At 34.5% G+C, this 240410-nt stretch overlaps 9 protein-coding genes and 1 long non-coding RNA gene across 15 annotated transcripts; 7 read left to right on the top strand and 3 right to left on the bottom strand.

The window, feature by feature from the left end:
* Positions 1 to 20297: 20297 nt before the first annotated feature.
* Positions 20298 to 24914, top strand: LOC123557597 (beta-1,3-galactosyltransferase 1-like). Its single transcript, XM_053543919.1, has one exon. The coding sequence runs from the start codon at positions 20468 to 20470 to the stop codon at positions 21599 to 21601; it is 1134 nt and encodes a 377-aa protein (XP_053399894.1). The 5' UTR covers positions 20298 to 20467; the 3' UTR covers positions 21602 to 24914.
* A 4854-nt stretch (positions 24915 to 29768) lies between these two features.
* On the bottom strand, positions 29769 to 30603 carry LOC128557367 (uncharacterized). The gene is made up of 2 exons (XM_053544683.1): positions 30592 to 30603; positions 29769 to 30437 (listed from the first exon to the last, which is right to left on the bottom strand). The coding sequence occupies exons 1-2, from the start codon at positions 30601 to 30603 to the stop codon at positions 29769 to 29771; spliced, it is 681 nt and encodes a 226-aa protein (XP_053400658.1).
* Positions 30604 to 31127: 524 nt separating this feature from the next.
* LOC123557595 (uncharacterized) lies at positions 31128 to 104413 on the top strand. Of its 4 annotated transcripts, none has more exons than XM_045349156.2 (12): positions 31128 to 31383; positions 88913 to 89047; positions 89478 to 89597; positions 93059 to 93195; positions 95138 to 95419; positions 95773 to 95835; positions 96780 to 96845; positions 97342 to 97416; positions 97751 to 97984; positions 98440 to 98661; positions 100507 to 100773; positions 102142 to 104413. In XM_045349156.2, exons 1-12 carry the CDS (start codon positions 31378 to 31380, stop codon positions 102437 to 102439), a joined length of 1905 nt encoding a protein of 634 aa, XP_045205091.1. In that variant the 5' UTR covers positions 31128 to 31377; the 3' UTR covers positions 102440 to 104413. The 4 variants fall into 4 exon arrangements, with proteins under 4 accessions (XP_045205091.1, XP_045205088.2, XP_045205085.1 ...); XM_045349153.2 differs by lacking the exon at positions 31128 to 31383 and adding an exon at positions 52593 to 52729; XM_045349150.2 differs by lacking the exon at positions 31128 to 31383 and adding an exon at positions 56700 to 57087.
* A 5796-nt stretch (positions 104414 to 110209) lies between these two features.
* Positions 110210 to 116246, top strand: LOC123559124 (uncharacterized). Its single transcript, XM_045350939.2, has 5 exons — positions 110210 to 110540; positions 111527 to 111606; positions 112563 to 112770; positions 113809 to 113979; positions 114315 to 116246. Exons 1-5 carry the CDS (start codon positions 110346 to 110348, stop codon positions 114612 to 114614), a joined length of 954 nt encoding a protein of 317 aa, XP_045206874.2. The 5' UTR covers positions 110210 to 110345; the 3' UTR covers positions 114615 to 116246.
* A 1489-nt stretch (positions 116247 to 117735) lies between these two features.
* On the bottom strand, positions 117736 to 134170 carry LOC123557594 (uncharacterized). Its single transcript, XM_053543918.1, has 9 exons — positions 133806 to 134170; positions 130723 to 130924; positions 129750 to 129838; positions 128465 to 128593; positions 127756 to 127900; positions 125470 to 125632; positions 123567 to 123720; positions 120209 to 120343; positions 117736 to 119767 (listed from the first exon to the last, which is right to left on the bottom strand). Exons 1-9 carry the CDS (start codon positions 133933 to 133935, stop codon positions 119529 to 119531), a joined length of 1386 nt encoding a protein of 461 aa, XP_053399893.1. The 5' UTR covers positions 133936 to 134170; the 3' UTR covers positions 117736 to 119528.
* Positions 134171 to 134235: 65 nt separating this feature from the next.
* Positions 134236 to 147941, top strand: LOC123559123 (protein qua-1-like). Of its 2 annotated transcripts, none has more exons than XM_053543916.1 (3): positions 134236 to 134342; positions 146197 to 147382; positions 147821 to 147941. In XM_053543916.1, coding segments are annotated over exons 1-3 (1191 nt in total). In that variant the 5' UTR covers positions 134236 to 134338; the 3' UTR covers positions 147822 to 147941. The 2 variants fall into 2 exon arrangements, with proteins under 2 accessions (XP_053399891.1, XP_053399890.1); XM_053543915.1 differs by lacking the exon at positions 134236 to 134342 and adding an exon at positions 143829 to 143931.
* Positions 147942 to 154939: 6998 nt separating this feature from the next.
* On the top strand, positions 154940 to 157190 carry LOC123559122 (protein qua-1-like). Its single transcript, XM_053544682.1, has 3 exons — positions 154940 to 154971; positions 155667 to 156539; positions 157023 to 157190. The coding sequence occupies exons 1-3, from the start codon at positions 154940 to 154942 to the stop codon at positions 157054 to 157056; spliced, it is 939 nt and encodes a 312-aa protein (XP_053400657.1). The 3' UTR covers positions 157057 to 157190.
* A 1768-nt stretch (positions 157191 to 158958) lies between these two features.
* On the top strand, positions 158959 to 219668 carry LOC123557593 (RING finger protein 150-like). 2 transcript variants are annotated; one of them, XM_045349147.2, is made up of 6 exons: positions 158959 to 159641; positions 185910 to 186172; positions 192641 to 192712; positions 193573 to 193655; positions 213212 to 213308; positions 214330 to 219668. In XM_045349147.2, the coding sequence occupies exons 1-6, from the start codon at positions 159110 to 159112 to the stop codon at positions 214831 to 214833; spliced, it is 1551 nt and encodes a 516-aa protein (XP_045205082.2). In that variant the 5' UTR covers positions 158959 to 159109; the 3' UTR covers positions 214834 to 219668. The 2 variants fall into 2 exon arrangements, with proteins under 2 accessions (XP_045205082.2, XP_045205083.2); XM_045349148.2 differs by lacking the exon at positions 158959 to 159641 and adding an exon at positions 176746 to 177421.
* LOC128557129 (E3 ubiquitin-protein ligase RNF130-like) lies at positions 170892 to 171626 on the top strand. The gene has a single exon (XM_053543914.1). The coding sequence runs from the start codon at positions 171102 to 171104 to the stop codon at positions 171609 to 171611; it is 510 nt and encodes a 169-aa protein (XP_053399889.1). The 5' UTR covers positions 170892 to 171101; the 3' UTR covers positions 171612 to 171626.
* Positions 219669 to 232209: 12541 nt separating the features above from the next.
* On the bottom strand, positions 232210 to 237600 carry LOC128557127 (uncharacterized). The gene is made up of 2 exons (XR_008371052.1): positions 237249 to 237600; positions 232210 to 237182 (listed from the first exon to the last, which is right to left on the bottom strand). It is a non-coding gene; the product is annotated as an uncharacterized LOC128557127 (long non-coding RNA).
* Positions 237601 to 240410: the final 2810 nt, after the last annotated feature.

Below are 240410 nucleotides of genomic sequence, written 5' to 3'. Positions count from 1 at the left end.
CGCTTATTATCCCAAAGTTTCGTGAACGCCAAGAAGAAGAAGAAGAAGAAGATCCCAAAGTATGAAAAATGAAGCTATCCTATGTACGGCCAGTAACAAGTGGACTTCAAAACGCTGACCAGTGACTTATCATTACCAGGGCACAGAGAAGGCACTGGTAAAAGTTTACGAGAAGCCCCCAAAATTCTTTACAGGGGGCCACTCTAAATTTTGCCAAGTAATGAATCTGTTCGGAACTTCTAACATCTAATCATGTACACTCATATTTAATTTCAATGAGCACTGAATACATGATAAATTTTCACTGGAGGTATATCTAAAACTTGATTTCTCTACCCTGATTGCCCAACTATAGTGCTGGCTACCAATTAGATTATCTTTTTTGTTTTCTTAATCATTTCTCTTATATATTCTGACTATTTTTTACTTGATTTTTCTTGGCTCTGATTATCTATATTTTGAGAAGAAGAAAAAGGACATAATTATACAAAATTTGAATAGCCTCATGAGTTAACTCCTGTGAAAAAAACATACAACTAAGATAGAGTTTATTTAGCACAAGTATAACTTTGATAAGCTTACTATGCCTAAGAAATATGATTACAATAACAAATTCATGATATTTATCAAAGATATGCATTGACAATTATATGTTTAGGCAAAAAATTAATTAGAAATGCAAGTTTGTAAAATTATTGTTATCTCATCTCCCTTTTTGCTTATCTTTATAGACTGGAAATAAATGAATTCAGTTTTCCTTCAGATTCTTGAAATGATCCGATATTTATCAAGTGGAAATGTGAAAAATAAAAATTATATTGTAATCAAACGAAATACCCATCCCTTATTTAAAAGGGCTTAATAACAAAGTCTTATAAAAGACAGCAAACATGCATGTCTAACAGGAATCTATCTCTACGTTATGGACCTTTCTCTTCCTTAAATAAATCTCTGACGAAATATTAGTATATGAAAGTGAAAAATATAATAAAATCCTAATGAAATAGATCACCTTTAAAACCCGGAAGCACATATCATCACATGAATACCAGATAATTTAATAGTATTACACAGAGAATGGCTTACCGGTAAATAGTCAAAACTACTGCCCAATGTCTAAAATACTGATGCCTAATAGAGTTGACTATTGAGCAAACCATTCAATAAGTACCTATCCTTAACTGCTCAGTGCTATCCATAGTGACTCGGGTAGATAATTTTCAAGTAAATGCAACCTAACAGATATTAATTTTGATGAAACATAGGCAGTATAGTCACCGGAATGTGCAGTATACTCTTTTCTGTACATTGCATATATCCTTGAATAGTCAACGATCTATCTGTAATAATATTACTTAAATGAGTCTCAGTGAAACACTAGTAAAAAGTCTTTAACAAAGTCTAACTTATGCCTAATACTTTCTTATATTTTGATGGAAAATGAATAGACATTGATTTTGGTTGTTTTCAGGCCCTTTGTTTAGTTCAACATCACCTGAAAGAAGGAGTTCGATAACAATAAATAAATACCTTATGTTATCAAAGATGGCTTTGGAAATAATGACAGAATTTTAGAATTTATAATACATGATGTAATAAACAATAACTTTTTTGTTCTGACATATCTAAACTTAGGATGATGCTTCAGTTAGTTCTTGAGACTATAAGAAAAATGATTAAAAACTAAATAAACCAACAATCAAGTTAATAAACACTATCATTACTTAATAAATGTATGTATTGGTAGACTCGTATATATATATAGCGAAGCGAGAAGTTGATATCTAAAACTGCTGTATTCAACTTAAAACCTATACATATAACATACTGATCAAAGAGGGAGATTATTACTTAGGTTATTTCCCCTTAACCGAATTATTTTAAACAAGCGATACCGTCTGAATATGAAGTACACTTTTGCATGGGTATCACGAGATTACCATGCTATAATTTATTACATGTACTAGGACTGGGACATACCAGCCGTGAAGTATGAATTCGTGAACAGAGATACCAATTTACATACAATTCTAAAAGGTAAGAGTTTTATCAATACAAATTACTTGTCTTTCAATAGCTTTTCAAGGCGTAAGAATACTAAATAACCCAAATAGGAATCTAAGCTAAAGTCACAGCAAAGAGAAAAGAGAAAAAATAGCAGTGGTACTTCTGCCATCTTGAATTTAGAATGACCTTCATTTGCGGTGTAAAAAGAATAGTGAACCAAACTGTCTATAGCACAAAAACAGCTCAGTTTGCAAGACCTCAACAAAAATAGCTGTATAAAAAGTAAAACTGAAAATTTGAAATAAACAAAGTAGATATTTTACCTGTAAATTTCCGAAATTTTCGATAGCATTTATAGATCTGTAGATCATTTTCAATTACTGTATCAAAAATTCGTGAACGGCAAAAGTTAATTAATTAATGATTAGGAGAATTTAGTACTGAATAGAAGTAAACTTTTCTCAAACGGACCACTGAATTCATTAAAACGAAAACATATGTTGCCATTTTCAGCATACATAAAAGTAGTGCAAAGTGTGGACAAGATTTTTTTCTATGTATAGTGTACCAAAACTACGTAAGCAAGATTTGGCAATGATCTAAAATTCGTTTTAAGGAATATGAATGTTTAATAAAGGTTTAATTTATTATACTTGAATTGATGAACTTACGCGCTGCGGAAAATTCGGCAGAAATGGAATTTTCGGCACTTTCTGCGATAACTACCGAAATTGCAAACCTCACATATACCTGTGTATACGTAATTGTGTATTTATAAATTATACATAAAAACTTTAAATCGCCTTCGAAATATTTGCTTTATCCCGATATATGCAAATACTTTTCAAGACAATCTTGGAACATCGGACCACTTTATTTCCGTATACTGGTCCGGGGAAAACTTAGATCTTATTGAAAAGCCAGTACAGTCGGCTTTCCAAAACTTTCAAGTTAGATGTGTATAGGAATTCCTCATTTGATGCTTCAGGCGTCGTAGACTAACCCATTTTGATTTATTTATGTTGTATACAATTTTAGAATTTATGCAAAATATTTATACACGGGGAATACTTTGCAGCAAAAAGGACAACCAAATATTCGAAATTAATCATGTTAGGTGGTAATACAGCTTGTAAATCTAGATATCTATCACAGGAGCCTGAAATTCTATCCAAAAGCCATGAAAAGTCTGTATACGAAAAAAGACCCCCCATCTATATAATAAAAACACCAGGAATGAAACGCATTCACACCCCACCCACCACGAGAAAACAAGAAAATTTCAAAGTAAGCAGTGCGAGTGTTCTCGGATTGCGTAATTATCTAAAGGCAACTAAAATATATGCGGCGCTGTGCTTACTGGTCGCTTCACCGTATTAACTAACACGAAATCAACGATTTCAACAACATTTCGTTCATCGTCCAAACCATTGCGTGACGTCACACCTTCATGTATATTTCTGCACCGGAGTTAATATTGCTTTTGTGTAAATGCCAGTATCCGGTCCGATCCGTACACAATTTAGAACAGAACAGAACAGCATCGTGTAAACTATGTCAGGTTGGGGAAGGTATTAAATTTAGCAAATTTAGCTATTTATAGCTAATATTGCTACATATGGCTAAAAAGTGAACAAAAGAACTGCATGTTTCCATTAATTACTCTTAAACTGTAAATAGGTGCATATTAGTTACTTGCATATTAACTGAAGTTGGTATTTGTAACATTTTAGAGAAATAAAATAAAATATTTACCGATGCATTTTTTCAGAAATAATTTCAATTTATCCTTGCATCACACAAAGTAAATTATCTGATAAGTACACAAAACAAACATTATTTTTCACAGTTTTGCTAATTTTCAGCTCTTTTTTCCTAAGCACTCTTAACACATCTATGAAAATATGTTGAGAAAGTTGTGATTTGTGAAAGATCTGTGATATCACACAACATGTTTTATAGCTGGCATGTATAATGTGTAACCAATCCAAGGGAGGTGAAAAGAATTGAATGATGATTTAAACTTGCACATTTTTCATGGAAATTCCATGCAATAATACAGTTACACATGCTTTCCTCCTACCAGCTTAATATCATATATAAACACTGCATGGTCATCACATTGTTGTTAGGCTAAGACAAGTTGTTTTTGTGTTCAGTGTTTGTGTCAACAATAACTAACTGAAATTAATTGCAATTAAAGACAATTGTGCGCACTTGTAGCATAAGCTAAACAATCAAAATTTTATGTAATATCAAAATACTTTGAAATAGATCTAGTAATGGGCAGAAAACTACCATTCAGGGGATGTTAAACTTTGATTCAATTTACATTAGCCTTAAAGTCACTCTAGGTGTTTAATACAGGCTGTTGTGGTTACTGGCACAACTGGGCTTAATTCTCCAATTAAACAAAGCAATTAACAATAACTGCATCGGTAGATGTTGTACTTGATTGATCAGTTCTGTGTAGAAAATTGTGTAAAATAGATGGACACAGTGACAGGATGCTCGTATTAAAAATATGATTAAGTGTGAGAAAAATATACATTTCTTTTGTTCACTTTTTAGCCATATGTAGCAATATTAGCTATAAATAGCTAAATTTGCTAAATTTAATACCTTCCCCAACCTGTATGTCATTTGTCATTTACAACACAATTAATATTTGATATCAGAAAACTCATTCCGTATCACTAAGCGTAGCTGAGCAGCCATGATATTCTTTTTTTCTGTTCTGCGCTGCTTCCGTCAATGGTTGGGTTACTTCCCCTCTTTTGTCAATGCTAGAGTTAGTTCCCATAATGAGTTTATTCCAACATGATATGCCTAATTCTTCTATAATTTAATGGTTAAAGAAATTCAAAGATGTAATATTTATTGAAAGAATTATTAATAATAAAACATGACATATACAGATATTTTTTACCTGGTTCTTGAAATTATTTTGTATTCTCTCCGGCGCAGAAATATACATGAAGGTGTGACGTCACGCAATGGTTTGGACGATGAACGAAATGTTGTTGAAATCGTTTATTTCGTGTTAGTTAATGCGGTGAAGCGACCAGTAAGCACAGCGCCGCATATATTTTAGTTGCCTTTAGATAATTACGCAATCCGAGAACACTCGCACTGCTTACTTTGAAATTTTCTTGTTTTCTCGTGGTGGGTGGGGTGTGAATGCGTTTCATTCCTGGTGTTTTTTATTATATAGAAGGGGGGTCTTTTTTCATATACAGACTTTTCATGGTTTTTGGATAGAATTTCAGGTTCCTGTGATATCTATGAAACATTTAGAAGTTTTGGAAAAAATATCATAAATATCAGTTGAACCTTTCTCGCGAAAAGCCTGATGATTAAGATCAGAAATATCTCAGAAGTAACTTTTTAGCTCATCTGATTTTTTGAAAAAAAAATGATGAGTTATTGTCATCACTTGAGCGGTTGTCGGCGTCGGCGTCGGCGTCGGCGTCGGCGTCGGCGTTGCCTGGTTAAGTTTTATGTTTAGGTCAGCTTTTCTCCTAAACTATCAAAGATATTGCTTTGAAACTTGGAATACTTGTTCACCATCATAAGCTGACCCTGTATAGCAAGAAACATAACTCCATCTTGCTTTTTGCAAGATTTATGGCCCCTTTTGTACTTAGAAAATATCAGATTTCTTGGTTAAGTTTTATGTTTAGGTCAACTTTTCTCTAAACTATCAAAGCTTTTGCTTTGAAACTTGGAATACTTGTTCACCATCATAAGCAGACCCTGTACATCAAGAAACATAACTCCATCTTGCTTTTTGCAAGAATTATTGCCCCTTTTGGACTTAGAAAATCAGTTTTCTTGGTTAAGTTTTATGTTTAGGTCAGCTTTTATCCTAAACTATCAAAGCTATTCCTTTAAAACTTGCAACACTTGTTCACCATTATAAGCTGACCCTGTACAGCAAGAAACATAACTCCATCCTGCTTTTTGCAAGATTTATGGCCCCTTTTGTACTTAGAAAATATCAGATTTCTTGGTTAAGTTTTATGTTTAGGTCAACTTTTTCTCTTAAACTATCAAAGCTATTGCTTTAAAACTTGCAACTCTTGTTCACCATCATAAGCTGACCCTGTACAGCAAGCAACATAACTCCATCCTGCTTTTTGCAATAATTATTGCCCCTTTTGGACTTAGAAAAATCATTTTCTTGGTTGAATATTATGTTTAAGTCAACTTTTCTCATAAACTATCAAAGCTATTGCTTTAAAACTTGCAACAGTTTTTCACCATCATAAGTGAACTCTGTACATCAAGAAACATAACTCTATCCTGCTTTTTGCAAGAGTGATGGCCCTTTTTAGACTTAGAAAATCATGGGTAGGACAATATTTCTATTATACAAAAAAATCAGATGAGCGTCAGCACCCGCAAGGCGGTGCTCTTGTTTGTATTTTGGCTGCAGTGTTTCGTTCAAGAACGATAATTTTGGATTTTTTCACAGTTTCATAGATTTAAAACTAATTATAAATGTGTATTGCAATTCTTGCATAGAAATATATACAAATATACTTGCTGTACATTACTCCAATGTCAAGAGCGGGCGCACCGGTCCAGTACTAGAGATTTTCAACTTACTTCGACGCGTACTGCTGACCACTGACTGCGGACTTACTATAGGGGTTTTCTCAAACTGTATACATGTATAAGTTATTTATGTATAACTGAACGATGGCATATTTAGCATCCGGTTCTAATGCCGTTATACTGTTTCCATTTAAAATATCTGAGAAAAGACAGTTATAAGATGTATTAATATCCGTTTTATTGTATATATGAATTACCGATATATTTTGTCTTACAAGCATTCTTAACAGCTTGGGTGCATTTTTTTAAAAAAATACCCTTTTACCTTTTATATCGCTTTTTGATTAATGTATCTATTCAAATATTTCGACTACCGTATTTTTTCTTATAAACAAGGAATCGCAAACTTGTTCTTTTTTATATGAAGCGCTGCAACTTATTTATATGCTTGCTGTCAATTTCATGAGGTTCTAGCCACTATTTGCTAGCAGTGAAAACGGCTGTTGATTCATCGATCAACATACCCTATAATCCAGGATTTAAACCAATGACCACCTGGTGAGGAGACAGACACTCTTCCCCTGCACCACAAGAGGTTCACCTATTTTAGATCAGGCGATCCACACTCTTCCCCTGCACCGCAAGAGGTTCACCTATTTTAGATCAGGCGGCACCTATGCGTAGGGAATCAAAACAGCATATGTTACAAGTTATTACTTAATTGAATATTTGGTATCAAAGAATGAATATAGTGTATATGGAATCATGGAGTTTCGTATTATTGCACTCGCGACGCTGAAATGCTATTGTACGACGCACAATTTTGAATATGCACGATACGATGCGTGACATTTTAATGCACCGTGGTAAAAAAAAATGTCGCACGTGGTATTCTACGTGTATATTCTTAACCATTTCAAACCCTACACATTCAGTTTTATACGATACTGAATTCATTCAGTTTTCCCGGTCACCTTACCTTGAGTTTTCACGAGTTTAAATATCTTTGTCTCGAGTATCTACACATACCATATATGCATGTGTTCGAAAAGGTACTCGACTAAAACGGTTTTGTCAATAATGATAAAAGGCTAGTCTCGGCTAGTCTACTAAGAGATGGTTCACAGAATTGCTCAAATGGTGTCATTGGAGTTGGCTAAGTCATGGCAATTCTATGCATGTACTGGCCATAAAACATTTTTTGAATACGAGTATGATCGGAATTGTGACCTTGGACGCTTCCCAGGCCCCATGTTCACAAAACAATTTTGACAGCTAGTTTAAATGGTACTTAAAGATTAAATTCCAGTTAAGGCTGGCAATCCACACTGAATAGTCACTTGAAAAAAAACAGGAATTTAATACTTAAATTTTAACATGCAATACTGATATCAGATTATGAAAATACGAAGTGGCTATTTCCTTTTATTTTTTTCAAACATGCTGATTACAGAACTAATTCAGGATGTTTGAGCTAAATTATGGTAATGTATCGGATCTCGTTTCGACGGGGATGAAAGATACATGTATGAGAAACTAAATCATTTAAGATATTTTATTAAAACTTCTATTTTATGGAACATTAGATACAACTGTCAGACTTAATGAAAAACATTGACCTTTTCCGTAAAGAAGTCTGTGAGAGCACAGTATTTATACTATGTAACAAAAATGAAACGGACGTTCATTTTATTCAAAACGTTTCAGTATTTGTTCACAATATTTAATATTTTGTACTGCGTTTTTATTTTCTTATTTTGTTGCTAGGAAAAACAAGTCTAGGAATCGTATGGACGGACACAAATTAAAACCAAACTGTTTTTATAGGAATCGCCGTTATCTTCAAATCCATATTTCGGGGTGTACTTTGTTAAGGTACTTCCGCCATCTTGAATTTTGAGTGACCTTCATTTGAGGTGTGAAAATATAGTGAACAAAAGCTTTCGAATGCAGCTGTTCCATAGCACAAAACAGCTCAGTTTGCAAGACCTGAACTAAAAGTAGCTGTTTAAAAAGTGAAACTAAAAATTTGAAAATAAACAAAGCAGATATTTTACCTGTATTTTTCCAAATTTTTGGTTAGATTTATAAATCCTTTCAAAATACTTTATTAAAAATTCATGAATGGCAAAAGTTAGTTCAAAGTTTCAATTAGTGCATAGGAGAATTGTCTTACTGAATAGAACTAAACTTATTACAAAATCTGTTTTCAAATCTGACCACTTCATGTATTAAAACGAAAATAAATTTGTACATATTGCTATTTTCAGCATACATAAAAGTAGTCCAATATGCGGACAATGATTTTTTCTATGTATGGTGTACCAAACTGCCTAAAATTGTAAGACAAGTTTCAGACCTAATGTGAACAAGATTTGGCAACGATCTAAAATTCGTTTCAAGGATTGTGCAAGTATAAGAAAGGTTTAATTAAATATAGTGGAATTTATGTACGTACGCGCTGCTTATCTTACGAAAAATATTGTGTAAATAGAATTTTCAGCTCTTTCTGCGGTACATTTTTAGACAATCTTGAAACATTTGGCCACAGTATTTCCGCATACTGGTCCGGGACAAGTTCGATGTGTATAGTGATTCCTTTTTAAATATTTCATGCTCGTAAACTAACCAATTTTAATCTATCGACTTTTTATACAATATGAGAATTTATGCAACATGTTTTTAAAAAACACAGCGAGAATAAATCGCAGAAAAAATGTACAGCCAAATATGTTAGAAGGTAATACAATTTGTATACAATTGTTGATAACTACGAAACAAACAAAGTACAATCAACAAACAAAGTACAATCAACTTTTCACGCGGAAACCTGATGAATAAAATCAGAAATGTCTCAAAAGTAACTTTTTCTTATCTTGGTTCTTCGTTAAACAATGATATTTTTAACACTTTCATAGATTTAAACTGATAACAAATGTGTATTGATTCCGGCATAGAAATGGACACTGACTTTACATTACAGCGGTGTTAATAGCGGAATTAGAGGTCCAGTACTAAGACTGTCTACGAAACCAAGGATAACGAGTTCTTCTTCTGAAAATTACGAACATTGGGATCAGTGTTCAGTATACACCTGAAAATAATAGACTTGCTATTTGCTGAGTGCACACTTGTTTTCTATCGTCGTTATTTTAAAGTAGACTAGTAAATATTCGTACTCGTGCATAATCTCATTACCACTTCTTTAAGGTTTAGAAGCATATCACCAAAACACAGAAATTTTTGATAAACGAACAACATCGTTACCAATATTTTACCTGACCATTACATGTTCTGCCGTACTGTCCCGTACTTAAAATATTCTGAAAAAGTTGTTCCCCTTTGAAAATGAATGCCATTTGTAAAGAAATAAAAATAAACAATTGCTGAAAACTGTCTTCCACCTAGTTATGTGAAATTCCAACACTCGCACGGTATTGCAAATGCATCAAAACAAACATGTGTAACAGTTCTTTGAAAATGGTAAGTTTTTAAAGACGTTTGACTGTCCGGAACTGGGGCCCCTTTATGCAGTCCTTTCCCGTAATTCAATGTTTATATCAGTATACTGGCACTTGTTTTGTAGTTTTTGTAATGATAGCGTGTATATTACTCTACAAAACAAGTGTCAGTATACTGATATAAACATTGAATTCCGGAAAAAGACTGCCTATAGGGGCCCCACTTCCGGACAGTCAAACGCCTTTAAAAACTCACCATTTTCAATGAACTGTTACACATGTTCGTTTTGATGCATTTACAATAGCGTGCGAGTGTTGAAATTTCACATAACTAGGTGGAACACAGTTTTCAGCAATTGTTTATTTTTATTTCTTTACAAATGGCATTCATTTTCAAAGGGGGACAACTTTTTCAGAATATTTTAAGTACGGGACAGTACGGCAGAACATGTAATGGTCAGGTAAAATATTGGTAACGATGTTGTTCGTGTATAAAATATTTCTGTGTTTTGGTGATATACTCCTAAACCTTAATGTATGTTCTCTGAAATTAACAAATAACTGGCTCAACTGAGACACCATATTTTAAAGTAAATTCAGTTTATTCACCACGAGGTTCAAAATGCATGGGATTTTCACATGGTTGAAGTGTAAACAAATAGTTAAATTCTAGAAAATATATGCATTTAAAGTTGAAAGCTTAAAGTTTATTGTTTTCTACAGGATGTAAAACTGAAACAAGTAAGCACGTTTACATTTGCAGCAATGTCCCTCAGGTGAACTTTGACATTGTTTACAAAGAGAAATCAGTTTTGTGTCGTCTTAAAATGCGTTGTTCGACTGAAACGTATAGTTCCCGGAAAAGTTCTAAAATGGTTTATTTTGGGGATTTTTGTTTTATTTATAAATTCAACACAATTTGCAATATTTCTAGTTTTTGAAAATGATTGAAATTGAACTTTATTTTAGAAAAAGTTCCGATCTTTCAGCAATATATTGCCAGCGGATGCTAACAAATTTTAAGTGAAACGGCTTTCTTGTCCAAGACAGGTGTGTAAAGCGAAAAACTATCATTACAAATTGCGTTTATTCTTTAAATGTAAAGGATCGGTAACACATTAAGGAGATCGGACAGTGCAAAACTATACTAAATGGATATCTCTAACAATGAATAAGGAGGAATATATATTTCAGAAATGAAATCTAAGGTAAAAGACCAATCATATATTTAATTCCTTGAAATAAACATGGCGGCGAAATATTTTAGAAAAACTGTGCACGTGTTTTGCTCATTAGAATGTTTAACGGCATTTTCTTGAAAAAGTAACGCTCGTATGCACTATTTTGGCATTTCTTTGATTTGAAAATAAATATTTTATAGCAATTTAGGTTGCATACGATACCAAAATTTTGCACCAAAAATGTTCACTCATTTTCTTCCAAAGCACTGTGGAGATAGGGTTCAGCGTACCTTTCATGCTTGCAAGTTTACCTACAGATATATCTTTTCTACTTTTATCAAATATTTTTTGTGTCCTCGCATTTCGAAAGCTGTTTCGAGGAGTCTGATTTTTCACATGAAATTCTAATTTCAGTTTGCGGAAGTACCTTAATGCATGAACATATTAAGGTAAAGTATTGTCCGTTTATCCTTTAAATGTCAAAGGTCGGTTATAGATCAAGCAGATCGGATAGAGCAAAACTATAATAAATGGAGAAAAAGGTGAAATATATTCTTCAGTAAGGAAATCTGAGGTAAAAGAATAAACATACATTTAATTCTCTGAAATACACATGGCGGCGAAAATGTGCACGTGTTTTGCATATTAGAATGTTTAACACGCTATTTTCTTGAAAAAAAAAGTAACGCCCATGTTCATTACCTTGGTCTTCTTTGATTTGAAAATATATTTTTTGTAGCATTTTGTGTTCCATACGAAACCAAAATCCTGTACCAAAAATTTTCATACGCACTATGGGGATAGAGTTTAGCGTAGTTTTCATACTCGCAATATCACCTACAGATACATGTATATCATTTCAACTTTTATTATCTATTTTTTGTTTCCTTGCACTTCCCAAGCTGTTTCCAGGATTCTAATTTGTCACATGAATTTCTAATTTCAATTTGCGGAATATCCTTAAACGTTGAACTATGTCATATACAATAATTAGCATCGATATATTATATTATCTACTACATTTAGTACATGTGATACCAACACGTACACGTTATATTAATTAAGAAATATAAATATCACTCTCGCTCGGCCTCGTACGGTTGCACATACAACCGAATTTATGAGCATCCGCAAACAAAGCTGATTTATAGGAAATTTGAATTATGTAATGTGTTATCCAATGATATGAAACACTATTCAAGTATACATACTGAATGAAATCGAATTTAGCCGTAACACAATGTTTCTGTATATTTCATTTGTTCATACAATTAAATTCAAATACGAGTCAAAATTTCTGTATATATATATATATTGTTACATACATGTATGAAAATTAGGAAAAATAATTGTTTTCTATCTAACAAAAAAACTGAACGCACTAAGTGAAATGAAATTACCTGAAAACAGTAAGCGCGAAGTGTCGCGCTTCGCCGTCGTACTGTTGCGCTTCGCCATCGTACTGTCGCGCTTCACCATCGTAGTGTCGCGCTTCGCCATCGCACTGCCGCGCTTCACCGTCGTAGTTTCACCATCGTACTGTCGCGCTTCGCCATCGTACTGCCGCGCTTCGCCATCGCATTGTCGCGCTTCACCATCGTAGTGTCACCATCATATAGTCGCGTTTCGATATCGTACTGTCGCGCTTCACCATCGCACCTTCGCATTTCACCATCGTACTGTCGCCTTCCTGTCAAGCATACGCAAAAGAATTCACAGTCTGGTTGACGTCAGAAGGAGGGGCGTGCTTTGGATTTTTCTTACTAATAATTTTGTTTAACATAGATCTACATTTTTCAATATTTTCTTCAATTAAAACTTTTGGGTTAGTGGTAAAAAGATAAGGTCGGTCGGGTAAGCGAAAACAAACAACTGTATTCTAGACCTAATTAACACTTTTGTACAAAATTTAACCGAACGCTTTATAAACAAAATTTAAAGAACAATGTATTTTTTATTAGCTCGACTATACGAAGTATGGAGAGCTGTCCTACTCGACCCGGCTTTGGCGTCGGCGTCCTTCCGCGTCCGCACTTTGATTAAAGTTTTGATGCACTTTCACTTTATCTCTGTAAATCTTTGATGAATTTGTTTCAAACTTAAAATAGTTATTCCTCATCATCACCCACATCATATGGCACCAGGGCCATAACTCTCACGCCAATATCTCATGAATTATTCTTCTTTTTACTTAGAATTTCAGGTTAAAGTTTTGATGCACTTTCACTCTATCTCGGTTATTACTAAATGGATTTGATTCAAACTTAAAATAGTTGTTCCACCTTATCATCAACATCATATGACACAAGGTCCATAACTCAGGTACAAATATTTCATGAATTATGCCCCCCTTTTTTACTTAGAATTTCAGGTTACAGTTTTGATGCACTTTCACTCTTATCTCAGTTATTACTATATGGATTTGATTCAAACTAAAAATAGTTATTCAACATTAACACTCATATCATATGACACAAGGGTCATAACTCTTGCACCAAAATCTCTTGAATTATGCACCCTTTTTACTTCAGTTGTTCCACCTTATCACCCACATCATATGACACAAGGTCCATAACTCAGGTACAAATATTTCATGCCCCCCCCACCCCTTTTTTTTAACTTAGAATTTCAGGTTAAAGTTTTGATGCACTTTTACTCTATCTCGGTTATTACTAAATGGATTTAATTCAAACTTAAAATAGTTGTTCCAGGTTATTTATCACATCATATGACTCAAGGTCCATAACTCTTGTAACAATATTTCATGAATTATGCCCCCTTTTACTCAGAATTTCAGGTTAGTTTTCATGCACTTTTACTCTATCTCAGTTATTACTAAATGGATTTGATTCAAACTTAAAAAAGTTATTCAACATCATCACTCACATTATATGACACAAGGGCCATAACTCCCACACCAATATCTCATGAATTATCCCCCTTTTTTATTTAGAATTTCAGGTTAAGGTTTAGATGCACTCAGTGTATCTCAGTTATTACTAAATGATTTTGATTCAAACTAAAAATAGTTATTCAACATCATCACTCACATTATATGACACAAGGTCGCGCAATATTTCCGCTGCAGAACTCGTGCGTATTCCGATACAAAACTAATAAACTATAATAATCGCCGTAAAAACGGCAACGTCACACCCATTTAAGACTAGTCTAAAAAGTGACGTTTCGACGCCATTTGCGTAAAAAAATGTGCATTTGATCTTTTTAATCCCCCGCCACGAGTGGTAGGGGTTATAAGAATGGTATCCGTCCGTCCGTCCGTCCGTCCGTAACAATTGTGTTCGTTCCATATAACTTAAACCCTTCCAACGATTTTCATGAAACTTGGGCCAAATGATCACCTCATCAAGACGATATGCAGAACTTATGAGGTCAAAGGTTTGAGTCTGCTCTGTATCTCCTAAACCCCTTTAAGGATTTTCATGAAACTTGGGTCTAATGATTACCTTATCAAGACGATGTGCAGAACTCATGAGTCAGCGATGTTGGCTAAAGGTTAAGGTCACAACTCAAGGTCAATTTTATTGATGTCTTCATATTTACATGGACTATAAAATATACTTACTATCCACAACAGCGGCGGGGGATGTAGCTGTCTTTCAGACTGCCTTGTTGATAATTGTACATCGAGTGAAGATTAGCTTTTGCTATTATTATCCCCCGACGAAAGTCGGAGGGATATAGTTTTGGCTTTGTCCGTCCGTCTGTCCGTCCGTCCGTCGGAGCCATATCTAGGAAATGATTGGGAATATTTATATAAAACTTCATTTACATGTTTACCACTATGAGTTCTTGCGGCCCGTCAGGTTTCAGTCAGATTGCCCTATTAACACCAGAGTTATGGCCCTTAAAAGTTTCTAGTGTTAACTATATAGGGCACTATAAATATGGCAATTTCTGCATCATAACTTTTGATATATTTGACCTAGAACTATGAAACTTAAACAGAATTTAGATCACCAAAATGTGGTTGTGTACACACAATTTCGTTCAGATTTAAATGTAAATTAAGAGTTATTGCCCTTTAATTGTATAAAAATCCACATATTTGTACATAACAAACTTACCATTTGGTAGAATTTCATTAAATTTCTTTCATTCTTTTCCATGAACATTTATTGTAAACATGTGAAGTTGTGTACCCACACCTGGTCACCCCCTTACCTTGATCACACACCTCCCCCTAACTCCCCCCCCCCCCTGCCCCGCCCCCCCCCCCCCCTCCCCCACAAAAAAAAATAATATATATATATATTCCTTATTTTAGACTTTTTCAAACAAACTTCATGTACATGTTCAACACTATGAGGTTATGGGGCCCATCAAGTTTCAGTCTGATTGCCCAAGATACACCAGAGTTATGGCCCTTAGAAGTTTCTAGTGTTAACTATATAGGGTACTATAGATCTATAGATATGGCAATTTCTGCATCATAACTTTTGATATATTTGACCTTGAACTTTGAAACTTGAACAGAATTTAGAGCACTATAATGTGGTTGTGCACACACAATTTCATACGGATTTCTTTTGTAACTTCTGAGTTATTGCCCTTTAACTGTCTAAAAATCCACATATTTGTAAATAACAAAGTTACCATTTACCGGAGGGATATAGTTTTTGCGTTATCCGTTCGTCCGTCCTTCCGTCTGGAGCCATATCTAGGAAGTGGTATGGAATATCCGGCAAAAAGTTAAGGATGTTAATAAGAAGCAAATAATTTCTTTAGTCAAAATCATTTTAACAGAAAACAAAATTAATGTTTAATTAAAGAGTACATAATAAATGTATGATACTTTGATCCTGACTAAAGAATTTATTTTGAATGGGATATGCTTACTGTAATAAGCTTAGCTTTTACAATTAAATGCAGTTAATTGAAATGTGAGCTTGAAGTTTAACTGGAATGAAATAGTGTCTTTGAGTGGTTTAGCACCAGGTGTTGCTGTTTAACATGTACATTTGAACTTAAAAGAACAGATGTCCTTAAGAGAACACAATCAAGTGTTGCATGTTGATAAATATTCATGGAAGGTTTGAAAAAAATCTAAAATAGGGAATGGATGGAGGGGGGTTGGGAGGGGAAGAGGGTGTGGCCAAGGCAGGTGGGTGACCAGGTACGGGTGCACAACTTCACAAGTTTATAATACATGTTCACAACTACAGGGAAATGCCAATGTCAAGTTTGTCAGATTGCCCAAGTAACACCAGAGTTATGGTCCTTGGTAGTTTTTAGTGTTAACTATATAGGGTACTATTTATATGGCAGTTTCTGCACATATTTGACCTAGAATTATGAAACTTAAATTAAATTTAGATCGGCATAATGTGGTAGTGCACACACAATTTCGTCAGGATTTCTTTAGTAACTTCAGAGAGATTGTCCTCAGTTGTTTTAAAATCCACATATTTGTACATTACAAACTAACCAATTGCATTGGTAGAATTTCGTTAAACTTCTTTCATTTTTCCCATGAACATTTATTATCGACATGTAAAGTTATGTACCCACACCACCCTCACCCTGTTCACACACCCTCCACCTCCCCACCCACCCCACACTTTTTTTTTCCTTTTAAAAAAAACCCCTTAAACCTTCCATAAATGTTCATCAACATGCAAAGTTGTACCCTCCCTTCACCCAGTCACCCCACCACCCAGATCATGCACCCAAACAATTTGTTTTCATTCTCTATTTCCCATCAATATTTATTATCAACATGTGAGATTGTCTTTTTTTTAATTTTTCAAACCTTCTATGAATGCCGGTATTTATCAACATGTAAAATCGTACCATCGCATTTTCATCATTGTACCATCGCCTTCCGGTGGTCATGCGCATTGGTACAGTATATGTGTCAGTAAAATACAGGCTTGATACAATCTCATTTTCACATTGCACTATGTACCTTCTACATCCTAACAAGAATAAGCAGAGTTTGAATAATATCATATGACTATTACACCCGGCCTTCTATTTACTTTTATGCATACATAAAATACAAAGGACATGGCCTTGATACGGTGTTCCGTTTGGACAATCGTGACATTTTATTGAATCCAAAACCGCGATGCACGATGGTATGATGACGAAAACGCGATGGCACGATGATGAAACAACGATGGTACGATAATGAAAACGCGATGGCACGATGATGAAATCGCGATGGTGCGATGGTACGATGGTGAAATGTCGATGTAATATCGCGTTTTCATCATCGTACCATCGCGTTTTTACCATCGTACCATCGCATTTTCATCATCGTACCATCGTGCCGTCGCGTTTTCACCATTGTGCCATCACGGTTTCAACATCGTACCATCGCCTTCCGGTTGCCATGCGCAGTGGTACAGTATATGTGTCAGTAAAATACAGGCTTGATATAATCTCATTTTCACATTGCACTATGTACCTTCTACATCCTTACAAGAAATAGCAGAGTTTGAATAATATCATATGACTATTACACCCAGCCATTTATTTACTTTCATGCATACATAAAAAACAAAGGACATTGCCTTGAAGATTTAACACAGTTTTAATAAACTGAGCACTAAACATTTTGTAAAACATTTTGCAAAACAGCATAATCTAAATGGTAAATTTCATTGAGATACTTTCATCTATTGTTGACAAAAATACACGTGCACGGAACTACGCATTTCTAACCGGAAGGCAAAGGATGGTACGACGTTGAAAACGCGATGGTACGATGGTGAAAACGCGATGGTACGATGGCGAAACCGCGATGAAACGATGGTGATAACGCGATGGCACGATGGTGATAACGCGATGGCACGATGGTGAAAACGCGAGGGTACGATGGTGAAAACGCGATGGCACGATGCTGCGATGGTGAAAACTCGATGGTATGATGATGAAATCCCGATATTACATCGACATTTCACCATCGTACCATCGTACTATCGCGATTTCATCATCGTGCATCGCGGTTTAGTATTAAATATAAAGTCACGATTGTCCAAACGGAACACCGTAATTTTTTAAAATTCATATGTAATGAAATTATTTGCTTCTTAGTAACATCCTTAACTTTTTGCCGGATATATTTCTTTGCCATTCTTCACAACAAACCCATTTGGCGGGGAATACCACTTAATCGACTTTGCTTGTTCATCTCGTACCGTCGTCCATCGCCTAATTATCAAAGCGCAATGGTAGGGTAGTAGGACTGGATGGTTGGATAGTAGGATGGCGATGGTATGAGGGCGATGGTAAGATGGTAGGACAGCGAAGGTTGGTTCTTACGGAATATTGTTTATTTCATATCCTACAATCGTCCATTGCCTACAATCAAAGCGCAATTGTAAGATGACAAGATAGTATATGGTTGGATGGTAGGATGACGATGGTAGGATAGTAGAATAGCGATAGTAGGATGGTAATACAGCGATGGTACAATCTTGCCATCATATCATGGGAGTTTGAAAATTAGGAGTTACGTGTATCAAGAAGGATTTAGTGCCTACAACATAAAAACATACGAATACCTATAAACTCAGATTTATAACGCTCAAAATGGCAGATATCAGCAATGAAAGTTGGGTTATATTTATTTAAATTCACAGTTTCATTCTGCTGATTCTTATGTAATTCTGTTTACTTCATATCCTACCATCGCCCATAGCTTAATTATCAAAGGGCGATGGTAGGATAGCAGGATAGCTGGTATGGTAGGATGGTAAGATGGCAATGGTAGGATAATAGGATTTTAGGGTAGTAGGGCAACAATGATAGGATAGTAGGATGTTAGGATATCGATGGCAGGACGGTATGATAGCGCTAGTAAGCCCTATCATCAAGTGATTAAATAAAGACGACAGTATTTAATTCGAAGACATTAGAAAGAACTTGCGATGTGCCCAGGTTGACAGTAAATACTTCTAGGCAGAGTACATCCAAGTCTGCTTAAAGCTAATTTTGGCTATTAATTTACGGCCAACACAATTGTGGTAACACAGAGCTTTTTATTCACTATAAAAAATTTAGAAGTTTGATTTTTGCATAACATTGAATGCTATCATAATATAAATTTCATAATTCTATTTTTCCAAACTGACAAAAACAGAACAGAAAGTTTGTTTAAGACTGGCATATGGTACATCGTAATACAAATATGTGACAAACACATGTACTTACAATTACATAGTCCAATATGTTGTAATATTCAAAGAATAGGTAGAGCTATTGGCTTCACACATGCGTCGTCTTCGGCGTCCCGATTTGGTTAAGTTTTTTGTATGTAAGCTGGTATCTAAGTAACCACTTGTGGGAATGGATTGAAACTTTACACACTTATTCACTGTGATAAACTGACTTACACTGCACAGGTTTCATACTCTGTTTTGTTGTTTTACAAAATTATGCCCCTTTCCCGAATTAGAATTTTTTGGTTACGGTTTTATATGTAAGCCGGTATCTCAGTACGAACTAATGGGAATGGATTGAAACTTCACACACTGTGGTAATCTGACATGCAGTGCACAGGTTTCATAACTATTGTTTGCATTTTTACAAAATTATGCCCATTTTCGACTTAGCAGTTTTTGGTTAAGTTTTTGTATGTAAGCTGGTACCCACTAATGAGAATGGACTGAAACTTCACACAATGGTATATACCTATAATTCATTAATAACATGTTTGATTCTGCTTACAGAACTGTAACATCAAGACTTCGCACTTGTAAATTAATGGAGTTACAGTATCAGGATTAAATTGAAAGTAAAACCAACAAACAGATGAGTGGAAATGGTAAAGTAATTCAAAGAAATTGCTGGACGGAGTCCAACGAAACTTATATGTAGTGCTGAAACCAACGAAGAAGGTGACATTTTAAAAATACGACAAAGAAATTTTACTTTAACATGTCATCAAATTTGAAACGGATTAAATCTTATTTCCTCACAGTAGCAATTTCAAGTTTCGTTATTATTCTAGTTTCCAACAGCTGGAACATAACGGAGAATGTTTATAGAGTATCTAGCGAACGTTCCCAAGTCGGAATAGACAAACTACAGTCGCCCGATGACAGATTCACCCGAATGACAGAACGAGCAACTGGGAACTTTCGTAAACATGATACTAGGACACTTGCGACGGAACATGTGAGAAACGTGACGGCTAAAATAAGAAGCAAAATAGGAAAAGAAACCGGTACGGAAACCGATTATTTGAAGTTTAAATCAACAATACTTATACACAAAAAGAATGAAACCATGATCAAAAAGAAAGATGCTGAGACAATGGAAGATAGAGTTCAAGATTTACGGCCGGAAATAAAAAGGAATTCGACATTTACTCAAAGCACTGCGTTTAAGGTTGACGATCATGGGACGAAAAATTCTAATGAAACTACTAAGGCAGACAGACAGTTAGATGTTGAAGGTAAAGTCTCTCAGACTATAAATGAAACAGCTAAATCATTAAATTCTGTTATACATGACAATCGAAAACTGATCTCGAAAAGTGTTGTCTATTCGAATGTGACTAGTCGTCCAGATGTTTGTGCTGGGTGTTTCAAAAATAACTTTAGAAAGATAATAAACGAACCAAACTTGTGTGATGGTGATGTTGAACTTCTGTTTATGATAGCATCGGTTGCTGCAAAGAAGGATTCTAGAAATGCTATACGAAAAACATGGTGTGGTGATTGCAATAAACCTGACTCAAAAATGAGGTTAGTGTTTGTATTCGGAAATAAACATGATTTCGATAAAAATGAAAACTTGCTAGAAGAAAGTAAAGAATTTCATGATATAATTCAAATGGATTTTGTTGATACCTATGCAAATTTGACCTATAAAACTATGTCTTCATTGCAATGGAGTGAAGATTACTGTAAGCAGGCAAAATATGTCATGAAAACTGATGACGACATGTACATTAATACAGAATTACTTCCCCTGTTACTCAAAGCGGCTCCTAGTGAAAAATTCATAGGGGGTACGTGCTGGGGACCAGGTTCTCCAATCCGAAATTCGAAATCAAAATGGTACGCTTCTGTCGTACAATATCGACATAGTCGGTACCCTGCTATGTGTAGCGGAACCGGATATGTAATGTCACGTGACGTTGTTTCTGGAATACTTCAAACATCACCAAATGTGCCATTTTTCTATCTTGAGGACGTGTATATTGCGATATGTGCTAATACATTAGGACTACATCCAGTAAAACTGAAAGGATTTAAAAACAATCGGGCCCGCTTTGACCCGTGTAGTTATAGAAACCAAATAATAACTTCGCACAGACTAAATGCTCACGATTTACACTACGAATGGACAGAAAGTAGAACGTGCCCAAAAGCTGATCTCAGGCCAGAAATGGTATATAAACCTTTCCCCGTATAGATAGCCTAATTATTGCGCAGTTGCGCATCAGTACCTTAAAAAGGACTTTCCCTAATAAGGTCATTGAAAGGCCTTTTGTGTAGTATAAAACAGACTCAAACTGCCTACATTTAAATTTGTCAGATTTCATTTGTTTTGTTATTTTTCTTCTGGTGTTTCGATTTAACAGAATACGTAATTGTTTAATAATTTTTCCCTTAGTGCATAGGCCCACTGTTTTTTTTAATCGTAGTAAATAATTAGCGAAACAGCTGATCAATGCTATTCCTCAATAGTTTGTATGCTCACTAGAGTCACCCATTTTAAAAACAGGTATAATAATATTTGTGACTATGATTTAGGAAAACATTTTATTTACTTTGTCTAAAATGTAATTAAATAAGATCTCTAAAGGTTTATCTAGAATATCGATACCTTCTTTAATGTACTAGTTCTTAAATTTGCATTATTATCAAAACTATACAAATACGTACTCGTCTATTTCATCATATTCCTCTACCGACAATTCTGATGCTAACTTTTTGAAATGATTGCAAAATTTTTCAAGCAGAACCTGTTACAGAAGTTACTGGTCTAGGGAATAGCCATTCAGAAATGTGGTTCTATAAACTTATTAAAATTAGAAGCCTGAGTAGTAAAAGGAGTGTTTTAACTGTTTTCAATTTGTTAAGACATATGCCTAATGATATCTAATACCGCAAAATCGAACTATGGGGTTCTATCAAAAGGTTTTTGTTCTTTATGTGTTTTGTTGTTGTTGTTGTCGTTTTTTTCTTTTCTTTTCGGTAAAATTCTGTTTTTGAAGCCTAATTGCATAAAATATGTGTTGTTATACTTTAGTTTCGTATATTCAATGAGTGTTTTCAAGATAGGTCATATTTTTGGTAGTGACTGTTGAATTATCTCAAAACTGCTATTGTAATCAATTGCAAAACACATTTGTTCGAAAGTGTTAAAGTTTGAGGTTTGACAACAAAACTGCATAGTTTGTCACATATAAGCCGCGCCATGAGAAAACCAACATAGTACGTTTGCGACCAGCATGGATCCAGACCAGCCTGCGCGTCCGCGCAGTCTGGTCAGGATCCATACTGTTCGCTAACGGTTTCTCTAATTGCAATAGGGTTTGAAAGCGAACAGTATGGATCCTGACCAGACTGCGCGGATGCGCAGGCTAGTCTGGATCCATGCTGGTCGCAAATGCACTATGTTGGTTTTCACATGGCGCGGCTCATATCATTATAATCAGTTTTATGTAGCAAAAATAAAAAACGGTTAAGTATGACGACTATCTGCAGACAAATTTTCATAATTATTGCTGAAAGGAACGAACATTGTCTTTGAGGCAATAAACATTTCGGATATTAAAAAATTGATCATTTCGATTAAATTGAATTAAAATGCATAACTATGCATCGTCTGAAGTTTACACGTGATGTTTAAGTATTCAGTAATTTGATACGATTATCAAACAATGTAAATCACTCTTTTATGAAAACTGCAGTAGTCAGGTAAATAAAATTTACATTTTGAGATGATCCCTGCCACTCTTAATTGCAATTTATGTGCTTCATTTAAAGTCATACGATTGATAAATCTCTTGCATGCAAAAACAAAAATCAGAAAAAGGATCTATATTATTGCAGTTTGTGTGTTACCGCAGTTATACATGTATGTTTTGTGAATGCCGGTATATGGTATATGGTAAGTCAGTTGTGTAATTATGGATAAATAAATCATTTACATTGACCTATTTGTCATGTAGAAAATGTTGCATTTCTGTTGAATGAATAAAGATATGATAATAATGATTACCGGTATTTACTTACAAACTTTACTAATTTTATGATTTTACCTTTTTGTTCTAATATCTATTTAAAGAAAATAGATTGGTCCGTTCCATGACAAAACCTGTATTAATGACATTAATGACAAAAAATCAAAATTGAGATAACAGAATATTCATGAAGAACATTCTTTTATCTTTCAAATCTGAAAATTTGAAGTAGTTATCTTCACTTTTTCAAGAGTTACAATAATTTTAAGTAAGTCATCGAAGGCATTTTGAGACGTGACGTTCAGAACGTCATGAAAGCAGTATGACGTCGCCGTGCATGGCGTGTCTTTTTCAAGTCATTAAAGCAACAATTTTTGTATCACTTACTAAACATCATACGTTCGAATATTAAGGAATAGTTTAAAATGATTATACTGAAAATTAACTTAACCGTACATTTTTGGATTCATCACGGACCTGTTATCTACACACATCTATATTTATATGATGCATGGGTGCTTTAGAATGTCCGTTGCCATGACATCACAAATGACATTTTTATGTAAAATATGGTAGAATTTGATTTTCCTCAGACGATTGTATTACACTATACTCGTTTCTAATTTCTGCAGGAACATAAGAAAAAGAGTTTCCATGAGTTTAAATCACTTATTAAGCAATATTTGTATTATGTCACTAATGAGGTTTTCTCATGGAACAGCCCATATGTTTTAAGATTTGCATTGCTGTTTCAATAGATGCTCCTTAACTCAATGATGTGCTCATTTTATATACGTACATATCATTTAACACCATTAAATGCACAGTTTACAAAACACTATATCCACTAACGTGTAGAATAAATACCTTTTCACTTTGTATATTACATGAAGCATTCAGATGATGGTCAACCAGTCTTCGTTTTAATACAGTGTACAACACACATTGGCATCACATCATGTAGTAGGTTTAAATTATGAATAGATAGATGATAACACTGGCATTTTAGACGTTTTCTTCTGAGGTACTTGACACTTTTATCAATCGGATGATTTTTGTGAAATTTCATATAAGATTGAAGTCCTTCCAAGGTTAATTTGTCTTTAAGAATATCTTACCGGTATTTAAACTAATACAAAATAAATATAGACTTGATATACTCTATATATTCAGTAGTCAAATTTCTTTTGAATTAACTAACGTTTAAAAGTTTCTATAGTTCCCGGTCCACGGGCAACATCGGCGTGCAGTCCAACTCCATGACTCTGAAGCGATGGAACATGTCATACATTTTCAAAGCACAATTTAGTCATCAGTTTTCATGTCTATTTCACAACTGTCATGTTCTATGCTGCGCATCAAAATGTGTGCTTGTGTGCGTGTGTGCGTGCGTGCGATCGTGTCAACTTTAATGTAGTTCTGAGCTGCTACAGATATTCCATGGTAGTGAATTTAATCGTTACACATCTTGAAAAATCCATTGCCATTACATAGTGACTACACTTGTTAGAAAAATAAAGTTATTTGTTAAAGAAACACGTCTGTGTTGTCATGTTTATATAAGCACTAACGATATCATCAGAGGGTTTTCAGCCACAAAGGTAGACAAGAGGGTCATGATGACCCTATATGGCTCACCTGTTGAACTTTGCCATGGAATCATCAAGATAAGCATTCTGACAAAGTTTCATGAAAATAGGATCATAAATATGGCCTCTACAGTGTTAACAAGTTTTCCTTTAAGTGGTGACCTAGTTTTGACCCCATATAACATAGTTTCAAACTTGGCCTAGGAATTATCAAAATTAATATTCTGACCAAGTTTCATGGAGATACGATCATAAATGTGGCCTCAAGCTTGTTAACACGATTTTCTTTTGATTTGATCGGGTGACCTAGTTTTTAACCCATATAACCCAGTTTCAAACTTGGCATAGGAATCTTTAGATATTATTCTTACAGTTGCATAAAATAGGGTCATGATTGGACCTAGAGTGTAACAGCTTTTCCTTTATTGAGCGGGGGGGGCTAGTTTGACTCACATGACCATTCAAATTGACAGAACATCAAGAAAACATTCTGACTAGTTTCATGAAGGTGGTCATAATGTGACTCAAGCGTGTTAACAAGCTTTTTCTTTGATATGACCGAGTGACCTAGTTTTTGAACCATATAACCCAGTTTCAAACGTGGCCTAGGAATCAAGATAAATATTCTGACCCAAGTTTCATATAGGATTATAAATGTGGCCTCTAGGGTGTTAACAAGCTTTTCCTTTGATTTGATCTCGTGACCTAGTTTTTAATCCCACATGATGTAGAGAAAGACCCTAATCTTTTCAGTGATAGTAATACATTAGATAAAGTCTAGAAATTGATTTCCAAGTCCTTGAAATAACCAAAAATGATTTCACAAATGTGAAGTTTATGATAGTTTTATTAATATCAATAACAGAAGTTTTAATTTTTAATTTAAAGCTGTGATCCACAAAGAATGACAACTCTTGCCTTGGACAAGTACGTATAAGCAGAGATATCTATTAGTTTACTCCCCTTGCTATTACACAATTGAGTGGAAAATGAAAACTGTTTTAGACACAATATCATACTTTTTTGCACAACAAAATCATTTAGGATTTATTTATTAGTGTTTGATTTACCCCTCAAAACATGGTTCCTATGATTCTGTCAACGTACATATGGTAAAAAAATAACTTTTAACAAGCCAATAATAAATGAAGTACCAGTAAGCAATTAATAGTGCATATAATACAGTTTTGCTTGTATCAAAATGTCACAATAGAAGCACTTTTGTAAAACAGAACACCTGGTAGGATTAGTAAAGGTGCAATTATATTGATCTCTATTTCCTATGTCTACCACATGACTCAGTTTCTAACTTGGCCTAGTGATCATCAATATAAACATTTTGTGCAAATTTGTAGCAATTCAAAGCATAAAAGAAACCTCTATATGGCTGAAAGGTCCACAATAAAACATTTTGCCCCTTTCAGGGGCATTAACTCTATAACCCATAAAGGAATCAAGCCGGTTTTCAAAAGGAACCGAGATCTTATTGTGACTTAAGCTATGTGTAAGTGTGGTTGAAATCGAATGTAAAATGTCACTTCTATCGTGTTCACAAGGTAAAAGTTAACAAATTTTGGCTCTTTCGGGGGTCAATCAGGGGCCGTATTTCCGGAACCTGTGATTGGATCTGACAGATTTATCATGGAATCCAAGACTTATTGTTGTTTAAGATATTTTGCAAGTTTGTATCAAATCAAACCATAAATGAAGTATCTATATTGCTGCAAGCCAAAATAGCAAATTTTGGCCCTTTAAGGAGCCATAACTCTGATACCCATTATGGGATCTGCCTTTAGATATTATGCCAATACAAGTTGTGTGCAAGTTTGATTAAAATCGATTGCAAAATGTGGTCTCGATCGTGTTCACAAGCCAAAATAGCAAATTTTGGCCCTTTAAGGGGCCAAAACTCTGGGACCCATGAAGGGATCTGGCCAGTTTTCGAAAGGAAACGAAATATTATACCAATACAAGTTGTGTGCAAGTCTGATTAAAATTGATTGCAAAATGTGTTCTCTATCGTGTTCACAAGAAATTGTGAACGAACGACGGACGTAGGGCGATCACAAAAGCTCATCTTGTCAAAACGTGACAGGTGAGCTTAAAAGGATAGAAACAAACAAAGTTTGTACGTGAAAACTTATTATAGTGATTGTTTACACACAGTTGTCGAAACTGGCACTATTTTCTCCCGAACCGCTTTGGAACAAAACCAAACAAGAAAACAATCGCACCAGTATGTTTAAAACAGGCTCATGTCCAGATGATGGGTACAGGTGACCGCTAGAAAGGTAAAGCAAAACAAAATAATTAAATCCAGTATTTAATATCTGTGAAAAGCACAACCAAGCAATATGATAGCAGACTCGGTTTGATCGAGTCTGTCCACGAGAGGTATTTAAAAGTGTAACATGCAACACCCTTCACGCAGCCCCTCATCTCTCCCCCTCGCCCACAAACACCGGCTAAAGCGAAATTCTGTTATAGTACAAATTAATACACTATACGGTCCCAAAGGAATAAATTATTATAACGATCCTAATTTCAAGTACGGGAAGATTTTTCAAAGCCGCCACACGGCACTTAAAGGAAGCAAAAATACATAACTCGTATTCTTATCATTTGCAAGCACGTCACGTAAAATTCGATTTGATTATCCTGAACTGTGAGGGTTTCAGAGGATTAACAATAACGTCTTTAAGCCTAGCTTACTTCTGTCGTTTTTATTTGAGCCGCGCCATGGGAAAACCAACATAGTGCGTTTGCGACAAGCATGGATCCAGACCAGCCTGCGCAGTCTGGTCAGGATCCATGCTGTTCGCTTTCAAAACCTATTGCAATTAGAGAAACTGTTAGCGAACAGCATGGATCCTGATCAGACTGTGTGGATGCGCAGGCTGGTCTGGATCCATGCTGGTCGCAAACGCACTATGTCGGTTTTCTCATGGTGCGGCTCATTTGAACTGTCTGAGGTTTTGTCAGTTCTTGTTACGAAAGATTCTTCCTCCCGTCTCAATGTTACTCGCAAATTTGCAATTTTACAAATTTCAAAAATCGTGTCTGTCTTTATTTCATCTGAATTAAAGAAGGAAAAATCATTAGGCGGTCAAACACATACATGTTTGTACGACAATTCTTCCATTTATATTTAAAATTCTTCCGAGCATTAGTCAATTAAGAGAGTAATTTTGATTTTAAAAAAATATAGCACAAACTAAAAGAGCTTTATGAATTGACTGAACATTGATATTAAAAGATAAATATTAACCTTTAGACTCCTGACAGCAAGTGATTCTGCCTTTGCGACCAGTGCAGACCAAGATCAGCCTGCACAGGCTGATCATGGTCTGCACTGTTCGCTAAGAAGTCAGTAAATTTTTAATAAACACCCCTTTGAATGATAGGTGGTATGGCCCAAATTGAATGATGTACCAGTTCATTATAGAAATTTAGCAAGGGTTAAACAAAAACATGCTTACAGTTATAAACGCAAAGTTTACGGTGTCATACATCACTGATCGAGTCTTTTTACACATCTCATGGTAGTGTCCTCTGATCTTATGCTAAATTGTATATTACTTTTATCTTATTACAGGCTGGAGAATGATCGCGTAGAGCCTTACTGGTGTGTCAGAATTTTGCGCTGTATCATGTATTCAATGGGTAGCCAATGTAGCATTTATATGACGGATACGTACGTTTTGTAGCAACCCGATATGATAGAATCTTACGACAAACATTCAGGTCTCCTTTACTGATAATGTCCTTAGTAGGCGAGAAACGAAGGCCAGTATTCCTGAAAAAAAAGCACGGGGGTGTAATGTATGTATATTATTACCAACGCTCGGAAAATGTTTCAGCTTATATTATGAAAGTATTTGTCATTACCAAGATACATCTGATGTGAGGCCAATAAAATAATTTCTGTCCAGAAATGTACCGAAAACGCCACCAATATGCAGCTTCAAAAGCCTCTACGTTTCCTTTTCTATATCTTATGTTGTAGCGAACCGTGTCGAAAAATACCCATTTTATTACCTACAAATTGAAAAAAAAAATGTGTTTTGAATGAATAAACCGAAAACGGGTATAACTGATATCGGCATATTGGATTCAAATAACGTTGACTGTTTCCCTTTGGCGGCTCGATCAATCAATTAAAATGCTATAAATGATATTTTTATTGCATATGAATCGACGCTTTTTTATTTAATTTCTTTAATTTATTTGTTTTTATTTTTTTAATTATTTTTTATTTGTCTGTCTATTTATTTATTTATTTTTATAATTTGAATGGCAAAATACAATTGTATTTTTGACAACTGCCTACTATTGCGTTTTAAGTTATAGAAGAATTTGTCTTTAACTAATAATATGGTAATTACTACTGAAAAATAGACAGTACAAGATAAAATCAAACCTTAACAATAAAATGACATGGAAAGTTTGTCAACTAGCATTGTTGGAATGACAAGGCACAATGAATATCATCTTCACGTCATGTTTGCAAAATTCAATAAGGAAGTTGTGTATTCTTTAAGTATTTCATAAATTATCTCACATAATTACAAGGTAAACACATGTATTGCGGAAATATCATTGACAAATGTTCACAATGATTTTCAAATAAAAAAAATGACAAAATATATGAAAATTTCATGCTGAACATGTGTTGATAGAGTGAATTTAATACATAATAAAGTAAATAATTAAGTTTAAAAATACAGTGCATTAAGTGTCAGTGTCACTATCAACATAATCATCACAATCACCAGAATCATCACTTTCAATAAAATCATCACTATACTAGAATCATCACTATCAATATAATCACCACTATCACCATAATCATCACTATCATCATAATCACCACTTTCACCATAATCATCACTATCACCACAATCATCACTATCCCCATAATCCCATAATCATCACTATCACGATGATCATCACCATATTCATCACTATCAACATAATTACAACTATCACCATAATCAGCACTATCAACATATTCACAACTATCACCATAATCATCATTATCAATATAATCACAACTATCACCATAATCATCACTATCAACATAATCACAACTATCACCATATTCATCTTTATCAATATAATCACAACTATCTGTAATCTTCACATTGTGGAGGATATTAAATAAATAATAATAATAACCATAATCATCACTATCAACATAATTACGACTATCACCATAATTATCAATATTATCACCATAATCATCACTATCAACATAATCACGAATATCACTATTATCATCACTATCACCATAATCACAACTATCACCATAATCATCAATAGTGACGAGTGTCACATAATTATCAGTATTATCACCATAATAATCAGTATTAATATAATCATCACTATCAACACAATCACGATTATCACTATTATCATCACTATCGCCATAATGACAACTATCAATATCATCACTATCAACATATTGCAACTATCACCATAATTATCAGTATTATCACCATAATCATCACTATCAACATAATCATCACTATCAACATAATCACGACTATCACTATTATCATCACTATCTCCTTAATCACAACTATCATCACAATCATCACTGTCAACATAATCGTCAGCATTACCACCGTAGTCATCACTACCACCACCACTGGTTATTTTTTGCTGTGATCAAAGTTATTGTAATGATCTCATTATTTATTATTATTATTTATTATTATTATTATAACAATAGTAATGATGATAATGATGATGATGATGATGACGAAAGTAAAAATAAAAGTGATCATGAAATATTTATAAATGAAAATTGTGTAATTATATAGCAGGTTTTATCCAAGACCGACGAGGGGCAACCACATAATATATAATTGTCAATTTAGATTGTTTGTTTAAAAATCAATTCTTTAATTATTTTGGCTATTATCTCTCCAGAAGTTTTCAATAGGACTGCAGTTAAACATTCTTTACCAGTCTAAAAGTCATATAATACGGCTGAAATATTTCCCTCTGCAGAATTTTGAAAAGTTAATGTCTATTTAAAAGAACTTTTTCTTTTCAAACTCTAAATAAAGGACGCCTGAACCGTAGCCGGCGTGAATGTATCGAATTGCGGGGCCTTAAATGCAGATCAGTGGTTTAAATGCAAATGAGTGGTATCAATGATTTAAGCTGTTACACTCGCCGTTACGTATTCATAGAACTCAATGAAAAGTGAAATGTATATAAAGTGGAAAAAAATTCTAACATAGTCAAAACATAAATATGTTTGGATTTGTTATGACAGTGTATCAAGTAATACAGACAGTGTAATAAAATAAATATATATATTTGTATTTATATTCTTTATAGTATATTGTACATTCTAATTGGATATATACATACATACATATACAAGCCTCACATCGGGAATGTCTGTAAGTATATCTATTATAAAAATTGTAGAAGACCTATTATTATAAAGTTATTAAACGTGTAAATAGTTACTATTACGTTTCATGCTATAATGAGTTCATCAGATCAATGGTTTGATGACCACCCGAAATAAATAGTTAACTCCAGTTGTTTAAGTTTGTGTGTTTACAATTATATTGTTAATTTTCATTTTTAGATTTTTTATCAAATATGAGTCCAAAACGTTTGCTATATATAATATACAAAAGAAAAGTTTTTGCTTTAAGTAGTTTATATTATCCTGCCGAAGCTGTAACACATGTTTCTAGTTTACCTAAATGCTAAAAAAACAGATTTGATGCGTAGCAATAGGTTTCAAAACTCTGGTTTTAGCTCAGTTTATCGAAGTTCTAGTTCCACCATTTTTTCTCATCGTTGGTATTTTATATAATGTTTGTAAAACTGTTTTGTTTACCTGCTGTGACTATGCATGATTACTTGCAATGAACTGTAGTCTGTGTTCGGACCCAGTGTTTTGTTCACAGGGGATAACTCCTGAGGCTATTCAAATTTTGAATTGTAAGAATAATTTGTATAGCTGATATATTGATAACGTAACAACACATAAGCACAGATAGTGCTTGACCCCCTTTTCATGGTGTCATTGCTATAATTATTGTTGAATTGCTGTAAATAATAGGATCTGGGTCATTTGTGGCTGATTTGGGTTCATTATGTTGATAGCTGGATCCCAGCATCACACACTATGTCAAATACAACAGTTAAATGGAACCAGATATTTGTTAGAGTAAGTACTCGTTGTAAAATACTATGTATAAATTTGGACCAATCAGAAACAAGTTCTATAAATAGCACGTCTGCTGAGGTATAAATAGGTAGATGGACGACAGAGAGTTACATGACTGAAATACTGTTGAAAATCGACGTTAAACCCAAAACAAACAAAAAGAGAGAGCATTCGGTATCCAGCGATAGAAGAAGACAGATCGAGGATTCAACTAATAATTTATCCCGGTACCTTGATCAGGAGGTTATTGCAACTACACTGTCAGGGCGGATAAATTATTGAAAAGAAAACGTTTCAAGTTCATAGACTAAAGAAGAGTTGCAGAATTTCAACAAGGTTTCCAGCTATAGGGCCAGCTCATAGGAGTTTCACCTTAAGGGTAGCTGAATGCTATAGACGATAGCAAATACAGGCTGAGCATCGGAAAGCTGAGACAGAGACCCAGAGTTTGGTAATCTACTGAGATAATAGGAGAGTTCCAGCTTATAGACGAGGTTCAGCGTTTTGGCGAAGTACAGCAATGGCATCGGGGACATACCTATATGGTAGTTGTATAATACATGTGATAGCATATTGGCGCTGAGCATCCAAGAGTCAGGGCAATCATATAAAGATGCAACTTCAGTTAAGAGGACAGAGACCGAGCATCTATGCGATAGGACTCGTATGTTGCTGATTTAACGGCATTGTCTGACGGGAACTTCAACAAGAAGACCAGTCAAGTATAGAGTCTCCAGCCTATAGGAGTTTGAGCTTATTATTATTAATTGAAGATTGTTAGTTTGAAACATTTAGTGATTTGCCTGATCCCTGAAATTATTTAGCTCCTAATAGAAATCATTTACGAATCATTGGTACACGAATCATTTAGGCAAGGTAGCCAGAGGAAAATTCTATAATGAGATATTTGGTCTCGCTAGCTTTACGTTTTAACAAAGGACATACTATATCGTTTGTCAGCTAGTCTAAGACATAGTCACCTTAGCGATTGGACCCAGTTCATTGTTCAAGATACTAAAGGCATAGGCACTTCCCTGGGTCATATAACACGTATCCTGACGTATAATTATGTACCTTTTCTTCTCAGAACACTAGATGATCAGAGCCAAGAATGATCGGTCAGTATATAAAAGAAATGATTAAAAAAATAAAACGATTATCTAGTCGGTAGCCAGACTAAATGAACTGCATTGTATTCATATTTTTGTATATGCAACCTCATACAGATTTATGATTTTATCATTTGGTTTTTAAAGCAAGCACATATATTTTTATGTGTTTGTTTAACTTTGTTATATTAGATATTCAATTGCACCGAAACAATGTGTAGGTCATATGGCAACTTATCCAGCCTTGATGCTCGAAAAGAAAAACACAGGTACCTATTCGGGTATAATTACATTCAGGGACAGGCAATAGACAATAGACAATATTTTATTAAATTTTGGACTTAAACATAGTTTATCATCCATATAAACATATACACAAAATGTCAAGATCATATATAACAGTAAATAACATTTGTATATACAAAGAGTATGTAATTTGGTTAACATAGTCTATCAGAGGGTAATTTACATAATACTATTTTCTTCATACGTACACTATGGAATATTGAGAAGTAATATCACTGTCTAAGATAATTTTCCCGAATCTTTTGAGCACAGTTTATATAACACGCAAGTTTTGACAACACATTTTCATCTTTAGAATTTAACAACTGTAACAGTTTAAACATACTTGGACGGCATATATAATATGTGTCTATATATCGTTTTCTCATAAAATTATATCTTGAGCAGGTCAAAATAAAATGGAAATCATCTTCCAAATCTCCACTAGAACACACCTGGTACAGTCTTTCATTCCTTTCAATTCTATTTTGTCCTTGTCTACCTGTTTCAATTCTAAGCCTGTGAGCAGACACTCTCATTCTAGTTAAAAGAATTCTTTGATACTTGGGCAATAAATCGAGATAAAGTTCATAATCAAAAGACATTTTCAGATGTTTATAAACAAATAACACAGGCATCTGTGCAGCAAAATCTAATATACGCTAGTCGGCTGAATATCAGTTGGTGTTCGAACCAAGCTAGAACAGCAAGGGACTGGTTATCTTTATTACGCGGTTGGATGCAGACGCCCCATTCATTTCGTTGTTGGTATAACCTTTTTTACAGAAAATTCAGTTCTGTATAAATATTGATGTTCGGTAAAAATAGAGAATAGAGATTCGGTAAAAATAGAATCTCAATATATAGTGTTTATTTCGTGATGTTAAATAAAAATTTACAGCCATTATGTTTGAAATAAAACTGGAATTGCAGTATGCAGTACAACCAAAAAAACAGTATCAAAGATAACCTCTGCAAATTTTAATTAACATATCAAACACACTTTTCATACAGTTAACCGATCTCGATATATCATGCTGTTTAAATGCAATACAGTTCATTCACATATCCAGACAGAAATGGTTCGAGGGTCTCTTTTGATACATATTATTTAGTTTGAAAGTTTCCTCTGTGTATTGATAGATAATCATGTTTTTAACAGTTTTTGACGCATCAATTCAAGTTTTTCTTTTGATGATTTGAATGAAGTTTCAAACGGTAATAAAACCATAAGTATGTGGGATGTGAAATATAGATCAAAAGCGTAAATTTCAATTTAATCTGTATTTTGTCATTATGGTATGCAAATACGACTTGTTGGTTTACACGCATTTTATAAATAAACTGAAAACGAAATTCCATTCAAAATAGCAAAAAGTAGTTTAAGACATTGTCTCGGTTTTTGAGAGATATAAACTCCGTGTCTTTGATGCATTTTTCTATGATAAATGCACAGCTGTTACATTGTAAAAAATGTGTTAATTGTGTTATCCAGCATAAATCTTGTAAGAAAAGTATGTCTTTTTAGTAAATAAAGAATAAAAGTGATCTATTCAATTACATTCTGATGCTGCATATCGTAAAGAATCCAGAGATGAGTCTTTTGGAAGATAAAGGGATTTGTTATTTGTCTCTTGGTGTTGATTCCACAGTTGCTGTTTCTGCTGCAAAGGCAAGAACTGTTGCCGATATGCCAATAAACTTAATTTTTTCAATAACGATGCATTCTTAGAACATGGTGCAGTGGTAATACTGTCTGACCTCAAAACCAGGGGTGGTGAGTTCGAGCCCCCTTTCCTTCAGCTAAAGTTACTTACCTTCAAATAAGGATCCCATGTATGGGCCTTTACACCGGGCATGCTCAAGAACCAGAGAAGCTTCTGAAATTGAAGTGACCTTTGTATCTTGTACTATCCTCCAACTAGAATTATTTACAGTCTTCTGGAGGAACCGCCCCTTTGGGTTTCCGGCGGCGACTATAAACACGCTTACACAAAAACAAGTGGATAGTTCGATGTGATCTTTGACCTTTCCACTGACATTGAGTTATATGACCATATTTAGCAAGTAAACTTTTGCTTTAATTTTCCAAACATTTACGGGAAAGTAAATTTGTATTACCTAAAAAAATGTTGTTTTTTTTCAACACTTTCATGTTTCATTTCTTGATATAGTTATAGTTTTGTTGGTACCAAATGCACTAACCATTTCTTTAAGAAGTAGATCAACATTATGTAATTTTATTAGATCAAAAGACATTGTATCTTTCACTTCGCAAATACACCTGAACTGAACTATTTATAGAGTCATCTATGAGAAGATCCTATGGAAGCATAGAACGTAACCGAATAATATTTATAGGTAATTAGCTTTGTATCGGGAAATATGCACGGGTTCTTCAGCGGAAATATTGTGCGACTTTAGGAGATAATAATCTTTTTATTGCATACGTATATACACGTATAAATATTATGTAAATATCATAAATATGTTCAATAGCCTGAATAGGATTTACAATACTGAACTAAATAGAAAAAAAAAATAGTGCAACAACACACACTAAATTACGTCACGCACCCGATATGAAATTCAGGCATCAGCGTATGGAAAAATATTGACGTTTTCGGTACAAGTGTAACTTAACGGGGAATAGAAACGAGTATGTAATAAAAAAGCTGATTCGATTCGAATGAATTTGTACATGAGGAGTATAAAAATACAACGCTCCTCAGACCCCGCACTGGGTTAGGCTGTGCGCTATTATTTTAACAAACACTTAATATTGCAGGGTGTTTCCCTGTGGTATGTAAAGTCTGATGATACAACTCTTATATTACTTTTCTTCATCAACCGCTCTCTAATTCTAGGCAATACTGGTTGGTTCTTAGTTTAAAACAAAAAGAAAACTAACTCCCACTTACAATGCGTTTTAACTATATCATTCTAAGTGTTATCAGTAACACATTACAAGAAAATCAACGTCAATTCTATCATAAAACTGCTGTTCTTGTCACTTTCCGGGGGTGTTTTAACTGAGAAAAAAGATGTGTTAACAGAGAGATTCTCGCGCTCACGTGCTGTTATAACACCTTTTTATATATGTGCGTTCCGTGGCAAAGCGTAAATGTATTATGGCCCCAAACGGATAATTCAAATGGAAATGACGTCAACGTGAAAAAAACAACTCAGATATTCCCGCGCATTTCATGGAAATTTAATGATGTTGGGGAGAATGTATTCATTTATTAGTTTTTTTTCCGCGTTTTATGCTAGAATAGCGTTAGCGCATGTTCATTTTGTGTTATAACATCTTCAGAATCCCTCGGGATACGTTGGTACCCCCGCACTAACTAATCCCTCGGCATTCTGCAGACGTTATAACATGAAAAAACATGCGTTATCCCTGCAGTGAAATTACGTTATAAACATGATATACCATTCAAATTTTAGCGTATTTGTGTCTGAAAATGTTACTTTGATATAATGATATAGTTGTCGGCCTGTAAGTCATTTAGTATGATGTTATATTTAGAAGAGGATAATATCGGCGTTGACAATCGCATTCTTCTGTTAAATATGATATCGTATCAAATGACTCAAGTGTCAATACCGCCCGCTTACCTCAATAGGTACAGTGCAGATCTGCGGATCGCGGGGTCGTGAGTTCGATCCTCGGGTAGGGCGTATGTTCTCCATGACGATTTGATAAAAGACATTGTGTCTGAAATCATTCTTCCTCCACCTCTAATTCAGGTGGGGAAGTTGGCAGTTACTTGCGGAGAACAGGTTTGTACTGGTACGGAATCCAGGAACACTGGTTAGGTTAACTGCCCGCCGTTACATAACTAAAAATACTATTGAAAAACGGTGTTAAACTCAAAATAAACAAACAATAACAAGTGTCAATGACTATGTTGTAGTCCTTATTTTGCAAATAAAGTTGAACTGATACTTACAAATGTCAAAGACTCTACATTGATAATGCTTAACACAGGGCATCACGTTTAGAATGTAGATGTCAGACGTAGCTTACATCTATAATTCTAAAGCAAATAATGTCTGAACATTTTGCTACATCCAACAGTTATGTGTCAATATTCTGCAATACACTTGGATTTGTCTCTTATCAACCATATACGAGTCACACAGAATCTTCAATGATATCTACATACGCGGATTTGAAGTTTCAATTAAAGCAGTATTTTTAATGTTTGTTTTAACGATAGCCTGTTTAATTTAAGTAGTCTTGCTGATTATCTGTCAGGGCCATTGATTTGAGTAGGTGTGATGAATACACAAAATAATTTTGATTTTAAGGAGAGAACTTTTAGATGTTTGAATAGCTTACGGAAATACACTCGTACTATGTCTTTATAACTGCGTATACAATGTACGTGATACTTAAGTGTTTAAACTGACTAAAGTTGGAACTATTGATATATATTATGAGATTCGGAAGAAAACATTAAAACACTGGATTGGATAGCTCTGAATCAATGTAGCATTGTTGATGTTGCAACATGCTGTTCAATGTAGTGCTTGTTTATTTCTGGATTTGTTTCCATTGTTAATAACTTCGAACTGCGTTCATCCATTATCATCTAATTAATATTTCTGTGATAAAATATTTAACAGAAATATTTCCATTTCATGACTTCATTATATTAACAAATATTGATATATTTCAAAATGTACTAGATAAGCAAATTGAATAATAATGATATGGTTTATCAATCATTCATTTAACTAGGACGAAGGGAGCCATACTTATATCAAAAATAAATGAGTTACTCTTGAGCCTTACTTTCAAGCCCATTTATGTGTATATATTGGATTTAGGCAATGAAATATTTACAAAATTATTTTATTAGTCAATTATCATTTCCATAATCACGAAATCTGGATCTGCAACTTAGTTCAAATAAAATTCTATAACTAATTCTAACCATGCCAAATTCGATCTACGTTTAGCGTCCCAACCATTTTTGGTTATATACCTACAAGACAGGAAAAACAACCAGTGTTAATAAAATTTCAAGAGTTATGGTTCCTACGCTTTATATTCATGAATACTTTATTTTTGATATAAGTATGGCTCCCTTCGTCATAGTTAAATGAATGATTGATAAACCATATCATTATTATTCAATTTGCTTATCTAGTACATTTTGAAATATATCAGCATGTTGCAACATCAATAATGCTACATTGATTCAGAGCTATCCAATCCAGTGTTTTAATGTTTTCTTCCGAATCTCATAATATATATCAATAGTTCCAACTTTAGTCAGTTTAAACGATTTGATATAGAAGCAATGTGTTTTCATTTTATTCTAACGTCTGCTTACTTTCCATAATCTACTCTTTAGCCTTTTAATTCTCATTTTCATCATCTAAATGAGGTATTAATGTGAGTTGAAACCTTTTGAAGCTCCCTGATAATGTCCTTATTGCCTTCGTTTAGCAATATCTGAGTCCTGAGACACATCATGAGGAGCCATGATACACTTCTGGTATGCGAGAATATTGATCCATTCGAGTATTTTGAATTTTTGATAATCTAAAACATTCCCACTAAGACTATTGATACTACAATAAAGTAACCCTGAAATATATGTATAAGCGACTGAAAGTTGATAGAACTAATAATAATAATAAATTAAGAATTAAATAATAATTATTCTACATTGATTTTACAAATTAATATCTAGAGTTTTTTGTAAAGTCACAGAACAACTTAGGACACATTTAACGCCATTGGTTTGCAACCATGATCGATTAAGCAACTTGACTGTAATATAAGATTTAAATTTAAGGACATTATCAGGGAGCTTCAAAAGGTTTCAACTCACATTAATACCTCATTTAGATGATGAAAATGAGAATTAAAAGGCTAAAGAGTAGATTATGGAAAGTAAGCAGACGTTAGAATAAAATGAAAACACATTGCTTCTATATCAAATCGTTGAAAACATTTTAGCATCATTTAAAGTTAGAAGCATCGCGAACATTTTATCTTATATCAAGCAGTTTTGAGACTAAAATCAAGTCCTTTATTGGTAGTTTTACAAAATTTATTGAAATTGTTCAAACCAAAACAGAGAATTGTCAGAAATGTTTTCCCAACCAATACAGAGAAATTTGTCACAAATATTGACGTTTTAGTGGACATGTAAATCGTTAATACAGAACTGTACTCAAAAGGATTTTAAAACTTTTCTGATATAATCTGTGAAGCAACTTACACAACAGACATGAATAAAGTAGCAAAGGAGAAAATTACATATGTTGGACAGTATGCTTCGAGGAAAAAGCTTGTCAAGGTAAAGTTGATCTTATCTATGTAATTGTATTCCAGCAAATACTTGCAATCAAACGCAACAGCAGCTCTAAATTATTCAAATCACTGTCTCCGTCTATTGCATTTAGATTAAAATTTATCAACTGCGAAGTTTAATTGTGTTTGCAATATTTGATATTGTACCAGTTATGTAATCAATTTGTCAATCAAGTTAAATATATTTGTTCTAATTGGGTTCACCATTTGTCTTTTCAATAGCAATTCCCTCCTTGCTAATTTTGTCTTCTACAATCTACCAGGGGATTCATAAAGAGATGGACATTGACTTTGCTTTGTAGTTAATGAAGTCTATACAAAAATCCTTTGGAAACGAAGAACGAAACTAGACAATATATTTGCAGACTTGGTTTTATTTACAAAAACTGAAATATGTAACATATGCTTCGTATTTGGAGATATCTGTTTCTTCTCACCTCACCGTATATATATAATATTTGTCGTGCATAACTTAAATGATGTTCAAGTAGAGATCATTCAATGGTCACATCACTGTGGGGTTGCATTTGTAATCAATCACGTTTATCTCCATAACGTTCATAGAAAATGTGAACTCTGAGAGATAATTTCTTCGTGTAAAATCATGTTTTGAAATATTGTTCTGTATACTCTTTATAAATACAAAAAAAATAGCATTCTGAACAATTGCTTTTCCTGTTTTGCTTATCTTTTAAATACTTTCAAAGCAACTCTCTCTTCGTCTTTACTTCAACTTACGGATTGAGGTGTCGGCTATTTATTCACAATGTCGTGCCTTCGAGCCCCACTGGGATCATGACCGATCTTTCTCATATCACACTAGTACTGGGTTTTCCAATAAGCATATAACTGTCATCACAACCGAAATTAGCATAAACTAAAACTTTCATTTTTTTCATTGTACGGACCAGCAGAGATACTCATTAACCATTTGTGTATAGATAAAGGATATTGACAGACAACTACTAATTAATCATTACTGACCAGGTTAAATGTCAGTATCAAATGTCAGTAACATATTTCACAGAGAATGTTTTTGTTTTGCATAAATTGAAACTTTATTGTCTTTACGGTAATCATATTTTACCTGATATTGACAGCGGACATTGACATTGGCTGATAATTTAGTACCGATTGTGAGTAAATACGTACATTTAAACCCGTTCTTATTGGTCTGACAGAACTCTATGGAGCTAATTTTTTGGGTTTAATGATAAGTCGTACGGCTTTTCTGAAAAGTATAGATTGATTTATACAGAAAAAAAGAGTTATTGGTGGTATTTCTTTAGCTAAATCAGTACTGATAGGTAATCAATGAAATAAGCCTTTAAACGAAATTCCAATGTCAATTTGAAGTTTGTACACAATCCAAGGGTTTAGAAAGCGAGTGCATGCTTGGGCTTGTTTTCATCTAGATTCTTCGTGTAGTTTGTCTTGTAAAGCTTCACAGTAACTGAAATATCACTTTAAGAAATATTGACAGTGCCATTTTTTTTTTCGTATTGTGCAATGGACCCACTAGCGTAAATCGGGTGAAAACAATTCTGCATACGTCTTTAAGAAAATGCCTAAAACTCTTTCTTTGAATTAATTAATATGCCGGCAATGTTTCTCTTTCAGTCATGTCATTAAATTAGTTAATCTTAGTTATTTGTGATCTTTATTATTTCTATATTTCATTCATGCCTTCTAAACTTGTGTGTACAACCTTATCCCTTTAAGATCAAGCTGACTTAACTCACTATAATGTAAGGTATAATCGCGATGGCATCTTTCGACCTCCGGTATAACATATTATTTAGATTACTGAACGAATCTTCTACATAAATGTAATTAGTTTTAGGTCATTTTCAATCCATTTACGGGCGTAAGATGGAATTTTCCAGCATTGATGAAAACACCAGGAACACCAGTATGGTATGCAATAATGAAAAAAGGTTAATCACGCTGCTGGTATGGCTCAAATGAACAAGCATGTTCAATCGTATTATGGCCTAATCTGCACATATTATTCTACCTGTTAACCCCTAGCCTGCAAAATTTCTAAAAGTGTGTCTAGTCCATCATTCCATTTGGGCAATACCATTTATTATTTGAAGGGGTTTTCACTGAAAATTTACTGACTGAATAGCGATGTGCAGACTGATCTTGGTCTGCACTGGCCGCAAAGGCAGAATCACTTGCCTCCAGCAGGCTAAAGGGTAAAGTTTTGGTGAGCGACAGACGTGTATCTTAGCATCTAGTGACAGTGATCTTTTATTGTTGAATCTTTGCCCCTCTGCGCTTTGTTTTCAAATTGTTATCCCTGTGATTGACCAACTTGGCTCGTGTACTAGTCTTTAGGTATAATTACCAAGTAGCCGCGATTGTCAAAGTCCATAAATTTTGCAAGTTTGTATTGTTTGATATTGTCTGCTTGCCAATGGATTTCTTACATGAAAGTCACTTTTGAATGTACTTATTGTAATTATACCATAAGACATGGGTTTGTTGTACAGTCGGTGCAGCTTCGTTTGCATGACTTTTATTGGTATACACGCACATCCTAGCCATCATACATGGAAATACCTAGTGGAAATACTACATTTTTTTTTTTCACTTTTCAAGAATTACATAAAATTGAACTAAATTATTTCATCTATTTCTATTACACCCGTTAACCTGTCAAAGGTATTGAACTCTAATCACAGTGGTCAAGTAAATATAAATAGAACTATACTTATAGGAGGGGATAAGACCTTAATCAAATTTACAGTGTATGAAAAAGCATAGCAAAGCTTTTGTACTTATTTACTTGCGACATGCAGCTTGAAATATTGAGAATTGTGCTTTTGTTAGTTAATGTTGAACTAATAACTGCTGAGGCTTATTTATGTTCAATACAGTTTTCAATATTTTTATTCTGTTATTATGGTCTTTGGGATAAAGATAGAATTCAGCTTAAGGTAGTGTGCATTACCTCTCATACTCTCAGACTCGACTCTTTTAAACTTAGTCGCTATTTATTTTGCATGGTTGCGTTTAATGCTTCTTGTAAAATATGATCATCACGGGTCATCTCATGTAGAGCTTTGTTTTTTATCTTTATTACTAAAAGCGAGAGTTTTGTGTCAATGAGCCTCAGTGTATTAAGACTGGTAACTTACCTGCTTTAATACAAGCCATATAAACTTCAATCTTACCTGATTTTTCAAATAATACAGAGTTTCTGATACTTGCGTTTACCAATACCCCGTTTAATTAATATCCTTTGTTGTTGATTTTTTTCTATCATTATCAAAAGCAGTTGAATTTTGTTAGTTAGCAGTACATTTAAACTAATTTTGATATTAAGTTGGGAGTGGAAATGAATGACATGAAGTATTGTGAATCCGGATGAAAATATCAAAATAGGTGATCGAATACCTATGAATAAGGGCGAATTATTGGTGACTGCAACATGCTGTTTCATTCAATGTTCAATGCAACTGTTGCTAGTCCGGGTTAGTTTGCATAACTTACTAACAGTACAGCTTTTGAAGCATTTGATTTATTACACATATAAATATTTAATTTTCAATATTTAGGATACTCAAAATTTTCAAAATTTTTGGGTTTATCATACTAGTATATGCTGAAAGTGACGTTCCTTTTTTTACTAAATATTGCATTCAAACAATGTAATGGAAGGCTCGGTTTGGACGATCCTGTTCATGAGAGGTAATAAAATAAGCACACCGACCAAAGTAGAATATGATTATTGAACAAACTTTGAATGGATTCCATGGGCACAAAGAATCCGAAAACATAACCACACTGCTGTATCATCTATCTATCTATCTATCTATCTATATATATATATATGATTACTATTAATCTAAACAGCTATCTTTTACACCAAATATATTGCATAATCAACGTTTCTGGGCTTTTCCTGTAGAACACTTGTTAAATACTGTGACATTACTTCACGATGCACTGTCTAAATCTAGGGAATACTGGTTGGTGTCCAGTTTAGTTAAAAAAGAAGACAAACTCTTATTTACAATGCGTTTCGACATTTTGAGTCTTCATCACAAGCACATTATATGACGCCTAGTAAGATGACGTCATAGGAATGGAATTACATTTTAGACTACTATTTACATCTTTGCGTACTAATAAGTACATGTATATAAATGATCTTTATGCAACCGGATTTGAAACTATTACTTCGATAAGATAAAACAATTATCGGCAGCTTAGGAATACAATATGATGTAACATGATGGCAAAAGCGTCAGTCTCAGTAACTGTATAATGGTCTATATCATGCATATAATGTTGAATTGATAACTACAAAAGTTAATTCAACTTTACTGATAATGCTTAACACAAGGCATGTCACAATTATAACGTTGATATCAAAACGTAGAACGCTTGAACTATTTGCTACAACCAACAGTTATTTGTCAATAATCTACAGTATACTCGGATTTATGGTTTATCAACAAATATATACGAGCCACATAGAATATTCAAACTTATCTATATACGTTGATTTGAAGTTTCAATAACAGCAACGCTTTTGATATTTGTTTTAACGATAGCCTGTTTAATTTATGTAGTCCTACTGATTTTCTCTCATGAATCATTGATTTGAGTAGATGACACTTTTTTGAATTTAAGGAGAGACCTTTTAGATGTTTGAATAGCCTGTGGAAACAAATTTCTGAATTGTTATTTGTGATATTTAAGTGTACAAAATAACAAAACCTGAAATAATTCAAATATTGTGAGATCCAAAAATAAACACGGATATCTGTCTCAGTGTAGTAAAGTTGATGTGGCAAAGTTATTTCTGGATTTGTTTGCATAAGCATAACTTCAAACCTCGCTTAATAACTTCAAACATCACTCATTCCTAAGTAACTAAGTCTGGCTTAATAACTTCATACCTCGTTTAATAACTTTGAACATCGATTATTAACTTCAATCATCATTAAACTACTTAAAACATTTCTAAATAACTAAGTCTCGCTCAATAACTTCATTCCTCGTTTAATAACTTCAAACCTCGCTTAATAACTTTAAACATCGGTTTATAACTTCACACCTAGCTTGTTCAGTTGTGTTCATCAATTATCGTCTAATCAATTTATCTCAAATGAAATTTTTAAAAGGAATATTTCCACTTAACAACTGTATAACATTAACAAATATTGATATATCTTTATATGTGTTAATAACTGTTTGAATAATAATGTTACGGCTTATCAAACATTCATTTAATTTATACTCAGTGAGGCATATATATTTTTGAAATAACGGATTAATATAGGCTTTACTTTATATAAAATCAACAGGAAGATCTTTTGGAATCATAGAATGCAGCAAAGCAAAACTAAGCCCATTTATACGTATATTGGCAATAGCAATTAACATAATTAAATGATTTGATTAGCCAGTTATCAAACACAAATTCTTGATTGCCGAATTCTTATTTTTTTCTCAGTAACGCCATACCAAACAGACATATGTTCAGCATCCCATCATTTTTGGAAACATGACTAAAAGATCTTACTTGTAAAACAATTAATTTTTAGGTCATGTTTCAACTAAATTTACCTATTTTATAGTTTACTTGTGAAATATATATTGGAAATAACAGATATGTTTCACTCTAACATTTCCGTAATTCACTGAAAAAAAATGTAATCAATAAGAATCGAATGAAGATTCGCTGTTTCTAAAACAGAAAGTTTAAGCATTATTTAAGGTTATAAGTATACATATGCATCCGCGCAGTCTGGTCAGGATCCATGCTGTTCACTAACAGTTTCTCTGATTCCAATAGGCTTTGAAAGCGAACAGCATGGATCCTGGCCAGACTGCGCGGATGCGCAGGTTGGTCTGGATCCATGCTGGTCGCAAAGCCACTATGTTGGTTTTCTCATGGCACGGCTCATATATTATATTTATTTACTAGAAATCGGCGATTATAGAAATTTCCTTCAGACTAAATGAAGTGACAAAATAGTTAAAATTATAGGTATTGTTCTCTGTCGAAATGTTTACAATCAAAAAAGGAGAATTGTCAGAAAATTGTTCTCATGAAACAAAATAATTAGAAATATCAATACCTTCTGGGTAATCAGGAAAGTACATTTAAACCGTTTTTGATATAATCAGTGAAACGAATTCCCTCTACAGACATGAATAAAGTAAAAGCGGATAAAAGTACATATGTTGAACACAGTATGCTTCTAGGAAAAAGTTTGTCAAGTTGAAGTTTGTCTTTTTTATGTTGATACAAAGTTTCGGGGAGCTCCAGATTATATGAATTACTGCCTCTGTCTATCCAACGGTTATGCAATATTTTATACCTTACTAGCTGTACCATTATGTTATAAGTGAATGGTATTTGTTCTAATTTTATACTTGATAGAGACTAGCAAAATGTTTGGAATGTCCATAGAGAATTTCATGATAATAAATTATTAATCAAATAGATCTAACATTTTCGTTTGAAATTCCCTGACGATTATTAGTATGAAAGTTTTAGCTGACTCCTACCACATGGAAAATCCATGAAATAGATTGCAAACATGAACTTGAACAGTGCAAATGCTTCATTGTTTAAACTTAACATTTGTTCTTGTCATTTACTATGATACTTGGCATACATGAATTAAACAAGGCTTAGTTAGTTATCTCATCGAGTGATTGTAGTTGCATTGCCAACTATGTGTAACTCATGAACGTATATGGTAGAGAATGAAGAGTTTTATTGTATGGGGTTTTATTGACATAATTCTTTTTTAACTTTTTAACTTCTCTTACAATTTCTTAAAGACACAGGGTAAGAAAAAATGTCAGTCCGGGCTTAAACCCGGGACCTCTCGCTTACAAAGCAAGTGTTGTACCGACTGAGTCCATGCCGTGACATATACCCCCACATTCGAATTACGAAGTTTCATTCTATTGCTAGTGTCATAAGACTAACCAAGCAAGCATGTCATTATCCCATGTTGGGTGCAAATTGTCACAGGGTGAGAAAAATATGCAGTCAGTCAGGACTCAAATCCGGGACTTCAAGCTTGACTGAGCTAACGGGATACATAAAACAATTCCTTCCCTAGCGTGTACGAAGTCCGTATCGCGACAATTATATACACTTATTGGATGGTTTGTCAATCACCAGTCAAAACTATTGTTCGAGGTCCAAAGGCTGCTTCCTGTGCTACACTTGAATCTGCCTCTTGACATTGTGTGTTGTGTATTATGTATGTAATGTGTACCATTGAGGGTTTCAAACCGAACCTGCAGCATTTTCATTTATGTCGTGTTTAGCGACCTCTGTTGTTTTATTTTTTCACTTTTTCTATTTCATTGGTAAATTTAATATTTTCATTGATTACTTTGTACGTTATCTCGTACATGTACTACAATATGAGCTTCCATATCATCTCGTGAAATGTCCTAACAGAAACAATTGTCAGGGTCGTTTCTCAATGAGTGATGTAGTATGTGTATAATAGACTATGCTGAGTTAAGTTGAAAAATAAACATCTATATCATATGGCGGTTTAATAATTTTCATTGGTTGAAGAAGACACCATGTGTCCCCTTTGGGGTATTATTTCAGACACGGGACCCAGTCTGCCTTCTGTAAGTCAGCTGAATGGCTTCCTCACATGAAAGACTTCTACATTTCAAATGGAGTTTCAAACCCACATTTGTGAGAAACACAAAGGATTGGTAGCCAGTAATAGTAACCCCTTGGCCAGGTCCCATATCTGAAATCATGTCCGTAAAACGTTGAGTTACAAAAGGTAAAATTATATTCGGTATACTGTTTACTAAAGCCAAAGTGGCAATCTCTGATTTTTCACAAACTAGACTTTATTCTTCTTTTTTTCTTTTCTTTTTTGTATACCCTTTTCTCAATTCAAAAGCATTAACCTATATGCCTTTATCTCAATGTTTTTATTTCTCAGATTTTATGGACAAACATAGATTGGTGTGAGAGAATAGATAAATGACAACCAAGTCAATAATGACCGGGTCAAATGCCGTATCAAGTGTCAATAGCAAGTCGAACATATTTCACAGAGAAGATTTTGTTTCAAATGATAACATCGCAAAATTTATTGTTCATAGATTGGAACACTTTATTGTCATTACACTATCAATATTACCCTATTTTTTACAGTGGACATTGGAAGTGATGATCTAAAACTGACTGAGATTGTATCTAAACCTGCTCCTACAGTTCTTACGGCAAACCATGGAGCTAAAATGGGATTCTATGATTTGCCCTTTTACAAATGATTTTGGTGTGTATTGTCAAATGATAATTTGAACTTATAAAGAAAATACCTTGCAAACAACAATACAGATTCAAGTTTGACAATTGGTTCAGAAACCTAGATATTGACATGGCAGATGAACCGTGCTTGTTTGGTATTGGTGCGGGTCTCGTGGATATCTAAGTACTTTTTGCAGGTATTCATAACAAGTAATAAAATGCTTTAATAGCGATATATATCTCTGTGGTGGACTCGCATCTATAAATTGGTGATTCAGTATGAAACTATAATATTCCTGTCCTTTGAATGATGCTTACTGATATGAAGGTTGAACTTTCATTCATAATTTGCCTAATAACTATTTAAAATGATAAGTCTTTCTTCAGTTAAATCTAATCTTACAAGACTTGTTAAATTATAAGCTTATGTGTGCAGCACTTTATGTTTTGTCTTCAATAAGATGTCAGTTTAGAGTGCACGATTGTAAGAGAAATCCACCTCGATGATTAAAAAGAATGTAATGTTAAGAATATATGAAATAATCCTTTGATGGTATGTCTATATTGAAGACGGTAACCACACATTTGTTCAAATTTTCTGTAATTCTTGCCTTCTGATTTATTAGAGCACCAGACAAACGGCGTTTACATGAACCTAGAGTTCTCAATGGTTAACATCTAGTGACAATTATTTTTTGTTGCTTAATCTTTACCCGTCCTGATGTTTCCAAATCCGCTTTGTTTTCAGTCGATACTTGGGGATTTTCCTTGTTTATAGTCACCGCATGGTAGGTGTACTGATTTTTAAAATATGAATACTGATATTCAAGTCGATTTCTTAAGTTTACATTTAGTATATGGTAGACGAGATTGTCGAAATTAAAGTAAAAAGGCTTTAGGTTTCGGAGTCAAGTAGTGTCTACCGTTAACAATTCTAATCAAATAAACGGATTTCTTGTTTGTTTTCAAGGCGTGTTTCATTCCTTGGTGCACTTACTAATATGACATTCACTTGATTGCACGTCTCAGCCATTTCATGAAGAACTGTATATAGAGGGTCTCTAGGACGTATTGCATCTGCCGTTTGACAAATGTAATATAAAATGCAACTAAAGTTTCTATATCAATCCTTCCTTGTATGTTTGTTAGTCGTTAGCATGGAAATACATTTTCTAAAAAGGTCAAATAAACCTAGGTAACATTTTATAGATTTTGTGAAAAAAACATGAAAGAACGAAATCAAATTTGCAATGATTGAAAAAAACATTCGATACACAGCATCTTATTTTTAAGTTATTAAAAAATTATTCTAATATGGCTAACAATGTTTTAATCATCACAACGATGTTATGTTGACGTCACGTCAACGTGATATTTAGCGCCGTGTACGCATCAAGAAATAGCGCTTTCAAATTTCATGAAATATTTTACTTAATAACATGTTTTAAACGAAATGTCACATTGCACAAATGTTTTGATTAATTTATACACATACTGAATTAGTTATTTAGCTTTTGCTGAATAATTCGCAATAATTTTCGCTCGAACTGAATTCTGCCGCAAGACGTATTACCGTTTCCGGTCCTGCGTGTTTTAACAAATACCTACTATTGGCGCCATGCTTGCGCGAAGAAACAGTTCCATCATATTTGGTATAAATTTTACAATAAAAACATATTAGAATCGAAATAATTTATAGCAAAACAGTGCTTTATCTCTATTTATACACTCGGGCGGTTATACGTCGTCCGAAAAAATTTCACTCGAGCTGCGACCTCGTGAAATTATTACGCCTGACGTATAACCGCCCATCGTGTATAAATAGTGATAAAGCACTGTTTTGCTACAAATTATTTCTTAAATAAATTGTTGTAGCGTAATGGCCTCTAAAAGCCACATGGCACCAGTGTTACCAGACTTGTAAAACTGTGGTAGAACTTTCACACCCATATATAAGATTGAAGACACAATAGTTCGTTTCTGATGTTTATTTAATTTCAGGTATTTAAAGAAAGTCTTTTAGTACAAGTAGTTTTATTGTCTCAGTGTCCATCTTTCAAATAATATTTAGCTACTATAAAATGTTAAGAACTAATTATGTATGTTCTGAAGTTGTCTTTCATGAAATCTACATAACATATTTGGAAATTAACCTAATGAGTCATAATGGTATCTTTGACTTACGTTGGCAGAACCACGGTTGGTGGCTCTGCCGCCTCGCCTCTAAATGTCTAGTACATAGACCTTTTATATGCACCGGCCAGACTGTTGATTACCAAATTAAGATGTAGTTTTCCTGGTGTTATGTCTTAACCTGCCCAGAGCTACGATAACTTGTCAGTTTTATATTTCAACAATTTTAAAAGGTCAAGAGTTTCCGGTGAAAGCCTTTAACTAATTTTGAATGAATATTATATTATCCAAGACATTGAATAATTTAGTCTTTTAAAACAATAGCCTAGCACCCTTTTTTGAAATTACATTACATTGTGAGCTTTATGCAAGAGTATTTTTGTGTTTTGTATTACCTGTCTTCTGTTGCCTTTGCGTATGTTAGGGTTTCACCTGGCGGGGATAACTTTTATTTACACTGTCCTGTGACTTTGGGACATGGTGGGGGTAAGAGTGATGTTTAACCGGCTTAAGCTTCCTAGTGGTGGTTTTGCCACTGACCGTTACAAGGCAGTACCCCACCGTGTTCCTTTATTTTTTCATTTTGTCCTTGTGTGTTTACTTTGTGTGTCTGTGTATGTTGGTCGTGTGCGCGTCCGCGTGCTGGGTTTCCATTTGGGACGGCTGCGTGTTTAGAGTTCGGCTTTCTCTGTTGGATATTCATCCTTGATTTTTTAGTCTCTTGCGTTCATTTTGTGTAATTTGAACACAGAGTTCCGTTTAAACCGATGCTAGGGGACGTGAATTCTCATAAACCGAGTGTGTCTTTTTTATTTATTTATTTAATTTTCTTTTGGCTTGGTTTTGTACTGTTATAAATGCTTTCAAAGAATATTCACGTAGAACTGATAACTATTTTGGGATTTTGCTTTCAGAATCATATCTACTAACCAGTTTTTTTTACGGCTTGAAATAATTGTTAACAACCAAGAGTTTTTGTGTCAATAAGCCACAGTGTACCAATACTAGGAGCTTATCGAGCTTAGGTATAAGTCACATAGAATCTTCGATCTTATCTATATATACGGGTGAAGTTTCAATTAATACGGAATTTTTGGTATTTGTTTTACCTATACACCGTTTAATATATAGATTTTTGCTGGTATTTCTATCAAAAGCGCAATTGACTTTAGTAGGCGTGATGTATACATGACTTTGATTTTAAAGGGAGAACTTTGATCGGATGTAGAGTAAATAGCGAGACTTTTGTTTCTGAAGTGTTATCCTGATACTGGAGAATTTGAAAAGACATAAAGTGGGAATTATTGGCATAAATACTGTGAAATCCGGGTGAAGCTATCAAGATAACGGAATTGAGTAATTGTGGATAAATGAAGACTTGTTAGTGTGACATTCAATATTCAATGTAACAACAAATCCAGCGTGAGCTGATATGCATTGAGTCGATTCAAATTTGTATTGCATAAAATGATCGATCACCTTATCACTTTTCTGTTATAACATATTTAATAGGACTACATGATATTCGCATTTTATAAACTCATTACACTAATGACGTAAATATTTTTTAAAATTTACTGGAGATAACCATTCACATGAAACTACCATTAGTATATCATATATAATGAGTATTTAGGAGAGCTTAAAATATAAGAAAGTGATATTTTTTTACCTTTTCTAGCATATTAAATATTAGCAATGACATCGGTGTCTAATAAACGTTTAAAAACTAATGCGTCCAAATGCGGTAGCTATTTCTTTATTACAAAATCATACTCATTGACAAAAAATGTTCCGAGTATGTAAATAAAGTGAAATGAACCATAAGATCATTATAATTTTGCACGGCAAAAACATCATCAACTTTTGAAATTTGATATCACCAATTTCATTAAATATATTTGAATCTGTTTAGGACAATACTACTTTTGCAAAAAAACTACTGCCAACTGATAATACATTCAAATTTATAATGATTATTTAAACAAATGATAATAGATGCTAAATAATTATATCGATTATACAAACGCTTCAAAGAGTTCCTTGTTAATAGGCTGTCGATGTCATCATTTTAGCATTCATATTTAACGCTTTCGGTTTGTTGTCATGATCGATTGACCGTATTGTCTGGATCATCAAACTTGAGTTATTGGACATTAGGAAAGAACTTTAAAATAATTCATATCTCACATTAATAAATCATTATCTCACATTAATGACTCATTTAGAAAATGATACTGGAAATTGGATGGGTATAAAAAGGAATGACAAGTTAGATTTAGTGTAAGGTGCAGAACGGAACATTAATACACGAAGATTAGGCATTCTTATTTTTGACAAGATAGCTGATTTAGCAGATATGAGTAAAGTGAAAGTGGATAAAAGTACATACGCCGGGCAGTATGCTTCTAGGAAAAAGTTGGTCAAGGTAATTATTTTAACATTTTAGCAAAGACGTACAAGTAGACTTTGTGAAAAGTTCTGCAAAACTGTGTCCGCCGGAAGCACTTATCAAGTCAGAAATTTATTAAAATAATCTTAGCTTTTAAGTGCTGTGTCTCCAACAATTTACTTCTAGCCGGCAATTATGTAAACATTCATGCATATACTGAAATCAAGCAGGTTTACGGAAGGTTGTCTATGCTACCAAGGTACCCGCCCGTTCATGAAAAAAATACTTAAAAAGTCACTTGCACTTTTAAGGAAACGCGCCAAATGACCGAAATTGTGTCATATATCACTGCATTTACACTGTCCCGATTTTCTAATCTCGTCCTACTTATTTTAAGGAAACCGTGGAATGAAAATCTTTTTCTGATATGCCGTATATCCCCTGAGTCGTTTCAACCGCTATCAACGGAGACTCTAATTCCTTGGACGCGATTTATAAAGACTTTTCTTTGCGAACCTTCAAATTCAGTAATCACAGTATACATCTTTATTTTCTGAAACGTGCACTGTGGCAATTGGACAATTGAAATGATATCTAAACACATCATTTAAGACCAGGGAATTATTGCTAAGAATATTTGTAGATTATGAATATTTTTCAATGAAATCCTGATTTTTTCATTATTATCCTTAATGAGTATGTTTATCTTATTAGAGCACAAAGTTTACTGATTTTATAATACCTGGGAATTTAAACTATAGGTTCAAGCCAAATGTTTGAGCATTTAGATGCATCTTATATCAGTTTGAACAGATTGTGAAACTTCAAGGTTTATGAAACGAATTGACCGAATGTAGCTGTTTGACAACAGAGAATGCACGAGAAATTCATGAAGTTCTAAATGCTAATGATCTGACTTTTAATAGTATCGAGTCAATGTATTTTCTGTGACACACTTTTTTTCAGGAAATTGACTTTAACCACCTCTTTTCTTTTTTTTTTTTGTTTAATTGATGCTTTATAAATACAAACAAAAAACTTGTATATTTAAGTCGATAAGATGAAATTTACATTAAAGACAGTCTTATCATATTATCAAAATTAAAATGAATGTCATACATTTTCATGCTTTTAAATTGTTTGACATCACTCGAATCCCCATTCTAGTTTAAAGGTACCACAGTTTAAAAAGTGTACAATTATTTTTCTTACTGATAATCGATGTTATCATTTATGATAAATTGCTTTTAAAAGTGCGTGTTACATTAAAAAGAACACGTCAATACCACTTGGATTAAGTTTATGTCGTTTATATTCGTGAATAAACCAACATGCTAAGCTGCGTAAAACATTAACAAAGAAACGTTCATTTTTACAATGCTTAAGAAGGAGAAAATTCAGTCTGGAAAACCTCTGTACAATATAATTATCAATAAAATGTTATCTAAAAAATAATAACATGAACAGGTCTTTCTTAAAATACACCAATGCTGTTGTAACTTAACATATCATGCCTGCCTAGCGGGGAAAGACACAGTTATCTGAGCAAGGGATCACCTTTTATTATATTTACCTGAGAATGTTTTGTCTGAAATACAACCGGTAATTTACTTACGAACACAAAACCTTATGTTCAACTAGTTGGATACGGAAAAAAAGTCAGTAGTGGGACTACCTGCGTTAGTTGTGACGTCATATATGATAACGTATCTGCGTTCCTTGAGTCAAAATGTTCATCGTTTATAACGAATTTTCAGTCTTACTAAAGGGTTAATAATGCAGTACCTTGATTTGCAATGATACATTCACCAGTTGTAGATTTTGCAAGGCCTCATCGCATTATATGCGCCAGTTATTGATAATTTCTGGGGGGAAAAAAGGGAAAAAAGCATTCAATTTGGCTGAAAAATCTTTTATACATTTATTAATGCTTTTATCAGGATACTTCTTTTACCTTATTTTTTCCGATGGTTTTTTAACATCACGTCAACACTTATTTTTTTTTGCAAAACCCATTCGAGTCTATTACAACATTGCAGGTCGAGGCACACCTATAATAATTATATTCTCTTTGTACTAGGGAAAAGACAAGCTATACATGTGTATGTTGACGTCATAATTTGATGTGCAATGGTTGCAAAAACAGAATGCTCGTTTAAATAAATATAAAACATACCCTAACGAACCATATGCACATGTATTCAATGTCTTTATAAGAAGAGGGTCTAAACAGAACTTTGTGTAATTGTGTTTAATTGATAACCACATTGGATATATATTTCTATATTGATACTGCTTTTGACGAGAAGCTTTTCACGTGATTTCTAACTATAGATTGCTCCTTTAATTTACAAACAATGAATAAGTTTTGGTCAATAATGAAATATACTCAATTTATCAGCTTTAATAGAAGAAAATTTACGTAGAATATTCAAACTTATATAAGCATTTGAAGTTTCATTTTATGCAGTGTTTTGATATTTGTTTTGCCGATAGCCTGCTAAATTTATGGATCGTTGATGCTTTTCTATCAAATATTATTGATTTAGTCGGTGTGATGAATACATTTCATGATTTTTATTTTAAATGGTAAATATTTAGGTGTTTAGATTGAATGATAAAACAAATTGCATGAACACGGCTTCTAAATGGTTTGTCATATTTGCACGCTTGTGAAAATCGAGTATTGAAAAGACACAAAGTGTAATTGTTGACATAGATATTGTAAAATCCTAATGAAAATATTAAAGGTATTCTAGACCCTAATTTCATACTTGAAAATATGGACAATTACTACATATAATTTAAGTACACTTAGATTTGAAAAGTTTATATTTATTAACAATACTATGCGTTACATTAAATAAGACATATTTGATACATTTATAGCTAAGCAGAATATAAATTTGAACTACCACTAAAAACTGGAAGTGTTTTAGCAATCTACTGTTACTGCATGGCATCTTATTATGAATGTGTTCTGTATACACAATTAATTTAGATAATCTAAACAAATAAGCCTTAATATATTTGATGAGGATTTTCTACAGTATGAATAAATATCTCAAGAAAAAGTACCATGACATGGCATTGTGTATCTTTAAGAAATGGTATTAAATGTTGCTGATTATATGTCTATATTACCACATTTATATAGCGCAAACAAAGGTGATATGCTGATAATAGCAATATGCTTTTTCATAAAAGGTTTAATGTAACAGTTGCTTATTTCATGGCTTGTTTGCATAGTTAAAAAGCAACAACTCTTGCTCACATAGTTACACATTGTTATATTGCATAAAATGATCGACTGACCAATTTTCTGTTTTGAAATATAAATAGGAATATTCGAATTTTGCAAACTTATTATGAAATATCGACGAGGCTGTATCGTATTTTGAATAACAGTTTCGACGAACGTGCTATGAAGTCATTAGGTTTTAGTTGATAGTTTGGGGGTGCGCATAAAGGAAAGAACGAATATTTTTTCAAACATGTATGCTGTGCATGTTGTGATATAAGCAATGTTATCATTGTCATAATTTTACTGGTATTATTTCATTGTTAAACTACTTTTTGTAGTACATGAACTGAGTATATAAGTGAATTCAATGAAATCTTAATAACTTTGAATTGTGCACGAAAGAACATCAATAGCATATAAATTTAAAATATGTTTCAGTTTGCTTAATATTCTGGATGAATCTTATGGGACAAAACGTTTTAGGACAATACAGCATTTGAATTTGAAGATTTGACAAGTGGCAATTGATAAATATGATAGACAGCCAAATTGATCGTTTAAATCCATCCAACTGTTTCTTGATATTAAGCTTTTGATGTAATCATTTTTTTTGTATTTACATTTAATGCCTTTGATTTGCTGTCATGATCGATTGACCGTCCTGTCTCAAGCATCATACTAAATTTGAATTATGGGATATTAGAAGATATCTTTTAAATGTTTGTATATCTCATTAATGTCTCATTTAGGAAATGAAAATGATCATTTAAATTCTATTGAACGGAATATTGGTAGGAAAATTTAGTAAAGGGGACAATACCATTCAAAGGACTATTTTTAAAAGTGCGAAAATATGGAATGTATACTGCGTTATACATTAGCATTCATTCGTAGTTGAAAACTGCAACAGGACATAATAATTGTGAGAACATTCTAATAGTTCTTCCTGGTGGAAACAAATATTTTTTCTACTATGCAACACTTAAGAAGAGTCCACTTATAATATAGGATAGAACTTATTCTTTTAGGAAACATCTTAACATATTAAGTTACGTTAGGCACTTTTCTTGCTTAAGAACATATGTATAGATTAAATATGGATAAAAGTACCTACGTCGGACAGTATGCTTCAAGGAAAAGGCTACTCAAGGTAACGTTAATCTTAATTGTTGATACTTCTGCAAAAATTTACAAACAGGCTTCGTAGAAGTTTCTGTGAAATTCCGCGACAATTATATACACATATTGGAATATTTGCCGATCACCAGTCAAAACTATTGTCCGAGGTCCAAAGGTTGATTCCCGTGCTACATTTGCATCTGCCTCTTGCATTGTGTGTTGTGTGTTATGTATGAAAAGCGTATCATTGAGGGTTTCAAACTGAACCTGCAGCATTTTCATTTATGTCGTGTTTAGCGACTTTTGTTGTTTTTTACTTTTTCTATTACATTGACAAATTTAATATCTATTTTCATTAATTACTTTGTACGTTGTCTCGTACATCTACTACAATATGATCTTCCATATCATCTCGAAGAATGTCTTAACAGAAACAATTGTCAGAGTCGTTTTCAAAATTTTGAAATAATATTCTGTGTACTGTTTATTAATATCAAAGTGGCAATCTCTAATTCTTAACATAAACTAGATTCTATTCTTTTTTCTCTCAATTCCAAAGCAATAACCTATATGCCTTTATCTCAACGTTTTTATTTCTCTGATTTTATGGACAAATATAGGTTGGTGTGAACCAAATTCTTAAAGAGAATAGATATTAACTGACAACTAAGTTAATAATGACCGGGTCAACTACCAGTATCAAGTGTCAATAGCAAGTCGAACATATTTCACAGAGAAGATTTTGTTTCAAGTGATCACATCGCAAAATTGATTGTTCATAAATTGGAACACTTTATTGTCATTTACACTATTAATATTACTATCATTGACAGTGGTCATTGAAAGTGATGATCTAAAACTTACTGAGATTTTATTTAAACTTGCTCCCAAAGTTCTTAGGGAAAACCATGGACAATTAACCGCCTCGATAGCCTAGTGGTAGGACGTTCGCTTCGAGTGCGGGAGGTCTTGGGGCCGTGTCATACCAAAGACGTGAAAAATGGTACCAGTAGCTCCCTTGCTTGGCGCTCAGCATTAAAAAACTGGCCTCTTCTCTTATACCCTCGTGTCGATGGATGTCGAGAGTGATTAATATAACTTTTTGAACTTCCTTCAAAATCAACATAAAATAGATTATGTATAAATTAAACCATGGAGCTAAAATTTATTTGTATGATTTGACCTATTACAACTGATTTATGCAGAAAAAAGAGTGTGTATTGTCAAATGATAATTTGAACTAATAAATGAAACTAGCCTGCAAACAACAATTTAGATTCAAGTTTGACAATTGGTTCAGAAACCTAGAACTTGACATGGCAGATGAACTGTGCTTGTTTGGTATTGGTCCCGCAGGTCTCGTGGATATTTAAGTATTTCTGTGCATGTAATCAAAACAAGTAATAAAATACATTAAAAGCGATGTATATCTCTGTGGTGGACTCGCATCTATAAATTGGTGATTCGGTATGAAACTATAATATTCCTGCCCCTTGAATGATGCTTACCTGATATGAAGGTTGAACTTTCATTCGTAATTTGCCTAATAAGTATCTATAAGGATAAGTTTTTCTCCATTTAAATCTAATCTTACAAGACTTGTTTAATCATAAGCTTATGTGTGCAGCATTTTATGTTTTGTCTTCAATAAGATGTTAGTACAGAGTACACGATTGTTAGAGATATTAAAAAGACTGTAATGATAACAATATATAAACAAGAATTTATCAAAAAATCCGTTGATTTTTAAGTCTATATTGAAAGAGAGTAACAACAAAACTTTTGTTCAAATCTGTTCTTATTCTTTCCTTCTAGTTTATTGGTTGACCAGAGACACGGAGTTTACAGAGACCTAGCAGTCTCAATGGTTAACATCTAGTGACAATGAACTTTTATTGCTTAATCGTTACCCGTCCTGAAATACCAAAAGCTGCTTTGTTTTCAGTCGATATTTAGAGAATTTCCTTGGGCATAATCTTCTCATGGTGGGTGTACTGATTTTTAAATAAAAGTCGAATTTTTCAGTTTGCATTTAGTAACGGTAGGCGAGATTGTCGTAGTTCAAGTAAAAAATATTTAGGTTTCGCAGTCATGTAGTGTCTACAGTTAACAGTTATAATCAAATAAACGGATTTCTGTAGTTGTTTGTTTTCAAGGCGTGCTTCAATCCTTGGTGCAATTATTAATACGACTTTCACTTGATTGCATGCCTCAGCCATTTCATGAAGAACTGTCTATAGTGTGTTTCTAGATTGGTAAAAACGAGAACGTAAATTATCTGCCACTTGACAAATGTAATATAAAAGGCAACTGAAGTTTATATATAATCAGTCCTTCCTTGTATGTTTGTTTGTGGTTAGTACTACACTACATATAAATTGTGAGCTTTATGCAAACGTTTATATATATTTAATGTAATATCTGATGTAATGAATCGTTTTATTTCTGGTCTCCTGGGAGGGATAATGGAGGATAAAATCTGTAAGAAGAGCCCTTGGGAGCATAGAACACTTCCAAGCAGAAAAAATGCAGACTCGGTTTGATTGAGTCTCTTGCGTTCATTTGGTGCTAGGGGGCGTGAGTTGTCCATGTGTCAATGCATCTCATAAACCGAGTCTATGTGTGTCTGTATGTGTGTGTGTGTGTGTGTGTGTGTACGTGTGTGTGTTTGTTTTGTTTTTTTGTTTTCTTCCTTAGTTTTGTTGTGTTACGGCCTTTCAAAGGATATTCACGTAGATTTGATAACTATGTTTGGGGTTTTGCTTTCAGAACCCTGTCTTAATTTTTCATACCCAAACTTTTTCTGCTTAAAATATTTGATAACAACTAGGGGTTTTTGTGTCAATAAGCCTCAGTGTACCAATACTGGGAGCTTATCGAGCTTAGGTATAAGTCACATAGAATCTTCAATCTTATCTATATATACAGGTTTGAAGTTTCAATTAATACAGAGTTTTTGATATTTGTTTTACCGATACCCCGTTTAATATATAGATTTTTGCTGGTATTTCTATCAAAAGTGCAATTGATTTTAATAGGTAAGATGTAAACATGGCTTTGATTTTAAAGGGAGAACTTTGATCCGATGAAGAATAAATAGCGAGACTTTTGTTTCTGAATTGTTATCTTGGAGATACTGGAGAATTTGAAAAGACATAAAGAGGGAATTATTGACACAAATACTGTGAAATCCGGTTGCAAATATCAAGATACGGAAAGAGTTATTGTGGATAAATGGATGCTTGTTAGAGTAACATTCAATATTCAATGTAACAGCAACTCTAGCGTGAGCTGATATGCATTGAGTCGATTTAAAATTGTATTGCATAAAATCATCATCTGATCATTTTCCTGCTATGAAAGATATAATAGGACTACATGATATTCGCATTTCATCAACTCATTACATTTTTGACGCGAATCAAGTTTAAAATTTACTGAAGATAACCATTTACATGAAACTACCATTAGTATGTCATAGATAATGAATATTTAGGAGAGTCTGAAAAACAAGAAAGTGATATTTTTACCCTTTCTAGCGTATTGAATATTAGAAATGACATCGGTGTCAAAATTAACACTTCCAAATACGATTGCTGTTTCTTCATCAAATCATATTCGTTGTAAAGTAAATGTTCCGAGTATGTAAATAAAGTAAAATGAACCATTAGCAACATCACCAACTTAAGAAATTTGATATCACCAATTTCATTAAATATCTTTGAAATGTCTGTATAGAACAGTAATACTTTTGAAAATAAAAACTACTTGCAACTGATAATACATTTAAATTGATAATGATTATCTTAACAAATGATAATAGATGCTTAACAATTATATCGATATTACAAACCAATAAAAGAGTTCCTTGCTAATAGGCTGTCGATGTCATCATTTTAGCATTCACATCAAACGCCTTCGGTTTGTTGTCATGATCGATTGGATCTGTATCATCAATCTTGAGTTATTGGATATTAGGAAAGAACTTTAAAATATTTCATATCTCACATTAATAAATCATTATCTCACATTAATAAATCATTAAATCATTATCTCACATTAATAAATCATTATCTCACATTAATAAATTATTATCTCACATTAATAAATTATTATCTCACATTAATAACTCATTTAGAATATGATAATGAAAATGGGTAAAACAAGGAATGACAAGTTAGATTTAGTGACAAGACCTTGTGTTAAATTTTCTAAACATCCCAGTTAAAGGAATATATTTGAAAAGTTTGTATACGCAGATAGGCATATAGCTTTAATTCATATTTTAGAGAGAGGCAGCTCATTGTAACCTGTCATTAGGTACAAATGAAGATATAGACATATTACTGGAACATTTCAGCGAGACTTTTAAAGTTTTCAGTACTAGACGATAAAAGTTATGTATTAAATATGTGAACCTACAAGAAAAATATAAAACAAACATTTAACCAGAAGTGCAAAACGGAACATTAATACACCAGATTGGGCATTCTTATTTTTGACGAGATAAATGATTTATCAGATATGAGTAAAGTGAAAGCGGATAAAAGTACCTACGCCGGGCAGTATGCTTCTAGGAAAAAGCTGGTCATTTGTTTGTTTTTGTTTGTTTTGGGTTTAACGCCGTTTTTCAACAGTATTTCAGTCATGTAACGGCGGGCAGTTAACCTAACCAGTGTTCCTGGATTCTGTACCAGTACAAACCTGTTCTCCGCAAGTAACTGCCAACTTCCCCACATGAACCAGAGGTGGAGGACTAATGATTTCAGACACAATGTCGTTTATCAAATAGTCACGGAGAACATACGCCCCGCCCGAGGATCGAACTCACGACCCCGCGATCCGTAGACCAACGCTCTTACCTACTGAGCTAAGCGGGCGGGCGAAAAAGCTGGTCAAGGTAATTTTTTGAACATTTTAGCAAAGACGTGCAAGTAGCGTTGTGAAAAGTTCTATGAAATTATGTCAGCCGCAAGCACTTATCAAGACAGAAATTCATGAAAATGATCTAAGCTATTAAGATGTCTCCAACAATTTACACCTAGACAGCAGTTCTGTAAACATCCATGCGTATACGGAAGTCAAGCTGGTCTACATAAGGTTGTCTTTGCTACCAAGGTACCCGCCTGTTCCTGAAATAATACTCAAAACGTCACTTGCGCTTTTAAGGAAACGCGCCAAATGACCGAAATAGAGTTAGCATGACATATTTCATTGCATTCACCCTGTCTCGATTTTCTAATCTCGTCCTACTGATTTTTAGGAAACAGTGGAATGAAAATCTTTTTCTGATATGTCGTATATCCCCTGAATCGTTTCAACCGCGACCAACGGAATCTCTAATCTCTTGGACGCGAATTATGAAGACTTTTTCTTTGCAAACCTTCAAATTCAGTAATCACAGTATACATCTTTATTTTCTGAAACGTGCACTGTGGCAAAATTGGACAATTGAAATGATTTCTAAACACATCATGTAAGACCAGGGAATTGTTGCTAAGATTATTTGTAGATTATAAATATTTTACAATGAAATCCTGCTTTATTCATGGTTATCTTTTAAAATAATAACTATTCTTACGAGAGCACAAAGTTTACTGATTTTATAATGACTGGGACTTTTAACTTTAGATTCAAGTCAGACTTTAATCTGGAATAAAACCATATTCCGTGAATATCACTTACTTATTTATGTCACCATTTTACGAAGAATGTTCGAACATTTAGGCACATCTTAAATAAGTTTGAACAGATTGTGAAACTAAAGGTTTATGAAACGCATTCATTGACTATAGCTGTTTGACCATTCAGAATGAACGAGAAATTCATGAAGACTTTTAATAGTATCGGGTCAATAATTGAGCCGTGCCATGAGAAAACCAACATAGTGGCCTTGCGAACAGCATGGATCCAGACCAGCCTGCGCATCTGCGCAGTCTGGTCAGGATCCATTCTGTTCGCTTTCAAAGCCTATTGGAATTAGAGAAACTGTTAGCGAACAGCATGGATCCTGACCAGACTGCGCGGATGCGCAGGCTGGTCTGGATCCATGCTGGTCGCAAAACCACTATGTTGATTTTCTCATGGCGCGGCTCATATATTTTCTGTGACACGCAGTCTTCCAGGGAATAAACTTTAACCACCTCTTTTCTTAAAGATTGGTGCTTTATAAATGCAAACAACAAACTTATATATTCAAGTCGATAAGATGAAATTTACATAAAAGATAGTGTCATGATGTTATCAAAATTAAAATGAATGTCATATATTTTCATGCGTTTAAATTGTTTGACATCACTCGAATCCCACTTCTAGTTTAAAGGTATTTCGTTTAAAAAGTGTACAATTATTTTTCTTACTGAAAATCGATTTTATCATTTATGATAAATTGCCTTTAAAAGTGCGTGTTACATTGAAAAGAACACGTTAATACGCCTTGGATTAAGTGTATGTCGTTTATATTCGCGAATAAACTAAAATGCCAAGTTACGTTAAGAGACATCATTAATACATTTACAAAGAAACGTTCTTTTTACAATGTTTAAAAAGGAGAAAATGCAGTCTGAAAAACCTGTGTACAATATGATTATGAATAAAATATGTTAACACGAAAAAGTATATCTTTAATTACATCAATGCTGTTGTAACTTAACATATCATGCCTGCCCAGGGGTTGAGGGGGGGTGGGGAGACACTGTTATCTGAGCAAGAGATCACCTTCTATTATATACATAAGAAAGTTCCCGTCTGAAATACAACTGGTAATATACTTACGAACATAACACCTTATATTCAGTCGGATACGGAAAAACAGTCAATGGCGGGCCTTCTTGCTTTAATTGTGACGTCATATAAGATGACGTATCGTCTTTTCTTGAGTCAAAACGTTCACGGTTTCTAACGAATTTTCAGTCTTATTGTCTAAGAACATATCTGTTTATATGGTATTATGGTATCTGTTTATAATGAAATGGTTTATAATGCAGTACCTTGATTTGTAATGATGCCTTCAGCAGTCGTGGATTTTGCCAGGCCGTATCGTATTAGACGCAAGCGCTTCGTAGGATCCGGGCCGAGTCTATTACAACATTGCAGAGCAAGTCACACTTATAATAATCGAATCCCTTTTGTCCTAGGGCAAAGACAAGCTACACATGTGCATATTGACATCATAATTTGATGTGCAATGGTTACAAAAAAAACAAAATGCTCGTTTAAATAATTATAAAACATATCCTAATGAACCATATGCACTTGTACTCAATGTCTTTATAAGAAGGGAGTCTAAATGTTATGCAAATATGTTTAATTGATAACCACATTGGATATATATTTCTGTATTGATATTGCTTTTCACGAGAAGCTTTTCGCTTGATTTCTAACTGTAGATTGCACCTTTAATTTACAAACAATGAATAAGTGTTGGTCAATAATGGGAAATATACTCAGTTTATCAGCTTTAATAAAAGAAAATTCACGTAGAGTATCAAAACTTAGCTTTATATAAGGGTTTGAAGTTTCATTTTATGTAGAGTTTTGATATTTGTTTTGCCGATAGCCTGCTAAATTTATGGATTATTGATGCTCTTCTATCAAATACCATTAATTTTAGTCGGTGTGATGAATACATTTCATGATCTTTATTTTAAATGGTAAACGTGTAGGTGTTTGAATTGGATGATAAAAACAAATTGCTTGAAAACAGCTACTGAATGTTTGTCATATTTGCACGCTTGTGATATTAAAGTATTGAAAAGACAAAGTGAAAAATGTTCAAATAAATATTGTAAAATTCTCATGAAAATGTTAAAGGTATACTAAACCCTTTCATCTTTGAAAATATGATCAATTGCTTCATATTGTTTTAGCAAACATAAAATTGACCAGTTATTGTTTATTAACAATACTGTGCATTAAGATAAAATAATACATACATAATTGACCTATATGTATAGCAAAGCAGAATATAAATGTGCACTACCACTAAAAACTGGAAGTGTTTTAGCAATCTACTATTACTGCATGGCTTCTAATTATGAATGTGTTCTATATACATTTCTACATAAGAAAATACTACAAAGAAAAAAATACCATGACATGGCATTCTGTATCTTTAAGAAATGGTATTAAATGCTACTGAATAGATACGTCTATATTATACCAGATCTATATAGCGCAAATAAAGGCGAAATGCAATATGCTTTTTCATAAAAGGTTCAATGTAACAGTTGCTTATTTTATGGCTTGTTTGCATAGTTAAAAAGCAACAACTCTTGCTCGCATAGATACACATTGTTATATTGCATAAAATGATTAGATGATCAATTTTCTGTTTTGAAGTATTAATAGGAATATTCGAATTTCGCAAACTTATTATGAAATATCGACGACGCTGTATAATGAATTATATTTTGAATAACAGTTTTGATGAAAGTGCTATGAAGTCGTTAGATTTTAGTTGATATCGCATAAAGGAAAGAATGAATAATTAACATGCCTTTTTTTTCAATCATTTCTAATGTGCATATTTGGATATAAGCAACCTTATCTGTATTATAATTTAACTGGTATTATTTCAGTGCTCAATTGTTTTTCATGAACTGGGTATGAAAATGAATTCGATAAAGTCTGAATAATTTTGAATTTTGCACGAAAGCACATTTGATTCAATAAAAGATAATTTATGATATCAAAATTTGTTTCAGTTTGCTTAATGTTTTGGATAAATTCTACGGGACAAAACGTTTAAGTGCATCTGAAGATTTGAGAAAGTAACAATTGATAACAGAATATTGACAGCCAAACCGATCGTTTAAATGCGTCCATCTAACAGTTCCTGGGTATTAATCTGTTGATGTAATCATTTTTGCATTTTGGTTTGCTGTCATTATCGATTGACCGTGCTGTCTCAAACATGAACTAAGCAGGAATTATGGGATTTTAAATGGCTTCATATTTCATTAATGTCTCATTTAGAAAAAGAAAATGATCTTTTAAATTCTATAGAACGGAATACGGGTAGGAAAATTTAGTAAAAGGGACAATATCATTGAAAAGAATATTTTTAAAAGTGCGAAAATCTGGAATGTAAACAGCGTTATACATTAATATTAATTCACAGTTGAAAACTGCAACAGGACTTAATAATTGTGAGAACATTCTAATAATTCTTCTAAAAGTAGAAACAAATATTTTTTCTGTTATGCAGCAGTAAAAAGAGTCCACTAATGATACAGAACTTATTATGTTACGAAACATTTATTAAGTTACGTTAGGCACTCTTCTTAAGACATATGTATAAATCAAATATGGATAAAAGTACCTACGCCGGACAGTATGCTTCTAAGAAAAGGCTACAAGAGGTAATTTTGATCTTACAATTTTTTTATATTTCTGCAAAGCTTCGTAGAAGTTTCTGTGAAATTTTCGATTTTAAGACCTGTTTATTTTTTTTTTTCAAATTTGTATTTTATCACGTCACTACTCTTTGTCATTCATGTTATTCGTTTATATAATATATGATTTCTTAAATTCTTACTTAACTTGTCTCAGCATTGTCAGTGTAAAGCTGAAAGGTCAATATGCAGCTTTCTTAAACTGAAAATAATTTGTATTCATTTTAAACAGCATACAGGGAATATCACAAAAATACTTTCACTTTTTTTAGTTATTTAGACCTATCTTCTTAGACAAGATGTGTTTCAGAAACCATGTCATCGGCCCAAAATATGGCATTTTTCCAAATATTAACTTATAAATAATTCTTACAATCAGGAAACACTTTTTCGATTGTCTCTTAAAACATTGAGAAATCGTGAAAAGATTCAAGGCATAAACCTGAACGTTAAAATGAATCTTAGTTTTAAAAAGTTTTATAAAAGTTCTACATTGTAAAACTACTGTTATTGAGATGAAATATTTTTTATAAGTCTGAAATGGATCTTTATCGTTATTACTGCACGAAGTACTGTGGCAAGAAAATTGACAATAAAGCTACACTCCTAGTAATAGAGAACCTCCTTTGACAAGACAATACTTTATTTGCTTCGATAAAGGTCGCACAATTCCATACAGAGTCAAAAATTAATTTAAGTGGTTTAAGCTATGGAAGATGTCTCCGTAATTATTTGGACGGAAATCCTGTAAATAGTCTTTTGGATGTTCACATGTCTGTGAGGCGTACATGTGGTCTTCCTCCACCATTAAAAGCTAGTCGCCATATGACCTAAATTGTGTCAGTGTACAAAACAACATAATATTGATAATAACAGAATTTAAACCCTTATCCGGCCAGGAAAATCACAGAGAAAATATGCATTTCCGGATATGTCAGATAGACTTTTCATTCATTTTCACGAAAACAGCTGAGAATCCCAACTTCATGTTTTCACGATCAATATGTCTCCATCCTTCATATACATTTTTGTAAGTGTCATTGTAGGACATTGTAGTGAGTATCATTCATAATAAATTCTTTAACAATAGTTGTACTAGAAATTGTTTTGTTGCGTTCATTGAAGTCACCTAAAATTTTTATTTGTTTTTAATATTTTGTAAACAACTGAATATTTTTTCGATTTTGTTTTTGTCATTCATCTGAAAGTCAAAATGTGGCACCATTGTAATGATTTCACATATTATTATCAGTATTAATTAACACCTTGTTTCTCCCTAATTTTTCACATAAATATGTGCAGTCATATTTATTTCCATGGTATTTTCAAAAATGAATACCAATATTAATTATTGGGTTTGTTACTGACCCTCTACGGAAATATGTAGGGTCAGTATGCTTTATAGAGGGCGAGACGAAAGGTCTCTGAAGGTGGCAGTAGGATCATTTTGAAGTTTTAAAATAATAATGTTAATTTTATGGTCAACATCACGCAATTTTGAATTGCAATTCTCATGTAGGGTCACCAACTGACCCTCTATAGAAATATAGCGGCGACCACGTGACACAACTCAACCAATGAAAGGGCTAGAATCTGCTGGGAGGTAAAACAAACAGAATTGTAGGTTCTTGTGTCAAAGTAAAAAATAAAAATGTGCTTTCTTGCAAGGACGAACAATTCTTACAGGCATCTGTAACCTCTTCATACGACAAATATAGAATTCCATTTGGTAATTCAACGCTAGTGATTTTAATAAAATGTAATTTAACGTTTTTATTACTTCATGTCCATACATCTTTGGGTTTAGTTTCTGTAGTGCTCCATAGTAAGAGATATACCAAGTCATTTACTAAATTAGCCAAAGCATCAAGAGCAATAGCATGTTTTTTCAAAGCTATGTCCTATTTTCAACATGCTTTTTCCGTTTTTTTATGTTATGTATATGGTTTTGTATGTTGGTAGTGATACTTCCCTTAACCTACTTCCTCTACTTTTATGTCCCCCTTTTGTGTCCTCTTTCTTATCCTCTCCCCTCCTCTTCTTACCCCATCTCCATTTTTATATCTTTCACACAATTAGAATGGATTTGTTAGTTGGTATTTGAAACAACCAGTCTGCTATTATCTTTCCGCTACAATGTTTTTATGCGGATAGCCAACATTGCGATTTGTGGCTAGTTGGTGTTTAAAGCAACCAATCTGCCATATCTTTCCGCTACAATGTTTGTATGGGGATGGCTTACACTGCGATTTGTGGCTAGTTGGTGTTTAAAGCAACCAGTCTGCCATATCTTTCCGCTACAATGTTTGTATGGGGATGGCCAACATTGCGAATTGTGGCTAGTTGGTGTTTAAAGCAACCAGTCTGTCATATCTTTCCGCTACATATGTGCATGGCCAACATTACGATTTGTGGCTAGTTGGTGTTTAAAGCAACCAGTCTGTCATATCTTACTGGTACAATGTTTGTATGCGGATGGCCAACATTGCGATTTGTGGCTCTGACTGTTTGGTCTGCTAAATTCTTCCAGGGAGTCTACTTTTACTTTTTTTAGTTCAAATGCCGGGCGAACTAAGGCAACGAATCTATGCACAATGTTTCAAACAAGTACATAGAAGTCAATTTAAAGGATATGATAACTTGGTATATAGTGAAGATCCTTTGAAATCGTAAAATGCAAAAAAAAAAAAAGATGTAATGAAATGTGCAACATCTATCACACCTAACTAAAATTAAGCCGGAACTAGAGGGTGTATATTCATTAAATCTGAAATAAGTTTCACGATTCCAAAGGGTTTTCTTATAGATTTTATTTATTTTACCCTTTAAATTGGCTTTTATTTATATGGTAAATTGATAACTACATAAGATAACGCATCTTTATAAATGATTCATAACGCACGCACTCTTTCTAATTGAACAATTTTGTGTTCAAAATGTAATTTACAATTTTAATATGTGACAACACCTGCTATGAACTCTGACCAGTAACTCATAAAATTGGACATTTTCAATCTTATCTATATATTCGGGTTTGAAGTTTCATTTCATGCCGGAATTTTGAAATTTGTTTTACGGATATTCTTTTTAATTTATGGATTCTTGCATGTTTTATGAAAAAAGTCATTGATTTAGTAGGCATGATATAAGCAAATTTTGGATAAAAAATAGACAGTTAAAAGTAAAAGACAAAGATTCTACTTCTAAAGTGTTGTTGAAATTTGAGCAGGAAATGTGAGTATGTAAGTATGAAACAGACATGAAATTGGAGTTACTGATATTTTTATTAAAAAGTAGGACTACATGCCTATTTATAAATGGATAAAACAATTTTTGCTGAATAGAAGGTTACATCACTTTGTAACAACTGCTCATATCTGCATTTGTTTCAGTAGCTTTTAACTTCTGATATTGTTTGCGATGTTATGCGTTCCATTACATTAGATGGTCGCCTGGGCAGTTTTCTTTAGTAAAATATTTATATAGAATATTGCCATTTAAGTTCAAATTTATGCAGCTATATGTAATTTCAACTACGCTTTGAATGATAATATTGCGGTTTATTAGAAATCATTTAATTGGTGAATTAGAAGGTATATGTATTTTGGAATGTGCCTCACTTTCAAATCGTTTTCTATACATATCTGCTTTAACTGAAGACAATCCATTTTTTTTTTTTTTTTGCTAAGTTTTTAATACAATTGAATAAAAGAAGTCACTTATTAAACAGATGGTATTTATTACTTTTGGTGTCAAAAGCTAGTATTATTGCTTTTAATTTCAATATTTTAATAAATTAATCCTCGCAAGAAGAATCGAAAATAAACTACTTACACCGTTGCGTACTTCTTTTGCAAGAAAGGTTGCTGGCTGCTACCGAATATTTTCTGAATTATTAGTGACAGGCTATAAGAAAGTTTCTGATCCAACAGGAAAATATTTCAGCACCAGCTAAGGACGCCAAATCGCTTTGACTAACTCTCACTGATAATTGAGCAGTGTCATGAGAAAACCAACATAGTGGGTTTGCGACCAGCATGGGTCCAGACCAGCCTGCGCATCCGCGCAGTCTGGTCAGGCTCCATACTGTTCGCTTTTAAAACCTATTGGAACTGGAGAAACTGTTAGCGAACAGCATGGATCCTGACCAGACTGCGCGGATGCGCAGTTTGGTCTGGATCCATGCTGGTCGCAAACCCACTATGTTGGTTTTCCCATGGCACGGCTCATATGACACATATTGATCATTTAAATTTTCCGCTTAGTTTTTGCAAATACTCCTGTTAACTGTATATTGACATCTTTTCTATCTACTGGTAAGTACTGTGATGTTACTTTCTGTTTAATACTGATGTTCCATACGCCAAACATCCTTACATCTTTTATTTTTAAAGATATTTCTTGCTTTTGTTTTCGGTCGTTTAAGATCAATATTATTTCTAATAAGGTTTCCGCTTAAGCTGGTGCCAGGGAAGCATGAGGATGTTGCATTCTTCATTACATTGTGAACAGACTCGGTCAGACCGTGACTGGTTAGTTTTGCTGCTTTCACATTTTAATTAGATTATGATTTAATGGGACGGAACATGTTGATATGATGTTAAATTTATTAGTTTATTGGAAAGAGATACTAGCCATAAATACGGAGGCAAAGATTTGAGAAAATGTCAATGAAAAATATAAACTAAGCCTACATATAGCAAAAACATTTGGAAAATGCCAATGCAAAAATAGATACTAGCCTATATATAGTGTAAGCATGTGGGAAACTGGCAAGAATCACCGTTATTGTGATATAAAAAAGTTTTCAACAATAATTAAGGAAATCGAAAGTATTTTCAAATGTATTCAAAACTGAAGCGTAACCTGCTAAAAGTGAAAATCACAGGCATGCTTAAGCAATGTTTTGATTTTAATACACTAAACCGAGATAATCCACCTATTTACATGAAAAACGTCATCATTTTCTTAAACATATCGTTGACGTCTTATATAAGAGACTTTCCGAAACGTCGACATCGGTTTTTGAACACAGGATACCGTACAGTTTCACGTCACACGAGGCAGACCTTTGCCGCTAGAGACGGTACTGTAATGCATGGCGATTGTCAATAATGGCCCTAGAATTGTCATTTTATATTATAATTCTGACATTGCTTTCATAATGAAATGGAATATCAAGCACACATTGAAATTGATTGACAGAAATATGACTGCAAATTGATTTTGCAATGTTTTGTGTTGAATATGATTATGATTACAGCTTAAACGTAACATGATACCAAACTTGCGTTTAAAACGATGTGAGGTGCAGATACCATTAATCGTAACTTGGCTCACATTTGTATAAATGAGAACTGATACTACATTAAAATTTCAAAATGAGTATATAAGTGACTGGCAACTGATCCAAATAGTTACATTGATTGTATGAATAATTCAATAGTTTCTATGTAATTATCATAGAGCAATATTCATACCTAAAACTGTTTCGGTTTGCAATCATTATCGACTGGCTAGGAGAAACATTTTGATTTAAATAAAGAGGCAACATTTTAGTTTCTCTTTAAATGGTATAAATTATTTCCTTTTTGAAAATAAGAATTTTAACGCAAAAGTATAGTATAGGAATAACTGAGAACTGAAATAAATAGAAAAGTTTTTGTAATTCGGGTTTTTCACCATTAATGATGTATATAAAACGGTCGAAAAGTGTCAGGTTTACAGAGACATATAAAAAATAGTCACTGGGGAGTTTGTGAGGTGTGCACAAAACCGAGCGCTTTATCTCCAACATTTTAGAACTTGGCTGGAAGCCGTCATATTCATGTCAAAAATTAATCTTCGGTTTTAAACGTGTATTGATGTCTCTAAAATTATTAACAAAGTCAGAAGTTACATTAACCGTTTTCAGATGTTTTGAATTTCTGTATAATCCATAGTTTATCATGCTTAAACGAAATTTAAACCTGAAAAAGTAGCAATTAATTCTATTATATCAACATAAGAAAAATATTTAACTAACTAAGTCATGTTTTCTGAACTCTGCATGTAGTTTAATAATTAAACTTACTTTTTACCTCGACATTTTTTGTACCGTTGATTTGTCATTTTCATAATGCGATGTGTGTTTGCCAATTATATGTATATAATATATGTATATAATATGTATATAGTAAATGTGGTATATACATGTAATAATTAAATGAACAAGAAGAATAGATGACATTTTTATCCTTGCAGGTACGTATAAGATAGAATAATAACAAGTTTAACTACAGGATGAAATGAGAATGGCATACTGTTCATACCCGATAAAAGATGGTTTTGTTACAAATGATAAAACTGTTCCAATAAAGTGTAAATATTGTCCCAATGGTAGCTGGTATCAAAATAGATTGATTGTCCAGTATTGATTTAAACCTTTTCCTACATTTCTACAAGGAAGTCATGGAGCGAAAATAGGCCTTTTCCTGATATGTCATATGGCTTTTAATTAACTTGTTCTCAACATAAACTAATTTAAAGAGAGAAAAAGAGTTATTGGTATTGATTTGAAATCAATGCGGGTGGACATTTCGACTGAATCATTGAATGAAATTAGTGTGTACGATACGTTCAAATTTCAGTATCAATATTTTTTGACAAATAAAACTAGTATTATTCCTCTAAAGGATTGTCATTTTATTGACATGCCTTAGAATCCGGAAAAAGAACTGTAGGAAGGGGTATAATATGATAATATAGTCCTTAGTCAGTACAACGGGTATGTTTTATGTATTTGCAATAATTTCCGGTTCCTCAAAGTGAGAAATAAGTAAGTTTTTCATTTGTTTAATAATTTTTCATAAGTCCGCAATTAGCATTTTTGATAAATTGCCAGTTGCAATAAAAACTAAAGAAATACTATTGTGTAATGAGTTTCATGAAATAGACATGGTTCGCCCATTAAACAGGAGAGGGGCCTCCGTGGCCAAGTGGTTAAGGTCTCTGACTTCAAAACACTTGCCCCTCATCGATGTGGGTTCGAGCCTCACTCGGGGTGTTGAATTCTTTATTTGAGGAAGCCATCCAGCTGGTTTACGGAAGTTCGGTGGTTCTGCCCATGTGCCTGCCTGTGATGAAATAATGCACGGATGGGCACTTTGGGTCTTCCTTCACCATCAAAGCTTGAAAGTCGCCATGTCCTATAATTGTGCCGGTGCGACGTTAAACCCAACAAAGCAAACAATTAAACAGGAGAATATAAATTGAAATGAACATCTAACAATTGTGGGTAAACGAACATTTTTACCAGCAATCAACGTTTCCGTTACAACTCTTACCTTACTGTCCATTACAGTACTAGTGGATATTCAAAATACTCACAAAAAGTTGTAAAAAGAACGTCATTTGTAAAGAAATAGAAATGAACAGTTTTATAAATTGCTAAAAACGATGTTATACCTATATATGTGAAATTTTAACACTGGGCCATTATTGCAAATGCATCAAAACAAAGAAAAGAAATAGTTTTTTGAAGAAGTATTTAAATGTGTTGAACTCTCCGAAGTGTTATGCGGCCCATTCATGCGGTCCTTTTCTGGAATTCAAGGCATGTATTAGTAAATTGACAGTTTTATAGAATAAATGCTGTTTGATGTTCATAAAGGATTCTTTAGTTTCACGTTCAACATATCCATACACACAGTGTTCAGTCTATATTTATGCATATACTGTTATTGTAAAAAAAAAAAACTAAATTAGGACATACGTATCTTTAAAAGCATACTTTAAAAGAGATCAAGAACAGGGAAACGTTCTATCTAATAACAATCAGTTAAAAGTCAATAGATTTCATGGATTTTATATAGCAGATTCGTAGCAAGGTTATCTCAGTTTTGCCATCTTCCATGTCAATTCGTCTTTGAACCGCTTTGATGGCATTAAAAAGACATTGCAAATCGATGCTTCAGGATTTACAAAATGCATTATCATTCCATGATTAAGCCAAGCTAGTTCAAGTGATGTTGTTGTTTTTATATCGATAATCGGGTCGATATTATTGAGTTCATATAAACTATACCCTACTCAGGATTGTCAAATTTGAAGTACAGTGCCATTAATTTTCACAACGGTGTATCATTTGACAACATTGAAATCTCCTTGTCAAACAAACGCTATGGAAAACATTAAAAAATAACAATTTTTACTTTTAAAGTTGTAAAAAAATCTTACGTTACTGATAATAACTTTTTAGAAGTGTTATTGATTGCAGTAAATCATTAAAACGCTTCGTAAATGCACGTTCCATTAAATGTTTGTGCAATTCTCTGTAGATTAACCAAGTATATTAACATTAACGGATAATCCAAAAATGCTTTGTCACGTTTTGCAATAATTGTATAATTGAGCCGTGCCATGGGAAAATCAACATAGTGGGTTTGCGACCAGCATGGATCCAGACCAGCCTGCGCATCCGCGCAGTCTGGTCAGGATCCATGCTGTTCGCTTTCAAAGCCTACTGCAATTAGAGAAACTGTTAGCGAACAGCATAGATCCTGACCAGACTGCGCGGATGCGCAGGCTGGTCTGGATCCATGCTGGTCGCAAAGCCACTATGTTGGTTTTCCCATGGCACGGCTCATATGCTTTCAGTTATCTTGCGAAGTATCTTTAGACAATATATAGCTCAACAGCACATTTACAGCAAAATGTGAAAACAATATTGTTCATGTCCTTACCTTGTCTACCATTGAGCAAATGTATTTTTTTAAAATAATGTATGTTATAGCCAGGAGGCGGAACTGGTTAAAGAGTAAAAAATGAAACTATAGTGTAAACAATATAGGGGTAAAGAGAGAAGTTATTAGTGAGGCTTTTAAACCGAAAGTTACTGACATGATTTTTCACAATTTTATAGACTAGCTTCCATTTCGAGAGGAACACGCGTCCTTTTTAAATAAAATTTCATTCGTTCTACATTTCTTCAATTGCGTTTCTTTCAATGCTTTTTATGAATTAAACTTCTTTTCAGTCGTTTGAAAATTCATATACATGAAGTTTATGTACTTTTATTTGAATTTATAAATGTTTGTCAATAAACGATTCAGGTAAAAGAGCATTTGCCCACTTCTTGACACGTCTTCTTTCAGATGCTTTTATCCAAATTTCAGTAATACGTCATAATAAATGTTATTGAATAAATATTTGCGTGTGTATATAAGACCTGTAAAAGGAAAACTTGTACTTTGTTTCCTGTCATAAGATAAAAAAGAATGATGTTTCTTATTTTGCAACCGATAAATGAGCCGTGCCATGGGAAAACCAACATAGTGGGTTTGCGACCAGCATGGATCCAGACCAGCCTGCGCATCCGCGCAGTCTGGTCAGGATCCATACTGTTCGCTTTTAAAACCTACTGGAATTGGTGAAACTGTTAGCGAACAGCATGGATCCTGACCAGACTGTGCGGATGCGCAGGCTGGTCTGGATCCATGCTGGTCGCAAAGACACTATGTTGGTTTTCTCATGGCACGGCTCAAATTATCTGTCGCGATGCAATAATACTCAGTATTTCAGTTGAAATAAGGTCGATTTTTATATTGATCTTCGAATCATTTTAATAATGTTCAACCCAAATCAGAATAAGTTGCTATATTTTAGTTTATGAAAATATCAATTTATGTTTATTGTTTGTTTTCAAAACTATTAAAACAACACGTCCAGAGCTGTAATAAAAAATAAAGAAATATATTGCATACGGCTTACGCAAAGTCGGGCCGAGTTTTTAGTTTTGTTCAACGGATTAAGAAAACTTGAGCTAATCTGGAAGTATTGTAATTATAGATTCAGACTTCAAAGGCTACATTATCTGTCTAAGAAAGTTAACAATTCATTTTCTCTCTTCCATTTGCATTCCTTTGTCGGCAAAGTGTCCTCATCAATTAAACATATTTCTACATTTTTCTGTCTCAGTTATGACAAAAATAGAACCAATATACATAAAACTAAAGTTGTTTGTTTACAAAATGTAAATATTGGAATGTTTTATAATTGCTTTTATGTTCTCTTACAATATGATTATTTAGGAAATATCGTTCCTATGGGAAAGGAATTATGCGTGGAAATATAACATGAATTTTCTATGAGCTTGTTCTCTTTACATAATTGGAATACGAATGCTAGCTTTCGGTAGAAGAAGAGCTATATTAGAATATGATTTGCACGTAAGTCAGTTCAGTTTATCTTAACTATAAGTGAAAAGTATAATGCACAAATCATTAACTTCGCGCTTAAAGAGGTGCCCAGGCATTTTTCAAGACATTTGTCCATGCTTTTCATATTTTAAATCACTCTGCTACTTAAAGGAACAGAAATGAATTGAATTTCGCTATGATAGTCACTGTGTAACTTTATGTGAAGTCGCGAAAACATGCTCAATAATAATGAATTACGTTATTAAAAAGAAAAGTGAATGATAATTATGTCTCCCCCAGGAGACATATTGTTTTTGCCCTGTCCGTCCGTCCGTCCGTCCATTCTTCCGTCCGTCCGTCCGTCCGTACGTCACACTTCATTTCCGAGCAATAACTGGAGAACCATTTGACCTAGAACCTTCAAACCCAGAATGCTGAAACTTCATAGGATGATTGGTCATGAAGAGTAAATGACTCCTATTGATTTTGGGGTCACTCCGTCAAAGGTCAAGGTCACAGGGGCCTGAACATTGAAAACCATTTCCGATCAATAACTAGGGAACCACTTGACCCAGAATGTTGAAACTTCATAGGATGATTAGTCATGAAGAGTAGATGACCCCTATTGATTTTGGGGTCACTCTGTCAAAGGTCAAGGTCACAGGGGCTTGAATATTGAAAACCATTTCCAATCAATAACTAGAGAACCACCTGAACCAGAATGTTGAAACTTGATAATATGATTGGTCATAAAGAGTAGATGACCCTTATTGATTATGAGATTACTCCGTCAAAGGTCAAGGTCACAGGGGCCTGAACATTGAAAGCCATTTCTGATCAATAACTAGAGAACCACTTGACCCAGAATGCTGAAACTTCATAGGATGATTGTACATGCAAAATAGATGACCCCTATCGATTTTGGGGTCACTTTATTAAAGGTCAAGGTCACAGGGGCCTGAACATTGAAAACCATTTCCGGTCAGTAACTTGAGAACCACTTGACCCAGAATGTTGAAACTTAATAGGGTGATTGGTCATAAAGAGTAGATGACCCCTAACAACTTTGGGATCACTCTGCGAAAGGTCAAGGTCACAGGGGCCCGAACATTGAAAACCATTTCCGGTCAGTAACTTGAGAACCACTTGACTCAGAATGTTGAAACTTCGTAGGACGATTGGTCATGCAGAGTAGATGAACCCTAACGATTTTAGGGTCACTCTGTTAAAGGTCAAGGCCACAGGGGCCTGAACATGGAAAACCATTTCCAATCAATAACTTGAGAACCACTTGACCCAGAATGTTGAAACTTAATAGGATGATTGGTCATAAAGAGTAGGTGACCCCTTACATTTTTGGGGTCACTCTGTAATAGTCAAGGTCACAGGGGCCCGAATATTGAAAACCATTTCCGGTCAGTAACTTGAGAACCACTTGACCCAGAATAATGAAACTTCGTAGGATGATTGGCCATGCAGAGTAGATGAACCCTTACGATTTTAGGGTCACTATATTAAAGGTCAAGGCCACAGGGGCCTGACCATGGAAAACCATTTCCAATCAATAACTTGAGAACCTCTTGACCCAGAATGTTGAAACTTCATAGGATGATTGTTCATGCAGAGTAAATGACCCTTATTGTTTTTGGGGTCACTCCGTTAAAGGTCAAGGTCACAGAGGCCTTAACATTGATAACCAGTTCCGATCAATAACTTGAGAACCACTTGACCCAGAATGTTTAAACTTCATAGGATGATTGAACATGCAGAGTATATGACCCCTATTGATTTTGGGGTCAGTCTATTAAAGGTCAAGGTCACAGTGGCCTGTTCATGTAAAATCATTTTTTGGAAATAACTTGAGAACCACTTGACCTACAATATGTTGTAACTTAATAGGATGATTGGACATGCAGAGTAGATATTCATTTTGAGGTCACTTGATCAAAGGTCAAGGTCACAGGAGCCTGAACAGTGACTTGAGAACCACTAGGCCATGAGTGTTGAAATTTAGCGGGATGACTGGACATGCCAAGTAGATGATCCCTATTGCAGCCAACCATCAGTGTCTCTTTGACTTTCGCTCCTGACCCCTATTGACTTCTTGCCTATAGGACTTTGCATTGGGGAAAACATGCGCTTTTTTACAAAAGTATTTTCTAGTTTTAATGTGTTTTTATAAACCTGGCATGCTGAGGTCAGGTTAGCAAGATAATGAAAATTGTTCACTTATGTAATAATCAATCTGATTTAACCAAGTTTGTCAGTAAAATAGAAGTAACATCGATCTACAATGATTAAAGGCATTCTAATTTTAATCCATTATTCGACCTGTTTATCCTTTCAAACGAATTTGATGAAATGCAATAACATGTGTTTTATTAACCCTTAGCCTGCTGCAGGCGAATTTAACAGCCTTTGCAAACAGCTTGGAATTAAATCGGCGTCTGATCAGGTTCCAAGCTGTTTGCTACTCTGACAATATTTCTTCCAATTTTGGAGCAAATTGAATGAACTTTACAATTTTAGCAGACGACATTTCCAGCAGACAACAATTTATCTAGCATGCTAGAGGTTAAATTCATCTGCAGATGTGCATCATGATGGTTGGACAACAATGTCAATATAGTATAGAAATATCTTATCTATGCATTCACGTTTGAAATGCTAATCAATGCGTTGAATTTGTTATTTGTTTTTTCCAAAAGCCTATTTTATTTTCTCTTTATTCATTAATTGGAATGTAAGCAGAACGATTTCATTCTAAAGAAATATTTATTAAAATAAAGGGCTGAAGGCTTGTTTATGCAAGAATAAAGTATGTTTTACTGATGGCTACAACACTTAGTTACAGTCGCTTATATACGGTGGCACAGAGGTGACATCCGTAACACTTTATTTATATTATGGCCACAACTTAGTAAATTGTGGCCACCATTTACTAAGTTGAGGCCACAACTTAGTAGATTGTGGCCACAACTTAGTAAATCGTGGCCACAATTTAGTAACTTGTGGCCACACCTTAGTACATTGTGGCCACAAGTTACTAAATTGTGGCCTCAATTTAGTAACTTGTGGCCACAATTTAGTAAATCGTGGCCTCAATTTAGTAAATCGCGGCCACAATTTAATAAGTTGTGGCCACAATATAATAACTCGTGACCACGACTTATATCAGCCAATCGAAACTATAAATAGATGGATAGACAAACAGACAGATGATACCTACGTATCTACCTACTTATTTATTTGTCAGCACTTCCGGTCGTCTATCTATCTTCCATTCCTGTCTTACCCTTTGCAGTGACGTAGACATTTTATGCGTCAATTTCGTATGGTTGCTGATTTCTGCCATTTTGCGTTATCTCCCTGCGACCCTTTTTGAGCGAAAACACGAGATTTAACGATTTAAAACTGAAAACTCTCTATTGAGTGGGGAAGCGGAGCGAAAGCACGATAATTACCGTGGGCCACGGGGTGAGAATTAGTGGCTGGTATGTCAGGGGTGGGGAGCGAAAACACGATAATAAGCGCTGCTTAAACATAGTATTTCCGAACCGCGCCCTGACATCCAGTTACCAAATTTCACCCCGCGTTCTTGTTAAACATCATGTTTCTGCTCCTTGCCCCCACTAAATAGCGAGTTATCACGCCGGACACCCACCATTTTAACTTATACATTTCACGTGTTTTCGTTGTGCGCGGTCACCAGGCGAAAACTCTTTATTAAACGTTTAAGCAGTGCTAATTATCGTAATTTTGCACCGCGCCCCAGACATACCAGTTACTTAATCGCCCTTGTGGGGTTTCGGCCTGCGTTCTCGACATTTTAACTTGCTAATTCTCGTGTTTTTTGTTTTAAAAATATCATTTAATTGGGCTAAAACGCGAATTGGCAGAATTTAGCATCCTTACAAAATGTACGTGAATTAAAGTGTCTACGTCCCTGCAACGGGTTAGACAGGAATAGAAGATAGACAGACGGACAGAAAGACAAATAAATAGGTAGATAGGTAGGTACCATCCAATCCATCCGTCCGTCAATCCATTCGTCCATCGGTCTGTTCCTCCGTCGATCCATCCATATATCTACCTTTTATTCCTGTTTAACATTTGCTCTGGTACGTAGACACTTTGTGCGCTCCTATTTTGCACTCCTATACAGCAGCGAAGAAAAAACATTCGTTTCGATTGGCTAATTCTGTCATTCCGCGTTTTAGCCCTATTAAATTATATTTTCGTCTCGCGGCCACGTCGAGAGAAAACACGAGAATAAACAAGTTCAAATGTCGAGAAAGCAGGTCAAAACCCCGCCAGGGAGATGTAGTAACTGGTATGTCTGGGGCGCGGGGCGAAAACACGATAATTAGCGCTGCTTAAACTTTTAATGGCGATTTATCGCCTGGTGACCCCGCCGGGCGAAAACACTTGAAATTTACAACTAATAATGGCAGGGGCTCGGGGTGATAACTCGCTTTATAGCGGGGGCGAGGAGCGGAAACATGATAATTATCAAGATCGCGGGGTGAGATTTAGTAACTGGAATGTCGGGGCGCGGTTCGAGAACACTATGTTTAAGCAGCGCTAATCATCCTGTTTTCGCTCCCCATCCCCGGCATACCAGTTACTTATTCTCACCCAGCGACCCCTGTAGTTATCGTGTTTTCGCTCCGCGTCCCTGCTAAAATACGAGGGGTGTTCAATAAATACCCGGAAAAGTGCTCTCATTTCTTTATTTCTGGTCTCATTTTGCTAAAATTTGAAAATACGAGGGATATGAACATACTGAATGCAAATACCTAAATTACAGATTTCATAACATGCACAGTATTTATTTGTCGTCTCCTAGGCAACGCCATCACCTCAAAAGCGGCTTAACGTCATTATGATGCTGTCATATCACACTCAATTAATCAATACAACTCGTGATTACCATTGATTCAATGTTTATCACCATTAGATGCATTTTACACCTTCCTAAGAATAAATAAATACTGTTCATATGATGTTCCTGTTGTATTGAAGAAACTGGACACTGAACTGATGCCCTACCAAGGAGCTCTTTAATTTATTAAATGTGACTGAGCGTTATTTTTCATGTCTGTAACACAAGTCGTCAGCAATATTCTCCTGACCACTTTTAAACGTCACGTCCCACTAATAAAATTTTGTTTTCTTCAGGGCATTGTCCCTTAAACCTTTTCCAGCATAGCATTTGTCTCTTTCCTTGATTTTCGATTCAGAACACAAAATGTTATCTCACATCTCCGTTCAACACGGATTTTCAAGCGACAACCAACTCAGTATGCCTGCCAAATATTTTAATGATGTCACATTTATAATTTGACGTTATTGGCGTAACGCTTACTTTTCATATCAATATTAACTCAATTTAAGAAAATGGAGGTTGAAAAATAGGTAAGTGGCAAGTAATGTTTTCGCGCATGTAAAATAGAAAAAGAGACAAAATTGGGCTGGATGACGTCACATGACGTTGCCATGGGGACTCGCATTTACTTATTATTTATCCAAAGACAATCTAATTTTGATATATCAACTCAGTACTCCCTAGTCTACATTTTGTAGCATTTTCAAGTAATGTTTTCGCGCATGTAAAATAGAAAAAGAGACAAAATTGGGCCGGATGACGTCACATGACGTTGCCATGGGGACTCGCATTTACTTATTATTTATCCAAAGACAATCTAATTTTGATATATCAACTCAGTACTCCCTAGTCTACATTTTGTAGCATTTTCATTTATTTTTGATGATACTTGAAGAATTGAGAGCACTTTTCCGGGTATTTATTGAACGCCCCTCGTAGAGTTTTCAACCTGCGTTCCCGCATTTTAACTTGTTAAATCTCGTGTTTTCGCTCGTCAGGTTTGCGGGGAGATAAAATCAGAAACCATACGAAATGAACGCACAAAAATGTCTACGTCACTGCAAAGTGTGATACAGGAAGGGAAGATAGACGAACGGAAGTACAAACAAATAAATTAGTAGGTAGATTCGTAGGTACCATCCAATCTATTCATCCGTCCGTCCGTCTATCCATCTTTTTATCGTTCGATTGGCTAATAAGTCGTGGTCACTAAGTTGTGGCCACAATTTAATAAGTTGAGGCCACGATTTACTAAGTTGTGGCCACAATTGTGGCCACAATTTACTAACTTATGGCCACAATTTACTAAGTTGTGGCCACAAGTTACTAAATTGTGGCCACAATTTACTAACTTGTGGCCACAATTTACTAAGTTGAGGCCACAATTTAAATACAGTGTTGCAGATGTCACCTCTGTGCCACCGTACTCATAGCATCGGTTTGCATAGTAAGTAACTTTTCATCCTGCTTGCGAAGATGTGAATTTGGAGTTCAGCTTTACAATTCATAAACTGAACACAATTTTTCAAGTTAAAATTCATAGTTCAAAACAAATGTTTTCAATAACGCTTAAAATGTAATACTGTGGTTCATTAGACTGTATCTAGTTTATTTGTAGGAAGTATATATTTGGAAAGTGCCTTATTTCTGAACATTTTCCAATACATATTTGTTAAAAGTAATGGAATATTTTGAAATAAAGCATTATCGCTACTTCAAACTATTAACTAACATTATATTTTTCTATAACCTTTTCTTTAAGAAAACTGTTCAATTCATATGAAATTCAATTATAATCGTTAAAGTGTTCGCAACTGAACATCGTCCTTTTGATACTGAATTGCTATTCAAGTCTTCCAAGAATGTCTTGACCCAGAATATCTTATTATTCTAGTCGTTTATGATCAATATTATTTCTGATAAGAATTCATCTTTAGCCAGTGCTAGGGGAAGCGTGAGTAGGTTACATATTTCATTACCTCTTATGAAAGACTCTATCAAACCTTGTCTGGTTAATTTTACTTCATTGCATTCCATGCTTTCACACACTGTAAACAAATTGATTGAATAGGACGAAACGTTTTAATATGATGTTAAATTTAATAGTTAGGCTTTGGAAATAGATACCTAGCCTTCACGTAGAGATAACCAAACATTTGATTAAATGGAAATTGATATTGAGTTAAAATTTCACAATAAGCATATGCGCGCTTGACAACTAATGCCAAATAGTTACAAATTGTATGAATAATTCAAACAGGTTCCTGGTTACTGTCGTAGAGCAATATTAATATCTAAAACGCCTTCGGTTGGCAATCATGATCGATCGGCCATACTGACAAAAACAATGATATTAATAAAACAGACATCACTGTATTTCCTCGCCAAAAGGTGTCAGCTAATGTTAATGACTCATTTTGAAGCCGACAATTAAAATTAGAAAGCCGTAGTATAAAGTGAAAAAAAGTTAGAACGAGCTTGGAATCAGTAGAAAGATAAGCGGAGAATAAGTCTAATATTATGCAATTAAATGACTTACATAAAACGTTTTATCTTTTGCATATTTTTCTTGATGAAGGATACGGACGTAATATATAGGAACAAACACACCGGAACGGTGAATACTTGACTTATCGCGATGGCGCCCCACACCCACGCTCCTCCACTACAGTGACAAACGTTTCATTTGACGCATCGGGGTGCTGAGTGACCGTTCTCTTCAGACGTGCCAACACGCCAGAACGACGTGGCCGAAATCAGCCACCATACAAAAGGCTGAATTAACTGATTAATTTTTCTTCATGTAACGTTGTCATTTAGGTACCAATACAGATATGTATGCGACAGTCAAAGATGATTGCCTATAGAATACCAGTGTTGACCAGGTTAAATAACAGGATCAAATGTCACTAGCATGTCGTCCATACATGACAATGGGCGATTTTGTTACACATGATAACATTGTTCCAACATTGAAACTTCATTTTCATAACAGTGATAATATTGTTCGAGTGATAGCGGGTATCAAAACTGATTGATGTCCAATATTGATTTAAATATACTTTCATACAATTCTATAGGAAAGCCATGGAGCGAAAAACGTATTTTTCTGATATGTCATACGGCTTTTAATTAACTTGCTCTCAATATCATTAATAGGTTTAAAGGGGAAAAGAGTTAATGTTTTAATGGCATATGGTAATTTGAAATCAATGTTAATTGGTAACTGAAGCTGAATGAAATTTGCTTGTATTGTTCATTCAAATTTAAACATCAGTAATATTTCACACTTAACCCTTATCATGCTGAACACGATTGATTCTACTTTTGCGACCAGTGTAGATTATGATCAGCCTGCACATATCCATGCAGTCTGATCAAGATCTGCACTGTTCGCCAATCAGTCAGTATCTTTTGGGTAAGAACCCTTTTTAACAGTCAATAGTACTGTTCAAATTGAAAGATGGACAAGTTCATTATAGAAATTTAGCAGGGTAAGAATTAATGGGCGCTAGTGATATGAGCCGCGCCATGAGAAAACCAACATAGTGGCTTTGCGACCAGCATGGATCCAGACCAGCCTGCGCATCCGCGCAGTCTGGTCAGGATCCATGCTGTTCGCTAACAGTTTCTCTAATTCCAACAGGCTTTGAAAGCGAACAGCATGGAACCTGACCAGACTGCGCGGATGCGCAGGCTGGTCTGGATCCATGCTGGTCGCACACCCACTATGTTGGTTTTCTCATGGCACGGCTCATATATCTTCATCCTCAGAGATTTTTTTAGTGACTTACAATTTGAATTTGTGTACAAATTGAGTTTGACATAACTATTTCGTTGTTTAGAAAGTTTAATTGTAACGTTTACATGCCAATTCACCATTCAACAAATGCTCAATCTTAAAAGGAGGCTTTGCAAGATCATCAAACATATGTGACAAAGACTTAAAGTCCCTCATTTTTTTTAAATATTCTAATGTCAATCAATGTTTGGTCAATAGATTGTACACCACAAACTCGCAGGACTTTAAAGTGTTTGTACACGGTCATTAATTTTAAGGATTATATATTGTTTGACATCATTTAAATCTCCTTGTCAAACAAACGCTATAGATTTACAAAATATCCAACGAAAATGTACTTAAAAAAGGCGAACAAATTCTCACAATGACTAAAAATCAATCGTTATACATGTGTAAATGTTTGTCAATAAACGATTCAATTTAAAACGTTTTTACCCACTTTTAACAACAGATAAATGGGGTCCGCCCCTGTCAACTGTAAGTCAATATATTTTGACATTTTACATGCTGAAACGATAAAACATGTTCTGTGATACCACATATGTTCAGTTCGTATTAAAATGTTGAAATATGTTGACTTACAGTTGGCAGGGGTGGAGGAGGGGGTACCCAGACCCCAAGTGTCTGTTCTTTTAACACTAGTCTTTTTAGAAACCATTATAAAAAATTTCAGCCTACATGTATGCTACAATAAAGACATTTACTGAATAAAGCTGTACGTAGAAAAATTGTACTTTTTCTCCTTTAACTGAAAAAAAATCACTGATAATTAAACATCACTGAAAAAGCATTAGTAATGGAATATAACTGAAAAAAAAACTCATTAATATTTGATAAAAACTATAAAAAAAAACGTTCATTATGGAATGTAACTGAAAAACGAACGCTAATAATTGAATGTAACTGGAAAAAACATTAATAATGGAATGTAACTGAAAAAAAAATTAATATTTGATAAAAACTAAAAAAAAAACGTTCATTATAGAATGTAACTGAAAAACGAACGCTAATACTGAATATTGCTGAAAAGCACTGGTATTAAATGGAATATAGTATGTTCTATTTGCAAAAAAAAACGCATAGCTATTATATTCAATATTTCACTGCCTTAAAGGCCATATTTAGTTAGTTTAAGCATATTTATTCACAAGAGTACATAATATAAATTTGTACAATCACAACAACAATTTAACATCATATTAAGGAAAGGATAAGAATGAATGTCTTATAGAATTCTTTTCCTTAAGGCCATTTTTCAAATGCAATATTTTGAAATAAGTAAAAACAATGTCTTAACAATTCACATTAAATGTCTGGTCGCTTTTCATGACAAAGCAATCAATTTATTTATTCACCATCCCGAACCATCCCCACCCACCCACTTCCCCCGCCACAAAAACGAAACAGCTCGACATTTATCGAAAATACTAGACGTGCAACATACCAAATGTCGGTCCAAGGTTTTAGTTTTGTTCCACGGATTAAGAAAGAAGAAACGAACCTAAATCATTTTGTAATTATGGATTCAGTGTAATTCAAAGCTCTTCAAAATTTACATTATCGCTCTTAGAAAGTTAAGAATTTGTTTTTACTCATCCATTTGCATTCCTTTGTCGGCAAAGTTTCTACATCAATAAAACATATTTTTACGGTATCTGTCTCAATTATGACAAAAATATAATCAATATACAAACAGCTGAAGTTGTTTGTTTACAAAATGTAAATATTTGAGTGTTTGAACATTTTCTCAATGCTCTTTTAAAATTTGGTCATTTTTTGAAATATCGTGCCTGTGTGAAAGATATTTAGATGCATCTGGACGATTATCTGACCTACACTTTTCTGTAAATTGATACATTACATAACTGGAATACACAATGCTTGCCCTTGGTAGAAGAAGAGTTACATTTTCGATTGATTTGCACGTAAGTCAGTTCCTTTAATAACCCATGGGTCATTAATTTTATGTCTTAATGAATTTGGTTAACATGCAAAAACAGTATGTACATATTTGCCGGTCAAAACTATTGCCCGGGCTCCGAAGAAGCAATGGTCAATAAGTGCTTTATTACATGACATCAGAAACATTTTTTCACATTTTTTTCTTGAAGTTTTGACTTTAACTTTTAACAAAATTTATTGTTAAACTATAAATAGGCCAATAGCACATACAAACTATTGACTGGAGATTTATAGAGGAAGTCACATAATAATATGTCTGATTCAAATGGGCATCATAATGACAGATTTTTAACAGACAAATTCTCTATAAAATATTTTTTTTTAAATCTAAAGTATTTGAGTTCATATTTTATCATGTATGATGCTAAATTCGTCATCATTTTAAATGATTCTACTGCGTCACTAACACGGTTAATAACATTTCTACCTGTGTATTCTTCATACTATATGATTTGTTTTGTTAAAAAAGTATCTGCCTAATACTCTCAAAATTTCGAAACTTTTGACATAAATCTTGAATTATGACACACATTTACGGAAAAGATAATAGCTTAATGCGTTACCATGGCAATTTCGTCGTGAATAAAAAGAAAAATATATACATACATGTCACATTTCGGAAGCGGTTTGCAATACTACAGGGATAGTATGATCTAAATTTTTGTTGTACAATACAAAAAAGGATTGAGATCTTCTCTGATAAAATGCCATAAGAAGTATGAATATGGAAGCTGATAAAACATTTGAGCCGCACCATGAGAAAACCAGCATAGTGCGTTTGCAACCAGCATGGATCCAGTCCAGCCTGCGCATCCGCATGCGGATGCGCAGGCTGGTCTGGATCCATGCTGGTCGCAAATACACTATGTTGGTTTTCTCATGGCGCGGCTCATTTTTAAACTCACTGCTGCGATTATCTCCACAAGGAGCACATTTAATGCAAGTGGAGGCGACTGCGTAATTCTGTCAAAGCTTCTATGATGTAGTCGAGAAAAACTTCACTTTTATGGACAGATCCTATTTTTCCATTTTAGTACATTTATGCGTAAACACAGAAGGTCAAGAGGATATTATTTCACTGGGGAAATGTATTTTATATAAAATAAGACATTTTTCATGCAAATATATGCTTCTTCTTCTTTACTTGAAAGCGAAAGATGGTTGTTTATTCTGCGGGTACCAGACTACAGATGACATGTGTTTCACTGCATACAATTCAAAGGGGTTTTTTTCTCTAAATTTACGAATGTCTTGTGAAAAACAGGTCTATGACTGAGTGAAAGTCTATAAAGTATTCCAAAATGGATCTGAATTGACTGAATTTTATATGAAACAAAGAGCAATTTCTTTTGTTAAATTGCGACGCCAGTTGACATAAAATATTTTAATGTAGATCTTAAGATATTTGTACATATAAATATGTTCAATTCCTATTGTCTTTTTTTTTCTTATTACTAGTCTAGTTATTTCCCTTTCATTCGTTCCTTTTTTCTTTTCTGAACTCATTTCTTTCATTTGTTTTTGTTTACTTCTTTCTATTTTAGAGCATTCTTATACATATATAATAGTTAAAGCTATTCGGAAACCTGTTTATTTTATTTATTTATTTTATTTGTATTTGTATTTTTCAGAAAATGGACAACAGCAACAAGCATAAGCTACGGACTCTACACGTTCAGTTAGGGACGCTACTCAATTCAAGGAAAGCGCTCAATTCTAAGGTCACAACGAGACATTTTGATCAGCTGCGAGAGGCTGTTGATGCAGTAAGTTCCTAGTTCTAAGTAATTTGGAGATGCCACTGTAGAGTTGTTTGATAGAAACGTCTTTTAGAATTTAAAAAGTACTGAATAGTCATTCTTTCTTGTCCGAATTTAGAGAGCGGTGTCAGGGTAGGAATGACAACTCTATAAAAGAAATTGATCGGTATATCATTAAGATATGCTAAAAAAAATAGTAGGTTATAAACCGAGTATTTTGCCAAGATGTTCAAGTTTTGCAAGAAAATTAAAAGGCTTAGCAGAAATCCGCCAGTTAATAATTAGCGACCTAGTAATCTAGCATCTGCGTGTATTTATTGAATAAGGGTATAGTTCACAAGGACAAAACAGTTGCAAGATACATTCAAATTCGTGCAGTGGTTGAATATATGCATCTTTTTCGTTTCAGTCACTTTATTTGTGTTTTTTTTTCCAGGAATCTGATCCGTATGAAATCAAACTTCGTCTGAGTCGCCTCGAACAGTCCCTTAAACATGAAGGACTATACAAAAATGTGAAATCCGATTTCGTGCATTTAAGAAAAGACATACTGGGGGTAAGTGTTTATCATATCACGGACCATTTAGCCTCTTACTAACTCGTATAAGAATCATGTTGATGTAAGGCATCAAACACAACGCATTTTTTAAATGATATCTTTGGGGTAATGTTTCGTTATTATGCATAATTTTGCTCATGAATTTATAAAACAGTGTTACTGAAATGCAATTTTAAGCTGTCAAAAAATCAGTATTATCTAGCCAGTAGCCATGTTCATAGAAATCTGATACAATGCTACCGGAAATTGGATTAGTCTGCCGACAGTATTTAAATGCTATTTTAGTAAGAATTCGTTATAAAAGTTGTATATGTTTCCAACTGAAAACGTTCAAAATACTACTAGCAAAAATGATATCCTCAGTTGATGCGACATTACAAAGTACAAAGAAAATTTCGCTAGGAAGCATTTATCTGATCTTAAAGCTAGGATATCATGGATTAGACTAGCCGCATCACTTTAAATAAAGATATGTAATTTAATTCCATCCAAGGATATAAAAGCAGTTTTCAGTACAGCTACTGAGTCATTCTTGTACATATACTAGTATGTAGCAAAAATAATTTCTTTCTTATGTAAGCAGGATAGATTTAAAGAAAAAGATTAAGTCGTCTCTTATCTATTGTTCTAATGTGCACGATATTTTCATGTACTCATGTCATATATATAATTCTGTTTGTATCTACAAGAAGCAGGTATATGATATGTTTCTGATGTTGATGTTTCTCCCCCAAAAGCTACGTCACAACATGCGACGTGTTCCTCCATCCACCCACCCCTCTCCCCCACCCAATTTTTAGACACTATTACCTTGTTAAAGAGCAACATGACCTGGGCCTACGTGTTCTATATCATAACTTGATATGTTTACATGTCATAACTGAGCCTCATGATCTACCACCAGTGTTTTGCGTAAGATTTCAGAATTAGATATACTAGTAATGTAAAATAAAAACAAACTAAAAACATGACGACCTTGTAAAACAATAGTTTTGTGGGAGGTAGGATAAAGACACACAGCACGTATAACAATCAAGAATGGCTGTGTCATTATTCATGTTATTTTTTTTATTTAGTCAGACATGAAACAAGCGTGGCGTGTATTGTCTATGTGCATTATGCATAAAGAAAAAGCTTATTAACTTTTTTCTGTGATTCCCCAAGTGTGTCTTGACTGATCCTTATCACGTGTATCATTTTTCAATTTAAAAAAAATATATAAAAAATATTTTTTTCTCACAAGTACATCAACAGAATAATTATTTAACGAAATATTTACCAATTTTTCGCAGTAACGCATTTAAATTCTTCCCATACATTCTTGTTATAGCAGAGCTCAAATAAAACTGCCCTTCCCCATCACATACTGCCCTAATTTAACAATAAAGATATCAAGAAATAGTACGGAATATTTTAATAAGGTAATGTCGAAGTGGAAGAAAATTCCAGCGGGATCTTTCAGTAGGAGATTTTTTCCCATGAGAGAAGCAACATTTCTTAACCTGTTTCGCAATAATTGCTTTCAATGTCAGGAACATTTGTGCAGTCAGCATAGATTTCAATCTTGATATTTCATTGTGCTCGAACTGTCGCATTACTTTTTTAATAGTCTTAGTATCAGACACAATTTTATGAGAAAAAAAAAATCCATTTGAAATAGAAGTTTGTCTGAAAAGTAAATTACCACACGGGAAGTTAATCTGTAATGATTATATTACCGCTGAGCCTTTGTCCGCTTAAACTTTTGTTATCTTGTTTTAAAAACGCATTTAAAGGCATTATTTTATATCAGCACGAGAAAAAAAAATCATAATAATGCACTATAAAGCAAAAGTACAAAAAATTGCAACGATCGTATTACTATCAACCTTTGTCTATTTTTTTCCAAAATGCATAAGTGATATCAAAGAAATATCATGGCGCTTTTTTAAGTTTTTTTTCCTTACATTTTTCATTCATATCTATTTAAATAATAAGAAAAGAAAATGTGACTGCTGGATTTAATTTGGACATATAATATCATCAGTGCACTTTACAGACAATATCGATCAAAATATTGAACAAAAAAACTCACAATTTGTTTCTCATTTACCTTTTGTTTAAAAGGGCGTGCGACGTGCCGAAGAACGAGTTATTGTCTTTCATTAAGACAGTAAATCAACTATTTTATTTGGGGTGAATGACCTATCATTGACTAAAACCTATTGATTTCAATATTCAGTTATGACCTTTGAAATAGACAGTGATCCTTGTTAAGGCGATATTGTTAAAGTCTCCAAAAGACCGACATACTGTTTTATATGGTAGGAGGGGTTTATTATTAAAAGTTAAATATGCATAAATTGTACATTATATCTATTTTTTTAAATAAAGCGGAACTTTTTCCTTGTTATTGTAGTTAATGATTTCAGTAATTAACACCTCAGTTCTCTGGAAAAAGGCCGCATTTTGAAACTCACGTAATATAGTACAATCTTGGGATATTGTCCTAGATTATGCTTCTTGGATTTACAAACAGAAGTTTTGCGGATATAAATTATAGATTTTTTTCTGCCCCGTACCCTGCTAGAACAAGAGTTATTTGATGCAAGTTCTTTGTGATGTTTTATATGATATTTCAACAACAAATCAAAGCCATATACTGAATGAGAAACAGTATATTTTGAATGGTTCCATCAGTAGTCATATACATGTACCAAAATTAAATGTTCATAAATAAATATTAATCGGGAACATATATATATATATATATATATATATATATATATAAGACACGAAACCGTTAGTTTAGGCCAGTCTATAGTTCAACATAGTTTTGTACAGTCTTTATACAGTTATTTCTGTCGTGTAATAAAACACTTATTGAATGGCTTGTCGTTCCAGTAAGGACCTTTCAGTATCACAAACTATTGGACAGTGAGTGAGTGTGTGAGTTAGGTTTTACGGCGAATCAACACAAAACGGTCATATAGACTATTGGACAGACTATCTATATAAAGAGTCATATAATAATATAAAATATTGTGGGCTGAGCGCGAAACTATTATATCTTGTTCTTTATCTATATACAGTTACAATAGTTTCGCACTTAGTCCTGGATATATACTGCCTCGGTAGCCCAATAGTAGAGTTTCAGCCTTGAATGCGGGAGGTCATAGGGTACAAAAGACGTGAAAACTGAAACTAGTAGCTCCTTTCCTTGGCACTTGGGTACTAAAAGGATTGTACATAGTTGGTCGTACAAGAGCTTTGTAGCTTCATTATATGCGGCTTTTAGGAACTTTTCCTTTATCTTTACACTGGTGTTTAGAAATCATTTAAAACTAAAGCTGAAACGTCTCCAAAATTAATCTTTCTTGAAAAAAACGTCTTTTAGACATTTCTTAAAGAAGAAAATACATACGTGATCTCAAAGGAAACTTTGAAGTATCATTACCCTTTGTTATTGTATATTTCAGTTATTACATGGTTCTGAAAACACACAGTTACAACGGCACACCTTGCCTGGTATAAGCCACCCGGCCAAGGACCGCACCTTCTATATTGCCCCTAAGAACGACAATGACCAGTCCGCTGCTTCAGGGGCGTCAAGTTCGTAAGTAATAGAGATTTTTCCCACTATTTTGCTGTCAGCAACCATTATCGTCTAAAAAAATAAAATCTTTAGATGAACAATATATTTTTTTAGACGAGAGATAATCTAGCAACTATCCTATGGTTTATTTTGAAGTGCAGTTTTTTTTTTTTTTTTTGTTTTTTTTTTTTTTTTTTTTTTTTTTTGGATAAATTAGCTCCGTTTGTAAAGAAATTGTCAAGAGGTTGATTGAGGTGTAGATGTCAAATCCCGCATTAACCTCAGTTAAATTTAAAATTTATATGATTTATATTTGACGTGTTATACAATGGCCGTGGTTAAAGTACATATTATATATTTAAAAGTATTTTTTCATTCAGATACAAAAAAGGGAATCTTTTATTGGCCTACCGGTATATAGAATATTTCTTTCTTTCATGTGTCATAAACATGCCGTCTTTAAGAATAAATAGACCGCTATTAGTTGACTGCATTAAATGTACCGGAAAAGATAATTCAATAAATATTTTGATATACTCTACACGCCACTGAAAAGTACAAACCATCAATAGGAAAATGATGAAAAGAATTTTAAATGGTGCGAAATATTTTAGAATGAACGTTTTTAAACATATATACGTTGAATAGACGGCTTGCCAATTTCCCTCGTGTTTCCTTTATATAGAAAGGGCGGTAAATTAACGGAAAAGGTAAATATTATGAGAATCTTTCCATAACTGGCTTTTCATTGAAGATGATTATTTTCAAACATGCTGATATTAGTTGTTCATGATGTCCTAGTATTATCAAACGCGTGGGGTGATATGAAAACATTTTTAATGTGACATTTTCGGCACATTGTTTACATGTACTGTACTTTTTGAAACAGGCGATAAAATATATCAGCCAAACTTCCAAATATTCCTAGAGACAAAACAATCAAGTGAATGGGCAAAGCTGGCATTTCGTGCAAAGTAATTACCTGTCCGCTTCCCCTACCAAACACATGTTCGATCTCTCAGTTACTTCCGGGAAGTATGTTAGAAATGAGTGTTATTGGCGAATATTCGCATTCTGTATAAAATTTACAAAATCCAGTGGGCTGCAAGACACACTAAACCCCTTTTAGATGTCTCAAACCTATATTTTCCTTTTAGACCTTTTATTTGATATAAATATCGTAAGAAATCTGGTGGGTGTCATACAAAAGCACTACTAATATGACCCCAAAATGTAGCGGCGCATGACCTAATTTCCAGGATAAATCTGAAGTGCTTTTATTTCATTATGAAAACGTGACCTGTAAATGTCAAACATAGACCTGTAATGTGATTTCAGTAAAATGACACAATTTATTTGGAAAATTTAGAAGACATGTTCTGGCATACAGACACTAAAAAGAAAAAATGGCGCGAAAAAAATGGTAGTCGCATAATGGCGGATACAAATAGTCCTCAGTTTTTTTGCTCTGTAGAGCTATTTTCCTTATTTTTTTTTTGCTAAAATCACATGACAGATCTATGCTTGACATGTAGGTAGCATTTTCATAATGAAATAACAATATTTCAAAAATTTTCATGGAAACTTAGATGATACACCACCAGTATAATTTGGGGTCTCATTTTTAGCTGATTTTGCAGTTTGTGTGTTTGACTGAAATTATTTTTCTTGCATCAAACATGACCCCCACTTTTCTTTTGATTTTTATTTAGTACTGACAATATTCTTCAAGAAAATGTAGGTTACCGACATTTAAAATGGGTCCTGATGTTTGCTGCGGTCATTGGAATTAGGTCAATTTTATATAAAATAAAGAACAACAACTATTTAGTGTGTTATAACCTTCTACAGAACGAACTGAAATGAAGTTCTATTTGAATCCTGCATTATGCTGCGGCCATTCCGTTAGATGGCTGTTTAGTGTTTGTTTACCTTAAAGGGCCCTTTGTTTTGCTTGTTCCAGACACAAACACGCTCAAGGACCCTCCACAGACGATATGAGAATGCTAAATACAGCTATAGGAAAACTATACAGACATTTACAGCTCAGTGCGAAAGAGCAAGAAACCACTATGGTGGCTGACATTACGCACAAAGAAGGAACTATACAAAAGGAAAATGTGAATATTTTGACTTTGTCACAAATGCAGCCGGACGAAACGTTTCATGATATTGTATTAAAACTTAGAAACTTTGAAAAAGAATTCCAAAGACAGAAGGTTCAACAACAGAGGGAGCAGATGAGGTTGGTAGTATATCAAGTGTTTGTCATATCATTAGATTCACTACATATATCACTAGATGCATAGATGTAGGTTTTTATAGAAAACATTTCGAGATACAGCTGCATTATTGTTGAGCAACACTGTCCGTCCAGTTGGCTATTACTTTTGTTGGAAACAAAAGTTTAAGTCTTGCTTGGTATTTCATTGTGGTAATATGAATGTAAGTTTAAAAAAAGGCAGCCACGAATTAACCGTAAATTAGATAATAATACATGATAATAAATACTAGTAATAATAAAAATTAGAAATGTATGAAGATAAAGGATCGTGGAATAATAGGTTATGGTTTTGTACTTCATTTAAAAATTTACAGATTACTGGAAGAGATAAAGAGGCTGAACAAAAATTCTTCAGAACTTCGTCGGGAAAATGAAAGGTATCTACGCAGTTATTTTAAATGTTTGAAACTGAAATTTGTCTTCTCAGATATGTTGTGCCCGAGACATTGATGCCATAGACATTGCACCATTGAATTTCTAGGGCATTATACGGGGGCTTTTCAAAAATAACGTAGACTTTGTCTCTACATTTTATATACTTTATTGGAGCAAAGCATGATTCACAATCTTTTCACTATGTTCACGCCATATTTGACGTGATTTCCATAAAATAGTTAGAAGTTATGCCTCCGCGAAAACAGTCACTTACACAAACCTGGCTCAAGGTGGTCATATTTCAATGACGTTAACGACGTCGCGACTTCAACGAGATGCTTTCATTTTTTTTTATTAACTTTGATTAACAATACCTAAGACATATTAAGTTGTTTGGTTAGAATACTGAAAGTATGAACTTGTATGCCAAGCATATCAGACAGGGTGCGCACCGTGAGTATTTGGTCTTTATCCAAGGCGTCATAGATTGACGTTAACGTCGAATCACGGATTGTTTGTTTTTTCCCTCGACCTTCGCTGTCTTCTAGCAAATCTGGACCATTTGTGAACCGTTTGTATTACTTGAAGACCAAGACACCAAACTATGGTGTGGCGTCTGCTTCTTTAATTTATAAATTTTAGTTGGTGTTTGCCACAATCTTTACATAACGTGACAAATGCCTTACTATCTATGCGAGCAGATGGCAACATTACATACATTATATAAAACAACACGTTCCCACGAGCGTTGCGAACAAGAATTTCGAAGTATGCAATCTTTGCCACTTGGCCGCGGCATCCTCTAAAGAGATGTAGCATTGACACTTGTGCGTTATTATCCAACTCTGATATACAACAATAGCATTTTATAAATTTGGAAAGGTATAAATTTACTGTCTTAAATAAATCTGAATAAAGGATATAATTTTGGCTTTTATATTTTCAGAATTAAAGGTGTTCAACCGATCCTTACTAAGGCCAAAGGTAAACAAGTCGAACGTATTGAAGAAAGGTAGGTTCCTTTTTTAAGTCATCAGATATAAACAATTAATTTGTGAGTTAAACGCTTAGGTAGTACTGAGAATGGAAAATTGGTTTCGTGGCTTATGTCCCTTTTAGGCCGCATTATGGATTGCGAAAAAACGCAAAACATTATATGTCATTAAAGAGCTGCTCCAATACATCCTCTGTAAGGTCTTCAAACTGTTATGACGTAACGTGGAGCAGGTCTAGATACCACACGTAGAATAGTAATAGATGTTTGTTCTGAAAATGTGTACATTATCATGATTTTAACAGTTTATGACACAAAATGCATACGAACTTTGTTATCTTTAATTTTATTTTCATTTTTGTCAGTATTACCCAGTCTGTACAGTTCATGTTCTGTCTAGCTCCAGCGTAATTCCGCACCAGTGGATTTTTTCTTGATAAACAGGGAAATTATCATGATATGATTTAACCTTTATATTTCAAGTATGATGTAAACATATATTTTATTCCAATAGATATAGAACAGAAAAGAAAGATATGGAAGAGAAGATAATTGAATTAGAAAGTGGAATGAAGAAAAATCTTGCAATGTAAGTTTTACTGTCATTAAAATATGATATTGAAAAAAAAAGTAGTTTCAAAATTTCGCAAAAAAAGACATATATGTCATGTATACCTAGAGACACGTCTTTTTATAATGATGTGCCAAACAGGCTGTTATTTGCTTGAAATCGGTGATGAACATTGTCGAACCATGGGTTTTTAGCAGCTAATTGTTCTGGTTATTAATATATGTTAGTCAATAGATTGTTTGGCTTTGTTGTATCAGTAATATTGAAATCGTACGTAAAATTATATTAATATGATTCATGCTGCTCTCCTGTCTTTGGAGGTAGTAAAGATTTATGTATGGTACTTTTGCAGATTACTGCGCGATAAAGAAGAGGTCCGATCACACATCCGATCTGACGTGGAAAGTCTTATGTCGTCAATTAACAACTTACATTATATGGTTCTCGGACATTACCACGATACCCCTGCTACACACAGGAATTCCGACGATGCTGAAATTTTGCCGACGAAAGATCTGTTGAACATGCTAACTAGCGTGGCTGGCGGTGTGCAAATTTTAAAAACAAAGTCTCAAGATTATTCAAGGTAATGTTTGGTTTGACCGGAAGTTGCTTGCGTCAACTTATTTCGTATCTGTTTTAATTAGGGTTTAAGAGAATTTAAAGGCAACAAGTAGAGGGAGCAATGTTCTTTAAAAAGCCCTTGTGAGCAATACATTGTGACCTCTTAAGGCAGGTGGTTGCTTATGTCGTGTGGAAAGCAGAACAAAAATGAATTTGAAATGGACTTAGCTGATTGGCTGCTTAAGGAAAGTGTTTTTGTATTACAGCTCGCCGCTAAGGCAGATTCATTTGTATGGGCAATTTTGGCGTTGTGCATCATATCAAAACACTTAATGTTAGGACTTTATTTATCTCTTTAAATTATACAGACGGCTCTTAAATTAAAACGATCTCTCTTGACATTTTAAAGATAGCTCATATCTATATTCCTGTTTTCACTGATCAGATCGTTCTTAAAATATAACTTGTATTTTTTAGGCAAGCTGACGACATGTCTAGTTGGAGAAGAAGTTTTAAAGAACTTGAACGTGAAATTTTCAAGTTCTGTCGGGGATTTGCCGACGACGACGATAACCATGAATTTACGACGATGGCACACGAGACAGACACACAGATGATCGTTCATAGCTGTAAAACAAAATTGCAGAAAACGAAAGAAAATATTAATACAAAATTGAAAAATTACGCAGACACTTCTAGGTAGGTTGCTTCGAATGTTTGGCAACGATGTTTTTACCATTCAACGGCGTATGTGGTAAAATATGTCGAAACAAATTTCAGTATCCCTCCAAGTAAAAGAATTGAATCCTAATTAAATGACATCATTGCGAAAAACATACAGTTTGTGTGAAGTTAGCAGAATAGCAGAATAACTCCAGCAGAATTGCAGAATAGCAGAGTAACTCTGGCAGAATAGCAGAATAATTCCAGCAGAATAGCTCTAACAGAATAGTAGAGTAACGCCAGCAGAAAAGCAGAACAACTCCAGCAGAATAGCAGAGCAACTCCAGCAGAATAGTAGAATAGCAGAATAACTCCAGCAGAATAGCAGAATAGCAGAACAACTCCAGCAAAATAACAGAATACCAGAATAACTCCAGCAGAATAGCAAAACAACTCCAGCAGAATAGCAGAATAGCAGAACAACTCCAGCAAAATAGCAGAATAGCAGAATAGCAGAACAACTCCAGTAAAATAGCAGAATAGCAGAATAACTCCAGCGGAATAGCAGAATAGCCGAACAATTCCAGCAGAATAACTCCAGCAGAATAGCAGAACAACTCCAGCAAAATAGCAGAATAGCAGATTAACTAGCAGAATAGCCAAACAACTCCAGCAAATTAGCAGAATGGCCTTACCAAAGCAGCAACATGTACTTTATATAAATTGCCATTTTCCGCTCATATGACTTGTCTTATAAAATTTTCAGAGTCTTACTTCTTAAATTAGATGATCATTCACTGAAATATGAAAAATCTTATAAATACCTTTGTGGCGGTGATTTTTATATAAAAGAGAAGGTTGTATTCACAATACTGTATTGTCATAAAACGCCATTCAAATTTCAAAACTTTTAAAAAAAATCTTTAAGTAGTGAACATCTATTTTTTGGACATTTTTTGTTTTTATTTTAAATAAATTACTATTGCAAAAATAATCTAAGGCTAATGTTAATTGTCATGCAGATGCGAATTTAAATATGAACATCATTTAGCCTTTTTGTCTTTTTTATATTGTTCTGCTATTCTGCTTTTCTGCTGGAGTTGTTCAGCTATTCTGCTATTCTTCTATTCTGCTAGAGTTGTTCTGCTGTTCTGCTATTCTGCTGGAGTTGTTCTGCTATTCTGCTGGAGTTGTTCTGTATTTCTGCTGTTCTGCTGGGGATATTCTGCTATTCTGTTGGATTTATTCTGCTGGAGTTATTCTGCTATTCTGCTGGAGTTATTCTGCTATTCTGCTGGAGTTATTCTGCTGGAGTTATTCTGCTGGGAGTTATTCTGCTGGAGTTATTCTGCTGGGAGTTATTCTGCTATTCTGCTGGAGTTATTCTGCTATTTTGTTGGATTTATTCTGCTGGAGTTTCTGCTGGATTTATTCTGCTTTTCTGCTGGAGTTATGCTGCTATTCTGCTGGAGTTATTCTGCTGTTCTGCTGGAGTTATGCTGCTATTCTGCTGTTCTGCTGTTCTGCTGGAGTTATGCTGCTATTCTGCTATTCTGCTGGAGTTATTCTGCTGTTCTGCTGGAGTTTTCTGCTATTCTGCTATTCTGCTAACTTCACAGAGACGCAAATACTATTTTTATATCGTCAGGATTAATAGAAAAAAATATTACGACAGAAAATAAACGCCAGAATTTTTTCAGTTGTTCATTTCAAGGCGAAATTAATTTCAGTATTGCCACATAGATATGTTTATAGTCTGGTATCTATTAAAACTTTTACATTGTTTATCCTTCAATCGTTACTAAAACAACTGTAATAAAACAGGTTTTCGGAATTTTAGACGTGAACTATGAGTATTTATGTCAACATCTTGGCTTTCAGTTCAGTCAAAAGGAAAGACCGGGAAGTGAATAATTATAGACAATGTTTGGAAGAACTTCAAAGTGAGATTGCAAAACTCCACGACCAAGTCATCTCCGTTCAGATACAAGACATTTCAATCTCCATGCCGGAGTTCGAGCGACGACAAGACGCCGGGGACAAGTCGGACGGATCCGCCGACGAGCTGCCGGAGGCCGACAGACAAGAACAAATGGATTTTCTTGATAAATTGAAACAAATAGGAACCATGGTGACCCACTTCCAACAGTAAGACCGTTATAAGTGTTTGGTCTGGGGAACATATTTATATATTTCTTTGATTGAGTTTCTTTGCGCGACAATACGGAGCGCGAGCTTAATGTCTCATGAGCTAAACAGGACTCCATAGAATTATATAGTTCAGACTTGAAATAAATCTAGTACTGTGGCGAGTACCACGTTAGTGCTCAAACCTTTAGATATGAAATATATAACGTATGTATGATGCGGAACTACTGAAATGCAAACGTGCAGATTAGAGTGAAAGGTCAATTCAACCCTTCCCAAATCAAGCATGCATTACCCTGTCTTATCTCTAAGTTGTAAAGACTGTTTAACTTACCTTATTTTGCTGTGCGACATTTAGCGTGGTGTTGCGACATAATTATAACGGTAGGCAAATTTTTGCGACATTTAACGTTAAAGGTGCGACATTTAGCGGCAGACGATTTTGCGCGACATTTAGCGGTGGTTGCGACATGTGTCTTTCATGCCATGATATGTTTTTTGGGACACCCTAAATAAGACGACTGTGTGCTCACCATATTTTCAGATAATCAAATTTTCCGAATTGCTTCATGTATAGAAGATAAGAAGTTACGCCTTCGGAAAAATGTTCGTTGTGTCATTTAATGATGCTGATGAGTCTGAGACTATTATGACCATTTTGTTTCAAAGAGATATTCTTTTCGCCACTGTTGCCTACATGCGAACAGGCTTATAGTCCTGTCTTATAATAAGAATATCAATAACTCCAGTTTCATGTCTATTTCATACTCGTATTTCCTGCTCAAATTTCAACAACTCTTTAGAAGTAGATCTTTGTTTTTTTTTTTTTACTTTTAACTGTCATTTTAGAGGCTTAACTTATAAAAAGAACGTCCATGACTTGTATAGCATTTTTTTCCGCAAGTCATTCATAGATTCGCTAAAATAACTTCAATCTAACATTTTCTTTTCGGAGATCAGTCTTGTACGAAATGTGATTTTATGTTATTTATGGACGCAGAAAATGTATACAAGATTATTCTTTAAATGTGCGAGTCGTATATCTTCATTTACATTCTCGCAGGAAATTCCGGTTTATTTTTACAAAACATGATTGCAAATTGTGTCTGGGATTTTACAATAGAAACTTACGAAGCAGAATGCACCGAATTGTTTCAGATATCTTGACATTTATAAATGATTTGATTACGGCTTTGTCTGACAGATATAAGATTTATGGATAGCCAGATATATAATCTAGAAGATAATTATTGAATGATGCAGACGACAAAATCGGCAAACTGTCAGACAATAATTCGACATATATAAATAAATATCCCTCTAAGATTTTTTGGCGGACTGGTTTAATTACATGTTGTCTTTTTCCAGACTGATTATCGACCGAACCAGCATATTAAACAAAATGGAAAATGACATGCTCCCGCTCAAAATCCGCGTGAACCGTCTGCACGAGGAGATAACTAAGGCAATGAACGCTGGTGGGTCACCTGATCACGATGCTGCAGACGACACATTTCAACCAAAACGTTCGTTCTCACCAGATGGTCCACATAACGTGTTCTCTAGAGAAATAGGCAATATGCTCAAGAAATTGTCGAAAATGGAACTGGCCATAAGACATTTGTTAGAGTCGTACGCTACGACTCACGGCAGAGCATCTATATAACGTAGATTTAGGAATATGTTTCTTTTTACCTTAAAACTGTGATACTGGTCTGTGCACATGTGATAGATATAATCAACTGTTATTGTGTGACAAGTTTACGAGGATGTCGGTGACACTGCAGAGAGAGAGAGAGAGAGAGAGAGAGAGAGAGGAATAACCCTTTTTGCTATGTGTGTAGTTATATTACTTTTTTGTCAACATCTGGTACCCTTCAGCAGAATCACGCCCATCTTTAAAAGTTTTTGGACCATCGATCAAGATACAGATGATGTTCAAATCCCAGGAACACCCCCTCGTTTATTTTAAGTCTCATCTAAATAACTGACACCGGTTTCTAGACCGGTGTCATACCACTGGAACACTGGGCCGCTGTCAGCTTCGATTGCTAATATTTTCGATCAAACGAAATGATACCCTCGCAGCAAGCACTGGTATATTGGACCAATGTCGGCAAGTTTATGATACTTGTCCGACATTCATCCAATATCAAACATCAATGGCGAAACGATATCAATCAGAAATGATATAGGACGGATTTATCGTCAAAAAGTGATGTCGGGCCGATATTAAAGGTGGTCAATCACATTTAAACAACATTTAATGACATTTTTTACTTTTTGTATATTCTGGCAGAGAATTATTTAAGGAACAAAAAGACCGATTACATAGAGTTAGATTCCTATTTGAAATGTATATTTTATTATTTTTATAAAATTTTGTAATTACTCCCCTTTAATATGAAAGTATTTAAAAAGCTGGGTATTTCTTTTTATTTCGATACTATGTCTAGTTTTACATTTGCATTTGATAGACATATCAACTATTGAACAATCTGAACCAAAATGCAAGTTTTAAAGCTGTTTGTAGCTTCTGAATTCATTTATTTCCAATCTATCTTGGTTGCGCAACCAAGATAGGCAAAGGGAGGTAATAATAATTTTTCAAACTTGCGTTTCTAATGAATTCCATCTAAATACATAACTTTTAATGCAAATATTTTACAAATATATTACAATATGTCTAATATTTATACATTTCCTTAGGCAAAGTATGTTTATCAAATTTATACTTATGATAAAATAACTCTATCTTGGTTGGGCAACCAGGATAGGAAAATGAAATTTTAAAAATACCTCCAGTGAAAATCTAATTTGTATTAAGTGTTAAGTGAACATAAATGAGTGTAAATGATCAGATGCTAAAGTTTCGAACAAATCCGTTACATGGCCAAAATCTGATTAACCACCTTTAAAAAGCATATTGGTTCAATATCGGCTTAGTATGTAATGTTTGTTGGCCTTGTTCGAAAAGTGTTTTTTTTTTGTTTTTTTTTTTTGTCGTTGCTTTGCAAAGCTGTCATGTCCAGCAGCTTGACCATGTGTTATTGTATTGGTGTCTCCGGCTACCAAGACAGTAATGCCTTTTGTAAATTGTTCGTAAGTACATGTATTTGTGTTATTCTTATGACAAGAAACTCGTGCATAACAGAAGTTTCGAGCTGCACTGAATGCACTTGCACCAGACGGAGAAATTCCTAATTTCTTTCATAACGCACACGTATATGTTTGTATTGTTTATGCTTGCTTGTTGATTCATGATTTAACAAAAGCTTACATCAGTATATATAATACAAAAAACTATAACATTTCGCTTATCATCTGTCTGTGCGTGCTTAAAGTTCAATAATACATCTACTGTTGAAAAAACAAAACAGACTAAGCAGGCGTTCAAATAGAGAATTTGCACAATTACTTGGTTAAAGCACCTATAAACTTATAATTTGGTGTAAACTTGAATCAGCATCTTGCAATTCAAAGATACCTGTTATTTACATGTTTGATCTTTATTATGCAAATTAACAGAACAATAGTTCATATGAGCATACGTAATTGCTTTTTTGCTGTTTCGGAGAAATGTCGCTATATTATTTTTTCATTTGTTGAATAGATATCAAATAAAATAATGTTCAAGTGACACGTTTATTGTTTTTTATTGTCTGTTATTTCTTGTTTTAGTCTCTTTCTAAACGGAAGTTCTGCTCTTATTCGTTCTGAAAGAAAAAAAAACGGCGAAAAGATCGAAATTTAAGCTCTTTCTCTGCTAGCTATATATTTGCGAAATGATCAGAATATAGCCCTGGACACCCACTTTCCTTTGGTACCAATGTTTTGTGGGTATCATGCCTGGCACTGCCGGCAGTTATGGCCGACAAGGAGCTCTCAAATCACTACTTTATGGCTACATAAATGATGATATGGAATGGCATACCTTGCGAATTCCAACACTGTGACAGTACAATGACATGATAGTGATCACACAACTGTACGATAGATAATGGTTATGGAGCGAAGGCGCGATGGTGGTGCAGTGAAGGCACGATGATGATGACGCAAACTTTGTTGGCACGTTGGCGACTGAGCAACGCTACGTCAGCAACAAGACAAAGACGAAGTATTACTTTGCCTTCGGTTTTGTGCCGTCACTCGATCACAATCGTGCTATCGCAGTGTCGTGGTATTGCATGTACTTGATGCGATAGTGATAGAACAAGAATGCAATGAAATTTCGGCTCTTTTTCATCGTGCTATCACAGTCGTACAATCCATACTATAACCTTGGCATTGCACGTACTTAATGCTACAGAGTCATCATGACGGCCATAAAGACATCGCCTTTCTGTCTGACATACGCATAAACTCACAACAAAGTACACCTAGACACAACATAACCAAAACAGTTGAATCCACAATGTCGTTCTGTTCTTATTTTTGTTTGCGACATGATGGCGATGATACGAGGACGTTACTTACATCGTGATATCCTACCGCATTATGTACACATGATGTCACGGTTTTGTTTGTTGGGCTTGACGTCTCACTGACATAATTATTGGTCAATGATGTCACGGCAGTGGGATGGTACGGTAGTGGTGATACGACAGAAAGACATTGATGGAATGATAGCGTGATAATGGTGGAGCAAAAGCACCGTGGCATTAACGCTAAGCAATTTACTGCATTATCGTCATCGTGCTGTCTTAGTTTTGCTGCATCGTACCATCGTTTAATCGTAGTATCGCGTCTTCGTCATTGTGTCTTCGCCAAATCACTATTGTGTTCCATCAACATACTTATTGAACACTACTCAGTGAAAAGTACTCATGGCGCCGTGAACACTACTCAGTGAGAAGTACTCAGGATACCGTGAACACTACTCAGTGAGAAGTACTCACGGAGCCGTGAACACTACTCAGTGAGAAGTACTCACGATACCGTGACACTACTCAGTGGGAAGTACTCACGATACCATGAACACTACTCAGTGAGAAGTACTTATGGTGTCGTGAACACTACCCAGTGAGGAATGTTCACGGTGTCGTGAACAGGTCTCAGTGAGCAGTATTCATGGTGCCGTGAATTCTACTCAAAGTGCAGAACTCAAAGTACCGTGAACACTTTTCAGCGGTCTATGTTCAATAAGAAGTCCTCAGAGCTGTCACTATTTCACATTGGCCATTTGCAATGGTCAGTGAGAAATTGTAATTCCAGCACACTTAGAGTCCAACCCACTGAACATTTCACACTGCAAAAAGGGACTTTAACATTTAAAAAAAAATATGACCGTGCGACCACATACACGCATCACAGGAGTGGTGCCCCTTTCTCTAACGAAAAAGGGGCGATAATGTTTGTCAACCTACCATATCCCTTTTAGGAATGGATTATAAGTCAACAATAATTTATAGCAGGGCTCTAAGAATACTATATATATGAGAACTTTATAACATATAAGCAAGGACATAGCGTCAACTTGTTTTCAGATTTGACATTAAAGTAAGAATACATGTATATGAATTTTTGGCAAACATGACGCTGATGATTTTTTGATTCTTTAAAAACTGTTTTATTGTTACTTTTTTTATAATTTTATTACTATCGAAAACGTTTAGAAAACGTTTACAATATGTTTATTGAAAGCTATGCTCTTTTTTAGTACGCAAATCGTTGCTTAAGGGTACACAGTGATACAATAGGATTAAAATCTGTTAACGATATCACATCGACCAAACTTAAATGTCAGATCTGAGACAAAATATAATTATCATAAATGTATGTGTACTTATGTGTAGAAATCTGCTTCTATGTATATATAAGGCGCTTGTTTGCCTCTCCTAAAGTACTTTAATGGAATCAGCGTAACCAATTACGTCACAAGAGCCTTAGATAAAACAAAATTATCCCAGATATTGAAATAAAAGAAAAAATGTAATTAGATTAAATTAAGTATTGCATATGTTCCCATAGTAGTGACTCTACGTCCAAATGCCAACAACATTCAAGAGAGCTAGTGCCAACAGGATAAATTTGAAAATCTTGAGTTCTTAATCATTTCAATATACGTATATTTGATAAAATATACAGTAACGATGTCACTGTCTTTGATCCTTAAGGAAGTAATGAAGGACATCTGTTTGTTTCAGTGTAAGATCGAAATAACAAAATAGAAATAAATGATTAGTATCCAGAAATGTATTTTGACTCTCTACTCCATGTTAAAACGTCGTAAATCGCATGTCAGCAGCATTTTACGACATTTTTTTTCCTTTTCATATATTCTGTTAAGGAAGGGATTTATTCAGGTAACAAAAAGACCCCTATTTTAAGACTTAGATCCGCATAAAAATGTATACATTACTATCATCAAAGCACTAAGTGCATCATTTCATTGCCGCACACGTATGTATGTTAGCTCTGTTTTAGACATGTTCGTATACTTTCAAAAACGATTGTACTTCAAATTTTCATAACTGAAATGCAATTTCAGTCCGATAGTAGTCAATTTCTGATATGCCGTTAGGTTCTTTGTACAGTAAAACCTGTCTATAAAGACCACCCTTGGGAAAGCCGAAATGTGGTCTTTATTGGCTGGGAGTGGTTCTTTAATTTTCACAGGTTTAATTTATGTTACAACTAGTCATAATTGTTCTATAAAATTTGGAAAACGTGTTGGTTCTTTAGAGCGCAGGGGTTTTTGGTCACTGTTGTTAATTGAGGGTTTGAGATTCCTTTAAACAAGGTTTGACTGTACATATAAGTTGATCATAATAGCAAATTCAAATATTCGCAGTCCAGATGTTCCATAAGGAAAAGATATGGTCATTTCGAACACCAGACAGAAATATGATGTACATAGTAATTATACTTTAAAGGTAGCTGATTTAGTAAATGTATACTGAGTACATCTAGAAACGCAACACTTGGTCTACAGTCAATATTTTTTAACCTGATAATTGACAAGAAAACTAATTTACTTGATTTTTTTACAATTTTACAATACTATTACACAAAGTTCAAATATACATGTACAAAGAAAGTATTAAAAAAATCGAGGTTAAAAACGTTGTGTTTCTAGATGTACTGAGCATATATTTGACATAAGAAAAAGAATAATGCACATTTAATGAAATATAACAGTAATATGAAATATTCTATACTTTCACGACAACGTACATAGAATGTTTGTACCAGTGGGCCAAAAATTGTTTAATTATATGTTCTAAAAATAACCTAAATTTCATTGGCCGAAACCGCTCATCATTTTCAAAATATATTTCATGTTTAATGGTTAGTGGGTTTTTCCCATTAAACATGACTTTCTATAAATAGAATTGAAGTTTCACATAGTTACTGTTACTTTCACACATTTAATATGTTGCAACAAATATTTGTTCATATAATAAAACAGTTATTGACTCTTGAGCCAATGAATATGATGTGATATTTACCGGAATCGCCTCGGTCAATATTGCCTTCTTCCGGTGAATATGACATCATATCCAATGGCTCAAGAGTCAATATATTGTATAATGTGACATGTAACATATAAAAATGTGCATAATTCAATAGGAAGGTAATGAATAAGAGGCTTAAAACTTAAAATGAAGGATATATAATTTTTCCTGAATTGTAAATATTTAGCTGATTTTTTTTTTTTTTTTTTTTTTTTTTTTTTTGTAAGGTGTAAGGTGGAAATTGTTTCTTCATTTCTAAAATTTTCCTGAGCACCAGAATCCATTGGAATGCAACATACTATAATATTAGTATTAAATGTCTGACAAGAAATAAGTAAAATATGGTATGTTTCTAGGAACTGTCATTCATCTTTTTATTCTCATGTCTTTAAAGTTATTTTAAAATTTAAAGGCATATGTGCGAACAATTTGTGAACGATTATTTTTTTTGATAAAACAAAACTTTTTTTATACTCAAGTATCACTATGATGAATTCTACATGATGGGGATTTTCAAGCGTAAACGGATTAGTGGACTTCTCCAAACAACCAAAAGAAGAACAATACTATTCCAAGCCTTTTCCACCAAAAGGGGTAGTACTGTAGTAGTTCTAGTAAACATAAGTACACCATAGAAGGCATGTTCTGCAACAACAAAATAAACTCCATAAAAATGTCGCTGTGCAAAAGAGCTAAATTTGTTCATCGATCAAAAGATGTGTCATAACAAGTGAAATCACCTTCCAAACAGCGCACAACTTTGATAAGACATTCAATATCAAATCAATAAACACTTAAAGAAATGAGACAATTCTATTTGAAAAGAATTCATTCTCCTGTATTGAGTGTACTCACGTGTTAAACTTGACCCAAACCTTTAGTTTAGGCGAGAACAGTAGTCTTGGTAGAGGTACACGCATTCCATTCAATTCATTTTCAGCACGAGTTACTGTTGATAACAATGCTTACATTCTTGTTTTATGTGTGTACCGACTAGTGCTAACATCAGGTCTAACACATCAACAATGTACACAAAGAATGAGAAGTTATAGATTTTATATAAATCATTACCAAAAAACTGCTAAGAATATTTCTGAACATTTTATTTTTTTTCTACACTGCCCATTGTCGTCTGTTATTGTATAAAGACAAATAAATAAAATCCTTTCATTAGTTTTGAAGTAAGGCTTCCGGATACGGACAGACAGACGGTTGGCCAGACATAATGATTATTGTATGGTTTCCGCAAGTCGGAACCCTAAGACTGTCCATCCACCTCAGGAGACCTCTTCTCGTTCACAAATGTTGTGCTATTCTATATTTACGGTATTAGATCACTAATAGTAATGTTTACAAAATGGCCTTTGCTTGGTATATTCTGAAAGGTAACCGTGTTTTGCACAATTTTGCAATTTTTAAACAACTTTTACCGTGCCGTTTTTTTTTATAAATTTTGTATAACTTATGGTATCTCCTCGAGCTCAGGTAGAGACAAATTTCAAAGTGATAGCCACTATCCAAAACGTTTGAACTCATTTAACCATTAATTTTAATAAAAGAAACATCAAACTATTGGTAAACAATTATAAAACACAAAATAAAAATGTCAATATAATTTTTTCTATGGTGCCTCAAGTAAACGGATTTAAAGAGACACTCATACTTCAACATTGAAAAAATAAGGTCGAATGCTGTGTTTCTGTTTTGAATTTTGCTTACTCCATTTAAAAATAACCTTAGGGCAGACGTAAAACCTACCTAAATTAATTGAATACTCTTCAAAAAGGAGGTTCTCTACTAGTACCTTAAGTAAAAAGATAGTGCAAAAGTATTGATTAATACGTAAAACTTTTTGAGTTAATATGAAAGTAACGTAGTTTAAATCATGTTGATCAGTAATACAAGGCAAAGCGTTTTAAATTACATGAGTCGTTATTTTCTTTTCAAGACTTAAGTCTATTGTCTAATATCATTGTCTCTCTATGGTAGAGTCATTTTGTATTACACACTGTTTGTACAATCAACTTTGGGATAGATCTATATTAAAGAAGTTAAAATTCTGTTGTCTAAAGTGGAAACTAACATTTATAAAGAGAAAACAAATATACAGCTATCATGAACGTAAGAACTGATGTCGAAACTGCAGCCGACCTTGAAGTTTTAAAAGGTCAATTAAGACAGCTTGGAAACTTTTTAAGAAATCAAGTACGGCTGTTCAGACGGAAGTATGACGTAGAGGATATAGCGTTCGAGAGAATTGATGAAGGTTCCAACATGATTAACAGAGTTGAAGAAAAGCTGGGTAATTATGTAAGTTAAATGTACTCTTATTCTGATTACTGTGAATAACAACAAAATAGGTAGGTCACCTTAATATGACAGGACAATGGCAATTTATACACGAATTACTTATGAATACTTTGAGAATACTAATATTGTTGATAGTTTTGTCTTTACGATGGACACGCATACTTCATGTATTTACTTCTAACATGATTTGTTTTTTGTCAGTTAAAAAAGAAGAAGACCTTGTATATTCTGCGATAAACAACGGTTGACGCACGGACCGTTAAGAGGACATTATGACGTCAATTTTGGTTCATTTCTAATCGGATGAAAGAAGATTAGCATGAATTTTGTCATCATGTTTAATAAGCATGTTATAATGAATACATTTTAGGATTTTTTTTGTAATTTTCTGTCCGGTTTACCATCCAAATGGTTAAATTCAAGCATCTGAACTCTGAACCACAGTAAATCAGATGGTATACAAAGCGAATGTTTTGATTATCTGATAAATACATACCATAAAGTGATTTTTCTTACTTATTTAGAATAAACTTTTTTGATATAGTTGGTATAATTGTATACGTTTTACGACAGGAATTCTACCCATAAGCAACCAAAAGTTTATATATAAAAAGACACCCTCTATGTATATGTTTTATATAGAGGGGGTCTTTTTCATTTATAGACATTTGTTGGCTTATTGATAGAAATTTCAGGTTCCTGTGGTTATACTGTCAGTATTTTTGTCACACTGTGTTCCAGTTTTTGTTCATACTTTGCATTTTATCTTTCGCCAGGTCATTTTCTTTCTGTGAAACATTTAAACCAAAAAAAAAAAAAAAAAAAGCATAAAACTCGACATTGTATTATTTTTAGTTTTCAATGCACGTACATATTACAGTGTTTGATATCAAATTATTTCATACAGATGAACAAATACAATAAGTAAGCCTATGAGATTTCGTCCAGAATACAGACTTAATGAGTAAAATGTGATTGTTTTGCAGCTGTCGATGATAAGGAAGAACGAGAGAATAGAAGACAGGTACACGAGGATCAAGCGTATCAAGAAAAGACATGAAGAAAAGTAATTAAAATTCAAGATAATTGCCTACTCTAAATTGGATTATGTTCGCCTCACCATTATAGTGCGACTTGATTCGCAGCTACTTCTACCATTAAAACAAGAGGCTTTTAGCTATAATATTAGTGAAAATGAAAAATACATATATATTACAGCATCCAAATGCTCTGGTTTCTTCTCTGTATTTTTTCACCTTTGTTACATTTTAAAATTGAATCTTATAATAGCTGTAGTGTTTGATCCCCAGGGACGTGGCAAATGTTCTCCACGGTTGGAAAGAAGGAGCTCTGTCTGAAAATATTTGTCCTCTTTCTTTGATTTATATAGAGAAGTTGTCATTTACCTGCAAGGTTATTGCGGAATCCAGGAACGTTGGTAGGCTAATTGACTGTCGTTTTGTAAATGAAATACCGTTGAAAACTCTACAAAAATGAAGTGCAGTTCGAAGGATGAAAGCTAATACGGTTTTAGTGCATAAAGAAAAAGTTCGGCATTCGCTAATTTCTAACGAGTTAAATTTAAGCACTTTATTTATCAACATGCACGGTGTTTCTGAGCGGGAGAGCCGAAATAGGCATGTTTTCGAAAACGTATGGTTCAAGAGGTGTCAAGACTTAAAAGTGCCAAATATTTCAATTGCATTTGTTTTGAATGATTAAATTTATTTATTTGATTGAGCTTTGTTTATAGCCCAAGAAGCCAAACCCGTGCAACATTTCAATACAGTCTACGTTATTTTAACAAGCGGAGCAAAGAACGTATTATTAAGTCTTAATGTTTTGTTAAATATGGACCTAAAACCCGTGTGAACATCGTGTATGCGTTGATGTTACTGCAGGTGTGATACTTTGCCGTGAAGTGAGGTCTTGTTGCAAGGCGCTTTCTCAAGTGTTTACTTCTTATTTTCATCAGGGTTCCAACACTGCATTCTGTGTATCTACGTTGCATTTCAATTTCAGATTGGCATCGGCCACTACAGTATGGCTCCAAGGTTACAGTCCACACATCATTGAAATCACAAGTTACAACCGTGCAAAACACATTGCGGAATCTCTCGTGCATTTGTTTGAACAAGAATGGCAGGAAATGTACACTTCTTCCAGGAAAAAGATTGTCTCCCGTGTTACAGATAGGGACATAATGGAATGTCTTAGAGATATACTAAAGGTGAGTCGTAGGCAGAGTTTCTATGTAAAACATATTAAAAAATGAAATATGTTGAAAATAGTCTATAAACACAGTCGTTTAACAAGTGTGTACAACGCATTTAGCCGAAACGTTGTTATACACAGTGACAAATTTTCATAATATCCGATCTCCTCAATGAGTACATCTGGTCCCAAGTCAAAAGACGACTTCTCTTATCCCATATCTAGAACAGTCCTTATGTGGGGCTTGATAATAACACGAGTAGAAGTTTAAAAGATACAGGGAAATTCGTTGTAAAATCTATATCAACACTTACAATATCTTACTTCTGTGACGTTGACCTACACCTTAACCAAAAGATAATACCAGTCTTTGTGTGAAGTTAGATGAAGTTTTAAGAACTTATGAAAATATGTGGATTGGGCCACGACACTTCAGCCTGAAAAGAGCATGTCGGTGCGAGTACAAAGTACTCATTATATTTCGAATATGATCCTGGTGATGACGATAGTTGATGAAAATAACATCATTGATGATGATGCTGTTGGCGACAAACATACCAAAGTTTGTTCCAAAACAAGATCTTAAACAAAATTGTATACACTCTCGTTATGCATTTTGTCACTAACAGATGTTCAGGCGTAACATGGTACCTTATAAAACAAATGCACATGTATAAATCACTTTGAATAGAACTCGAACCATGTAACTTGAGGTAGTGGACCCGTAATGACAATCGCCAGTGTTGCTACACGTCCACTACCTTAAATCGCAATTAATTATGTCTCCAACACCACTGTGAACAGTTCTCATCCGATCTTCACAAAACATGAACAAAAAGTGTTTGCCAGTAAGTCCTCGGCCAAGTTCGCTACCTAGGCACTACGGAATTATGGCTCTTGAATTACCGAAAACACAGATTCCAATGATATAGGTTTTGGTGCATGGTTGACTCAGATACATAATGGAGAAGAAATGCCAATTTAGATGATTAGGCAGTTGTAGGGGACAAGCGCTTTTCTCAAACATTAGAATTTTGAAATCATTTCGTTTTAGTATTGCTACCATCGGTGTCAAGATTTTGCCTGGAAGCAATGTGTCCTAATCCTCAGACTTGTTACTATGTCTGACCAGTACAACATAGACAACTGTCATCCAGTCATCCGTCTTAGAATCAAAGAACTCCAGAAGAAAGGCGTTTCGTATACTTTGCCATTCATCCAAAAGGTATCTCTCAGTTTTAGAATAATTTCTCAACAGGAGGTAGCGACATATTATCATTTATTAGAATGGTATAACAGTACCTCTACAAAAATTGTATGCTTTAATGCGAGCCATGCCCTTATGTTTGGCAGGATCTCCGCAATTAGATGTGGAACACGTTAGAAAAATCAGTGCAATAAAATGTTTCGCTGCGGTAATGACCATTCATTTAGCGAACATATTAAAATCAACAGAAAGATAATATAGTAGATCTACATCGGTATTTTATTCAAAACTATTAGAAGTCAAATATATATTATTTTCTAACGCTGTATTTTGCGTTTTGTATATCCTTTCAGATCATAAGGCAAGACATTTTGTCACAGTTAAACTTAAGGAGCGTTGTTAAATCCCATCACACTCAAAAACCACCACTTAGAACTTTTCTAGACATGTGCACGGAAATCACGTGGTTCATGCAGTTCCAAGATCCATCAATCGTACTGGACTTTACAGATGAAATTAGTTCCATAAAATTCAAGCCATATACCACTTCCGGTCCAGAACTTGTTTTTGTCGTCTGGCCAGCTGTGCTATTACATGAAAACGGACTATTTGTCTCAAAGGGTGTTGCGGAGTTTTTTGACCCCCGGCTCTGACGTCATATCCTTATTGGAATCCCCATAAAACACAATTTGCATATTCTGAACACTGATACAGCTTATTCATAAAAATTTCAAAATCCTTATGCTCAATATATGATTGAATGAAACTAAATGGAGAGAGACAGTCGTCCGTTTGTTTCAGTTAACCTGCTGGAACATTTGCATGCAATATACTGACAGCAATATAAGTTGCAACACGTGACGTGGTTTTCGGTTATGTACCTATATGGATGGCAAAGCGAACCGAATTTCTTTAGCAAAAACACTCTTGATAATAGGTCCCGACTTTGCGGTAATGAAACAGCTCTCTCTGAAAGTGGTCACGATATACATAGATCTATCTAAAATGGCGACTGTTACATAACTGAACTTAAGTATTTAGCTGTCAAAGTCTTGTATTTTTCATATAATTATAATAAGAGAGGCCGTGTCTTCTGAAATTCCATCGTAGTTACTGTCATATACACGAAAAGTGATTTTGGTTTCAGTATAAAGGTCAAGCAAAATGCATGCCCGGTAGATTTCGCGGGTGGCTTGTCGTGTCCAGCACCCTTTGGGTCGGCCTATGACGTTTAATTGAATAAGTTAGGACAATTAAATGCTGAGAGGAAAAATGATCCAAGGAATTTGTGTACTTACGAAAATGTTTATTTATAAAAGCAGACGAGACCTCAATAACAAATTCAACATTGAGACAACATTTAAAGGTCCATTACTAAGGGAAAGTGAGTTGGCAATTGTTTTCATAGCCAGTGCATAGACTTCTGCAAGACACTAAATAATGAAGATTGGCAGGTCAAAATTTACAGAAGGTCTATGGAACTCAAAGAAATGTATGTGTATTATGTTGAAATTTCAATGAATCGACAGAATGACCCCCAGGTCTTTTTAACTTTCTTCATACTTCATAGAAAAATAATTGTACATATACTGCGATTTATTTCGAATTTCTACATACCAACTTTCATTTTCCAATAAAATGAAATAGTTTCTGTGCTTTTTAAAAGAAATTAAAATGTTCACTTTCCTTAGTATTGGACCTTTAACAAAATAAACATAGTAAAACATATTCAATTACCTTGAAAATGAATAAGAAATGTAAATTAAAACAAGCATTTTCCTTAACAAATTTGTAAACTATTATCAATTATCATTATTGCATGCAAAAAATGTCTTTCATAATAACTGTACGCTGTCTATAAAGACCACCATTGGGCGAGAAAAAAAAGAGTGTCTTTACTGGAAGGTGGTCTTTATTCACAGGTGTAAATTTTTAAACATCAAGCAAAACCAGTGGTCATTAAGGACAAGTGGTCTCCGTACTAAGTTGACCGTTAGAACAGGTTTGACTGTATACAGATATAACGGAGATTCATAATTTTCTAAAACTAAAACGGTCACGACATACGCCATAATTGAAAAGCAGGCGCTTGAACAGTTGAAGCTAAGTTAAAAGTTATATGGTTACAATGAATGATTGTTTAAGTGTTATTACTGCAGAAATGGTTGTTACTATAAGAGTACTTCAAGATGGATGTATAGGTATTTGCCTCAGAAATGATATAAATATCAGGACGTTGCTACAGAAAGTCAAGGTTGTTATTATTACTGAAATGATTGTCATAAGGTCACTGCTGCAGAAATGGTTGTAATAGAAACAGTTCTAACAGGGCAATGCTTAAAAAAATGGTTGTAATAAGGTATTACTATAGAAACGGTTGTAATAGGACACTGCTACAGAAACGGTTGTAATAGGACACTGCTACAGAAACGGTTGTAACAAGGCATTGCTTTAAAAACGGTTATAATAGGGTTATTACTGCAGAAATATTTGTAACAGGGCATTCCTACAAGAATGATTTAACATGGCATTGCTACAGAAACAGTTGTAATAGGACACTGCTACAGAAACGGTTGTAACAAGGCATTGCTTTAAAAACGGTTATAATAGGGTTATTACTGCAGAAATATTTGTAACAGGGCATTCCTACAAGAATGATTTAACATGGCATTGCTACAGAAACAGTTGTAATAGGACACTGCTACAGAAACGGTTGTAACAAGGCATTGCTTTAAAAACGGTTATAATAGGGTTATTACTGCAGAAATATTTGTAACAGGGCATTCCTACAAGAATGATTTAACATGGCATTGCTACAGAAACAGTTGTAATAGGACACTGCTACAGAAACGGTTGTAACAAGGCATTGCTTTAAAAACGGTTATAATAGGGTTATTACTGCAGAAATATTTGTAACAGGGCATTCCTACAAGAATGATTTAACATGGCATTGCTACAGAAACAGTTGTAATAGGACACTGCTACAGAAACGGTTGTAACAAGGCATTGCTTTAAAAACGGTTATAATAAGGTTATTACTGCAGAAATATTTGTAACAGGGCATTCCTAAAAGAATGATTTAACATGGCACTGCTACAGAAACGGATGTAATAAGCTATAAACTCATTACTTTAGAAATGAGCCGTGCCATGAGAAAACCAACATAGTGGGTATGCGACCAGCAAGGATCCAGACCAGCCTGCGCATCCCCGCAGTCTGGTCAGGATCCATGCTGTTCGCTTTTAGAGCCTACTGCAATTAGAGAAACCTTTAGTGAACAGCATGGATCCTGACCAGACTGCACGGATGCGCAGGCTGGTCTGGATCCATGCTGGTCACAAAGCCACTATGTTGATTTTCTGATGGCACGGCTCAAATGGTTGCAACAGATCACTGAAATATTGTAATACAGTATTGCAATAGGAACGACTGTCATAGTACACTGCTACAGAAATGGTAGTAATAGGGCATCGCTGCAGGACGGATGTAAGTAGCAAGATGAAATAGAACATTGCAACAGAAACATTTATATGGTCATTGCTTCAGAGCTGGCTGTAATATGGTCATGTTTTCAGAGGCAGTTGTAATAAGGTAATTGCTTAAGAAGCAGTTGTAATAAGGTAATTGCTTAAGAAGCAGTTGTAATAAGGTAATTGCTTAGGAAGCAGTTGTAATAAGGTAATTGCTTAGGAAGCAGTTGTAATAAGTAATGCTTAAGAGCGTTGTAATAAGTATTGCTTAAGAAGCAGTTGTAATAAGGTAATTGCTTAAGAAGCATGTTGTAATAAGGTAATTGCTTAAGAAGCAGTTGTAATAAGGTAATTGCTTAGGAAGCAGTTGTAATAAGGTAATTGCTTAGGAAGCAGTTGTAATAAGGTAATTGCTTAAGAAGCAGTTGTAATAAGGTAATTGCTTAAGAAGCAGTTGTAATAAGGTAATTGCTTAAGAAGCAGTTGTAATAAGGTAATTGCTTAAGAAGCAGTTGTAATAAGGTAATTGCTTAAGAAGCAGTTGTAATAAGGTAATTTGCTTAGGAAGCTGTTGTAAAATCACTGCTTCAGAAGTTGTTGTTGTAAGAAGGTCAATGCTTATGAAAGGGTTGCAAAAAAGTCAATGCATAAGAAACAGCTGTAATAAGGCTATTGCTAACAATGACTGTAAATGTTCTATTGCTACAGAAATAGGACAATACAACTATTGCTAAAATTACTGTTTTGAATCCATTTCTCTAGAAATGTTTAGTTTCTAAGTTATTTCAGTATAAACAGCTGTAGCTAGGACATTGCTATAGAAGCTGTGATTATATCATTACAACAAAAAGTTGATCATTGCTGCAGAAAACGTTTGTTATCTAATGCCACTGCTACAGACTTTCCTAAATGTTTCATTCCTACAGACATGACCTAAAAATGACTGATAAAGGTAACTGATATTTAGAAAATTGACAAATAAGGTCATTTCTATGGGGAAAACTGTTTAAAAGATTTTTGGTAGTAAATAAAACATTTTTAATACGAGTGCAGGGAAATAACATGAAACTGTTCACATAAGAAATATATAACATTTTACAAATACTTTTATTTCTTGCAAAGTTTTTTCAATTAAAGTGTATACCTATCTTAAAAATAAAACAGAAAAGTCCAAAAAATAAAACAATAAACAAGGAAAACAATAAAGGGAAACAATGTGAAAGAGGAACACATTTCAAAAACACTGTATGAACACATTTCGGAATATCATTAATTTACATTATGAGCAATGAGCACATTTAGAACATATTGTATGAACACATCTCAGAACAACTTCAACATACAACATATTTCTTATCACAGACTGTAATGAAAGAAACATACCCTGTCAGTGTGTAACAACATAAAACACATTCCTAAACTTATCAGAACAATATAGTGAGAATTTTGAGAATTTAAAAACTATAAACTATCCATTGGGCATAGAAAGCTATGCTATGTGATATGACACAGACAGACATATCCTTAGGGTAATGGTACTCTGACAACAAAAATTTGAACTGAAGCCTAACAGTAAGGATGGCCTTGACCTATGAACTAGGGGTAAGGGTCATGTCACCTTTCTAATCTATACTTAATGCCCATCATCAAATAAAAGTGTTATGAACATATGAAGAAATATTAAGTAATGCCATTTCAAAGCAACTTTGACATTATTATCAGGTGCCTGGACCTAGAATGCAACATATTGCCATGTTATGCGGAACAGTTGTGCAAAGTGTTTTTGAAATCTGACCATGTGCCATAAAATTCTAGGCCAAGCATTCTGATCATTAAAACATACACACTGATGCATGCATGCACATGCATACATATATAACACTGCATGCCTTTCACCCTCCCAATGTATAATGTGCTATGAAAAAAGTATGTGTATGACCTCAGTAAAATGCTTGTACACTATACATGGTGGAATATGGCACATGTAAATCTAAATCTAATGCAGAGAAGTATACTAGAATGATTTTTATGTAGATAAAAAAAGCTGTGAAATATGAGCACAAATTTATGGCAAGAAAGAGCAACCTCAAATAAAATTCACTTTCTAACACTCCCATTGCACATGTTTTGAGGTAAATCTAGTCCATGTCTTCTATATTGCACTATAGTGATAGAATAGTCTTCTGTTGCTATGGCAACAAATGGTCCATCACCAATATCCCCAATGACTAGAGCGTTGATGTGATCATGTGACGTCTGTATGACCCTTGTAGGCGTGGCTAGATCAAGTGTGTCCCAGTCTCTGCCGGATGGAAGGTGGTACAGATATACAAAGCCTTAAAGTTGAAAATTATAAAAAAATTAGCAACACATGGATGCACTACCAACATAAACACACAACTCAAAATCAAAAGTAGATAAATCACTAGTTTACTGCACAATCATTCAGCCGAGCCATACATGGAAATTACATACCATCGGATTTGAATGTGTCATTAACAATTTCATGCAAACAGATGGTCATGTTTACTGACTGAATTTTGGCTTCCAATCTTTTTTCTTTCTTTCTTGAACCAATACTTTTCAATTTTTAGTTTTATAAACCAGTTTGAGAAGTTACAAATCAATCTAAAACCAAAGTCCTTCTCATTAACAATTAATCCATTTTTCAAACAAACTCTTCAATGTTTTCATAAATGTTATGCAATTTATTCCAAGTTTTTAAATGTCAAAACATTATAACTGATATCATTCAAACATTAAATGAAGTATTTTACCAGATCTGCATCCTATGGCAAGTACTGATCCATGAATTACAACACATTCTGGAGTTTTGAATATACACTTGTACATGTCATATTTGTCAAAAACATAGTCCTCTTTGTATCTACTAACATGAAGGAAACCGTCACCTGAAATATTAAATATAAATACTTTACACATTTTGCAGACATGAAACACAAATATGACCTATTTTTTTAATCAAGTTCTTTCTTTTTCTCACATACAGAAAGCCTACAACTGATGTATTGCACATATTGACCTATTGATGTTTGTTTGTTTGTATTAAGTTTAACGCCGTTTTTCAACAGTATTTCAGTTACATAACGGCAAGCCTAACCAGTGTTCCTGGTTTCTGTACCTGCATAAACCTGTTCCCCAGAAATAACTGCCAAGTTCCCCACATGAATCGGAGGTGGATGACGAAGGACTTCAGACACAATGTTTTTTATCAAATCGTCACAGAGAATATAAGGCCTGCTCTAGGATCGAACTCACGACCCCGCAATCCGTTGATCTGCGCTCTCCTTTTTGAGCTAAGCGGGCGGGTTGATCTACTGGTATATTAAAGTGCTATGTGTATATGAAATTAAAAGGAACATAGCTTGTAGACACACCATTCAGGTTGATATCAACTTTACACCTTTCTGAGATATGAATAAACATGTTTATATTTGACAAACACACACTCCTCCATATATCTGCTGGAACAGTTGAAACCATCAACTAGAATATTAATGTTGATCAGGATATTAATGGACAAAAATCACTGAATTTAAGTTTGAAGCATTTAGTTAATCACAATTCGCTATAAACGATTTGTGATCAGGAACACTTTAAGCAATAAAAAGTCACCATGTCAATGTCCAATAAACATATTTTGTCAGTACAAAGTTTGTAACACTTTTGAATTCAAAAGCTCTATAGATACAATCACATTGATACAGGCATCTAATAACCTTTGTACGACGGTCGGTAGTTTCTGTACAATATGAATATTTACAACAAATACGTTCCACATTCAAATACCACTAATTATAATTATACTCTGCATTGCAGTCAAGCAATTAAGTATTGTTGTGTGGACCAAAGCATTTTCAAGATGTTGCTGCTTAACGTAATTATCAAGACGTCATAAAAAATAAATTGATTGCACAAATAAGTAACTTGAAGAAACCTTTATGCAAAATCAACTAGCCTGACGAGTTCATGGTAAAATAATTATTCATATATGATATAAAAATTCTTTTCCTATACAGAACTCTCAACAAATCAAGTCAAATTACACAGATGAATTTGCAAAACTTCTAGTGTATATTATTCAGATTGTGTTCCCTGATATATTAAACAACAAATTTCTGCATTCATTCAGCGTGTCTGATACAGGACCTATAGAGTGATGGTCCAGGTATTAAGGTCCAAATCTATAACTATTTCCCTTTTAGAATAATACCCACTTTCGAGCTTCTCTCGGTAATCAAGTAATGCGGCTAAACACAGTACAATTTTACATACTGCACAGATTTCCAAAAACAAAATGATAACATGAAAACTTCTTTATCCAATGAACCAAGTAAGCATAAGTTAATAAACTGTCAATTTCTCCAAAAACAAGAACTGTCTAATGCTTCAACTATTTGATGCCTTTCTACTTCATACTAGCTTTCATAAAAAAGTTTTAGCAAAATTTTTTTAGTTGAAGAACAAGATAATTTTGCTAAAATGTAAGCCTTGGTTATGAAACTTGCCATATGAGGTCATTCCATGATACCAAAGACTTGTGGAGACAATTTTGAGTTCTGTAACTTGCCACATGAGGTCAAATCAATGCACAATTTACTAAGTCAAGGGCCATACCTCTGAAGACACTGTCCAAAGTGAATGGTTATTGACTCTGACCCATTAGAGTAATGCCTTATAATTCTGCATAAATTCTGTTAAGATTATAGAAAAAGCTATGTTTTACTAATAGGCATACACATAAAAGGTCCTGAGACAAAGACAGATTGCGAGGTCCTGAGACAAAGACAGATTGAGAGGTCCTGAGACAAACAGATTGAGAGGTCCTGAGACAGACAGATTGAGAGGTCCTGAGACAAACAGATTGAGAGGCCCTGAGAGACAGACAGATTGAGAGGCCCTGAGAGACAGACAGATTGAGAGGTCCTGAGACAGACAGACTGAGAGGCCCTGAGAGACAGACAGATTGAGAGGTCCTGAGAGACAGACAGATTGAGAGGTCCTCAGAGACAGACAGATTTAGAGGCTCTGAGAGACAGACAGATTGAGAGGCCCTGAGAGACAGACAGATTGAGAGGTCCTCAGAGACAGACAGATTGAGAGGTCCTCAGAGACAGACAGACTGAGAGGTCCTGAGACAGACAGATTGAGAGGCCCTGAGAGACAGACAGACTGAGAGGTCCTGAGACAGACAGATTGAGAGGCCCTGAGAGACAGACAGATTGAGAGGTCCTGAGAGACAGACAGATTGCGAGGTCCTGAGAGACAGACAGATTGCGAGGTCCTGAGAGACAGACAGATTGAGAGGTCCTGAGAGACAGATAGATTGAGAGGCCCTGAGAGACAGATAGATTGAGAGGTCCTGAGACAGACAGATTGAGAGGTCCTGAGAGACAGACAGATTGAGAGGTCCTGAGAGACAGACAGATTGAGAGGTCCTGAGAGACAGATAGATTGAGAGGTCCTGAGAGACAGATAGATTGAGAGGCCCTGAGAGACAGCCAGATTGAGAGGCCCTGAGAGACAGATAGATTGAGAGGTCCTGAGAGACAGATTGAGAGGTCCTGAGAGACAGACAGATTGAGAGGCCCTGAGAGACAGACAGATTGAGAGGTCCTGAGAGACAGACAGATTGAGAGGTCCTGAGAGACAGACAGATTGAGAGGTCCTGAGAGACAGACAGATTGAGAGGTCCTGAGAGACAGACAGATTGAGAGGTCCTGAGAGACAGATAGATTGAGAGGTCCTGAGAGACAGATAGATTGAGAGGTCCTGAGAGACAGATAGATTGAGAGGTCCTGAGAAACAGACAGATTGAGAGGTCCTGAGAGACAGATAGATTGAGAGGTCCTGAGAGACAGATAGATTGAGAGGTCCTGAGAGATAGACAGATTGCGAGGTCCTGAGAGACAGATTGAAAGGTCCTGAGACAGACAGACTGAGAGGTCCTGAGAGACAGACAGATTGCGAGGTTCTGAGAGACAGACAGATTGAGAGGTCCTGAGACAGACAGATTGCGAGGTCCTGAGACAGACAGATTGAGAGGTCCTGAGACAAACAGAATGAGAGGCCCTGAGAGACAGACAGATTGAGAAATGCTAAAAGATCACTTACTTGTATAACAGACAATCCTCTTTCCGAGTATATAGATGGATTTGATGCAACAACCAATGTTTGCCACTTGTGCCATATCCTGTTTGTCTTCTTGTCCACATCCCAGACATCCCGTCCACAGAAACAAGTTTCCCATCTCATCACCAGATAACACCTGTAAGTTGAAGTTTAAAGTTAGATTTTACTAGAACAGTGCATCCTCTCTACTGATTCATCCAACCTTTTCCGTGACAAGGTTTTCAGGTTTTCCCCCAATTTCTCTTTAAATATTTAGCACTTCCACTGATATTATACATCTTGTTTTTCTAAATAACTCCTAAGGATGGTATCGTGAACTTGTTAAACTTCCAAAATATTTTGATTAGTTTTTAATTTATCGTCAAAAATGGTTTTGGTAGAATATTTTTTCCACTGTAAATTTCAGTCATTTTTTACTCCCAAAATTATTAAAATAATCATTTTCAACTTTAACTGAATTGTGTATTTTCAAAATCTTAATTAGCATAAAAGTAACACTTACCTGCAAAAATGCTGTAGAAAGTCTAAAAACTTTTTTTTTAATTGGAATTTTGCCCAATTTGTGCAATGGGAAAAGTACACTTTTCACAATAAACTTAACATTAGTCGAAATAATTAAAAATTCAAAAAAATTATACTATCACCGTAAGAGGCTTTTAGAAAAAAAAAATGTATAATATATCTTTGTCTTGAGCAGTAAACTGAATTTTACGAAAAACTTTGTTATGGAAAAAGTAGACAAAACAGTGAAGTGAACAACTTTTGGAAAACTAAAATGTATCTGCTGTATTGCGGTTGTTGCTCTAAACAGATTCCTATCAGCGTTTGGAAAAGGAATGTTTTGCCTTTTAGAAAGGTGTTTTCTCTACAGAGGTTTCTTAACTTAGGTTATACTGAAATGCAAGAAAGCAGGTTAGGTCATATATACATCATACCATGAAGAGTTCTATGTGTATGAGAAGATAGATGTATATAGAATACATTCACAACTATAAGGAAAATGCCAATAAGCCTTTGCAATTACTGAAGATTTCATTAATATCTGGTAAGGTCCATTCCCACAGTACTTATTCATCTCCAATTATCAAATTAAATTCTTGTTTCAACTTGCAGCAGTAATGAAAGGTTAGTCTCATAATTTCTTGCCTATGTCAAGTAAATTTATGCCTTTTTTATTCCTGAACATTACATTAGATTTCTCATGCCTAATTAACTAATCCTGCCAATAGTTGGGCCAGTATGAGAATTAATCTTAAAATTACAATAACTGAAAGAAAACAACACCTTAGCTTTTTACTGTAAATTTCCTTGTTATGAAATAGATGTAAAGCTCATGGTTGTAAATTTTGAACTTTACTTATTCTAGGCCTTAAAATTAAGTCTCTAAGGTATTCTAAAACATATCTCCAGAACTGTACATGCTTTCCCTAACATAAGCAGTGCTTTGATTTAAAGTTACATCTGAAAGATGTGTTTGTGATCTTAGAGGAGTTCAGCACTGAACTTGTGATCTTTAGTTTCACAGTCCAACAGGATCCCTGCATCCACTCTTTCTAAGCATATTTTGTCTGTATATAAGTTTATCTATAGTTGCCACCAGCAACCCATATGGGTGACTCCTACAGAAGACAGTTAGTAATCTTAGTGGGAGGATAGTGCAAGATACAGAAGAGGCTCCAATACCAGAAGCATCCCTGGTTCTTTAGCATGCCAGGTGTAAAGCACCCATACACGGGACTCTTATCTCAATGTTAGTAATCATTAGTTGGAGGAGCAGGGGCTCGAACTTACAACCCCTGGTTTCATAGTCAAACAGTGTTACCACTGGACCACTGCATCAGCTCTTTTCTAAGCATATCCAAAGAAATCAAGTATATATAGCTACCGTATCCTCCCAGAATGCAACAGCAGTGATATCAGCAGCTGATTGGCTGTAGAGTGTACACAATATCTCAGTCTCAGCATTTGATTGGTCAACTGATCTCCATATAGGCTGACCTTGTATCAGACTTCTGTTGGCAGCAGCAACAAAATGATTACCCCATGACCTATATACACAAAATAATTCCTACATAAAATGTTATCCAAAATCAACACTTTTTATTTAAATCAACAAATGTTTCTGAAAATTTGATGTTTTTTCTTATTTTCCGAAATGGCATTTAAAATTTCATTTCTTCAAAAATAGGCAGTATGACTTTTCAAAACTATATAACACATTTGTATGTAAAAACTGTGATAAAAAGAGATGGACCCGTATTCATAAAGCTCCTAAGGAAAAAACTTAGGAGAATCCTTAACTCTGTAAAATTTCCTGAACAACATAGCAGAAAAGAAAAGTATACACTTTGTAAAATTTATTGATAATCTTCATTTCTATGCTTGATTAAATGTGACAATATTGTTAGACATTCCAACTATCTCGACAACTGTCCACAAAATGCTTTGAAACTTTTCCCTTAATTAGTCCCTTAGGGAAAATTTTCCCTTAAGAGTTTTATGAATACCAGCCCTGACCTAACAAATTTGAGAAAGATACATGAAAGAAAGCCTTTGACAAAGTTTGATTAAAATCCATCTAAATGAACATGGGAAGAACTTGTTGGCAGATCTTAAAATTTTTAACAAACATAACAGAGTTCCATGTAAAGATGCTTTTGTCCAATGATTACAGGACATAAGGTCCAACTCCAGGATCCATCTCCTGTTGATTATAATTACTGTCCTACTCAAATGTTTTTTTTTATAACATGCTTTCATCAACTCAATTCCACCACTTTGCCAGTCTAGCTTTCAGATAGGTAATCTTCATATTGTATAAATACAAAATTGTTCTGCATTTGTAAAGGACATAAATTCAGAAAAGCCACAGACCTTATCACCTCACCCATGTGGGTTTTAATGCCAGAATGGACATTTGGAGTCTTCCTCCACAATATCAAACAAGGCAGTCTGAAAGACAGCTAAATCCCCTGCCACTGCTATGGATAGTGAAAGGGTAAAACCTTTGACCTTTAGCTGGTACCTTGACCTTGAACTGACATGGCTGACTCATGAATTCTGCACAACGTCTTGATGAGGTGATCATTTGACCAAAGTTTCATGAAAGTCCTTCAAGGGGTTTAGGAGATACAGAGCTGAAACCTTTGACCTTCAGTTGTGACCTTGACCTTGAACCGACATGAGTTCTTGATGAGGTGATTATTTGACCCAAGTTTGATGAAAATCCTTCAAGAGGTTAAGGAGAAACAGAGTGGACACCAAATGGAAGGCTCAAACCTTCGACCCTTAGTTGTGACCTTGACCTTGAGCTGGCATGGTTGACTCATAATTTCTACACATCGTTCTGATGAGGTAATCATTTGACCCAAGTTTTATAAAATTCCTTCAAGGGGTTTAGGAGATATAGAGCGGACACGAAATGGAAGGCTCAAACCTTTGACCTTGAGTTGTGACCTTGACCTTGAGCCGACATGGCTGACTCATAAGTTCTGCACATCGCCTTGATGAGGTGATCGTTTGACCCAAGTTTGATGAAAATCCTTCAAGGGGTTTAGGAGATATAGAGCGGACACAAAATGGAAGGGTCAAACCTTTGACCCTAAGTTGTGACCTTGACCTTGAGCCGGCATGACTGACTCATGGGTTCTACACATCGTCTTGATGAGGTGATCATTTGACCCAAGTTTTATAAAATTCCTTCAAGGGGTTTAAGAGATATAGAGCGGACACAAAATGGAAGGCTCAAACCTTTGACCTTGAGTTGTGACCTTGACCTTGAGCCGGCATGGCTGACTCATGGGTTCTGCACATCGTCTTGATGAGGTGATCATTTGACACAAGTTTTATAAAATTCCTTCAAGGGGTTTAGGAGATATAGAGCGGACACAAAATGGCAGGCTCAAACCTTTGACCTTGAGTTGTGACCTTGACCTTGAACCGACAAGGCTGACTCATGGGTTCTGCACATCGTCTTGATGAGGTGATCATTTGACCAAAGTTTCATGAAAATCCTTCAAGGGGTTTAGGAGATATGGACCGGACACGATTTTGTTACGGATGGAAGGACGGACGGAAGGACGGACGCAGACCATTCCTATAATCCCTCCGCCACGGCAGGGGATTAAAAAAATGTTTATGTAAACATAGTAGCAAATTGTTAAAACTTTACCTGACATAGTTTGCCTGTTTACTGTAATGCTGAATCGTTGTTGATTTCTCTGTCTCAAGATTATACACTATCAGTGTCGTGTCCATTGATGAACTTACAATCTTATTGCCACACATTCCATTCAAAATATCCTTGGTTGTCATGACTACAAAAACCCAAGGAGTACATCTAAAATTATTTATTATGCTAAAAATAAACTAATTTAAAAAAGATTACACAAACTTTGTTTCAATTTTCATTTTACTAAACGGATGTTCTAGCACTATGCCTTGATCAAAATATGAATAATTACAAGGAAAGGTGCAAAACACTAAACAGGATGTTATGCTTAATAACAGTTTTGAAAAAGTAAGTGCAATATTAGAACATTTCATATTACAGAATATCAAAATACCATCAAACATTTCCTAGCAGTCACCTGTATTAAACAGATACTTGTCTTCAGCAACAAGTGAGCTAACTCCTAGAATAGACTTTTTATTATTGTTTCAAATTGTCTTAATAATCTACCTTAAACAGCCAGACTGTGTCACTTCCTTGGGTGGCTGCTTTACCCATACCCTGCTAAATTTCTGTTACAAACTTGTCCATCTTTTAATTTGAACAGTACCATTAACTGTTAAAAGGGGTGCATACCAAAATGATACTGCCTGAATGGCAAACAGTGCAGATTATGATCAGTGAATTCGTGTGATGTTAAATAGATTACCCATATCTAGACCAGCAATACTTGTCACTCGTCTGTGATGTTTGTACAGCACGTGGTAGTGTAGATCTTCCTCTATGTTCTTCCAGCTGATTACTTGACCACTTTCATGACCAGAGTAGATCACATTGTCTGGAAGGAAAAACAAACTTTATATGAGAGATCATTTACAGTCAAAATTCAGAAATTCAACTTCAATAGGACAGCATAGAAAAAAGAGTGTTTCACCATATTGTACAAATGTCAAATTATCCATATTTGTTTCAATACTTTTCAACCATAGATATATTTTGCAATGATTTATAGCTGAATTTTATATAATGAGATAAAAGAATTGAATAAAATGAAATATTCTGGGCTCACCCTGTTATTCATAACTTCAGTCATTTCTTTTTATTATTCCACTAGAACAGCTCAAATTTTTATCACTTCACTTTAAAGTATTTCTAGTTCAGTAAGGAACATTTTTCTGGTTCATGCCAGAGATATTGGCTCAAACAAATTCAGCTAATAAGAGTCATGAGCCAATATTCATCAACATCTAAAATATTCAATTTTGACATATTAACTTGTAGCAAATTTCTACTGATAAATTTCTCTGAGCTACATGTATCTGTCGCTGTAAAGTAAACATTTAAGCAAATTTTCATTTTAGCAAAGAAATGGCAAAAAGAACAAGTGTCAGTAAGACAGCACACTTGACTTTTCTCAGTGCTTGACTCTGAATTAGAGCTTTGCCAGTAAAAACTTTATAAAACTTTAACCAAAAAATTCTGAGTGAAAAAGGGGCATAACTCTGTCAAAATTCAAACAGAGTTATGAGGATTGTTTCTCCTGGTGTAGACTTTGATACTAAATAACTATTTCAAGTTTCAAATCAATAGTTTTGACAGTAACAGAGATATTAGACTTCATCAAAAACTTTAGCCAACAGCTGCGATGATGCTGACGCCAGGGTGAGTGTAATAGCTCTGCTTTTTCTTCAAAAAGACATGCTAAAAACTAACCTATTGAAGTCAGTTTTAGACTATGAATGTTGCTAAATACTGTGAAATCATTAATATTCATGGGGGACTAATTTTCGTGGAATTCGTGGTTGAGTCAATCCACAAAATTCAATCCCAACGAGCAAGTAAAATTCCCTTTAATTTATGTTCAAATGTTGAAATCCACAAATTCATATCCCCATGAAATTGCCATTTTGACCAAAACCACGAAATTTCATGCCCATGAAATTTAATGATTTTACAGCACGGACACTGAATTATATACACAAACTGATGCATACCTTGGACGTAAAGACATGTGACATCACCATGTGTTGGAAAGAAATGCAAATCTATCCTTTTCTCTACTCCATGTTTAATGTATCTACACCTACAAAGCAGAGAAACACTGTAGTTTCTATGATCATTAAAGTTATATCACATCCAAATTCTGTATTTGTAGAGAAAATATTTACAATTACCTCACAGTTTCTATGTTTACAACACATAAACATACCGTACCTCTAAATTACTACAAACGTGTATGTGAACACAGTACAAATATGTAATGCCATAAAAAAAACTGTACTTTTTTTAACAAATGGCTGTTACTACAGAATATTATTTGTTTCTTGTAACAAAGTTGGTTTATATGATCAGTCAGTTAAAATATTTTGACAATGATTTTCTCTTCATAAAGGTGGTTGATCAGAGTTCTAGTAAATAATGGTTTCGTTCAAAAGTTTAACAAAATTGAGCTGCACCATGAGAAAACCAATATAGTGCGTTTGCGACCAGCATGGATCCTGACCAGACTGCGCATCCGCACAGTCTGGTCAGGATCCATGCTGTTCGCTAATGGTTTCTCTAATTGCAACAGGCTTTGACAGCGAACAGCATGGACCCTGACCAGACTGCGCGGATGCGCAGGCTGGTCTGAATCCATGCTGGTCGCAAATGCACTATGCTGGTTTTCTCATGGCGGGGCTCAAATGATCATTTACACTTATGTGTTCTCTGAGTACTTTATATACAAGTTAAACCTTCTCTGGTGGTATTTGAAATCTGATTTTTTATCCTCATTGCCCAAAAAAAGACAGAGTTATTTCAGCATGAATATAAATTTATTAAATATTCTTTGCAAAAGGAATGATATGAAAATAAGCACTGAAAAAAAATGGGCACCTTGAGCTCAGATGAGCTTAAAGTCAGACCATTTTGCTTCTTGCTACAGGGACTAAACAAAGCTTGATGGTCTAAAACACCGATATTCACCTTGAAAATTCTGCATAGACTTCTCTCCAGAACATCCAGGGGAGTTTACTCTCTAAACTTGTTCTCCAATCGGTTGCAAGTTCAACAAGAGTGTTCTCCCTTCCTCCAGACAACTGCATAAGCCTCGTCAACTCCACCATTGTATATGGGGGAATTTCTTTCAGACAACAGCGCAACCAAAAATGCATACATGTTTCTAAACCTGGAAAGTTGATTTATAAATTTGCATGTTTTATTTGTTTTCTGACTGCATGTAGAAAGTTTCTATTTTCTTATTTATAGAAGGCAAAAGAGATATATATTTATATATATTGTGCAAATTAACAGATAAGTTTTCAGAGTGTGTTGGGTATTTCCCCATCATTTTAGTTTGAAAACTTAATTTGGTATTCTAAAACACGTTACTGCATGTTCTTTGCTTTAATTGGTATCAATGCATTTCAGGCTATTGAACCACAAGACTACTTGACCTCCAACTGTGCATTCTGACTACTCAGCCTTCTAACTACTGAGCCTTCTGACTACTAGGCTGTCTGAATAGAAGGCCATCTGACTAATAAACCGTCTGACTACTGCCCCTTCTGACAACTTACCCTCTTGACTACTGACCCTTTTGATAACTTGGCCTCTTGACTACTGACCTTTTTAACTTCCATGCTATCTCACAAGAAGGCCTTCTGACTACTGCTTCTTCTGACTACTTGGTCTCCTGACTACTTAGCCTTCTGACTACCCAACCTTCTGACTACAAAGCCTCCAGATTGCTTGCCTCCTGACTATTGAGCCTTCTGACTAACTGGCCTCCTGACTACTGAGCTTTCTGACTACTGAGCCTACTGACAACTGAGCTTTCTGACTACTGAGCCTCCTGACTATTTTGGCTCCTGATTACTGAGCCAGTGAGCCTTCTAACTACTTGGCTGTCTGACTATTTGGTCTCTTGACTACTTTGTCTCAAGACTACTTGGCCTCCTAGCTACTTGGCTTCCTGACTGCTGAGCCTTCAACTACTGAGCAGTCTGACCACTCAGCTTTCTAAATTCTGAGTGTTCTGACTACTTGGCCATCTGGCTACTGAATCTTCTGGTTACAAGGCTGTTTCAGTAGAAGACTTTCTGACTAGAAAGCCTTCTGACTATTTGGCCTCTTGACTATTAAACCTTCTAATCACCATGCCATCTGACCAGTAGGCCTTCTGACTTTTGATCCTTCTGACTACTTTCCCTTCTGACTATCATGCCATCTGACTACTAGGCCTTCTTACTACTGAGCCTTCTGACTACTTGGCTTCCTGATTACTGAGCCTCCTGACTGACTACTTGGCCTTCCAGTTATTTGCTCTCATGACTACTGGGCCTTCTGACTACTTGGTCTCCCGACTACTGGGCCTTTTTATAACTGAGCCTCCTGATCCATACCCCTAGGCACATTCTTTAAATTCATTGATTTAAAAGTCTGTAATATTAGAAAAAATCTATGAATTCACAAATTATTTGTAACATGATCCTAATTTAATACCTTAAATTTGTTTTTTTCTTGCTGTTTTGGAAACATAGCCTATCCCCAAAAACATGGGAATTTTGACACATAAATGTTCCAAACTGGGAAATATTTAGTACTATAGGACATAGTAAGGATGTGTTTAAGCACTTTTTCATCAATACATATGTTTCACATTCTACAACCAAATTGCCCATTATTTGGTCAATGTTTGTGCAATTTTAATGAAGTTTTTTTCAGAATGTAGACTGGGAATTTTTGCAGACATTGTGGGAAAAATACATACTTTTGGCGTTGGGAAATTATATAGCCAAATAACGGCTATAAAATGGAAAAAAAAAAACAAAGCCATGTAAATATAAATCTAAAGTAAGAGAGAAAATACCAAGGTCTCTACTGGGGCTCGAACCCCAGACCTTGTGATCCCTAGGCGGACACTAACCACATCGCTAAAGCGTTAACCAAACAACAAGGCTGTTGGAAGTGGCCTATAAACCTATAGCCTTACTCATTTGGCTCATCAGGATGACTTATTTTATGATCTGATATTTTATAGTTGTCATCCCTCTAAGCCTTACCCGTATCTGCATTTTACAATTAAGAAAAAAGGGACATTAAAAAATCAAAAAAGTCATAATAACTATACTGGTCAGACTTAGTTGCTTTAATAAATTAAACATTAATATTCATGTAGAAACTTCAGATGGTTGAATTTAATTCCTAATTTTAAATAAGAGACTTATATCTTTGAAAATATGTGACAGGTGCGAGGAGAGATCTACCCTCACACCAGTTTCAATAAACAACAGACTGCCGATTTCACTAAATTGCAGAAACAAAACACAGAATATACATTCGTAAAATGTCAAGACTGGTAACATTGCCCGATCGGGCTTTTGACATAAAAACTAATATTTCTTGAAAATTAATGAAAATATTTCTTGCAAAATTTGTCCATCTATTAATCATTACATATGATACAAATTAAAATAAAAATAACTTGGGTTACCTCCAGTTTGGTAGAATTATTTACCCTTTTCAGATTTTTATGACGCATAATTTTTGAAGACCAAAATAAAATTGTTCTAATGCTAAGTTTAAAACAAAAAAGGGTTAAATGGCTTTCAAATGCTCTAAATCATTGCGCTAGTACATGAATGTATACATATTATTGTGCTTTCACTTAAAACATTATAGAAAAATGTTAGTTGTAAAAAAGTGTTCATACATCTGCACTGGAAGCAAAGTATTAATCCTAAATATATGGTATTGGCGCACAAGTTTGGAGCAACAGAATGTCATTGAACCCTTTTCTGTTTTAAACATTGCATTAAAACATAACTGTTTTGGACTTTAAAAATTATGCATCATAAAAATCTGAAAAAGGGAAGTAAATCTATAAAAACTAAAGGCAACAGATTTATTTCTATCTTAATATGCACCATATTTTATGCTTAATGAATGGGCCAAGTTTGAAAGAAATATCTTCATTATTTTTCAAGAAATATTAGTTTTTATGTTGAAAGCCCGATCGGGCAATGTTACCAGCCTGATAAACCTATCACTATAAATCATTCGATAACCTGTTACTAGTTCATTCCATAATTTGCAGACTCTCTTTGCAACAGCAGCTGATTTTCCATCTAATTTGCTTAAAACGTAAGCTTGCATTTCTTCTGGTAGGCAGCCAATGCTATCTTTCGTTCCATTCATCCTGGATCAATTGCTTTTGACTAACTTTACCGAAACACCGTTTTGCAACTTCAGCACTGCAATATCGGTATTTAAACAAATTTCATTCAGTGGTTAGCAAAATTTTAATGCATATGAATGAGGGCAAGATATATGTATCCTTTAAATTAAATGCCAATCTGCGCTTTTAGTGAAATCAAGAGAAATCAGCATAAATTTTCATCCCCGGATGTGCCTCTAATCCGGTGAAGTGGTACCAAATCAGCTAGTCTCGTCCTTAGTCAACTCGCCCCAATGTATATTCGTCCCGTGTACTTTACTAAGAATTTTTTGTGATTTCTTCCCATCGTTTGACCGTGATCTAAAGCACTAGCTAATTGAAAGGATTGTGGACTTTGCTAAAGTCCGGGTCGGGTTCAAGTGTATGGGTTTGTATGTGTTGAGTGGAGGTGCGAGGTGGAGGGCGGTATGGGCCCTTACATATATCCCAGACTCACCAGTTTCGACGCACATAACAAGCAACATGGCCGCGCTTTTTCATTCAGTAACATACGTGACTCTATTAGATGTTGCATGTACAATAACCTTTTATGCATTGACTCATACCAATAACATCTTATTCTAAACAACTGACTGCCAGAAATCAAAAGGTAAACAACAACTAGTGTGATCGGCCATACTTTTTTCTAACACACCTATTTCGACGCATCTTACATGATACTTGTTACGAAGCTTTTGATTGGCTTAAATATTTGTGCAATCACTGTAAGTAATGTGCTACACCATAACTGTCATGGATGTTGCAGTAAAACTTGACATAAAAGCAGATGCAAGTAGATAATCAATATTAAGGCCAAATGATATAAATAAATCTGAAAACATTTAAACATTCATGAACATAAGGGGCTAAGAACATAAATAATCACTCTGCTTTTTTAATACACATTGTCTGATTTTTTTCTTTCATTTTTCGGGACTGCAGTGTTTACAGAGGAATTTGGCACATTTTGTTTTATACAAAACTTTAGATGAACCCAGTGTTTGCAGCCTACTTGGCAAGAGAAAAAAAATGAAGTGTGTAGTAATGATCGCATTGATATATAATGCGTACACCTTCCAAAACAGTGCATAAAATAGTGCGATTACATATGTCACATGGCAGTGATGTGACCTTGATAGCACCAAAGTCAGCTGCAGACGTACAAAAAAATTTCCAGTAACTTTTTTAATCTAAGCTTCCACAGGGACGTTTTTAAAATGGATGAAAATTTGCATTAGTAGAAACATTAAAAATCATGTATAGGGTAAATAAGAGTTGATAAATATCTTCAAATCCCGAACTTTGCAACCTTTTTATCGGTAAAATTAACCATGATGTTTTCTGTCATTACACCCAGTAACTACGTCATCGGAAACCCAAAGTTAATCGAGAACGAGGTCAAAACAGAAATGGCGTCGAAATAGGTGTGCGTTAAATTACGTGGTGCGACGATACATGCCGTGAATTCCCGGTCAAAATTACCACTTTAGATTTTCGCAGTAGAGAACTGTGGCAAGTCTATATCTGCATGTAGTTTTCGTGTGGCTATCGGTGTGTAACATTAACGTATTCGCATTGACCGTTAATTATAGGCTATAGCATTTATTTTTATCCATCGGTATTTAACAAGTTAGAAGAGTTAAAGACCCACCAATACCTAGTGGTCTACCTTTTCCTCCCACATGAACTTTGTGCAAATAATTCTGGTAATACTGGTATCATACAACTATTCTACAAGATGACAGGTGGACAAGCTCAGTCTGGTTTTCATAACTTCATCTGCAAACTTACTCAGTCATTCTCTTCTCAGTATAGTTTTATAAAAAATAGAATAATAACTATCTTACACTGTATATAGAAACAAAGTGTGATCTAAACTCACCTTAATACATGAAGTACCGGGCATACTACTACATTAATTGAATAATATATTTAGTAATACATTGTCTTAGCCTTATATCTGTTACTGTCAAACTGTAATTAGACACTTGTTATTTCTCATTTCTCCATACAAAAATGTATAATTACAATTATGGAACAATCTGACTGAAGTACTTGATCTTCTAAACGAAGATCCGAGAATGACCCATTCTTAATCGTCTTCTGTACATTTTGATTTCCAGAATTGCTATTTTTATTTTACGCAATTCTATTTTTGTTTATTTTAACCAATGAGACGATTTGTTTGAATGTCAAAGATTAAGAAAAATGTGTAGGCTGTCAGGGACTCGAATCCGAGACCAGTCGCTTACAGAGCAAGTGCTCTACCGACAGAGCTAACCGACTGACACTTTACGTCATAAAAAATGTAACTATCAAAAACCCAGTCTAAATATAGATTTTTTATTCTTACAAAATGTTGTAAGTAAGCCTTCTGTCTGGCTAACGGAATGGTCGTCAGAACGAGGCTATCAATAGCACGTTTTCAGATCCTAAGAATAGCGTAATAGGAGATGTACTTTAGTCAGACAGCATTATGGAAATACAAATGGTTACAGTTAGTTAGTGGTGTGTCTTTAAGGTAACTTGACAATAGCCACTACTGACCTTGACATTTTAAAGGGATAAGTACAAATATATATAACTCTCAAAGTTAGAATTGAAGCTCAAACAAGAGATAGCACTATTAGTGACAAACGCCCCCGAGGTTTGTCCAAGAATGCTACAGTTTGATGCGCAAAATATGCCAGAATAGTTAAGGTATGACTAATTTTTCGACAACAGAAAAAATTTCTCCGAAGGTAACCTTGACCTTAGAGCTAGGGCCTGGGTCTTGAACATAACACACTAACTCATCATAGGGAAAATTGTGACAAATAATGTTTGATGATGGCAGAGTTATTGACTGGACAAGAAACATAAATGTTAGCTTTTTAATCTAAATTTGACTTTGACTTTGAAACTAGAGATTTTGGACTTGCGTCTGACACGTCAACGTTTATGCCATGTAATTTTAAAATGTCTTCATCGACGGAATAGGTATGGAACTGACAAGAAACACACCATGTAAACCGTTAACCTCTAAATGTGACATCGATCGTGGAGCTAGTGGTCTGGTTGTTATGCACGAGACGTTTTCTCGTTATCGGGGAATATTTCTGCTAATTAATTTCGAAATTTCTTGATTAATGACAGAGTTACGAACCGGATATGAAACAGACCCTTTTAACCTTTCACTTGACTTCTAAGTGTAAACTTGGTCTTGGAACTAGGGGTCTGGGTCTTGCGCGAAATCATTTTGTGGGGTCGAATCTACGTGAGTTTGTTTCATGTTTTGTGTGTGTGTGTGTGTGTGTGTGTGTGTGTGTTTTCTTTTCGTTTTCTTTTTCATTCCCATATTTTTGTTTCATTCTTCGATGGTTTGTATTTGTATGTATGCCTTTATATAAAACAACAGTATGTTTATTATTTGCATGGCTTAAATGCATGAATTTAGTCAATATCATCTTTGATATAATGGTAAACTTTTCTGACCTGCCATATCGGCTTATGATAGTGTTGTCACATAGTTCATGAAGGAATCTAAATGTTTACGAGAAAAAAAATAATGTCGATGGTGAGTTTCGAACCCACACGGTAAAATATTTGTTTAACATGGACTGTATGCTTTACCACTGAGCTAATTTGCAACTGGTACAAAATCATAGAATATTTAGATTGTAACATGATTAATGACAGAGTTACGAATCGGATCTTAACCTTTCACTTGACTTCTAAGTGTAAACTTGATCTTGGAGCTAGGGGTCTGGGTCTTGCGCGTAACACATTGCCTCCTTATGGTAAACATTTATGCCAAGTTGTTTCAAAACACCCTCATAGATAACAGAGTTATATATCGGACACGTAAAGATCTATTATGATATGACTTCTAAATATGACACTAACTTTGGAGCAAGGGATCTGGGTCTTGCGCGTGACACATTGTCTGATTATAGTTACCATTTATGCCAAGATATTTCAAAATCCCTCCATGGATAGCAGAAATATGGACCGGACACAAAAATAACACTGTTAACACCTTGACCTTGGAGCTAGGGTTCTCATTTTGATAAACATTTATGCTAAGTACTTTTAAAACCTCTTGATGAATGGCAAAGTTACGATCCGGACACAAAAGAGACTGTTTGACTTTTAAGTGTGACCTTGACCTTGCAGAAAGGGGTCTGGGTGTTACACATGAAACGTCGTCTCATTAAGGTTAATATATTTATGCCAAACTATCCTCATGGATGACAGAATTACAGCACGGACAAGAATTTACAAAGTTACGGTCGGCATTAAAATCAAAGAACATACTGTAGTGTAAATAAAAAGTTATTTGCTGAAACATATTTAAATGATGTAAGGATGTTATCATTAAATAAAATCCTAAAATTATCTAATACAGTACATGCGTGAAAAAGATGCGCAGAAATTACTACCGCGAACGTCTTTAATAACAACATAATATATCAGGCCCTAACAAAATCTGAAAAATAGATTCCTCAGAAGCAACGAGGACAAAACAAATAGTAAATATTGCAGACTCGATTTGTTGTTGGTTTAATTTGTACGCTAGTCAGCAGTGTACATGTATTTAGATAATTTACAACCATACTTTGCACGGAATGAATTTGCAACCATGCTTTGCACGGAGTGTCATGGATCAGAGGGATAGACTGGTTATATTCATCACTAAAACCCGGCAAACTGTATGAAATCTAAAGTGGTAGGATATTCATGGCATGATTTTTTACAGTTACGCTGTACTTTTAGCTGAATAAAATGTAGTGTGTTTTTCTCTTTGTTTTAACTTTTGCAAAATATATTTCCATAGTAGACCTATACTAAGCGTACACGTTACCTTTTTTCTTCGTAAATGTATGTTTATTAATTTGCATATCTAACTTTATTTTATGCACTGCATTATGTGATTTCCAGATTGAGATCAAAGTGCCTTTACACAATTTTCTACATTGTTTACACATTGCTTTTTTATAAACGGTAAGCCTACGTAGTTTTTACATGTTATAAGAATGACCTTACTGTCGGGAAAGCCTGAGCTCGTATGATAATGTAGCTTCCTGTGTGAAAGTAGGCTAATTTAGTAAATTAATTGTGTCATAACATTTGTTTTGTACATTGATGCAAATACAAGAGCAATATTATATCTAAGTAATCCATTCTAACATAGTCATGGATAATAAACCTGCATGGCATGCGATAATCGAAGGACAACAGCATATCGAATGTAGGCCACTTATCTATTTGCTCAGAGAAATAAAAAAAATATTTTTTTCCCCAATAACAAGTTTACAAGATGCCAAATATGTAAAGGATATTTGTTTGTTTCAGTGTAAAATTGAAATGTCTTTCAAGAGTGGACAAGCATCATTTTCACGTGTGGCATAGATATGAGTGAAAATGTAAGGTATGGTGGTCATTAAATCTATACCGAGCTCCGAATTTGGCTACCCCTGTCGGGCGTAAATCAGACGACAGCATGTCAATACATGCGCTCAGCTGTTTAGATGGGGTAGAAGCTATATGACTAGGTGTTCATGAGTCTGGCTCCCCGATTACATGGTTATTTATTTTTAAATACTGCAAACTTTTTATAAAAAAAAAATAAGCCTCTAAAATAACATTTTTATCTGATACACTTCTTTGTCAATTTTTTTTTTCATATCCTTGAACTGTCAAAGCCAAATTATAACATAATTATTTTGGTTGCAGAAGGAGCTCGTAGAATATATTTTATCATTGAAATAGTTATTACGAGCGGAGGGGGAAAATATATTTGCTATTTTGAGATAATAAGATCATTCCTGGAATTGATTTCATTCCAGACCCACGTGGTACCACGTGGGTCTGGAATCGAAATCAATTCCAGGAATGATCTTATTACATGCAATAAGTAGCATAAAGTCGTTACTTACGTACTTACTGAGACCAAAATTTTATCTATATCTAAGTCTAAGCAGTTGTCCTAGAATATTATTTGAGCAGCACCATAGTGCGTTTGCGACCAGCATGGCCCCAGACCAGCCTGCGCATCCGCGCAGTCTGATCAGGATCTATGCTATTCGCTAACGGTTTCCCTAATGGCAACTGGCTTTGACAACGAACAGCATGGATCCTGTCTGCCTACATGCCTAATGGTCGTCCTCTAACAGTTATTTTATTGACATAGATTTACATTTGATTTTAATATTTAATTAAAATGACCCCAACCTTTCGTATAGGTACCTTTAAAATAAACAGAAACATTCAAATACCTGACTTCCACACATTAACTATTCTGGTTTAATTTTGGAATTATAACTAGATAGTGCAAGATATTATTAAAGTTATCGGCTTTCATTAAATCATTACTGTAATGGATTTCTACATTCATATCGATCGCAAGCTAAGGCTGGACAATTCTCATCATATTTATTCTCGTCTGCTAGTCGCTGTAGCCCTAACATCACTACATGGCTATTTTCATCAACTCTAGCACCGTTTCCCTCTCAGTGCTACCGCATTCACAGCTTATCGCTTTTGTACGGCCGTCTGGTGATGTGACTCACGGCCATGTTCCTCACTAGCATGCGCATTGTCTCCATAACTATTTTTGGTGTGTCTGATTCCTGCATTTTAGGCGGTCCTAAAATTAAGGAGAATTTCGTGAAATGCCAATCAATCAACATGCCGAACCGACATTGGGGCATTAATATTGATGGTTATTTATATACGCGGGTTGTTCATTTCATTCCCGGACGACCGCTCTAAATTTCGACAATATCACCCGATTGTATTGAAATTTTATACAACGCGAGGTTTTCATATTGTGAATATGTTTAGAACGTCACACTACAATAAATAGTATTCCCTATATATTCTATATAAAACTGACATTTTTAAAGAGCTACCAAACATTGCTAGACCCATTTCAGAGAACAAATCCTTACCTCATTTTAAAGAGTTATGATAAAACTGATATAAAATGAAGATAAAAGTAGGGGTCATGTACCTTCTAAGAGATATTTCTCTTGTCACATTTGCTTACTGTAAAATCACATCAAAATCACACTGCTGTGACCTGGAAGTAAGTTACTCATACTAAAATTGAGTTTCAGTTCACCAAATACAACCCCCTCTCCATTTTTTTTTACCAAAATGTCAAATATACATCCAAAATGAAACGTCAGTGCAGAAAATGTTGGAAGATGACAAAGGGGTTACCGTCAGGGAAGTTGCCGAAGCCTGTGATATTATTTCGTGTGGGGACTGCGTATAGAATACTCACGGATGATTTAAAAAAGAAGAAAGTGTGACATCAGAGGTGTATGACGGCCGCTGGTCGCTATTTTGAGAAAGAATGAGCTTCTGAATTATTGACGTTTTTGTGACGTCGAAAGTGTCAACGTCAACGTGGGCCGCTTACCGTTTCCTAGGTATTATCATTTTTTGATTTCTTACAAACCGATAGTCGTATCACAATGAAATTTTGCACATTAATACAGATATGATTGAAGTATAATATGCTTGTTTTATTATTTCTAAACATCAAATAGTTCAAGAGTTACTGCGGTTGTCCGGGAATTAAATGAACAACCCTCGTACATGTATAAGAATTTGTTTACGTTGTAGTCCGCAGGAGACCAGTCGGGGTTAGTATTTGTACCAACGTGTCGTTGCAAGTTCAGTATCTGAATTAGCGACTGGAACGCACACGTCGTGTTCTTAGAGGTGATGGGAACTCATTTGATGTTCTTATATGATAATAACAATATATTTCACGTGACCGAGGGCTAGGCAGATGAGGGTGCGAGGAGTGTCGCACTTTCCATGACCTCTATCAAACTGAATTTACTTTAGATATTCGTCGTTAAAAAACTCGCGGCACAAAGACGACAACAGTTATACTCGGGCGTAATTTTCTTTCTTTTTGGCGCTTTAAATTGATCAAAGTTATCACATGGCTCATAGTAATATTTATGATAACATATGAACTAAAACGGCATTAGAGCCGAATTAGAAAAAGAGATGTTGATACACGATGTAAAATGTGTTGACGACAAAGAGAGTTGTTGCTCAGTTATATAGGGGTGTTAATTGATATAAGAAAACGAGATAACCAGATGTGACATTGGTTAGATCGTAAAAAGAACTGGATTAGCAGCTACCGTTTATAATATACAAAATATGATATAAATTATATTCATGAAGGATATATACATAGATAAAACATTCTTCCATTTAAAATGTTAGAACAGGTTTTGGCTAACTAGCCTGGAATCACTGAGAAATATTTCCAACATATCCACATATGAAATGTTTTTAAAAAATCTGGTTCGACTTCTGTTACTTTTGTGTAAGGTGCAAACATTTTATCAAGACAAGCGATTCTGTTTCTACGCTAGATCTTTAACAAAACGGACATTTACGCTATTCTGCAGCCGGGTTCTCATAATTGCCAGTCTGTATTTGTACTGAGGCTGTGCTACAACGAAACTTACTTAATTCTGACCTGTAACTCAGTTCTAAGAAGAACAAGTTTCCAATAGTTTTCTACTACAAAGTCTGTTTTAAATGTAAAATATATTCTTAACTTATTAGAACCTGTACCTTTAATATTACCTCGTCTATTTATTGCTGTTCTCCATTCTGTTACATACATCATCAACTTTAGCAACGCTTCCCTTCTCACCGCTGCTGCCTCCACTGCCGATTGCAGCTCCAAAATTACTGACTTTACCATCTTCACGAATTATTTCACAACTTTCCTTTTCACCGTTACTGTATCCGCTGCTGGTTAGCAACATCGCCGACATTACCATCTTAACCAGCTGTAGCACCATTTTACTCTCACCGCTACTGCATCTTTGTACGGACCACTCTTCTTTCCATTCTGTAATGCGGCCCACAGCCATGTTCTCCAGAAGTACAAAAAAAAAAAACTGAGATTGAAGCACACTGTCTCCCCAACTTTTTTGGTGTGTCTGGTTCTTGCTTTTTATACGGTCCTAAAATTACGGAGAATTTCGTTAAGTGCCAATCAACTTGCCGAACCGACTTTGGGACATTTCAGTTGGTGATTAGTAATATATTTGATTTTTTTCACATTGAAAGTAGTAGTACGCAACGAAACCAGGAGAGCTGTAAGGATTGGTTTTAGTATGCAAGTTCAGTTTGGAATTAGCGGCTGAAAAACACTTATCGTTCTTGTGGTCATAGAGTCCATTTGATGTTCTTATCAACACTATAATAACAATAATCTTCGCGTAACTGAGGACTAACTAGACGTGAGCGTGAGGAGTGTCTCACTTTTCATAACCTCTGTCAAAGTCAAATGAGCTGATGAATTAATTGTGTAGATATTCGGCGTTAAAAAGTAAAAAGCTTGCGACACAAAACTACAATAGTCAAAAGCTGGTTTCTTTTGTTTTTTCCTTTTTGGGGCTTAATTGTTCAGTTATCAGAGGGCTCATAGTAATATTTACAATATTACATGAGGGTATCTGGCAGATAAATGAATGGAAACTTTTAGTTATTGCACTCAAACTCCGACTTAAAGAATATTTTTTTGTATGTAAGAGGAATTCTGAATGTCTGCATGCATGTATACGATTGTTTGTTTTTGCTGGTTAAACCACACTGAAAATAAGTATTCATGGCATGTTTATGTTATGTACGCTTTGTATATTACCTTTCATAATTAAAGAATTTATATTATTATTATTATTATTATTATTATTATTATTATTATTATTATTATTGGAAATGTAATTTATTTGTTTGTCCCAACTGACGTTTTTTACTCGTCAACAATAACGTCCTATATGTCAACGTCACAGTGACGTACAACGTCGGTAACGTCAATGTTCTAGACGTCAAAGTCATAGTAACCCAAAAACCGTGAAAGCAGACAGGAGGAATTTTTATTTAGTAATTAAAAATGGAAACAAGAGACCAATGGTACAAGCCAAACTTATTATACAACATTCATTACAGTAAGTGAACTTTTATTTAATCATTTTATGGCATTACGGCTCATCTGAGTTCATGAATTCTGAGAGAACAGGTTACAAAAGTAATGATGATAATAAAAAAAAATAAAAGATAATGGCATTGTTTTGTTGTAGTCCCCTCTATTTATGGAATGAACAAAAATAATAAAGGCAGATAAAGTATGTTATTAACCTTTCAAACACTCTTAGGGATGGTGTTTGGGGATTGATGCGGATATAACATACTTTATTCCGCAGAGGGATCTATATCCTGATGTGGCCAAGATAATAACATTATTATTATTATCATCATCATCAGCAGCAGCAGCAGCAGCGTCATGATTATTAGTATTATGAGATAACATTATGAAAAAGTGCTAGATTTGAAACCAAAAACAGTATAAGCGTATAGCTATATAAGTTTTATGGAATGACATATCACTTATCAAGAGATAGTTTTTTTTATTATTAATTCTAGCATTTTTCGAAACGCAACTTAAGCCTCCTTTCTACCAAGACTTAGAAGAATAGACTAGTTCGCGAATGTAACAAATTAATTAGGGATGAGTTATTTTTTTCTTTTTGTAACGTTACTTTTTTCTGCTCTCTCTTCCGAAAAATGCTGGTAACATTTTACGCTCCTTAGCTATCTCTTTCAAATGAAGTGTCAGTACTTTTTGCCTACTGTACAGGGCTAACTTAAAAAAGTGCTAGCTGTTTTACATTAACTTATGTATCTTTAATCAAGAGAGAGCTCTGTTTTTCTGTAAGTGCTTGCTCTCAGAGGTACCACTTTACATCATAAGACGAGTATGTAAGATCGAAAACCCGAATAAGGAGTAATTAAGGAACTGGTTCCTTATTCCTTTTTCAAAAGTCGAATAGAAAACAGAAAATGAAAAATATTTTAATCGCAATAAAATCTTGTCAAAAAGTGTATATACATTATCGTTATAAAATGTTTTAAGGATATAAATTAAGTGGTATTTTCCACGGATATGAGAGGGTACGACTCAAATTAGAGGTACAAAGTTCAAATAAGGAACTGGAGTATTCGGGTACGACTTGATACAAGCAGTGAGATAATAATCCTTAAAATGAACGCGTTAGATCATAACACATATCTACTCCATGTACCCGATCTTGGTCTCAAATGGTAGTCAGAACCAGTAACAATACGCTGGCATACTGTATGATTATGCTTCTTAGCCAAATGGGCTCGAACTGGGTCGAAAACCTTCCAAACTTAAACATTGTTAAAATTGCGATGATTTCAGTGCGAACATTACCTTAATAATAATGTTATCATATGATGTGAACATCCGGTGCTAGCAAAGGGCTATCCTAGATACCTTGTTTTGGAGAGGACCTATACATATACGTCCATAAATGGTAGTTACTAAGCCAACATTCTGAGTTCTGTAGCTCGAAATTTCTAAAAACTAAGTTGAAATTTTGAGTTACATATCTTGAAAGTTTGAGCTTTTTAACTTCGACTTACTATCTCGAAATGTCGAGTTGGTATCTCGAAATTTCAAATAAGTACGTCGAAATTTTATGAAAGAAATAACACTAGCACTGATTTTTTCCCATATTAAGTTTTATACAAAATTCCTCATAGAGAATACTCTTCTGAAGTTTTGACCGGAATTGAAATGTCTGACATGGATCGTTAATAAATATAGACCAGGACCCAGTTGTTTTCGAAACTTTAACGGGCGATTAAGCTAACGGTTGATTAACTTTTAGAGTTATTTTTCGGCATTTCAGAAGACTTTGAAAAACAAATGTATGAGTTAAGAATTATGAACAATGAAAACTCTTTACAATAGAGTCAAAACATCATACCAGTGTTTCCCACCAAGTCTAGTATTTTGAATCCAAATTTAACCACCGGTTAGTTTAACAGCCGGTTAAAGTTTCGAACAACCGGCCCCTGGTTGCAAGGGTATAGAACTAAATTTGGAGGCTAATCTTTAACTCCTGCATCTGATAAGTTTTGTCTGCACATTTTTTTTTTTCAAATAGGCAAATGACATGATTCTATTTTTTCATCCTTGAACCAAAGGTTAATTGTTTTAGACTGTGTCAACCATTGCATCTAATTGCTTGTTCCTAAAATTTGAAATTGGCCAGTGGTAAGGTATCTTAGACTGGTATCAAAACCTTACAGCCTAGACTATAACCTGAACTATAATCTGCATATTCAATTTGTTTACAGTTAATATAAACGTGTTTTATGTACAGAACTGTGTCTATCGATTTCAGGACCACCTAAAAAGCCAGAGCCACATGAAAATTCAGATCAAACCAGAAAGCCGAGTCAACGCAAGATGGTTGTAGATACAATTCGTTACAATCCTAGTGTGTGCACATGCGGGGAACATGGATGCCAGCCCCAGTATAGGATGGAGAGGAAAGTTCGGTGGATAAATGAAGAAGAATGCTCAAAAGAACAGAAGGGCGAAGCGGAAAAGAAAGAAAGCGAAGGTAAATGCGGTGACAGAAATGGTGTAAGCGAAGGCGACGGTAGATGTAATGGCAGAATTGATAATGACGAAGAGGATGGTAGATGCAATGGCAGGGTTGATGGTGGCGAAGGAGGTGGTAGATGTGATGGCAGAGTTGATGGTGACGAAAGCGATAGTAGTGGTGATGGCAATGTGGATGGTGACGTAGGCGGTGATAAATGTGACGGCAGAGCGGATGATCACGAAGGCGATGTTAAATGCAATGGTAGAGCGGATGGTGGCGTAGGCGACGATAAATATGATGGTAAAGCGGATGGTGACGAAGGCGATGGTAAATATGACGGCAGAGTTGATGGTGACGTAGGCGGTGATAAATGTGACGGCAGAGCGGATGATCACGAAGGCGATGTTAAATGCAATGGTAGAGCGGATGGTGACGTAGGCGGTGATAAATATGATGGTAGAGCGGATGGTAACGAAGGCGATGGAGGATGTGATGGCAGAGTCAATGGTTACGAAATCGACGGTAGATGTGATGGCAGAGTTGATAATAACGAATGTGAAGGAGGATGTGATGGCAGAGTTGATATCGGCGATGGTGATGGTAGATGCGATACCAGAGTCGATGTTGACGAAGGTGATGGTAGGTGTCATGACAGAGTCGATGGTGAAGAAAGTGATGGTAGATGTGATGGCAAAGTTGATGGTAGCGATTGCGATGGTAGAATTGGTGTTCACGATCATGATAGATTTGGTGGATGCGTTGGTGGTCAAGACGAAGGCAGCTACAATGGTAGCTACGATGGCAGGCTTCCTGCTGGTGAAGCTGATGACAGATCCGTTGGCATTGATGATTCTGATAGCTATGCCAGGTCCGATACCCATATGTCTGGTACCAGCAGTGTTTGGAAAGACGATACTGAAGAAATCGCTCCTGCGTTCGGAATAATGTCTATCTATTGCAACAGTGAACTACACAAATAGTAAGTGATTTAGATGTGAAAGTTTAAATTAAGTAATTAAGTGATGGTATACCATGGTGGCATAAAAGGGGCATGGTTTTTGTTGTTGTGTTTTTGTTTGTTTTGTTTGGGTTTTTTTGTGGGGGACCTAAACATGCGAACGCTGTGGCGCGCCGACTCAATGAAATTCAACAGAAACTATGTTTCCCACGGCCTGTTTATGCTACTGTTGTATTCCACCATTGTTTATTCATTAATGTCTCAGTGTATAAAAATATTTATTTAGCATAGGATGACTTTTTCATTCTTTTTTTTTTTTTTTTACAAATCGGATTGAAATTTGACACAAATAGGGATTAATTGATGGCAATTCATTTTCCATTACGTAGATCTATATATTTTCTCCTTTATTATATATTTCATTCAAATATTATCTCGTATCTATAAAACTTTTTTCAGGGGAAGAGATCAAGGCGAGACTGACAAGAAATAAGTATCTGTATGCAGCCAACTTTGAGATTTCTTTTATCTTTTGCAATAAAATCAAATATCATCCTTCAACGTTTTTATTTGTCTTCAGTAATCTATGACACACTGTCTACCAGATAATTCTCATAACAGAAGTGCATGTAGATCTAACTGAATGTCTGCAAATTCGCTAAATATGAAATATTGCTTTCTACTCCAGTGACAGTATCATAGCTTTTCTATACTGTATAATTATATAGGCCATTCTAACACGACCCGATTTGTTTTCCTGTTATTAAACAAAGCAGGCTGAAAACTGTGTCATTTTTTCTGACGTTACAATTATGGCATAGCGGCGTACTTGAAAAGAAATTAACAGAAATCAGCCTCCTCGAAAACAGTCACTGACACGGACCCGACGCACGGCGATCATATTTCAACGACGTTAACGACGCTATGCCTTCATTGTGATGCTTTCATTAAATTTGCATTAATTCATATTTGTAAATTTCTTTTATAAATTTTAATGAGCAATACTTATTCATAATAAGTTGTTTAGGTAAAATACTAAAAGGTATGAACACTTATGACACGCATCTCGGGCAGGGTACTCAACGTAGTTTATGAATTTCAGCTGCTGTTCGCCAAAGTTTCTCCATAACTAAGCAACTGTCTTATTATCTATGAGAGTCGATGACGACATTACATGCATTATAAACAGTAATACTCACTTAATTTAAACGTTGATTTCTTCCGCCTCCCACGTCGGAATGACGCCATACTCTAGATGCATGTCGCCCTGGCGTGTTGCTGCACTTAGACATATTTTCAGGCAAACAATTAATGCGAACATTAGCGATCGAATCAAATCACGACAGATCAAAAAGCGGTTGCCCCGGCTATGCGTAGCTATGGTTATAAAAACGTTCGACGCTCTTCGCCTATCAGCAAAAATGTTCCAACAAATGTATGACCAAATTACAGAAAGATTGCGAATTACAACGATATATTTCACATTGCTATTTACACAATATGCAACATTTGACAGCAAAAATCTACGTTATTTTTTAACAGCCCTCGTATATCTATTTCATAAATATTTGCAACTGGTTTGGTATCATTTGAAAGTGTATTGCCTACTGAAAAAGGAAACATACTAGTAAATTACATGACAAAATATGTTATAGAATTTTGAATTTGTTTCTACTTTATAGTTTTCATTGATACTTTAACAGAAATCCAGTTATTACAGTGAAAGATTTATCATTTTGCAGTCATAAAAAAAAACAAGACTGTAGTTATTCGTGCATATTATTATTGTCATCTTATTTACTAACTTTTGTTCAGCAGCCACAACTCTTTCAAATAATACCAGAAAAAAAAAACGCTGTCCGTAAGACAGCCAAGCTCGACTATTCGAAATATTGTCCCAGAAGCAGGAAAATATTACCCAAAAAAGTTAAATATCAAAAGAGTTTTAAGTTCAAAAGGGGGAATAATTTGACCAAAATGCATATCAGTTATGGGACTTGCTGCTATCAACTAGTTTTATAACCCCGAAGGCACATGTGAAGTTTCAATTCAATATCTGCATTAGTTTTGGAGATAGAAACTTGTATGTAAAACTTTAACCAGAATTTTCAAAGTCTAAAAGGGGGCATAATTTGCCCAAAATACATGCCAGAGTTATGGGACTTGATCCAGTGAGGTTGGTAATTGATCTAGAAAAAGAAAAAATAAGTTTTAAATCTATATGCCTTTTAGTAATAGCTGTATGTACTTGCACGCAAAACTTTAACCAGAATTTGCTAAGTCCAAAAGGGGACATAATTTGGCCAAAATGAAGGTCAGAGTTATGGGACTTGCTGCTAACAACTAGTTTTATAACCCCGAAGACACATGTGAAGTTTCAAATCAATATCTGCATTAGTTTTGGAGATAGTAACTTGCATGTAAAACTTTAACCAAAATTTTCTAAGTCTGAAAGGGGGCATAATTTGCACAAAAAAATGTCAGAGTTATGGGACTTGACCCAATGAGGTTGGTAATTGATCTAGAAAAAGAAAAAAAATAAGTTTCAAATCTATATGCCTTTTAGAAATAGCTGTATGTACTTGCACGCAAAACTTTAACCAGAATTTTCTAAGTCCAAAAGGGGGCATAATTTGGCAAAAATAAAGGTCAGAGTTATGGGACTTGCTGCTATCAACTAGATTTATAACCCCGAAGACACATGTGAAGTTTCAAATCAATATCTGCATTAGTTTTGGAGATAGTAACTTGCATGTAAAACTTTAACCAAAATTTTCTAAGTCTAAACGGGGGCATAATTTGCTCAAAATACATGTCAGAGTTATGGGTCTTGACCCAGTGAGGTTGGTAATTGATCTAAAAAAGGAAAAAATAAGTTTCAAATCTATATGCCTTTTAGAAATAGCTGTATGTACTTGCACGCAAAACTTTAACCAGAATTTTCTAAGTCCAAAAGGGGGCATAATTTGGCCAAAATGAAAGTCAGCGTTATGGGACTTGCTGCTAACAACCAGTTTTATAACCCCGAAGACACATGTGAAGTTTCAAATCAATATCTGCATTAGTTTTGGAGATAGTAACTTGCATGTAAAACTTTAACCAAAATTTTCTAAGTCCAAAAGGGGGCATAATTTGCTCAAAATACATGTCAGAGTTATGGGACTTGACCCAGAGAGGTTGGTAATTGACCTAAAAAAAGAAAAAATAAGTTTCAAAGCTATATGCCTTTAATTGATGGCTGTATGTACTTGCATGCAAAAACTTAACCAAGGTGTGACGCCGACGCCGACGCCGACACCGACGCCGACGCCAGGGTGAGTAGAATAGCTAGACTATTCTTTGAATAGTCGAGCTAAAAACAATTAAAAAAAAAACGTGGGGTCACCAGACATCGAAATGTTATCTATTTGTGGATCGGATTGTTTTTGCCCTATATTAACTAGAACCAACGTATGAATTGGCGTTTTGGTACACGTGACATGCAGAGATTTGTGTTCACATGGACATTTATACTTCGTTGCTACAGCAACTACACGAAACACGTGTTTTCTACAATATTACCCTCTGTGCATGTATCAAGTTTCAAGAAAAAATACTTGTACTGATGAAGTAATGGAAGGAATCAGTTTATTGTCTGACTAATTGACGCACGGGCATACGGGAAAGTGGCTAACAATAAATCCCAGGCGACTTACAAACGTCGTTTATTAAAGCAATACTCTTTTTAAAGCGAATACTTCCGCGTTTAGATATCAATTGTGTCGCTTTTGTAATAAAATGTTCCACTTTTTTTAAGAGAAATATTGAATCTGAAAATGACAAAGATGCCCATCAAACAGTTTGAATCTATGATTGTGGTTTGTTTAGTTCAATATGATAGACCACACACTAAAGCTTTGTGTCGAAACAATGCATTGTTATGGTAACCAAAAGGAAATAATTCCCTTTGTCTGAATATTTCGAATTGAACAGAGTTAAGTGGCAGTACTTTGTTTCTTGCGGTTTATTGGAAGTATGTCGCTCCTGTGTACGTGCAATACAATATATTCGAGTACCATATACATTAAAATAGTTAAAGCAACAGTATACAGATATTCAATGCATTAGCATTATACCATCCAAACACCTGGTTACACAATATCTATCAGTAATACATAATTATTGCAAAGTTTAAAACCATTACACTATATCAAACACTTATACATACTTATAAAGTTACAAGCCGAAACCTTGTTACACTATATATGTAAATTTATCACAATTTTTATAATTTAGATCTCGTTGGTTATCATTAATTAAGAATCAGCTAATATCACATATGAACTAAAATGGAAGATGACAAAACGGCATTAGAGTCGAATTAGAAAAAGAGATGTTGACACACGATCTAAAATGTGTTGACGACAAAGGGACACAAACATTTATAAAACCATATGTGACATTAGTTAGATAATAAAAAAATCTGGATTAGCAGCTACCTATTATAATATACAAAATATTATACAAATAAAGATTGTAAATTATATGATGATTGTACTTAGATATCGAGAATATTAGGTTACTGTCTGATAAATTTATTAGGCGAGTTGAAGAAAATATATTAGGCGAGGCTCTGCCGAGCCTTATATTTTTTCGTAGACGAGCCTAATAAATTTAAATTGATTCAGACAGTAATCTAATATTCTATTTATCCTATTTGTTCAGAAAATTAGGAAAAAGTCGTTGGAAAGAGCAACAGCGTGCAGACTTGACGTCATATAATATGACGTTTGCTAGTGTAATTCAGTTTGTGGAAAAATGAAAAAATGCAATAATTTTTTTGTTTCTGGATAAAAACTTTTGATTTTACCACTTATTTTCTTAGTTAGAACATTTTCAATACAATGATAACAGTTTCAATGAAAAAATCAGAAAAAAAATTGTTTTCAAAATTTCCGGCTGAAGTGCTGTAAAAGTGAAAAATAGCAATAACTTTTTTGTTTCAGGATAAAAACCTTTGATTTGACCACTCATTTTCCAAGTTCAGGCATTTCCAATACAATGGTGATGATTTAAATGCAAAATTTTGATAAAATAAGTGATTTCAAAAGTTCCCGCAAAAGTGATATCTTGACACTGACTAGGTAAAGCAAAGTTTATTAGGCAGGCCGATATTGCGCTATATCTTATATGAGGGTAGGATAAAAAACGTTTTCCAAATAAGATGCCAAAACAGAGTTTGGCTGACTAGCCTGGAATTAATGGCATGTTTATGTTATGTACGCCTGGTATATTACCTTTCATAATTAAAGACTTTATGTTATTATTATTATTATTGGAAATGTAATTTATTTGTTTGTCCCAACTGACTATTTTTACTCGTCAACAAAAACGGAAAACTTAAATTGCCCTACGTCAACGTCACGGTGACGTACAACGTCGATAACGTCAATGTTTCAGACGTCTAAGTCATAGTAACTCGAAAACCGTGAAAGCAGACAGAAGGAATTTTTATTAAGTAATTAAAAATGGAAACAAGAGATCAGTGGTACAAGCCAAACTTATTATACAACATTCATTACAGTAAGTGAAGTTTTATTTAATCTACGAAATTATTTTTTTTTTTGCCATTAAGGCTCAACTGAGTTCATGAATTCTGAGAAAACAGATTACAAATTAAGAAATGAGCCGTGCCATGCGAAAACCAACATAGTGGGTGTGCGACCAGCATGGATGCGCGGATGCGCAGGCTGGTCTGGATCCATGCTGGTCGCACACCCACTATGTTGGTTTTCCCATGGCACGGCTCAAATGATGATAATAGAATAATAAAAGATAATGGCATTGTCTTGTTATAGTCCCCTCTATTTATGGAATGAACAAAGTTAATAAAGGCAGATGCAATATGATGAGTTATCAACCTTTCAAACACTCTTAGGGGTGGTGGTTGGGGATTGATGTGGATTATAGCCTATTTTTTCCCGTAAAGGGGTCTATATCCTGATGATGCCAAGATAATAACATTATAGTAATAATAAAAATAATAATAATCATCATCATCATCATCAGCAGCAGCAGCAGCAGCATCATTAGTATTAATATTAGTAACATTAAAAAGATAGCACATTAAGATATACATGCATCAACAGAGAGTATGAGATAACTTGTTACACAAAAGTGCTAGATTTGAAACCAAAAACATTATAGGCGTAGAGCTATATCGTAGAGCTATATAAGAGTTTAATGGAGTGTGATATCGCTTTAACACTAAAATCAAGAGATAGCTCTTCTTATTACTACTAGCATTTACCCTGCTTTTCTATAATGAACTTGTCAATCTTTCAATTTCGAGAGTACCATTTAACTGTGCATACCAAAAAGATACTGACTGAATGGCGAACAGTGCAGATCATGATCGGATGTGCAGGCTGATTGGTCGCAAAGGCAGAATCAATCGTGTCCAGCATGATAAGGGTTAAACGGTTTAAGTCTCCGTTCTGCTAAGGCTTAGAAGGATAGACTGGTACGAGTTAGTTTTTTTCTGTTTGTAACGTTACTTTTTCTGCGCTCTCTTCCGAAAAATACCGGTTACATTTTACGCTCACTAGTTATCTCTTTCAAATATTAAAAAGTGTCAGTACTTTTTGCCTACTGTACAGGGCTAATTTAAAAACGTTCTAGCTGTTTTACATTAATTTATGTATCTTTTATCAAGAGAGAGCTCTGTTTTTCTGTAAGTGCTTGCTCTCAGAGGTACCACTTTACATCATAAGACGAGTAAGTAAGATCGAAAACCCGAATAAGGAGTAAGGAACTGGTTTCCTATTCCTTTTTCAAAAGTCGAATAGAAAACAGAAAATGAAAAATATTTTAATCGCAATAAAATCTTGTCAAAAAGTGTATAAACATTATCGTCATAAAATGTTTTAAGGATATAAATTAAGCGGTATTTTCCACGGATATGAGAGAGTATGACTCAAAATAGAGATACAAAGTTCGAATAAGGAACTGGAGTATTCGGGTACAACTTGGTACAAGCAGTGAGCACATAACCCTTAATCGCGGTTGAAAACGTTCCGCAGCATAAAATGAACGCGTTAGTTCATAACACATATCTACTCCATGTACCCGATCTTGGTCTAAAATGGTAGTCAGAACCAGTAACTATACGTTGCTATACTGTATGTTTGTGCTTTCTAGCCATATGGGCTCGAACTGGGTCGAAAATCTTCCAAACTTAAACATTGTTAAAATGGCGATGTTTTAAGTGCGAACATTACCTTAATAATAATGTTATTATCTGTGAACCTCCGGTGCTACCAAAGGGCTGTCCAAGATACCATTTTTGACCAGGACCTATACATGTATGTCCATAAATGGTAGTTACTAAGCCAAAATTCTGAATTTTGTAGCTCGAAATTTCTAGTTAGTAAGTGAAAATTTGGAGATAGTCAAGCTTTTGAGTAAATAAGTTGAAATTTTACCCCATTATGTCGAAATTATGAGCTGTGTTAGTCAAAATTCCGAAACAATAAGTCGAAATTTTGAGTTACATATCTTGAAAGTTCGAGCTATTTAACTTCGACTTACTAACTCGAAATGACGAGTTGGTATCTCGAAATTTCGAATAAGTACGTCGAAATTTTATGTAAATAAATAACACTACACTGGCACTGGTTTTTTTTTTTTTTTTGCGTATAAACTTTATAAAAAAAATCCTCATATAGAATACACTTCTGAAATTTCGACCGGAATTGAAATGTCTGTCATGAATCGTTGATAAATATAGACCTGATTGCAAGGGTATAGAACTAAATTTGGAGGCTAATCTTTAATTCCTGCATCTGATAAGTTATGTCTGCACATTTGTTTTTCAAATAGGCAAATAACATGATTCTAGTTTGAGATTTAACTGACTCAAAACTCTGCTTTTTTTTCTTCCTTGAACCCGGCAGGGTAAATTGTTTTAGACTGTGCATCTGATTGATTGTTTCTGAAATTTGAAATTGGCAGGTAAGATATCTTAGACTGGTATCAAAACCTTACAGCCTAGACTATAACCTGGACTATAGTCTGCATACATTTTGTATTCGATTTGTTTACAGTTAATATAAATGTGTTATATGTACAGACCTGTGTCCATTGATTTCAGGACCACCTAAAACGCCAGAGCCACTTGAAAATTCAGATCAAACCAGAAAGCCAAGTCAACGCAAGATGGTTGTAGATACAATCCGTTACAATCCTAGTGTGTGCACATGCGGGGAACATGGATGCCAGCCACACTATAGGATGGAGAGGAAAGTTCGGTGGATAAATGAAGAAGATGGCTTAAAGGAACAGAAAGGCGAAACGGAAAAAAAGATAGCGAAGGTAAATGCGGTGACAGAAATGGTGTAAAAGAATGCGACGGTAGATGTAATGGCAGAGTTGGTGATGACGAAGACGATGGTAGATGCAATGGCAAGATTGATGGTGGCGAAGGAGATGGTAGATGTGTTGGCAGAGTTGATGGTGACGAAAGCGGTAGTAATGGTGATGGCAGGGTAGATGGTGACGTAGGCGGTGATAAATATAATGGCAGAGTGGATGGTGACGTAGGCGATGTTAAATGCAATGGTAGAGCGGATGATGACGAAGATGATGTTAAATGCAATGGTAGAGAGGATGGTGGCGAAGGCGAAGGTAAGTGTGAGGGCAAAGTGGATGATGACGTAGGCGATGGTAAATATGATGGTAGAGCGGATGGTAACCAAGGCGATGGAGGAAGTGATGGCAGAGTTGATAATAACGAATGTGAAGGAGGATGTGATGGCAGAGTTCATAGCGGCGATGGTGATGGCAGATGCGATGCCAAAGTCGATGTTGACGAAGGTGATGGTAGGTGTCATGACAGAGTCGATAGTGAAGAAAGTGATGGTAGATGTGGTGGCAAAGTTGATGGTAGCGATTGCGATAGTAGAAATCATGATAGATTTGGTGGATGCGTTGATGGTCAAGAAGAAGAAGGCAGCTACGATTGCAGGCTTCCCACTGGTGAAGCTGATGACAGATCCTTTGGCATTGATGATTCTGATAACTATGCATGGTCCGATACCCATATGTCTGGTACCAGCAGTGTTTGGAAAGATGATACTGAAGAAATCGCACCAGCGTTCGGAATAATGTCAATCTATTGCAACAGTGAACTACACAATTGGTAAGTGATTAAGATGTGAAAGTTTAAATTAAGTAATTAAGTGATGGTATACCATGGTAGCATAAAAGGGGCATGATTCGTTGTTGTTGTTTTTTTTTCTTTTTCTTTTTTTTTTGTTTTTTTTTTGGGGGGGGGGGGGGGGGGGGGGGGCTGAACATGAGCACGTTGTGGCTTTTGCGCCGACTCAATTAAATTCTATAGAAACTATGTTTCCCACGGCCTGTTTATGATACTGTTGTATACCATCATTGTTTATTGTCATTAATGTCTCAGTGTATAAGTGTATAAAAATTATTTATTTAGCATAGGGTGACTTTTTCATTCTTTTTTTTTTCTTTTTACAAATCAGATTGAAATTTGACACAATGAGGGATTAATAAATCGGATGGCATTTCATTTTCCATTACATAGATCTATGTATTTCCTCCTTTATTGTATATTTCATTTAAATATTATCTCGTATCTATAAAACTTTTTTTTCAGGGGAAGAGATCAAGGCGAGACTGACAAGAAATAAGTATCTGTATGCAGCCAACCTTGAGATTTCTTTTATCTTTTGCAATAAAATCAAATATCATCCTTCAACGTTTTTATTTGTCTTTGTTTCAATAATCTATGACACATTGTCTACCAGTTAATTCTCATAACAGAAGTACATGTAGATCTAACTGAATGTCTGCAAATTCGCTAAATACAGTCACAATAGCGCGATTCGTGGATTTGCCGATCCTATTCTGTGAAACACCGAAAAAAAAATTTCATTTCTTAATTATTATAGATTTTCTAAATCTATAGATCTAATTCCTTCGCGCCTAAACTCCAAATAATGATTTTATTGAATGACAAATCACTGTTAGGGTTGATCTATATCATTTTTTAAAATATTTGCAACTGTTTTGTTTTCGCCAATATTCGCGATGCACATATTCGCGAAGAAAGTGGTTCGCGAATTCGCGAACAGGTGTAGCATGTAAATTTGTGAACTGTGTGACGCGTAAATATAAGACGATGATGAGTATTAAGAAGAATTATCATCAATACTATAACCAGTTAGGCTATAAATCGCAATTGTTAAGGTATCAGATCCACAAATAAGCAAGGTCTATATAGATCTAACAGTGCTATTAAAATTTATTAAATATTGATGCCTGGAAAGCTCATATAATTTTGGTATCATTTGAAAGTGTATTGCCTACTGAAAAAGGAAACATAAATTACATGACAAAATATGTTATAGAAGTTTGAATTTGTTTTTACTTTATAGTTTTCTGTGATACTTTAACAGAAATCCAGTTATTACAGTGAAGATTTATCATTTTGCAGTCAAAAAAAAAAGAAGACTGCAGCTTTCGTGCATTTTATTATTGTCATTTGATTTACTAACATTTGTTCAGCAGACACATCTCTTTCAAATGATACAAAAAGAAAAAAAAACCATGGGATCACCAGACATCGAAATGTTATCTATTTGTATTTGCCCCTATATTAACCAGAATCAACGTATGAATTGGCGTTTTGGTACACGTGATGCAGAGATGTGTGCGGACTTGGACATTTATAACTCGTTGCCACAGCAACCGCATGAAACACGTGTTTTCTGCAATATTACCCTCTGTGCATGTATCAATTTTGTATTGATGAAGTAATGGCTGGTCCAGTTTTTTTGTCTGACTAATTGACAAACTGACATGCGGGAAAGTGGCTAACAATAAATCTCAGGCGACTTATAAATGTTCAATAAAATCTGTAAAAAGATCAGTTTATTAAGAGAAACATTGAATCTGAAAATTACAAAGATGTTCGACCCATAACATGGATTCTTATTGTAGAAAGCCACCGCGAATTCTGCTGCTTAGCGTTAGACCAGTGCTTCTTCTTTGACTCAAGACATAACAACATACACAATAAAAACTGTCTTGTAAGTAATTTGGTATTTTTGTTCCTACCTTAAATTTCTATCTATTTAAAAAATGTCATACTCTTGCATAAATGAGATTTACCACAATTATGAACATTGCATTTGTTAAACATCCTATGAAGGAACCGACTAGCATTATGTCGTCTATAGATGTTATTGGGTATGTTATTTTAGGCTTTGTCTTTTATTTCTGGTGTAATAGACTTAATGGTGTTATGTCGATTTATAAAGAAATAATTTCATGGTCGCCAATATCAAACGCCTTTCATATATATATATAAAAAGATCATTCCATTGTTGCATAAAATGCAATATCTTTGATTGTCTGTGTATATAAATGTTTCACAATGAAGACAGAAAAGTCGTGTTTTACTGTATTTGTAGCTGTTTTATAACTCCTCTATATATATTGGCTGAGTTTTCTGCAGAATTCCTGTCGATTTCCAATAAACGCATTTTGTTTATACGAGAGTATTTATTACGTCAATGGGACTTTGGTATTTACCAGCATAAAATCAAGTGTTCCAGGAATATTGAAGAATTTACACCAGCAATTATGCAAATATTATGCTAATATTACAACTTAAACCTTTAATTTACATCTTGTTAAAATGAAAAAATAGCTAAAGGAAAGAAATTTGTTAAGGGCGATATGGATTTTCCCAGAAATTCTTCAAAATGGAGTCGTAAACGACCGATGTGCGTGAATGTGAGCATATTGTACGCATATGTTTCTTTGTGTTGTTTAACACAAGCTGTTAATTGCAAGAAAGAAGAACTTACAAAGGATTCTCTGAAAGTATCCCGAATATCGATTGAGTATAGAGATATTTCTGGGTACCGGAAGACCGATGAGGACTATGAGAGGGGTTACTATGCGAACAACGCTCGTGTCAATAGCAGTCCAATAAAAGGAAAGCTAGTTCATGTACAAACTTCCTATAACAATAGCGAACTGGGCTGTACTCAGATCAACCCTGATATTGTCCCTAAAAACGAACCTTGGGTTGCTTTGATAAAACGTGGAGACTGTACATTCAGTGATAAAATTTACTACGCCGCGAAGAATTCGTCTGCTTCTGCAGTTGTAATTTACAACCTCGAGGGTTCGGTGCTGGTACATGCCGACAACAACAAGGAGACACATCTTACGATGACAACGATTACAGAGGGCGGACATAACGGTATGTATCATCCGCTTTTGTTTAGTTACGGTTTGGACCCTGTTGTCTTTAAAATCATTGAGTTCATTCTATGTTGTTTTTTTTTTTGTGTTGTTGTTTTATAATTATGCAACATTGAAATTCCATTATTAGGCGTGGCATATGTTTACGAAATGCGTTTATATACATTTTAGGTCGATAATACAACATCTTCAAAATCTACAGATTATATTAAAAGGAAAAATGCATCTGATCTTGCTGTGAAACAAGGTCAAGAAATTATTCTGCAGCTAGGGATAAGCGTCCACCTCTAACCAACAAACCTAGTTGAACAAAGCCTTTATATTCCAACGAATTATCTATTTTTAAAACAAGACGTCTTGTGACTAAAAGCACCTTTTTATACTATTTCGGTATGAAACTTTAGGCTATTTGTATCCCCGATGAATCGTTAATATAGTTCGAAACTATTAAGATTTAATAAAGTTATAAATATTTCAATATTGGTCGTGTGTTCAACTTTTCCTCCATTTTTATGATAATCTTACAGACTTGACTGTTGGGTAAAGGGCAGACTCAATTCTGGAAAAAAATGGCATTGTACTATTGGTCTGACTTTGTTATTTATGTCATGAAAATATTTTTCAAAATTAAACTGGTTTAAAACACCGAATTAAACTGAATAAACTATTACCTTTGAAAATGGTACAACGCACTATTGTGTCGTCGTGCACTCTCTGGGTAATTTAGAGATTAGCTGAATTAAAAATAGATTTGAGAAACATGTCTCTGCGGCACAATATGGTTCTGCCTTTAAACAAAACTTCAAGTGTAAAATGGGTCATATTGTCGTATGATATCTTGAACCTATTTTCTAACCTGATAAACAAATGTTGTTTGTTTTTTCTGTTGTGCGAAACAAGGTTCATGTTTTAGTACAAAAGCGTGTACAGTAAGTTACGAAACTGTTCTAAAAATATCGAAGGTGCGAGGCTTCCAAGTCGGACAGAAAGAGGTTGCTTAGCAACAAACTTATACGGAAACATTATCTATTCCTATCGATGTGACAGTGCAACACTAACGTACGTGTAAGGATGTGAATAACATCCCAACCTGTTTAAAAAGTAGAAAATGATTTGAGGTATTGAAAAGCAATTCATACTTTTTTTTAAATTGTTGTCCAGAAATGTCGAGACAAAGAGTATACTCAATTCTCAGCTTCTTTTTCTGTTATACATTGCAACCTGTGTAGAGCAACATCGCTGGTAACACTGATATCTGTCCGTTAAACAGAGGTAGTCGTTAAAGAGGGGTAAATTTTATAAAAAAAAGTTGTATAGTTCTCTAACATTGTTCTAATGTTATTTTTAGATTGACAGTATGTATGTTACACAAAGTTCTTTCAGTTTGTATAAAACTTCTTATGGTACCATTATTTGCCTAACACGGTATCTGTTGATAGACTTTTCTTGACAGTACGTCTTTTATATTTAGTTTGATGAAATTTTACAAAACCTGTTGTTTGAGGTAAGTTAAATGATTAATCTTAAACTGTGAACTAATTTGTGGAATTTACTTGTCTGACCTCCTCCAAATTAAACTTAGTGTAATTATGTTTTTCACTGTTCATCATATAACATGGGTGCATGCATATTATCTACCTAATATTATCCCATGATGGACTGGTAGTCTTATGAAAACTCACTCACATATAGGCCAGTGAGGCTGTTGGTGAAGAGGCTCTAAAATACCCCTTTTCCCGTGCAGTCAGATTGCATAAACGGGCTCTTTTTTACGGACAGGAATGTTTTCTTCATCCAATAAAGGCGACAAATTGACTCGCACTTATATTAGAAAGCAGTTAATTCTTTTTCCGGGCCGTCTCGGCGGGTCGGTATTACTTTTGTTTGAAAATAGCGACGGAGCTGAAGATTTCGAGAACAATGGAGAACTTTTTTTACTTCTGATTTCTGTGAAATATGAGATAGGCAAGCCGAGAAACAGTCGTCTATCGCAATTGGACCAAAGAGAACCTTTTGTATGCCTCGGTATATGTACAATACATATACTATCTTTTTTCGGCATGGATTATAGTTTACATGTACACTTTAGATTTAGGTGAAAAATATAGAAAGGACCTTTATTGAAGAAAATCCAAGATTCTTTTCACAAATGGCTATAATTTTTATTGTTTTTATTATTTTGACCGGGAGTTTAATTACTTTATGACTTCCTATGACATTTTCCTCGTTGGAGTGAATTTCGAATACTGTTCAAAACTAGGTCATAGCCAAAGGTCTTTCAGTCTCCGCTATGTTGCTGCAGCGTGATACATGGGCCAACATTGTCTGTTTTACGTTAGTATGGTATTTGAGGTAGCTTTTTGAGACACTATACAAAGAGAATCCTCAAAATCTCCTAGACAGCTGACGGCAGAAGGCAAAATCGATGAAATGTTCGCTAAATGCAGTAAGGTCACAAACGGTTTGTACGAGACGAAAATCAATGAGAGAGTAATCAGAAACATGTACCATGCTCGCGTTTTTTCTCCACTCAGCTGCCATATCCATATACGAGAAACAACGAGACTCTGAATACATGACTTTTATTTCTTAAGACAGTTCCTGGTAAAACAAAAGCGTATAAGGGCTTATAATTCAGATGTGTCTCCAGAAAAAAAAATACGACAAGTATTAATTGTGAGATGTCTCCTAAAAGCGCAATTGCATCACGCGATCTGTAATAACCAGGAAGAGCAAAATGGTTTTAATCACGAAAGTGTCCGTGTTTAATTAAAGTACGGACCATTTAAGTTGTTTTGTTTTTCTTTGCAATGCCTTTGTTGCTCCATATGCGATAACATGACCTTATTTTCAGGGTCATATTTTAAACGCTCGGGATATTCATGTGTCAGAAACATTCCTACTTTCAGTAATTTAGATGTACACATAGAAATTGTTCTATATTTCCAAAAGACGTAATTCTGAAATTTTTACTTCTAATGATATTATAGGCATAACAATACATTTGATTTTTTGTTTGGTTTATGGTCACACCGGCACAATTTAGGTCATATGGCGACTTAGCTTTTTGATGGTTGAGAAAGATTCTAGGGGCCTCTCTGGGCATTATTTCATCATAGGTAGGCACCTGGGAGGAACCGCCGACCTTCTGTAAGTCAGCTGGATGAATTCCTCACGTAAAAAATCCAAGCGAGATTTAGAACCCATATCAGTGAGGGACAAGTGAAAGGAAGTCATAGACCTTAACCACTCGGCCACAGAGGCCCCTAATATCGTTACTGCATTGTATACTCGTTTAACTGCTAGTTCTAAGTAACTAAAGGTACTGTATGTTGGTTCTATTCTACTCTGTTCTAACAATTATTTGATAGCTCAAAGTGAATAAATAGACAAAGTGCATGTCATATATTTTTAGTGGACTTTAACTATATTTCATCACAAATCGCTTCAAATTGCACCATGCACCATATGGTAACTGGCGAAGAAATCCGGTAGTAATAACACTAATCTTTCTTGTAGGCGTTGTCCCTGGCTTGTACGTTTTGAGCGGATCTGTAGTCGTGTTCTTAAATACTTGAAAGCGGGACTTATTCTTAAAGGTCCATTACTAAGGGAAAGTGAGTTGGCAATTTTTTTCATAGCCAGTGCATAGACTTCTGCAAGACACTAAATAATGAAGATTGGCAGGTCAAAATTTACAGAAGGTCTTTGGAACTCAAAGAAATGTATGTGTATTATGTTGAAATTTCAATGAATCGACAGAATGACCCCCCAGGTCTTTTTAACTTTCTTCTTACTTCAAAGAAAAATAATTGTACATATACTGCGATTTATTTCGAATTTCTACATACCAACTTTCATTTTCCAATAAAATGAAATAGTTTCTGTGCTTTTTAAAAGAAATTAAAATGTTCACTTTCCTTAGTATTGGACCTTTAAGTTGTCTCTCGCCACGTGCAGTCTCGTTTGAGTCATGCGAACGAGCTTAACTTCACACATGTGTTGTATAAAATCCGCTTTAAATTAATGTTCATCGCGTGTTTATTTTGTCACTTTTTCTAAGTCTTCTTTTTACACATCACAAAGCTGGTCCTTCTTCCTTTTCAAAAATACATTTATTACTCATTGCAAATTATGCCAGTCTTTAGAATATTTGTGTATGAAAATTTTTTTGGAAACGTCGCTTATTAAAGAAAATATACTCGACCGAATGCTCTGTCTATGTTTCAATTAGAATATACATGTTGGTAAATACTTCTATTATATAGACCGGTATACAATACTTTAACAACTCCTTGATGTGTCTTGCATTTTCTTTCGCCGTCGGTACATTTATGAATTTCCTATAACGTTTAAACAAAAATCTTGAAATTTCCACAAAGTCGTTTTATGCAGCGGTATCGTTTTGTTTTTTTCTCCATTTTACGACAGTTGTTCATTTTTAAAAGTCATTCAAATATTTATAAGGATATTGAATGATGTATGATCAAATATCAAGCCACATTAAATTTTTGTTCTAAGATTTGGTAGCAGAAAGAAATCATTTTTGTCAAGATTTTTCTGCATTTAAATGCGATCCGTTCGTTTGTTAAAACTCTTAGACACTTATCTGTTGTCAAAAATGGATTGTGATGGCGTGATTGCAAAACGAATTACTTCATAGCTAGCCATTTTCAATTCCGTTGCAGTTTGAATAAGTTACTTGCAATATACTCTTATAAACTGGTGAGACATTTCATATATATTTTAGTTGTAAATTAAAGACATTGTAAATCTATTGATGGCGGCGATAGAAGTTTCATTTCAAGTGTATATGTGCATACTAATAATATTATACCGCGTCTTAAAGGCATTTGTAAATTGCACTTGCAAAAGTCATTGCCACTCTTGCAAATAAGACGGTTTATTACTAGTTTACAGCTGCAGAAAGGTAATGTCCAATGCTGGCATCATATTTTTACGTAACTCCTACATAATTCTCCAGGTCCGTAATATACACCTACTGAATGCCTTACCGGTCAACAGTCAATACTATTTGTCTGAGATCTGAAGGGCGAGGGCTAATATTGTTCACTATTGACCGGCAAGCCATTTAAAAAAATGTTTTATTACATGTACTTAGAAATAAATTTCATTTTTGACTAAAGTTTTTAACCTGAACTGACCTATCAACCGGTCAATGGCACAAATTTTGCAGTTTTATTCCTACTTTTTTACTTATTTGCCCAGACCGGTCATATAGCAAGAAAATTTGACAGGTTAATTTTGTAAGTAGTCACATGATAAATTGTATTATATGAGCAACACAATGTCATGTTTGCTGGTCTGAAGTCAAAACTTGAAAAACAATCTGTGACTTCGGACAATATTTATGACTACTGACCGGCAAACCATTTAGTTAGAGTCTATTATAGACTCAAGTACAACATACAAAGTGGAATGCCAACTGCCAATAGCACGTTTATGATGCAAGTTTCCGATACAACATGCAACTGGCAAATAGAAAAACGTCCATGAATAAGCAAGAATTATTTCTGTGTTCAAGTTACTATTTCATTTAAAATAGAATAGAGGTGAACCCCGATGTTATGTTCCTATGGTGTCTGATTTCTGCAATTTCGTTCTGACGTGAAGGCGCGTTTGAAGAGCGTCAATACACACGGTGAGGATGCGTACACCGGATATTGCCACCAAGTGATAAGGTATTTTCCGAAAACGTGATTATTTTTCGTCAACAAGGTAAGTAAAATCCCGATTTACTATTGTATTATACTACTACAGAAGAAAAGATCATTACTTTTCATAACTAGATACTATGTATATGCTCTCACAAGCCTAAAATGGGTCAATCTTAAGTAGAAATGCTAAAATTTTGGATAAAATGACAAGTTTATCATTTGATAAATGCATGCCGTAAAAAACATTTGTCCTGATACCATAACCTGTTTGCATTGTGGAGAAAATCTGAATCGTACGATTTATTTAGTCACATACAAAGAAAAAATGTGCAAAATTTCAGCTTTGTAACGGTTCAAATTACGGAGAAATCGGTGATAAAGGAGCGTCGATGGTGTACTGTGTATTGAGTTTTCAAAGTAATATTTGTACTGTGTATTGCAGTTTAGTGTACTGAGTATTGATATTGGAAAATGTGCATATTTTCAGCATTTATGGTCATTAGATAGACAAGGCATGTAATTCCATTGGCCTAAGTGACAGAATGTCTTTTTCTGTTTGCAGATGAAATTAGACTTCACAGCGAAAATAACAAGCACCAGTTTGAACACTGATATTACAACTTACAATTACAGCGGCATGCCAATAGTTACTCCGAGAAACTGTCTAAAGACCAAGCCACAAGTTCAGCCGTGAATTTAAATTTTATAATAATGGAACACGGGATATGATGACGACAAGTGTGGAAAAGGTCTCACCTTACAAGAAGAGCAAACATGGAACTATGTTACCCTTTCGCTTTCATACTACAAAGAGACATAAACCTTGGGCAAAAGACGACCTTTATCGATTATGGTGTCAATAGTTCAAAGGTCATTATGGTAGGGGCTTTGAACTTTTAAAGTTGTTTCTACTTAATAACCCTAGACTCATTCAACGTAAAACCTTCGAACTAGTTTCACTTGAAATTTTCTTAAATAATATAGTCAAAGCTATTTTTATTGCTTTAAATGCATTGTTCTGAAAGGTAATTAGCTCACCACTTGCTTCATACGAAACAAAATGGGTGTCATATGCACTGAGCAATTTGTGTTAAAAGTAGGAGGAAACAGTGCCATGTGTTATTCTTGAAAGTATTTTGCACACTTCATTTGCAAGATATATGTCATTTCTATGCAAACAGTTCGTTATCACTTTTATGTGATCAACTTCCCTGTTGACCAAAATTGTATATTTATTGTTAAGGTCAACTTTGAACTATAAAAAACGATCGGGAACTGACTTGAAGATCATTTCGATTTTTTCATGTATTCAAACTATTGAATGTCAAATATTTATGATCTTTGGTTTAAACATATTTATTCCCAACAATATACATAATTATATTTATATACTAACATTACAAATACAGTTGGTGGAAAGGATTAGAACGAAAGACAAATCTTATAGAGTTCTTCTACTATCTTATTATTATCTTTGCTATTTTATGAATTTGTGTTTACGTTTCAAGTTTGTTTAATAAATATTTCAATGTACATGACTTTTTGTTCTTTATCAAAGTAAAACATGACTTTTACAATATTACTTGGTGGTAAAATAAATCTGTCACAACAGAACCTATTTCAGTATCAATGCCCAATCTTATGTGGAAGTAATGTACACTCATCACATTTATGCAGTAACTAGCTTCTTCTTTTAATGTCAATAAGTATTCGTCTGTCTTGCTTTTCTCTTTCCTCTTAATTTAACGCCAGAAATGCGGTCTCTGTTATGCAAGAAGTTGTATAATTGTAAAATCATTGGAAGAATTATAAGCCTGCTGTTCAAAACAACTTGCAGTCTTCACTATACCTCATATTAACCAAGTTGTTGATGAAAACACTTTGCGACGTCAAGAAATATAGGAAACTATAAAATCGAAGAAAACGTTTCTTGGCAACCAAACTGATTAAAGGCTATTTATTCATCCATCTATTTTGTCACATTCTTTCATAGACTGTATAACAATACTCTTTGAAAACCCTGTCTGTCCATGGAATTGCACTCTGTGTAACATTGAAAGTTTCATGTACACCGTCGTGTATGTGTCTCTAGATTATATTTTTGTACTGGTAGCACGGGTAAATGTTGAGTTCTGCTAGATGGCGAGGTAGGTAGCATACATTTCCACTGCCACCAATGAACAGGCTACTCACCATTTGTCCAAATTAAAGGTTTCTTTCTGTTGCAAATTGGTCGCTTTGTAAGCGGGTTTCTTTTTGAAACAAGTATGTTAATATTTTCTGAATCAACAGTATTTTTTCTGTTTTTTTTTTCTCTGCATATGTCTGGTGCTATCTTGTATTTTACTTTTTTTTGCCGTTTTGGTCGTTAGCGTACTATAATATTCTCGTATTTTGGGTGGTGTTCAACAAAATGACATACAATGGCCTTAAATTCGTTCGTCGAGCCAGCCCTAAACACACATAAACAAGTTGAATCTGCAACTAAAAAAATCACAATATAGTATTTATTAGTAGGGCCGGGATTTCTGTTGGATACTGAGAGTAAGTCTTAGTGGCATCCCAATGCAAAATTATAAAATATACCTTTAACTGTTTTTGAGGTAATTCGTGTAAAATCAACTTAATCAATGCTCAGTGGAAGAATATATATACATTTACAACTGCTAGACGTAACAAAAAATATTGCCCGCTGTTGCACTATGGTGACTGAGAGTTACGTTTAGAGCTTATTACATGAATTACAACAGAGTAAACGCTATAAATATCAATGTAAATATCACGTATCTTCACGGCTAAAGAAATTACTGTTTTGTACTTTGGAAAGGAAATGATAATGTACATTTTGTAAGATTAATTCTATAAAACTCAGCGGTAATGTAAACAATACACAGTACACTAAAATGGGATACACGTCAATACTCAGTACATATATTTGCAATACACAGTACACCATCGACGCTCATTTATCATCGATTTCTCCGTCATTTGAACATTTACAAAGCTAAAATTTTGCACATATTTTCTTAATATTTAACTAAATAAATCATATGATTCAGAATTTTTATCACAAGACAATAAGTGACGATACCGGGAGAAATGTGTCCCCGACCTGCATTTATCAGATGGTAAAGATGCCATTTTATCACAGCTTTTAGCGTTTCCTCATAAGATTGACTCATTTTACGCTTGTGAGAGCATATACACAGTATCTAGTTATTAAAAACAATGATCTTTTCTTCTATAGAAGTATAATACAATAGTAAATAGGTGTTTTACTTACCTTGTTGACGAAAAATAAACACGTTTTCGGAAAATACCTTATCATTAAATGGCAATATCCGGTGTACGCATCCTCACCGTGTATATAGTTTCATGTTCATGACTTTAAGAAACTTTGAGTGCTAAATCACGGCTACTAAACCCTACGGAACTACATTCTCCGATTTTCGGAAGAAGTTTTATCAATAAGAATATATGACAGAATGTAAATCCCGGTGGAAATGTCAACTACTCCTTACCTTGTCGCTACTTTTTGGTGGTGGCGCTTTTTTTTATGGCAAAGATTTAATAGGCTCGATAGTCTAGTTCGGTCTAAAAACACATTTATTAATGTTTTTTCTTATGAAATCAGTTTGATTTGAAGCCTATGATAATTTCCTTTTGCACTTTAGCCGATCTATTAGTTGCGTAAGTTTTGACACCGTGATTTGTTACCAAACCCTTTATATGTAGACCCAGTCGTGACAGACCTTCTGTTTAAAAAAGCATTTTTTGATTAAAAGGTCATATATTCATTTTTTTTGCATACCAGACTGAGATTTCTGGTGATTTTTCCGGTGCTGGAAAACTCCATCTTACACCCCAGTGTGTAAGATGTCTCTATTGCTGTGAATGACGTATAACAAACTACATCTGTACAGATTTGTGTAGTGAAACGGGATAAAAATCAAATACCTTGATATATTCTCTTTATTCCTTATAACACTTTTCTCGATTCAAAAAACGTCATTTTACGGAAAAAACATAACGTTTCATGATAAAACAAAACCGGAACTATTGCGTTGTTTTCGTCTTTGTAACGTCATGACGTACTTCCTGTTTACCGCTCTTTGTTAATACGCTTACCATAAGAAAATGTTCTATAATAAAATAATTTGTTTGAATTTATTTCTACTATTTTTTGTTGAATATGGCATGCAACAAAAAGATTCAATCACTGGTGGTAGGTGCAGATGGAAATATCCGGCTCTGGGTAAACGGTTTAAGCGGTAACTCGGCTGAGCCTCATTACCGCTCCAAACTGTTACCCTCGAGTCGAATATTCCCATCTGCACCTACCACTAGCGAAAGAATCTTATAATATTGAAGTAATAATAAACTGGACGTCATGCAGCAATCTGACTTCATAATTGACGTTATATAATGGGATATCTTACCGACTCGCGCGTTAACCGTAGTTTATCGTAGAATATACAGCTAGAGCTTTACTTTGTCATTATAGATCTAAGTTAAACTGACAACCAAATCCAGACATATTAGAATAGATGCTGTAACTGTGTGATGTTCATAAGATAGACTATAGTTCCTAGTCGTCTCCAGAAATACTAGAGGTCATAATACTGAAATTATACAAAAAAATGGCTCGTACAGAAACTCGGTTAAAATGTTTCAATCTCAGGGTGGTTGATACATGGAACAACCTACCAGATCAAGTGGTAAATGCACCCAATCTAAATTCCTTTAAGTCTAGACTTAACAACTTTTGGGTTGTCGCCTAACTGTGTTATAATTAAAGGGGTTAAATTGGGTACTAAAAACCTCAATATAAAACAGTGTAACAGTGTACATAGTTTTAAACTAGTATGAACAGTATTGTTATAAGAAACATAAGACAGTGTGAAGCAGTGTAGGTCTACATAGTTTTAAACTTTTGAGAACTGTATTGCTATAATAAAGTTCTATAACTATAATATGAATGAAAAAGATAACAAAATAGTATGAAGTGATCCACATGTAAAAAAAACTATAATATAAATGGAAAATAACAAAATATTATGATGTGAACTACAAGAAGAAACATATACACACACACACACACACACACACACACACACATATATTGTGAACTGGAAGTACCAAATACTATTTCGGGAAAACATAGGCCTATGTCAAAAGGACCTAAGAAACAACATTGTTTATACAGCTCTTCGCTGTACGGTTTCTAGAACTACATGAACTACATGTACATGAACTAGACTATGAACTAGACTATGATATTTTCTTTTTAAAATTTTTATTTTTTGATATTGTGAATATAGGTCTAGCTAGTTTATATATCCTATGTCCAATATCATAAATATTACAATCAGTTCTCTCAGAAAATCTCTCAAATAGACTGGTATTTGTCACTATTTCATGCAATAAAAGAAAAATGACAAAAGTTGAACAGTTGATTTACTCCAAGTGCACAATATTATAAGGTACATAACTAGTCAAATATCAGTTGCCGATGATCGTGGGATTTGTCCGGCCGCGAATACTATGTTTACAGAGGGCGCTTTTCTCGGTCACCTGTTGTGACGTCATTCAAAACCATAACACAATATGAATGAATGTGTAGAGGTGACGAAATCTGGAGAATCTTGTTTTGGTAAATTCAAGGCCCAATAGGGCATGTATATGACATATTCGCATGGAATTACAATTAATATAACAAATACATCTCTTTGAATTTTAATCCAGAATATTTGTGGGGGTATTTTCCAGCTTGAAAAGGCATGGAATTTTTTACACACAATCGTATTTTCTTCACAAGATGGAGGCCTAAAATGGATGTGTGCATATTTTATGTGTATTTATACGTGTTGTTGTCATGTCCGTTTGTTATATGTACACATGAAGTTCATCATACAATTGAAAAGGCCAAAATCTCGATCAGTTACGTGAACGAATTGGGTTCTTATCAAGAAGTAGACCAGTTTGATTTTGGAAATTACGGAGAACATTCTCTAGTAAACAAAGCAAGTCCAGTGAAAGGCCAACTTGTTCAAGTACAGACTTTGTACAATAAAAGTGAATTGGGATGCAGTCCACTTGATCCAGCAATAATACCGAACGATGAACCATGGATTGCTCTCGTCAAACGAGGGACTTGCAATTTCAATGAGAAAGTATACTATGCGAAAATTTTGAAAGCATTGGCAGTAATCGTATATGACAACAAGTCATTAACGGAAGATGGAATAACAATGGATATAAAAGGAAAACATAGTGGTAGGTATATGTGAAAAATAAGCATTTATTGAATTATTGATGTATTTAAAGAACTTTACATTTTACAAGGCTGTACATATGTTAAGGCTAGTCAGTTCCACTGGCTGTTGATAAAACCCATTATTTTTAATAATTTATTTTGTTGCTTTCTGGGCATTTTCGGTCCATGTACATGCTCAGTCAAACAGGTGACCATTCAGAGGTTAGAGTAACCTCTAACCAGGCGTCTGTGATATATGCTGCAATAAATGCCCCAGGTGTTTGTGATAAATACACAATTGTTGCAATAATTCGGGATTTATTTGGGGCCCATTTTAGGCCATTTAACTTCTTTTCATAATCAAATATAGATTTGCTATGAATTAATCTTAAATTGACTGAGAAAATTAAAACAGTTAATAATTACAAACCTATTTCTGTAAATTGGGATATATGCCTAATATGGTAAGGACTACAGGTGTCCATAAATTTTGTAAACAACTACATATATAATAATACTGATTCTTGGACGTTTCGACCCCAAGACATTTCGACCCCAAGACATTTCGACCCCTCAGAAATAGTTGTATGTTTTCATTTTATATTTCTTCCATTTTGCATATTTTAGAAAATATTAATATATCGGTGTATATAAACATTCTATTTTTAAATGAATCATACACAAAATACATGTCAGTGAATAAACTGCGCTGACCGGAAAATTTATTATTGGAACTAATTGAATTATTTTTTCATGTTTAATTTGATAATTTAAGAAGAAAATATATTATGAAAAATCAGTTTTTAAAAGAATAATAACATGTATGTTTATATATGAATATAAAAACGTTTACTGCATTTATTGCCAAAGCACAATTAATGTCCTTTGAATATATGCGGCGTAACAAGCACGTGCCTCTGATTAGTCCTGATAGAGTTTGATTGGATTATCACACCTATTGATTATATCCATTAAACAGTATATTTGTAAGCACACACAAGTTACATGTGACAAATAAATGTCTAACAAGCTTAAGGTAAGTGCAGTTAAATATGATAAGCTTTTATTTAATTCAAAAGCTAACAAAATTATGGTGATTGCACTCATCCACGAGTGCGCAAAATTCCTGTGCGCTCAACAAATTTTCAACTTTGTGTAAAAACGTTTTGTGCATTTTATTTTCCTTTTGTAAATTAATTATTTATTTGAGATATGATTGAATTCTATCATAAACCCTAAAAACACGATTTATTAAAGAAATACCTGTGTACATTAGAGAATCTAGGACATGGAAATTCCGAATGCACTAATTTCCAGTGCGCATGCCGATTTTCAATCATGTACAAGACGTAACGCGCAAAGGTATTTTAATTTCCTTTTGAAAAATAATAATTTATGATATATATGTTTGAGTTCAGTCATAAATCACTTCAAAAATACCATTTGTGAAAGAATAGGGTGTATTTCGGTTATGGTAATTTCCCGCGTGGTCGCCGAATTTCAATCTCTTATGAAATCGTTTTGCGTTAAAGAATTTTATTTATCCTTCTGATACTTACTGCCAGTATTATTTATATTATACACAAATAATTTCTGCAATAAACCCTACAAAAATACCATTTATTAATAAATTAATGGTGTATTTCGGTAATGGAAATTTTGCGTGAACGTATTTTATTTTCCTTTCGTCGTATTTTATTCATTTATGATATATATGATTGAATTATTTAAAAAAACTTCAAAAATACCTTTAACTTACAAAATACAGGTGTATCCCGTTATGGAAAATGTATTCCGGTGTATCCCGGTTTTTTAGATGGGTTTCTTTTTGAAACAAGTATGTTAATATTTTCTGAATCAACAGTATTTTTTCTGTTTTTTTTTTCTCTGCATATGTCTGGTGCTATCTTGTATTTTACTTTTTTTTGCCGTTTTGGTCGTTAGCGTACTATAATATTCTCGTATTTTGGGTGGTGTTCAACAAAATGACATACAATGGCCTTAAATTCGTTCGTCGAGCCAGCCCTAAACACACATAAACAAGTTGAATCTGCAACTAAAAAAATCACAATATAGTATTTATTAGTAGGGCCGGGATTTCTGTTGGATACTGAGAGTAAGTCTTAGTGGCATCCCAATGCAAAATTATAAAATATACCTTTAACTGTTTTTGAGGTAATTCGTGTAAAATCAACTTAATCAATGCTCAGTGGAAGAATATATATACATTTACAACTGCTAGACGTAACAAAAAATATTGCCCGCTGTTGCACTATGGTGACTGAGAGTTACGTTTAGAGCTTATTACATGAATTACAACAGAGTAAACGCTATAAATATCAATGTAAAATATCACGTATCTTCACGGCAAAAGAAATTACTGTTTTGTACTTTGGAAAGGAAATGATAATGTACATTTTGTAAGATTAATTCTATAAAACTCAGCGGTAATGTAAACAATACACAGTACACTAAAATGGGATACACGTCAATACTCAGTACATATATTTGCAATACACAGTACACCATCGACGCTCATTTATCATCGATTTCTCCGTCATTTGAACATTTACAAAGCTAAAATTTTGCACATATTTTCTTAATATTTAACTAAATAAATCATATGATTCAGAATTTTTATCACAAGACAATAAGTGACGATACCGGGAGAAATGTGTCCCCGACCTGCATTTATCAGATGGTAAAGATGCCATTTTATCACAGCTTTTAGCGTTTCCTCATAAGATTGACTCATTTTACGCTTGTGAGAGCATATACACAGTATCTAGTTATTAAAAACAATGATCTTTTCTTCTATAGAAGTATAATACAATAGTAAATAGTGTTTTACTTACCTTGTTGACGAAAAATAAACACGTTTTCGGAAAATACCTTATCATTAAATGGCAATATCCGGTGTACGCATCCTCACCGTGTATATAGTTTCATGTTCATGACTTTAAGAAACTTTGAGTGCTAAATCACGGCTACTAAACCCTACGGAACTACATTCTCCGATTTTCGGAAGAAGTTTTATCAATAAGAATATATGACAGAATGTAAATCCGGTGGAAATGTCAACTACTCCTTACCTTGTCGCTACTTTTTGGTGGTGGCGCTTTTTTTTATGGCAAAGATTTAATAGGCTCGATAGTCTAGTTCGGTCTAAAAACACATTTATTAATGTTTTTTCTTATGAAATCAGTTTGATTTGAAGCCTATGATAATTTCCTTTTGCACTTTAGCCGATCTATTAGTTGCGTAAGTTTTGACACCGTGATTTGTTACCAAACCCTTTATATGTAGACCCAGTCGTGACAGACCTTCTGTTTAAAAAAGCATTTTTTGATTAAAAGGTCATATATTCATTTTTTTTGCATACCAGACTGAGATTTCTGGTGATTTTTCCGGTGCTGGAAAACTCCATCTTACACCCCAGTGTGTAAGATGTCTCTATTGCTGTGAATGACGTATAACAAACTACATCTGTACAGATTTGTGTAGTGAAACGGATAAAAATCAAATACCTTGATATATTCTCTTTATTCCTTATAACACTTTTCTCGATTCAAAAAACGTCATTTTACGGAAAAAACATAACGTTTCATGATAAAACAAAACCGGAACTATTGCGTTGTTTTCGTCTTTGTAACGTCATGACGTACTTCCTGTTTACCGCTCTTGTTAATACGCTTACCATAAGAAAATGTTCTATAATAAAATAATTTGTTTGAATTTATTTCTACTATTTTTTGTTGAATATGGCATGCAACAAAAAGATTCAATCACTGGTGGTAGGTGCAGATGGAAATATCCGGCTCTGGGTAAACGGTTTAAGCGGTAACTCGGCTGAGCCTCATTACCGCTCCAACTGTTACCCTCGAGTCGAATATTCCCATCTGCACCTACCACTAGCGAAAGAATCTTATAATATTGAAGTAATAATAAACTGGACGTCATGCAGCAATCTGACTTCATAATTGACGTTATATAATGGGATATCTTACCGACTCGCGCGTTAACCGTAGTTTATCGTAGAATATACAGCTAGAGCTTTACTTTGTCATTATAGATCTAAGTTAAACTGACAACCAAATCCAGACATATTAGAATAGATGCTGTAACTGTGTGATGTTCATAAGATAGACTATAGTTCCTAGTCGTCTCCAGAAATACTAGAGGTCATAATACTGAAATTATACAAAAAAATGGCTCGTACAGAAACTCGGTTAAAATGTTTCAATCTCAGGGTGGTTGATACATGGAACAACCTACCAGATCAAGTGGTAAATGCACCCAATCTAAATTCCTTTAAGTCTAGACTTAACAACTTTTGGGTTGTCGCCTAACTGTGTTATAATTAAAGGGGTTAAATTGGGTACTAAAAACCTCAATATAAAACAGTGTAACAGTGTACATAGTTTTAAACTAGTATGAACAGTATTGTTATAAGAAACATAAGACAGTGTGAAGCAGTGTAGGTCTACATAGTTTTAAACTTTTGAGAACTGTATTGCTATAATAAAGTTCTATAACTATAATATGAATGAAAAAGATAACAAAATAGTATGAAGTGATCCACATGTAAAAAAAACTATAATATAAATGGAAAATAACAAAATATTATGATGTGAACTACAAGAAGAAACATATACACACACACACACACACACACACACACACACACATATATTGTGAACTGGAAGTACCAAATACTATTTCGGGAAAACATAGGCCTATGTCAAAAGGACCTAAGAAACAACATTGTTTATACAGCTCTTCGCTGTACGGTTTCTAGAACTACATGAACTACATGTACATGAACTAGACTATGAACTAGACTATGATATTTTCTTTTTAAAATTTTTATTTTTTGATATTGTGAATATAGGTCTAGCTAGTTATATATCCTATGTCCAATATCATAAATATTACAATCAGTTCTCTCAGAAAATCTCTCAAATAGACTGGTATTTGTCACTATTTCATGCAATAAAAGAAAATGACAAAAGTTGAACAGTTGATTTACTCCAAGTGCACAATATTATAAGGTACATAACTAGTCAAATATCAGTTGCCGATGATCGTGGGATTTGTCCGGCCGCGAATACTATGTTTACAGAGGGCGCTTTTCTCGGTCACCTGTTGTGACGTCATTCAAAACCATAACACAATATGAATGAATGTGTAGAGGTGACGAAATCTGGAGAATCTTGTTTTGGTAAATTCAAGGCCCAATAGGGCATGTATATGACATATTCGCATGGAATTACAATTAATATAACAAATACATCTCTTTGAATTTTAATCCAGAATATTTGTGGGGGTATTTTCCAGCTTGAAAAGGCATGGAATTTTTTACACACAATCGTATTTTCTTCACAAGATGGAGGCCTAAAATGGATGTGTGCATATTTTATGTGTATTTTATACGTGTTGTTGTCATGTCCGTTTGTTATATGTACACATGAAGTTCATCATACAATTGAAAAGGCCAAAATCTCGATCAGTTACGTGAACGAATTGGGTTCTTATCAAGAAGTAGACCAGTTTGATTTTGGAAATTACGGAGAACATTCTCTAGTAAACAAAGCAAGTCCAGTGAAAGGCCAACTTGTTCAAGTACAGACTTTGTACAATAAAAGTGAATTGGGATGCAGTCCACTTGATCCAGCAATAATACCGAACGATGAACCATGGATTGCTCTCGTCAAACGAGGGACTTGCAATTTCAATGAGAAAGTATACTATGCGAAATTTTGAAAGCATTGGCAGTAATCGTATATGACAACAAGTCATTAACGGAAGATGGAATAACAATGGATATAAAAGGAAAACATAGTGGTAGGTATATGTGAAAAATAAGCATTTATTGAATTATTGATGTATTTAAAGAACTTTACATTTTACAAGGCTGTACATATGTTAAGGCTAGTCGTTCCACTGGCTGTTGATAAAACCCATTATTTTTAATAATTTATTTTGTTGCTTTCTGGGCATTTTCGGTCCATGTACATGCTCAGTCAAACAGGTGACCATTCAGAGGTTAGAGTAACCTCTAACCAGGCGTCTGTGATATATGCTGCAATAAATGCCCCAGGTGTTTGTGATAAATACACAATTGTTGCAATAATTCGGGATTTATTTGGGGCCCATTTTAGGCCATTTAACTTCTTTTCATAATCAAATATAGATTTGCTATGAATTAATCTTAAATTGACTGAGAAAATTAAAACAGTTAATAATTACAAACCTATTTCTGTAAATTGGGATATATGCCTAATATGGTAAGGACTACAGGTGTCCATAAATTTTGTAAACAACTACATATATAATAATACTGATTCTTGGACGTTTCGACCCCAAGACATTTCGACCCCAAGACATTTCGACCCCTCAGAAATAGTTGTATGTTTTCATTTTTATTTCTTCCATTTTGCATATTTTAGAAAATATTAATATATCGGTGTATATAAACATTCTATTTTTAAATGAATCATACACAAAATACATGTCAGTGAATAAACTGCGCTGACCGGAAAATTTATTATTGGAACTAATTGAATTATTTTTTCATGTTTAATTTGATAATTTAAGAAGAAAATATATTATGAAAAATCAGTTTTTAAAAGAATAATAACATGTATGTTTATATATGAATATAAAAACGTTTACTGCATTTATTGCCAAAGCACAATTAATGTCCTTTGAATATATGCGGCGTAACAAGCACGTGCCTCTGATTAGTCCTGATAGAGTTTGATTGGATTATCACACCTATTGATTATATCCATTAAACAGTATATTTGTAAGCACACACAAGTTACATGTGACAAATAAATGTCTAACAAGCTTAAGGTAAGTGCAGTTAAATATGATAAGCTTTTATTTAATTCAAAAGCTAACAAAATTATGGTGATTGCACTCATCCACGAGTGCGCAAAATTCCTGTGCGCTCAACAAATTTTCAACTTTGTGTAAAAACGTTTTGTGCATTTTATTTTCCTTTTGTAAATTAATTATTTATTTGAGATATGATTGAATTCTATCATAAACCCTAAAAACACGATTTATTAAAGAAATACCTGTGTACATTAGAGAATCTAGGACATGGAAATTCCGAATGCACTAATTTCCAGTGCGCATGCCGATTTTCAATCATGTACAAGACGTAACGCGCAAAGGTATTTTAATTTCCTTTTGAAAAATAATAATTTATGATATATATGTTTGAGTTCAGTCATAAATCACTTCAAAAATACCATTTGTGAAAGAATAGGGTGTATTTCGGTTATGGTAATTTCCCGGTGGTCGCCGAATTTCAATCTCTTATGAAATCGTTTTGCGTTAAAGAATTTTATTTATCCTTCTGATACTTACTGCCAGTATTATTTATATTATACACAAATGATTTCTGCAATAAACCCTACAAAAATACCATTTATTAATAAATTAATGGTGTATTTCGGTAATGGAAATTTTGCGTGAACGTATTTTATTTTCCTTTCGTCGTATTTTATTCATTTATGATATATATGATTGAATTATTTAAAAAAACTTCAAAAATACCTTTAACTTACAAAATACAGGTGTATCCCGTTATGGAAAATGTATTCCGGTGTATCCCGGTTTTTTAGATGGATTCCGGTTTAATGTGTGAAGTTGCTAAAATCATACTTTTAAAATCATACTCTAAATCACGTGTATTTGCTAAAATATTTAATACAGAAAAAAGTAATACGGCTGCCACATTTTCTTTACAGATATGAAATATGATAATATTTTTTTCCCCGTTTTAACAGAACAGTACTCATATATTCTTATATTTTGCGGTAACGGGGATTTCATGTTTGATATTTTACAACTGGAAGGAATGTCGTTCATAGAAAAGAAAAGAGCAGTTGTAAATAACAAAAATCATATTCTATATTCTGTAAAGCAAATACTTTATGTGTGCGTCAAAATCGCTTACGAAAATAACATTAAATGCGAAAATAAGCAATGTGTTATTTAATTTCCTATTGTTTTCTTTACATTTTCGCCGAAATTAAAGATAATGTTGACACATGTTTATAAATATCGATGTCACCACAATCGCTTAATTGATTGTTAATTGCAATGCGCACACGTGCTGTATATCAACAAACAATTAATCAAGGTGTGATAATCCAATCAAAAGATCACGTTTTTTCTGATTATGATTTTAAATATCAATGTAATGAAGATAGTGACATCTTAAACTTCTTTGAGTTACATTATAATTATTTATATTTGGTTGAAATAAATAAATAAATAAAGAGGTATTAAAGATGTGACTTTATTAAAGTTATTTTCATAATTCATAACTTTATCATGACATCACAGAACATTAGGGGTTCTAGCTGACCAATCAGAGAGCTGCATTTTAGAGTACCTGCCAGTTTCCACTTGGGTATAACGAGGTATTTTTACAATGAACATATAGTGACTTTAGAAATAAATATCACACAATTTAAGAAATCAAATCAAGATTTTTCACTGCACATGCTCCAAATGATGCTACAAACAACAAAACATTGAAGTTTCATTGAAATATTATTTCGATTTGATACCTTTATTTTAGTTAAAACTTCGAGATTTTATACAGGGAGTCTATGATAAAGTCCGAGTAAAATGTAATCAATGCCCAAGTGAAATAAGTATCATTCCACAATGTTTTGGACATGTTAAAGTTATGAATTAAAATCAGCTAAATTGGCCCATGATTTAAAAATCTTATTTTTTTTTAAATATAGCTGTGTACTAAAATAGTCTTTAAGATGATTTGAAAATATAAATAAACACCAAGTATGAAAATATGTTAAATAAAGGTTATTTTAAGATAGATAATCAGAACGATTTGTTCTTAAATTATTTACGTAATAAAAGCGGCTGATATATATAAATCCCGTTATTTTTGTAAAATTTATAAATGATGATTATTTCGTTATTGTGAGATAAAAATCACTCATTTCTCATATAAAGGCATGATTGTACTAATAAAGTCTTTAAGAAATTAGAAAAATAATTTTAGAAAAAAAAAAAAAGAAATTTAGACAAATATGGCTCATTTTCGTAAAAAAATTCTTATTTTCGTGAAAATAACCGTATTTTAACATTTTAATTGCTAATTAAGCGTTATTACATTTTGAAATTGCTCAATTATCTATAGATTAAAGCTTAATTATAATAATGACAGCATTCTTAGATGTTTTCAGGCATATCATTGAATGGGGTCGAAATGTCTTGGGGTCGAATTGTCTCTTGGTGTCGAAATGTCTTGGGGTCGAAATGTCTTGCTAGCATAATATTATGTACATTTGGTTACTGTGTATACTCCGCTAATTTACATGTACTATAGTGCTTTTTGTTGCTGCCACATAAGGCAGTTTTAGGGAAGTGTCATGGCCTGATATTTACACTCTAGGAAAGGATGATTAATTTTTTTGTTGTCTGCTAAAATTTTGTGATTGTCACAAATGTGTGCACAGAGTGACAGAGAAAATCTTGAAAAAAAGTAGGGAGGATTTCCAGATAGTAAACTGATTAAATCCATCAAGTTGGTTTATGGAATTTTGGCTTTCTAGAATAGTTGCCATATCAAATAAAATGTGCTGTTGTGACTTTTTAGTTTAAATACATAGAAAACGAAAATAAACAAAAAAGTGAACATAATTTGATAAATTCTTTAAGGTTCATCAAAAGTGTTTGGAGACCACCCCTCGGGTGAATTTTGATTTTGGAAATTTGTCCCTTATAGTCCATTACTAGTTGGTGCAGTTAATTCAGAGGAAGTAGGAAATACTTTATACAAAGGTAAACTTCTTTGAGAATACGCATTTTGTTTAAAATTACATATGTACTTTGACTGTCAATGTTCTATTTTGTACAAATTATCTAACTCCTTTTTCGAAAGTATTTATTCTTTAACTTTGGTTTGGTTATGTGTGTAACATATTTACCTAGGTACTCCCAGTAATGAAATATGGTTAACATATATATTTTCTTTAATATAGCAGTATTTTGTCATTTTGACAGCTCTACTTTCACTTTCATTTTGCCATTTTCGCAAAATTTTGTTTTAGAAGCTAACATGTATTTTAAATGTAGTTTTAAAGGTACAAATTGTAACTCCATGCTCGCCGATGTTTGTTTTTAGTAAGATAACGCCGAGTCACGCTCTGACACGAGCTCACGCGAGATTACAGTCAGTTGCCATTCTGTGTATTTTATACTTCTTTGCTTTATGTAATTGCAAAATAACACCTCTGTAGTCACCTTTTCAGTATGTGAAATTATATGAAAAATGATTTGAAGTTAATGACTTCAATGATAAAATATTGTTTTTGCATATCGTAGACTAGTACATGTACTTAGTGTACATATATAATTTAAGCACGCAGCATTGTACATGTGTGTAACCAACTGCACAGTCACTTGGTAACTTTTCTTCACATAGACATCAAAGAATTCCACATTCTTTGTCTGACGTTTCAAATTCAGTCAGCCCTTTTTTTGTAAATTTGGGGAAGGGTACCAGGTCCCTTTTGGAGGGGAAATTTACGTCGCAAAATCATTGTTTGGAGGAATATATTTGCTGAAAAGTTGTTAAAATCAGGACTGAAAATCAAAGCTAATTTCATTTTTTTTTTGCATGGAGAATTTTTGGCGAAGGTGGGGAAAAAAGTATACTTTTAAGATTGGGAAATGGGGCCGAATTTCGGCCCTAAAATCAGCATAAAGAAAGGCCTGTCAGTGGTGAGGGACTAGTGATTTCACCACTAAGCTGTATTCCCTGCAAATTCCAGACTTGTACCAGATACATGTATCACAGCATTCAAAACATGATGGACCCTACATTCTTTGAGAAGGTACATGTATTGGCAGACAATACAGGTTTAAGCTGCTTTAAGAATGACTCTTGTCTGGAAATTGGGTCACAGTACCCGGTACTCACCTCAAAGTTGGTTCACTGTAACCAAGGCAGTGATGACATCATAGGCTGGCAGGCTGTTTCATTTGTTAATATTTATGACACAATACATTGTATACTAATTATTGAACTGCTGTTGTTTGTCATGAAAAATCAATTTAGATTTTCCAGTACGGGGAGCTGGTCTAGTGGTTAAGATGTCAGCTTCTCATCACAGGGGTCGTGTGTTTGAACCCCACTGGGGTCATGACCATGCCTTCTCATATGACACCAGTACTGGTTTTTCCAGGAAGCAGACTAAAGAATGATAAGCTTGAAGCTTTCATCACAGTTGAGCTAAAATGAATTAGTATAAACATATGTTATTTTAGAATAAGTCCATTGGGGTCAAGGTCAGTCAGTTAACTGCCATTCATGATTGGTGTCAAGGTCATTCTTACTTATATAAGTTATATTGTGAAAAAAAAATGTTTGCAAAAGTATTTGATGAAGAAAGAGTGATTTAGACAGAAGCTAATAATGTCTTTTTATGAAAATAAATGTTTTTCATTGAAATTTCCATGTCACAAGCTGCTCATGAATCAAACATTCGTACATGTGTACTGTACATGAATAACAATTATTTATTTATTTTGGTATTTATATTATGTAGCAGCTTCAGCCTTCAAATACAATGTTTTGTGTTTGTTTATATAACAACTGTATCTTTTACTTCTGAATTTGTGGGCTGGTTGCCAGCAATGTTATGTTTTATTGTTGCTGTGTTTGCTGGTGCAGAAATGATATGTCTTTAATGCTCACCATATGTGTGTGTAGGAAGACTGATAAAAATGAAAGAGATTCTGCCCTCAATGCCCACCTGTTTGTTACAATAACTTTTTACCATGTGAAGAATGCAATTGATTTAGAACACACATGTAGATAATTTTTTTTGTTGCTTTCACCTTTTCTTAAGTCGATTTGTAGGGGTTTGTATGTTGTTTTTAGCTCAACTATAGGAAGAATAGGGGAGCTATCCTACTTGCTCCAGCGTCGTCGTGAGCATTAGCGTCAAACAAATGTTAAAGTTTGTGTACCACCCCAAATATTTTCAAAGTCCATTGAGATATTGCTTTCATGTTTTGCATACTTGTTTACCATCATAACCCCAGTCTGTAAATAGGAGGAGGCAACTCTATCAAGCATTTTGACTGAATTATGGCCCCTTTTCGACTTAGAATATGCTTATTGTAATGTTAAAGTTTTACTTATTGCTTATATTATACTATCAAGCACTGAGAATAGTTGAGCGCGCTGTCCACTGACAGCTCTTGTTTGTTGTTTCTTGTAAAACTTTATCTTCTTATATTTCAGTGATGTACATTGTACAATGTACAATGTTCAAAATACCCAACACAGTGTTATATCAAGAACTTCCCCATATCTCAGTAATCTAAATGCCATATCTCAGTAATCTAAATGGTGGCGAGTACAACTACATAACTAATAACATACATGTTTAGATATACAAAATTACAAAAACAACTTTAAGAAGCATTATAAGAAAAATGAGTATAAAATGACAGAATTGACCCCAGGTTGACATAGTGGAACACACACCAAAAATCTTTTTTTAAAATGTTTTTTTTCTGAGCCAGAATTTCTCAGTCAGTGTTTCTTAGGGTATAGTAAGATAATTATACACCCGTGCATTTGAGTGTACTATTGCGCTTGTACATTGTATGTATTTAGTAAACATCTTCACAGTTTCACCTCGTGTCCCAGACAGGAATGTTCGATTGTCAAGGTCATGCATAATGCTAAACAATGATGCTTATTTACGTCCTATATAACAGATATATATAGATCATGCAACCTCTTTTTGTTGTTATTGAGCAAATTGCCAACTGGTGTTTTACAGTAATAGTTGCTGTTAGCGGGACATAAATCATTATCTGATCCTGTACTGTAGTAGATCAATGGATAAAGAGTAGAATCAATTAAACGCGTAAAAGGGAAATTACACATTAATTTGTAATAAGAAATATTTCAATCCATTTAGAATATTATTAATTTATGAACAGAAAGTGAACACAAAAAAAATGGCAAAGTACTGCATATAATTGTGTGAATTTGATTCCCCTAAAATATTAATCAGCCTTTTAAGATCCCTAGTCGGTAGATAATGGGGCTCCAGCTGGCTTACAGCAGGTCGGTGGTTCTGCTCAGGTGCCCGTCCATGATGAAATAATGCACAGAGGGGCACCTGGGGTCTTCCTCTACCATCAAAGCCATATGTCCTATTTATACATTTGTACATTTTAAATTGTAGCTGTGTCGGTGCGACATTAAACCCAACAAAACGAAAACAAAAAGCAAACAATTTTCTCTAAACTTATACTATATATGTAGGTCCTAAATACAATTAAGATATGTAACAGATTGTGGTTGATTGTGATTAATCAGAGACATTCGTATCATTCATGTAAATGCATTTTTTGTACAATGTAGATTTATTAGATATATATCCATGTATACAATTGATCTCCTGTATACAATACATGTACTTGTGGAGCCCTATATCTTTAACCTTTAGTAATTCTAAGCTCTATTGCTTTTATCCCCTTCAGTATTAAAGACAAGGAATGTACAGTCTTGATGACAGAATAAGAATGTTTTAATATTTCTCACTTTTACATATTAATTATGTAGTTGCTGCCTATTGTATATCCTTTTATCAGTTCAACATGAGGAATGACAGAATGTCTTTTATGTATCAGTTCAAATTGGTAGTTGCAATTTTGATCACTAACTGCTTGGATATTCAATGCCCTCTTTTATATATCAAGTCAGCAATGTTTTAAGGTTTAGCAGTATATCACAAAAACAACAGATTTTTTAGCGAATGAACAGTATCTTGACACACATCTTATCTGTCCTATACATGTTAAACTGTTCTGTCCCACGGAGTTGGATACTCAAAATATTCTCAATGAGTTGTCTCCCTTTAAATAAGAATGTCATATGTAAAGAAATAAATGTAAACAATTGTCAAAACGATGTTTTACCTAGTTATGTAAAGTTTAAACACTTGCACGATGTTGCAAATGCATCAAAATAAAGACATGTAACAGCTTTTTAAAGATGGTGAGTTTTTAAAGGCGCTGGACTGTCCAGAAGTGTGGCCCCTTCATGTAATCCCTTTTCGGAATTCAATACATATATGAATAAATTGACAATGGTTTTGTACAATAATATAAATGTTTTAAATGCTGTTATAATTTCATGTAAAAACAATGCTTTCTTTTTATGACTTGATGACGTTTGAACTTTTTTCTCCGAAACATGGACCTATACCTTAATGACAGAATGTTTGATAGTGGATTCTTTGTTATATTTCAGTTCAAGATGTGGTTGCAATCCTGATAACATATGACAAGGGGAAACACTTGGTGGACATGCTCAAAACGCACAACAATATTAACATAACCATAACACATTCTCCAAAGAAGGACGAACAACAAGATAGCCCAGGACAGTTAAACAACACATCTGTACTGTTTGTGTCGATTTCATTCATCGTTCTTATCATCATTTCACTGGCGTGGCTCGTCTTCTATTACATACAGAGATGTCGCTACACAAACGCCAAAGAAAGACTAAGTGTAAGTTATATTTGATGCAGTTTCTATCTTAGAATAATGCTTAAAAAATTTGTGTAGTTCCAGGACCACGGTTATAAAAGTCTTTGATTGGTTGAATTTGAGCTCAGTTGTGAAATTGGCCAGTAGCAAGGTTTCATTTTGAGAAGTTCTGCCAACATAGTTTTATAACCTTGGGCACAGGTGACTTGATGGGTAATTTTTTCATCATTGATTTTTTTGTGTGAATAATTAGATTTTTTGTTGTATATTAAAATTGCAAACTAACAAGAAAAATATGTAAGAGATATGAATACTTTAAAAGACAGATCACAGCACCTAAGCCTGCTATGCAGGGAAAAAAAAAGAATATAAAGTTTTACCTTCAATTATGTAAACTACACAAACAAGTCAGTGTGATTTTTAGTCATTTTCTTCCAAGTGAATGCTGTTTATAAAAACATTGCATTTATCACTACAACAAAAAGTTTTCCCCTATTTTAGTTGTTATAGCACCCATACTATGTAACAGGGAACCTGCCACCATCCCCGCAGAACAAAAAAAAAATGCAGTGTCAGTGTGGGTCCAGTCTGTCAACAATGTAGTTACAAAATAAGTCTCCAGTGCTCAAGGTTATTTTGTCTTCCCCAGATGGGGGAGACATATTGTTTTTGCCCTGTCCATCCGTCCGTACGTCACACTTCATTTCCAATCAATAACTGGAGAACCATTTGACCCAGAACCTTCATAGGGTGGTAGAGTTGCTGGAGCAGACAACCCCTATTTTTTTTTGGGTCACTCCATCAAAGGTCAAGGTCACAGGCCTGAACATTGAAAACCATTTCCAATCAATAACTTTAGAACCACTTGACCCAGAATGTTGAAACTTGATAGGATGATTTGTCATGCAGAGTAGATGACCCCTATTGATTTTGGGGTCACTCTGATAAAGGTCAATGTCACAGGAGCATGATCATTGAAAACCATTTCCGATCAATAACTTGAGAACCACTTGACCCAGAATGTTGAAACTTAATAGGATGATTGGTCATGCAAAGTAGATGGCCCCTATTGATTTTGGGGTCAATCTATTAAAGGTCAAGGTCACAGGGGCCTGGTCATGAACAATATTATCATTTCCGGACAGTAACTTGAGATCCACATGACCAAGAATGTTGAAACTTCATAGGATGATTGGATATACAGAGTAGATGACCTCTATTGATTTTGGGGTCAGTCTATTAAAGGTCAAGGTTACAGCAGACAGAAAATGGAAATCAATTTCTGGAAAACTGTTTCCAGTCTGTAACTTGAGAACCACTTGACCCAGAATGTTTAAACTTCATAGAATGATTGGTCATGCAGAGTAGATGACCACTATCGATTTTAGGGTCACTCTATTAAAGGTCAAGGTCAAAGGGGGCCTGAACATGGAAAACAATTTCCGATCAATAACTTCAGAACCACTTGACCCAGAATGTTTAAACTTCAAAGGATGATTGGTCATGCAGAGTAGATGACCACTATCTATTTTAGGGTCACTCTGTTAAAGGTCAAGGTCACAGGGGCCTGGTCATGTACAATCATTTCCGGACAGTAACTTGAGAACCACTTGACCCAGAATGTTGAAACTTCATAGGATGATTGGATATACAGAGTAGATGACCTCTATTGATTTTGGGGTCAGTCTGTTTAAGGATAACATGGTGTAATAGGCCTCAATTTAACCAAAAGTGTACATTCAACTTGATAATGTAAGCTTAAAAAATGTCAAATGATAGAAACAAGGTGCATATTGACAAGTTATATAGTGACAGCTAGAAGTTCTCAAGAAATCCTTTAGGTTACCTCCCTTGATAATTTTAGTTTTTTTTTCCATGAGTTATCTCCCCTGTAAACAGGAAAAAATGATTTTCTCCTTTTCCCTACGGGGAATTTTAGATTTCTTTTTGATATTTGTATCAGAATCATATAATGCAGCTTTCTACCACAAAATTTCTCAAAACCTAAGTTCAGATTCTCATAATCAAAGAAATTATATATTTCCCATAGGCATCAATGTTAACTTCAATACCGATCATCTCCCCAAAAAATTATAAAATTTGAAAAATCTCTCAGTGAAAAGTTTTTAATTTTGAATGTCTTTAAAGTGACCAAATTTCATTTAAATATTACCATCCAGTTTCAAGATTTGAAAAATGGCTATTACACCATGTTATCCTTAAGGTCAAGGTTACAGCAGACAGAAAATGGAAATCTATTTCTGGTCAATAACTTGAGAACCATTTGACCTAGAACCTTCACACTTGACCTTGATAGGACTTACAGAGTAGAAACATGGCCCCTATTGTTTTTGGGGTCACTCCGTCAAAGGTCAAGGTCACAGGGGGCTGAACATAGAAAACCCTTTCCAATCAGTAACTTGAGAACCACTTGACCCAGAATGTTGAAACTTAATAGGATGACTGGACATGCAGAGTAGATGACCCCAATTGATTTTGAGGCCACTTTATCAAAGGTCAAGGTCAAGGAGCCTGAACAATAACTTGAGAACCACTAGGCCCAGAATGTTGAAACTTAGTGGGATGACTGGACATGCCAAGTAGATGATCCCTATTGCAGCCAACCATCAGTGTCTCTTTGACTTTCGCTCATGTCCCCTATTGACATCTTGCCTATACAACTATGCATTGGGGGAGACATGCGCTTTTTGTGCCCCCCACCCCATGAGTGGTGGGGGCATATAGATTTGCTCTTGTCCATCCATCCGAGAATGTTATGTCGCACCTAGCGCCAAAAGTATTTGACATAGAGTCACAAAACTTTACAGGAATGTTGGTCAGCATGTGTAGTTGTGTACCTGGGGTTTCACGTCCAGATTCATTCAGTCATGTAGGAGTTATGGCCCCTGACTTTGTAAAAATTGGTCATTTTAGTGTTGTGTCGTGTCTAGCTCCAAAAGTATTTGACCTAGAGTCACAAAACTTTACAGGAATGTTGGTCAGCATGTGTAGTTTTGCACCTGGGGTTTCGCATCCAGATTCATTCAGTATTGTAGGAGTAATGGCCCCTGACTTAGTAGAAAATTGGTCATTTTAATGTTGTGTCGCGCGTAGCTCCAAAAGTATTTGACCTAGAGTCACCAAAATTTACAGGAATGTTGGTCACATGTGCAGTTGTGCACCTGGGGTTTCGCGTCCAGATTCATTCAGTATTGTAGGAGTTATGGCCCCTGACTTAGTAGAAAATTGGTCATTTTAATGTTGTGTCGCGAGTAGCTCCAAAAGTATTTGACCTAGAGTCACCAAAATTTACAGGAATGTTGGTCACATGTGCAGGTGTGCACCTTTGGTTTCGTGTCCGGATTCATTCAGTTGTGTAGGAGTTATGGCCCCTGACTTAGTTAAAAATTGGTCATTTTAATGTTGTAGCTTAGCTCCAAAAGTATTTGACCTAGAGTCACCAAAGTTTACAGGAATGTTAGTCAGCATGTGCAGTTGTGCACCTGGGGTTTCGTGTCCGGATTCATTCAGTTGTGTAGGAGTTATGGCTCCTGACCTAGGAAAATATTGTCATTTTAATGTTTTGTCGCGCGTAGCTCTAAAGTATTCGACGTAGAGTCACAAAACTTTACAGGAATGTTGTATCTTTAAAATTATTTAACCTGAGTCATTAAAGGTGCAAAATAAAGACAAATGAATAGACATAAATCTTAAAAAAAGACTACAAATTTTGTAATATAGTACTAAACATTATGATAGCCTTGCAATATTCTCTTGAAATCAACACAAGAACAGAGAAACAAATGATTGTTTCTGTATTTTCTTAGACTGACATGGGTGGTCATTTTGTCCTACTTTCATGTTTATTATTTTTCCGTAATCGGTCGGAAATTCTTCGGGATCACATGATTTTAAAATTGTTTCAAACGAATATCCGTTTAACGACGCGCGACAAAATAACTGTATTTCCATGATGGTTATTATACACGACTTGCACGAAAAATATGAAATGTACAAAATTTATGTTTAAAATTGACAGTGACATATATTAGGCCAAGACAATGTGTTTAATGTCTAAAATCTTATTAAATTAATGTAGCCATATGTACATAAATCAGTGTATTTAGGTAAATTTCAATCACATTTTGTTTCGGCAGTGTAAGACAGTTATTCATTTATATTCTTAAAACTATACTTAAAAGAGATTAACTGAAAAAGTTTGCAGACGAAGTTCTTAAAACACTTTTATTCGGGAAGGGCCTGAATTGTCCTCCCGCAAACTTGTAGTATAGCTGTTTATTACCTGTATAAATAAGAATGATTTTCATGAAGGTTTTGTGAGTTACAAAATTGTTGAATTCCATGTGCTAAAATATATTTTGCATCTATTTATAAATTATAGCCTCGTTTCGGAGAATTCTTCCGAAAAAATCAGAAGATGCTCGACGGGTTCGTAAGCAGTCGGAAAACATACTTTCGGTTTGACATAGGCAACATTTTTTTTTTTTTTTTTTGTTAGTTATTCTTGAACATATTCATGACTATTTGGTCAGATCTGATGCAGTGGGCCATATTGTCAGTAAATAGGAAGTCTCAGCTACAAACTCTGTTTTTCTTATAATACTTGTTCAGGTTTTAGTAATGGACCTTTAAACCATGTTACAGTGGCAGGAGTGGGGGGCACCTGTGTCCTATGGACACACATCTAGTTTACAAAAGCATCTTCTAGTTACCAGTAGAGTGTTGATTTGGAAATTGGACATTTTGATTGAAGGTCACACTTGATATTTTCAGTTTCTGAACCAGTCATGACTTAATTAAGCAGAATATCGATGAATGTGTATTCATCATTTTTTCCCATCAAACAGTTTAAATCTATGATTGTGGTTTGTTTAGTTCAATTTGATAGACCACACACTTAAGCTCTGTGTCGAAACAATGCAATGTTATGGTAGCTAAAAGGAAATAATTCCCTTTGTCTGAATATTTCGAATTGAACAGAGTTTAGTGGCAGTACTTTGTTTCTTGCGGTTTATTGAAAGTATTGGAAGTATGTCGCATCTAATGAGGTTACCTTAAAGTGGGGATCCACTCCTGGTTTATTTGTGGATGTCCTTGAAATGATCAAGATAGACTGATATATTAGACTTTCTTGTCAGGAAATGAACATTAAAGTTAGGATTGACCATAAACCAGGAGGAATGTTTGGTTATGTATATTGCAGTTCGTTGGGTTTCTTGTATTGTCAAAGTCACTATTGTTACTATTCGTGGGTGCGGGAGAGGGGGGTGGGGCTGGCTAAGTTTTCGTAGATTTTATGGATGTGTCAAACTAGAAAATTGAATCCCAACAAATATGGAAAGTTTCCATTCTTTTATGTTGATGAGTGGAAATCCATGAATTCATACCTAACTAAAAGCTGTTTTAGGCAAAACCACAGAATTTTGTACTCACAAAGTTAAATGATTTCTTTGTTAAAAAACACGTGTATAAGGTATAGGGCTTCTGAATTTCGTTTGAAATGAACATTGAAATGGGAAAGACTTTCTCTGTTTAATAATGAATTTAACAAAAATAAAAGATTTTGAAAACTGATATGTTGTTATGCATTTGTTGAGGTCAAGTTCATAATGCTTCCTGTAATTTTATCAAAACATGTTTTTCAGTGATGCATTAATCTGGTGTAGTTTGTAGACAAATTTATCTATACCTAGTTAATTGTAAATTGACTGCGGGTTATTTTAGGCTTGTCTGTATTAGGGTTTAGAAATGATATGGTAAACTTTATTGGTAAACATGTTTACTGTTTTATTACTTTAAAGGTTGATTTGCAACTTCCATTCACTCTAAGAATGTTTTTTCGACTACCTGCTGTGACCCGCGATATATACAGGAGATAGACTGTAATGGATGTCTGCAGTTAGCAGTACTTAGTATTCCATTAATAAATTACCAGATCATGAACATTTTGCTTTCGGAAACCTTTCTGCTGGGAATGGTCTGTCAGAGTTTTATCAGACTGACATGGGAATTTAAATTACCAGGGTCTAAATAAAGAGAAAAAAATGAAGGAAAACATTTATATCGGGACAGTAAATGAATTGTATTCATCAAATGCAGTGTAAAGTAATCTATTTCCTCAGAAGATGGCCTATTATTAGGTGCAAGTGAGAAAAAAAAAAGAATTAGGCCTTGAATTAGGGCTTGAATATAAATAATTTTGTTATATAGACAGTGCGTCATATTTCTTTTCCAGCTTTAGTTGAAATTTTTCACTGTCATAGTTTCATATTTTGTGATCTTAGTCCCTGTGACATATGTTATTAATGATTTGCAATTGTAAAACATTTTATACTGCTTTTTACTACAGGATATAGCCATATACACGGAAGTCAGAAAGAAAAGAATGAGATAATATTTTCTTCCCATAGCAAAACGGTAGCTTGTTTTAAAAGGAGACTGTATTTTGTTATGTATTTCTGTTTTCAGAGACGTTTAGCAAATGCTGCAAAGAAAGCGATAGCCAAAATTCCACAGAGAACAATCAAACTTGGAGATAAGGTCAGTGAAAGTGGGTATATGATACACAACAAAGGACATTGGATTTCATTATTTCCTAGCTTAGATATTATCAAAATGTCTATGTGACCTGTCAAAAGATTATTATGAGACACGCTTTGTTGAAATTCTTTATAAACCCTTATCATGCTGGACACAACTTATTATGCCTTTGCGAACAGTGTAGATCATGATCAGCCAGCACATCTGTGCAGTCTGATCAAGATCTGCACTGTTCACCATTCAGTATCTTTTTGGTAAGCACCCCTTTTAACAGTTAATGGTATTGTCCAAATTGAAAGATAGACAAGTTCATTTTAGAAATTATCAGGGTAAGGGTTAATTTTGCAACAGGATTGATTCTGCAAAGAAACCCATGAAAATGGGGAAAAAAATCATATTTCCACAAAAACCGTAATAAGGTGCAAGTGCAGTGAAGAAAGGAGACTTGTTTAGCCTTTGAATCACTTTATAAGGCTCTTATGCTTGGTAATAGTTTAGAACTGGTAGTCTAGCATTCATACCTGGGATTTTTTCAGGACTAGTCAATGTTTTACGTTTGTAACTGCCAGAATTTCCCTTTACAACTAATTTGGAAAAACAAGATTTCAGGCTGTAGAATGTAGATTTTCAGGCTTCAGGTGTTTTTTTTTACCAAATCCAAGACCTGAATGGTCACATTTGTGGTATTATATTGTAATAAGAAAGAGATTTTATTGATGCGTTTTATCAAAATTGCAAAAGTTGATATTTTAACAAAATTGCAAAAGTAAATTTTTAAAACCCAAAAATGGTTTTGGTTAAGAACTAATATCAGGCATATAATGTGTATATTTATTTAAAATGGGGTTTCATTTATACAGGAGCTTGAGGCAGAGGCTGATCAGTGTGCTGTATGTATAGAGCCCTATAAATGGAATGATGTTATACGTGTACTTCCTTGCAAGTAAGTCTATATTTTATGCGTATTAACTGGAAAACCATTCAGTATGACATTGTGTTTTATTACATGACATGTATCAGAAATAAAGAAATAATATACTTTCCTTCCGGCCCACCAAAGTTCCATTTGCAAAACTTTTTACCTAAAAGCAAACTCGGTACATGATTTTTCTTGTGTTTTGTGCATGTACATTGTATATACAAGGGATTGAATGATTTTTTTCTGGCTGTTGTTTACCATGAGTAGGGTTTATGCCTCTCAAATGGTCACATTTTCTGACATTTCAGCAATGTGCTTTTAAAAATAGATCATTTACTTGTGTATTAAATCGCCTCTAGAGGTTACTTGTCTTATCCTTTCACATAATTATGTTCCTTGGGGAAAGTTGTCCGCATTAATTGTTTCTTGACGGAAAGTTGCCAGTTTTCTGTAGATCACTAACAAGTAAGTTCAGAGAATGTATTTTTAACAGAGGACATTGTTACCAAAAGTGTCATTATAACCCTGCTTTAGATACAAAAGTCAAGGTGATATGAGAATATTTACCAAGCCAGATAACAGCACTGAGCAAGTTAGATAATTATAACTAAAGCCTAGAGAAAGTTCATTGAACTTTGGGACTGATTGATGGAAAATTACCTATGTAATAAAACCATGTGTTACTGTCAAGAAAAATGTTTGCCAGACTGTGCACTGTGTGTATGAAACTGGGACACTATCCTGATTTCAGGCCTTTGATTACCAAAGATCTGCTTACTTACTGCAGATAGGGTGATTTTCACATAGAGATTTATTTCCCATTATGAATTTCTAATATTTCATTTTCATTTTCACTACTGGTTATATAGTCAGATTTAAATGCTCATAATGCCTTCGTTTATAATGTGGCTGTTACATGTTTTGTTATAAATTAATTTCTTGTGAAATCCTATTTTCAATAATTGTTTTCTCTAATATTTAGGATTTACAATTATTATTTTCTCTAATATTTGTCAAAGTAATGAATATTGATACTAATGGTTAAAAATTTTATTGAATCCACTTTTTTATTACCTCCCTTTATAACTCTAACTGTGTAAGTTCATGTGCAGTAATGAAAGTAGTGCTTTTGTAACCATATAACTACTGTGAAATCATTTAAATTCGCTGGCATCAAATTTTGCGCAAATGTGAAAAAGGACTGTTTCGCACAGGCTTAAATTCGCGCATTTTAAATTTTAGAAATGAAAAATAAAATAAAAATTAATAATAGCACGGTCTTTAATTTGCGCATCGGTCCTAGCGCGAAGTACGCGAAAATTCATCCTACGCGAATAAAAATGATTTCACAGTATGCATAACATCTGTTTGGACAGTTGTTTTATCTGTTTCTAATATAACCGGGGTTCATTTTTCTCGGGGAAATTAGCTACTATTAAACAAGTGGTAGAGTTATAATATTCTTTTATTCCATTGTAAATAATATAACACTTTTCAATAATTCCAATTCATAGTACATAATGATTATTATTCTCAAAGTTTCCAAAGTATTATTTGCCTAAAATCTTAAAATATCAATTTTGACTAATTTTGACTGTCTGGTGCATAAAACAAAAACCTAAATCTAACTCAAACTCCAAACTGACTTCTTTCAACTTTCCCTCCAAACTCTGCAACATTTTCATTCACGCCCACTTCATACTTCAACCAATCACATCACACCTGCATCATATTTCAACCAATCATATCACACATGCATACATTAAAACTTGACCAGTACTTGTCTACTCCAGTGGCTTATTACTTTCTGATACTAATTAACACTTACTAATTAAATTATTACCATATCAAATTCTGTCTGGAATATCTTTTGAAGTAGCAGACCAAATCAAATGCACATATGTTAGTTACCGTATAACCCCATATTAACGCCCCCCCCCCCGCCCCCCCCCCCCCCCCCCCCCCCCCCCCCCCCCCCCCACGTTTTTTGGGGAAAATAAAATAATCTTACCTTCAAAAATTGGTCCTAGATCCAACACAATAATATCCAGATAATAACAATTCCATAACAATACAAATGAATTTCAAAAAAAACCACACTAAATATTAACACAAACTTTTAAACACGTCAACAGGCATGGCACGAATAAATCTACTGTGTGTAAGTATTGATCGATTTTAACTTGGATCACGTCACTCAGCGCGCGACTTTACACAGATTCCCAATACGATGACGTATCGGGTTATGTCAGTGCAGCGTTTATACGAGTTACTGACATTGTTTGGATCAAATTTTTCGTAAAATGCATCGCCCCCGGGGGCGTTTAAACGGGGTTATATGGTATATCTAGATAAGTAATAAACTGTAGAAAGGTAAGGGCATTCTGATAAAATAATGACTTAATGTTATTTTAATGATTTTCATAATAAAAATACATCTAAAATCTAGAACTGGTCACATTTTCTCCCTCTCTCACTGAATTTTCTCCTGCAAATTTGTAATATTAAATAACATTTGAATAATATCCTTCAACATAATGAAACAACAAATTTTATCATATTAAAATTTAAGATATACATACAAAAGAAAACGTATTATACTACATACAAATGTTATAGATCCACTATGACGACCACAGTTCGATAATACGACAGTTTTTATTTGTGGCAATTAAATTGTGATAAAAGAAAATGTTCAACTTGAAATCATATCTTCCATAATTTTGCGTATCTTTTGCAACTTAAAGTAGTCTTAGACAATAAAATGCAGCTGAAGATACGTTTTCATGCACTGTTATATGCAATTAAATATTTGTGCCACATTTCTTAGTCATTTTCCAGCTCTGTACTGTCCTTGCACTGTCACTGCTCACTGTTCATGAATAGACATGTATGTACAATATCACACATTTTTATTTAAATACACTTTTTGTAGGATCTGATCAATGTTTCAAAGTCTAGACTCAAAAATGCCATTTTAAAACATTGTTCAATAAAGAATTCTCTTTATCAGAACATATTTACCTTTTATAATCTGCATATTGTATTACTTATGCTGACATTCTGAGTCAATTACTGTGACTAACATTACAATTAAAACATTTGACTATTTACAAGAAGAATAAGTACTAAAAGTTTGAATCTTCAAAACCTATATGAATGAATAAATATAGTGATCCCCAAATTAGTGTTCCCTTCCAAAACGAAACAAAGAGGTATCTATACTGGAAAATCACTAGATTTACAATAATCTGGATAATGTAGAATCATAATTCAGTGTACTGCTGAAATCACTCCTTGTAACCTGGTTCTTATACTCCAAATAACTTCAACTCATTGTCTCTTTACCCCTTTACTTATCCCCAAGCATAAATCTACAAATCTCCCTTTTAGATAGAATGTTTAAGATAGCACATACAAAAGTTTGCTTTAAACAACTATCCCCTCTCATTTCTCAATATGTAGGTACCTACTACTCATATTTTCTTTTAAACCTTCCTTTGGTTTCGGCCAATTTGTAGCCTATAACAATATCTTGGGTATCACATAATGCTTACACTAAAAAGGAAAACAAAGCTGAAAATAACACGAAAGGTCATAGTTTAATTAAGATATGCCTGTATAGTAAGTTCCAAACAAAAAATAGCCAAATGAAAAAAATGTGTGTACACAAGCAATTTTGAATTTTGTCATACATGACATACAAAATCTTAAAATATCAATTTTGACTAATTTTGACTGTCTGGTGCCTAAAACAAAAACCTAAATCTAACTCAAACTCCAAACTGACTTCTTTCAACTTTCCCTCCAAACTCTGCAACATTTTCATTCACGCCCACTTCATACTTCAACCAATCACATCACACCTGCATCATATTTCAACCAATCATATCACACATGCATACATTAAAACTTGACCAGTACTTGTCTACTCCAGTGGCTTATTACTTTCTGATACTAATTAACACTTACTAATTAAATTATTACCATATCAAATTCTGTCTGGAATATCTTTTGAAGTAGCAGACTAAATCAAATGCACATATGTTAATTATATCTAGATAAGTAATAAACTGTAGAAAGGTAAGGGCATTCTGATAAAATAATGACTTAATGTTATTTTAATGATTTTCATAATAAAAATGTATCTAAAATCTAGAACTGGTCACATTTTCTCCCTCTCTCACTGAATTTGCTCCTGCAAATTTGTAATATTAAATAACATTTGAATAATATCCTTCAACATAATGAAACAACAAATTTTATCATATTAAAATTTAAGATATACATACAAAAGAAAACGTATTATACTACATACAAATGTTATAGATCCTCTATGATTACCACAGTTCAATAATACGACAGTTTTTATTTGTGGCAATTAAATTGTGATAAAAGAAAATGTTCAACTTGAAATCATATCTTCCATAATTTTGCGTATCTTTTGCAACTTAAAGTAGTCTTAGACAATAAAATGCAGCTGAAGATACGTTTTCATGCACTGTTATATGCAATTAAATATTTGTGCCACATTTCTTAGTCATTTTCCAGCTCTGTACTGTCCTTGCACTGTCACTGCTCACTGTTCATGAATAGACATGTATGTACAATATCACACATTTTTAGCTCGACTATTCGAAGAATAGTCTAGCTATTCTACTCACCCTGGCGTCGGCGTCGGCGTCACACCTTGGTTAAGTTTTTGCATGCAAGTACATACAGTCATCAATGAAAGGCATATAGCTTTGAAACTTATTTCTTCTTTTTCTAGGTCAATTACCAACCTCGCTGGGTCAAGTCCCATAACTCTGACATGTATTTTGAGCAAATTATGCCCCCTTTTGGACTTAGAAAATTTTGGTTAAAGTTTTACATGCAAGTTACTATCTCCAAAACTAATGCAGATATTGATTTGAAACTTCACATGTGTCTTCGGGGTTATAAAACTAGTTGATAGCAGCAAGTCCCATAACTCTGACTTTCATTTTGGCCAAATTATGCCCCCTTTTGGACTTAGAAAATTCTGGTTAAAGTTTTGCGTGCAAGTACATACAACTATTTCTAAAAGGCATATAGATTTGAAACTTATTTTTTCTTTTTCTACATCAATTACCAACCTCACTGGGTCAAGTCCCATAACTCTGACATGTTTTTTGAGCAAATTATGCCCTCTTTTAGACTTAGAAAATTTTGGTTAAAGTTTTACATGCAAGTTATTATCTCCAAAACTAATACAGATATTGATTTGAAACTTCACATGTGTCTTCGGGGTTATAAAACTAGTTGATAGGATCAAGTCCCATAACTCTGACCTTCATTTTGGCCAAATTATGCCCCCTTTTGGACTTAGCAAATTCTGGTTAAAGTTTTGCGTGCAAGTACATACAGCTATTACTAAAATGCATATAGATTTGAAACTTATTTTTTCTTTTTCTAGATCAGTTACTAACCTCACTGGATCAAGTCCCATAACTCTGGCATGTATTTTGGGCAAATTATGCCCCCTTTTGGACTTTGAAAATTCTGGTTAAAGTTTTACATGCAAGTTTCTATCTCCAAAACTAATGCAGATATTGAATTGAAACTTCTCATGTGCCTTCGGGGTTATAAAACTAGTTGATAGCAGCAAGTCCCATAACTGATATGCATTTTGGTCAAATTATTCCCACTTTTGAACTTAAAACTCTTTTGATATTTAACTTTTTTGGGTAATATTTTCCTGCTTCTGGGTCAATATTTCGAATAGTCGAGCTTGGCTGTCTTACGGACAGCTCTTGTTATTTAAATACACTTTTTGTAGGATCTGATCAATGTTTCAAAGTCTAGACTCAAAAATGCCATTTTAAAACATTGTTCAAGAAAGAATTCTCTTTATCAGAACATATTTACCTTTTATAATCTGCATATTTTATTACTTATGCTGACATTCTGAGTCAATTACTGTGACTAACATTACAATTAAAACATTTGACTATTTACAAGAAGAATAAGTACTAAAAGTTTGAATCTTCAAAACCTATATGAATGAATAAATATTGTGATCCCCAAAGTCGTATTCCCTTCCAAAACGAAACAAAGAGGTATCTATACTGGAAAATCACTAGATTTACAATAATCTGGATAATGTAGAATCATGATTCAGTGTACTGCTGAAATCACTCCTTGTAACCTGGTTCTTATACTCCAAATAACTTCTACTCATTGTCTCTTTACCCCTTTACTTATCCCCAAGCATAAATCTACAAATCTCCCTTTTAGATAGAATGTTTAAGATAGCACATACAAAAGTTTGCTTTAAACAACTATCCCCTCTCATTTCTCAATATGTAGGTACCTACTACTCATATTTTCTTTTAAACCTTCCTTTGGTTTCGGCCAATTTGTAGCCTATAACAATATCTTGGGTATCACATAATGCTTACACTAAAAAGGAAAACAAAGCTGAAAATAACAAGAAAGGTCATAGTTTAATTAAGATATGCCTGTATAGTAAGTTCCAAACAAAAAATAGCCAAATGAAAAAAATGTGTGTACACAAACAATTTTGAATTTTGTCATACATGACATACAAAATCTTAAAATATCAATTTTGACTAATTTTGACTGTCTGGTGCCTAAAACAAAAACCTAAATCTAACTCAAACTCCAAACTGACTTCTTTCAACTTTCCCTCCAAACTCTGCAACATTTTCATTCACGCCCACTTCATACTTCAACCAATCACATCACACCTGCATCATATTTCAACCAATCATATCACACATGCATACATTAAAACTTGACCAGTACTTGTCTACTCCAGTGGCTTATTACTTTCTGATACTAATTAACACTTACTAATTAAATTATTACCATATCAAATTCTGTCTGGAATATCTTTTGAAGTAGCAGACCAAATCAAATGCACATATGTTAATTATATCTAGATAAGTAATAAACTGTAGAAAGGTAAGGGCATTCTGATAAAATAATGACTTAATGTTATTTTAATGATTTTCATAATAAAAATACATCTAAAATCTAGAACTGGTCACACTAACATAAAATTTAAAGACTTTAGAACTTAAAATTTGCCAGGCAAATGTTTGCAAGTAATGTTAAACACACTGCAGAAACTACATGTACATGTATATAGAAAAAAAAACTGTGTTCAGCTTAGCAGTTTCATACTTTGATACAACTTAAACATATCCCTTTTTTCGGTAAAACCGATTTGAGTTCAAGTGTATCATATTTTATGTTTGGTACGCGAGGCACTCTCTAAAAGGAAAAGTTTGTACTTTCAAACAAAAAAACAACAACACAACATCCCTAAAACTGATTGTAACCAAAGTCGTGTTGCCATTAAGTATCAAAAGGATTTAGTTTCCTTGTAGAGAACAATTAAATGTGAAATTGTGCACCACTGTTTCTGATCTGTCAATCAAATACATATGATATTTAAAAGAGTATTGAAGTAGTGCCAGTTATGACCTAAAATGGAACAATTGCGTACTGCCTAGGAGATATATAAAAAAACTGCACCGACTGCACTGTGTGACAGAATTTTAGCGGTACATATTGTTTTGTGACCTTGAGTAAGCAAAATTGTTTGGCTAGAAGGAAGTTTTTTCAAATATTTATGACACAATATATATTGCATTGATATGAACTTGCATTGTTGTCCCAGAGTAAAGCTGACTTCCTATATATAATACCAGATTTATATAGCGCCCTTTTAATGATAAACACGTTCAAAGGTGCTTTACATAGATGTAAAGTGGTTTTCTGGTTGTGGTCCTCATACATACTGTGAAAGGCAGAATTGTCGTCCTTGTTGGTGATATAGTGGAACACAGCTCACTGGAGAATTAATGGCTAATTGTGTGAGCAGTTAATGCATGCACAGTATTTTGCTCATCTCCTTGAGTGATCTTAGTTCTAATGTATTGATCTATTTTAGCCTAAACTGCTGTTCTTAAACACCTCCCCTACTTCCCAACTATGTTTTATTAATGTAACAATTTTAATCTGTCAGTATATACATTGTATACTGTTGCATCAACAAAATGAAACAGCCCGCCAGCTTAGCTCAGTAGGTAAGAGCGTTGGTCTACGGATCACGGGATTGTGAGTTCGATCCTCGGGCGGGGGGTGCGTATGTTCTCTGTGACTATTTGATAAACGACATTGTGTCTGAAATCATTAGTCCTCCACCTCTGATTCATGTGGGGAAGTTGGCAGTTACTTGCGGAGAACAGGTTTGTACTGGTAGAGAATCCAGGGATACTGGTTAGGTTAACTGCCCGCCGTTACATGACTGAAATACCGTTGAAAAACGGCGTTAAACCCAAAACAAACAAACAAAATGAAACCTTGTCTGGAAGTTGCAATCTCAAACCACATTTCTGTCGTATGCTGTCGGGGGAGAAAGTGGCGGAAAAGCAAGTATTAATATTCATGTTGCTAATACACTGACAACATGTAATTGAGCCGTGCCATGGGAAAACCAACATAGTGGGTGTGCGACCAGCATGGATCCAGACCAGCCTGCGCATCCGTGCAGTCTGGTCAGACTCCATGCTGTTCGCTTTTAAAGCCTATTGGAATTGGAGAAACTGTTAGCGAACAGCATGGATCCTGACCAGACTGCGCGGATGCGCAGGCTGGTCTGGATCCATGCTGGTCGCACACCCACTATGTTGGTTTTCCCATGGCACGGCTCAATTAATTAATTGCTATTTTTCATTATTCATTAAAATCCGGAACCTATTGAATGTAATCTATGAACTGGAAGTCATATATAGACACCTGTCACATAACATTTTTGCTTTCATTAAGCAGTCTTGCATGCAGCCATCGCGTGACTGACTCAGGAAAATGCATTCATTTTCATATCTCCTTTACGATGACTACCTGTAATAATAATGAACAAGGATGATTCTGCATGTTTCATTATAAACATAAATGATATTTTCAGCATGAAAAAGTAATGTTAGTTAATTAAGCGAAATGATTTATGACACAGACGTCCCTTGTGGTTCCTGCCAAAGAAATGACACACCGTAGATTACATAATATTTGCAGTTGTTTTAAATTCAAGAAATATCTGCAGCCCATGCCATTTGTTAATTCAACTTTGCAGAATTGTTAAAATTTTGTTTGCGCAAAAAAAAATGCTTGTGTGATGTGAACTTCAGGCACTGAAAAGAAAACAACAGCAAGAATAGTTTAAAAGCTACCATAACTAGATATTATAATACTGTGAAGTCATATCTTATTCATGAGTATAAAATTTCTTGGTTTTAGCCAAAATGACTATTTGTAGGGATTTTCATAAATTCGTGGACATGAAATTCCGTAGTTTTGACCAGAATGGTTAAAATGGGGATTATAGTAAAGATGAACTTGATTTGTTCATTTGATTTAATGAGTGTCCATGAAATTCCGTGGTTTTGGCCAGAATGGTTAAAATGGGATTATAGTAAAGATGAACTTGATTTGTTCATTTGATTTAATGAGTGTCCATGAAAATTAATCTCCCACTATTATAAACCGTAGCTTAATCTCATGAAATATTACAAGTTGGGGGATGTGAATTATAAGCTTAAAGCAAAACATTTGTTGGCAGTTTAATAGATCAAGTAAATACCTATATCTAAATTAAATATATTCCCTGGGCTTTTAAAATAGCAAAAGAAACAGAAGCGTGTAAAGTGTATTTCATGCAGTAAAGTTATAAAAGTGTTACAGAGAAATCATAAATTTCTTTTGCTTTGTACTTGTTTAGGTCTTACATTCCAGGATTTTCACATTCGAAGAAAACTTATTTTGGAATTTTCTGTGTTAGTTTGGATTAATTTTGACCCATATCATGCTGGACACAATTGATTCTGCCTTTGCGACCAGTGTAGATCTTGATTAGCCTGCACATCCTTGCAGTCTGATCAAGGTCTGCACTGTTCACATTCAGTCAGTATCTTTTTGGTAAGAACCCCTTTTAACAGTTAATGGTTACTATCCAAATTGGAAGATGGACAAGTTCATTATGGAAATTAGCAGACTAATGGATGAAATCCGCGAAAAAAAAGACTTCCGTGAAAATTAATGAAGCAAAATCTAGACTGCAGATGTCAATATTCCCTTCAGTAAAACAACAGAGAAAATACACAAGCACATATTAAATAATGTCTTGTTTTCGAAAACGGGATGTTTTGTTCAGAAGCGAGTAAGAAACATGCTAGGAGAAAAAAAAACTGTTTTCAATAATTAGAGTTTTATGACAAATCTTTTGTCAGATAATGGAGGCCTGTCTTCAAAGAAAATTAGAAGAGCATTACAATTTTGAATTTCTGGGGAATAGTTTGATGGCTATTGATTTTTAACCTTTAGCATGCTAGATAAATTGTCGTCTGCTGGAAATGTCGTCTGCTAAAATTGTAAAGTTCATTCAATTCGCTCCAAAATTGGAAGAAATATTGTCAGAGTAGCAAACAGCTTGGAACCTGATCAGACGCCGATTTAATCGGCGTCTGATCTGGTTCCAAGCTGTTTGCAAAGGCTGTTAAATTCGCCTGCAGCAGGCTAAGGGTTAATACAAATCTATTAGAACTGTAAGAATTTATTTTTGAAACCATATGTGGTATTGTAATTAGAAAAATTGTAGGGAAAATTGGATCCATTATACAGTAGGACTTTTTGCTCAATTATTTTGAAGATTTTGGGAAGAAGTGCATATTTATCATCACGGCAGTGTAAAAAGAGTTTCCATTTTAAAAGGAAAGGCTTGCCTGGTTTTGCCATCTAGGAACTATATCAAAGCCTGCAAGAATACAGCAGCTTATAATCAAAACAAAAACAGTTCGCATAAAACCAAAAACATTGTGTAAAAGCATCTGTATCGTCCACTTGTTCTATTTATAGTCGAAATGAAGGGTTTCCTTTGTTACTGTTTAAATCTGACGAAACCTGATGTAGTCTACTCCTCTATCTTTTTCGCAAACATGGCAAAGCAGTCTAAAACCAGATACACCTTTAAACACTAATGGATTCGGCCAAAACATAAGCAGAAATTTTCCTCTGAGATAACAATTTGGCAGATCACATTATTTCAGGGGTGTGCTTACTATGACAGGTATAAATGACCATAAATATTTTATATAAATAACGAAAATATCTGAAATTTGTAAAGTCAGAAATGAAACGATCTTCATTTTCAAAATCATGATATATGTACAGTTCGTTTTCGTAAACACCGTGTTTGTAAACATTAAAGATTGCTCAGGGTTCCATATTTTATTGTGTCTTGTATAAGAAAAAACGTGAGCTCAAGCTAAAACAAAACAAAATCAAATAGTAGAAAGGTCAATCTGGAAGTTGAGAAATTTTGGTTTGAAAACATGTATGACCTATTTATCGAACTGTACAGTCCGTGTATGATAACTTTGGAGTGACGTCGCATTTGTTTATATTTTCTGGACTTATAGAAATAACAAAATAGGTAAAGCAGCTTACATAAACAATAATATTGGGTATATTTTATTGCAACTCGTCTGACAGTCCCGGTAGCTCAGTGGTTAAGCATTAGTCTTTGAAATATTGAATATTGCGGGCCGCAGGCTGAACCGAGCGGAGTGTTGTTGTTGTTTTTTTTCTCACTTTCAAGGTAACCACCATAATCATTCATCTCTCCTGGAATATACTTTTATTTATTTAGACAGAAATATTATTGAATTAATTTCTGTTTAAAGGGGACCAAGCATCAGCTCTGTGTAAACACATCGTATTATGAATGCATAGTCAAGAAAACACTCGTAAATTTCGTGCAGGTTAAATTCCTCTGGTATATTGCCAGTATTACTGTAGTCAACATGTCCGAGGCATCCACGTCTATTTTGCAAAGAGACACACTGTTCAGTATAAGAATGATGCTTAATGCATATTACAAACTTTTCTGAAGGTTATTTAAAGCATAATCATTTTTTTCATATTTCAGTTCGTTATTATATACCGTAGTGCTGTATTACTGTATTTTGAATACATGTATTTTCAATTGTCTTTGAAAAACTGTAATTAAAACATAGATAAAAAGCAAGGATTTAAAAAAAGTATAAATCACGTCGGACTCGAACCAACGCGACAATGGAAATATAAAATAATCGCACATGTAAGGCTAACGCGCTACGACTGGTACTAATCTTCTACTTCAAAGAAAGCGTTTCCGTTAGTAGTATATTATAAAAGTGTTCACTTAGATTAATGATAATTATCGATTAACCTTCTGACTTGGACTCGTCCAAATAGTCACTCCGAAGTTATCAGACACGGACTGTAATTGATTAACATTTTGTCATCATAACACCCTTGAATTTAGATTGTCATAACATAAACACCCGTTGGACTGATGCATGTAGGTGTGACCAATAGGGAGACTCCTTACATCCTGCAGCTTGGATATATTCTGCTTTCTGGCTTCTTGTAGAAGATGTGACTACATTAAGTAAAAAAAAACGAAAACAATATGTAGGCTTGGAGCCATAGTCTCAAGCCAAAAAGTGAAAAGCACTTCTGTATGTCAATGCAGTTATCCAATATTTTAGCTGAGATGAGGAATTCTAAGTCTCTCTAGACAACTGTCTAAGCAAATCTTGTTACTGCATCTCTCAAGGAATTAGCAACATTTCGCCAGACTATTTTGTTTTCTTTGTATGCCAGATCATTTACACCCACATACAGATTATTGTTGTTGTGAAAATAAACAACTTAACTAGGTCTCAAAAAGAGAATATCTTTTATTATTGGCACTGTCTCTTTGACAGTCAGTGGGCAAGGAATTGTTGGCATCTTATAAACTGTTCTTCACAGCTTTCGGTTCTAACCTTTTTGGTCGAGTTCTTACAGTCATGTACATAAGCAATCCAGAAAGTATGGTGTTTGTGGTTTGACTTGGTGCTTACTCTAGGCATACGTTTTTGGGATGGGAGATCTTTAGATACAAAATGTGTCATGGCCATCATTTTAGCTAGAAAGTGGTCTTTCATGTGTCTTTAACCAAGTTATGTTTAATAAACAAATTACTGTTATCATCATCTCAGATAAGATTTCTAATTATAGCCAGCATTAGCGGATGTTCACGTAATAAATGCAGTTTTCAACTCTAAAGCGAAAGATGCATCAATTCTACTTTCCTTTTCATTACCTTTTAAATTAGAAGTTTGATCTTTGTATTCTCATTTTAGAAACTAGCTCATAAGTACTTTACTTTCGTTTCCGGAGGCTTTGTAGAAATGTATCATGCAACGCCTAATACATAAAGAAGACACAAACTTTTTTTCCATTTAAGCATTTGAAAATATCAACTTTCAGAGCCTCATTTTAAGAAATGTATGCAGAATACAAAAATGTTACACGCTCATTTAAAAAAAGTCAGCCGCTAAAACGCAAGTTCTTGTTTTAAAATTGTTTCAGTTTTTTTGTCAGTCGTCAAAACACAGTCTTTTGTTTCTTAGGCAGCGTTGGATCAACATGGCTGTGCTTATCTGCCATCTGGCCTCATGACTTCTTCCTTCTGCATGATAATTGTAGGCTTTATTAACCTTTAGCCTGCTGGTGGCAAGTGATTCTGCCTTTGCAACCAGTGCAGACCAAGATCAGCCTGCACATCTGTGCAGTCTGATCATGGCCTGCTTTGTTCGCTATTCAGTCATTTTCAGTAAAGTCCCCTTCGAATATTAAATGGTATTGCCTAAATTGAATGATGGACCAGTCCATTTTAGAAATTTAGCAGGGTAAGGGTTGATATCAAAGCAAGGAAGCATTTTGACTTGCTTTCTGTCCCAGACTTGATTTAAGTTTATTTTAAAATATTCAGTCTGCTGCCTTTAAAGGCCAGTTCTGCTAAAATAAAAGGACTATTGTATAAGCCAAATAGCAATCAGAAATGTAGAAATTGAAAATTAATTTGTCAACATAATAAATCTAAACAAATCAGTTTATTTGAGCAAGGTCATTTTAATACCATGAAATGATTCATGGGAGGACATTATAGTTTAAATGTCACCATCTAAATTTAAATCAGCTATCAATATGACATTGGTTTTGATCGCTTTTATCATGATCAGACACACTGTAATTACAATTATAGACTAAATCTGTTATCTCTTGTTTATTGTTGTGTCTGTATAAAAATTAATTTTGGTCTATCTGGTCTGGTGTGTCCGGTCTACGCGCGGAGCAGGTCAAAAGCTGGTGTTTTGATAACTGAGGGCCCAATCAGTTTGTAAATACTATCCTTCTTGTTCTGATTGTTACTTATTTTTCTTGATACCAGATATAGATCCCACACAATAACTCAAACGACAACATGTTTGATAATTATGATTTTTGTATAACATTACCGTATACACTTAACTTCTATCATTGACAACCTTTTTGAGTTCAACGATGCGTGAGAACCATAACAATCAAACAATAATGTAAACAAGCTGTTGTTTAAATTATCGTGCGGGAGTAGTACAATGTAGTATTGTAATACCTATCTCCTAGTCTGTACACTTAGCTCAGTAGGGGGTCTATAGATTGCAGTGTTGTAAGTTGGATCCCCAAGCAGGGCGTATGTTTTCCGTGACGATTTGATAAGAGACATTGTGTCTGAAATCATTCGTCCTCCACATCTGATTCATGTGGGGAAGTTGGCAGTTACTTGCGGAGATCAGGTTTGTGCTGTTACAAATTTAGGAACACTGGTTAGGTTAACTGCCTGCCGTTACAAAACTGAAATACTGTTGAAAAATGGTGTTAAACCCAAAACAAACAAAACACTTTAGATTGTTGGCTTGATCTATTTCAAACTTCGAAGAAAGTACCAACGCTAAGCCCATTGTTGTTTATTTCGCAGGTTTTCTTTCTATTATTTTCTCTTAATATTTGGTTATTTAAGGTTGTTGCCCTATCTGGTAAATAAAATTGGCCAATTTGTGGTTGTTTAGAGTTATAATCCCATTGCCTTTCAAATGTGGAGCGAGATTTAACTCCTGGTTTGGCACTGAAATATTGGATGTCCTTCACTTGTACTGAAAACAGTCGTGTTGTTATCAGTATTAATATCGGCTTCATGTAAATTTATATTAGTTGCAAACTATCATTATTAGCAGTTTCATAATGTAACTATGGTAACCATAATGGTCCATGCAATTTGCACAGTTTTTTTTTTTTGAAACTGCATCTTCTTCGTGCAGAGAAAAAAAAAACATTTTCATGGCATGCTATTATTAGGGAAATCTGGCACTATTTTCAACAGCTTTATACTTCCATTATGAATTAAAAAAAAAAATCATATTTCTCTGGTATTATGCAGTCCAAAAAATGATACTGTCTGCTCAGCTGTATTTTTCATGGTAGAAATCATTATCACTTTTCCTGATAATAAACCTGATATAGCAAGTATACTTATTTTGTTTCAGTCATGACCAAGGTCAATATTACTTTTAGACAGGTGAATAAACTACATATTGACCTGAACATCTGTGTATAAAGTTTATAATAACTGGACTCAGCTGACCTCAGCCAGTTGATTGATAATAATTATAAACAGATAAGCTTGGCAAATCACTGAATATTACCTTAAAGATGTGCTATGCTCATATTTTGCTATATACATAAACTTACTGTATGTAAATCTTCAGTCACAATTAAATGTACATTGTAGTTATGTAATAGTCATTTGTTAAAGAAATTTTCATTTTTAGCTCATCTGATTTTTTGAAAAAAAATGATGAGTTATTGTCATCACTTGAGCGGTTGTTGGCGTCGGCGTCGGCGTTGCCTGGTTAAGTTTTATGTTTAGGTCAGCTTTTCTCCTAAACTATCAAAGGTATTGCTTTGAAACTTGGAATACTTGTTCACCATCATAAGCTGACCCTGTATAGCAAGAAACATAACTCCATCTTGCTTTTTGCAAGATTTATGGCCCCTTTTGTACTTAGAAAATATCAGATTTCTTGGTTAAGTTTTATGTTTAGGTCAACTTTTCTCCTAAACTATCAAAGCTATTGCTTTGAAACTTGGAATACTTGTTCACCATCATAAGCAGACCCTGTACATCAAGAAACATAACTCCATCTTGCTTTTTGCAAGATTTATTTCCCCTTTTGGACTTAGAAAATCAGTTTTCTTGGTTAAGTTTTATGTTTAGGTCAGCTTTTATCCTAAACTATCAAAGCTATTGCTTTAAAACTTGCAACACTTGTTCACCATCATAAGTTGACCCTGTACAGCAAGAAACATAACTCCATCCTGCTTTTTGCAAGATTTATGGCCCCTTTTGGACTTAGAAAATATCAGATTTCTTGGTTAAGTTTTATGTTTAGGTCAACTTTTTCTCTTAAACTGTCAAAGCTATTGCTTTGAAACTTGCAACACTTGTTGACCATCATAAGCTGACCCTGTACAGCAAGCAACATAACTCCATCCTGCTTTTTGCAATAATTATTGCCCCTTTTGGACTTAGAAAATCATTTTCTTGGTTGAGTATTATGTTTAAGTCAACTTTTCTCATAAACTATCAAAGCTATTGCTTTAAAACTTGCAACAGTTTTTCACCATCATAAGTGGACACTGAACATCAAGAAACATAACTCTATCCTGCTTTTTGCAAGAATGATGGCCCTTTTTAGACTTAGAAAATCATGGGTAGGACAATATTTCTATTACACAAAAAAAATCAGATGAGTGTCAGCACCCGCAAGGCAGTGCTCTTGTTTTTTTACTGAAATTACATAATAAATTACATTGAGTTTTCTTATACACTTATTAACCCCCCAAAAAGTTGGAGGGATATAGATTTGGCATGTCCCTCCAGCTGTTTGTGTTTGTGTGTGTGTGTGTGTGTGTGTGTATGTCTGTCTGAACATTTAAAATGCACATAATTTAATAGTCATAGCCTCTATACCGTCTAAACAGCTGATCGCATGTATTGACATGCTGCCGTCTGACTGAGGCCCGATATGGGTAGCCGAATTCAGAGCTCTATGTATAGATCTAATAATTTAAGAACTATTTTAGCTAGAATCACCATATAAATATAATTATTAAGGAGCACATGATCTTTGATCACATTTAGTATTATCCTCCTTCACCCAGTGAAAGCAGTAAAGTTTCCCACCTTGATTTGGTAAAAAATAGGGATATCTTAGTCACCTATAGATGGATCTTCATAAAACTTTACTCAAATGTAGATCACTAAATGGCGGTAGTGTAAAGAAAACTTTCTGCAAGATGACTTCAGTAACTAAAGAGTTATTGCCTGTTGTTTTCTCACATAACAAAGTAATCCGTGGATGGATTTTCATTAAATTTAACACTCGTATCTCTACAGGGAAGTGGTATATGCACATCTTTCATCAGGATCTCTTCAGTAACTGCAGAGTCATAGCACTATAATTGTAATAAAATTCATGAATGTACCTGGAAATTAAATATCTTTCAAAATACAGTTCCCTCATTCACAAAGCAGGGAATATCAGTTCTTAGACTGTGTAGCATTTATTGTTTATAATGAACTTGAATATTTTATAGTAACTGTTCTTATTTTCAGACATGGGTATGAAATATCTTTAAACTTATTAGGTTTGTCTAATAAGCCATAAAACTGGAATCAAACTTTCCTTTAATTATCCTATATCTGTAAAGATAATGACCATATTATTGATGTTCTTCGTGGTTAGAAGCATTGAAGTGTTTGCATGACAGAGGTCAGTTATTTGTTTTCTCAGAAGTGATAAGAGTTAATAAGTTCTTTTCAGAGAAGATGAGCAATATATTATTCATTAATTAACCTACTGACCATGTCCTAGTTGGTTGTAAGACAGTCAAGGTCTTGTTGCGGTTTGTAATGGTCAAGTCTGACATAAAATATTTTGAAAAAGAATTTGTTCTTCAATGAATCATTGCACTATAAAACCTGGACATGTGCACTGTTGTCATGTTGTGGTTTTGGTATACACTTGATATTATTTAAAAGTTCAATAATAGTTTTAATTTTTCTTGCAAGCTGATAAAAGCAACTGTCCAATGTCCAAGGTTAGAAAGGCATTACTTTGAATGAAGGAACTTGTACAGCCAGAGTGGTAAAGGGAGGTAAACAAGAGAAAGAGATTCCATATCGTCAAACCTATGACAAATATCTGAGTTTTCAAAAACCAAAAAAAGGAAATAACACAATAATAATATACTCTGTATTCCATTAAAAATGTGGTAGCCACATTATAAACAAATCCATTGTGACCCTTTAAATTATGGCCCCTTTAATTTTTCTTAAACATAAACTTTTTAGAAGTTACCCAGGCTTAATCAAAGAAGTTGTGTTTCATGCTACCGCATCTTTTCACATGGTACTGATACTATAAAGTTAAAAATTGAAGTTGATTTCAACAAACTCAAAAATTCCTTTGCATAAAGTCTGAAATGCATTAGTATTAACCCTTAGCATGCTAGATAAATTGTCGTCTGCTGGAAATGTTGTCTGCTAAAATTGTAAAGTTCATTCAATTTGCTCCAAAATTGGAAGAAATATTGTCAGAGTAGCAAACAGCTTGGAACCTGATCAGACGCCGATTTAATCGGCGTCTGATCTGGTTCCAAGCTGTTTGCAAAGGCTGTTAAATTCGCCTGCAGCAGGCTAAGGGTTAAGTTTCATAAGGCTTTTAATTTCAAAAACAGATAATGCTGCTGTCCAAATAGAGAATACATATAATTGAATAGTTAGTAAAATGCAACTTTCAATATTACGCATGAAATTATGAAATCGGGGTCACAAAGGGAGATAATCAAAAAGTGCATTTATAGTACTTTATATAGTCAAACCTATGACAAATACATGATAGAATAATTATCAAACATTGGATTTAACAAGAAAATAATATATTTTATGTTCATAAAAGTATCTATATTTCACAAAAAAATGTGGCAGCCACATTTTAATCAAAGGCATTATGACCCTTAAAGTAGACTATAAAGTGGAAAAAATCAAGACTTACAGAAAAGTGAAAGCTGGACAAGAAGTGCATGATTATTGATTGCCTGTATTGAGATGTTCCTGTATTTATTGGAAATGTCAGTATTCACAAGCGCTTTAGTTGTAACCTTTGTGCCATAGGCTGTTAAGATATTGTACTGACATTCAGTTACAGCAGGCGTCAACTTTGCCTGAAATATTTAGCGAGTATGGTTTAGCAGTATTATTTCCATGGTTGAGCAATATTGTTTCCATGGTTGAGATTTATTGTTTCCTTGGTTGAGAACTATCGTTTCTATGGTTTAGCACGATTATTTCCGTGATTGAGGAATATTGTTCCATGGTTTAGCACTATTGTTTCAGTGGCTGAGCACTATCATTTCCATAGTTTGGCTTGATTACTTTCCGTGGTTGAGCACTACTGTTATAATGGTTTAGCACTATAATGTTCCCATGGCTGAGCAATATTGTTTCCATGGTTTAGCAGTAAAGTTTCCATAGTTAGGCAATATGGTTTTTGTGGCTTAATAATATGGTTGAGCAGTATTATTTCCATGGGTTACTGATATTGTTTCCATGTTTATTTCAGACATGTTTTCCACAAGTCTTGTGTAGATCCATGGTTGCTAGATCAGAGAAGTTGTCCGATGTGCAAAATGGATATTTTACGAGCATTTGGGATGCATGTAAGTAAAAGCTGATCAGAAAAAAGCTTTGAATGTTGGTTCAAGACACTAGGTGCCCCTCAGAGTATTTTTTCAGGCATACTTTGGCATAGATCTTAGAATCTCCAACCGCCAACAAGCCAGCTGGATGGCCAACTGGAATGTCAACCGCAGCAACGTTATAGCTACAGAGATGAGGGGCAAGTGGTTTGAAGCTGCAGTGGTGGCCATATTATGGTTATTTTTTTCAGAATTTTTTGTTGATGTATGCCCTAAATTCTGTTTCAGCTTTGTTAAAAGAGCTGATTGGTGTAGCAGGAACAATTACGAGTGGTAAAGGGAATTTGTAGTCAAACTGAGACCACTTTGTTTCTAATAAGAAACTAGTAAATGCTGGTGCCTACACTGGTCAAACTTGATAGGATGATTGCCTATGGTAGTAGAAGAAACCTGTTGTTTGAAGGTTCAGTTTCTGAAAGGTCAAGGTCACATTAACCTTTAGCCTGAAATGTATCTTTGTGCATTAAATTGGGAAGTATTGGCATTGGCTTTGTGGTCACAAATAATGGGATGAATGCCAGTGGTCAGTAGAAAACTCCTGATTGTTTTAGGGGTTAGATGGTAAAGGTTACAAAGATCTTTTGGCCAAACCTAGTTTTTGATAAATAGCTAGAGAAAGCCTTAGCCAAACTTTATGTATGATCTTTATGCAACACATACTGTTCTTTTGATCATTAGGTTAAAGACTGCTCTTGATTAAAATGCTTTGCAAAATATTTGTGGTTTTGGCTAGCTGTTTCAAGAGGACATGAAGAAGTGAATAGTTTAAATAAATGAATTTTTAGTAAATCATCAGTGTTTATTTATGTGGATTGATACAGTAATATTTCAAATTTCATAACATGGACACCTTATAGTGGAACTGGTCTGTCTTTAATAATGTTGTCCTTTCATAAATCCAGCCAAATTGAACGAAAGTATTAGTGAAACAAATTTACAAGTCATTTAAAGAAAATTTATTTTCTATTTTGATATTTCATAGCTGAATGACAGCCAGGAGAGTGTGCCACAGGATGCTGAAAGTGGATTAATGAGTTCGACAGGTGCGGCAGACGACACCGAACATCTGTCAAATTCCGAAGAACAAGGCGCTGTGGGGGGTGTAAAAATAGTGCTATACCAACACCCCGTCAGATACTGTGAAGGGGGTAGTGGACAGTTTCAGGAGTCGGTTTATAGTAGTGATGGAAGTCTGGACCTCCATTCTAGTCCGGTTGCACAGTGTCATGTGGAATGTGCTGGTCGTGCTATTCTCGAACATAGAAACAATGACTTAAGCCCGGAGGAGGAGCCATGTCTTGCCAGATCTGGTAGCGTCGAAAGTGTGCATTCTTTCGACGATGACTTGAACTTATTGGAAAGTCAGTCATTAATGACAGGTAATTCGAGTAATGTCGGAGCGTCAATGACAAGTATGGGGTCGAAATCTCTACGTCGAGGTAGCGAGAGCAGTAGCATTTCATTAAGCCTGAAAGAAAAAATGTAACATTTTTTTTTATTTTCTTTTTTTTTTTTGTGAATCAACATATTACCAAAGAATCATGCATTGTTTCTGCATATCTCTCAATATTTATTGGGAAATTGGCTGTTAATGATCTCTGTCTTGGTCTTCTTTTCCTGTGTTTATATTGTCAGTTTCATCTTTAGCCTGCTAAATTTCTAAAATGGACTGGTCCATCATTCAGTTTTGGCAATTATACCATTTATGATTCGAAGGGGTGTTCACTGAAAATTTACAGACTGACTAGCAAACAGTGCAGACCATTATCAACCTGCACAGATGATTGCTTGAAAACTTTGCTCTTATCCCTAATCATTCATTTGAAAGCAAAATACTGACTTTATTCTCACAGAAATTGGGACCTAGAAGGAACTGTGCTTGTGTGTGATTTTAGGGGTCAGTGCAAGACTTGTGTAGTTTGGCCATTTCCATCTTTGTAACTTACAGTTTATGGACTTCATTTTTTTGCAAATTGCAATGCATTTCATTGTTTTAAGTGCCTGCTGAAAGAAAAAAATATGAAATGGAGTATATAACATGCTTGAAACCTGTCTTACGCAAAGCTTTATCGGAGGTACATTACATTGGACTTCAAGTTTAGCAAGTCTGTAGGGTAAAGAAAATGGTGACATTGAGATTTCATACTTGTACGTGTAAGCTTTCTTTAATTCAGTTAGCATCAGAGACATCAATATTCAGAATCATGAATTTAAGAATAGCAAATTTTTCATAATATCTAGCTGTATATATTATGTTGGATCTGCTAAAGCAAACTTACAAGTTTTAGATGTGTAGATTTACATGTAGCGATTGATTCCACTGAAGTTATTAGACCATTTTAGCAGACACTTATTGCTATATGTAGGGATTTATTACACATATTCATAAACGTATGAAATCCCAACCTCGGTGTTACTGAAATTTATCACCTTATGAAAGTTTCATCATTTAAATGTAACTCATTTAGGAAAGTTTATGTATAGGAAAACAGCATTTCTGCACTGGCCACCTTACCCTAATGCATTCATTTTCATACTCGTTTTTTTTTCTTGTTGCTCATTATTAGATATAGGTTTCATGTCTCTGAGCTCAGTTTCGAACTTGCTTTGGCTGAGAAATTGAAGTGAACATTAAAAGCATTTTATTGGTGGCAGTGACATTTATCCTAGAGTGTTTCTTATGGGAATAGTAACAGAAAATAGTGAAAACAAAGGAAATGCCGTGATGTTGACTATGATAGTTATGCACCTCCCCCACTTCGTAGAAGATGGGATGTATTGTTTTGCTGTTGTTAGTTGATCCAGCCATTGATGGACACTGTTTTCCAGTCAATAACTAAAGAATGTTTTGGCCTATAGAGGTCAAGATATGGGGTCAGTAGCTCAAAGATCACAGTGACTTGGGAATGCAATCTGTTTCCATTAGATGTAATTTTTGAACGCTTGAACCCACTATGGTTTATCCTTTTGGGGTGTTCTTTCACTGGTTAACTTCTGTTGTTGTCATGCTACTTACCGGTAGATAATTATGTTAAGTTTTTCAGATTTGTTACTTTATAGTTATATAGGAAATTTTGAATATCTCTAACAAAATATTCAATTTTTTTTTTACTGAAATGCAGTTGACCACCTTAATCTTAAAGCTTGACTACTGCAATATTTGCATATCTAATTTTTGTTGTTGTATTTTAAAGCATTAATTGAAATAAATTCAGTCATCGAATCCCTTGTTGTGAATTGTTTGTCTGGAAAGATAAGGTAGCGTAACATGTTTGATATAATCTTTCTCATAACTGTCTAAATCTGAGAGGACAATTTTACCTTCTTTGTTCAGAACTTTACTTTTAATGATAAAAAAGGATACAAACGTTTGACGAGTGAGTAAAGCATTTACTCACCTTAAGTTTTGTGTAATAATTCTGTTGAAAATAAGTACTTGTATATAGATTATTTTTACATGTATAGCTATGAATCACAGCACAATTTGAGCTGCACCATGAGAAAACCAACATCCACGCAGTCTGGTCAGGATCCATGCTGTTCGCTTTCAAAGCCTATTGCAATTAGAGAAACTGTTGACGAACAGTATGGATCCTGACCAGACTGCGTTGATGTGCAGGCTGATCTGGATCCATGCTGGTCGCAAACGCACTATGTTGGTTTTCTCATGATGCAGCTCATTTCATGTTGATTCCCATTAATATTGGGTAAGAAAGTGCATGAACAAATTTTATCGTTATACCTCTTTTTTGTTTCCAATGCAAAACTGTAAAATAATCTTGATATTTTTGTCCAAAATTCTGTCTTTTTTTCCTACTGGTCTAATTCAGACAGTAGATACAATTTTCTCTGGCGCTAGCCCATTCTTTTCTTAAAGTACAATTATTGCAGTGGCCTTCTACCTTTTCGAATATTCATTTTCGAAATGCAGTCAGACTGTGCTAAATGACCACCTGTCAGCTTGCTTGACTTTACGCTAAAAGCCGTAAGTATCAATTCCCATTTAAACTGGTTGTTGCTTTTAACCTGCATTCTCATCTATCAGAGATTCATCGAAATCCCAAGACAAACCTGTTTCTTTTATTTGGTGAGTATGCGCACTTGTAATTACTACCGGGAGTTGTTTCAGCCAATCAGTGTTCTACATTATTAGGCGTGCCAAATTTAAATTTCATACAACATCTAAGTAAAGTACTTGCTAAAAATTAATAAAGATGATCTTACATGACTGCAATTAATAAAGATTTATACCTATAATCGGATGTTTAAAAATTTAACCCAAGAAATAATATTCTTTGTAATTCGACGTTGATGTTGGAAAGGGTGCGGTCATGCATTTCAGGGCCAATTTTGATTGGTTGGCGAATTGTTTCGAAATATCACAGATTGGCTGAAACTTTTTACCTGTAATGTAACCAAACTAAAAATATCGGCTAAATGTGCCAGAGGTCCAACTAGGGAACCATGGTAGACCTGTGGTATGTGAGAATGTTAACCTGTGAATAAAGACTACTAAAAGTGGTTATTACAGACAGGTTTGACTGTACAACAAAAATCATCATTTGCTAGACAAAAATCTAGTATTACATCATCCTAAAGTCATTTTACGAGCTTACACGCATTAATTCTCATAAAAATGCAGACTTATTGCTTTAGAATTTGAAATTTTCAGGCTTATGAGAAAAAGAACTTTAGAAATTTATTTAAGCTTGTTATAGTTTTGTTTTTTCTATCATTGTTTCATATAGATTTGTAAATATATTATATATTATATATATATATATGTCTGTGATTATATGTATATATCAGAAACAGAAGCTTTTTTGACATAAAATGTGCCACATTTATAGTTGCTTTTGATGACAAGTTTACTATAAGTTTGTAAAGAATGTAATATACATGTATGTGCAATTGATAATTGTTTACCAAAAGTTGTTTAAAAGTATGTAAATAGGTTTCGTGTTTATACGAGTTGTTTTCCGTCTTTTCCCAGTAATAGATGTCATTGTACGTGCAATTAACATTTTGTTACGTCAAGTTGTTAATTAATTTTGACATTATGTAAGCAGATATTTGTGAAAATGTATGACGTGTTTTCGTTTTCTTTGATCTGGTTCACTTCCTTTGGACTGGTTCATTTTCTTGAACTGGTTCCATTTCTTTAGACTGGTTCATTATCTTTAGACTAAAGGCTGTTGGAAGTGCATTTGATATTATGTTTGCAGAAGTTTTTTTTGAAGGTATTTATTTGTGTAGAACGAGAGTTATGTTGTCTCAATTGGTAAAACTTTGCTTTTAAATTGTGTCTGTACAAGGAAGGAAAAACTGATGTTTATCTTAAAGCTCAAATCCTTGCAATTTGTTTGATGTCACCCTGTGAAACATAATTTCTATGAATACTGTGGAATTGTTTAATTATGTGGGCATGAAATTTTGTAGTTGTGACTAAAGACGGTATTTCATGGCGATATGCAGTCATGGATTCAGTTTCAGAAGATCAAATGAATGGCAGTTTTCTTTGTTTGTATGATTAAACTTTACGGATTATCATGCTGGACAGGATTGATTCTGCCTTTTGCAATCAATGTAGATCATGATCAGCCTGCACGCCTGCAAGGACGTGCAAGGCTGATCTTGGTCTGCATTGGTCACAAAGGCAAAAAACCACTTGCGACCAGCAGGTTAAAAGTTAAAAGATGCAAGATATACTGTTTCACCTGCCTTAGCGGCCACTTGTAATAAATATCCACTTGCCTTAAGCAGCCTGTCGGTGAACTTTTGAAATTGACTTTGTTCCAGTTTCAACTTGTCTCAAGCAGCCACCTGCCTATAGCAGCCAGATTATGTTGCTCGCTTGTTTGGCCGCTTAATACAGGTTCGATTGTAAATTGATACATTATGGGTCAGTTGTTTTTTTTGTTCTTTTACAGAATATGTTCTGTTTAGTGTGTGCTAAAGAGGATTTCTGTATATAATTGCTGTATAAATTATGACAACATACATTCACTTCTGAACAAAACAAAAATCATTGAAATTCATACAGTTTTTTGCTCGGCAAACTCGTAAGCATAATCATCAATGCTTAATGTAACAGGGCATGACTACTTTCATCTCATTGTTTCTGTACCCTGTGATTTGTAGGATTGCCAGTGGGGTTGACTTACCATACATTGACATGTACCGGAAAACTAAGAATATTCTTGTCTAATGCCCTGAGCTTGGATATTAGGGATTGTCTAATAATTCTCTTCTGTTTAGTTCATGCAATTTGCATCAAAATTGGCCATGTCTTAAGGGTTCATTTGTTTTATTAAGACATATTATGTAGAAAAAAAATGTAAAAAGTTAATTAACACAATTTTTAAATAATTTCATGCTTTTGTGGATTCTAGATGTATGTTACTATAATAGAATTACTAAAAATAGAGAAAACAGTTTCTGGCCATTCAGTTGAGTTTCAGCTGTAAAATTTTCTTTATTATTTTCAATCATATTGTATTATATTTTGCACTTTGCCTTGTTAATACATTCATGATCATATGTTGCATACTGTTACACCCAGGAAGGCAGAAAATCTGGAATGTTTGCCTTTTGTATATCTTGTGTTAAAAGTACCAATTTGACAATAAGCAAACTAGGCCCATTTGAGTTTGGTGAGCGAATAAGGCCATTATGGCTTCCCTGTTTCACCAACATCCTAAGTAATAGCTAATAATGGCCTTGTCCCATTCTGCTTGCCAGTGGGCATATCATTCTGAGTTAGGCAGATCTCTTGTTAACATAAGGTATGTGAGTGCAGTGTTTTTAAATGGAACCAGTAGCACCCTGGGCTTGGTTTTCATCCCTAGGAAGAAAGTACTTTCAGAATCTTTAAAAGTACATTGCACTTGGTAAACATTAGTATGAAGGTCACAGATTGTATTATATAGAACAGAAAAATAGCAGAGATCTTGATAATTTTTCACAGTACAAACATGTTCTTCAATACAAGGTGCTAAACTATATTGAAAACACGTTCATTTGCTGAGTGGTTATAAGAGTAATTGTTTACCAGACATTCTATACTTCCAAGATAAAAGACCCATTTTACAAATGCATAGCTTGGAAAAGGTTTTCATTTATTGAATGCAATACCACAGAAAATTGTATTGAAATTATCACAAACTAGATGTTGATAAATCTAATGTGGGAGCTTTTTTTATTGCTAATGTCATAACTTTTTTGTTGCTATGGTAACATACTAAACATGACCACTGGATGACACTGACATGTATCAATATATCTTAGCATGACAGTTCCATTACTCAAGATTTCACCTATCTTGTGAGAAAAAAACAAAACATTACTGACTTCCAGTGTCGATTTACAGTGAAGTCTGTGTTTTTACTAGTTTTACCTCTACAACATCATGCACATTGATTGGGCAATGACACAAGCAGAATCATGATGTCACAATGAAAATGTACTATTCTTCGAGTTGTTCAGATTTCTTTTACATTTAAACATAAGAGACCACATATCTTTATCTTTTTGCAGGTAATTTTATCCTTTAAATAATCATCATTGGTTACATTTTATTTTTCCAGTTTAACAATTTGAGCCGTTGGATGGAAAATAACAGAGTGCGTGTGCGACAGCTGATCTAACAGCCTCCAAATCCTGCGCATGGTTCAGATCATGATGTTTTGGACATTTTATTATTTAGTCTTTAAAACGCAACACATTGAGCATGACCAGTACTGCCATTTCAGCGTTCGTCTTTGGTATATGCTGGTACAATACCCCTAGGGTTGGTGTTTTCCATGGCACGGTCATTTATCTTCTTACTTTGATTTGAATTTTGAAAAAGATATCCTAAGTTCGATACTGAAGTTTCACAAATATAATGAACAGACAATTTATATTAGGCGAGTTGACCCTGTGTTACGAGTGATGAGCTGAACTTTTATATGACGTCACATCATTATGACGTCATACTTTATGTCATACATTTATGACGTCACCGCTGAATCATAATTGAGCTAACTGAATTCGCTCGTAGAGATCAGAACATGTTTTACGGACCTACACATAAGTCAGTATGACTTTTTATCATATTTATGTTTTTAAAATGCTGTTTTCAACCGTTTGGCCCTGAAATAATTCGTATGTAATGGAACTGAAGTAGAATCTCATGTTACAATCATAGGGGGGTGACATGTAACAGCCAACCATATTTTATCGTAGATTCATGTATAGGCGATTTCGCTATATGTTTATGTAGCAATTGCTGCGGATCATGTTAGAACCTTTTATAATATCTCAGTTGGGGTACATTTTGCCATTTTTCCAAATATTTACAATTAATCTTCTTACATGTTGAAGTTTGAATTTTAAAAAAAGAAAACCTAACTGTTCGATACAGTGAATGTTTCAAATGCCACTGGAAAACATGCAATTTTTATATTTCAATACATCACTGAAAAACATGATTTTTGTATCTCAAGAAATCACTGAAAAATAATATGTAATGAAATATTTTCTATTTGGAGAATTTGCTCCTTATATTTGTTTTAAGTTTAACAAAATGATTTTATTCAGGATAATGGTACTCATGAAATAGGTTTAGATAGTTACAAGGATTTTTTGTCATATACCCAAGTGAAAATTAAGATTAGAACATATCTTGCAGGAGTGATACATGTCCACAAACTGGATAAAAGAGTCCCCCCGTACTTAGATTCAGTGTTGTTATATTTTCTTGGCCTTTGGGATCATTGAGTCCATTCAACATATGTGTAATAGAGTTCTGCTTAAGCCGGTGCTAGGGGGCGTGAGAGATGTTACACCTTTCATTACCTCTCATGAACAGATTCAATCAAACCGAGTCTGCTATTATTCTTCTTGGTTGCATTCTTTGCTTCCAAAGGATCTTTTTACAGATTTTATTTACATGTATGTAAAACTTAAATGATGGAATCTGAACAGTTATTTGTACATTTTTGACCCCTTTTCATATCATCATTTTGTGAACAAAATATTTCATTTGTTAACTGGCTAGAATAACTCCATTATTTTACAAGCAGGTTTTAGATTGACATTTATTTATGATATATTTCTAAGCGTTATTTTTAACGTTAAATTATTGTAGCTTCGTGTTCAAAATTCTTGTCAAGAGCAAAACAGTAGCTGCACTGTACCCATGTACCGTATGATTTTTGCAATGGCTACTGAGAATGCTTGGCAACAATTTGACCCAGTTTTGGTTTTGTAGTTACAAACTAGCTTGAAGCTAGATTTTTTTTTTTACATTAAATTCCTTGCGTAAATGAAGCAAGATCCAAAATATCATAAAATAAATGATATACACCAACTTCTTTTCTCAAGAAATTGTCATTTCATCAAGATGGTCCCTTTTGATGTGATGAAGGTGGGCCCTTTTGATGTGACGACTCTTAAGTTAATAGTGAATTCAGTAAGCTCATTTTTCATGACAAATAGTTTGTGTTTTCTCAATGTATATATATAAATTTTTCCGGATTGATGCATTGTCGTCTGTTGTTATCATTCGTTACACATACTTGTATTATAGCAAGAACAATTTTGTTGCTAATCTTTTTTCTTTGTGAATAAAATGTGGTAAAATTTGATAAAATTTGTGTTCTTTGTTTACTTTCATGTTCTAAAATCTAGTTGGAGGAGGTAGGGGGAGAGAATTTTGTGTGAACTAGTCACACTTCGTTCGCTCGAAATCGGATAATTCAAACATCTTCCTTCACTCAAACTCATTTTCAGGTCCCGGCAAAATCCCAATATAATCTATATTGTTCAATAGCTTGAACTACGGATAATTCAAAACAAATTTGAGCCACACCATGAGAAAACCAACATAGTGCGTTTGCGACCAGATAGATCCAGACCAGCCTGCGCATATGCGCAGTCTGGTCAGGATCCATGCTGTTCGCTTTCAAAGCCTATTGGAATTAGAGAAACTGTTAGCGAACAGCGTGGGTCCTGACCAGACTGCGTGGATGTGCAGGCTGGTCTGGATTAATGCTGGTCGCAAAGCCACTATGTTGGTTTTCTCATGGCGCGGCTCATTTTAGCTGGCCCTGTCAAGTACAAGATTATGAAGTTTGACTACTTTTTTCCTTTTTACTGCCCAAACATATCCAAATATTGGCGAAGAATTCATATAAGTTTTTGTAAACTTGTTTTCTAATCCATTCATGTACAAATTCATGTATATTGTTATATGTGCAGTTTTCTAAATAAATACTGTTTAAACCAAATAATGGCACAAATATTGCTTGCAAATGCTAATATTTTCTGCTCAAATTATTGATAGTGATTTTGAAAATTAAGGAAAATTATTGAAAGATGAATTCCTAGAGCGCTGTTTCACAGGCAATAGCTGAAGTTTATCAGAAGTATATCGAAGATCTGTTGCCAATATCAGGAGTGGTGCTGAAAAAAAATCCATTTGAAAGAACAGCTGCAGATGACAAAGAATATAGCTGCACAGAAGATGTTGGCATCTGCTAAAAGCCCGAAGTATTCTAATCTGTGGATTTAACTTGTTTTAGCTCATCTGAGCACAAATTGCTCAACGTGAACTCATGATCGCCGTGTGTCCAGTTAGTAATAATATGACTGTTAATACTCTACAGGTCACACTTCTGGCCCAATCTTAATGAAACTTGGTCTGAATGTGTGCCTGAATAGTCTCAGTAAAGTTAGTATGGTCAAAAAACAAGGTTACTATGTCATGTCTTCAAAAAAAGATCATAACACTCCCGAGGCCACATTTTCTACCTGATATTTATGAAATTATGAACTATCTTTACAAAGTTTAAGTATATAATTAGGCCATCTGTGATGGAAACTTAGGTAATGGACTACAAGCTACCTGATTAACATAAAACATGGTCAGAATGTTTAAACAAAATCTAGGTCATCTTCTTGGGTAAGAACTAGATAAAAAGAAAGATATGGGGCCATCATGGCCTTCTTATTCAACAGTATTTTAGTTGTGTAAAGGTGTTCTGTTACTTTAATCAGTGTTTGTAGATTTTAAACTAGTACCAATATGTTTTCCACTAGAAACTGACAATTTCCCCACATGATTCAGTGGTAGATGATTATTGCTAAGTGTATGCTGAGGTGCTCTCTTTGTCAGCAAGACTAAGCAGATGCAACTTTGGTATATTGTCACAGTATCTGTTATTGTAAGATAGGGTCTTGAAATGTATGGGTCTCATTTCTTGTTTTGCAGTGACCAGCATTGGGTTTAAAACTAATGTGGAATCTGCAGCCAAGTTAAGTTGAAAACCTTATTTGAGCCGTGCCATGAGAGAACCAACATAGTGGGTTTGTGACCAGCATGGATCCAGACCAGCCTGTGCATCGCTTTCAAAGCCTATTGGAATTAGAGAAACTGTTAGCGAACAGCATGGATCCTGACCAGACTGCGCGGATGCACAGGCTGGTCTGGATCCATGCTGGTCGCAAAGCCACTATGTTGGTTTTCTCATGGTGCGGCTCATTTAATTTATGTTATGATAGCCTCACCGTTGGACAGGCTTTTAGGTAAATTTAATTTCAGTAAAATCATGTAATTGTGTGCATATACAACTGGGATTTAATTCTATGGATAGACACAACCACAAATTCGATGAAAATTTGTCCCTCATGAATATAAATGATTCAGTGAGAGTACTTTTGTTAATGAAAACTGAACATGTGTCCACAGGACATGGATGCCCATGCTAGGCTGATGTAATGATGCAATTGTACTGGAACAGACACTTAAACGATTAGACATTTGGAGTGTATTTCCAAACTAATGTTATCATCAGCTTTATTTTATATTAGAGTCCTTGACCTTTGAGTTGGCAACATGGGTCTTTAACATAACACATCATCTTTTCAGTAGTGCTAAGTAAATCAAATCAGACCATGATCAAAGCTTTATGCTCTGGAAACAAAGAACACAGTCATCACTTCTTTACTGGATAAGGGTCAGCCTCACACCATGACCTTCAAGCTGTCCACATGATTCTTGCATATGGCACTTTGCTTAACTCTTATTACTGTGGTCATTTAAAGATGCAAAGTCATTTTAAAATTTCACCTTGGTAAGACAGTTTTCCATCTTACCTACTGAGGTATGAAATGCTGAGGTAGCCGTGTCTGCCATTGTGTGTGATTGCAAACTACATGTAGAAATATTACATATCCTCACATACTGAGGTAAACAACTCTAGGCTATTTTGAGGTCCATCCAGGAACTCCCTCTCAATGTTAAAGAGTTATATACCCTTATACAGTAAGCAAGCTGAGGTAATAAAAAAGTACACTTATACTGGGGTAGCCAATGTAACGGGAAAGTGTGCTTATACTGGAGTAGTCAAGGAAACAGAAAAAGAACGCTTATACTGGGGTAGCTGATGTAATAGAAAAAGCACGCTTATACTGGGGTAGCCAATATAACGGGAAAGTGCGCTTATACTGGGGTAGTTAAGGAAACATATATAAGGAAATATACTGGGGTAGCGGATGTAACGGAAAAAGTCTGCTTATTAAAGGGGTAAGGCAAACTGAGGTAATAGAAAAAGTACACTTATACTGCAAGTCGAGATAACAGAAAAAGAATGCTCATTAAGGGGTGCTGCAAGCCAAAGTAACATAAATGTATGCTCATACAGGGGTACTGCAAGCCAAGGAAAAAGAAAGGTATGTTCATACAGGGGGTACTGCAAGCCAGGGTAACAGAAAAAGTACGCTCATAAAGGGGTGCTGCAAGCCAAAGTAACATAAATGTATGCTCATACAGGGGTACTGCAAGCCAAGGAAAAAGAAAGGTATGCTCATACAGGGGTACTGCAAGCCAGGGTAACAGAAAAAGTACGCTCATAAAGGGGTGCTGCAAGCCAAAGTAACATAAATGTATGTTCATACAGGGGTACTGCAAGCCAGGGTAACAGAAAAAGTACGCTCATAAAGGGGTGCTGCAAGCCAAAGTAACATAAATGTATCCTCATACAGGGGTACTGCAAGCCAAGGAAAAAGAAAGGTATGCTCATACAGGGGTACTGCAAGCCAGGGTAACAGAAAAAGTACGCTCATACAGGGGTACTGCAAGCCAAGGTAACAGGAAAACTACGCTTATACAGGGGTGCTGCAAGCCAAGGTAACATAAAATGTATGCTTATACAGTGGTGCTGCAAGCCAAGGAAACAGAAAAAGTATGCTTTTACAGGGGTGCTGCAAGCCTAGGTAACAGGAAATAGTATACTTATACAGGGGTACTGCAAGCCAAGGTAACAGAAAAAGTACGCTTATACAGGGGTACTGCAAGCTGAGGAAACAGAAAAAATATGCTAATACAGGGGTACTGCAAGCCAAGGTAACAGGAAAAGTACGCTTATACAGGGGTGCTGCAAGCCAAGGTAACATAAAAAGTACGCTTATACAGGGATACTGCAAGCCAAGGTAACATAAAAAGTACGCTTATACAGAGGTGCTGCAAGCCGATGAAACAGAAAAAAATATGCTTATACAGGAGTAATGCAAGCCGATGAAACAGAAAAAATATGCTTATACAGGGGTGCTGCAAGCCAAGGTAACTGGAAAAGTATGCTTATACAGGGGTGCTGCAAGCCAAGGTAACAGGAAAAGTACGCTTATACAGGGGTACTGCAAGCCAAAGTAACAGAAAATGTACGCTTATACAGGGGTGCTGCAAGCCATGGTAACATAAAAATACCCTTATACAGGGGTACTGCAAGTCGAGATAACAGAAAAAGTACGCTTATACAGGGGTATTGCAAGCCAAGGTAACAGAAAAAGTACGCTTATACAGGGATGCTGCAAGCCAAGGTAACATAAAAAGTATGCTTATATAGGGGTGCTGCAAGCCGAGGAAGCAGAAAAAATATGCTCATACTGGGGTACAGCAAGCCAAGGTAACAGGAAAAGTACGCTTATACTGGGGTACTGCAAGACAAGGTAACAGAAAATGTACGCTTATACAGGGGTGCTGCAAGCCAAGGTAATAGAAAAAGTACGCTTATACAGGGGTGCTGCAAGCCAAGGTAACAAAAAAGTATGCTTATACAGGGGTGCTGCAAGCCAAGGTTACATAAAATGTATGCTTAAAAAGGGTATTGCAAGCCAAGGAAAAAGAACAAGAGGGCCATGAAGGCCCTGTATCGCTCACCTGACCTTTTGACCTAAAGATCATCAAGATTAACATTCTGACCAAGATTCATTAGGATATGGTCATAAATGTGGCCTCTAGAGTGTTAACTAGCTTTTCCTTTGATTTGACCTGGTGTCCTAGTTTTTGACCTCACAAGACACAGATTCAAACTTGACCTAAAGATTATCAAGGTTAACATTTTGACCAAGTTTCATGAAAATACAGTCATAAATGTGGCCTCTTGGATGTTAACAAGCTTTTCCTTTGATTTGACCTGGTGACCTAGTTTCTAACCCCACCTGACCCAGATTTAAACTTGACCTAAAGATCATCAACATTAACATTCTGACCAAGTTTCATTAAGATATGATCATAAATGTGGCTTATACGGTGTTAGCTAGCTTTTCCTTTGATTTGACCTGGTGACCTAGTTTTTGGCCCCATCTGACCCAGATTTAAAGTTGACATAAAGATCATCAGGATTAACATTCCGACCAAGTTTCATTAAGATATGGTCATAAATGTGGCCTCTAAAGTTCTAACTAACTTTTCCTTTGATTTGACCCGGTGACCTATTTTTTGACCCCACAAGACCCAGACTCGAAATTCAACTAAAGATCATCAAGATTAACATTCTGATTAAGTTTCATGAAAATAAAGTCATAAATGTGGCCTCTAGAGTGTTAACAAGCTTTTCCTTTGATTTGACCTGGTGACCTAGTTTTTGATCCAAAATGACCAAATATCAAACTCTGACATTCTAACATTCTGACCAAGTTTCATTAAGATTGGGCCAAAATTGTGACCTCTAGAGTGTTAACAGTCAAATTGTTGACGACGGACGAATGACGGACGGACGACGGACACAGGCAATCACAAAAGCTCACCTTGAGCACTTTGTGCTCAGGTGAGCTAAAAAGTATGCTTATACAGGGGTACTGCAAGCCAAGGTAACAGAAAAAGTACGCTTATACAGGGGTGCTGCAAGCAAAGGTAACAGAAAAAGTACGCTTATACAGGGGTGCTGCAAGCAAATGTAACAGGAAAAGTACGGTCATACAGGGGTGCTGCAAGCCAAGGTAAAAGGAAAAGTACGCTTATACAGGGGTACTGCAAGCCAAGGTCACAGAAAAAGTATGCTCATACAGGGGTGCTGCAAGCCAAGGTAACAGGAAAAGTACGCTTATACAGGGGTGCTGTACAGTGCCCCTAAAGTGACATGTTACACACTTTTTTTCCACTTAGGTAATGAGAGACTTTTTTTATTTCGTTTAAACAAAATCATTTCGTTAAAACTAAATAACTATTTCGTTAAAACGAAATAAGTTACATTTCGTTTAAATGAATAGTTATTTCGTTAAAACGAAATCATTTCGTTTAAACAAAATAGTTATTTCGTTTAAGCGAAATCATTTCGTTTTTACGAAATGTTATTTCGTTAAAACGAAATCATTTCGTTTAAATGAAATAGTTATTTTATTAAAACGAAATCATTTCGTTTTTACGAAATGTTATTTCGTTAAAACGAAATGATTTCGTTTAAACTTATTGCGTTAAAACAAAATGATTTCATTTAAACGAAATAGTTATTTCGTTAAAACGAAATGATTTCGTTTAAACGAAATAAAAAAAGTACTGCAAGCCAAGGTAACAGAAAAAAGTATGCTCATACAGGGGTATACTGCAAGCCAAGGTAACAGAAAAAGTATGCTCATACAGGGGTATACTGCAAGCCAAGAAAACAGAAAAAGTATGCTCATACAGGGGTATACTGCAAGCCAAGAAAACAGAAAAAGTATGCTTATACATGGGGTACAGCAAGCCAAGGAAACAGAAAAAGTACACATATTCAGGGGTACGACAAACCAAGGTATTGGAAAATGCACTTTTATACAGGGATACAGCATGCTGAGGTAATGGAAAAAGTACCTTGTATTTTTTGGTACTCTTGGTATATAACTGTATACTTCTATGATATACCTTTGAGCCAGTAATTATACAACATATGCTCATATATGGAGTGGTAACACTACATAGCATTTAGTACACATAGCCATTATCATGGCGGATGAGGGTGGGAGGAGTAAAAATCTTTCCAGCAACCTACATGTAAAAATGTACGCCTCAAACGACACAGTCACCAGCTTCGTACATATCATATGAAAATCTATTAAAGGTATGGAAAAGAAAAAAAACATTATTGTATAAGATCACTTTTTTATTGAAACTATTTTGTAAGAAATTATAACAGGTGTTTAAAATGTATTTCTTGGTGGAAAATATGTTTACGTGGCACACATGTGTATTAATTTAATATAAATTTACTTGTACATGTACTTTGATATTATCTTGATTAAACACACATCTTGTAATACTTAAAACTGAAAACAGAATATACTAGTAGATATTTCTTTAGATGTCTCAAACACAGTTTCTATGATGTGAGTATATCAGAAATAACAAGTGACCAGGTATTGCAGTGGCAATACATAAGTCCCCTACCAGTGGAAAACTCCCTTGGAGTTGTTGGCAACAGTGTTAGGACTAAAAATGCTTCAAAGAATTTAAGAGCTAAGAAACAAAAACTATTGTTACTTATATTTCAATAGTGACCTTGACCTACAAGCATAGATCATGTACATCACACATTGTCTCATGAGAAACATTTCTGTGTAGTAATAAAACAAGAGCTGTCAGAGGACAGCAACGCTTGACTATTCAACAGCCTTGCCAACTGAATGAATACAAAAGTCGAAAAAGGGGCATAATTTTTCAAAAATGCAAACAGGGTTATGGAACCTGCACAGTGCTTATCAGCTCATGATAGTGAACAAGTGTGTAAAGTTTTAATCAATTCCCATCAGTGGGAACTGAGCTACCTGCTTACATATAAAAATTTAACCGAAAACTGCTTGGTTGAAAAAGGGGCGTAATTTTGTAAAAATGCAAAGTAGAGTTATTGAACCTGTGCACTGCATGCCAGATTATGGCAGTGAACAAGTGTGTGAAGTTTCAATTCATTCCCATTAGTAGGTAATGAGATACCTGCTTACATACAAAACCTTAACTAAAATTTTCTAAGATGAATAATTGGCATAATTTTGTAAAAAAGCAAAATAGAGTTATAGAACTTGTGCAATGTAGGTCAGTTTATTACAGTGAATAAGTGTGTGAAGTTTCAATCCATTCCCACAAATGGTTACTGAGATACCAGCTTAAATACAAAAACTTAACCAAATTGGGATGCCGGTGCCAATGCACGGCTGAGTCCAATAGCTTTACCTATTCTTTGAATAGTCGAGCTAAAAATCCTTCCACTTAGGTAGGGGACTAAAAACAGCATCACTCATCATTCAGGGTGACGGTTCACATCTTTTTACCTCTACCACAATAACTTTCTAACAGTATTACTTAACTCCTTCATCACAGTTGGAATAGCTCTCTATCACATGGTTTACTATCACATGTCACTACATAAGATATATTTGGCGCACCTCTGTTTACTGGTCACAGTTGTTGCTCCAACCCCTCCCATCCCCATTTCCAGATATTCGCACTACACAACAACTGCACCCAGTAATTCAGAGACTAGACAAATATTTCATTTATATTTGGCAAACACACATCAAAAAAAAAGGGTATCTGTTTGCTTCAATGGAAGATCAAAACACGTTTCATCAAGTGACATTTGATGTAAAATATCTGACGTTTATGACACAAGGGAAAATGTAAGATCTTGTGTTCACAACTGAAAGATGATTTGATACCCATGTAAAACAAATATTTTGTTTTTCTTAATTTCATGTATTTTTCTGTGGTTTTACCCAGATTTTGCCAGTTTTGTTGGTCTGTACCTGTGAAAATTGCACTTGATATTTTCTCACTCAGTGAAATTTCACTGTGAAATTACCAGACATTTCACTCTTAATGTTTCGATATTTCATTGGAAAACAAAAACATGTAAGAAAGAATAGGATGTTAACATTGTGTTTTCTAAAACATTTCCAAACAGAAAATTTTAAGATACATGAAGCGTAATTCAGGAATAAACGAATTAATGATACTTGAACAGGTGTTTTTGCTAAAACTTTGCCATAGTTTCATACACATGTACATGTATACATGGCATAAACATTTCATATACATTCTACAACACATTATCACTCCTATATTGTAAGCTACACTTTAACTTCAACATTATGGAAATGTAAATAGATAGGAATATGATTGGCGGGAATTCAAATTCACTTTGACAAAGCCAGAATGTATGTCAACGTTTATTTAAACTGAATGAAAATATGCACATGAAGAAGAAATGTTGATGGGACTTGAAAGCTTGTTCTAGATAGCCAGAATTTTTAGATAAATGAGTTTGAGACATCAAATTTCAATTTTATATCCAAACAAATCAGGTAAGATTGATAATAAAGAAATTTAATGTGCACTAACATTAAAAGTACATTTTAAATTTGAATATCAATGACCGATATGCAAAGCAACATCTTGGCAACTTTAAGACATTGCAGTTCCAATTAAATCCTGCATTGATCTCAACAAATTTCTGCCTACTGGTATTCCTATTATATTCCCCACTGTCATTAAATGCAAGCAAGACTTCAGTATTGCTTTTCTAATCATGTGTCTGCTGCATAAGAGGATAATTTCTCCCAATTTTCGAGATTTTTTTTTTTTTTTTGCTGGGTTTAATGTCAAAATGACACAATTTAACATCACCATTATGGTGACTTTCCAGCTTTTGATGGTTTAAAAAGACACCTGAGACCCCCATCCCCACCCATGCACTATTTTATCCCAGGTGAGGCACTTGGGTAAAGCCACTGACCTTTCATAAGCCCCCTGGATAGCTTCCTAACATGGAAGAATTCTATGCCCTAAGCAAGGTTTCGAACCCACAGCATTACAGGGCAAGTGATTGAAAATAAGCAACCTTAACTACTTGGGAACGTAAACTTCAGTTTTCTCAGATATATACTTTAAGTGTGGGGACTGACGTTATGTTTTTATGAACTTTATTATGGATATCAAATGAGCCACACCATGAGAAAACCAACATAGTGCATTTGCTACCAGCTTGGATCCAGATGCATCCACGCAGTCTGGTCAGGATGCATGCTGTTCGACATTTTTTCTGCATCTACTCTTAAAACGACTACCCAATTTTCAGGACAGAAATTTGATGTCATCATTTTCACAGTTTTGATCAGAATTTCTTTCACACATTAAAGTTGGTAAATAGAATTTTAACTTAAACAAAACTATTAGCACATCTATATCTGCAAGTATCTGCAGTTTTATTTTGAAAGCATGAAAAAACATTTAGCACTTGTAAAATCACGTTTGGGTTTCATGAAATGGGATTTTTGTATATATATATAGGCCTTTTGTTTAAGAGCTCTATGCAATTTGGATTAAAAGATTAAGAAATCTATCATGAAAAATTACTGTACACACCTATCCCTAACATAATTTTATCATTAGTTAATGGCATAAATCGTTGGCTCAGTGCAAAACTATTGTATCTTGTTCTTTACCAATATTCAGTTACAACAGTTTCATGCTGAGCCTTTGAAATGCATATCAACATGATGCTGGTAGTGCTAGGGTTACTATACACATGTTGATAAACTTCATTCATTAGAAAAAAGGATTTATTACTAGTAGTTTATATCCAATGATGGAATTTTGATTTTTTTTTTTTTTACAATTGGAAACTGAAACTGAAACTGAATAATTTGATTAAATGCCTATTTCTATACAATGACAAATTCAATGGCGTTGTACATAATAATAATAACAGTAATATAAACGACAATAATAATAATAATAACAACAATCATAACAGCCTTATTTAAACAAAAAGTCATGACTGCACCCTTCCCCCTAAGGCCATTTTACCCCTATTGCGAATACAACAGACACCCTCCAGACACGAGAGTCAAAAGGATTTTTTTTTGCGTGTGTACAAAGTTTATCAAAATATACATAATTATGATGATAATAGCTGAAATAATGGCTTTAGTGACATTTTCATAGAGGTAGATTACACTGAGAATTTACCCGCCCACTCTGCAGAAAAGAAAAATCATCTTTTGTCACATTATCAGGTCATTACACAGGGACTACTGTGAGACTATCAATTATTCATGGTGGGCTTATTTCTATAAAATTTCTTGTTTGAGTCCAACAACTAAATTAAATCCTTGTACATGTTACATATGAACCAACATTTGTTTCATCTTTACATTTTGAAATCCATGACTTTTACTGTATTTTTTTTCTTTCAAAAATCACTTACATTTTATGCTAGTGAAATAAGAATGATTTCACAGTATGGAAATAAATCTTCAAAATGATAGCTATACCTTCCAGACTGGATGAAAAAACTAAAGCCATTTTGTTTATTTCTCCTCTCCTGTTTCAGAAATTAATTTCAATCAAATCATCAACTTAAAAAGAAGATTACGTCTGCACATGATATTCCCTAAGAATATGTTTGTGATAGAAACCAATTAAATATTTTCAAATACAGTACCTATACTTTTAAATGCTCCTCTGAAACAACAAATAATCTTTTCGTTATGATTTTTTTATGTTAATATATTTATCTAAAGCAAAAACTGCATTGGACCTAATTCTAAACTAGATGCCCATGGACAACATGTCGAGCCCGCAGGGGTCCTGGAGTTGCATGCCATACATTGTCTCATTGAGGCAAACATTTATGCCAAATAAAAATAAGACTGCTTTATGCATGGCAAAGTTACAGCCCGGACAAGCTCTAAAATGATCTTTGACCCCCAAGTGTGACCTTGACCTTTCAGATAGGGACCTGAGGTTTGCGCAGGACACTCCGTCTCATAGACGTGAACATTTATGCCAAAGAAAAAAGTGATTGCTCCATACTTAACAAAGTTATGACCTTCTACCCCTAAATGACACTCCATCTCATTAATTTAAACATTCATGCCAAATATAAACAAGATTCCTTATGGGCCGGACAAGATCTGACATGACCTTTGACCTCCAACTGTGGCATTGACCTTTGAGATAGGAACCTGGGGTATGCGCATGACACTCTGTCTCACTGAGGTTAACATTAATGCCAAATCTAAACAAGATTGCTCCATGCATGTCAAAATTATGGTCCAGACAAATGTCCGCATGCACAGATGGACGCACGGATGCACGTACACCGAACAGCCATTTGGACTACTATGTCATCACTTCTGCAAGCAGGCTGGACAAAAATTACGATTATTTGTAATCTTCACAAAACACAATAGCAATACCCATTGATTAGGATCATGGGTTAAAAATGAGCAATAACAATTTAAAATGTCTCCTCCAATCCCACCCCACTTACACACGTTAATTAAAAGACCAATATATATTGCATCAGGATGAGCTAATAATATCAAAAGATGCACCAAGAAGATCACAAGGGCCATACTGGTCCCATCTAGCAAAGTTAACATGGCTACCTTGGGCCGGTATTAGCTCAACATCATATATCACTCACCTGAGTATTTTGTTGCAGGGTGTTATTTATATGGCATTGTTTAACCTTTACCCTGGCTAAATTTCTATAATGGACTGGTCCATCATTCCATTTTGGCAATACCATTTATTATTCAAAGGGGTGTTCTCTGAAAATTTACTGACTGAATAGTGAACAGTGCAGACCATAATCAGACTACACCCCTTTTACAGTTAATGGTACTGTCCAAATTGAAAGATGGACAAGTTTATTACAGAAATTTAGCAAGGTAAGGGCTAAACAAGAACAAGAGGGCCAAGAAGACCCTGTATGGCTCACCTGACCTACTGACCTAAAGATCATCAAAATTAACATTCTGACCAAGTTTCATAAAGAGATATGGTCATAAATGTGGCCTCTAGAGTCTTAACTAGCTTTTCCTTTGATTTGACCTGGAAACCTAGTTTTTGACCCCATCTGACCAAGATTTAAACTTGACCTAAAGATCATCAACATTAACATTCTGACCAAGTTTCATTAAGATACGGTCAGAAATGTGGCTTATACAGTGTTAACTAGCTTTTCCTTTGGTTTGACCTGGTGACCTAGTTTTTGGCCCCATCTGACCCAGATTTAAAGTTGACCTAAAGATTAACATTCTGACCAAGTTTCATTATGATATGGTCATAAATGTGGTCTCTAGAATGCTAACTAATTTTTCCTCTGATTTGACCTGGTGACCTAGTTTTTGACCCCACATGACCCAGATTCCAACTTGACCTTAAGATCATCAAGATTAACTGTCTGACTAAGTTTCATGAAAATAAAGTCATAAATGTGGCCTCTAGAGTGTTCACAATCTTTTCCTTTGATTCGACTTGGTGACCTAGTTTTTGACCCTAGATGACCCAATATCGAACTTGTCCAAGATTTTATTGAGGGTATCATTCTGACCAAGTTTCATTTAGATTAGGCTAAAACTGTGACCTCTAGTGTTAACAAGGTTTTCCTTTGATTTGACCTGGTGACCTAATTTTTGAACCCAGATGACCCAATATCGAACTTGTCCAAGATTTTATTGAGTGTAACATTCTGACCAAGTTTCATTAAGATTGGGCCAAAACTGTGACCTCTAGAGTGTGTTAACAAGCTTTTCCTTTGATTTGACCTGGTGACCTAGTTTTTGACCCCAGATGACCCAATATCCAACTTGTCCAAGATTTTATTGAGGGTAACATTCTGACCAAGTTTCATTAAGATTGGGCCAAAATTGTGACCTCTAGAGTGTTAACAGTCAAATTGTTGACGACAGACGACGGACACAGGGCGATCATAAAAGCTCCACACCAAGCTTCCAAATTTTTACAGCTCAATTTTGGAGCTGTGTTACCATGTCTCAGATCACTTCCGTGAAACAGATATATCACTGTTTTCTAATAGAATTCCTTCTTTTAAGTTGCTGCGGCAGTCAGAATTTGCCAACAGTCTGCGTCAAATTAATAATTTAGATATTGTCTGTAAATGTATAACAGATGAAGAGCAGTCACAACACGTAAGCTGTCAGGGCTCATGTGACCTAGATGAGACCCAAGAAAACAATTTCAACACGATTAATCAACAATTTAGCTATATAACAATTAACTAATGATTAGCACTTCTGACAAAAAGGAATACATTCCCTCTTCAAAACTATTTTGATTTTCTTTAAACGAAATTCTAATTAAAGAGCATATTTATGCACCAAAATTTCCAAATTCCACAATAACTACAAAATAGGCATTACACGAGAAGCAAAATAATAAATAGTCTTAAATTACAGTCTTGAGATATGAATAAACTGTACATGTATAGGAAATGCTTCAATTGTAAAAACATATAACATAAAAGCACATCTGTTGTAACAAGATGTTACAGCATAAATCATCTAACAACATAATCATACATCATTGCAACATTATTATATATCTATTGCAATAAAATTATTTAATAGCTTATAAAAACAGCTCAGACGAAAAAGATAAAGCAATATCAAATATAAATTATAAAGATAAGAATAGCTATAACGACCTAAAATGACATACAGATGAACCTGCCTTAGCAGTCACTTGTCTTACACAGCCACCTGCCTTAGCAGTCACTTGTCTTACACAGCCACCTGCCTTAGCAGTCACTTGTCTTACACAGCCACCTGCCTTAGCAGTCACCTGTCTTACACAGCCACCTGCCTTAGCAGTCACTTGTATTTAGAAGCCACTTGTCCTACACAGCCACTTGTCTTAAGCAGCCACTTGTCTTACACAGCAAGATTGTATTGCTCCCCTGGCTGACTATATAGCTTAACTTTACAGTCAAACCTGTCTCTAAAGACCATCCTAGGGAACAGAACAAATTTTTAATTTCACGATGGCTCAGTGCGAAACTAGCCTATCTGCTTCTACATCTATACACACTTAGACTTGTTTTGCTCTGAGCCCTCAAAATTTAAAGGTCTCTCTTAACAGGTAATAATGATCTTTATAGGTAATCAGAAAGAGAAAACAGTGTATGGCAAGCCATTTGCACAACAATTCAAACAAGAGCTGTCCGTAAGACAGCCAAGCTCGACTATTCGAAATATTGTCACAGAAGCAGGAAATTATTACCCAAAATGTTAAATATCAAAAGAGTTTTAAGTTCGAAAGGGGACATAATTTGACCAAAATACATATCAGAGTTATGGGACTTGATGTTATCAACTAGTTTTATAACCCCGAAGAAACATGTTAAGTTTCAATTCAATATCTGCATTAGTTTTGGGGATAGTAACTTGCATGTTAAACTTTAACCAGAATTTTCTAAGTCCAAAAGGGGGCATAATTTGCTCAAAATACATGTTAAGAGTTATGGAACTTGACCCAGTGAGGTTGGTAATTGACCTTGAAAAAGAATAAATAAGTTTCAAAGCTATATGCCTTTTGGTAATAGCCGTATGTACTTGCACGCAAAACTTTAACCAGAATTTTCTAAGTCCAAAAGGGGCATAATTTGCCCAAAATACATGTCAGAGTTATGGGACTTGGTGCTATCAACTAGTTTTATAACCCCGAAGACACATGTGAAGTTTCAATTTAATATCTGTAGTAGTTTTGGAGATAGTTACTTGCATGTAAAACTTTAACCAGAATTTTCTAAGTCCAAAAGGGGGTATAATTTGCCCAAAATACGTGTCAGAGTTATGGAACTTGACCCAGTGAGGTAGGTAATTGACCTAGAAAAGAAAAAATAAGTTTCAAATCTATATGCCTTTTAGTAATAGCTGTATGTACTTGCACGCAAAACTTTAACCAGAATTTTCTAAGTCCAAAAGGGGGCATAATTTGGCCAAAATACATGTCAGAGTTATGGGGCTTGACCCAGTGAGGTAGGTAATTGATCTAGAAAAAGAAAAAATAAGTTTCAAATCTATATGCCTTTTAGTAATAGCTGTATGTACTTGCACGCAAAACTTTAACCAGAATTTTCTAAGTCCAAAAGGGGGCATAATTTGGCCAAAATGAAGGTCAGAGTTATGGGACTTGGTGCTATCAACTAGTTTTATAACCCCGAAGACACATGTGAAGTTTCAATTCAATATCTGCATTAGTTTTGGAGATAGTAACTTGCATGTAAAACTTTAACCAGAATTTTCTAAGTCCAAAAGGGGGCATAATTTGCTCAAAATACATGTCAGAGTTAAGGGACTTGACCCAGTGAGGTAGGTAATTGATCTAGAAAAAGAAAAAATAAGTTTCAAATCTATATGCCTTTTAGTAATAGCTGTATGTACTTGCACGCAAAACTTTAACCAGAATTTTCTAAGTCCAAAAGGGGGCATAATTTGGCCAAAATACATGTCAGAGTTATGGGGCTTGACCCAGTGAGGTAGGTAATTGATCTAGAAAAAGAAAAAATAAGTTTCAAATCTATATGCCTTTTAGTAATAGCTGTATGTACTTGCACGCAAAACTTTAACCAGAATTTTCTAAGTCCAAAAGGGGGCATAATTTGGCCAAAATGAAGGTCAGAGTTATGGGACTTGGTGCTATCAACTAGTTTTATAACCCCGAAGACACATGTGAAGTTTCAATTCAATATCTGCATTAGTTTTGGAGATAGTAACTTGCATGTAAAACTTTAACCAAAATTTTCTAAGTCCAAAAGGGGGCATAATTTGCTCAAAATACATGTCAGAGTTATGGGACTTGACCCAGAGAGGTTGGTAATTGACCTAGAAAAAGAATAAATAAGTTTCAAAGCTATATGCCTTTAAATGATAGCTGTATGTACTTGCATGCAAAAACTTAACCAAGGTGTGACGCCGACGCCGACGCCGACGCCGACGCCAGGGTGAGTAGAATAGCTAGACTATTCTTCGAATAGTCGAGCTAAAAACCTACATTCTAAGTGGAGAACCTAGGTTCCAAACTGAGACTGAGAACCTAGGGTCTGACCTTGACTTTAGATGAGACCTATGTTCTCCAGTAAGAACATCCATTTTGTGAATTATTGTGCAAATGGCTGACCATAAAGTTCAGGTGTTCACTGTGAGGTAGTTTGACTATAGCCATTTAGATCTAAACTTTTACATTTTATGCCCACATTTAATAATTGCATTGTTTGTAGCTTAGTACAGACATAAGGTTTGGCTAACTGCCAAGAACAGATCTTTGAAATATCTGAGACATGAGGTGTGATTGTGGAAACTGAATGAAACACAGAAAACAAATCAAAATGAGTACAAAAACCCTGAATTATTATGTATGCTGGCAAGATCATCCTTCTTTGTTCTTATTTCATATTTTAGTACGACTAAAACATTTTATGACTTTGGAAACTGAAAAAATACAGTCATGGCGGCTGACCATGTTTCTATCATATAGATCTACCGGTAAATTTTTTACCTGAATTTTGTTATGGTCATTTCAGCTAAAAATTTGGCTTTATAACTTTATTTCAAAGCTTTCAATTTTTATACAGGAAACTTTTAGACAACTTTTAGAAACCTTTAAACAACTGGCCTGTACTTTAAAAATCACCGGAAGTTAAAGAACATCTTGTTCATTACATAGCAATAAATAAATTCAAATAAATCAATAAAATTAAAACAACAAAACAGCAAATAAAAACAATAACAAAATGAAGGAACATAAAATAACTTTGGCAAAATTACAGAACGAGACATCAGGTATGTACTACTGTGATATAATTAAACAGATTTCAGCTAGTCATGGGTTGCTTACTTTTTTACATGTATATAACTGCTTAAAATTTCCTGGGGAGCAGGATCCCTGACCTACCTAGAAAACACATAAAATCCTTCATCTTCTCCCTATAAATGACTTTATCTCTCTTTTAAAATAATTAT

This window comes from Mercenaria mercenaria, chromosome 5 (genome assembly GCF_021730395.1).
Source record: "Mercenaria mercenaria strain notata chromosome 5, MADL_Memer_1, whole genome shotgun sequence".
NCBI classification, from domain to species: Eukaryota; Metazoa; Mollusca; class Bivalvia; order Venerida; family Veneridae; genus Mercenaria; species Mercenaria mercenaria.
The sequence above is the reverse complement of the archived record's forward strand: the minus strand, read 5'-3'. Positions and strand labels throughout refer to the sequence as shown.

Excerpts from the sequence above, each read along its gene's own strand:
- LOC123557593 (XM_045349147.2), top strand. The coding sequence starts at position 159,110 with ATGGATTTTCCCAGAAATTCTTCAAAATGGAGTCGTAAACGACCGATG. Across the intron at positions 192,713-193,572 it reads CAATCAAACTTGGAGATAAG|GAGCTTGAGGCAGAGGCTGA; the intron begins GTCAGTGAAAGT and ends TCATTTATACAG. Across the intron at positions 213,309-214,329 it reads TACGAGCATTTGGGATGCAT|CTGAATGACAGCCAGGAGAG; the intron begins GTAAGTAAAAGC and ends GATATTTCATAG.
- LOC123559124 (XM_045350939.2), top strand. The coding sequence starts at position 110,346 with ATGAACGTAAGAACTGATGTCGAAACTGCAGCCGACCTTGAAGTTTTA. Across the intron at positions 110,541-111,526 it reads AAGAAAAGCTGGGTAATTAT|CTGTCGATGATAAGGAAGAA; the intron begins GTAAGTTAAATG and ends ATTGTTTTGCAG. Across the intron at positions 113,980-114,314 it reads CTTTGCCATTCATCCAAAAG|ATCATAAGGCAAGACATTTT; the intron begins GTATCTCTCAGT and ends ATATCCTTTCAG.
- LOC123557597 (XM_053543919.1), top strand. The coding sequence starts at position 20,468 with ATGATCAAAAAGAAAGATGCTGAGACAATGGAAGATAGAGTTCAAGAT.
- LOC123557595 (XM_045349153.2), top strand. The coding sequence starts at position 52,661 with ATGAGTAAAGTGAAAGTGGATAAAAGTACATACGCCGGGCAGTATGCT. Across the intron at positions 95,420-95,772 it reads CAACAGAGGGAGCAGATGAG|ATTACTGGAAGAGATAAAGA; the intron begins GTTGGTAGTATA and ends AAAAATTTACAG. Across the intron at positions 96,846-97,341 it reads GTCGAACGTATTGAAGAAAG|ATATAGAACAGAAAAGAAAG; the intron begins GTAGGTTCCTTT and ends TTATTCCAATAG.
- LOC123559123 (XM_053543915.1), top strand. The coding sequence starts at position 143,877 with ATGGAAACAAGAGACCAATGGTACAAGCCAAACTTATTATACAACATT. Across the intron at positions 143,932-146,196 it reads ATTATACAACATTCATTACA|GACCACCTAAAAAGCCAGAG; the intron begins GTAAGTGAACTT and ends TATCGATTTCAG.
- LOC123559122 (XM_053544682.1), top strand. The coding sequence starts at position 154,940 with ATGACGAGTTGGTATCTCGAAATTTCGAATAA. Across the intron at positions 154,972-155,666 it reads TATCTCGAAATTTCGAATAA|ATGGCTTAAAGGAACAGAAA; the intron begins GTACGTCGAAAT and ends TAAATGAAGAAG. Across the intron at positions 156,540-157,022 it reads AACAGTGAACTACACAATTG|GGGAAGAGATCAAGGCGAGA; the intron begins GTAAGTGATTAA and ends CTTTTTTTTCAG.
- LOC123557594 (XM_053543918.1), bottom strand. The coding sequence starts at position 133,935 with ATGAATGGAACGAAAGATAGCATTGGCTGCCTACCAGAAGAAATGCAA. Across the intron at positions 130,925-133,805 it reads ATGGAATGAACTAGTAACAG|GTTTAGAAACATGTATGCAT; the intron begins GTTATCGAATGA and ends TCAACTTTCCAG. Across the intron at positions 128,594-129,749 it reads CACATGTCTTTACGTCCAAG|ACAATGTGATCTACTCTGGT; the intron begins GTATGCATCAGT and ends TTTTCCTTCCAG.
- LOC128557129 (XM_053543914.1), top strand. The coding sequence starts at position 171,102 with ATGGAATTTTTTACACACAATCGTATTTTCTTCACAAGATGGAGGCCT.